The 235,998-nt window shown below is 40.0% G+C and overlaps 1 protein-coding gene across 1 annotated transcript; it reads right to left on the bottom strand.

The window, feature by feature from the left end:
• Positions 1-53,792: 53,792 nt before the first annotated feature.
• Positions 53,793-185,464, bottom strand: LOC126298399 (solute carrier family 12 member 9). The gene is made up of 15 exons (XM_049989712.1): positions 184,865-185,464; positions 184,239-184,373; positions 176,199-176,333; positions 159,421-159,617; positions 151,966-152,176; positions 132,309-132,578; positions 129,123-129,330; positions 119,302-119,500; positions 109,347-109,589; positions 95,680-95,828; positions 95,121-95,324; positions 92,254-92,371; positions 75,272-75,448; positions 57,615-57,739; positions 53,793-57,042 (listed from the first exon to the last, which is right to left on the bottom strand). The coding sequence occupies exons 1-15, from the start codon at positions 185,139-185,141 to the stop codon at positions 56,844-56,846; spliced, it is 2,847 nt and encodes a 948-aa protein (XP_049845669.1). The 5' UTR covers positions 185,142-185,464; the 3' UTR covers positions 53,793-56,843.
• Positions 185,465-235,998: the final 50,534 nt, after the last annotated feature.

The raw sequence follows: 235,998 nt of genomic DNA, 5'->3' as shown, positions 1-235,998 counted from the left end.
TCTCTCTCACATATCCTGGCACTTCCTATTAGTATCCCGGGCCTTTCTGTTTAAAAAAAATGGTTCAAATGGCTCTGAGCACTATGGGACAACATCTGTGGTCATCAGTCCCCTAGAACTTAGAACTACTTAAACCTAACTAACCTGAGGACATCACACACATCCACGCCCGAGGCAGGATTCGAACCTGCGACCGTAGCAGTCGCACGGTTCCGGACTGCGCGCCTAGGACCGCGAGACCACCGCGGCCGGCTCCTTTCTGTTCCCCGACGGAATTTGTCGAATGCTTCTCCCCATCTTCTCACCTCATTACTCATTTTCCATGCGTTAAATACCACCTGTATCGCCCAGAGATGACTGGTGTTCACTATCTCTTCCTGCGTGGCGAACAGCACAACCCCTTCCAGGTGCTGGTTCTGTAACGCTTCCACCCCAACGAAGATCAATATCCCGCTGTGAACCGCATCATCAAAAAATGGTTCAAATGGCTCTGAGCACTATGGGACTCAACTGCTGTGGTCATTAGTCCCCTAGAACTTAGAACTACTTAAACCTAACTAACCTAAGGACATCACACACATCCACGCCCGAGGCAGGATTCGAACCTGCGACCGTAGCAGTTGCACGGTTCCGGACTGCGCGCCTAGAACCGCGAGACCTGAACCGCATCATCATCTCGCCTTCTTTTCACCACACCAACGGGCAGGAATACCTATTACTTTCCCGCCCCTTAAATTCATTGCTTCTCGACAGTTGCTATATTCCTTGAATAGACCTGACATGAAGTTCGTTCCCTGGTCTATTACTATTGTTTCAAGCACTCCAAACTTCAGTACCCAATTATTCACGAGTGCTTGTGCCAATGCTACTGCCTGCAGGTTTAGCATCGCGACCATGTCTACTCATCTTGAAAACAGATCTGTGTTTGTGAGAACATACTTATTCCCTGCAGGTGATTTACTGAATGGGTCTAAAACATCAATCCTAAGAAATTTCAATGATTTCAGTGCTTCATGTAACCTCTTCAATGAAACTCTCGTTCGGCGCAAACCCGCTCTTTGTGCACAATGTATGCAGTTCAGCACATACTGATTTATGTCCATATGCGTATTGCTCCAACAATAACTTTCTGCTACTCTTCTGTTGGTAGACTCTCGTGAGTGAAATGAGACGTCATTACGGCAGCAGATATTTTTAGTTAACGTCTTTATTCCGGTCCTCAGCTGTAGTACATCAGGTACAGCTTGGTGGAGGCATCCACTTGTCTCTCATGCTAAACAATAGACATCCAGCAATATTGACAGCTCAGAGAGTGAGGCCGAGAGTGGCATCACTTGAATTCCGCTGTCGGCAATGTCTCTGTCTGCGGCCATGATGACAGCGTGGCAGTGCAGCTGACGATTCTGCAGAGACGGTCGCGACCTCCCTCCAGAGGGTGGGCAGCTCTCTGCTCCAGCAGCAGCTGCTTTCGTGACTCAGCGCAGGCTGCTCTGTTCCATGGTCAAACGGCGTGCCCCGTACTGCATTCCAGGATGTCGCTCCAGTACGGTTTTGGAGCATATACTGTATTCAAACATTATGAATCACCTCGAAGGAAATGATCTATTGATACGTAATCAGCATGGTTTCAGAAAACATCACTCTTGTGCAACGCAGCTAGCTCTTTAATCGCATGAAGTAATGGCCGCTATCGACAGGGGATCTCAAGTTGATTCCGTATTTCTAGATTTCCGGAAAGTTTTTGACACCGTTCCTCACAAGCGACTTCTAATCAAGCTGCGGGCCTATGGGGTATCGTCTCAGTTGTGCGACTGGATTCGTGATTTCCTGTCGGGAAGGTCGCGGGTCGTAGTAATAGACGGCAAATCATCGAGTAAAACTGAAGTGATATCAGGTGTTCCCCAGGGAAGCGTCCTGGGACCTCTGCTGTTCCTGATGTATATAAATGACCTGAGTGACAATCCGAGCAGTTCTCTTAGGTTGTTCGCAGGCGATGCTGTAATTTACCGTCTAGTAAGGTCATCCGAATACCAGTATCAGTTGCAAAGCGATTTAGAAAAGATTGCTGTATGGTGTGGCAGGTGGCAGTTGACGCTAAATAACGAAAAGTGTGAGGTGATCCACATGAGTTTCAAAAGAAATCCGTTGGAATTCGATTACTCGATAAATAGTACAATTCTCAAGGCTGTCAATTCAACTAAGTACCTGGGTGTAAAAATTACGAAAAACTTCAGTTGGAAAGACCACATAGATAATATTGTGGGGAAGGCGAGCCAAAGGTTGCGTTTCATTGGCAGGACACTTAGAAGATGCAACAAGTCCACTAAAGAGACAGCTTACAATACACTCGTTCGTCCTCTGTTAGAATATTGCTGCGCGGTTAGGGATCCTTACCAGGTGGGATTGACGGAGGACATCGAAAGGGTGAAAAAAGGGCAGCTCGTTTTGTATTATCAGGTAATAGGGGAGAGAGTGTGGCAGATATGATACGCGAGTTGTCGAGATCTTTTTACGAAATTTCAGTCACCAACTTCCTCTTCCGAATGCGAAAATATATTGTTGAGCCCAACCTACATAGGTAGGAATGATCATCAAAATAAAATACGAGAAATCAGAGCTCGAACAGAAAGGTTTAGGTGTTCGTTTTTCCCGCGCGCTGTTAGGAAGTGGAATGGTAGAGAGATAGTATGATTGTGGTTCGGTGAACCCTCTGCCAAGCACTTAAATGTGAATTGCAGAGTAGTCATGTAGATGTAGATGTAGATGTCAGAGACTCTTGGTGTAGTCTGTGAGAGTGAGACGAGAACATTTTAGTACACAAATGGCTGAGTACTTATATGCTCCAGACAACGTTCGTTTAGGGCTTAAGGCATGCTATACCGCGCCAAGTTGTCGGTCACGTTTTATTTCGGAACGCATAACACTCTTCTCTGTCTGTGGCTGTCTGTGTTGCATCCTTTATTGTATGATTATATGATAGCGGAACAAACACTGGTAGCAGTTACTTCTATAAAATATCTGGGAGTATGCGTGCGGAATGATTTGAAGTGGAATGATCATATAAAATTAATTGTTGGTAAGGTGGGTGCCAGTTTGAGCTTTATTGGGAGAGTCTTTAGAAAACGTAGTCCATCAACAAAGGAGGTGGCTTACAAAACTCTCGTTCGACCTATACTTGAGTATTGCTCGTCAGTGTGGGACCTGTACCAGGTCGGATTGACAGAGGAGATAGGGAAGATCCAAAGAAGGGCGGCGCGTTTCGTCACAGGGTTATTTGGTAAGCGTGATAGCGTTGCGGAGATGTTTAGCAAACTCAAGTGGCAGACTCTGCAAGAGAGGCGCTCTGCATCGCGGTGTAGCTTGCTGTCCAGGTTTCGAGAGGGTGCGTTTCTGGATGAGGTATCGAATATATTGCTTCCCCCTACTTATACCTCCCGAGGAGATCACGAATGTAAAATTAGAGAGATTCGAGCGCTCACGGAGGCTTTCCGGCAATCGTTCTTCCCGCGAACCATACGCGACTGGAACAGGAAAGGGAGGTAATGACAGTGGCACGTAAAGTGCCCTCCGCCACACACCGTTGGGTGGCTCGCGGAGTATAAACGTAGATGTAAACAATTATATGGTGGCAGGTGCGGGGAGGCTTCCTTCCTTCAGCTAGGGTATTGCAGTGTCAGCTGTTGCTATACCGTGCCAAGTTGTCGGTCATGTTTTATTTCGCAACGCATAACACTCTTCCCTGTCTGTAGCTGTATCTGATGCAACTCACTTCCGCTCTGGCACACTTTTGGACCGAATACGGTCGATACGCTACACTCTCTACAGAGTTCAATGATAAATTACAGCACTCCACACTGTAGCCATGGCGTGGCATCCTTCCCGAGGCCATGTTCCTTGCCTCACAGTGCAGGCACAGAGCTACGCTGGTAGCGCCAGGCAGCCTGCCAGCAATTAAAATACAGCCAGAGGTGGTGGCTGCGACATGGGGGCTGTACTCGCTGGTCCTTTTTCCCCTAAATATTTATAACTTGTTCCTGGAAAGAAATTCTGTAACTGTCACAGGTTGAAGAATTATAGCAAGCTTCTTAAGAGTCACATCTGTGGATCATTAGCGTGTTCATGGGAAGAAATGTGGTAATTCAATACATTTCTGCCTATTCAGCTGTCAGTATGACATATATTTACGTGAGGGTAGAAGTCAAGTTAACTGTAGTGTGGGCATGTATGATATTCTGTGCTGGAATGTGGTTTCTAACATGCAGCCTCCACCACATGTAATGGCAAAAAAGAAAAATGGGGAACAGAATGAGAGATCCCAGCCTCTGTGGGGACTGAAGTTGGTGTGGCACTGCTCGAATTTCCTTCCCACTGGCTATCAGACATGAGCAGAGCATGTTGTGAGTAGTGCGTTGCCAACCTATGGCACTCGCTGCCTCACCGAGCAACAATACAGCCAGCAGTGGTGTCATCAGCACTGGGATTTGCGCTCACTGTTCAGAGAATTTATTATTAACAAAGGCACTGTCATTGGCCACTCCTTCCTACCACATGGTGCAGTACAGTATGACTGGATACAAAAATCCTCTATGGTAAACGTTAGTAATGGAAAGAGAGGCAATCAGTTTAACTTGGCGGTGTATTGTGTGTGACCCGCTGTGAATTGTTCCATGGCAATCTTGTGTAGAATGGAATTTCAGTCATGTTTACACTGTGAGGATAATGAAGTATTAATTCTTTTAACAAACATACTGCAATGCTTTTCTTACAGATTATTTAACGATGGTCTATGTGCGACTTATACAGTGTATCGCACGAGTAGTGGCAGTATTCACGGATATGACAGCAGCAATCAATCGAAAGGATAGGGTCTAGTAAATATGAGTTCTATAAGGCATAACTTAAGAGCTATGAGCACTACTTTATCTTCGATACTGCAAGGTTTTTTGGTTTCCATATTCTGAGATGAGACAGTTTAGACAAAACAAGAAAAATTCCAGGTAACTGTGGGCTCTAGAATGCATACTTTAAGAGCTATGACCACTTGTTCATCTTCAGAGAGATGTATTCCACAGTAGTGAAGATGAACAAGTGCTCATAGTTCCTAGGATATTCATTTTAGAGTACATGTTTACTAGACTTTTTTTCTTCGAATGACCGTTCTTGTCACATCCCTGAACATTGAACATTCCTCCTAAGCCATGTTTCGACGTAATACTGGTATATACATGTCCTGTGAAACGTTTCTATACAGAAGTAGATCATGCTATGTGCTTTGAATTTTTTAATTTCATACCACTGTTATATTTTCACTGAAATGTTTAAGTGTAGGACTCATCTTAGGTGAACAGATAGTGTGTTCGTCATAAATTATAATAATTGGGTGACAAATTATAAAGTGATAAGGGTTCTTGGCAGACCTAACTGAGTACTAAATTCAGTAATAAATTATAGCAGAATAATTGGGCAATAACTAGTAGAACAGTTCCCCAACACACTTCTTTCTTATTCTGTCTGGGGTGGTGGCTGATCTCTGCTGCTGGCAGTTCATGATACTTTCTCTATGGGGTACAGAACAGAAGTGATGAGCCCATCTAAGGTTATCATGGTTGGATACTCTGGCAACCACACATTCTGTCTCCGCTTTCTTGTTCAGTAACAGACCTAGATAATTGGGGGGGGGGGGGGGGAGGGGGAGCGGGGGGGCGAGATCTGCCAACCCTGCAGGCAGCCCCATATTTCCTTACCAATAGGGGACCTAGTGCAAGCAGGTGAAGCTGTCCCAGGGTGCACTGGAGATCTGGCAACATTGCAGACTGTCCCAGGACGCAGTCAGCCCCAGTATCGCCAGTCAGTTCCAAGTTCTTGGGAACAAATCGCTATTTCCCCGTCTTGTGTCTAATCCATAGAATAATCATACAAACTGTCAACAGATGTCCGTACAGTACCATTCTGCATGGAAGGTGGCATTTCAGTCAACGGTCAACCACGCCAACAATGACACAGGGCACCTATCAAATGGGGTAGTGTATGCCAGGTAGTCCCGCATCCACAACCGCTGTGTATACAGTCACAGACAAAGTGGTACGACACAAAGAAGACATCTACCAGACTCTCTGCGGTGGATGGCCATAAAAAGAATGGAAATGGGACAGTCGCAAATTCATGTGGCCTGATGGCTTAATGTGAATCGTTTTGTCGTTTCCCGAATGTGACGACAGTTTATAAGAAACGAAGCAGTATCCCAATGACTGGGGCAGAGCTGAATATGCGTGATATAGAGGAGTATTATTTGGCTGTTAGGGCACAACAGTCGCACCTTAGTACTGCACGGAAACTGGCATTTGATCTCGCAACATCCGCTGTTGTATCGAGACAAATGGTGACAGAAGGCTGCAACTGAGAGCCCTTTATTGTCGGAAACCTGCAATATGTGTAGCTCTGATGCGTCTTCACAGAAGGGGACGTCTAGAGTGATGTCAGCAAACCACTTGGATGTCGAATAGTAGGCCAATGCTCTTTTCACAGATAATTCTCGATTTGGTCTGGAGAGTGATTCCCCAAGTATTCGTATCTAGAAGGAAAGTGGGATACGATGTCGGGACCCAAGCACTGTGGAAGGAGACCGATATCAAGGAGGTCCTTAACGTCGTGGGCAGGGATTATGTGGACCACTCGAAGAAATCTGCCTGAAATTGTATGGGGAATCAGCAAGGTTTAACCACGGTTAGGTATCGTGACGATATCTTGGTACTTTATGTGAGGTTGCTGCGAGGTGGTGTGGACCCAGACTTCGTACTGATGGACGACAAGGATCGAACTTACAGAGAATGGGTGGTTGATGTTTTCTTGGAAGCAGAAAATGTTGCAAGCATGGCGTGGCCTGCTCACTCTCCCGATTTGAATCCCATAGAGCATGTCTGGGATGCTCACTCTCCCGATCTGAATCCCACAGAGCAAATCTGGGATGCTCCAACAACCACTCTCCAAGACTTGCGAGCACCTCTGCAGGAAGAATGGGCGCTATTGCCTCAACATGAGATTGATGACATCATTCACAGCATGTCCCATCGTTGTCGGGCCTGTATTGCTGCCAGAGGTGGTCACATCCCATACTGAGCACATTAATCAGTTGTCAGAATGTGTATGCAAATCCGTTAAGCTGGAAAAGACGAAGAAAAATTTTGTCTACCTTTATGCATATAGCACTTATTTATGTTCTGCATTCTGTACATTGTTTCTGCTTTGCTACACCCTCTTTATACTGTTTCGTGGCAAAATAAACGCAACCTTGCAAAATTTCTGTTTGTTGTATTAATTTTGGACACCCGTGTATTTACCTCTTCCAGGAAAGAACCACACGCAGCTAGATTGAAAATTAGTAAGAAAATTTCTCCATCATAACATTCAGTAACTAGTAGATCTAAAGGCGAAAAATTTGTAATGTAGCAGAACTGTTAACTTAGCAATGTCTCCAGTTTTCAGCATCTGTTGGTATAATTTTTACGTTTCCATGAACACACAATTATATTGATGAAATTGTTGCATTAAATAACTTAATAACTTTCTAGCTGGGTTTCATTATGCATCAACTCTATTGTCACTTTTCCATAACTATGTCTTAGCCCTGTTGTCGTGTGCCAGCACTGGTCCAGTCCATCAGTACACAACTGCTATGGCCTGCATGGCACAGTCAACATATCCGTAACAGTGTGAGTTTTTAGTGTTGTTGTAATTACTCTAGTCAACCTATATAGCCGAGATGAGAGGGAGCAGAACCTGTTTGGTTGCTTACGATTGTGTTGGTGACAGGTGACAAAGAGTTGATGTTGCCAGGAATGATCTGCAGAAGTAGAAAGACACTAATCTTCTTTAAACAGACTTATTTATCTGTAAACACACTGACATGAGGTGTCCAACCAACTAACCCCTGTTATCCATATAGAATCACATAGTTTCCTGTAGATTCAGCCAGAATCCCATTTCATGATCCTACTCTTACTACAATCAGCTCCAATTTATATCAGAAATGAGTGTTCTTATTGTCACTCGTTCAGTCACAGTACCTTGCACTTGATGTGTAGCACAGTGACGTCGAACTGAGTGTAGGACTCGTTCCATGCCTCTTGCTGTTCATAGAACGCTCGGAACGGTGGAATGTATGAGGCAGTGCCATCGGTGAGGCTACCTGTTGTGGCGGAGTTGATTCAGCAGCGGTTTGTGTATGAATGAGCTGCTGGACTGTCGTCATGAACTGCGACTTTTGTTGGTTCTGAAATGGAATTAACTGCGTTAGATGAAAGAGAGCAGCAGCCGGCGGCATACGTGCAGGTGGTCTAGGAGACGGTCTGGACACCATTTTAATGAGAGAAGCGCCGCAACAAATCATAGGTAGAAGCAAGGCAAAAGAAAGAACAATTAGTAGCAATGCGCCTCTGAACGGAAAAAGAGAAATATTAGTGACGCGCTGTGACGGAGCCGCGTAGAGCGAATTCAACGCTGGTTGTGCAGTCCGCGGCGCCAGATGTTGTATCGGCTACTGCAGGATTCAGCACTGACACAAAAACGGAAGGAGAGAAGTTGCGATGGCCGGTGGCAGGAATCCAAATCATCTACACAAAACATTTTCTAATTAGGACACCTCATTTCTGAAAAGAAAATAAAGACGGACATTTTATTTCTAAGAAGAAAATAAATATGACTTCTCTTTATAAATTGGCTACCTGCGCCTCCTATTTGCAAGTACTTTAGCCACTAAGTCCGCAGCTCGTGGTCTTGCGGTAGCGTTCTCGCTACCCGCGCACGGCGTCCCGGGTTCGAGTCCCGGTGGGGTCAGGGATTTTTCCTTGCCTCGAGATGACTGGGTGTTGTTGTGTCGTCTTCATCATCATCTTTCATCCCCATTACGGTCGGAGAAAGGCAATGGCAAACCACTTCCACTAGGACCTTGCCTAGTACAGCGGAGCGCGCCTCCCGCATCGTCCCCTGCGCTCCTCGGAGTATGGGACCTCATCATCAACATTAGTCACTATCCGTACACGCGGAATGCAGGCTAAGTAACGTCTTCCTATTACTCAGTACTGATGCTCTCGAAGACGACAACCAAACTGGGGCTACCAGCGATGGGTGGCTGGTTAAATCGGCGTTGACAGAGGGCGCTGAACTATGTCTTCCTGGAGGTGTGGCGCATGGTTCAGCGCCTTCTTTATGCCGTTTTGCTGCACTGCGCTGGTGGTATGCAGTCGACGCTTCAGGACTACACAGATCTTCTTTAAACAGATTTATTTATCTCCAAACACATTAACATGAGACGTCCGATCAACTATCCCTTGTCATACATATAGAGTCACATAGTTTCCTGGAGATACAGCCAGAACCCATTCTCAGGATCTTACTCTTATTACACATCAGCTACAGTTTCTATCAGAAATGAGTGCTCTTACTGCCCCTCATTTTGTGAACTACTGTTACCCTGGCCTTACTCACAGGAGACTAGTTTACCGAGATAGTCCGTGCAGTTGCGATAACGCTGTGTCCCAGATGACGCAGTGGTTGCCACACCTGCTGGTAAGCAGGAGATCCCGTGTTCGAATCCCGGTCCGATATACGAGGTGAATTCAAGTTCTAAGGCCTCCGATTTTTTTTCTCCGGACTAGAAGGAGATATAAACATGCACATTGATTTAAAATGAGGCCCTGTTCATTGTCAATACGTCCCAGAGATGGCAGCACCGTACGGCAGATGGAATTTTACCGCCAGCGGCGAGAATGAGAACTATTTTAAATACTTAAAATGGCGACGTTTTCCTTACTTAAACAGTGTGCAATCATTCTTTTTCTGAATTTGCGTGGTGTGAAACCAATTGCAATTCATCGACAGTTGAAGGAGACATGTGGTGATGGAGTTAGTGCGATCGTGGGTGCAACAGTTTAATGAAGGCAGAACATCGTGTGACAACAAACCGAAACAACCTCGGGCTCGCACAAGCCGGTCTGACGATATGATCGAGAAAGTGGAGAGAATTGTTTTGGGGGATCGCCGAATGACTGTTGAACAGATCGCCTCCAGAGTTGACATTTCGGTGGGTTCTGTGCACACAAGCCTACATGACGACCTGAAAATGCGAAAAGTGTCATCCAGGTGGGTGCCACGAATGCTGGCGGACGACCACATGGCTGCCTGTGTGGCATGTTGCCAAGCAATGTTGACGCGCAACGACAGCATGAATGGGACTTTCTTTTCGTCGGTTGTGACAATGGACGAGACGTGGATGCCATTTTTCAATCCAGAAACAAAGTGCCAGTCAGCTTAATGGAAACACACAGATTCACCGCCACCAAAAAAATTTCAGGTAACCGCCAGTGCTGAAAAACTGATGGTGTCCATGATCTGGGACAGCGAGGGCGTAATCCTTACCCATTGCGTTCCAAAGGGCACTACGGTAACAGGTGCATCCTACGAAAATGTTTTGAATAACAAATTCCTTCCTGCACTGCAACAAAAACGTCCGGGAAAGGCTGCGCGTGTGCTGTTTCACCAAGACAACGCACCCGCACATCGAGCTAACGTTACGCAACAGTTTCTTCGTGATAACAACTTTGAAGTGATTCCTCATGCTCCCTACTCACCTCACCTGGCTCCTAGTGACTTTTGGCTTTTTCCAACAATGAAAGACACTCTCCGTGGTCGCACATTCACCAGCCGTGCTGCTATTGCCTCGGCGATTTTCCAGGGGTCAAAACAGACTCATAAAGAAGCCTTCGCCGCTGCCATGGAATCATGGCGTCTGCGTTGTGAAAAATGTGTACGTCTGCAGGGTGAATACGTCGAGAACTAACGCCAGTTTCATCGATTTCGAGTGAGTAGTTAAATAGAAAAAAAATCGGATGCCTTAGAACTTGAATGCACCTCGTACATTTTCGCTCGTCGCTGCTGGTTCTGCTTAATGTCCCGCTGCAACTGATGGCAACCATTCCCTTCCCAATTTGCATAGAATGTTTCACAGTTGCGGGACTTGCGTGGTGTCGGTTCTTTCGAAGGAACAGACTCCATGCATTCAAATAACTCAAATAAACAGTTGTGCTGTTCCCCTCGCTAGCTGTTAACAGGACCTCAGGCGGCTAATAGGAAAGCACCTTGTCCAGTTTCCGCAGACTGTAAAGGTGAACAGGTCCCCAAGGCTCTAATAACGATTATTCATTCAGTCTCTGGCTGTGCAAGACGTAAGCAATGTTCCTACTTCTAAGGGGTCCTTGATTAGTATGGAAACTGAATAAAATTGGAGAGAAAGATCGCAACCCAAACGAAACATCTGCAGCAGGTTTAACAGGATAAATCGGTTTATTCAAAGTATATAGTTTCACAATATTCTGTTGAGAGCGGTTTTCACTACTGTTAAGTATTATTAAAGAAGACTGCATGAGTAGAAAACTCAGCAAAGTGAACTGAAACTAGACAACTGGATGAAAATTTACTTCACCTATACAAGAGATTGGGGGGGGGGGGGGGGGGAGGGGGGCGGTGCTAAGAGGAGAATGTTCGAAGGAATTCGCTTAAGCCATAAAGCCATAGAGACAAAGCACTGAACCATAAGATGCCAATTCAGGTGCCAAAGGGGACAGTGAAATCTTACCACATTGCTGGCGCCATCAGTCTGTTGTCCTAGTGCGAGATGGTGGCGTCCGCCGTGCGAACGAAGCAGCGTGCGTACGCGAGCAACATCTCCGAGTTCTGTTCAAGTTAAAATGTTACTAAATGCAAGGCTGCAAGTTCCTATAGCAAAACGTGAAAGGAAATGCCTGTAATGGTATAGGGAACCTTCCGCAACGCACCGTACTGTAGCTTGCCGACTATACAGAGTGTTACAAAAAGGTACGCCCAAACTTTCAGGAAACATTTCTCATACACAAAGATGTGGACATGTGACCGGAAACGCTTACTTTCCATGATAGAGTTCATTTTATTAGTTCTCTTCAAATCACATTAATCATGGAATGGAAACACACAGGAACAGAACGTACCAGCGTGACTTCAAACACTTTGTTCAGGAAATGTTCAAAATGTCCTCCGTTAGAGAGGACACATGCATCCACCCTACGTCGCATGGAGTCCCTGATGCGCTGATGCAGCCCTGGAGAATGGCGTATTGTATCACAGCCGTCCACAATACGAGCACGAAGAGTCTCTACATTTGGTACCGGGGTTGCGTAGACAAGAGCTTTCAAATGCCCCCATAAATGAAAGTCAAGAGGGTTGAGGTCAGGAGAGCGTGGAGGCCATGGAATTGGTCCGCCTGTACCAATCCATCGGTCACCGAATCTGTTGCTGAGAAGCGTACGAACACTTCGACTGAAATGTGCAGGAGCTCCATCGCCCATGAACCACATGTTGTGTCGTACTTGTGAAGGCACATATTCTAGCAGCACAGGTAGAGTATCCCGTATGAAATCATGACAACGTGCTCCATTGAGCGTAGGTGGAAGAACATGGGGCCCAATCAAGACATCACCAACAATGCCTGCCCAAACGTTCACAGAAAATCTGTGTTGATGACGTTATTGCACAATTGCGTGCGGATTCTCGTCAGCCCAAACATGTTGATTGTGAAAATTTACAATTTGATCACGTTGGAGTACATACTGACGAAACTAAAATGAGCTCTAACATGGAAATTAAGCGTTTCCGGACACATGTCCACATAACATCTTTTCTTTATTTGTGTGTGAGGAATGTTTCCTGAAAGTTTGGCCGTACCTTTTTGTAACACCCTGCATGGACATTTCCTGCAGGAGCTCCAACACTCTACTGTGTCGATGGTCGTTTCAGTGATTATAAAATCAAGTCGAGAGTACACATTGAATCACCAAAGAAGCTGGTTAATGAAGGCCCCAGGGAACAAGATTACGACACATCCATAAAAGGAACATATTGAACAGACTGGAATCCACCTCCAGAAAATCAGGGAGTGAAAATTCTCATACAGTGCGGCGCAACTTTCGTTATGATAAAATCATGACCCAGCGAAATATGGGTTTCAGTAGTCTGGTGGATTGATGCTGTATCGCTATATCCATTGTTTGGGACAAACTTCAACTTCAGACAACTATTTTCAGCAGACTCGAACAGGTCTCCTTTGCCTCTGATATGTAAAGTGAAAAATATTAAGATGCACTGTGGTTCGGAATCCACATTATACACTCCGTCCCTTCATTACCGACTGAGACAGAGATGGTTTAGTCTGGGCTATGACAGAGGCAGAAGTGGCAGCACTTAGAAACTCTTGACACCAGTAATCACTCTTACACTAGACTTTTTTAAGTGAATCAGTCATCATGTACGGTCACAGGACACTTCTTTCTCATTTTATTTGAACGTGGGGTGTTTAAAATTTTAGTGCTAGACTGGGATTCGACCTTGGATCTCTCTTTTCACAAGATTTGGTCCGCTCAAGACGATACAGTTCCATCATTTCTTTGTTTCACCCACGATTCAAAGCTCTTCAACGTCTCCACGGAAAACGCGTACCTGGCTTCGAATCCCGGCCCTCACGCCTAACTACTGGTGAAAAATGATTTTTAGTTTTAACATATCTGTGTGTGTTCGCAATAATAACGGTTCATGTCGGTTTTGAGTCCCAGTGGCACTCTTAAATTGTGTTTTATTGTACCAAATCCCACATTAAAGAAATAAAAAATTGTCTTTATTATTTATCAAAATACGTAAAGATTTCTTGTGTAACGTTGCTAAACAAACACAACACTATTGCTGACATAACTTGCTCCTTAAGGGGCACTTTTCGGGAAGTTCATATTGATCTTTGTAGCAAAGGCATTTTGATTTGTCTACATGTTTTTATCCAGGGAATCCAGTTTTGATCTGCTGGATATACATATACCAATGTGATATACCTGTGCTTTTTACGCTGCATGTGAGCTATATGAATAAATAAATAATAATTTGTAGCAAAGTAGAATAGGGCTATTCTCACGTCCAGTCTCTCTACATTGTTTGTCAAAAACTCCTCTCAATTAGGATCAAACCGATTCAATGTCTGGCATACATTGTTGTGGTCTACAAGCTAGGGTAAAAAAATCTTGCACTATAAAACGTTTTGCCATCTTCTGCTAATTTATACTATTGCACACTGAAGGATACATGAAACTTCGCCTTATACATCACCATTTTGCAGGAAAAATATAACAAATTGCCACATGCCTGTTCCCTCAGGTTTCTTTGTTATAGATGTCAGAGAAGTGAGATCTGTCGTGTGTAAGTTGACTCTTTCAGATATGCTTTAACTGAATTCTGAATGCTCTAATATTCTCCCTCAGTACCAGCGAGCTGTAACTCATACGCAATTGAACTTTTCCATATTGTAAGGCATTTTTTTTTTTTTACAGATAATACTGAACTGTGTAGTATTGGCCTCAAATGTTTTGACAATATTACTCAATAGCGGATAAAGCCAGCCGGTGTGGCCGAGCGGTTCTAGGCGCTACAGTCTGGAACCGCGCAACCGCTCCGATCGCAGGTTCGAATCCTGCCTCGGGCATGGATGTGTGTGATGTCCTTAAGTTAGTTAGGTTTAAGTAGTTCTAAGCTCTAGGGGACTGATGACCTCAGATGTTAAGTCCCATAGTGCTCAAAGCCATTTTGTAGGGGATAAAGAAGTGCCGACGGATGGCATTTTCTTAACTCTGTGGAAGACTGTCCATGTGTATAAATGCTTACAACAGTGGTGTCGCGCTGCGGTACACTTTTCATTATCTGTCTGACAATATAAGTCTCCTACATTCTGGCAGAAAAAAGACCATAGGATTCTGTCATACAGTACTATAGCAGTTGTAATTTAGAACTGCGTTGCTACATATTGCCTGGAATCTACAAAGCAATGGCAAATGCACGATTTTTAAATACGTCTGTATTACCCTGCCGGCCAGGGTGACCGAGCGGTTCTAAGCGCTACAGTCTGGAACCGCGCGACCGCTACGGTCGCAGATTCGAATCCTACCTCGGGCATGGGTGTGTGTGCTGTCCTTAGGTTAGTTAGGTTTAATTAGTTCTAAGTTCTAGGGGACTGATGACCTTAGAAGTTAAGTCCCATAGTGCTCAGAGCCATTTGAACCATTTGTATTACCCTCTTTCTTTTTTAGAAAGTGTATTTGCTTACAGATGATGTTGAACTGGTAATAATGAAGAGTCTGGCTGGATGGCATGTGATTTTCTCATGAACATGTCGAATTCCAATCATCAAAAATGTCGCAAATACATAGAGCTTTGTAATAGGTATCTCTTAACCGCACAAGGATGCAATGCAGCTGTGAAGCTAGAAGTGGGAGATGATGTCACTTCAATAACTATACACCATTAAATTTCCTCCCTAAGTAGGTGTCTTGGGGTTGAGAGCAATGGTACATCTACAGAACACACGCAGGTAGCTTACGATAACACAAAAGTATGATAACAGATCCCTGATCGCGAACAAAAAATATTCGATCTAGTGTCAAAATAAAATTATTTGTATTATTATTTATGCAAATTCGAGTACAAAACACAAGTGGCACTAGTGTTATAACTCAACTGTCCTGTAGCAGTAGAAAAATAAAGAAGAAGCACATCCTACTGATAGAATCGTGCTATGTAAGTGATTGATTGGTTGTGGCTGACCAGTATGCACCTGCATCAATATAAATGATCCACTGGATAACGTTAGGAGATCCATGAGGATGATCGGAGATAATGTGGTTGTCTATAAGAAGGAAGGAACGCCACAAGATACTAAATGTAAGTGAATGTAAAGTAGCGTGCATAAATAAGCCTAGAAATCCAGTACTTGGACTATTGACAACAAATCACTAGGAACAATAACAATCATAAAATACCGGGAAGTAACCATATGGAGCGACCTAAAGTGGAGCGGCCACATAAAACCAATTGAAGTGAAAAGCAGATGCCAAGCTAAGATGCACTGCAGGAATCTTAGAGGAATTCATCAACGAAAGATGTGGCCTACAAAACACTTGTATCCCTAATTTTTGAATGCTGCTCATCAATCTCCGTTCCTTACCAGCTCTCATTAATAGAAGAGCTCGTCGAGATCCAACAGAGGAGCACGCACGTGATCATTTAATGGCGCAAGAGCGTCACGGAGATACTAAACTAACTCCAGTGGTAAAAGCTACAGGATAGGCGTTGTGTATCATGGAGAGGTTTACAACTGAAAACATCCGGGAGAGTACGTTCCGAGCAAAATATTACTTCCTCCCATATACGTCTCGTGAAATGAATGACTGCAACAAGAACCTGAGGCATTATAGCTAAAACAAAGGTTTACCAACAACCGTTCTTTCAACGTGTCATATGAGAAGAGGACGAAATTTAAGTAACTGGTTTGTTCATCAAATTACCTTTTTTTTGTCTTTCCAGTCACAATTTTCTTTCTTTGAATATAGACTACATATCACTGGTAGATGCATGTTCTTAAAAAAAATATGTTAGAGTCACTTTATTTCTTTTAAAACTCTTTGCTCGCGCTGTATTATAGTATAATTATGGGTTTTTAATTTAAAAACCGCCCTAAAATGCAATTTTTGCAGCTTAGTCAACACAAAATTTCCCCCTGTAAGGCTTGCGCCACATGTTCAGCCTAGGGGACTCCAGTGCGGTCCTGTATACACGTAGATCACGAATGAGGTACCTGAGCTCATACGTATAATATTGTCAAGCAATATAGATTATAAGTAGACCTCAAAATATAATATAAGAGCTCAATCCACTTTTCGTCCCATCTACATCTACAAGGTGTAGAAATGTCGAGTACTTTGAGAGGTGGTAGTACTCAATGAAACAAGAAAAATAAGCCCAATAAACATGGGTCCGCAAACGCATACTTTCTGAGATAAACACATGCTTATAGGAAGGGCTGCGCGACGCTTGGTTGCAAATAGTAGCACAAACAGTGCATTGGCAGTCCGTCAAATGTGTCGGCAGGGTATTATCATGTCTTGCGTACTCTACCTACCATTAGGTAGTCTGCAGTCAGTTGTGTGGTTAGTGTGTTGTACGCTACGTTAGTTTTCGTCGTGCTTGTGTGCCTTATTCTACAGTATTGTCAACTGTGGGTACGTATCGCGGTGTTTTACGTTCTTCCAAATGCGGATTCATTTTTGTGTTTATCGTTATTGGGCTGTTTGTAAGTACTCTTCCTTCACTTATTAACAACTGAAGCCTACTACACGACAGATGAAATGGCGTATATGACATTCTGCTCTGGTTGAGCAAATGGGCGTAGCCTGCAAGCCTGTACATATCCTAATCTGCTTTATCTTATTCTTATGTCATTGACACTACAGTGTTTCTCCCTCCCATTCTTATTTTTGTAACATCCAATGAAGAAAAATAACAAAATATAAAAACTTCGCTAACCTTAACTGGTAGAGAACTCAATAAGGTTTTGCAGCAACTCTCTCTTCTGATATATCAGGGAACAAATATGGTCAGCGTGTTGACATTGACCGTATGTGGTGATCCCATTAAACATAAATTTATTGGTCCAATGGAGAAACCGAGCGAGGTGGCGCAGCGGTTAGCACACTGGACTCGCATTCGAGAGGACGACGGTTCAGTCCCCTCTCCGGCCATCCTGATTTAGGTTTTCCGTGATTTCCGTAAATCGTTTCAGGCAAGTGCCGGGATGGTTCCTTTGAAAGGGCCCGGCCGATTTCCTTCCCAATCCTTCCATAACCCGAGCTTGCACTCCGTCTCTAATGAACTCGTTGTCGACGGGACGTTAAACACTAACCACAACCACCACCATCCAATGGAGAAGGCGATCAGTGATCGAAATAGCTCCCACGGACCTGTGTAAAGTATTGTCATTTCTACTGCAGGGTGACCATATCGACAATCAGTCACAAGGAGAGGGTTCTTGTGTTGTTGTTTGATACATCTGTTTTTGCTATAACACATAGAAGCAGTGTATGACTGCAGCTGTGTACACGTCCATACATTCTTTTTTCTACGATGACTTCGAGGTCTGTGTCAGATGCTAAACTGTCATTAACACGTTTCGATCCATTAGCACTGACAGAAAGCTGGACATCACGTGGAGTAAATTATGGTGCTGCTGCTGTCACAACCCACTGGATGATTGAAATAAAAGACAGAGGCTGTGTTTCCTATTGACAAAAAATATGGAAGGCATCGCAACATATGGAGCCTGGAAGAGTTTGCAGCATTGTGGGGCGCTTCCAAACAGATTTCCGAAGGCGATTACCTCTACATTTAATCTCATCTTCCACAGTGATGGGGTAGCAGATGTGTCAGTGCTCCATTTCGATTGTGTCCTCATATTGTACGCGACCACTGTTTCGGTGTTGGCCATCCGTGGAAAGTGTTGATCTCGCCAGATCTCCCCACATCTCAAACAAGTGATGTCAGTCACCATATGGTAATCAACAGAGTATCAGTGGATGGATGGGATGAAAGAGACACAATCAATACGGGGTGATGTACTGTAATAAGCACCATAGCTGATAGTGCGATCGATTTTAGCAATTTTACCAGCTTTTCCACAATTTCAACACCAGCCCATAAAATGGTTACATGCTTCCCAATTTCTATATCATTGCTAATAGATCCCTCCACCAAATTTGCGCATACCATATACTACATTGCAAATGTAGAAAGATGAATATTCAGTACATCCATTCATTGTTGATTCTCAGACATAAACACTCAAGTATACCAGACAGCGTCCTATACGAATGCTGTTAGTTATCTACATATTCCTGGCACCTCGATCGTTGTGTAAAATTTACAATTACGAGTGACCATCTTTCCCTGTGTGGATGGAAGTCACAGAGTTTTCTTACATTCATAGCATAATGTCGAATATTGAAATCCCTCCCCACATTGTCTTCGACCAATATCCCCACAACACTGTCCTCAATTTAATTTACAACAGACAAGAAGTAGGAGGGTACTACACCCTCTAGGTTCCACGGCTTGTGAAGAAACACAGTGAGATGAGTCCGTAACTGCGCTTCAGCGATGACTATTACGCATCAATCTTACTCACATCATCCATCCAAGTGCACAAGATCTCTATCCAGATACATACCTGTAGAGGAAGTTAGCAACCCTTATTGGTGTATAGTAGACATGGGAGTGTCGTGGTGATATAACAGACGGTTATAAAAAATCATGTGGTTTATGCATGACGGAGCTCCAGATGGATGGAGTTTAAAGCATTATACATACATTAAAAGTGCTATCAGTTCTGAAGTCTTGTATTAGTGACTGGGGCCAGCAATAAGAAGTAATTGGCAAAGCGTTGCTGTGGTGTTTGACATGCGAAATTACACGCTATGCTGCACTAACTCCATGAACAGAACACAGTTTCTTCCACACACAACAATGTCTTCCGGATGCGTTCATACGATTTGCAGTACCTCACAATTCCCTGTAGCTGACTTAGACTCACTGAGACCACAGAGATTGTGGAAACACATCTGCAGCACACTCACGTCCCACCTGACCACTTCGGGGCAGTCCAGCAGTGGCCTGAGCATTAATCCAGAAATGCCCACTCATTCAGACTGCACTACGCGCCGCAAGTCATGGCCAAAGAGTATGCCAATAAATCAACTAAACTTCCCCTCTATCGTCATATTTAATGTAAGTGGTGAACACCTTCATTTGACACTCGCCATCAATCATTCCACATTGACCATCATTGCGGCCCTGAGACGTCACACTTTAAACTATTGTTCAAACCTCATATTACTATTATTACGATTCCAAATTCGCATACGATGTACGATTCTAACAATATTTCTCACGGTCCCAGAGGCTGATTTGGCCAGTGACTGTAAGACATACCAGTTTACTTAATAAGTATGCCCCTGCCACATAGAACGAAGTGTCTCACAAACTCAATAACTCAGCAGTGTCCCTTGAAATGTCGCGAAATGATCTGACAGGACGACATGGAACAAGTGTCAGTATTGTTGTACGTAAGTAATTGAATTTACACGTTAAACACGTCTCAGGCGCCTTTTCACGGTCCGCGCGGCTCCCCCATCGTAGGTTCGAGTCCTCCCTCGTTGTTGTCCTTAGCGTAAATTAGTTTAACTTAGATTAAGTAGTGCGTATTCTTAGGGACCGATGACCTCGGCAGTTTGGTCCCATAACACACTACCACAAATTTCCAAATTTCCGTTAAACCCGTGTGAATATAAACCATTACCTCTAAAACTACACAGGTAACCTATGCAATTAACCATTATCTAAAACCAGTTCTCTTAATACTTACGCCCCTCAACGAAGTAGGAAGTGTCTCTCAAACTCAGTCTATAGGAGGCCACAACTCCCTTATGCGAAAATACTCAGAGCACATCCGTGAATAGCCTCCGAATTTATGTCGGTAGAGTTATGGTTCACCGTATATACATCGAAGTTTATAAGTTAAACCGCTTTACAGTAAGTATTCCCACGTATAATCACCTACAATTGTTATTATTAATAAATATCTATATCTTATCACTCTGTTTAAAGCAATATGTGAACCTCGCTTGTACATCTGCAATATCTTCTGCTTTTGCCAGTTGCCGGTTTATATTCACCCTTTATGAATGTTGTTTTCACTAAAAAGCCAAGTTTTCGTTTCTTGACTTCGTCTTCGTCCATTCCTTGTTTTCTCTTTGGGTCCATTTAAAGGATGGACCATTTATGAGATTATGGGGAACAACGTCCTAGCATAGGACAAATATGTTTCTCCTGCTTTATTGCAGCACTTATATCGTCTTTGTTGGAGCCAGTGTTAAGACTCTGCATGTAGTTTACAGGTTAAAAGTGCATGCAGACGGGAAATAGTTTAATTCCTTGTAACCAACACATCTAGAAAGGGTAGTTGCTAGTCCTTTTCAACCTCCTTAGTAAATTTTCATCCAAGTGACTTAGGAGGTGACAGCTGATTCACACTGTCAGAGTAGTGTTTGTAAAGCGACTAGAACGAATTCACTTTCTAAGTTTCTCTTACGAAACGGCAGGATTTTATACATATTTTAAGACGCGAATGTACACACCAACAAACACATATCCTGTGTCGACAGTGCTCAATAGTAGTAGTAGTAGTAGTGGGGGTTGGTTTTGTCGAATGTCACCCTGCTCTACTAGTAAACAGAGCAATGAACAACGATAGTGACGTAACACCCGTATTTTCGATCAAGACATCGGCTGGTTTGATATCAAAACAATTTGCTCACATTACAGATTAAAGGTATATGGGAACCAGACTTCAACACAAGTTCCCATCAGCTCTATTTTCTTTCATTTATTGTACAGGGTGATTCAAAAAGAATACCACAACTTTAGGAATTTAAAACTCTGCAAAGACAAAAGGCACAGCTAGGCACTATCTGTCAACGAATTAAGAGAGCTATAAAGTTTCATTTAGTTGTACATTTGTTCGCTTGAGGCGCTGTTAACTAGGCGTCAGCGTCAGTTGATGCTAAGATGGCGACCGCTTAACAGAAAGCTTTTTGTGTTATTGAGTACAGCAGAAGTGAATCGACGACAGTTGTTCAGCGTGCATTTTGAAGTATGGTGTTAAACCTCCTTATAGGTGGTGTATTAAACGTTGGTATAAACAGTTTACAGAGAATGGGTGTTTGTGCAAAGGGAAAACTTCTGGACGGCCGAGAACGAGTGATGAAAATGTAGCAGGCATCCAGCAATCATTTGTTCGCAGCCCAGGAAAATCGACTCGCAGAGCTAGGAGAGAGCTGCAAATTCCACAATCAACTGTATGGAGAGTCCTACGAAAAAGGTTAGTTATGAAACCTTATCGTCTGAAATTGGTTCAAGCACTGTCTGCAGCTGATAAGATTAAAAGAATCGATTTCTGTGATTTTATCCTTGCTCAAATGGAAACAGATGAATCTTTCGTTTCAAAGATTGTGGTTAGTGATGAAGCAACTTTCCACACTAACGGGAAAGTCAACCGTCACAATGTCTGTATATGGGACACTGAGAATCCGCGGGAAACAACTCAGTATGAACGTGACTCGCCTAAGGTGAACGTTTTCTGTGTCATTTCAGCCAATAAAGTTTTTGGTCCCTTTTTCTTCGAAGGTGCTACTGTAACTGGACTGCAGTATCTGGAGATGTTAGAGAATTGGCTGTTCCCTCAGCTCGAACAAGAAGCACAACAATTCATATTTCAGCAGGATGGAGCGCCACCACATTGCCACTTATCTGTCCGTAACTACCTGAATGTCAACTACCCGAGGCGATGGATCGGCCGCCAGGCAGCCCATGACAGAGCACTTCATCACTGGCCTCCAAGAAGCCCTGATCTTACCCCCTGCGATTTTTTCTTATGGGGGTATGTTAAGGATATGGTGTTTCGGCCACCTCTCCCAGCCACCATTGATGATTTGAAACGAGAAATAACAGCACCTATCCAAACTGTTACGCCTGATATGCTGCAGAGAGTGTGGAACGAGTTGGATCATCGGGTTGAAATTGCTCGAGTGTCTGGAGGGGGCCATATTGAACATCTCTGAACTTTTTTTTGGGTGAAAAAACCTTTTTAAATACTCTTTGTAATGATGTCTAACAGAAGGTTATATTATGATTCTTTCATTAAATACACATTTTTAAAGTTGTGGTATTCTTTTTGAATCACCCTGTATATTACAAAGGATCTGTTTGGCTGGGCCTATAGCAAGAAAACATGTCTAGCGTAAAATAATTTTATTAACATCATTCGGCACATATCAGTTGATATACTGTGCTTACATCATCACCATCATCATCGTCGTCATTGTCAGCCGCAGCAGCACCTCCATCATCATTGATAATGCTATGCCCCTGGGGTGTTGTTTCTTCTTCTTCAAGCTGTACATCAACTGTGAATTACAGTAATAAAAAAATTATAATAGTAACTTAAACATTATGTGTGCTACAGGTGGAAGGTAATGACATTTCACATCTACAAAAAATGGTTCAAATGGCTCTGAGCACTATGGGACTTAACTACTGTGGTCATCAGTCCCCTAGAACTTAGAAGTACTTAAAACTAACTAACCTAAGGACATCACACAACACCCAGCCATCACGAGGCAGAGAAAATCCCTGACCCCGCCGGGAATCGAACCCGAGCGTGGGAAGCGAGAACGCTACCGCACGAGCACGAGATGCGGGCTGTCACATCTACAGCAAACAGTGATTAAAATAGAACATGTGTCAAAAGAGTGGAATCGAATACTTTTACATCCTCAACTGACCCACTTTACTTTGTGCTCTACTGTATTTTTACACACATTAGCTACACAACAATCGTCTAAAACAATGGAGGCTGTTTGCACTCTAAAGACTTAATCTCGGTTGGTGAGTTGTAGAGTAATCTGTCCCCGTAGCAGATGGTTGTGTATATGAACTACACCACTGCATTACATTTTGAATACTGCACCTATATGTCTGCACATTATGTATATTCCTTTCTACGACTTTTTCACAATTTCAACGGTTTTTTCATAAATACACGGAATGAAATTTTTTCGATACTTCACTACAAACACAATCGATTTTGTACATAATAAAGAAATGAATCACTTTAAGAGAAACAGCTGATACATATTGACTACACCACTCAATGCCCCATGCGTCTATGGTTAGCTATTAAAATCACAAACCCACACAATTATAGAGAAACTTATCATTATCATTAACTTGTTTCATAGAGTAAGAGCCAAGTCGAGGTAACGTTTCTCATTGTTCAGTTACTACAGATTTTATCCCAAGTGCAGTAAAACAAATGCTGAAATTACGGTAAAATAGTGATTCATACTCATTGCTCAATTCCATAATGTTGCGTGTGACCTGAACATATGTTCACTTATGGTTTAATCTACATCATTTGTATTCTCATTATGCTAATGGGTAAGCCTGAATATATATATTAATCTACCTCCGTTTTATTTCATTATATATATATATATATATATATATATATATATATATATATATATATATAGAGAGAGAGAGAGAGAGAGAGAGAGATCACTGTTTACTGTAAATATTACCTCCCAGCCGGCCGGAGTGGCCGAGCGCCATCGGAGTGGCCGAGCGGTTCTAGGCGCTACAGTCTATAACCGCGCGACCGCTACGGTAGCAGGTTCGAATCCTACGTTCTAGGGGACTGATGACCTCAGAAGTTAAGTCCCACAGTGCTCAGAGCCATTTGAACCATTACCTCCCACTTGTAGCACACATTATGATTAAGTTACTATTATTATATTTTATTATATATATTTAAGCTATATTGATGGAAGGCCTCAGCAGAAGAGTCTGTCTTCTCTAGTTTCTTATATATCTATAATCTGTAATGTGAGCAAATTGCTATGTATGTAAATCAAAGTATGTACTGGAGTTAACACGTTAGAATAATGAGAACAAAACTGATGTAGATTAAATCATAAGTGAAGATATGTTCAGGTCATGTGCAAGATTACAGAATTGAGCAATGAGTAAGAATTACTATTTTATCGCAATTTCCGCATTTATTTTACAGTACTTGCAGTAAAATCCGTAGAACTAAACACTGAGAGATGCTGTATCTATTCGACTCTCACTCTGTCAAACAGTTCATCGATGGTAATGATATGTTTCTCTATAATCCCAGCGGCATTGTGATTTTAATGGTATCCTTAAGTTAACCCAGCTGTACGAGTGTCTTAGTAGTAGAAGGTAAATGTTATGTATATAAAAGAAAATAGAGCAAATGGACACTTGTATTGAGGTCTGGCCCCCATATACCTTTAGTCTGTAATCTGAAGCAATTGCTTTGATTCTTCCTAGCTGAACTCTAGAATGAAAATACGTGTTTTATGTCACTATCGCATTCCATTGCTCTATTTACTAGAAGAGCAGAGTGAGATTCATCAAAACAAACCCTACTATTCCTACTATTAAGCACGGTCGACACGCGATATGTGATTGTTGGTGTGTACATGCCCGAATTAAGAGATGTATAAAATCCTGCAGTTTCGTAAGAGACAGAACATCGACTTTCCGACTTAGAAAGTGTGTTCATTCTAGTCACTTTACAAACAGTACTCTCATGGAGTGAATCATCAGTCACCTCCTGCGACACTTGCATAAAAATTTACTAAGGAGGTTGAAAAAGACTAGCAACTACCCTCTAGAGATGTGGTAGAAAGGAATGATAGCAGTGCGAGCCATCAATCATCACCTGAGTCAGAAAAACTTATAAACAATTTTCTGTCTGCATACAGTGTTTGCCAGTAAACTATGTGGAAATTTTTAACACTGGCTCCAACAAAGACAATGTAAGTGCTACAATAAAGCAGGAGAAACATATTTTTCCCATGCTAGGACGTTGTTCCTCATTATCACCCATTAAACAAATTGTCTGCCCTACAAATGAACGCAAAAAGAAAACAAGAAATGGATGAGGTCGAAGTCAAGAAACGAAAACTTGGCTATTTAGTGAAAACAAAAGGCATATAGGGCGAATATAAAACCGCAACTGGAAAAAAGACGAAGCTATTGCAGATGTACAAGCAAGTTTCACATATTGCTTTAAACATAGTTGTAAGATATAGGTATTTACTAATAATAACAATTGCAGGTTGGAATACTAACTGTAAAGCGGTTTTATTGACAAATTTCGATGTACACTTAGTGAACCGGAACTCTACCGACAAAATTTCAGGAGTATGCTCTGAGTATTTTTGTATAAGGGACTTGTGGCCACCTACGATTGAGTTTGAGACACACTTCCTCCCACGTTGAGGGGGCACAAGTCTTAAGAGAAGTGGGTTTAGATTACTGTTAATTGCATAGGTTATCTGTGTAGTATTAAAGGTAATGGTTTATATTCACACGGGTTTAAACGAAATTTGGAAATTTGTGGTAAGGTCTTGTGGGACCAAACTGCTGCTAAGGTAATCGGTCCCTAAGCTTTCGCACTACTTAATATAAGTTAAACTAATTTACTCTAAGGACAACACACACACCCGTGCCCGAGGGAGGACTCGAACCTACGACGGGGGAAGCAGCGCGGACCGTGAAAATGCGCCAGAGACGGGTTTAAAGTGTAAATTCAATTACTTACGTACAACTGTATTGACACTTGTTCCATGTTGTCCGATCAGAACATTTCGCTACATTATAAGGGACACTGCTGAGTTACTGAGTTTCTGAGACACTTCGTTCTATGTTGCAGGGGCATACTTATTAAGAAAACTGGTGTGTCTTACAGTCAATGGCCAAATCAGACTCTGGGATCATGAGAAATATTGTTAGAATCGTACATTCGTACATCGTAAGCGAATTTGGAATCGTTATAATAATATGAGGTTTGAACAATAGTTTAAAGTGTGACGTCTCAGGACCGCAATAATGGTCAATGTGGAATGACTGATGATGAGTGTCGAATGAAGGTGATCACCGCTTACATTAAATATGACGATAGAAGGGAATTTCAGTTGATTCGTTAACATGTCCATTGGCCACGACTTGAGGCGTGGTGCAGTCTGAATGAGTGGGCATTTCTGGATTAATGCTGCTGGACTGCCCCGATCTGGTCAGGTGGGGCATGGGTGTGCTGTCGACCTGCAGATGTGTTTGCACAATCTCTGTGGTCTCTGACATTCAACCATGACAACTACAGAATGCATAGATTTACAGTGTGACCCTTGAATAAACTGAGTCTTCAGTTTCATAACTGCAGTGATTCTAACTGTAAGTCAGTGACAGGGAATTGTGAGGTACAGCAAATTCTGTGTGCACATCTCCAAGACGCTGTTGTGTGTGGAAGAAACTGTGTTCTGTTCATGGAGTTAGTGCATCATAGCGTTTAATTTCGCATGTCAAACACCACAGCAACGCTTTGGCACTTATTTCTTATTACTGACCCCAGTCACTAACACAATACTTCAGAACTGACCACATTTGCTTTACGTATAATGCTTTAAACTCCATCCATCTGTAGCTCCATCACACCACATGATTTTTCACAACCATCTGTTATATCACCACAACATTCCCATGTCTATTATACACCAATAAGGGTTGCTAACCTCCTCAACAGGTATCTATCTGGATAGAGATGTTGTGCACTTGGATGGATGATGTGAGTAAGATTGGTACGGAATAGTCATTGTTGAAGAACAGTTATGGACTCATCTCTCTCTGTTCCTTCACAAGACATGGAATCTAGAGGGTATAGTACCCTCCTACTTCTGGTCTGTTGTAAATTAAATTGAGGACAGTGTTCTCGGGATATTAGTCAAGGACAATGTTGGGAGTGATTTCAATATTCGACATTATGCTATGAATGTAAGAAAACTCTGTGACTTCCATCCACAGAGGGAAAAATGGTCACTCGTAATTGTAAATTGTACGCAACGATCGAGGTGCCAGGAATATGTAGATAACTAACAGCATTCGTATAGGACGCTGTCTGGTATACTTGAGTGTTTATGTCTGAGAATCAACAATGAATGGATGTACTGAATATTCATCTTTCTACATTTGCAATCTAGTATACGGTATGCGCAAAGTGGTGGAGGGATTCATTAGCAATGATATAGAAATTGGGAATCATGTCGCCATTTCATGGGTTGGTGTTTAAATTCTGGAAAAGCTAGTAAAATTGCTAAAATCGATCACACTATGAACTATGGTGCTTATTACAGTTCATCTCCCCGTATTGATGGTGTCTCTTCCATCCCATCCGTCCACTGATACGCTGTCGATTATCACATAATGACTGACATCACCGAGCGAGGTGACGCAGTGGTTAGTACACTGGACTCGCATTCGGGAGAACGACGGTTCAATCCCGCGTCCGGCCATCCTGATTTCGGTTTTCCGTGATTTCCCTAAATCGCTTCAGGCAAATGCCGGGATGGTTCCTATGAAAGGGCACGGCCGACTTCCTTCCCCATCCTTCCCTAATCTGATGAGACCGATAACCTCTCAGTTTGGTCTCCTCCCCCCAAATCAACCAACCAACCAACTGACATCACTTGTTTGAGATGCAGGGAGATTTGGTGAGATCAACACTTTCCTCAAATGGCCAACACCGAAACAGTGATCGCGTACATGACTGCAGTATGAGGACAAAATCGAAATGGAATACTGAGACATCTGCTACCCCATCACTGTGGAAGATGAGATTAAATGTAGAGGCGATCATCTTTGGAAAGCTGTTTGGAGGCGCTCCACAATGCTGCAAACTCTTCCAGTTTCCATATGTTGCAATGTCTTATACATTTTTTGTCAATAAGAAACACAGCCTCTGTCTTTTATTTCAATCATCCAGTGGGTTGTGACAACAGCAGCACCATAATTTATACCATGTGATTTCCAGCTTTCCGTCAGAGCCAATGGTTCGAAACGTGTTAATGTCAGTTTAGATCCTGACACCAACCTCAAAGTCAAAATGGTTCAAATGGCTCTAAGCACCATGGGACTTAACGACTGAGGTCATCGGTCCCCTAGACTACTAAAACCTAACTAACCTAAAGACATCACACATATCCATGCCCGAGGCAGGATTCGAACCTCCAACCGTAGCAGCAACGAGGTTCCGGACTGAAGCTCCTAGAACCGCACAATCACAGCGGCCGGCTCTGCGAAGTCATGGTAGAAAAACAAAATGTATGGCTGTGTACACAGCTGCAGACATACACTGATTCTATGTGTTACAGCAAAAAGCAAATGTATCAGACAACAACACAAGAATCCTCTCCTTGTGACTGGTAGTCGATATGATCCTGCTGCAGTACAGGCAACAAAACTTTACACAGGCCTATGGAAGTGACCTTAATCACTATTCGCCTGCACCAGTGGACCAATACATGCATGTTTAATGGGATCACCACATATGGTCAATGTCAACACGCAGGCCACATTTGTTTCCCAATATATTGGAAGAGAGAGATAAGGTAAAATCTTATTGGGCTCTCTACTAGTTGACATTAGTGAAATTTTGTACTTCATAGTATTACTTCATTGGATGTTACAAAAATAACGAAGGGAGGGCGACAGTGTTGTCTCTGTGCCCTCTTCTAACGTTTTGTGATTCCTGGCTGTATGAGGAGAGGGTTGTATGATAGGTGTGTGGCCAGTTTCCTCTCACAACAAAACTAAATGCAGGTGTGGTTAAAATACACTTTATTCCAGGAACCAATTGAGTACTTAACTTCAATTATGCCCAGTCTGAAATTCTGTTGTTAACCTCAATCAGATAACATGTACTAACTCTTGAATCTTATCCGTGTCCATATCACAACTATTAACAATGAGTAATATTCCCTCGCAACTAGCTAAGGTGCGAGGCAACGACTATCACCGACTAGAGCGCAGTACTGAGGTGGAATACGAACTGAGTGCCGATGTGACATACTCAGGTACTGAGATTGTGATGTAGAGACAGCTCTGTCGGCGACAGCGGCCTATATGCTCGCTGCCCAGCGGCGTTATTGGTGTGTCTCGGTCTTCTCTTGTCATAGGCGCACTTAGATTAGCGCCTGCTATACAATATTTTCTAGTGCTGACTGGTGTGCTGGGAAAGCCGTATGCTAGCACAGAGAGACACTGTCCTGTCAACGAAGAGTCGACCACCAGTACACGGCCGTATTCCTAGCATTGTAATCATAGGAACAGTATAAAAACGATTAGTACATGCACAGCGTGATGTTTATAGAGCATCACTCGATATCGATGAATTGTAGATGTTATGCTACTGAATTTCTGCTTGCAGACCACGTATAATTTGTCGAAATCAGGTGGATTCAATTGCTATTTATCGAAGGCTGGTGAATACGGTTGATAAGCGATACTGTGACGAAAGGGAAGTTGAGAGGTGACCTCTATACTGTTTTTTCTAAGTATTGTGTGCAAAACATGTTACAAACTCTCACATAAATTTAACAAAGTCACTGCAATGAGAAAAGTAGGGGCTAACGCGAAGACTTCAGAGAGAGAGAGAGAGAGAGAGAGAGAGAGAGAGAGAGAGAGAGAGAGAATCAGCAGCAGAAATTCTGCCTTGGGCATGGATGTATGTGATGTCCTTAGGTTAGTTAGGTTTAAGTAGTTCTAAGTTATAGGGGACGGATGACCTCAGAAGTTAAGTCCCATAGTGCTCAGAGCCATTTGAACCATTTGATTTTGATGGCGCTGGATGTATTGATGACATCTGAATTTCCACCACTCTTGATCGTCCGCGGATGCCCTCCATGGCCGGGGTGGTGTATCTTGACATATAGCGCGTCCACGACTGCAGCTTCGGTCGCGGCAGTAGTTTTGTTTTCATCGACCTGTGAGCATTGACGCTGGCAGTGTATGAGGGGAATGACGCTCGGTGTATGGGCATCGAGACATGATCATGTAGGATGTACAAGTGTTTCAGTGATCTCTAACTTCTAGCTGTCAAAACTAGTGTTGTGGACTGGATCGTGGTTTAAGTGTGCCATGTTTAGTGCATCTCAGTACATGGCAGCGGACTCTGTCTTGCAGTGGTATTTTCTGTGGTATCTATTGTTACGGCGTAAAGTCAAGTGCCAGCACGACAGTCGGGAACAACAAGGAAGTGAAGGCTGACCGGACCTCCCTCCAGTACGACAACGCTACAGCAATGGCCCCTTTGCGAAGAGGACATAAAGCGCTGCGACCGCCTGGTGTTGCCCCAGTTCAATAGCAGCTTCAAGATTAGGACTTGGATAGCAGCTTCAAGATTAGGGACTTCGTTAGCAGCATCAACACTACTCACTTGTACTCTCTATCTAGCACAGACTTGGGATTGTCTATATTGAAGAAGACATAATTTTGTAGGTCGCCTTTTGCTTGCAACACATCTGTGTAATCGCCAAAATTAAGTATTGTGTCTTTTATCACTTTAATAAAACTCATTAATACGACTGGTTTAATTGTTAGTATAGCAAACCGAGTATGCAGGCTTTCTAGACACTACATATTTGGCGATGAGTATGAACCCAGTGCAACCTGCTGCCACTTTGTATTGTTGTGGGCTCTTGTGTTTTGCTGGTGCCTTAATTCTACCTTACCTTTTCTTTGCAGGGGTGTGTTTACATGCTTTACCAGTGTCTTATAGTGTTTTTCCTATTCAATGTTTTCAGGTGGACGTTGCAGAAATTTCCTTTGCTTGTGTGCTTAGTTTTTCTTGCTTGCATTATCTGTTTTATTGCATTTGGCTATTCCAAAATGAGCAACCCGCTTCTCCCACCCCCTGTGCCGGCACCTCAACTGCAAGTGATAGATGCATCGCAGCTAACACAGATGTGTCAGTTTCAGATGCAACAGATTGCATTGGTCCTCGATAAGTTACAGCAGTTACTCGTGAACCACACGAACGCTGAGCAACAGACAACAACTGTAACTGTGAGTACCATACCGCCTTTTTGTCAGTTTAACGAAAAAGAAGAGGAATGGCTCGAGCGGTTGCAACAGTGTGAAACCCACATCATTGTTCATAAAGGGTCAGGAACTGTGAAACTACATCAATTTTTGTCAGTGGTAGGAAGTGCAGTCTTTTGCCTCATTCAGAAATTGTTTCCTAATACAACTCCGAGTGAACTTTCCTATGATCAGGTTGTCGATTCTCTAACTATTATGACCAACAAGTGAATGTAGTGGCAGCTATGTGCCAATTTTTTCATTGCAAAAAAAAGGTCAAAACAAACATATCGCGAGTGGTTAACAGGTTTTCATGGCATGACGATGAAATGCAAATTCAAATGTGCTTGTGGTGCTTTACGTTCAGATGTTATGTTGCATGATGCGATCGTGTACAATGTCACTGACGTCAGACTTAGAGAACAGATTTTGTAACAGTCAGCCCCCTTCACTTCAGTATTAGTGCAAATTCTAGATGAGTATGATTCAGGTGCTGCAGCAGCCGATAAAGATGAACAGCCACCAATTTGTTGGGTTGAGTCGTCCTTTGCTCATGACTGGTCCAGTAGGCATCAACAGCACACACGCGCCAAGCTGCGTTAACAGTTCTCTAAACAGGTGAACAGAATTAAGTCATGTCCTCGGTGGCATTCACGGCACAAACGCCAAGACTGCCCGTCCATACACAGTGTTACGCTTGTGGTAAGAAAGGCCACGTACAATCCGTATTTTTGCTACAGAATCAACATCAGAACTCTGCCCACTCACAGAAATTTAGTCCCATGGCCCATGTAATCAATGCAGGGTATTAAAAGCATGCTGCAGGCATTAGCAAAACTAGCAAGCAAACAGTTTCTTCAGTCTAAGCCAGTCCAACAAACTTTTTGTTTATTTGCATCTTAGTGGAAAACGTGTGAAATTTCAGTTTGACATAGGTGTCTCTTTTACACTGCTGAATCGTAACACATATGAACTGTTAGGCTCCCTATCCCTGTCTAAAACTAGCACGCACCTGACTTCTTATAATGGACAAGACATTCCCGTTCTCAGAAAATGTACTTTGCCTGGCATGCATCACTCGCACTGTGCTACAATCATGCGATTGTGAGAACATATTTGGCCTTGATTCTTTTGAATTGTTTGGCTTTCAAATTCAGGAAAATGTGTTGTCAGTGACTGCATTAAATACTAAAGATAGTGTAATCAGCTTGCCGAGAGAATTCCCTGTACTCTTTTCTAAACAGTGTTGTCACAAACAGTGACAGAGGCATTGGCTATTGTGTATGGTGTCACCAAATTACAAGCCTATTTATATAGCACATAAATTCTACTTAGTAACAGATCACAAGCCATTGCAGTCCTTGTTTCATCCGATGAAGCCGGTTCCTGTACGAACTGCCCATAAATTGCAACGATGGGCTTTGTTGTTGTCTCAATACCAGTACGAGATTCTGTATTGTCGGACAGCTCAACATAATAATGTAGACGCACTTTCACGTCTTCCGACTGGTCCTGACAGACTTTGACGCTTCATTTGCGTCTTGTTGTCACATCAATGCTCAGGATTATGAATTGCTTCAATCCTTCCCTCTGAACTACAGGAAAATTGCACAGGCCGCAACAGCTGATTCAGATTTGAATATTTTGCTACAATACATTCGCACATCTCGGCCTCTCTCATCACATAGCATAATGAACTAAGTAGTGCGCCAATACTTTGCACGTCTGCATAGCCTCACCAAACAGTAAGGTTCAAAATGACAGTGGACAGTCACGTTTGTTGATCCCCAAAGCTTTGCAAAAAGAAGTGTCACAGTTACTTCACCAAGGACACGGGGGCATTGTTCGTACGAAACAGTTAGCGCGTCAACACTGTACTTGGCTGGGTATGGACACCCAAATAGAACAGATGACATCACAACGTCAGGCATATGCGGAAATTCAGTACGCTCTGCCACAAAAATTCTCTACTTGGTCTAAGTTGCAATCACGATGGCAACATGTGCACATAGAGTTTGCGGGACCAGTCGGTTGGGGTGGCCGAGCGGTTCTAGGTGCTACAGTCTGGAGCCGAGCGACCACTACGGTCGCAGGTTCGAATCCTGCCTCGGGCATGGATATGTGTGATGTCCTTAGGTTAGTTAGGTTTAAGTAGGGGACTGCTGACCTCAGAGGTTAAGTCCCATAGTGCTCAGAGCCATTTGCACCTTTGCGGGACCTTTTTGGAACACTCATTGGTTGATTGTGGTAGACTCTTATAGCAAGTTTCCTTTTGCTGTACCAGTGAAGTCAACAACATCACGTAGCACAGTTCAGACATTATCCTCTATTTTTTGCCTCAAAGGTTTGCCTGTTGTCATAGTGTCAGACAACGGCCCACAGTTCACATAAAATGAATTTGAAACATTCTGTGAATGCAATGGCATACAGCATCTAACTAGTGCACCGTCCATCCCAGTCAAACAGCGAAGCGGAAAGTTTTGTCAGAATCTTCAAGCAGCAGATGGCCAAACTTCGCACCGCACACACCAGGTATCAAGAACTGCAACTGTTTCTCGCCTCCTATCGTTCATATCCATGTAATGGGCCATAGCTGGCGGAATTGCTTCACAACCGTCGCCATCGGACACTGCTGCAGCTGCTCCACCCCTTTCAGCATCCAGCGCCGAAGGAAGGCCACAAGTATCGCTTCATGTCGCATGATATTGTGTTTTTTAGGGTTTTTAGCGGCAGCAGACGCTGGGTGTGAGGCGACATCCATCGTCTACTTGGCACATGGATGTATCTCATTTCAGGCCCAGGCAATCTTGCAGTGCCAACATCACAATCAAATTCACCACTGCCATGTGCATGGTGATCTATCGGTATCTCTTCCTCCAGATTCTCGCATCCCGAGGACAGCGCGGCCACAACAGCCGCTTGAGGGTGTCATCACAAAAACACGGGATGACCCCCATGGAGATGGAGCCTTCGCCTCCTCCACCTCCTCTCGTCCTACCGATGGAGCTGTACCCACCCACACTGCAGCAGCCGATGCCTTCTTCATCATGGTATGGGCTGCAGTAGGTGGACGCATGTCCTTCTGGGTGTTTTCCGGGGGACCTTTCCACAAGAGCGAAGGCCGAAAGGTGGGATACGACTGAAAGGTTGACGTCCCCTGCAGCCACAGCTTCCAGACTGTCAGACCGTCCGTGCTCCTGCCTCCCCTCCCATTGTCATGCTCCACATTCGACGATGCTCCGTCGCTTTGGTAGGGAGGAATGTTACAGCATAAAGTCAAGCAGTGGCACGCCAGTCGGGAATGACAGGGAAGAGAAGGCTGTGAGAAGAATTCAGCCAATCATATGCTGACCAGTCCTTCCTCCAGGACAACGACATGACAGCAGTGGCCCCTATATGAAGAGAACATAAGGGCCACAACCAACTGATGATGTTCTAGTCATCCATGCCCAAGGCAGGATTCGAACCTGCGACCGTAGCGGTCGCGCGGTTCCAGACTGTAGCGCCTATAACCGCTCAGCCACCCTGGCCGGCATGCCCAAGTAACATTATACCTACCCACACCCTGACACCCTGACACCCGGACACCCTGTCCACCAAACTAACCATGTTCGGAAATGTGTCTGGTTGCATCACGGGTTCCCACCTCTCGTCATTTGAGGGTACATCCAGCACTGTCAAACATGATCGTTCGTGTGGTCCATAACATTTAATTCATGAGCTGCTAATGATACAAACATGACAACTGAGTTTATTGTTGTAATTCCATTAATTCTTCAGATAACTGCAAAAAAATATTACTGTCCACTATGCATCTGAAATGACAGTCACTACGCAGTGTACGTATGTTACAGTTAGTTAAATAATCAGCTCTCTGCATTCCTGCTTTCACTGTTTTGAAATATATTGACCACTAGTTATATGAATGAATAGGCACTGCATGGTGATTCACATATATTTGACGTGGATTGGCACCACCACAAAACAATAATGAAGGAAAGGATGCTGTTAAAGTCCTATTTTACAAATAGCAAGACAAATAAAACTTCCTGGCAGATTAAAACTGTGTGCCGGACCGAGACTCGAACTCGGGACCTTTGCCTTTCTCATTCAGCAAGACAAATGTTTGTAAGTCACTTGTATTACCTCCGAAAACGTTAGGCAACTCAGCGACAGTCGACAGAAAAGCAGTACTGGAGCTGAATTGTCATAATGAGTTCACTAAATATTTATTTGTAGTTCTGATGAAACATTCTAAACCATTCTTGTATAATAAGTGAGACAGTGCGTTAGAATTTTGCGACAGCAAGAAGGCTTTTACTGAGTAAAATACAATTTCTCTCATTTTTTAATTCATGGGAAATCTGCCTCTTCCTTCCTTAGACACTATTATAGCAATGAGAGAATGTTCACGTTACCGATACCGGTACGTAACAAGATGTGTGGTACTGCAGCTATGGACATGGATTCAAATCACGCTGGAAAAGGATATTTGAAACTAGACTCCTCCTTTGCTGTAACTGAAAACGAGCACAACAAAATCAAGTAACGGAATAAACCCTCAAATTCAAACTGCAATGGTGTGCAGATTAAATTATCACTATATTATAATTTATTAGTTTGCAGGCGCTTTTCTGTGACTTATTTTCACTATTTTTTGAATGGTGGAGCTGAAAAAATGGAAACAGTTGATGCTCACCAAACAGAATACTCGTATTTGTCTTAAGTATTCATCTTTAAAGCAGGATCAGAATACGCAGTCGGAAAAGCTGATAAGAAGATGCCAGCAAAGGAGATGATAAATGATGGCGCTGTGAAAATTTTCAGCGTAGCTGTTATATCGGCAGTGGATATACACTACTGGCCATTAAAATTGCTACACCACGAAGATGCTACAGACGCGAAATTTAACCGATAGGAAGAAGATGCTGTGATATGCAAATGATTAGCTTCTCAGAGCATTAACACAAGGTTGGCGCCGGTGGCGACACCTTCACCGTGCTGACATGAGGAAAGTTTCCAACCGATTTCTCATACACAAACAGCAGTTCACCGGCGTTGCCTGGTGAAACGTCGTTGTGACGCCTCGTTTAAGGAGGAGAAATGCGTACCATCATATTTCCGACTTTGATAAAGGTTGGGTTGTAGCCTATAGAGATTGCGGTTTATCGTATCGCGACATTGCTGCTCCCGTTGGTCGAGATCCAATGACTGTTAGTAGAATATGGAATCGGTGGGTTCAGGAGGGTAATATGGAGCAGCAATGTCGCAATACGATAAACCGCAATCGCAATAGGCTACAATCCGATACATCGACAATGAGGTTGTCAATGGCTATTTCCATCACACCATCATGCCTCCAGTACTCCTGCTCAAGCTGTTGTGCTGTTTTGCTGTAACCTTTCCAGTCTTCCTCAGTGACAGCCTGAAAACAAGCGCTTGCAAGAGTCAACAAATTTTCAGATGAGATGTCACCTGTAATGTTGCGCTCCAGAAAGGGTCTTTTTATTTTTTCCTACGTTAGCTCAATGGCATTCAAATCTGAATTTTATGGCGACTAGTGAATTACCTCGTGGCCCTTTGCTGTTGCCAGTATGTCAACTACATACGACTTCGCTGCCCTATTCTCCCGAATGCGGGAGTACATAGCTTCCTTTCTCATACTCTCACTACATTGAATTTTTCTATTCTGCAGCCACTGCATCATAGATACTTCCCTATCGTATTTATTGAGTTGTCTGCAGTCATAAGGTTCATTGTCCATGATTATTACAGAGTGGAGGAAAATTTGGGAGTTCAAGTTCTTTGAACCATTTTTTCGAAATTGGCAGAATTCATTTGCCCGTGGTAATTTCCCTAGGTTAATTTGGCCCAGACTTTAGCACTGTCTGCCTAAAGAATACACTTTTAGAACCCGCACTTCCAACTATACGTCTTCTGGAGACGCTTCCCCACGCAGTAACACCCATATCTTTTTTGCCAGCATTTGCTGCAAGTTACATTACTGTCCATCCAGGATTCGTCTAAATAAAAAATTTGTGCACCAGACTCCCTGACATTTTTCAAAACTGCACTGCTACAGTATTAGAGGCTCAGAACTCTCTCTGATCAGATCCTATCTGAGCGATAGAAAACAAATTGTGCATTTTAACAATATGAGGTCACATGTCTTGGATATCATGCAGGGTGTACCGCAGGGCTCTGTGTTTGGGCCTTTACTTTTTATAAAATGTGTAAATGACTTGCCCAGCACCACGTTATGTAAATCCAAACTCTATGCAGATGATACAACTTTTGTTACAGCAGGGAAAGATTTAGGAAAATTAAACGAGGAAAGTGAGGCTCATCTCAGAGCAGCCATCAAGTGGTTCCAACTCAATGACTTGCATATAAATCATGATAAAACTGCAAATATTCTCTTTAGCTTGTGTGTTAAGAGTGATAAGATTGATTGTGTCTCAGCTAAACTACTTGGGATCCATCTTGACTCAAAATTAACGTGGAAGAGTCATACCGATTATATTTGTACTAAGTTAGCCCATGTGACATATTTGTTAGGTAAACTAAGGTCTTGTGTTAGTGGTAAGTTATTACTCAATGCATACTATGCCATTTTCCACACCCATTTAACATATGCCACTTTGTTGTGGGGAAACTCACCCAGAGCAAAACAAGTTTTCGTTTAGCAAAAGAAGGCAGTCAGATGCATCCATGAAGTCAGAAATAACGAGTCTTGTAGATAGTATTTCTAAAATCTAAAAATACTAACAGTTACAGCGCTCTTTATACTAAGTTGTCTGATACACACAAAAGAAAACCAACACAGTCACAAACTACGACAATCTATCCATCACCGTGACACATGTATAAAACAGGAAACTAACATCCCAGTTGCTAGACTAAAGAAAACTGAAGATAGTTACAGGTACATGGGAGTAAAACTATTTAACATGTTGCCTATAGAGGCACATAATGTGTCACTGAATGAGTTTTAAAGTGTCACAAAGAAATGGCTTAGAGAAAAAACTTTTTATACAATAGAAGAGTTTATAATGTGCACTAAAGATGATCTTAAGTATCGGTACTAATATAGTTTCACTTAGATCAAACTTATACATGTAAATATAATGCAAATACCTTGTGCACCATCAAGGACAAATTTTTGTATCTTATTAGACAATAATGATCTACAATATATTACACCATTTCTGTTAGTTATGTACACTGTATACGTACACAAAAGACGACATCAATTGCTTTTTAATGTCTAAAGATGGATAATAAAATAAATAAATAAACCCAGCAGGGAACTGGGACTGCCAATGCACAATGTCGCCACATTCCAAGAATAAAGTTCTCTTGTTTTCAACCTTTCTCCACACGAAACAATGGACTTGAACACTTTTCTGAGAGAGGTGGCACTCCATCTCCAACCAATCTTCCGTTCAAGAAGTGGCACAAGCTTTTGCACAGGGGGCACAAGCTTTTGCACAGAGTAAAACTCTTCTATTGTGCCCCTGATTACTCGTTTGTTGAAGTCGTCAACAACTGCTTCAGTTTCCCTACTTTTTCTTCTAATTTGAAGAGAGCTAAACGCTTTTTTTATGAACTGAAATTGCATTCGAATATTTTCAGAAATGGGTTAAAGTGTACGACTAGTCATCACTATAAGCATCTGTCTTTCTACTCGTTCTGTCAGTAAAAGAGTACACATTTTAAATTAATTACAACCAAATGTGGAGTTATTTAGAAATATTCTCTTATAGGATTATAATTGAAACTAACCTTTTTTTGCCTAGCGTTCCTGGGCATACGTCTGGTCGATTCCTGGCAAATTCTCTAACTTTCACAATATTACGCAGTCTCTTCCCAGTTTATGTCGCATCTCGGATGGAAGACTGCCAAATCGGATGTAACAGTAATTTTTTTTCTAACATTGCAGCACTTCATACATTCAGCATCATTTTACGACAAGTGCTCCATATAAACGGTTTCTTTTTCCGAACTGGAGTCGACAGTAACTCCTGCGATGGGCCAGCAACCTGATTATCACTCATTTTCGAAACAGCGAAAACGGTGAAAACACATCTACTACACACTAACGGCAAGGGCAATGCTAAGCAACTGACGTTGCAGGCAACAAATGCAGTCTACCCCACACAGATGACAAGTACAAATCGCCACGCCACAAAGTCTAGCGACTGCTGCTGATAGTTTCCAATCCGGAACTAGGGGGCCCGCATGCCAAGTTACAGTTCCCATACAGTAGGATGCTGACTCCATACCTGTAGAAACGCAATCATTCGGAGTTAAAGATGTCGTCAAGCCAGGTTTGAAGTGCTTTGTTTATCTGAAAAGGAAATTTCTTGACATTTGTCCATTAAGGAGTGGCGAAGATAAACATTTGAGTGTGCGATCAGCAGAACAAGTGTGTGAGGAATGACTTTCCCTGGACAGTTTCGTTTATGAACAAGGCAGAAAGAATCATTGGGTAGTAGCAACACTTGATATAGTTTTGTTCATCATTTTATTTATACTGCACCCGACAAGTGTCTTGATTGTTGACAGGAAATGGCAGCTGCAATAGACACACCACTCTGGGTAGCCATCACTAGTGCAAAACACACTTTTTTTTCTTTTTGCACAAGATTCAAAATAATATCTGTTCACAATATCATTTGCTCAAGATGTCTTGCTAGAACTCTGCCATTAATTTCTTCTTAAGTAGTTAACATAAAGGTATAATTTGTCACCAGCAACAATGTTGTGTAAGAATGCTCAATGAATTAACTAATGGTGGTCGAGCAAAAGTGTTTTTAGTAGTGACCTCTTTGACTTTTGTTGCTTTGCACGAGACCATGCAGTATTCCTATACGAAACTGTAAATGTTGGAGGAATATTAAATGATCACAATACATTACATATTCCTCTCACAAACCACAGATCTTGCCATTGGTGGAGTGGCTTGTGTGCCTCAGTGATATAGGTAGGCATACCGTAGGTGCAACCACAATGGAGAGGCATCTGTTGAGAGGCAAGACAAACATGTCATTCCCGAAGAAGGCAGTAGTCTTAAAAGTAGTTGCAGGAGTAACAGTCTGGACGATTGATTCAACTGGCCTTGTAGCATTTACCAACTACAGCTGTAGCTCTATTGTATGGTTAAATGATGATGTATCCTCTTGATAAAATATTATGGAGGTAAAACAGTTTCCCATTTGGACCTCCAAGTGGGGATTACTCACAAGGATGTTGTCATTAGGAGAAACAAAACTGGCGTTCTGTAGATTGAATTGTGGATTGTTAGTACTCTTAATTGGGCAGGTAGGTTATAAAATTTAAAAACTGAAATTGATAGGTTGAAACTAGATATAGTGAACATTAGTGAAGTTCAGTGGCAAGAGGAACAGGACTTCTGGTCATGTGACTACAGGTTTATGTATACAAACGAAAATAGGGGTAATGCAGGAATAGGTCTAATATTGAGTAAGAAAATAGAAAAGCAGGTAAGCTACAATGACCAGCATAGTGAACGCATTATCAAAGCAAAGACAGAAACAAAGTAAACACCTACTACAATAGTACAAGTTTATTTTCCAATTAGCTCCCCAGATCATGAAGAGATAGAAGAAATGTATGATGAGATAAAAGAAATTATTCAGATAGTTATGGGAGATGGAAATTTAATTATGGTGGGGGGGACTGGATTTGAAAATAGGAAAAGGAAGAGAAGGAAAAATAGTGAGTGAATATGGAGTGAGGGAAAGAAATGAAAGAGGAAGCTGCCTGGTAGATTTTTGGACAAAGCATAATTTAATCATCACTAATATTTGCTTTAAGAATCATAAAAGAAGGTTGTATACATGATAGAGTCCTGAAGACACTGGAAGGTGTCAGACTGATTATCAGTAAGACATGTTTCAGTATCAGAATTTAAATAGTAAGAGATTTCCAGGGGCAGATGTGGACTCTGACCGCAATTTATTTGTTATAAAGTGAAGATTAAAACTCAAGAATTTGTAAAATGATGGGAAATTAAAGAGATTGGACCTAAATAAATGTTGGGTCTCGGGAAATCCATCAAGAAAAGCAGGACAGCAGCCAGACATGAAGTACTTGATTAATGAGAACAAAACCAACAGCTGCTTTTGTTCTTTTTAACACATCCTCTCATTTTTCAAGCAAATGTTGTCATCTTCAGGTCCCTGTATATGGAAACACACATAATATTATAGAAAAGTAGGAGAGCACAAATCATAGTTTATAACTAAAAAGGAGGGAGAAATCACATCACAAAATTACATAATAAAAATATACTATTGTTGCCCATATAAAAAAGATTAAGCATCTAACCATATTATGTTTCTGTTTTAAATCCAATGGACGCATACACCAATGATGTAATGGGCCTGAGGGAACCCACATATACGAATTAAACCAGCAAAGCAATTGAAGTCACCAATATCCCTCATTGGAACACCTACAGATATGAGATATACAAATACAGAAAAATGAAACAAACAACAAACATAATCCTGAATGGTTGAAGTGAACAAATGCAACAAAAACCTGATGAAGAAACGTTCGCTGGAAAATATATACCCGGATTTTGACTGTGTTTTACAGTGTTTATGGTTTTGAGGACATTAGAGTGTATGATGTTATGTTAGTGGGTTTGCATTTTCCAGTGGAGTTAATTAGGTTTGTGTTTCATTTGCCCACTACAGCCATTTGGTATTATGTTATTAGTTTGTTTCATTTTTTGTTATTGGTGTATCTCGTATTTGTAGGTGTTCTGGTGAGGGATATATTTGGCTTCAGTTGCTTTGCTGGTGTAACTTGTTCCACATGTGGATTCCCCTCGGGTCCATTACATCACTGGTGTATATTGCCACTACATTAAAAAAAAATGTAATCTAGTTAGGTGCTGAATTTTTGTCACAAACTATGATTTATGTTGTCTGTGCTCCCATACTCTTCTATCACTATTTGGTGTTGAAACTGGCAGCATGAGTTAAAAAGAATAAACAATGTTGGGTTCCAATACAGCTGTTGGTTTTGTTATCATTATTCAAGATGTGACTGACAACAACAGGGGAAAGGAATACAATATATGAAAAGTGATTAGCTTCGAGAGATGAAATAGTGAAGGCAGCAGAGGGTCAAATAGGTAGAGAGACAAGGCCTAGTAGAAATCCTTGGATATCACAGGAGATACTGAATTTAACTGATGAAAGGAGAAAATCTAAAACTGCAGCAAATAAGGCAGTGACAATGATTACAGATATCTAAAAAATGACCAACAGGGGGGGGGGGGGGGGGGGGGGGGAGCTGTGCAAACCATGGCAAGGTGCCCTAGACTGTGAGGCTACCCTGCACTGGGGAAAAAAAAAAAAAAAAAAAAAAAAAAAAAAAAAAAAAAAAAAAAAAAAAAAAAAGGGGGTAGATTGGCAGGAAATGCAAAATGAAAGGAAAAATGTAAATCTACAGAAGCATGTATCATTATGGGAAAGATAAATACTTCCTACAGGGAAATTAAAGAGGCTTTTGGAGAAAAGAGTATCAAGAGTTCTGCAAAGCAAAGAACGGAAACCGGAAAGAATATATACAAGGGCTGTACATGTGAAATGAACTTGAAAGCAATATTATAAAAAGGAAAGAGAAAATAGATGAAGATGAGATGAGAGATGTGATACTGCAAGAAGAATTTGAAAGAGCACTGAAAGACCTACGCTGAGAAAAGGCCCCTGGAGTATATGACATACCCTCAGAACTGCTGATGTCCTTGGGAGAGCCAGCCATGATGTAATTCTTCCACCTCATGTGCAAGATGTGTGAGTGGGCGAAATATCCTCAGACTTCAAGAAGAATGTAATAATTCCAATTCCAAAGAAAGCAGTTGGTGACAGGTGTGAAAATTGCTGAACTATCAGTTTAACAGGCCATGGTTGCAAAATAGTAACACCAATTCTTAACAGAAAAAATGGAAAACCTGGTAGAAGCCAACCTTGAGGAAGATCAGTTTGGATTTTGGAGAAATGTAGAAACAGACAAGGCAATACTGACTCGATGACTTCTCTTAAAAGGTTAAGGAAAGGCAAACTTATGATTATAGCATATGTAGACTCAGAGAAATCTTTTGGCAATGTTGACTAGACTATTCTCTTCAAAATTCTGAAAGCAGCGGGGGTAAAATACAGGTAGCGAAAGGCTATTTACAACTTTTGCAGAAACAAAATGGCAGTTATATGAGTCAAGGGGGTGTGAAAGGGAAGGAGTGGTTGAGAATGGAGTGAGACTGGGTTGTAGCCTATCCCCATGTTATTCAGTCTGTACACTGAGCAAGTAGTAATGGGTATCAAAGAAAAATTTGGAGTAGGAATTAAAGTTCAGGAAGAGGAAACATAACTTTGAGGTTTGCTGATGATATTGTCATTGTTTCAGAGACAGCAAAGTACTTGGAAGAGTAGTTAAATGGAATGGATGATGTCTTGAAATCAGGATACAGGATAGACCTCAACAAAAGCAAAACAAAGATAATGGAATGTACATGAATTAAATCATGTGATGTTAAGGGAATTAGATTAAGAAATGAGACACTTGAAATAGCAGACGAGTTTCGTTATTTGGGCAGCAAAATAATTGATGATGGCCGAAGTAGAGAGGATATAAAATGTAGACTGGCAATGGCAAGAAAAGAATTTCTGAAGAAAAGAAATTTCTTAAGATTGATTATAGATTTGTGTGTTTGGAAGTGTTTTTGGAGGTATTCGTCTGGAGTGTAGCCATGTACAGAAATGAAACAGGGACGATAAGCAGTTTAGAGAAGAAGAGGATAGAATCTTTTGAAATGTGTTGGTACAGAAGAATACTGAAGAGATGGGTAGATCACATAACTAATTAGGAGGTACTGAACAGAATTGGAGAGACACAAAATTTGTCATAAAATTTGACTAAAAGAAGAGATTGGTTGATAGGACTCATTCTGAGACACCAAGAGATCACCTATTTAGTATTGAAAGGAATTGTGAGTGCTAAAAATTGTAGAGGGAGACCAAGACATAAATACAGTACACTGGTTCAGAAGGATGTACGTTGCAGTAGTTATTCGGCGACAAAGGAGATTGCACAAGATAAGAGTAACATGGGGAGCTACATCGAATTGTGTGTATATGGAGTATCGTCTCAGTTGTGTGACTGGATTCATAACTTCCTCTCAGAGAGGTCACAGTTCATAGTGATAGACGGTAAATCATCGAATAGAACAGGAGTGATATCTGGCATTCGGCAAGGTGGTGTCATAGGCCCTCTGCTGTTCCTGATTTACATAAATGGTCTGGGTGATAATCTGAGCAGCCCCCTTAGATTGTTTGCAGATGATACTGTAATTCACCATCTAGTAAAATCATTGGACAATCAATTCCAATCACAAAATGATCTATGCAACAAACCCACTAAGGAGACAGCCTACATTACACTTGTCTGTCCTCTGCTGGAATAATGCTGCGAGGTGTGGGATCCTTACCAGGTAGGACTGACAGAGGACATCAAAAAGGTGCAAAGAAGGGCAGCTCGTTTCATTTTATCACACAATAGGGGTGAGAGTGTGACTGATATGATACGCAAGTTGGGGTGGCAGTCACTGAAACAAAGGCGGTTTTCTTTGCGGTGAAATCTATTTATGAAATTTCAATCACCAACTTTCTCTTCCAGATGCGTAAATATTTTGTTGAATTCCACCTACATAAGGAGAAATGATGATCATAATAAATAAGAGAAATCAGAGCTCAAGTGGAAAGATTTAGGTGTTGCTATTTCCCATGCGCCATTCGAGAGTGGAATGGTAGAGAAGTAGTATGAAAATGGTTCGATGAACCCTCTGCCAGGCACGTAAGTGTGAATTGCACAGTAACCATGTAGATGTAGATGTAGAAACGAGGCTTCAGACTGAAGACCACCACCACAACAACAATACATATTAGAACCATTCAAAATGAAACAAGCTGGAGGCTGTAACACTGTAACACCTTAAGCAGAAAAGAACATTTCCTCCAGACATTTCCGCATCCTACAGTATTGCCAGACTGTGCAGATAGCGGGACTTACAAGCGTTATTCAGAAAGTAAGCTCCGATCATTCGCTAAATGGAAATCACTGTTAAAATCAAAAATGTTTTATTTGCAACAGTTTGCTGCACCTTCCAGCTACTTTTCTACATAGGAAGTGTCATCTCTGCTGTCTCTAAGCTGGTTGCAGGTTGTGTTCCAAAAATGAACAGCATAGAGACAGAAATTATGAAACTTTCTGCAGGACCTGACCATCATTTTGCAGGGCAATGCTCAAGCACGTACAGTGCAAGCTGTTACTGATTTGTTTGACTGATGGGGCTGCTAAGTGCTATACCACCTACTGCACTCCCCTCACTTAAGCCCTCGTAAGTTCAACTCAATTTCTAAACTGAAGGAAACACTTCACAGCAATCGCTTCAGAGCTGCTTCAAATTCGTCGGGCAATAGACCGCGCCACTCAAACTGTCAACACAATTGGCACTGGTAAGAGTACCCTACAACTTCTACATCGCTGGCAATGGGTTATACACAATGTTGGTGACTACTTTGAAGGTCAGTAAAACTTCAAAACACATATCTATTTTGTACGAGCTGCAAATAAATAGTTGCCACTATTAAAGTTCCAACCCTCGTATAAATTATCTGCCATTATATATCCAAGAAGCAGAACAGTTCTCTTTTGTGAAAATGCAAGTGTTATAATCAACCCTAATGAAGAAACATCAGTATTTGACAATGTAAATAAAACTCTCTTTAAATTAATAGCTGGTCTTCTACAAATGGACTGTCACTGAAATCAGATGAAACAAAATATGTGCAACTCTGTACTGCACAAGGCCTGGTCACACCATAAGAAATAATGCATGAGGGTAGACAAATAAATGCAAACAGGATATTCTAAATGCTTAGGTGTCGATAAAAGCCTGAGTGGGAAGTCTCACATTACAGATCATCTTAAACATAGAAGTTCTACAACTTTTGCGTTACAGAGAGAGAATAATAGATTTAGAGGAAGAAAATGTCAGAAAATCGACTTATTTTTTCTTCTTGGATTCACTAATGTCTTGTGGCATCCATATTCTAGGATAACTCACCACAGAGGAAGAAAATTTCTGTTGCAGAGTAGCACATTATAATAAATCCACTTTACAACCTCATGTGCACTTCTCTGTAGTTACACATAGTGATTACACCCTCACATTATATTAACACCCTCATGGGTTATTGATGTCAGTCATGATTCAAAAACAATTGTAACATTCACAAATATAATACAAGAAGGAGAAATGACTTACATTACCCATCATTCAGTCTTAGCGTGGGGCACAGCACAGAAAGGAGTGAAGTATTCAGTCCTTTCGTGTGTGTGTGTGTGTGAGAGAGAGAGAGAGAGAGAGAGAGAGAGAGAGAGAGAGAGAGAGAGAGAGAGAGAGAGAGAGAGAGGAGGAGGGGGGGGGGGGGGTCAGTGAAAGTGAATTCATATTTAATAACGGCCACATTTACAGAGCTATTTGCATACATTCCTTGGCTGATAAACACTCAAGCACTCTATTGCACCTCAACTGAGCCACTAAAATCCATAGAAAATGTCCGAGACTTTTAGGAACAGTGGGTGAAACATGGTAATTGAAAATCCTGTAATTTAGTAGGTCTATAGGATCTAATCACTAATGAGTGGCTTCAGTTGGATATGGCATATTTGAGCAAAATCAAGAACTCTTTTCATCACGATATTTAAGGTATTATCAAGGCTAGGGGCATCATTACATAATATTAGCCTATCTTCTCCTGGGGAGTTGCTAACTTTTTGTCCAATGTACTTATAGACTAATTCAGACAGAAATTTTCAGCCTTACATGAAAGTCCATGCATGATACAAGCAGTACCCCATTCAAAAATATTGTTATAGGAGGGCATGATGCCTGAGAAACTGAAGGGATTATGCAGCATCCAAGATGTGAAAAGGTTTAGGACCAACTGGCATCAAAAGGGTAGACAGAATTTTTATTATCAAAATTTCAAATGAATTGATAATTTCTCTTTGAAAATGGACAATAGACATGATAATATTTTGTGTGTGGATTAAATCCCTTAATGGTACACAGTGAACAATGAGCTGTTCCATTGAGTTCAGAGATGACTCTAGTACACAGAAACATGCATCAGCACTAATGGTTATGAAGCGAGCATCTTATGGTTGCATAAAGGGCACTAATAAATTCAAGATTGTATGAGGAGGGTGAAATACAGCACCCCACCCCACTAGTGAAGGCAGGAAAGGTGATGTGACTGGAGTAGTGACGGCAGAAAAAGTAACTGCAACGCAAGAAGTGGGAGCAGCATTCAGAACAAATGAATGACACTAGTTTTACTTCATTATTTGATCTCCACTCTTAAGTTAAGATAATGTGATTCCCCACATTTTTCCTACAACCTAATCACCAAAGATGGTGAAAGGACATTAAAGCTAATGGCTAGGGAGCAACAACCCTGTGCCTGATTACATAGAACTAGTGCAGGTAGGAGATTTTGTTATCTAAAACTAATTATTTTATATAATAATTAAACATGAAGTTCATAAGCAGTTCCATTTCGCATCACAGTTTTCATCAGAACCACTGTTAAGATTCCAAAATTCGACTCTATACTTTTGTTACTGTGGTAACTCACTGAGCTGTTGTCGGGCATGAGCCGATGTCTCCAAAGTTGGCCATCATGGCACGATTGGCACAGACAACATGACAGTCACTTCACACCCACTACTGCGAAGTACAGCCATCGGGGAGAGGAATGGGCAAGGGGGGGTGCACCACAGCTGAGTGACCTGCAACATGCCGTCTACATACGCATATGTGACCACCACCCCAGCTATTGTCCTGTCTTCACTAGCTCATCGTGCTACTTTCTACGCTAGCTAGAGCTGTACTGTACCTGTCTTGCCACATGGCTACATCACACACTGTACCCATTGTGAGCTATTGTCCTGTGAGAGCATTACATATACCTGTTCTGGAGGTACTGTCTCTTGTTGTTGTTGTTTTTTTTATGTTGTGAGTTACAACACAATTGGTGATGATTGTGGGCATTCACGTTTCATCAAACGTCAGGAAGCCATGTTGTCTGCATGCTCTCCCTAAAAATCTGTCACCATTCCTGCCTAACAGCAAGATGGTGGCAGAGAGGGGAGCATGTGAGAAGTACCTCTGGTAGAACTTTGTTGCATTCCAGGCGACGTATCCAGTCATGGTAAAATCACTTTTCCTGTCATTGATTTCATCTAGTACATACCAGGTTTTGTGAAAATGGTCCCTCTCATAGACCTGGCACACCTGGGCTTTTGATGAAATGTGCACTCTAACTCCCACTGACACTGTCATGTCGTCGCATCCCATGTGGGATTTTATTAGTAGTGGAAGCAGCCAAATCAGTCTTACCACACATGCACAGCTGAAATGCCATTTTGTGACTCCAGCAAATAAGGAATCGTATGCAGGGGAAATTATAAGGGACATGATCATTCAGGCAGCTATGGATAAGGAGGTGTGCGTCAGTAAGCCACAGATTTTGAGGACCTTACTTGGAGAACATTTTAAAAATGGCCCAATCCTTCAAAGTTTCCCAGGCTGTGGGCCATCAACCAGAATTCTGGGACAACATGGTGACTGTTGTGTCAGACCTGAGAGGGGGATCCAACTTTGGCAACAGAATGGTCCTCGCTTCCATCATGCCTGGATTATTTTTGAACACATGTCAGAGAAGACTGCTCCAATGGGAGCACAGTGTGAGGCATGCCAGAAGAAAGGACTTTTCACATCTGTCTGCCATGTTCTGGACTAAACACACACACCTCAACAGAAACTAATGGGCATTAGTGTGATTTTGTGGAGTCTCTCACCACAATGACATCACCTACTTTTCATCATGCTCACTTTGAGCAATAAACAAGTTCAGCTATAGGTTGACACCAGTGCCTCTGTCTCTTCATTAAACACTCAATTTTATCTCCAGCTGTGAGCACAGTCCCTTCAATCCACAGCTTGCCACTTTGCGGTATATAATAAAATGCATTCCACTCAAAAGACAACCCACAATCATGGCAATGTACAAACATGTCGTACAACATCTTACTTTCTGTGTGGTCTCTTTGACCCTGATGCCTCTTCAGCTTTCAGATTTTTTAGTGACTTGTTCTGACACCAGGTGGACCAAGTACCATTTCAGAAATTAGACACCCTCAGTAAGGGGTAGCCTGACATTTTCTCTGGGTGTCTGGGAAAAAATGAAGAACTTTACAGTACACCTTACATTAAAGAAATTGGCACATCCTTGCTTGTTATTTGTATGACCAGTACCCCTCACACAGCAGGATGGCATCAAGAATGAGCTAGATAGATTGACAGCACTGGATGTCACTGAAGTTGTCTCTCCAAGTGAGTGGCAACTCCTTTGGTTGTTCTGAAAAAGCCGTCATGGAAACTGCCTGTTTGGAGACTAAGGTTACAGTCAATTCAAAGTCAGAGATCAATATGTATTCCATTCTGAAACCAGACAAGCTTCTCTCTGTACTTGCTTGGCTCAGTATTTTTTGAAGGACAATCTCTCCAAAGCTTGCTTACAACTACCATTCCATGAGGAAACGCAAAAAGTCATGTTAGTCAACATGCCACATGGATTATATCATTTCAGACACTTAGTTTCCTGAGTGGTCAGTGCCCCAGCAATCTTTCACAGTTTCCTCAAGCAACTGCTGCACGATGTTCCAAGCTGCATAAATTGCCTACATGACATTGTGGTGATGGGAGCCACAATAGAAGAACACTTAGGAAACTTGTGGCGACTGTTCCATACCCTCGGTCTGCAGCCCTCGAACAGTCTTGAAAAAATCTCTTTTTTTCAATCATCAGTGGAGTATCTAGAACACAACATATCTCGCGAAGGTATTAAGCTCATGCAGAAGCTGGTTGAAGTCATCATCGTGCTTCCTCGTCCCAAAAATTTAAAGGAGCTCAGTCCTCCTAGGGAAAAGTAATGTATTACAGAAAATTTAACCTAGGCATGGCATCGATTACCCACTCACTCAACAACTTACGAAAGAAGGGTGTGCCTTCTGTATGGCCAGAGGCATGTGAAAAGTCATTCGAGACACTCTAGCAGGCCTTGCTATCAGCACCATGTCTCAACACATTTCAACCAGGCAAACAGCTAATGGTGGCAGCATACGTTTCAGAAGGGGGCCCAAGAGAGATCCTGGCACAATGAAGCACAGGGCTCTGAACATCCAATTGCATTTACGTCAAAAATTTCCAATGTCACACAAAAGAGGTATTCACAAATCGAGAAAGAGGCCCTCGTGATCATCTTTGTGCTGAAGATATTTCATGTATTCCTGTCCTGAACAAAGTTACACTTCATTACAGGTCATAAGTCATTGATCTCCCTCTTCGCTCCTGCAGCAAAGGTACCTGAGAGGACTGGCCACTGACTATTGTGCTGGACACACTTCCTCATCAGGTACAATTACGAAATTCACTTACACAATACCTCTCAACACATCAACATAGTCATCCCATTCTATCTCCCAATGTACCCAAGCTCAGAGTGCAGCCGACACAAGATCTTGTGCTTCCACTTGGACAAAGAGGCTAAACAGGAGGGGGACACTTCCCATCACAGGCGCCCATGTGGCCGCAGCAATGGCCAAGGACACTGTTATGGCGTAAAGTCAGTGACAGCATGGCAGTCGGGAACGATAGAGGAGAGGAGGCTGTGAGAAGAGGTCAGCCAATCGCACGTTGACTGACCTCCTTCCAGGACAACAACATGACAGCAGCGGCCCCTACGTGAAGAAGACATAAGTGCCGCACCTAACTGGTGGCAGCCCACTTCGTCAGCAGCTTCAAAGTTAGCCACTTTGTTAGTTGACGCATCATAGCCTTTCATCATTAGAAATCTCTATGTACCACAGACTTGTGTTTGTCTATTCTGAAGAAGACTGATTATTTTGTATATCACCCTTTGCTTGTGACATCTATCAAAGTTAAGTATTTGTACTTGTCTTGTTGTAATAAAACTCATTAATAAGAGTTGTTCGGTGGTTTGTCTAGCGAACCAAATATGCAGGATTCCTAGGCACAACAGACACCATGTTATAACAGGCCTGGTGATACATACAACAGGGCTGGCCAGGCCACATTACCGGACAGGATTTCAACCCCACCTCCGCCACTGGCTCATACTGGTGGATGGAGTTCATCCTGGTGGACGGAGTTATCCTACTAACCCTAGGTCATTGGTCTCCCAGTACTCCCGCCACAAAGTCTGCATCTGAAGATCTTATGGCTCTTGTACCAAGGACACTGGGGCATCTCACAAATTAAACTTCATGTCGACTCTGCGAGTCCTTTGCTGAATACTACTTGGCTGATTGGCCTCAATGCATACTCAAAGTTTCCAAATGGTTGGTTCACGCATACAGCGGCTATGGCCACTGAACTCAGCAGAATTTTTGCTGTTGAAAGACTTCCTCTCACAATGGTGTCAGACAATGGACCACAATTTTACTTCCAGGTTTTTGGTGAGTTCTGCTGCACAAACAGCATTCCACACCTGCTGTCTCCTCCTCTACATCACCAGTCACACGGTGAGATCGAACAACTCATTCAAACTTTTTAAACACACATGAAGAAAAATGTCTGATGTTCATGCAGATAAGGTGCAATGGTGACACACCATATTAGATTAAACTTCTTTAAGTACGAAGGTAAGACAGTAACTGTGCCACAATTTGGCCTTACCCTGGAGGTGGTTTTGTGTCCAAAAGAAAATGGTGGGATAAGGTTTCAACTTGTTGAACTTTATACTCAGTTTACACTTTACACAAGTAAATTGTCAACCATAAACAGCAGAAACCCTGTGCTGAAGACAGTTAGGAGCCTTAACTTAGTGTTTATAATTAACATATGAGATTCAGGTTGAATCAGTAAAAATTTAAGCCCATATTACAGCTCCTTGAGATGTCAGTTTGTACAGAGATCTATCTCAACAAAGAAATAAAAAAAGAAGCACCAACTTGGCATTGTTACAAATATTAAATTTATACAAAATGGTCTAGCATAAAGAACTGATTAACTTGTGACACAAACTTTATCTTTCTAAGGGATGGTGCAATTTAAAATTCTTGTGAAAAATCTGTACATAACTGTGTTGAAAAATACTTCATGGTGAGAAAGTTGTGCACACATACGCACGAAGATTGTGTCTGTACATATCACACAATATTTCATATTTTTATTTGCTACAGTAATTGTGCATCAATTGTTCGAGTAGAACCATAGTCGTTATGGCTTATTCATTTAGAAGGCCAGCATGTGTATTAGTACGTCATGTGCATGCGAATAAAACTCTGGATGTGTGGTTTTCTTCCCATAAAAGGTGTATTTTCATGTGTGTGTACATAATATCCCTACCTTAAATGTAAGCGAAAATCTGTCCTGCTTGTTATAATATTATCACATATTTTACAATTGTGTTAATATTGTTTGCTGTCTTATCTGTTTGAGGTATCCAGAAAACTGAGCAGCATAGTACAGCCAGCGCAAGTGTCAACTTCATAGGGGTAGTGGGTCCCCGACCACACTGCTAGCTGCTAATTGCCAGCATCTAGACAATATTGAAGTATTCTCTCAGAGAAAATGATGCCCTTCAAAATAATAATACCATATACAAATTTCAACAGTTTGCGAGAACAGACTATATATTTTTTCCTAGTTAATTTGGAATTGAAGGTTGGAATTTAGTATGCGACTGGAACTGATATTATAAAACCACTCTCAGGAGTACTAACAGTCATAGTCAAATATTCATTTACAAAATTCACAGAAGATGAGAAAGCTTTTCACCCATTTGCTATAATTCAATGCTGTGTGGAGAGAGATAGTAACTGAGTACTTGTAAAGCATTTTACATTAAGGAGCTTCCTTACTTGTACAACTGACCCATCGGCAGTGCACCGTAGGATGTATTCTTATTGATATACATGTATCTTTAAGTCCAAACAACATACTGTTAATGCAGAACAGTAAAAGTTTTTAAAGTTACCTTCATGTACTTTACAGTGTGGCAAGATGGTCAATAATCAGTGTGTTGCCACTTCATGGTGAGTGCTTGTTGGCTGCCCATCAATCAATCATGAAAGAAGGGTGGTCTCCCACTCATTTATATGATGCAGAATAGTAGTTATAGACCCAATAGGATTGTATAATAATTCTAGGGACACTAAATGAGTAACACTTTAATTGGCACTGGGAAGCTCTTGAACAGAATAAACACCACACCATTAGGCAGCATCTTAACAATTTTTAAAAAGCTGCATATATGAGGCACAACAGATATATTTTGTAAGGACTACCTACAGTTATATAATTCAATTTTCTTATTTCAAAAATTTATTGCTCTAAGGAAGACATAAATGAATATGACATAAAAATTCTTTAAGGCATGCCACTTTTTCCTAACTGAAGTAATTTGTTCAATTAAGACATTGTCACAGCAATATGTAAAAATTTAACACCAGTTTCAACTCTTCAAACTTAAAGACAAACAAAACAGTATCCTACATGACAATTCTCACACACAAAAAACAGCTGTGAGAGACTGGCATGATTGAAAATACTAAATGCATCTCAAAAACAGTTATCTAAATGTCATACAAATTCTTCCTCTGTTTTTCTTGGACCACGTGCATAAAAATAATAACTGCATCTTCAGTTTACATTTTGATCCCTGTAAAACAGGTTGTTTCCAACTTAGCCCACAGATTCCTCTGGAGCACCCTTTTTATTATCTGCATATAAGCAAAAATTATAGGACAAAAATATCAAATACATACACCAAATTACACTGTAAAAATACACTTCACATATAAAAAAATTTGTAAAATACTACAACATGGTATATAATATCAGATATTATTCTCATACTCTGTATAAACTCTTTGGTTTTACATGTCTACCCTCATTAGAGAGAGCACACATACCCTGTGCTGTCTGACAGGATCTGCAAAATCTCAATGACATTCCACAGGTGGTCTCAGACACATGCGTTTTCTTTTTAATCATAAGCCTCTCAAAAGTTTATTTACACTTACTTTTGGGACACCCACGTCATATTAGCAATAATCAGCAATGATATAGATGATTAATAATGTCATGTTTATTCTACAAATGGCAACACTGAAAACATGACCTCTTAAGGCTTTATTAGCAATATTGCAACATTCAGTGTGCACTGGACCTTCTTCTCACATTAAACCTACAAGGAAAGGCACTGTGATCCTGGATGGACCTGGATCTGATACATAGACAAAAGTACAAATTGAGAAAGAAAATATTTTCTTAATTTACAAAACAGTCAATAAGAAGAGCCAGAAAATGAATGGAAGGCAATGAATATTATGGTTTCACTATCAACCAAAAGTCAACAGTTAAGACTGAATTTAGAACAATGCTAATGACTTGATCAACTGATATAGAAGTCACATGTACAAGCCAAAAACTTTTCTTATTGTTTTTATGTGGCAGTAACACTATAGTCATTTGAACTGGAACAAACAAATATTACTTTTAATCAATGTGGACAGCCAGCATAAAAACAGACTTAATGCTTAAGAAGAATTTTTCTTTTAAGTTTGGAAAGAAAGCATTAAAATATTCTGTGAACACCAACATTGAAGTATGATTAAATCTGGTCATTAAGTATATGTGAGTTGTGTCTTGTCATGGAATTTTAAAAATTACCACCACTGAGACTAGATCAAAAAAATTAATAGTACTTTGACTGCATATAAAATATTATGGTGGAAAATGTCACGACTGTAATGATAGGCATTGCTGCATGACATTGCTGAAGTTCCCAACACAGGTTCCAGCTAATTACAAGGATGCAGAATTCTGCGTGTTAGCAAAGGAGTATTGGTAGAGCTACAATGCTTCTAAATTTATAAGCTGCTACAATTTCAAAAACTGCCTCAACAACGATGATTATAATGCATTGCCTATATGACTGAAGTAAAGCCAGAGAATACTGATTACAAAACTTCGTCAAGCATCTTGGCACAAACACAGGGCACATCAAGTAGGAAAATTGCTTTTTTTTATATAACCATGAATTCTCTACTATACCAATGGATCTCCAGTACACTTAGCCATTAAGCTGACCTTATACAGATCATATTTCAAATTTATATTCTCTTCTGAGTATTCCACATGACAAATATTGTTGTTACTATCCCAGTCAACAGAACTGTTACAACTATAGGCCTACATCCCTAAAGACCTTCAATATAAAACAACACCTTTAGCATTTTTCTTCCAAAAAATATTACTTTACTCAACTAGCCTTCTGATCAAAGGAACCAACTGACAGTAGAGCTTGAGTTCTGCTAAAACATCACTGGAAATCCACTGTATGCTTAAGTTTTAGCACCATTTTCAGCTTCTCTCGATTCACCAAATGCTTCTTACAATATTTATGTTCCCTCATTCAGCATAACTGTCTCTAAGTTGACTAATGATAAGCAGCACACACAAATATTTTAATATGCTCAATGCTCAGTGTTTAGAAATTTGGAATTACTTTATAAGTGGAGGAAACTACAACAAACAGCACATTCCACAGACACTCCAGCACAAGCCACAGAAAAATATTACTTATAAATTTCTCAAAATTGATAATAAAGTAAACTGTTAATATAGCAGAGTGTTCTGACACTGAGGGTCAAAAAAGTTGCCACAGAGCAGCTGAAGAGGAGATTTTATGAGAAAACAAAATAATTAAGTGTAAACCACTTTTCAGCCATACATCCACCTTCAAATAATTAGCCTGTCACATTCTACAGTGGTATGAAGCATGACCACATTACTACCATTTATTTAACAATGATTGACTACCATATACATCTTTGTGTGCTTTCTTTAACAGGATAAAATTACTTAGATTTCTACTTTGTTTTTGAGTCTCTACTCTTTCACCCACATTAGCACATTTTTCACATGGTTCATGCAAAAAAAAATTTTCCAGTGTTGATCATTGCATATGAGTAGGTGTCAGTATTTTGCAGTAGCTAATATCTTATAAAATTCAACCAAAACAATTGTGTTTGTATAATCTAGATAAAATCGTTTTTGTGGTTATCCACACAGGTATAAATATGTGTGTTCTGTACATTGCATTATCCAAAATATATTAGCTGGTTCCGATTAAATATAATGATCATAAATTAAAACAAATACACATGATATCACATTTTTTTCTTCTCATAGAAAGTTTTCAGAAGGCAGTTGATGTGACAGCATGCACCCCATGTACCAATACTGTTGGTGGAAGGTTTTCAGTCAATGTTGTCAACAGTTCTAAATATTTTGGATATACTTCACTTTCTTCAACTGTTACTGAAGATGGAGGAGGTGGAAGGTAGATAAATGTTGCTGCTGTCTCTGATGAATTCTGGTTTATGATCTGATTAACACTGAACAAAAACAAAAAAGTTGTAATTGGTAAAATGTATAGCACATTTCACTGAAAAAACATAAAATTTGCAAGGTTTCTGCATGAAGTAAGATACAACTTGACAAAACTCTTAAATTTTGAAAAATCATTACTTTTATTTATTGTCAGACTATGTAGACCACAACTTATACATAATTTCACTAACTGCATCAACACAAAATTTCATTTGACAATAAAACTACAAACAGACGTGGCAGCTTCATGAGGCAGACTATGAGTACTACAAACAAGCATTTAAAAGTGAAAACACTGGTGGGGGGGGGGGGGGGGGGGGGAGAGCGAGAGAGAGAGAGAGAGAGAGAGAGAGAGAGAGAGAGAGAGAGAGAGAGAGAGAGAGAGAGAGAATGTATTTTTATGTTCTAAATTAAGGCATGCTTTTCTTATTATCATAGGCAATGTAGATCATAATTTACAAGTGTTTTAAATGTACTAAATGAATGCACAAATAAGTCAGTAATGTGTTGTGTAGCAATCAGCACATCTGAAATGTCAGGGAAGAATTCACAACTTTCATAACGAAAAGATATTTACCTTTGCAAATATAGCAGATTTGCTCTATGAGAATTATACTCAGTGGCACTGCTTTCTGATGCTGATTGATATCCACTGACAGATGAGCTTCTCCACGTAACATACAATTCTGAGTAAGATGGTATCTGTGAATAACAATTAGTGTACAGTTAATACAAACTGCAGACCTAAAGATATATTACTGTCTTGTAATGGGAAGCACACAAGTTTAGAAAAACAAAAAACAGAAAAATTCAATAATGCATCAAATAATACAAATTTTTGGATTAGGTGTGTTTATCTAAAAGCTGTTTAACATACTCCTCCTCTAATCCACACAAATATCTTTCACAAACAAACTGTATAAAAACTGCCTTTCAAAGTACAGTCAGTTTTCCAACCAAATAAATTCACAGACCTCCATTGGTATGTTCCTTTACCTCAACTGATTATACATATTTTGGCAGAGACAAAAGGTAAGTACTTTATAAGAAAGATTGATTCCTGTGTAAAAGACGTTTACTAAACATTAGGTGAATGAAATTTCAGCATACCATAAACACGTACATTATCATTTCAAATAGCACACACTGCTAGCAGTCTCACACAATCGCACATGGTGTAAAACAACCTAATATACAATTTACAAAGTCTTTAGAAGGTGGAACTTTTTTTTTTTGTGGTTTTAGGGCGCACAACTACAATGGTCATTAGCGCCCTGACTAATTTAGGAATGTACCGCGAGGCACAAGGTTAAAACAGCAACTAAAAGGGACAACACTATATAAGACGTATTAACAGACATAGGATTAAAAAACTACAGCATAATCAAACGTCCTTAGACAGGTGTGTTAAGTTGATAAAACGAAGAACACGAGCAGCAGCTCCTGGGTCATCCGCTAAAATGGCATCCAGAGTACATGGCAGGCCAAGATCAAGACGCAGCGTAGTAAAATCCGGACAGAACGTTAAAATGTGGCGGACCATCAGCAATTGCCCACATGGACAGAACGGCGCCGGCGCTACCGTCAGCAGATGGCGATGGCTGAACTGGCAGTGTCCAATTCGTAGCCAGGCCAAAACGACCTCCTCTTGCCGAGAAGGACGTGAGGAGGACGTCCAAGCTACGGGAAGAGGTTTCAAGGCCCGAAGCTTGTTGTCCCTAAGTGCAGCCCAATCGGCATGCCACAGCGATAAAATGTGCCGACAAATGACCGTGCTACAATCTGATGAAGGGACACAACAAGAAGACGTCCGAGGCTGGAGGACCGCAGCCTTGGCCGCGGCATCTGCAGCTTCGTTCCCAGGGATACCGACATGGCCAGGAACCCACATAAAGCTAACTGGAGACCCGTCGTCCACCAGCTGCTGAAGAGAGCGTTGGATCCGGTGCACGAAAGGGTGAACCGGATACGGATCACTGAGGCTCTGGATGGCGCTCAGAGAATCGGAACAGATGACATAAGCAGAATATCGGTGGTGGCAGACGTAAAGAACAGCCTGGTAGAGGGCAAAGAACTCAGCTGTGAAGACCAAACAATGGCCATGTAGCCGGTATTTGAAACTTTGTGCTCCAACAATAAAAGAACACCCGACCCCGTCATTGGTCTTAGAGCCATCTGTATAAATGAAGGTCATATTAATGAACTTCGAACGAAGTTCGACAAAATGGGAGTGGTATACTGAACCGGGGATAACCTCCTTTGGGAGCGAGCGGAGATCAAGGTGAACGCGAACCTGAGCCTGGAGCCAAGGTGGCGTGTGGCTCTCGCCCACTCTAAAGGTTGCAGGGAGTGAAAAATCAAGGAGTTGAAGGAGGCGACAAAAGCGAACTCCAGGGGGCAGCAGGGCAGAGACATACAACCCGTATTGATGGTCGAGAGAGTCGTCAAAAAAGGAACGATACGATGGGTGGTCGGGCATTGACAGAAGCCGACAGGCGTAACGACAAAGCAGTATATCGCGCCGGAAGGTGAGTGGCAATTCACCGGCTTCAGCGTGAAGACTCTCGACGGGACTAGTATAAAATGCTCCAATCGCAAGCCGTAAACCCCGATGTTGTATGGAGTTGAGGCGGCGTAAGGTGGACGGCCGTGCAGAGGAGTATACAAAGCACCCATAATCCAGCTTGGAGCGGACGATCGACCGATATAGGCGAAGTAGGACGGTTCGATCCACTCCCCACGACGTGCCACTCAGAACACGGAGGACATTTAGAGAACGGGTACAACGGGCAGCCAAATATGACACATGTGGAGACCAACTAAGTTTCCTGTCAAATGTAAGACCTAAAAATTTTGTTGTCTCCACGAATGGGAGAGCAACGGGGCTGAGTCGTAAGGACGGTGGGAGAAACTCTTTGTAGCGCCAGAAGTTAATACAGACCGTTTTCTAGGCAGAAAAACGGAAGCCATTGGCGACACTCCAAGAGTAAAGACGGTCAAGAGAACGCTGAAGACAGCGCTCCAGGAAACATGTACGCTGCGCACTGCAATAGATGGTAAAATTGTCCACGAAAAGGGAGCCTGATACATCATCTGGGAGGCGATCCATTATTGGATTCATCGCTATGGCGAAGAAAGCGACGCTCAAAACGGAGCCCTGTGGCACCCCATTTTCCTGGCGAAAGGTGTCTGACAGGACAGAACCCACACGTACCCTGAACTGTCGATCCATTAAAAAGGAACGAATAAAGAGAGGGAGGTGACCACGAAAGCCCCATGTATGCATGGTGCGGAGAATGCCCGCCCTCCAACAGGTGTCGTAAGCCTTCTCCAAATCAAAGAACACAGCTGCGGTCGGGCACTTCCGCAAGAAGTTATTCATAATGAAGGTCGACAAGGTAACCAGATGGTCAACAGCAGAGCGGCACCTACGAAATCCACATTGTACATTGGTAAGTAGGCGTCGAGATTCGAGCAGCCATACCAACCGAGAGTTAACCATTCGCTCCATCACCTTACAGACACAGCTGGTAAGCGAGATGGGTCGATAACTGGAAGGCAAGTGCTTGTCCTTCCCCGGCTTAGGAATCGGTACAACAATAGACTCGCGCCAGCATGCGGGAACATGTCCCTCAATCCAGATGTGATTGTAAGTACGAAGAAGGAAACCTTTACCTGCAGGAGAAAGGTTCTTCAGCATCTGAGTATGAATAGAATCAGGCCCCGGAGCGGAGGACCGTGACCGGGCAAGTGCATTTTCGAGTTCCCGCATGGTGAATGGGGCATTGTAGTTTTCAGAATTCGAGGAGTGGAAATTAGGTGGCCGAGCCTCCTCTGGCTGTTTTCGGGGGAGGAAGGCAGGGGGTAATGAGTGGAGCTCGAAACTTCTGCGAAAAAGCGGCCGAAGGCATTGGAGACATCCTCAGGGGCCACAAGGACGTCATTTGCAACCGTCAAGCCAGAAACTGGTGAGTGTACCTTAGTGCCAGATAGCCGGTGCAGGCTACCCCAGACAACAGAAGAAGGAGTAAAACTGTTGAAGGTGCTTGTGAAAGCAGCCCAGCTGGCTTTCTTGCTTTCTTTAAAAATACGATGACACTGCGCATGTAATCGTTTATAATTGATACAATTCACCACTGTAGGGTGGCGTTTAAAGGTGCGTAAAGCACGTCGACGAGCACATAAGGCGTCTCTACATGCTGCGGTCCACCAGGGGACCGGTACGCGGCGTGGAGAAGAAGTGGTGTGAGGGATGGAATATTCAGCAGCAGTGAGAATGACTTCTGTGAGGTGTGCGGCCTGACTATCACAGCTTGTGAAAGTTTGATCCTGAAAGGTTGCCTTGGAAGTGAAGAGCCTCCAGTCTGCTTTGGAGATGTTCCAACTAGTTGAGCACGGAGAGGGGGTATGATGCAGGAGATGGATAACACACGGGAAGTAGTCGCTCGAATATGTATCAGAAAGCGCATACCACTCAAACCGGCGTGCAAGTTAGGTAGTACATACAGAGAGGTCTAAATGGGAATAGGTGTGAGCTGTGTCTGAAAGGAAAGTAGGGGCGCCAGTATTGAGGCAGACAAGATTGAGCTGGTTGAAAACGTCTGCTAACAGGGAGCCCCTCGGACAGGATGCTGGAGAGCCCCAAAGAGGATGGTGAGCATTGAAGTCTCCAGTTAACAAAAATGGTGCAGGGAGCTGAGCAATAATTTGCAGCATGTCTGCCCTGGTAACGGCAGACGACGATGGAGTGTAAACAGTACAGATGTAAAATGTAAAATTGGGGAGAGTAATGTGAACGGCAACTGCCTGCAGGCCGGTGTGCAATGTGATGGGATCATAGTACATATCATCCCGGACCAGCAACATAACCCCTCCATGAGCCGGAATACCTGCCACAGGGGGTAAGTCAAAATGCTCAGTGGTGTAGTGTGCCAAGGCAATTTGATCGCATGGGTGTAGCTTCGTTTCCTGGAGGGCTACTACGAGCGGACGGTGCGAGCGGAGCAGCAATTTCAAGTCCTCTCGGTTGGAACGAATGCTGCGAATATTCCAGTGAATAAGTGCCATCGTGAGAAGAAGAAGATGCAAGAAGGGGTCATCTAGAAGGCCGCTGAGGGCCCGGCTTCGAGCGAGCACTGCCGCCGCTAGCAGGAGGCGGACAGTCATCGTCCATTTGTTCTAAAGGTTCATCGGCCATCTTGTGAAGATGGCCGGGAGGGGGAGCTTCCTCTGCTGGTGAACGGCCAGATGTTCAGCTACCAGCGGTGCGGCCAGGCGAAACGGATGACGGCCTGGGGCGGCAACCGCTGGGGGGCGCAGGAGGAGAAATGCGCCGTGGCAGGGAAGGAGAACTGTGCTTCCTATGAACCTTCTTGGAAGGCCGTTTTGTGGAAGGATTGGTCGATGGCTGAGGGTTCGAGGTATGTAGAAGGTCTGCACGAGACGGTTCTTTCTTGAAGGCCCGTGCTTCTGACTTCTGGGTCTTCGTCCTGGCAGAAGCTGATAAATGTGCTTGTGTCGGAGGAGTGATGGGAGGAAGACGAGACGTCGACCGGGCAATCTTAGCACTGGCCAAACGGACGACCGTAGTGCTGAAGGTCAGATCACATGTCTGCGTCGCCACCTCCCTGGTAGTCCGAGGAGAGGCGAGGACAGTACTGTACTTCCCCACTGGGAGCAACGTGGGCTTCCTACTAGCGAACAGCTTGCGAGCAGCCGAGGTGGAGACTTTCTCTTTGACCCGAATTTCTTGGATACAGCGTTCTTCCTTGTAGACGGGACAGTCGTGGGAGGACGCTGCATGGTCACCGCGACAGTTCACACAACGAGGAGACGGAGGTGGACAGTCACCCTCATGGGCATCCACGTCACAAGTCACACATGTAGCCGCATTGGAACAAGAATGGCGAGTGTGATTAAAACACTGACACTGGTAGCAGCGCATAGGTGTCGGAACATAGGTGCGAACAGAACAGAAATAACCTCGTAGCCCGCCTTGATGCGCAACGGCAGCTGAACACTATCAAAGGTCAAGAAAAGTGTCCGGGTCGGTACAAGGTCATTGTTGACCTCTTTCATGACCCTATGGACAGCCGTCACGCCCTGCTCAGCGAGGAGAGACAATCTCCTCGTCAGTCAATCCATCGAGTGATCTAGTATAGACCACACCACGAGACGAATTCAAAGTGCGGTGAGCCTCCACCCGGACATGGAACTTGTACAGGATTGTGGCCTGAAGCAGTTTTTGTGCCTGAAAGGAGCTCTGTTTCTAGTAACAAGGTACCATTACACAACCTGGTACAAGACTTGACAGATCCGGCTATGGCATCTACGCCCTTCTGGATAACGAAAGGGTTGACAGAGGAAAAATCCTTTCTGTCCTCAGATCGAGTAACTACGAGGAACTGTGGGGCAGGCGGTAGTACTTTTGTCACTGGTGGCTGGTCAAATTTCCATTTGTGGGCAGAAGTCGAGAGAGAAGAAGAAGAGAAATCCATTGCGGAGGAATCCTCCATGATTGCCAGCGTCTCCGATGGCGCACTCCTTCCTTGTGGGGACCCTCTCAGAGGGCACTCCCGCCTTAGGTGATTGTTCACACCTCAGGTCACACCTCCCGAGAAACGGATGGAGGGACCAATCGGCATGGTCGGAAGGTGTCAGGTCAGGCAATCACCCCTCCCTGGGCCTGGTCTTTACCAGGGGGTACGTGCGTGCCTTACTTGTCTACCCAGGGCGGGGAATTACGCGTTACCCCGTCACCGGCTACGCGTGCGAATGCGTGGGTCGGCTTTCAGGCACGCACAGGGAGGAAGGAAGAAGAGGAAAAAGAAAGGAGAGAGGGAAAGAAAGGACATACTGTCTCAAACGCCGAAGCGGAGACCAGAGAAGGACAAGAAGGCAAGGAGGAGGAGGAGGAGGAGGCAAGGAGGAGGAGGCAAGGAGGAGGAGGCAAGGAGGAGGAGGCAAGGAGGAGGAGGCAAGGAGGAGGAGGCAAGGAGGAGGAGGCAAGGAGAAGAGTAAGTAAGACAGTGAGATGGAGAAGAACAAAAAAGGAACCAACCAAAGGAAGGAAGAAACCAGAAGAAGTGAAAAACCAAAATGAACGCAAATATAGGTCGTGAAACCGCCCGTCTCCGGATGCAGGCGCTAACTACCCCCTTGAGGGGGAGGTACTCCTTTTAGTCGCCTCTTACGACAGGCAGGAATACCTCGGGCCTATTCTAACCCCCGGACCAGCAGGGGGGGGAAGGTGGAACTAAACATTCCACCATTTTCCTTACAAATGACAAAATACGACAGTGAAAGCCTCGTGTGTGTGTGTGTGTGTGTGTGTGTGTGTGTGTGTGTGTGTGTTTAATTAGCTGGCATGAACACCACCCAAATTACGAAAGCAGTAAACTGAAAGGCAGAGTGTAACTTACTTTGATGCACTTAAATACTTACAAGAGCAATCAGTAACCAGAAATATTTATTTGAGATTCACTTGCTCTGTGTCATAAATCCATTAGCATATATTTCTTTTATATTTTTAGTTTGGGTTCTCTTTGGTAGTGTGCACAGGAAGCGTGCACATCCCCATGTATATCATCAATGCATCAAGGGAAATAGGCATTCAATAAAAGTGTAAGTAAAGGTATCAGAGCAAATAAAAATGTATCAGCAAATGTAAACAATGTTGTCAGCAAATGTGCTCTCTTCAGTGTTGGCAAGAGAAAAGAAACAAATTAATAAACTGAAGGAGGAAAAGCAAAATGCCTGTCAGGCAGAGGAGGGTGGTAGCTTTCATATGAGGGGGGGATCATATATAAGAGAGATTTTTGTTCCTGAACATCAACAGTTCGTAGGACTGGCCCCACTCTTCTGCTATGCTTAGGTGGGACCTTTAGAAGTGAGGAGAGCAAGCTGTTAGATATTTCCCACCGTTTCATCAGTAACACTCATGATCTCTGAGGAACAGGTGCACCCCTCCATTGCGCAATCATAATCATCATATTTCTTGCTCAAGAAGGAGTTACAGTGGTGGAAATTTGCCAAAGATTGACTGCACAGTTAAGTGATGAAACATTACTAGGGACACGTGTGTTTGCCTGGCATAAAAAGTGTGGAAAATTAGCAACATGATCGCCATCCTTGGACCAGCACTACAGACAAAAACATTTGTCAGTTAAAGACATTATTGACGACAATCGATGAGCAACAGTATCAGAAATTGCACAAAAAGTTGGAATCAGTTTTGGGAGTTGTCAAGCAATCATCACAAACGACCTACAGTTCCATAGAGTGTGTTCCAGATGGGTCCCTAAACTTTAGACTGAAAATGCTTACAGCAAGGTTTGCAGAAGAATGTGATGCATTTTTGAGTGAGATTGTCACCTGTGACAAAACATGGGTTCACCACTACACTCCAGAATCCAAACAAGCCAGTGAAGTGTGGGGGAGGAAAGGGGAGGCAGCACCAGTGAAAGCCAAGACTTGACTGTCAGCTGGCAAAGTTCATTCAACCATTTTTTTCGATCAGAGAGGCATTTGCTGATTGATTTTTTGCATGAGCGATGCACAGTCAATGCTGCTTATTACTGGAAACTGTTTAACAAGGAGAGGATTGCATACCGCTGCAAAAGGCGAGACCAATTGACTCGACAGGTCATCCTCCTACACAACAAAGCGCAACCCCATACTGCATCTCTAACTGTCCCCAAGCTAAAGGAAATGTACTGAATTACACTTTTTCATCCTCCTTACAGCCCGGACTTATCATCCTGCAATTTCCATTTATTCAGACCGCTTAAAGAAGCTCTAGGAGGGTGACAATTTGAAGATGACTTCGTGTGCAACTGGCTGATGACATGACCCAGTTCTTTTTATGATGAGGGCATTAAAAACCTGCCCATACACTGGGGCAAATGCATTTCCAAAGCAGGAGACTATGCGGAAAAATAAATTATAATTGCCTTGAGTTTTTCAATAAATGAATTTAAATAAAAAATAAAATCCCATTTATATTTGATCGACCCTTGTAGCTCTTAGGCATACATCAATGAAGAACTCTGAGGTGAAAGGGGACACAGGGACTGTTAACTAGAATGTTTTCCTCAAACAGAGAGTAACTTTCACTTCTTACTTTGGTTGATGTAAGTGAAAAAATAGGGAAGTGCAAACCAGTTACAGTAGGTATACACCTAGTGAAGCACACTATAAAGTTCAACCATCCATAGGTTGACAATAGATTTACTCTTTTTACTTAACTTTTGAGCTACCACTATGAGCACAAATTATCTGCAGAAATAAAGACTTACTGTCATCAAAATTCATCTTCCCTAGTGAATGAAGTGCATTGGCATATTATGATGGACTGATTCATCCATTAAAAAAAAATGTTGTATGAAAGCTAGTATTACAAGCAGTATTCACATCGTCTTTAGGTGATTTTATTATTGGAGGCAATATTAATAACAGCTCCAATGTACAAGTTAAGAGTCAAATGAAAAACTTATTTTTAAATTTTCATTTAATGAACAAAAGTGGAACAAAAGTGTGTCATTTCTTGATGCAGTCTCCCTGTTGTTCAAAACACTTCCTCCAGAGCACAGAAAATGCATAGATACCTCTGAAAAAGTTTTTTTTTTTTTTTTGGTTCACAACCACTCATGCTCGCTTGCTGCACCTCTTCATCAGAACCAAATTTTCTTTCCTCCCATAAACTCTAGGTGTCGTCCAAACATGGAGTAATCACTTGGTGTGAGGTTTGCTGAGTATAGCCAATGTGGCAAATTATCAATGTGCATGTCATCAATGGTTGCAAGTATTGCACTGGCAATATGAGGCCAATCATTTTAATCATGCTAAATGACACCTGTAGTCAGAAGGCCACATTGCTTTGATCTCACTGCACACCAAAGCAGATTTTTTTAACATATTAGAATATGACGCACTTGTGATGGTGGTTCCCCTAGCTGTGTAGTGTTCCAAGACAATTCCTCATTCATCCCAAAAGTGTGTCGGCAAACCTTTCCCTGTAGATGGCTGCACCTGTAACCTACTGGGTTTTGCTAATAAGAAATGGCACCATTCCTTGCTTGCTCCCTGTTTCGTGTTGGTGGTACTGTAATCAGATTTTGTCTCCTGTAATTATTCTCACAAAGATGCCATCACCTTCTGCTTCAAAACACCACAGAAGTTCTTCACAGATATGAATGTGTTGCTCTTTCACTTCTGGTGAAAGTTGCCAAGGCACCCATCTTGCAGACACTTTGTAACACTTATATCGATTAGAATTAGGTTTATTTTATGTAACTATGTATTTACAACTTATGAAGTATGTATTCTGTGTCGTTTAAACTCTGATATATGGCACGAAAATTATAGTTTTGTATAGTCTGTCGGTAAACTGAAAAGCGAGCGAGCGAGTCCCCACTCTGCCATCCCAGCTATCTCACAAGGAGCTTCTACAGGCTGTTTCACAACGTAGTACCGGCCCTGCCACGACTCACGCTTTAAATCTGTGATGACACCATGTACAGATACGTCGCGGCTGCATTTATTTTTAGACAAATGCATTAAGACCATAAGGAATACAAAAAGTGATAGCTACTTTTGAAACACAAAATTATAGAGTAAATAATATTAACATAAGAATGGAAGTCAGGTTGCTACTACAAACATAGGACCAAATGGCTGTTCATGTGAATGTATGTTCCTCTATTGCTATTCGTAAAACAAACCCCATATAAAGCAATCAATATTTAGAATTTAAGGTTTGTTCCTACTTTGTGTTTCTACTAAAAGGTAGAAGTTTTCTTTGAGGGACTGCACTGAAACTGAGCGAGGTGGCACAGTTGCTAGCACACTGGACTTGCATTCGGGAGGACGACGGTTCCATCCCGCGTCCGGCCATCCTGATTTGGGTTTTCCGTGATTTCCCTAAATTGCGCCAGGCAAATGCCGGGATGGTTCCTGTGAAAAAGCATGGCCGACTTCCTTCCCCGTCCTTCCCTAATCCGATGAGACCAATGACCTTACTGTCTGGTCTCCTCCCCCAAACAACCCAACCCCAACTCAACTGCATTGAATCTTAACAATTCTTGCAACACAAAGAGTGTTTAAAAAGTAAGCAGAAATTTATAATTTTGTGTGTCGTATTAGTCCGATTTGCACTCCTCCTTTATCACTGTCTTCGTAAACATGTCTCAAAAGTATGTGTACAATGTTTTGCATATTGTTGTCAGCTGACAAGAAGGTTACATGTGTTGTGGTAGCATCAAACGAATATCTGTTTTGTATAAAAATAGATTAGGGAACCTGCATTAAATTTTGTCATAAGAATGGAATAAAGTGTATGAAATTTTTTAGAAAAGTTAAATATTGCTTTTGGTGAACTTGTTATGAGTAAACCAAGGGCATACAAGTGGTACAAACATTTCAAAGCAAGCCTTAAACCACAGCGGTTTTACAAGCATGGATGGGATTAAAAATGCACAGTTAAGAGACCTATAAGCTATCCCAAAGAAAAAGTTCGTAAATTGTTTCGGAAACTGGAAAAAGCACTGGCATAAGTGTACAGTATGTAATGAGGAATATTTTGAAGAGGATAACATTGCTGTAGATTAACAAAGTTTCTTCCAAAAAATAAAAATTAGTATGTGAACGCACCTCGTAGGTCAAGCTTTTTGCTTAGAAGTGTGCACGTTTCAAAAAAAAAATCCAGCAGTGTTTGGAATGGCTATTGGGCACATGTTTTAAGCAATTTGTCTTAGAATCAGGTGAATAGTGACCGAGATAGAGATTTAGTGTTCCATAAGCATCAAAGGTTTTACACGTTTTTCAAACTGTCTATAACGATGGGTTTTCTCCCAAAATTACTAGTTTTCCTTCGTGGCAATTCCAGTAATTCATGCGGCTTATTTTCATGTTCCTTCCTTATGCGTCCTATTGCGTGAAGCTGACGTTAGCATAAATTGCCACCCTTTGATTGGGACTGGTAATATTATTATAGTTATACACTCCTGGAAATGGAAAAAAGAACACATTGACACCGGTGTGTCAGACCCACCATACTTGCTCCGGACACTGCGAGAGGGCTGTACAAGCAATGATCACACGCACGGCACAGCGGACACACCAGCAACCGCGGTGTTGGCCGTCGAATGGCGCTAGCTGCGCAGCATTTGTGCACCGCCGCCGTCAGTGTCAGCCAGTTTGCCATGGCATACGGAGCTCCATCGCAGTCTTTAACACTGGTAGCATGCCACGACAGGGTGGACGTCAACCGTATGTGCAGTTGACGAACTTTGAGCGAGGGCGTATAGTGGGCATGCGGGAGGCCGGGTGGACGTACCACCGAATTGCTCAACACGTGGGGCGTGGTCTCCACAGTACATCGATGTTGTCGCCAGTGGTCGGCGGAAGGTGCACGTGCCCGTCGACCTGGGACCGGACCGCAGCGACGCACGGATGCACGCCAAGACCGTAGGATCCTACGCAGTGCCGTAGGGGACCGCACCGCCACTTCCCAGCAAATTAGGGACACTGTTGCTCCTGGGGTATCGGCGAGGACCATTTGCAACCGTCTCCATGAAGCTGGGCTACGATCCCGCACACCGTTAGCCGGTCTTCCGCTCACGCCCCAACATCGTGCAGCCCGCCTCCAGTGGTGTCGCGACAGGCGTGAATGGAGGGACGAATGGAGACGTGTCGTCTTCAGCGATGAGAGTCGCTTCTGCCTTGGTGCCAATGATGGTCGTATGCGTGTTTGGCGCCGTGCAGGTGAGCGCCACAATCAGGACTGCATACGACCGAGGCACACAGGGCCAACACCCGGCATCATGGTGTGGGGAGCGATCTCCTACACTGGCCGTACACCTCTGGTGATCGTCGAGGGGACACTGAATAGTGCACGGTACATCCAAACCGTCATCGAACCCATCGTTCTACCATTCCTAGACCGGCAAGGGAACTTGCTGTTCCAACAGGACAATGCACGTCCGCATGTATCCCGTGCCACCCAACGTGCTCTAGAAGGTGTAAGTCAACTACCCTGGCCAGCAAGATCTCCGGATCTGTCCCCCCTTGAGCATGTTTGGGACTGGATGAAGCGTCGTCTCACGCGGTCTGCACGTCCAGCACGAACGCTGGTCCAACTGAGGCGCCAGGTGGAAATGGCATGGCAAGCCGTTCCACAGGACTACATCCAGCATCTCTACGATCGTCTCCATGAGAGAATAGCAGCCTGCATTGCTGCGAAAGGTGGATATACACTGTACTAGTGCCGACATTGTGCATGCTCTGTTGCCTGTGTCTATGTGCCTGTGGTTCTGTCAGTGTGATCATGTGATGTATCTGACCCCAGGAATGTGTCAATAAAGTTTCCCCTTCCTGGGACAATGAATTCACGGTGTTCTTATTTCAATTTCCAGGAGTGTAGTTCTTTTTGGGTCGCCTCTTTAATACACGCTGTAATAACATTAGAGACAACTGAACGCTCGTTACTCCACAAATACCACCTCCTCTTCGTATTCTACACATTTTCTTGCAATGCTAGACAATTATCCATCACCTCCGGATATCAAAGTATATCAGTAGGTATATGCAGTTAACTGTCTGACACTGGCAACTAAGATGTGACGAACAGAAATGATGTATATCATCGCATGTCGATCTACAACACTAGACAGGTAATGGGCAACAGATTTTGGGTGCCCTTGTAGGCCGCTGGCAGCGTACTTCCAGGAAAGGCCACTTCGCCCACCAAAAGCACTGCTCGCTCTTCAGTTTACAGACAAACTATAATATATATATGAAAAAAGCAAAAGAATATGTTGAAATTTTAAATAATAATAATATGAATAAGTTTAGAAAAAATAGTATGTTTGTTAAAAGCTGGATCATACTTAGGGTACTTGTATTTGTAACATGTAAACATGGTAGAGAAGTCCCTCCGCAATGGAAGTGGCATGGCACGATGTAAAAGGTGGGTTTGGCAGGCGAACTGAGCAGCTCCTTCATGTGAATGACACACATTATGTGGCTAGCTCCAGCATGGTACACTTCGATGGTGCTAAGACAGGCAATTGGAAGCTGCATTATAAGGGATCTGCCTAGGATGTGGATCTGGCTATTATTTGGTATTCACAGAATAATAGAATGGCTCTAATATGCTGAAAATTCAACGCCAAGAAGAGAATCTATAGAGCATTCGAAAATCAAGAGCCATGAGTACAGTTAGCCGCCATTAGGCTTGCCACCAATCTTCGCCACTGCTTCACAAACTCCATACATTCAGTTAAGTAATGTATATAGGCACGGACCAGTTAATTTGTGTGTTGTTTCAGTAATAATCACACAAAATATAAATTCATCTCTGGAGCCATATTTTCAATCCTGATCAAGAACCTGCACAGGGTCCTCATCCAAGTACTATTAAAACCGAATATCTTTATTTAAATGAACAATTCTTGCATTCATGTGTTTAAAAGTGATTTTTTTGTCTGAAGTAAAAGGAAAGGTAAAAGTTAAAGTAAGAGTAACATTTGTATGCTTTGTTAATGAACTACTCCAAATGAAATTGTTAAGGTAGGGAGTTTAAGTACAAAAATTCAAAGATCAATTAAAAGTGAAGGTGGATAGGCTTTCGTTAAAATATCCTTAGTTTATTACGAAATGTAGTTTTGTAAGATTACAGTGCAAGATTGTGTAAATATTATTTAAATGAACACCTGCTTCACAGGTTCTCTGTGTTTTTCTTTTCTTTTCTTTTTTCATGTTAGTCAAGATAGAAAACCCTCATGTCCAAAATTAGTTCTGCAATTCAGGCAGCAATGTTTCAGTATTTAATTAAGTAATGCTCTTGAGTGTGGTTGTCATTAGTATGAGCTCTGTGGAAATTTACTCTCCATAATTTACTGGTTGTGTGTGTGTGTGTGTGTGTGTGTGTGTGTGTGTGTGTGTGTGTGTGTGTGTGTGTTCGTTTTATTGGTAACTGCTGCTACACGCAGTACAGAGTGCACAGTGTCAGTTTGTATTCTGTTTGCTATTCAAAGGGGAATCTCAACAAAAGTAACTTCAATAACTAGTATTAAATTTCCTCAAACATATATTTCCAAATTAAAGTGCCTAATTAGGCTGGCAACCATTCTTTTTTTTCCATTCATTTATGATTTTACCACTTTCATTAACTCTCACAATTAAGGCCCGTTTGGTTTTTCTGTTATTTCACCAAATTCATAATGATAGTCCGATATCCTTGTCCATTAGACGGACATGCGTTCAAACTTCAAACTCCTTTCAGAGGGTAACATTAGCATGTTTCACAGCATGTTAGTGTTATAACTTTACAAAACTTATGCACTTCATGAATAATTCGGGTCCTGAGCCATGACTGATGTTCAGTTTGTGACTATTTCATATACCATCACACAGTGATATTCCATCACAGTGGTGTCAACTGCTGCAGTAGACTACAGTGCCACAATGTGGTGTGCCAGTTCTGGAGGCAGAGTGCCTGTCACATTTTCCAACTTTCTACGCCACTCATACACTTGCTACAGTGATAGAAATGCATTACAATACCTGCATTCGCCAATGAATTTCAACATGTTTTGTACCTTCACTGCTCACGTTATGACAGAAAGCTGTTCATCCTTGGTGTGTGTCACAAGTGGGGCAGCCATTCTGATCTGGCGTTGTTGCCACAGTTACTTTACCTGTAGTATGCTGCCACCTGTAGGGCATTCCTTATATAACTGGTAACAGTACTGCCAATTTGCAGAACAATAGGGCAAAATATTGATTTTTAATTATACTCTGAAGGTTTTCATTTGACGCGCTCTCATAAATATGTTCTGTCACTAATTGAAACTTCAAAATTGTATGAATGGCTTTCATGAAATCAGTGAAACTGACATTGCGACTGTTCATCAAACAAAGCACTAGACAGAATTCACAAGCGCTCGACACAATAATCTGAACACAACAAGTAACTGAAATCCATATCATAACTACTATCCATTCTTCGCATTTGAAACAAGATGGTGTTTTTTTTTTTTTTTTTTTTTTTTTTTTTTTTTTTTTTTTTTTTTACATAAATATTATTAACCATGTAGGCCATAAGGGACTAAAAATACAGGGCTGGCAGATTTAAAATTCTGAAACCTTTAAACAATGACCTCCACAAAGTTTGTAAACTGACAATGCATTGAGCTGCCACAAGACGTGGTACAGAACAGTTTAGAAGTAGACCACATTACATCTTTCCACTGAAAGGTGGTACAGGTTGTGTGCACCTTGCACCACTTCGTCTTTGCTCTTCAGTGATTTACAAGATTTATACCTTTTTTTATGTGCCAAAATTTCAAATTTTACAACATATAAAATTCAGTTATTTCACATTATCTGGCGCAAAACTGCTAATTTGTTGCATTATTGTTTTTGCAAAATTTTCCTGTCCCTACAAATAAGTAAAATAAAACAGTGAGAGAGTCTAAATTATTATGAGGCACTCTTGCACACAATAGAAGGAGTGGCAGCACAAAAAAAATTTCGAACTTAAATGTGAAAAATTTAGTAATCTCATTTTCCAGTTCTGGTGAATGCTTATCGAAAATGGGACCTGAAGGAAAGTTTACACTTCTGACACTCAAATGGTTAAAGATAGTGTTGTTCAAAAGCATATCATTTCTCTATCTATAGTAAGATGAACAAACTAAGGTCTTTCTCTGCCATGTGTTTCAAAAACTGTAAATGCAAACTATAAATGGTTACAGAAAGTTACTTTGAGAACACTCGTTCGTCCTCTGTTAGAATATTTCTGTGCGGTGTGGGATCCTTACCAGGTGGGATTGACGGAGGACATCGAGAGGGTGCAAAGAAGGGCAGCTCGTTTTGTATTATCGCGTTATAGAGGAGAGAGTGTGGCAGATATGATACACGAGTTGGGATGGAAGTCATTACAGCATAGACGTTTTTCGTCACGGCGAGAGCTTTTTACGAAATTTCAGTCACCAACTTTCTCTTCCGAATGTGAAAATATTTTGTTGAGCCCAACCTACATAGGTAGGAATGATCATCAAAATAAAATAAGAGAAATCAGAGCTCGAACAGAAAGGTTTAGGTGTTCGTTTTTCCCGCTCGCTGTTCGGGAGTGGAATAGTAGAGAGATAGTATGATTGTGGTTCGATGAACCCTCTGCCAAGCACTTAAATGTGAATTGCAGAGTAGTCATGTAGATGTAGATGTAGAATTATCTCTATGAAACTGCTACGCTTCTTGAAATGAGTTCTGATGGTGCTAAGTGACAAGTTGCTGACATTTCTTTACATTTCGAGTAATGTAATAAAAAGAAAAGAAAACAAGCAGTACATCAATCTACAATATTGTGTGTTCAACAAAAGTTGGTCAAAAGTTAGCATTTAGTGTTCAATTTCTCGGCAGCACCATCCAGAGGAGTTGATTTGAGGTTGCCCAACAGTTGTGAATAGAGAGATGAGTTTGAAACAACTAAGTTAATATCACTGTGAAGAAAATAGACACAAACAGCTTCTGAGCTTTAAAAAAATATTCTTGGTCTACAAGGCCTATCACAGTCCATGAGCCTACTGTAGTCTTAACTGAGAAATTGCCGCAAATCTTTCTGAATGAGTCAAGATTATTCACCAGAAAGCCTATAAGGTCCATAAATACAAAGATAGCATATTTAAAATTCTGATACACTTAAACAGTAGCATCATTCGCGTCTTTCACAGTGACATGTCTAAATAAAATCATCTTAGTTTTCAAGCCACATCAATTTGAATAAAATATTCAAGCTTTTGACAGCTGTCTCCACCATCGTCCAGAGGAGTAAAAACCACTCGGGAGTAAAAAAACCACTGACTGCCAGGGCTGGTACTGTATTCTACTTACATAGGCACGATTGCAGCCTCTGGAACCAATCAGAGACGACCATAGCAACCTCCGCAGCCTAGTTTTTACTTTTGCCACTGGCGGCGCAGATAGCCATCAAAAGCTTGAGTATTTTATTTGAATTTATGCAACTTGAACAATGAGAAGCTTTTATTCATATAAACAATGGCCTCCAAAAAGTTTGTAAACTGACAGTGTAAGCTGTTCTGATTCTTCACTTCTGAGCTAAGAATGTTATTTAAGAATGCACTGAGTTGCCACAAATTTTTTTTTTACCATGTCCAATATTAAAATTCCTAAAGGTACACTTAAAATTAATATTATTATAAAATGCAGTACCAAATGTATTGTGGCAGCAATACGGAGCATCTGCAGCAATTCACGCAAACGCTGTTCACCCTTAAGTGGAGTTGACGATGTATCTGCAGAGTCAAGAGACGAAGATAAATTTGCTAGTTGCTGATCGCCAGTTTCACAAAGAAAAACTCTGAGGTGAAGTTTTTTCCAGCCAGGAACCTGGAAAAATATCAAAAAGCCAATCAACATATAATAATAATAATAATAATAATAATAATAATAATAATATTTATTCAGCATCGAATAATCAAACACAATCCCTAGAAATAACACAGTTTCAGGACATCATACAGATTATTCTTCTGAATACGTCGGTTTATAAATTACAAACTAAAGATTTGTTTGTATTAATAATTTTTACATTTTGATGGACTTTACATTTGGTAGTATACAATCACAATATTACAAATATTGTTTTTATCAACATTATGTTAGTTGTAGGTTACTTAAAACTATGAGCTTGACATACTTATGAAGCACTTTCCATACAGATATAATACTTGTATAGGGAATAAAAAGGGTTGAATGTATTGTTCACATGAAAGAGACTCCCTGACGCTAAATATGCAAATATTACCTCTAACATCTTTCTTTACTTAAAGTGAACTTTGGTCATAATTTGACATGAGAAGCCTGCAAAAAGCTACACTCAAACTCTAAAGGTAAGCATACATATATAACTGATACAACTACTGGAAACATCTATATGAACTGGACAGAAAGAAATGCAAATAAGATGGCAAGTTACATCAGACATGATTTTCTGGACTGTCGACCAGCATGTCAAATATGAGTATTACAAAGAAAAGGAAAGAACAGCAGAAGCCAAGAATGGAGGAAGCTAAGTAAACAGATGTGCAAATTTATAATGACAGTCGCAGAATAAAGATAAAGAAACTGTTTATATACAAAAAAAGGGGAGTGAGTGTGTGTGTGTGTGTGTGTGTGTGTGTGTGTGTGTGTGTGTGTGTGTGTGAGAGAGAGAGAGAGAGAGAGAGAGAAAAAAAAATTACCTCCAGAATTCAGGTGCCTCTTATACTCAAAATTAATACAAAAATGTCCAATGTTTGATTTAAAATTCCCATTAGTCTTAAAAACGACCATATATCTGATGCCATGGGAAACATGTCTCCAACTGGCAACATTGGATTCAATAGCAGCAGTGCACTGATGCGATGAACACGAGTTGCAGTGATTCACAAGCTTGCTATCATCATCCCCCTCTGGCCCCACCATCCCAAACCCAGAACACTGTCTAGCCTATGATGAGTCATTGCAGTCTACAGTGCCAGTGAATTTGAATTGATAAGATCTGTGTTATCAGTAACAGTAAAATATTTTTGTTTGTGGCCAGTTTTGTTATGGAAAAAAATAAAAGGTATTCATATTATGCAGGCTACAAGTTAAAAGTAATAGCATATGCAGAAGAACATGGAAACAGAGCAGCAGAGTGGCATTTTGGACCTCTACCAATAGAAAAAAAAAAAAAAAAAAAAAAAAAAAAAAAAAAAAAACCATTCGCGATTGGCAAGTTAGTACAGAAGAGCTGAAAAAAATGAGGAAAACTAAATGTGCCAATAGACAACTGAATACAAAATGGCCAAAACTAGAATATCACAGATTAAAATGGATTTAAGAACTCCATGGAAATGGCATTGGAATTAATACAAAAATGATTCGAATACACACTCTTAAGCTAGTGCTACAGTGCAACTTAACAGACTTGAAGGGTGGAGTTGGTTGGAGCTACAGGTTTATGAAGCATCATGGACTTAGCACGTGCACCAAAACCAAAATACCTCAGTAAATTTCACACCAGTAGGAAGAGAAAATATTATCTTTCCATTGCTTTATTATTCAAAATCCAAAGAAAACCTGTGTGGAACTAAGCTAAAGAGTGAATAGGGATGAAACTCCTCTGACATTTGATGTGCCAAGTAACAGAACTGTTTCCATGAAAGGTGCTAAAACTGCAACTATAAAAACAAGTGGACATGAAAAAATGCACTAAACTGTTGTCTTTTCATGTTGTGCTGACAATACTAAACTTAACCTAATGAACATTTTCAAACGCAAAACAATGCCAAATATTTCTGAAATATCGCCAAGTGGTAGTGTTCATATACATGACAAGAGTTAGATGGACAAGACTGGTATGAAATCCTGGATTAACAGACTGTGAGGAAGATGGAAAGATGCTTTATTGAAGAAGAGTTCTCTTCTTGTGCTAGTGCAGTTTAGTAGTCATTTTAAAAATTCTGTGAAAGAGAAATTTGAGACAGGGAAATAAAGAGCTTGCTGTTAATCCAGGAGGACTGACTTCACAATTGCAACCTCTTGATGTCTCGATAAATAAACCATTTAAAGTGCATATGAGAGAGCAATGGAATAAATGGATGATGGATGAAACCCAACATGAATTCATGCTGAAGGGAGCTTTAAAATTCCCTACAATCAAGCAAATGTGTCAGTGGATAAAACAGTGAGAGAAGACATTATTGTTAAATACGTCAAGAAGTGCGGTGTAAGTAATGGTCACAAAGGCAGTGAAGACCATCTTATACATGAAAAGGACAACGATGATGATGAAGAGGAGGGTGATAAAGAAGCAAACATACTGAGTGCCCATTGGCTTTCTTTCCATACCTGAACTCTATCTGCCTAAGGGGCTCCATAATGTGCCTAACATTGGAGCTCCCAATAACCAGTAAACTCCTCCTCCCCCCCCCCCTCCCCCCCCCTCATGTGCCTGCTTGGACCCTGCTGAAGGAGTTGCCACCTTTCCACTCACAGCATGAATAGACAAGGCCAGGTGGCCAGTCTCTACGTTGGCCCTCCGCCTTGAGCGACATGAATGCGTTACCACCGGCCACTCACCCTGCTGTGAAGGCAGATCCACCACCTAGGGTGCACTCCGATGTAAGTGACTTGCTTGATGGGCGAGTTACACTTCCTAGGGAACATGATCACAGATCTCAGTCTGACATTTTCAATGGCTTCATTTATAATATTATTTCCCCTCAAGTCATTCCAAAAGAATACTTGATGGTTGTGAATGTGTCAGATGACTTATCATTGATTATGAAATCAAATGATATAGTGTATTTTTATCTATCTATACGGACTGCATTGTATTTATTTAGGTCGTGTGTTAACTGCCAGTCTTTGCATTGAGAGCTTATAATCTTCAAGTTTTCCTGTATTTCCATAACACTTTTCTAATGATATTACTTCCCTGTATACCATTGTGCCATCTGTGAACTTCCACAGACCTAAAAGCATAGTCTACCAGGTTGGCTTCATGAAAAGTAAAGATACACTTTGTTGAGGTACTTCACTGATGATGTCTTTCTATTAAGACTGACATACTGTGTTCAATTATCTTCAATTCAATTGCAACATTTCTGATATTCTATAATGACATCTTGTTTATTAGGTAATGGTGCAGAAATGTATCTAATGGTTTCCAAAAGCAAAAATCATAGCATCAACTCTCACTCCTCTGTCTGTGCCTTTCCGGAAATCATGTATGAACAGAGTGATCTAAGTCACACAAAATTGCTGCTTCAGGAATACATGCTGACTTAAGTGTGCTAGGGCTGTATTTCTGTGCCTTTATCCTGTGATCTTCCTCAAAGACTTAATTTGTGCCATTATGCAATCAAATATGAAGCTCTGTTCTCTTAGCAACTTAGGATAAACTACCTCACGAAGAAGGGAGAGTTCATCCACATACCTGTATCTAATATACAATCCAAGCAATATCCCATCAGTGGCTTTCTATCTAGTCACACATGCACAACTGGCAAAAATGAGGACTGTACTGAGAGACCCTTCAGTGAAGCAACTTTGCGTGACAGGGTAGAAGGTCAGTATCTTACATTTAAATACCATCATGATCAACAAGGAACTGCACAGCTGACTGTTCCACTGACTAATTACACACAGGTTCAAACTTTTTTCTCTTTTTTTAGTATAACAACATTTTAGCAAGTAAGAAGATCTTTTTGAAATCTGTGTGTCTTGTATTGCTGTCCTTATGCTACTTTTGATTTCAGTTAGCTTTGATCTGTCAGCAAGTATTCAGTTTTGTTTGAATTTGCTACGCAGCTTTCTTTCCTTCCATAGAAACTTTTCAAATATTGTAGCTCAGCCAACCTACCAGCCCCTTACTGCACAACAACCAACACTGCTCATTATACCAAGGGACAGGCTGTTGCGTCAGATTTTCTGAAGATCCAAAAGCAGACACTATGGTGGCTTCATGTATTACACTGGTTGCATGTTCCCAACCACCCTCAAGACTGTCCTGACATTCAAATGCAACCCAAAGGCTAAACAGAGTGCAGTTTGCCTGTCAGATAATCTAGTTTGGTAGTTCGCTTTAGATTACTACACTGTCAGGAATGTGCAGCAGACAAATGAGTTGATTTCCTCCTCCACTTATTACCAAACAATATCTACAAGGGCAAAAGGTGAGAGCAATGCCAGAGGGCAACCCTGATTCTGAACTGAAGCATGTCATCCTTTGTGCCTACGTCGTATTTTCTCTGATGATAAATGGCCCTCAACTAGCAAATCCCTGGGGCACATGGTGGTGCCCCACAGCACTGTCTGGATTGAAACCACCTAAAATGGAAATATTGTCATGGAAATTTCTAGCCTAACATTCTGAAAGCCTTGCTTTTGAGGACTACATGTGGTGGTAAGTAAGTATAACAAGCATAGTAAAATGTAACATGAAACATAAATGATAGCAGCTATAGAAGATTGAAACATTATTTTTAAGGGGATGAGAAATGACCTGTAGGAACTATTAACAAAGGCAGTGACTTTGCCTTTCACCTTTTTCCCCCACTAGATTGTTCTTTATTGTGGAGATTACAGCCCTATAGTGCAGGTACTCTGCATATTATATAAATTGGGTCCCCTGAGACATAAACACAGGGGCTTTTCCTGTACTGGGAGCCTCAATTCTTCACTCAAGTCCTGAAGAAATGTGTATTCCATTTATGAGGTAAGCCAGTTAATGCTGTGATTTTTGTTTCTTATTTTTTCCTGTGTGAAAGACGATAGAAGAACCGACTATGTTATGCTGATGGAGCTGTGTGGTTCATTCACAATGACTTCAATATCAGGCACCGATTATCAACTTTGGATGTCTCAAATGCAATGGAGGCCAAAGGCTTACCTATTTCCTTTGGTCTCTCCCCATATTTTCATCCTCTTTCTTTTGGACAAAAAGACACTGGGCATAGCTGACGTCAAGTTCTTGTAGCCACCAAGTTCTGGAAGGTATACTGTCCAGTCACATTACTGTGAGCACCTATCAAAAGCCTGAATAACCACCTTTTGCAGCGCATACTGCTGCAAGACATGTAAGAAAACAGTCAATGGGTCCTGGAAGATACCAACAGGGATGTGGAGCGATTCCAACTCCAGTGCCCTGGCCAGCTGCACTAGGATTTTTGGATGAGGACCCAGCATGTGAACAGCCCAATTGAGATAGTCTCTTGGCTTCTTGATTGGGTTTAAATTTGGGGTGTTTGGTGGCCAGGGGAATATGGTAAACTCATCCTGGTGCTCTTCAAATCTCTCTCTCTCTCTCTCTCTCTCTCTCTCTCTCTCTCTCTCTCTCTCTCTCACACACACACACACACACACACACACACACACACACACACACACACACAGAGTGAGCTGTGCAACAAGTTGCATTGTCCTACTGGTAGATGCCATCGTGCTGCATGTAGAGGTTGACACAGTCCCCAAGGATTGATGCATACTTATTTCGATTGACTGTGCCTCCTAGAATGAAGAGGTAAACCAGAAACTGTTACAAAAACATTCCCCAGACCATAATGCTCCCTCCTCTGGCCTGGACCCTTCTGTTGATTGTTGCAGGGTGTTTGCTTTCAGACATTTCATGCCAACGGAGCACAGAAAGTGATTCAGCTGAAAGCAACTCTGTGGATGTCCAGTTGCTGTCCTAGTACACAAATTTCAGCCTTTGTCACTGATAAACATCAGTAAGCATGGGTGCATGTAGTACACATCAGAGGCGCACAAACAACAGTGTCTGCTGAATGGTCAAAGAGGAGACATTGTTGGTAACCCCTTTGTTCATCTGAGTGGTCAGATGCTCAACAGTTTCATGTTTATTCTTCCATACACATCTCCACAGCCATCATTCACCTCAGTCATCTATGCACCCATACAAATCTCCACAGCCATCATTCACCCAAATCATCTATGCACCATAGTTGCCTGAGAACTGGTTTTGGATGGTCCCATTTTGCAATGCACAGTACACTCCAACCACAGCAGCCTGCAAGCAGTATACAAACATAGCCATTTCAGAAATGCTTCCATCCTTGAGTTGAAAGCCCATGATCATGTCCCTTTGGATGTCAGATAAATTGTTCCGTTTCTGCATTACAACAACAACTACACTGTTTTCCATTTCCCAGACATGCTTTATACCCTCCACTGCTAACACTGCCAACTGCCATCTGTGAGTGATTACTGCACAGTGACAATGAACATACAGAGTGGTCACATTAATGTGACTGGACTGTGTATTTGCCTCTGCTGGATGGTTGACATTCACCTTTGATGTAACTATATCTGTAAAGAGATCAACTACTGACGCACTTGCAAGCAAAAGGAAACACTACTCCATTTAATAGCTGAGCCTACTTGAAGTAGTCACCTTCATCACCAAAGTTTTGAGTGGTTTACAGAAGACATTTTGAGGTAGGAGACTGTGTTGTCTTGAACTGTTTCTTTTCTTCAGCACAGAGTGCGTGTTTCATCATATTAATCCACAATGGATATTGTGCATTCCAAAGAGGGTCATTTGAGTACAGTGGTGGGTAAATAGTTTGTGCACAGACAGTCAGCACTTTCACACAACAATACCAGCTAATGTGTTGACCTTGACTTAGCACATAAAATTATAATGGAATGTGTTTAACAGTAAAATTCAAGTAAGAAAGAAATACTGACATTTTATTAGGTCTGTGTAGCATTAAAATTATTTTTATTCACAGCTAATCAAATATTTTGTATCAAACACCATGTTGCTGCAAGATACAGCATAGGGTTGGGATACAAAGTTCTTTCTGCAGCTTTTGTCATTTTCATGATACAAAATAGCTATTCACAACAAAATGTTGACCACAGACTTTATGTCAGCTGCACTTCTATGTAACAAATTTGTTCTGTTGGAATACCTGTACTTGAGCAGAATGCAATTTTGTAAATTTATCATTTATGTGTTTCCATGGGTAACCTATGTAATGCCACTCAAAACAGAGTGCTAAATAACTTACATTCATTCCCTTATGTCAATACTCTGATGAAGCTACATAATGTTTTGTTAATAAACTGTGAACTATGTCTGGAGGTATTCTAGTGATGAAAAACATATTTTTAAAATGAAAAATATTTCAAATTCATTAACTTTATTGCACACAGTACAATAAGGCTATGTGGCAGATATCCTACCCACCTGCACTCGATTGGTTGGCGATCTACAGTAACTGTGCTTGCAGGCACCTGCTCCCCATGGGGGCAGAGTTTTAACAGCCTGCATTATGGAGTCACTTTACAAATATGAATACTCCAGCCAGTCCTTGTAAATCTTTGAATATATAAAACAGAAATGCTTCGCTTAGTGTTTCGTGATCACTTTTGACAGTCAAAAACTCATTTTGAAAATGTAAATGTGTTCTGTTACTAATTTTTATTTTTTGTTTTGCCAACAGCTTGTCAGATTGAACCTTTTATAGCATCTTAATGAAGAGGGTGTTAATACTCGACCACACTGCACCCAAACAATTATGATGGATGGATGGATGGATATGGTGGATATGGGCGCTCAACAGTGTAGTCTTTAGCGCCCGAACGGAAACAACAACGGACGAGTATCACTAAAATGCAGCAAGTGCTAAAATAGGACTAAAATTAAAAGTGAAAGGCTACATAGGCAGTTTGCACGTCAACAGTTGCAAAGTGGAATGCAGCACATAAAGATTATAACTGCAAGAGAACGTGGGTGAAAGGGATAAAATGAAACACATAGCACATGTTTGGCCTATTACAAGTATAAAAACGAGTGGTAAGCCACTGGCAACACACTAAAAATTCCAACCTAAAATTTTTGGCTGAAACCCAGAAACATCACAGTACCTTAAAACTTCCTTGACACTCGTCTCGTCCTCGACTAGAATCGAGGGCAGATCCCCACTAATATTAACTTCCGCCCTGACAGAATGTTAGAAATCACACTCAACTAAAATGTGGCGTACAGTGATTTGTACGCCACAGGCATCACACAGCGGGGGTTCCTCTCGCCGTAGTAAGAAGGCATGCATAAGAAGACAGTGCCCTATGCGAAGACGTGTAAGGGTCACTTCGCCACACCTAGGTGACCGGCAGAAGGAACACCACGGTTGGATGGTGAGTTTCACCAATCGCAGCTTATTTTCCCTCACCGCTAGCCATTCCTCCTCCCACAATTGCATACACTTCCACCGCAGCACAGAAACAATACCTTGCAAAGGAATAGAACATTGTGTCACCTCCGGTAATCTGCAGGCGTCCTTGGCAGCTCTATCAGCTTGTTCATTTCCCCATATGCCCACATGCCCTGGCACCCAGCAAAAGAACACTTGCTTGCCCTGTCGTTGGAGGATGTACAGTTGGTCGTAAATCAGCAGTTCCAACTTCTCCGCTGGGTACAGGTTCTGCAGTGACTGTAATGCGCTCATTGAATCAGAGCAAATTAGAAAGTTTTTGCCCCGAGTACACCGTATCTGCTCCAATGCCTTCAGCATCGCGTGAAGTTCTGCGGAAAAAACAGTGTATTCCTGGGGAAGGCGAATCCTGATGACACGTTTGGGGAACACTACTGAGGAGCCAAGAAAATCCCCCTGTTGGGATCCATCAGTGTATACTACTGTAAAATCATGATGCCTATCTAAAATGTTAAAAAATAAAGATTTGGAAGTAAAATCTGATGTACTGTCTTTCTTAAAATTTGCCAAATCTAAAATCAGTCTGGGCCTCTGGAGGAGCCAAGGTGGGTATCTGCTCCAACCTCGACATGAAACATTAAAACCGGCCACACCCATCTCTAAAATGCAATCCTTTGCACGAATCCCATAGGGCCTTGCTGCTCGTCGCCGGTTGCGAAAAACCCTTTCCAGTGGAGGCTGAGCAACAGTGTGGTATGCAGGCGTGTATGGTGTGGATAATGTTTGATAGGCCTGGCGCACCATTAGTAGACGCCCCCAGAGGTGAAGTGGCGGTTCACCTGCCTCTGCACACAGGCTCGGTATGGGGCTCGTTCTAAACTCCCCAGTTGCCAGCCGAATCCCCTCATGGTGCACCACATCCAACAGCTTCAAATAAGTGGGTCTTGCAGACCCATACACCGTGCATCTATAATCAAGCCGAGACCGCACGAAGGCTCTGTAAAACCGGAGCAGACTAGTCCTGTCTGCTCCCCATGTGAGGTGACTAAGACATTTTAAAACAAACAGCGCCTTAAGAGACCATTTTTTCAGTTCCTTAATGTGTGGCAGCCATGTAAGCTTAGAATCAAAAGTGAGGCCCAGAAACTTCACCGTGTCTTTATAATTCAGAACGGTGGCCTTCATCCTCAACTCAGGCAAGTCAAAAATGGAACGAGAATGGTTAAAAAGGACACACACCGACTTATCAGTTGAAAACTTAAAACCATTCTTCTGTGTCCATTCATCCAAACGTCGCAGAGTGAGTTGCAACTGAGGTGTCGTCATTGCAAGGCATGAAGAAGAGCAAAATACAGAGAAATCGTCCACAAACAAGGAACAATGTACAGGACTTTGCACAACAGACGTAATACTATTAATAGCAATAGCAAAGACTGTCACACTTAAAACACTATCTTGAGGGACACTGTTCTCTTGTTCAAAGCAACTAGAAAGTATGTCTCTGACTCGGTACCGAAAATAACGCGGCGACAGGAAGGACCGAATAAAATTGGGAAGACATCCACGAAAACCCCATTCATGGAGCTGCCTGATGATAAGATGCCTCCGTGTCAAAAAATATTCCCAACAGGTGATGCTACCACAGGAAAGCCTGTTGTATGGCCGCCTCCAGGAGGGCCAGGTTATCAAAGGTGGAGCGATATCTCCTGAACCCACAATGAAAGCAACTAAGGAGTTGTCTGGATTCTAACATCCAGACAAGGTGCAGGTTGACCATCCGCTCCAAGGTCTTTCCCATGCAGCTAGTGAGGGCAACACTATGGTAACTACCCGGGCACGTGCGGTCATTCCCAGGTTTTAAAAGAGGAATTAAAATTGCTTCACGCCACAAGTCGGGGAAGTGACCGGACATCCAAACTAGATTAAAAAGTCTGAGGAGGATTTCTTTATTTCTCCCTGTGAGGTGGCGCAGCATGCTATAGTGGATTCTATCCTGACCAGGGGATGTATCACGAGCCCCACACAATGCAGAATCCAGTTCCCACATGGAAAACGGGCAGTTGTACTCTTCTGTATTGGGTGAGCGGAAGTCAAAACTGCTCCTCTCAGCAGCCACTCTGTTGGGCTGGAAAGCTGGATTCTGACTGGCGGTGCAGTAATAGCTGCAAAATGAGCCGCCATAGACTGGGCAATATCTTTTGGGGCCGTTTGGAGAGTACCATTCCACATTATAGCAGCCATAGGGCACCTCCCACCTCTCCCAGAAATTCTCCTGATGGTCTCCCATACAATGGAACTTCGTGTAGAACAATTAATGGTGTTAAGGAACTGCTGCCACGACCTCTTCTTGCTCTCTCGTATAATCCGACGACACTTTGCCCTCGCCACCTGAAAAGCTGCAAGGTTCTCTACAGTTGGCCGGCATTTGAACCTACGCAGAGCTGCCCGCCTAGCCCTGATTGCACAGCGGCATTCGTCGCTCCACCAAGGGACAGGCTGCCGCTTCGGTTGTCCCGTGGACTGTGGGATGGATGCTTCACTGGCGCGGTGGTTCACTTCAGTAATATGATCCAACCATTCCTGGACACTGACCCGATGTTCAAACTGGGCGAGTTGACTACACAGTGCGCAGTTGGCTCTACCAAACACCCATCGAGGCGGTTTCCTTTCTGGTTCCACTGCATGTGGCAGGTGAATCCGGATGGGGAAGTGATCGTTGCCGTGTAAGTCATCAACCACTTCCCATGCAGCAGTGTGGGCGATGGCTGGAGAGCAAAGCGATAGATCAATGGCAGAGAACGACCCAGTTGCAATGCAAAAATGCATGCTTTGACCTGTATTTAGCAAATGGGCACTGGTAGACAGAAGAAGCCTCTCAATTGCTCTACCCCTGGGGCAAGTACTCACAGAGCCCCAAAGCATATTGTGTGCATTAAAATCACCACAGAGGATGAAGGGGTGGGGGAGCTGTGTAAGAAGATCACTGAGAGCCTCTTCGTCAAGCACATCATTTGCGGGCAGGTAAAGCGAACATACTGTTAGCATATGGCACACATGTACTAATATTGCAACTGCCTGTAAATCCGTCGTGAGAGAGAGGCAAGGAGTGGTAGTCGGTGTTGATGAAGATACCTACTCCTCCTCGAGCTATCTGTCCACTCAGGTCGTCCTTTTTGTGGAGGACATAACCACGTAGCTCAGGGGTGTATGTTTCACTGAAATTTGTCTCTTGCAGACATACACACATAGGTCTATCCTGAATCAATAGATGTAGTTCGTCCACATGTGTCCTGAACCCTTGCAGGTTCCATTGTAGTATGGGAGCCATTACGGTGGTTGTATTTTCTGCCTCTCTTTCCGCCGAGGTGGGGAGACTGCAGCGGGTGGAGGCTCAGTCTTGGGGCAAGATGATTGCCCCATATTTTCAGACTCCATCAGCTCTAGGGAAGAGTCTGATGAAGCGTCTAGCGGGACCACATTAACATGATCCGAGGGTTTACCAGCCGATTTAATCTGTGCTGCTTCACATGTGCTTTCCTTTGTTTAGAGGGCTTTGCTGGAACCGGAGCTGGGGTGTTTATGACCATGCTGGGCTTTGGAACAGCCTCAGCAATCGGAGATGCCTGAGGCTCTTCAATGTTAGCTACTGTACCTTTCTCTGCTGTTCTAGGAGGGGCTACAGGCTCCGATACAGTTGCTGCCTTGCAAGTGCTCTGACATGTGCACGTGTTCATGCCAACACTAACAACCTCCTTCGGAGGCGGCTTCTGAACAATGGAAGCAAAAGAAGTAACAAATGTGGGGGGGCTGCATGGCCTTAAAGATCTTTTTGGCTTCACTGTAGGGGATACGCTTAGTTGTTTTTATTTCTTGTATTTTACATTCCTCTAGGAAGATTCTACAGTCCCTACTCCAAACAGAGTGGCTTTCAGAACAGTTTATACATCTGACAGGCGACGAACAGTCAATTCCGTCATGGGCAGCCTTACTACAGTTGCCACACATTGCTTCTCCCTTACACCCTAGAGTTGTATGCCCAAAACGCTGGCACTTAAAACAGCGCATTGGGTTTGGGACATAAGACCGGACATTTAGTCGAAGAAATCCTGCCTTGACGTGTTCTGGGACTTTGGGGGCATTGAAAGTAAGAATGAAGGAGTCAGATTTCACTAGGTTCCCATCCACTCTTTTCATGATGTTCTGAACGTCAACAATTCCCTCCTGAGCCCACTCACTCTTTAATTCTTCTACAGGAATGTCAACAAGATCCCTACAGGTAACAACACCCTCACTGGAGTTCAGGGTGCTGTGAAGCTCTGTATCGATAGTGTATTCCACCAAGCTTTTAGCTGTTTGAAGGTTAACTGCTTGCTGAGCAGTTGATGTTTCAACAAGTAGTGTCCCATTCCATAAACGCTTCACTGATTTTAAAGTTCCAGCTATTCCTTCTAGACCCTTTTGGATATAGAATGGCGAAACCTTTTCAAAGGAAACCTCTTTCCTTTTTATAATTAAAAACACATTCTGGTTTTCAGTATGTGCTCTGTTACTATGAACTGCTGTACGTTTGCTGATGCCGGAGTCAGGAGGACTGGCTAACCTAGCCCTGTTGTTGGATTGGGCGGTAGTGCCTACCAGCGGTCCACCCATCCCACTGGCCAGCGAAAAATTAGGAGGAGGAAAAGAGGAAAAATTCGTGGTATTCATGGTCGCCCCAAGAGCAGCTAGAGAAACTTATGTCCATCCAGACAGAGCCCCGCATGCCTGGATAAGTCTTGTACAACTGAGGTGCGGCAATTTCCCCAGAGGTTGCCCGCTAGCGACTGTTCCACCTCAACAGCCATGCATCTTATCGGCGCGCAGCACACCTTCAGATTGAAGGTTTTTTTTATTGAGGTATGTACTGTCCTCGCAATCCAGGCAACCAAGCCAAGGTCCCCGGTCCCTGAGACACACAACGTTCCACCACTGCGTCACACGGTGGTCGCTGAAGCATGCCCAGAGCTTACGGTATCAGCAGACTGGCGGCGCACACCAGTCCCCAGCAAACGAATGCTGAGCCCCCTGAGGGGAAACAATTATGAGTGTGTCAGGACTGACCTACAGGTTCCATTTGTGATTCAAAAAAAGGCAGCTTCCCCACACAGAGTACAGGTAAATCATTCATGAACAAACAAGTCCAAAGGAATGATTCATTAAAGTGAACGGAAGGACCAATGAACAACTTCTAAGGAACAGACATTCACAGTTCACTTTGATTGCAGTCTGTCTTGTTTCTGGAACAGTCATTCACTGTTCAGTTTGGTCGTGGACAGTCTTTTCCAGTCTTAGTCTCGATTGGTCTTCTCGCTCCTCATTCCCAACTAGGTCTCATGCAGCTGGTCTCATTCTTTTTGTAATATTCAGCTGTTCCTCATTCCAGTTCAACTTTTTGTAATTATCTAATCTAATCTAATTATCTAATCTATAAAACTTAAGTTGTATGTAATCATACTTTTTTTCAGTCAACAAAAAGAGAAATCTGTTTCTCTCTTCAACAGTTTGACAAACTGCTGACACATACTAATCATAAGGCACGATTTTTTTAAGCACTCATTTGCCTGATTTAATGACTACTTTTAAAGATAATTTTTGATCATTTTTAATTGTGGTGTAAGAAATTTAAAGTGAAACTTGCAATTTTCGCATTTTTTCCAAAAATGAAACATGATACTTTGGGAGAGACTTATTTTTCATGTTCGGTTGTTTCTTTGTCGTGCCCCACATTTTGGTTTTCTTACACAAAAAGGTGAGTTGTGAGTGATTTTGGCTCAGTAAGAAAAGGTAAAGGGATGTCTCACCATTTGAAAAATCGTTGGATGGCATGAACTTTATTTGCTTTTTACCTCAAAAAATATTGTTCAGAATGTTTTTATTTAAAAACATTATCACTTTCAACTTAATTATTAATGCTGTATTGCTGCACTCACTTAAATAATATAACCTAAAAATCTACAATTTACTAAATGTGTGAGGCAAATATGATGAGAATATCATATTTTCTTTTAAACAAACTTATTCTTCAATAAAGCCTCTTTTTTTTGCCCTGTAACCGTTTTATATATATATATATATATATATATGTGCCCTGTAACCTTATGGGAATACTCAAGACACAATACTTTCTTTGTTTGTTCATTATTACTGTGTTCCATGGGCTTGACATCTGTCTCTGGGTATTTACAACTTTCAGTTGAGTAACTAGGTGCAGAACGTTAGCGACATCTTCATTTTCATGTCAGTGCGAGGAGCTCATCTTAAAGAACTTAAACTCAAATAAAATCTGTTTAAAGGTACTCTTATTTCAAGAAAAAATGATCTGTTCAATTCGATTAGGCATAATTTTTTCAGATTTGATCAATTTCTATTAGAATCCTTTTAATGTGACAGTTCTGCTTCGGAATTCATTGCAATGAATGTTTTCATTTTTGATTCTGAAGATTAACAGGGGACAGGAACCATAAATGATGTTTCAGTTTTTGTAAAGCCACATATGGGATATCAGTTTTGAAAGAACTATGAAATACAAATAAGGTGCTTTGCTTCTGGTGCAACACAGGATCATGGTTCTATGTACTTACAAGTTAGGGAAAATACAAATAGAACAAACTGCAGTGTGTTCTTGAGGTCATACTTCAACTTCATCACATTCTTCAAGGAGATAATAATGACTATTACTATTACTATTATTATTATTATTATTATTATTATTATTATTATTATTATTATTGTTGGTTTGTGGGGTGCTCAACTGCATAATCATCAGCGACCATACAAATTCCCAACCTGTACACAGTCCAATCTAGCCACTTTCACGAATGGCTATGGAATGATGAGGACAACACAAACATCCAGTCCCCAGGCACAAAAAAAAAGGTAGCAACACTAGCCACTAAACCATGAGCTGCAAACTCGTCAAGGAGAGAGTTCACAGTTCATTAAAAAAATATCAATACAATCCTCTCCTAAATCTTATTCCTGCACGGTAAATAGAACACATCTTTTTCCAAAGTGTTTTCAATCAAAAAGACACATTTGTCTAAAAGTTGTTGAATTTATGGTCTTGTGACAGACACCAATGATTTAACTAGAAAGCCTTTCAGCAAGGGTTTCGGGGACAATTTTTTCCTGCCCTTTTCCACAGCAAGTTAAACAACCAAGATATGCATGAAACTATCAGCACTGAACAAGTAGTGGGTTTTTCCTTTTCTTTTCAAATACATTTGTATGTAAAATTTATATTTAAATACATTATAATACTTAAGTTACTGAACTGCTGAATTTCATATTCATTTCACTTTAGTCAGTTAATGGCTACCTGAGTACACTCAGAAGTTTTCTAGTAATATCCGGGTATATGTATACTACTTTCTGTGAATGAACTGAAAATCAAAATATTGTACTTGCTATAACTACAATTACTAGGGTGGTCCCCGCTGGGTTGTGAACAGGTTCTGTAATCTGAACTTTCATTCAGCCTGATCTGACCTCACACTAACTGTCTTGCAGTCACTAGCCAATAATGTTAGCCAACTACTGTGACACTTTCTGAATGCATTCAGATAAGGAAATTGAAGTCAACAACCTGTCCACATCGCGTACTCAATGAATTTAACAGGTAGAAGAAATACTTGTGCATACTGATTTTTTTTCTCGAAATTTATCTAAAATCCAAATAACATGCACAAGTAGGAAAAAGAAACAGGAAATGAGTACAAATGAATGGATCCCAAAAATGAATCACCATAAGTGAACTATTTCCCAAAGTCAAATGAGTCTGCCCCTCTCCAATGTAGAGACCTCCACATATGGCGACATATAATACAGTTAGGCTGCAGCAAGTGTCCCAGAGGTTGTCCACTAACAACATGTTTTGTGTTACCAGTCATCCCCCCACCCACAGCATACTCCTTGAGTATGAAAGGTTTTTATACAGGTATGTCCCACCCTTCAAATCTGGTTGGTTACACCAAAATTCCTGCTCCCTGTGACACACAATGTAACAGTGACAAAGCCATTTGTCATAATTATAGCATGCTTAGAGGTTATGGTAACAGAGAACCAGCAGTACTGAACAGTGCCCACCTCAGAAACACCTCATCTTCCAAACTCATATATAGTACCTAACCAAACTGGCCAGTTTCTTTGTGGTCCTCCCTAAGGACATGATCAAGGGACAGACTTAATATACTGAATGTTGTGGATGCAGTGAGCATCAACCTCCAGCATGCAAGAAAATCCTAACACTTAACTTCTTTGAAACAATTATTTAATTTGAACACTTTTGTGTTCTGTTCTAAGAGATCTATTCCTCTTTATTTAAGGGTAAGACCAATTCACGCTTTTAAAATTGTGTAACTGTAAACTAACATAAACATAAAACAAAAAGTATTGATCTATACACTTTCCTCATAACAAAACTAGTGCAATGAAACTGACACATACCATATTTATTATGCAGGCTAACTGCATCATGAATAAGCTCGTAGTATCAAAGTGATCCAAATCATTTGGGTTAAAGAAATTGATTGGCCAAACATCTATATATTTTATTGCAGATGACCTGAAAAAGACACTTGGATTAATTGAATAAAAGAGCAAATAATCACCATGCACTCAGAGTACAGCACAATAATGGAATTTTACTTGTGCGTAATTCAGTATATTTCCTAGTAAATGTTATGTAACTTTCCCACAAAGTATTATGCATGTGATATGGAAGACCCACCAGTTGAATAATGTCATTGATTTGCTGTATGTGGCCAAGTTTTTTTCATTGTTTTTACAAAAAGTTCCATTTGAATGCTTACAAAATGCAGAACATAAAACCCAAATTAAGGTTACTGTCATACAAGAATGCAGTTTACATTTTTATGGTGTGTTAAGTCATATTTTTTTAATAATAAATATTAACTGCTAATCAAAAAATGTGGATTTTGTTAACAGTTACAATTTCTTCTTTATCAAATAAATTCAATATTTTATAGTATTGAAATGCTGGCGATTTTATTAAAAGTATTACAACATGAATACAAAACTTCTACAATATAGAAATAACACCTTCCACTTAAGGTTTCTGTATCCAAACAACTAATATTGTCAATACTATATAATTGCTGAAAAATGAGAATCTACTCTAATAATTCACTGTTCTAGAATAATTAACTGTGAAAACTAACAAATACATAGGCTATTGGGCAATATATGCAGTCTATGCTAAGATTACTAATGAAAGACTTAAATGAAATAGCTGACTGCCTTATGCAAGACACTGTTTCATTAGCTTTGTTTTACCCAAATAGGTTTTGGCATTTTCTGTGCTATCTTCAGTGGGTTTTATTTTTTTTCTTTCTGAACATTACTGTTACATGTTAACCCTCTATGGTCACTATTTGAATTTTGGCTTCAACCTATTTACATGCACAAAGGATAGATGATTCACTGTGAAACCCATGTGTCATTGTTAAGGCTGGCTCAGAGGTTTTGGTAACAGAGGGCCAGCAGCACTGATCAGCTCCACCTCAGGTTTGAGGAATTAATAGCTGACATTTTATCTAATGAACAAAATGGTCCAGAAAAGAATGATCTTGTACAAGTAATGTTTTTATGCTGGACCAGATTGCAAGAAGAGGGAGAAAGTTTAATTGCCTGTGAAAATTTTGCAGAGGCCTTTGGCAGGATAGTTTGCAAGGTGCTGTGATCTACAATGAAAGTGTGAGACATTTCACTGCACTTAAAATGCTCTGCCAGAAGACTTAATGTTTCCACGAACATTAAAACAACACTTGACAAATGCAAGTTGCTGTCACTACAGCCTAGTCAAGATCTGAAGCCAAGTTGTAGCTTTTCTCCTACATTATTTAACACTTAAATTGATGATGTTCTCAAAGAAATGAACTTTAAAGGAAGACAGGGCATTCAACTAAATCAGAGCAGATATATCAACACCTTGGTGTTTGCTGAAGATCAAATTATTATTGATAAAAATGTCAACTCCCATAGAGCACTCCACCAACTGAGCCTAGTGTGTAAGAAATACGATATTAAAAAATTGGAACAAAAGACAAAAGTAATGGTTCTCAAAAGGATACATACGATGAGAAAAAAAGGTCATGTTGACAGAACAGGTACTACACTCCACCAACCTAGAATCTAACGCACACTACGACACAAAAGAGTAAATGCAGAATGTTTAATATATATGTGGTAAATTACACCAAACACTGAAGAGTTAGACTAGAAAGGACATGAAATAAAATTCTATAAGATAATAACAGTGCCTGAAACATTTACACACACAACTTCCCATTGGGCTGGGGAGAGAGAGGAGGTGTGTGGGTGGTGGTGGTGGTGGGGGGGGGGAGAGAGAGAGAGAGAGAGAGAGAGAGAGAGAGAGAGAGAGAGAGAGAGAGAGAGAGAGAGAGAGAGAGAGGCAGGGGGCTACACAGAAGAACGAAACTACTTCGAAAAGAGGTAGATTAAATTAAGCTCAAATCCACCAATTTTGAGCGCAACAAATTTCACTACTGGCCCAACATACCAGATCTTTAACTGTTTAGTCGCTACGACTAAGAAGACAGAAATCCTCTATTAATTTTCTCAAAAATTATTCAGTGTCACACAGAAAGCCAAAATATATTAAGCACTTTTTCCCAGTGACAAGGATGTGTGTGAAATATCATACCAATTCATGACCAAAAAATTCTGGCCATCTCTTGTGAGATTAAAACTACAGTTACAGGTATGCTGCCGATGAATGAATGAAGAAATGCGAGAGCAGGAGACTATGCAGGAGGCAGAAACTTTTGTATGGATAGGAATACCAGAGACTGAGACGAGAACAGTTTCTACCAGAGAGTCTGTTCTGAAGGCAGATGGCTTGTAAATATTAACCCTCCTCCTCCCCAAAGAATGGTTTCTATTTTCGGTAATTGCAGTGACTGAGCTTAAACAACATATTTCTTTAACATATTAATTCCACATCACAGTGGATTACAACAAAATATCACAGAAAAATTAAGGGATTAACTGTTTCCTGATAGATAACAGAGAGGAAATCCCAAATACGACTAGAATGCCCAGCCAAAGTGCATTGTGCCCCTGAGGCACAATACACAGAGTGACACGTTCACTTTTAAAAACTAAGAAGAAAATTACAGGAGCTCAATTAACTGAAAAAATCTAAGTACGGGTTTTACACATGCACAACAAATAATTATGCCTGCATTTCAATTGTAATAACTGACATTTAAAAAATGTTTAACAAGAAAACTAAATCTCCAGCACATTATAAAGTGTAAGAGTTTACTTACTTGGCAACACGAACTTTATCAAGTGTTTCGAAATGGCGACATACACAAAGGTTTTTTTTCATCTTCAAAACATCTACCATCATTCCCACAAACTCAGTTTTATTTATATGCTTCTCTTCAGAATCTCTGCGTAGTTTAAAAAGAGGAATTCCATCACAGGCCAATATTCCACTGAATGTGGTAGTATGATAGCCTGAATCAGAACTGCAAGAAAATAAAAAAAAAATAGAGGGTTTTATTAGGTCTTGAGTAACGATAAATATGTACAACACACAAAACTGAAGCCAGTGATTTAACAGTACAGAAGTTACACAGACTGAATACATGTGAAATAAATCTTCTGGAGCATTGATGGAATTGGAACTAGATTGGAACATGCATCTTGAAGATTGTGCTCCGGAGAGTTTTTTAGTTATCTAATTCTTCAAGTACATTCTCAAACAGTGTAAGGAAACAGTAGTGCTCATACAGTATCTTGGAAGAATGAATAACATTTTCAAATACATTGTAAGCATGGATGATCTCTTTTTACAAGCATTTTCTTCCTATGACAACTTACCTCTCTAAGAAGTCCTTGGGTGTTGAGTCGTCATAAAACCCCAAGACAATTGTATTGGGCTTCATTGCTCCCAATCCCGACATTCGGATCATATGATGCATACCTTCTCTGACAGTCTTAGCAACTGTAAGCTCAACAAATGCTTTCACCTGCAAGCAAGAAAATAAAATGTTTGCAAAGTCCACATGAAGTACACTGTGATCTCCATTTTTTTATAATTTAACCATAAACCAAAACAAATTATAAACAAAAGCACAAGCAACCACTAAAGCAATGAATAAATCATGAAATGTATTCACTAATTGTGAATACAGTACCACCACAGCTGTACTATTTACTAGAAACAAATAGAAATTTGTGCCAGAGTGGGACTCAAACCTGGATTTCCAGCTTTATGCAAGTGGTCACCATAACTGCAACTGCTTCAGCTATCCGAGCACACTTCATCAACACATTCAAACTTTCACATGTCCCAATGTCTGTTTCCCATTGTGCTCGCACAATTGTACAAGTCCCACACAGGGAGACACTTATTTAGTTTCAAGCATGCTCAGATAGCCTGAGTAGTTAAGGCAACCACTTGTGTAAAGTGGAAATCCGGTTTTGATTCCTGGTCTGGCATACATTTTCATTTGTTTCCAGTAAATTTTATAGTTGTGATGGTACCATATTTGCAATTTCTGAATATGTTTCATGATTTAATATGGCTAAAAATCATTAGCAGTGTCTGTTGTTTTCAACATACATGCATGTCCAAAGGAACTTGCACTACTGTACTGAATTAAGTTGTTACATTTTTATTCTTTCATCAGAATGGTGCAAAGTGTATCACATCCACCTGAAGCAAGAATGACATGTCAGATGCTACATTATGTAATTGTTTCAGAAAAAAAGAAGAAAATAATTAGGACAACTTATATGATCATTCCTCAGTTCACCAATTAATACATCATTCTCATATACATTTCATCACTTGGCCTATAACATGTCTTCCACTTTTATGAATCATTCAAATTTTGCAGAAGTAACATTTCATTTCAGATTCTCAGTTGTCAAATATTCACTTTCAAGTTGAGCACAATTCTTTCATTACTGAAGTATAATATACATAACATGCCATCTGTTTTGGTTTCTGTAGGAACCTTGGCAGATATCCAAGATTTAATGTGATGTCCACATATTTCATAAAATCTAAGCATCCAGAAATACTATTCTTTAGCTGAAGTCCAGCAGTCCACAAAATGAATGTTGTAACTGCCATTATGAATGCTAAAAATTTGCTGAAGCATAAACTATGTGATTAAAAGTATCTGGACACCTGGCTGAAAATGACTTACAGGTTTGTGGCGCCCTCCACTGGTAATGCTGGAATTCAGTACGGTGCTGGCCTGCCCTTAGTCTAGATGACAGCATCCACTCTAAGAGGAATACATTCAATCAGGTGCTGGAAGGTTTCTTGGGAAATGGCAGCCCATTCTTCAAGGAGTGCTGCACTGAGGAGAGGTATCTATGTCGGTAGGTGATGCCTGGCACACAGTCGGCATTCCAAAACATCACAAAGGTGCTCTATAGGATTCGGGTCAGGACTGTGCAGGACAGTCCATTACAGGGATGTTATTGTTGCATAACCACTCTGCCACAGGCCATGCATTATGAACAGGTGCTCAATCGTGTTGAAAGGTGCAATCACCATCCCTGAATTGCTCTTCAACAGTGGGAAGCAAGAAGGTGATTAAAGTATCAATGTAGGCCTTTGCTGTGTTAGTGCCATGCAAAACAACAAGGATTGTACATGCCCTCCATAAAAAACATGACCACACCATAAAACTGCCACCTTCGAGTTTTACTGTTGGCACTACACTCACTGGAAGAGGACGTTCACCATGCATTCGCCATACCCACACCCTACCATCAGATCACCACATTGTGAACTGTGATTCGTCATGCCACACAACATTTTTCCACTGCTCAATCGTCCAATGTTTACACTCCTTTCACCAAGCGAGGTGTTGTATGGCATTTACCAGTGTGATGTGTGGCTTATTAAGCAGCCGTTCAAGCATGAAATCCAAGTTTTCTCACCTCTCGCCTAACTGTCATAGTACTTGCAGTGGGTCCTGATGCAGTTTGGAATTCCTGTGTGATAGGCTGGATAGATATCTGCCTATTATACATTACAACCCCCATCAACTGTCGGCGGTCTCTATTAGTCAACAGACAAGATCGGCCTGTATGCTTTTGTGCTGTACATGTCCTGTCACGTTTGCACTCCATTATCACATAGGAAGCAGTGGACCTAGGGATGTTTAGGAGAGTGGAAATCTCGCATATAGACATATAACACAAGTGACACTCAATCATCTGACCACATTCAAAGTCTGTGAGTTCTGCGGAGCACCCCATTCTGCTCTCTCACAATGTCTAATGATTACTGAGGTCACTGATATGGAGTCACTGGCAGTAGATGGCAGCACAACACACCTAATATGAAAAACTTATGTTTTTGGGGGTGTCCAGATACATTTGATCACATAGTGTAGATATACACAATCTCTTTACATGCGCTATTTAAATAATTAAATATACGAATTAGTATCAATCACTAGTACCCAGGACTAATTTATGTACATTTAAAAACTTCATAGTGTTAATTTAGTTCAAATATAGCAATCAGCATAGCCAAATTAGCTTCTTTAACAATGGGAGCCCTTCAATCACCAACCTGTCTCTGCTGGAATGGAAACAACAACTAACAATCAAAATACCTGTTATCTGTATCAGGTACATGGGAAATGTTCCAATGGAGAGGATACCATTTATTCCTGTGTAGGAGTTTCAGTTTCATTACAGTTTTATCTTGTTCATGAAAAGAATTCATATAACCAAATTACTTATATGCAAATTTCATCGATGTTTTGCAGTTTCTATACAATGTATGCAAAATAGTAGAAATTTCTCTTGCTGTAACTGCAAACACTGTTCAGAGCCAGAATGTCTGTCACAATGGTTCAGTTTGATATCAGGGTCACACTGCCATGAGCTGGTGTGCTGTGGGTCACCTGTTCAAACCTGACTGACAATTATTTGTTGTTAGTATTTATCACTTCCTGAAATTCCTTATATTTGTAATGTTTCTATATTCCATATTTGCATAAACAGCAGCACTCCCTATCCAGGAGTTCAGTTCTGTCTGTAAGTTGGTGTTTGTAGTAAATGTGATTTCAGTGTTAAGTGCTGAATTTCACTGACAACCTTGCTTTCTGATTTGGATTCGATTGAGGTTACGAAATGACACTGAAAGAGATACTGGGTACTTCAAAACTTGTGAATCACTGTAGCTCATATTAGGCAATGCAAAATTGTCATGGACAGGACCCGGAATACAGAATGTGTTGGACCTACATAACACTGTGAATTCAAATATGACAGACACTGACCAAATCTCACACTTCATGAAAGGAGTCGCAGATGATATTTACCAAGTACTTCAGATAAGGGATGTCACAACAAATTCATCAAGTAGTACCAGCACATGAAGGAAATGCAACAGAGCATAGTTGGACTAAAGAATTACAACTGGCTCACGAATGTGGTCACTACGGCAGTTGTGGAAGATTATCTTGCCTCTCCCATTCACCGGGTTGTAATAGAACAGATACAGCAGTTTATCACAGCCAGAACTGCTGGATCAACTAAACAAGAGATAGCAGCCAAGTACGTCGACCACCATATGTCAGGAGATAATGAAATGTTAAAGAGGTGTCTCAATCTTTAGCACCAATCTGTATTAACAGTTGAACATCCAAAGAACAATGGATTTAGCCAACTGACTTAAGCTGCAGCTGTCAAACTATAGCCTAGCAAATGACCAACACAGGTACAACCAACTCCTCTGTGAAGAATATGCCCCACAGAAGAATGGGCATTTGGAGGAAAAAGGTCAACATGCTGTCATATTTCCACTGTTGTACGCTGCTGTAGAGAAAGAAGACAACACACCATCATATTTCCACTGTGAACACTTTGGGCATGCTGTACGCTGCTGTCGAGAAAGAAGACTAGTGTTTGATGACTACACATCACCAGATGTCAATCACCACAACAGTTTTATTCATGCCAGTAAACTACAGATGATTATAACCTACTTTTGGGGCAAAGATGTACCCAGGACGAGGTAGCTCCCCAAGAAAGTACAACAGTCCCTGTCACTGTACAAAAGTACCAGCCACTCATCAAGTCAACAAATTCAGGGAACTACACAAGGTGAGCCACTACGGAGGTGAGGCCACCATATACTAAAATCCTGCATGGACAACAGCCAACAAGATGTCAGGAAATCTCATCGACATTTTCATTGACAGCTGACCTCTCTGGGCACTAGTCAATTCAGTGACTTCTTTTTCTGTAATGTCAAATGGTTATCACTGGCAGCTAACAACAATTGTGTTGGTTGTCAAAAATGGGAAATAAGTCCATCCAACAGGATCACATGTTACAACAATAACTTTCAATGAAATAACACAGCCCTTTATCGTTTTAACAGAATATATTCATAATGTTATTCTCAGCTGAGACTTCTTGTAGGCATCACATGCAGTCACAGGCTGTGGAATATCAGAGCTTCAGACTGATGAAGCTGTAACAAAGATTGCTCTGCGTGGTTGTTTGCAGCTAAAGACACTGTTATCCCACCATCACCCCATCAACGTGACGAGTCCCAGTCACCAGTGTAGGTGCTCAGTTAAGAATTGAAGCTTTTGTCCACCGTAAAAAGCTACTCAGGTTCACAAAAGATATTTACATGCCATCACTGATCATAAGTACTGTAAGTGGTCAAGGATAACTTTGGATCGATAATTGTCGAAAACAGCTACAACGCATCCCTAAAGGTAAGTATGTGGTGAACCAGTCCAGGAAGGGCAACTTAGTGCCAACAGTGAAGAATCATACACTGCTACCACTACAAACAACACAGTGCAAAAAGCTATTATCGAACTACCAACAGCATATGGCATGACGAGGAACAATGTCAGCGAGTGTTAGCTGCTCTGCATCAATTTTCAAATGTTTTCAAATCCTGAATGGGAAAAAGACAGGTCAACACACCATATCAACACTGGGGACCATCCACCAAGTTAGCCAGTGCTCATATAGGGAGTCTCCCGCTGAACGATGCACCTTTCAGGAGGAAGTGGACAATGTGTTAAAAGATGACATTGTTGCACCTTCGTGGGATCATTGATTCTCCCTCTGGTACTTGTGAAGGAGGAGGACAGTACATTGTGTTTCTGCATTGACAACTGAACAAACTCATGAAAAAAGATGTTTATGCATTGTTGAGCGTTGTTGACACCCCACACTGCTTGAAAGGAGCAAAGTATTTCCCAACTATGGACATGTAGCCACTAGCCAATTGAGGTTGACCATCCACCACTCCAGATGACTGGGAAAAGACAGACTTCGTATTAGCAGATGACCTCTATGAGTTCTACATTATGACATTTAGACAACTTAGCACTCCAGCCACCTTTGGACAAACTGCTTCAACACTTTAAATGTCATTGCTATCAGTATAACACTGTCATTTTTTCAAACACATTTGAAGAACATCAGAGCCACCTGACAACCATGTTGAAGTGTGGTCAAACTGCAGGCCTCCACTCAAATCTGAAAAAGTGCCTGTTTGTTCCCCGAGAAATAAAATTCTTTACACACCTAGTTAAGGGCAATGAAATCCGTCCTGATTCAGAGATAATTTGAGCAGCTACATATTTTCCTCAACTCATTGGTAATGTGACAAGCTGTCTCAGAATGTGCTCACAGTACCACTTAGTCACAAAGGACTTCTGTACCAAGTCACATCCCTTGTAAGACCTACTGCATGAAAAAGCCAAAGGAAGAAAGACTGGTTTTTTAATGTCCCATCAACATCAATGTCCTAAGAGACTGAGCACCTGCTCAGATTTTGTCAAGGATGGGGAAGGAAATTGCTCATGTCCTTTCAACAGTATCACCCCAGCATTTGCCTAGAGTGATTTAGAGAAATCATGGAAAACCTAAATCTGGATGGCTGGATGCAGGTTTGAACCGTTGTCCTCCCAAATGCAAGTCCAGTCTGCTAAGCACTGCGACACCTCACTCAGTATTGCATGAAAAAGCCAAATTTTGCTAGAACAAGGTGCCAGAAATATCTTTGTCATTAAGGAGGTGGTGGTGTTATCTCCAGTCCTAGCACCGTACAATGAGAATGACATGACAGAATTTCACACAAACATTAGCAGTTATGGGATACATGCAGTTCTTGAGGAAACTCAGGAAGGTGATTGAAAGGTGACAGCTCATGCTTCCTGAGTTCTCTCTAGGTCTGAGATGAACTACTTTACAACTGATAAAGAGTGCCTTGTAACTGTTTGGGCCATAAATAATTTTGGGCCATATTTATTGGCCAAACCTTTCAGTGTTGTGACAAATCATCATTCTATATGCTGACAGATTAGCCTAAAGAATGTGTCAGGCCAACTGGCAATGCCGGCAGACACAAACACAAGGGTACCAGATGCCTATCATGGAATCCTCTGGCAGAACAGAGCGACATGAACAAAATCTCCATCATTGCTGCATTGAATGATATTGCTGTTCAACAGAGTTAAGATAAATCATTGCCGAAGGAGGAGCAACTGACTCGGGGGTGGGGGGTGGGGGGGGGGGGGGGGAATTTAATTTGATACATAGAACATTATATATGAGGAACTATGATCCAACTGCAGAAATTGTTGCTCATCATCCCAGCTCATCTACAGTCAGCTATCCTGAAGATTTTCCATGACACTCCAACGTTAGGTCACCGTGGACTCATGAAGCCTCTACACAGGGTCAGTCACAACTATCACTAGACAAATTTCTACCAATCGGTCAGACAATATGTGAGCTACAGTATGGAATGCCAGCAATGGAACCATGCATCATATTTATCTCGAGGCACTTGGTGCCACTTCTGCCTGCAGCAACACCATTCCACTGAATTGGAATTTACCTTTTCAGAATATTCCTGAAGTTAAATGGGAACCAGTGGATAATAATCTGCGAAGACTACCTCACCTGCTATGCTGCCACTAAAGCTGTGCTGAATCCCAATCCCCCCCAAAATTGCTAGGTTCATTGCAGAAGACATCATTTTGAAACATGGTAAACCCTGCATGATGATATCTGATCATGGAAAAGTTTTCCTGCAGAGAAAAGTTCAGACGTAATTTTTGCGACATCACCCACATGACAACTGCCTACCACACACAGACAATTGGCCTTAAACGGTGCTTTAGTAAGACATTGGCAGCTATAATCTTCATGTACACTGTTAAAAACAGACATTGGCATCCAATACTACCTACTGTGATATTTGAATACAACACAGTGAAACAACACACTTCACATTGTTCTTTCTGCTTACCTGTCGCAAGGCCATAACTATAATGGACACACTGTTCCCATTTTGACTGGATGATACTCAGCTTGCTTACATGAAACACCTCACCACCAGGACTGAAAATGCAAGACAGCTGGCTCACATACATATCTGGGATTTCCAAGGGAAGAACCAAAGGCACTATAATGCCAAGCATTGGTGAATGAGATTAAGTCAGGTAGGCTCAGTAGGGATTTTTGTGCCCATGAAGAAAGCGAGACTATCACAAAAGTTACTGAAGTGCTACTTTGGGCACTATGGAGTCCATCACTTGTAGGACATCACATACGAAGTCAAGTATTACGATCTTTCATCAAGAAGACAAGGGCACAGGCATTCTTCTGCATAGAGCCCTACTACAATTCTGAGGTGCAATTTGATGATGGGAGCACCTCATTGAAGGGAATGGAAGACCCGATCGACAGTCATGAAGCTTCAACAGAAGATGCTACCACTGATGCTCATCATAGTGAAGAGAACTGGATAAAATGACCAGAATGCAAGGATCTGCCAGTGCTGCCATACAGAGGACCACTAACAAGATCTAGATCAAGAGTGCTGTAAACACTGCTTGAAGCATGACTGAGCCATGTGTCAATCCAGCCTGGCTATCACTGACACCTTGACATCATAGATATTGTTATGTCATAAAAGAGTAGACTGAAGAGTGCAATGGCACTTTATTTGTCTTCAGTGGTGAGAGTAGGTTCTGTCTGTATGTGAGTGATGGACATACAAGTGTATGGCATAGACGTAGTGAGCTGCCTATTTGATAGTGAATTCGCCCACAACAGACAGATACCATCCAAGGCTTTTTGGTGGTGGTGGTGGTGGTGGTGGTGGTGGTGGTGGTGGTGGTGGGGAGGGGGGGAGAATCAGTTACATTTCACAGTAACATTTGGTGTTTCTGCAGGGTGAAGTAACCAGTACCCACTACATTACACAGGCTGTTACCCCCACGATAATACCATTTCTTTGATAGGAAAGTGATGTGATTTTTCAACAGCAAGATACACATCCACATAAACCTGCTGTGATGCAACAAGCTCTCCAATGTGTACAACTGCCATAGCCAGCAAGATCACCAGATCTCTCACCAACTGAACATGTATGGGACACTATGAAGTGAGAACTTGCTTATTCTCCAGGGCCTGCAAGACCCATTGCCAAATTGCAACAATAGGCACAAGATGTTTGGGGCAGTCTATCGCAGGATGCTATCGCACACCTTTATGATCATTTGTATGTGAGGATACACGACTGCATTGCTGCCCAAGGGGGATACCCTACATCAATGTTGTTGGTTAGATACCATTTACTGTGACATGTGTTTCATTTGGTCTGATTTTATCATCATATATTCCTACAATGATCAAAAACCTATCACCTCATGTCAATAAAATGACCTTGTGCTTGAGAATGTTGCATTTTTTTCCTTGTAATGTATTACATACTCATACTACTTACTATTATTCTACTATGTAGAATAATGTGTTTTCCCAAACAAGAGTTCGAAATACGTTGGGCATATGTGTCCACCTTCCCTCTCCTCTTCCCTAGTCTTCAGCATCCCACAAACAGAGGAACTGAGGTTATCACTGTAATGTTCAGTACTTCATCCCTGAGCATTAAGCAGCTGCAGTGAGGCGGAGCATGTGACAAACAAATGCTGCACCCCAAAGTTTAAAATCTGTACCTTCAGGTGGTCATAACTGCATTCTATCAGAATTACGAATCAAGTTTTTGTGCAGGATCTATCGCTGAGGATGATATTTTGCATTTGGGATTTTTTTCTTCTTGAAATATGAAGTCATGTTAGTGATGTTTCTTTGCAAGAGAAAAGACTGTCAAATGAACAAAGTCAAGAGTGTAATTTTTTTTAAGGTTAAAAGCATTTTGCCTATAGTTAAAAAATTTTGAAATGAATCTCTCTCTCTCTCTCTCTCTCTCTCTCTCTCTCTCTCTCTCTCTCTCTCTATTTCATTATTCACTTGTGGCCCATAGGTGATTTCAGCATGTGGTCATTATCAAGCGCTTAAAAAATCAAAACTCCATCTATACTTCACAGCCACTGGAATAACATCGAAGTGTAAACAAAACTGTCCACTACATGTACATCAGAACAAGTACGAGTATACACTTTGGTAACAGGGATAAAACTGGCACACACATTCCACTTGATTATCCTTCATTTCTCATAACCTATGCACCACAGAGCAGTTATGCAAACTGGTCACAAATTGATATTTATACAAGTATTGACAAAAAATACAAACTTTGGTGGCCATCTGATGAATGTGTGATACTGCAGGGCAATTCCACCATGCAGCTGGCACAGACAGTAAATGGGACATGTCGATATCAGGGCATAAAGTCTTTGCAAATTTCATTCCATGTACTCAGCTGGTCAGTAGACAGGCACATGAACAGCATATGCACAGGTCAGCGTTTCAGAGAGGACATGTAGTTGGGCTTGAAGAAGCTTATTGGAGTAACCAGCCAATCACTTGACATTTGAATAGGAGCAATGCCACTATTCAACGAAACTGGCAGGAATGGTTGAACCACGGCCAAACACAGTGTCAAGAAGGAAATGGTTGACCTAGAGAGACGACAATGTAATGACTAAGCAAATCATCAGACTGCACTCAGAGCCCCAGATTCATCATTATCAATGATCTGACATGCAACTGGTACTTCAGTGACCCCAAGGATCATTAATAAGAGGATCATGAAAAGGCACCCCTCGCACCGATTACCAGTGACCTCTGTACATGGAGAAGCCTATCTGCATTGGTGTTGGATGTATTTGGCCTGGAATCTCATTGAGTAGGGTAGAATTGTCTTCAGTGATGAGTCCTGCTTTGCACTGAGCCCCAATGACCAATGAAGATGTGTCTAGAGATGCCCCAGACAGCGGTAGCATATGAACCAGACTGTCATCTGCCCCATGGCCCAACTACCTGGAGTTACGGTATGTGTTGAAATTTCGTTTCATAGCAGTTCCCTTTGGTTGTTATATGTGGCACCCTTACAGCACAGCTGTACATCAATGATATTCCAAGTCTCATTTTGTTATTCGTCATGGCAAGCCATCCTGTACTTGCATTTCAGCAAGTTAATGCGCACACACACAGGCTGAGAGTTTCTACTGATTGTCTTCATGCTTACCAAACCCTATCTTGGCCAGCAAGGTGGTCGTATCTCTGCCCAATTGAGAAGGTTTGGAGCATTATGGGCAGGGGCCTCCAACCAGCCCAGGATTTTGATGATGTAATGCACCAATAGGACAGAAATTGGCACAATATGCCTCAGAAGGGCATCCAACAACTCTATCAATGACAAGTCAAAAAACTGTTGCATAATGGCCATAGGTGGACCAAAGTGTTACTAACTTGGTCAATTTGTGAGATTAAACTTTATCAAGAACACAGAATGAGATTGATAACAACACACTTCAGGGCCAAACCAAGTAAGAAAAGACATGGGCAAATATATGCACCCGCCGTGAGGAATTCCAAATTGACCACACAGCAATCAGCTGGACAAACACTAAAGAGATCATGAACACAAAGGTCAGGAAGAATACAAGAATGGAATTGGATAATTATCTTACAGAATTTAAGTGCCTTTGGATTCCAAACAGGGACAGACTGCCACAGACGAATAGAAGCACCAGAAACATAAAGGTAGACAAGATAAATTAAGACACAATCGATCTAGATATGATGGTGGTGGTGGTGGTTGTTAGTGTTTAACGTCCTGTTGACAACGTGGTCATTAGAAACGGAGCGCAAGCTTGGGTTAGGGAAGGATTGGGAAGGAAATCGGCCATGCCCTTTCAAAGGAACCATCCCGGCATTTGCCCGAAACGGATCTAGATATGAGGAAGGAATTGAATCATTTGATGAATGGGATGACATGAAGCGAAATATGGTGAAACAGGCTGAACTATGGGGAAAGGAAGAAAAGAAACAGAAGCACTGGTGGAAGAACAAGGAATGTGAGGAAGCAGTAGAGACTCACAGGAAACCCTGGAGTGACTGCAGCAGCACGAAGGACCCAGAAATATGGGAAGTTTTCTTGGGAGCAAGAAAGGAAGCAGCCCAAACAGTAAGATGGACCAGAAAACAGAGGATGAAGCAGGAACTGGACGAGAGTGAGACTAACTTCAGGAAAAACAACAGCACACACTTTTTTGGGAAATTCAAAAAGAGTCTGATTGGATACAAGGGTAGAGAACTGTTTATAAGAGATATGAAAGGGGAGCTGGATGTTAGTGCAAAGGAGAACTGTAGGATTTTTGCAGAGTACTTTCATGACCTGCTGAACTGTGAACTACCTGAAGACTAGCTGGACTGGGGACTGACACAGAAGAGAGATACCCACACCCTCCAACCAGGGATGAAGTCGCACATGCCATAAGTGATCTAAAGAATAACAGGGCAACTGGAGAAGATGGTATAGCAGCCAAAATGATAAAGTGGGGAGGCAACAAAGCAATAGACAACATGACCAACATAATCCACCAGATCTGGAGCACTAAAAAGTTGCCAGAAGGATGGAAGAATGCAATTTTAGTACCAATACATAAGAAGGGAAACAAGAGAGATGCAAACAACTACAGAGGAATATCGCTACTACAGGTCAGATACAAGGTGCTGTCAAAACTATTACTCAAGAGAGTAAAAAAAACAGGTATAAAGTACAGCTGGCGACTACCATGCGGGATTCAGGAAGGGAAGAGGATGTATAGAACAGTTATTCATCCTGAAGCAACTGATAGAACATAGGGCATTAAAAAACAAAAAGAGAGTAATAACCTTCGTGGACTTCACAAAGCATATGACTCCAGTGACAGACAGACTCTTTTTAGGATCCTGAAGAACAGAGGATATTATGGAACTACCCAAGGACTCATAAAAAAAATTCTGACAGACAAAAAAGCAAGGGTGAGATTCAGAGGAGCACTGTCAGGAGAATTTGAGATCAAGACTGGTGTTAAACAGGGAGATGGATTGTCACCATTGTTGTTCAATATAGCACAGGATGAAGTGATCAGGTAGTGGAGAGCAATAAACGAGGAAATGGGAATACCAAAGACCCATGTGGGTGACATAAAGGACAACATGGCTCAAGTGGACTGCCTAGCCTCTGCAGACGACATAGCAATAGTAAGTGAGATGGAAGAAGACGCAAAGATACAACTCGACAACTTAAGTAAGGTAGCCATAAAGGTAGGACTGAGGATCACCTATAACAAGACGACATTAAGTAGCACTGCAGACTGGGAAATACCGGAAGGCACTGTGCAAATGGTGAACAAATTTAAATACCTGGGAGAATTTATAACAGGAAGGAAAAGGATCAAGGAGGGAATAACAGAGAGGATAAAGAAATGAGGTCAGAATTCTGGATGGCAGGAGAGATATACAATAAAAAGAATATATACACAGAGGCAAAGATAAGCCACTACAAGGCAACGGTGAGGAGTGCAGTATTATATGCTGCTGGCATGATGACACTAGGAAGAAACGGGGCAGAACAACTAGACAGAAAAAAAGAGAGAAAAATACTAGGTCCCAAAAGAGGTGGAGGGAGATGGTTGCGAAGACCTCGGGAAGAACTGTACCAGAACATGGGAACACTATCCGGGAAAATCAGACTTAAAAGGGCAAGGTTTGCTGGACATGTAATTAGGATGAGTATGGACAGAATGATGAAGAGTGTAGGAAAAAACAGGGAGGACAAGGGGAAAGACAGGTACCAAGTGGGTTGTTGAACTTCGGAAGAACTGGTTGGAATTGGGGATCAAGGTCGAAGGAAAGGAAAATTGGAGGAACAAATATACGCCGACCAATATGCCGAAGATCAACGACAGAGAAGAATACAGGAAAAGATTAGAGTGTTACCAGTGGAGCAGACAGGAGAAAAGGACACTGAAGACCTCGGAAGAAGAGCGAGAGAGAAGAAGAGAAAGAATGAAGAGGTTCTGGGAGAAGAAGAGGAGAACGCAGTCCACGAAGGGGCTACCCATGGTCCTACAAAGGCCGTAATGAAAGAAGAAGAAGAAGAAGAAGAAGAAGAAGAAATCTCCTCAGGTGGTGACAGAGTTTGCTTACTGAAAACAATGCCCTAATAAACTTTCATTATACTTAATATATGAAAAAATGTAGTAAACCAAATATTCACATTAGTAACTTACCTTCAAATGGTCAACTAATTCCAGCCAATGTGTGTATTCATAAGCAGTGACATCACGATCCTGGTCACGGAAATCTCCAATTTTAACATGGCCCAAAACATACAGGCCACTTTTCTTCAAATCATTCACAAAGTGAATCAATGGACAAGATGTTCTTGGATTACTTACTAAAAGTAACATCTGTGGTCGCCAGAATTTTACATGGTCCTTTCTCGAATCCAGCAACAACAAATATTTGCGCACCTATAACAAATGTTGGAAATTCTGCCATTTATGAAGGTCTGTTGGATGTTACCTATCAGCTTCACAGTAAACAGATAAACTAAATGGTACACTTTTTACATACTGAAAGTTTAAATAAAATTATTTCATTAATATAAAAATGTGCTTTACAAAAACCAACAAAAGATATTTCTAAACATATTTTCTTTTACATTCCTTAAATCTTCGTTCCAAATGTATTGGCTCAAACTATTACCACGCTGCCGTAACCATAAACTGTGAATGAGCACGTCAAAAGACAGCAATTTCAGTTATAGTAGAGAGACATAATTAGTATTTGTTCCATACCATAAAATAGTATTTTTACATTTAAGGATGAAAGCACAATGGATGTGTGAACCACATAAAGAACACGCATATACACAACTATAAATAAGAAAATAAAACAGTCATATACCTAATGATTAGTTTGAACACCTCACCATTTTACTTAGCATGGCATGTATTTTCCTTCTTATGAACAGTAAATAAACAATTTAATATGGCATCATGTGCATCTAGGAAAACAAGGTAAGCTGTAATAGCAGTTCACAGACAACTTCAATTCTGTTTATGTACTTTCACTGTTACACAATAAAGAAAATTATGTTTTCTGATTCTAGAGTAATCATACCAAATAACAAGAGACTTTCAGATACTCATAACTGCTCCTTTCATTCATTGTAATATGAGGTAGCAATAATGTAAAACAGATCATCCTCAGATCTACAATATAAAAATATACACACCTAGTGAGCAATGTGTCTTTCAACACAATACAGATCACAGTATACGATCATACAACCAGGAAAATGTACAGATAAAATAAAGTAAAAGAGGCCTTTTCTACACGATGTCCTAAATTTATAAGGCCGTAATGGCATTGTCAAAACATACAAATGTACTCAGCACAGCATCGTCACATAGATCTAAAATAAGGTGTAGAATAGGCCACTTAGTCCACACAGTCATTTTTGCAACTGGCTACTGAGGTGCAGTAGCTACCAGAAATATGTTTTCCTACATTCTACATAGATGCCGCTACTGTGGGCTTCGATGTAATCATCATTTACATAAGAAACACAGTTTGATAAAAACACATTAAGCCAAATACATGTAGCAGACTTTTAATATTGATAATTATTATAGAAACCAATTGTGATACAGTAAAAGATGAATATTGTTACACATATAAAATTATTAAAAAGGAAATATATAAAGATAATAGGCCTGATACTTTTATGGTGAATTTACAGTCAAAAATTGACATATGTAATACACTGCTTGTAGCAACCTATAAATTACCTATGAAAGATAAAAAGTATATATGACAGCTGAATAAAAGACAGATTAATGATCAGCACCCTCTGTTGGGTCAGTCGCCAGGACATTATGTAGGTGCGCACCGATTGTAAGAACTTAACCACTAGAGGGCTTTACACACATCGTGATATGTCTCCCACAGGAAATGTTTAAACAACATATTAACAGTGAATAAATAAAATTATCTGGTCTGGTCATACAGTCCATGAGTAAGTAGGACATAATCACTTACACAATTAGAGCGACGACTGTATGGAAGTAAGGCAAATGCCTACTGTTCTCAACAATCATCAAGCAAGGCTAGGTATAAACATGCGAGGCATTATTTGGTTATCGTAGTACGTTATCAAACAAAGCAAAGCAAGCATTGGGGACAAAATCACTTTGTCCATTGAGTACCCTAGAAGGCTCATGCTTTTTGGCCTTGTAAATCTCCAACTCCTCCAACATTTCGCTGGTTTATGATAGTATATTGCGATACGTAATGCTGTATTGTGTTGAAAGACACACCGCTCACCAGGTGTATATATTTTTATATTGTAAATCTGAGGATGGCCATTACTGACAGAAACTGGTCATTGTCAAAAGAATTGATATTGTGATTAAAGACTGGAATAAAAAAAACATTTGACAGTATTAGTGGTGGTGGTTAATGTTTAACGTCCCGTCGACAACAAGGTCATTAGAGACGGAGCGCAAGCTCGGGTTAGGGAAGGATTGGAAAGGAAATCGGACGTGCCCTTTCAAAGGCACCATCCCGGCATTTGCCTGAAACGATTTAGGGAAATCACGGAAAACCTAAATCAGGATGGCCGGAGACGGGATTGAACCGTCGTCCTCCCGGATGCGAGTCCAGTGAGCGACATTATTAGATCACTGTTCATATACACGACTATGTCACAACTGGTGTAACTAGTGCCATGTCTGGCTCATGACAGAGTCAAAAGGCTCTGTAAACTGATGGAGAAAATCAGTACTGTGGTAATGAATATTATATTCAATAAGCAGTGTCTTGCAGCAGGTGTCACACTGAAATATGCGAAAGTGAACAACGGTCAGCCCTCCCCTTGTTAATTAAAGCCAAAAGTGAGAGGAACTGGATTAGGGCCCAATTACGTGAATCGTATAAACATAAAGAGTTGCTAAGTACAGAAGCTTTCGATTTACATTTGCAATTAAGTAATGAACTGTCTAGTACTCAGTTTCAATTTGTTTGGCAAGAAATCTCTAACAGAGTAAGGATTAATGTTGAAAGAATAGAAAAGAGGCATAACAAAAAGTTAGGTGTACTGCTAAAGCGTCAGAAGGCTAATTCTGTATAAAGTACGGAGGGTGTTGGACAACATCACTTTTATGATAGAGTAGCTAACTTGACAAATATCGAATTGCATGGGGATGAAAATACTCTGTTGAATAAAGGTTTACAATATAATATCACTCCAAATCCTAATAATTGAACCATTACAAGAGTCATAGTCGAAACTAAAATGGCGTGTGAAGCAGCTAAGATAATGAAACTAGAAGTTGTGGACACAGCCGTTAAAATTAATAAAGCTGTATCCAGCCAGTGTAACTCTTCTAATGCCATCAATCATGAGAATCATATCCTAAAAAATCTTAATACAAAGTCAAAAAAAGAGAAGGCAATGGTTATTTACGCAGACAAGTGTGATACTGCAGTCCTTATATATGAAGAGGACTATATTACGAAAACGGAGGAATTCTTCTTTGAAAATGAGATAATAGAAGTTCACAGAGACCCAACGCAGAATTTCCAGACAGATCTATGGAAAAACAGAGAGCTCCCAATGTCTGCTTAACAATTACGAATAGAAATCGATAAAAATGATGAATCCTAAGCTCCCCCAACTGAGATCGCAGGTTAAGGTACATAAAAAGGGAAACCCAGTCCGTCCAATTGTTAATAATTTGTCATCACCATGTTCTAAATAAGTTTCTTAACAACAAACTTAAAGCAGTGTACACTTTCTCTACCAATTTTGAGGTGAAAAACATTTATATATATTCCAAATAATGTGACACTAGCTTCCCTAGATGTAAAAAAACATCTACAGCAGTGTCCCAATAAAGGAAACGCCGCGCATATAGTCCCGTAGTTGGCGCAGACGCCCCAACAAGCCACCGTGCCACTTGCCAGCATCCTTACCGTTCACACTGATGCAAGTTGCAGCTCTGTAGTTGACGTGTACGCATCGCTGTGCTACTTTATAATGTTTACGATTATTGAATCGCCCACCACATGTGGTATACGGTCAGTGATACGTTTTTTGACCACGAGAAGCCTATCAGCTGCAGAAATTCATCGTCAGTTAACATAAGTTTATGGCTTGAATGCAATGAGTGAAGGTCAAGTGCGTCAATCGGTTAGAGAGTTTAAAAATGGCCATCAAAACGTCCATGACGAAGAACGCTCAGGCCGGCCCTCTGATTTGGTGGCTGCAGTCGAAACAAAGATTCATGAGGACAGAAGTTCACAATTTCCACTCTTTCTTTGGAATTTCCACAAGTTTCAAGATCAGTTTTGTACAAAATTGTGTATGAAAACCTAAACTTGAAGAAACTGTGTTCTCTGTGGGTACCCAGACTCCTTACAGAGGACCACAAAGGGAAGAGATTTGCCACTTCATTGGACTTTTGATTCGTTACGAGGAAGAAGGGGATGACATGTTGAATCAAATTGTCACTGGAGATGAAACATGGGTACCCCATATCACTCCCGAAAGCAAGCGAATATCGATAGAATGGCGACACACAACCTCACCCGTCAAGGTCAGAGCCAAACAGATGCTGTCAAAGCGCAAGATTATGGCAACTGTGTTCTGGGACCGGCGCGGTGTTTTGCTAGTGGACTTTATGCCACGAGAAACGACAATCAACTCAGATGCCCATTGTGCAACTCTAAAGAAGCTCTGCAAAGCAATTCGAAACAAAAGCGCGGCATGCTGACAAAAGGAGTTTTGCTCCTGCACGATAACGCTAGGCCTCACACCTCTCAAAAGACTCGGGATTTGATTGATTCTTTTGGCTGGGAAGTTTTGGACCATGCACCATACAGCCCCGACCTTGCTCCTAGTGATTTTCACCTTTTCCAGTACCTGAAACACCATCTTGGCGGGCAGCGCTTCAGTGATGACGATGAAGTGAAAGCGGCCGTGAACTCTTGGCTGTCGGAGCAGGCGGCCGAATTCTTTGAAGAGGGAATTAAAAATTTAGTTGTACGGTATGACAAGTGCTTAAATAAACAAGGCAACTATGTAGAAAAATAGGTAAAAGTGTGTAGATTCAAAAAATAAAAGGTTTTTTTACAAAAGTATTTGTATCTTTTTTAAAAATAAAAACGGCCCTTACTTAAAAAACAACCCTCGTATTATAAACATTATGTCAATGACATCTTGTGAAGTTACCGCATTTGCTAAAGCCATAGGCAGCATGCAGCAAAAAATAGTGTTTACTACAGAAATAGAAGACGCGAGCTCCATTAACTATTTAGACCTTACCATTAAGAAGGTTGTTAACAGACATAAATTTTCAATTTTCAGAAAGCTTACATGTACAGATACTATTATTGGAGCCAGTTCATGCCTTCCGTCGTGATATAAAAGGGCCTTTTTCACCTCTATGGTCAACCAACTTTTTCGATTAACATTAGCCAACAATGAAATACACCAAGAATTTAGTATATTACAGCAAATTGCAGTAGCCAACGGTTTCTCAGCAAATGATGTTATGTGCCCGCACAATAGGATAAAAAAAAAAAAAAAAAAAAAAAAAAAAAAAAAAAAAAAAAGTAAATAGTAGGCAGACCCACAATCATCAAGAAAAAAGAAATAATAAAGAAAACCTGAAAACTATTCCAATGAAATTTTATGGAAAAATGTCCCAACAAACAGAAAAGTGTATGAGTAAATCTAAGGTTAGATGTGATTTTTAAGTTAACAATACTCTGAAACTCAGTGTAAAACATAGTTTGAGTAACGATTCTGATAAATTGGATGGATCTGGGGTTTACAAGATCGTTTGTAGTAGTTGCGACAAATTTTATATCGCCCAGACTGGCTGTTCTTTTAAAATAAGATTCAGAGAGCATTTGCAGGCACATAACAAAACTGCATTAGGAATGCATCTGGCAGAAACTGGCCACACTGTACGCAATATTGAGAGTTGTATACGTATTCTATATAGGGCAGAGAAAGGTCGCGATTTTGACTTGTTGGAGGAGTTGGAGATTTACGATTTACAAGGCCAAAAAGTATGAGCCCACTAGGGTACTCAATGAACAAAGTGATTTTGTGCCCAATGCCTACTTTGCTTTGTTTGATAACGTACTATGATAACCAAATAATGCCTCGCATATCTTAATGGTTTATGTTGAGAACAGTAGGCATTTGCCTTACTTCCATACATTTGTCGCTCTAATCGTGTAACTGATTATGTCCTACCTATTCATGGATTGTTTGATCAGACCAGATAATTTTATTTATTCACTGTTAATATGTTGTTTAAACATTTTCTGTGGGAGACATATCATGATGTCTGTAAAGCCCTCTAGTGGTTAAGTTTTTATGATCATTCCACGCCTAAATAACGTCCTGGCGACTGACCCAACAGAGGATGCTGATCATTAATCTGTCTGTCTTCAGATGTCATACAGACATTTTATGTTTCATTGGTAATTTATAGGTGGCTATAGGCAATGTATCACATATATTAATTTTCAACTGTAAATTCACCATAAAAGTATCAGGCCTATTATCTTTATATATTTCCTTTTAATAATTTTATATAGGTAATTGTATTCATCTTCTACTGTATCACAATTGGTTTCTATAATAGTTATCAATATTAAAAGTCTGCTACATGTATTTGACCTAATGCGTTTTTATCAGATTATTTTTCTTACATAAATGATGGCTACATCTAAGCCCATAGTAGCGACATCTATGTAGAAAGTAGGAAAACATATTTCTGGTAGCTACTCTACTTCAGTAGCCAGTTGCAAAAGTGACTGTGTGGACGAAGTGGCCTATTCTACACCTTATTTTAGATCTATGTGATGATGCTGTGCTGAGTATAATTGTATGTTTTGACAATGCCATTATGGCCTTATTACTTTAGGACATCGTGTAGAAAAAGCCTCTTTTACTGTATTTTGTCTGTACATTTTCCTGGTTGTATGATAGTATACTGTGATCTGTATTGTGTTGAAAGACACACTGCTCACTAGGTGTGTATATTTTTATATTGTAGATGTGAGGATGATCATTACTGACTGAAACCGGTCATCGTCAAAAGAATTGACATTGTGATAAAAGACTGGAATAAAAAAAATTTAACAATGTGTCTGTCACACACTGTTCGAATCTCTGTAACTTCACTTGTTTCTAACTTGCTAATGAACAGTTACGTAAAATTCCACAATGCAGCAAGTTGTTTAACATAATAAATGAGGCATCAACCAGGATACCCTCAATGAGTTACCATTCAACCTCTGATACACTGTAATCCTGCTTTTGTATTCATGTAGTTCCAGCTTCTGTCTAAAAATAGGGAGTTCTCAATATGGAGGCTTCTACCTCAACAATCAGTGCTAAGTACTGGCCCCATTGGCATAACGTTTACACAGAGGCTGAGCAAAATTTGTGACATTACTGCATTTTAACATGGCCAGAAAGTGGGTTCTTGACACATGGGACACTGTATCTCTGTCATTGGCGTACCATAAGTCCCTAATTCAAGAAAAATTGCCACCATTGCTAAAAGCTGCAATGTTTTGGTACCAGGGGTTGCCACTGAGTACCACAGCTTACAACAGTGGACATATGAGTCATAGTGTGGCAAATCGCTTAGCAGTATGATGCTTGACAATAATAATTGACGAGCAGCAATACAATCCACAATCACCCCCTCGCTATAGGGTACAGAAGCTGCCGCCGCCCTCTTGGAGACAACGTGACAGACCACCATACCTTGTGTGAAATCAGAATGAGATTTTCACTCAGCAGCGGAGTGTGCACTGACATGAAACTTCCTTGCAGATTAAAACTGTGTGCCGGACCAAGACTCGAACTCGGGACCTTTGCCTTTCATGGGCAAGTGCTCTACCACTTAGAGGTAGTGGCAGATGTAAGGCTGTAAGGACAGGGTGTGAGTCATGCTTGGGTAGCTCAGTGGTAGAGTGCTTTCCTGCAAAAGGCAAAGGTCCCAAGTTCGAGTCTCGGTCCGGCACACAGTTTTAATCTACTACGAAGTTTCATGTGCATGGAATTTTGTGACTGGAGTCTCTCTAAATGAGATGCTCCCTTTACTGGCAACAATTAACTTATAAGCTGGAGATTCCCAAAGTTTGTAATTGTTGGGTTCAGGTATGTTTCCAATGCTCATACTTTGAACTGGAGGGTGGGGGGGGGGGGGGGGGGGGGGGGGGGGGGGAATTACTGGGTTGGCTTCTTCTCAAACACACACTAACTGAAAAGCTGGATTGAGCAACTGTTTCTTGCCATCATGTTGGTACGTATTTTGGAAGGAGTTGAAAAATGATCTGCATAGAACTATTTTGCGAGTTTCTTGTGTACCCTCAAGGCACGGAACAGTGACAATAGTATCTTAGTGGTTTAGTGGGTTTTGAAAATTATGATTGTGGTACAAAAACAGAAGTGGAATTGCAATTCAAGAGCACTGAGTGGCCACGAAGTTGCTATGAAACAAAATTGCTGTGACAATTATTTTCATGGGCAGCCAATGCAGAGCGAGCACCTGAAAGGACTATATTTGGTTTAGACCAACTGTGTGAGAAGTTTTGGCACCAGACTTGTGTAAAATATCTAGTTGTCAAATCTATTGGGTTTTTTAAGCAGCAAAAGAGTACTACAAGGTTAATATTGTGGCAATCATGCACAAATATGACAAAACAAAGGTAAATAATAAATTTAAGATCTTATAACATAAGTAAAAATTATACGTACAACAAAAAAGAGTGTGTGTGTGTGTGTGTGTGTGTGTGTGTGTGTGTGTGTGTGTGTGTGTGTGTGTGAATGCGCGCGCGCGCACGCGCCTGCACGTGTAACTATGTTACATTGACATCCAACACACACACACACACACACACACACACACACACACACACTCTGCATAGATGATGGTATCCGAGATCTCTTTCTCTTCTTCAACCTTACCAAGGAAAGGAACATTTTAATGTGTTAGATTTCCTTGTATGGAAATCCACCTGCATGAATGTGTTTCAGTTACAGAGTCAATTATTTGGTTGTGTTATCCATGAATATTTACTTGTGTGTGGTCACATCAATGACACATCTGACAACTAAACATGAGTGTCTAAATCCAGCACATGAAAGACAGAATTATTGGTCTTGTAAGAGCTGACCACAACCTACACTCATTATAGCTTCATGACATCTTTAGACATTACTTGTACACATGTTATTCCAATACAAACCAAGTATTGCAAATGAGCACATTTTTAAGCAGTTTAGTACTACCTACTTTTACGCGTGCAGCAATAGTAATGTTTGTGCAATTTTAATGAACAAAGTCAACTCTTAACTTCAGTCGGTCTTTATCACTTTATTCGTTCTGCCCATTACTTTCGAACAGCTATCTAGAACATCTGAACAGAGCTGAAAGCAGTGATATAGTATTAATTACTTTTGCTTAAACAGCAAACAATGCTGAACCATTGTAACAACCTTCATACTTTCATTTGTCTCTTCTTGGTTACATGGTTATTTCTTAATATGGTTCTTAAGTTTAAAATGCTTCTCGCAACTCATTCTATTATAAAAATATACCACAATGATAGTCAGTTGTTGGTCATCTACAAGTTCACATACGTAAATCTGGCACCAGACTTGATCTTATAACAACAACTTTATAATTGATTGTCAAATTCTGCAGCGTAAGTCCACAGCAACTCCTCCCCACAAGTAGAACGCTTTTCTTTTTTCTGCTGTATATGTGCAGAATATTTCCACATCTTAAATGTTTAATAGAGCTTTGTTCTAGATGTGTGTTCCAGCACTCTCCTATCTACACTATTATTCTTTTTTCTCTTCTCTCACCCCTGTAATGTCAGTATTTCACGTAGTCTTCGAATCTTAAGTGCAAGCAAAAAAAAAAAATAATAATTTCACTATCATTCTCTGCTGTTACGAGATTGTAAGTCTTTCATTTAGAAGAGAAATAAAAATGTAACGAGAACTACGGATTTTAAGACATAAATCTCTAACATGGCTAGAACTATACTTATTTGTGATGTGAACAATCATGTCATTCATTTCACTCTATGTTTACGTACACTGAGATAATACAGAAAGTATGTTTGGTGTTCACAAACCTGATGGAATATAAGAGCTTGTGTTATAGATCCCCATCTAGAACCACGAGATGGGGAAAACAAATGTAGTGCTGTAACTAGCAGCAAACACAAGATAATGCTGCATGATGCATAAATAGTATCTATCACGAACATCATAACCATAGTTCCAATTAGACCAAACAGAGCAGTATGCCATGTGAAGTACTTGAAGGAAGGTCTGCAACAAAAAAAACACAAAAAAATGTTTGTCTTTCTTCTCTAACAATGATAATCTTATTGGACTCAATATTGTTGTTAGAAATGCTTTTCTTTATTAATATTTCATGCAAGACAGTGAAACTAACAGCTGAAAAATATTAATAACAATAACAACTGAAAATACATACCATAAGTATCCAGTCCACCATTACATACATTATTCTACATTTAGCAATTTTAATTCACCAATTAGATTGGAGTAAATACTTTAATCACTGTCAATAACACCAAGATATTAAAAACAACAAATATACAAAGGGTGGTACTGCTTGCTAGCTCTTTTGAATAAAATGTACAGTCTTTGACAAAAAACCTGGCCACTGTCTAGCTGGCACACAGTATAAGTCCTAGTTATTCACTTTAAGCAGCAATAAACTAAGCTGCCCCTCATAATTATATGTCTCGCCATTTGCAGGCATTGGCAACATTGTACAGTATTGGCATTTCTGAAGAAAATTTTGTCTTCCACTTGAGCTGTTCTGGTGCTGTGTCTGCTTCAGTCTAGTGATAAACACCGTGCAGTGCAAATACAACATCACAAGTTTGAGCTTATCCTCCTTGATATTTTAAACAGCATTTCATATGTGAGCTTGAAGTGTCAGTCGAATGAAACCACAAATTTACTTTTTTCACTACTTTCTGACCTACCAGTAACAGTAAAATGTTTCAAAAACTTTTTGTGAAGGACTCCATGGCTATATGTCCAACTCTGAATGCTTTCTGCTGAAAAGCTTGCCCTCAATGCAGTGGATGCTGGTCACCAGCCGCCTGACAGCAATGGGGGATCCACTCAGATAATTGTGATGCATCGCACTTGCACCTATGATCTACGGTGCATGTTACTTTACTCAGTTTGGGAAGCATAAAATTATTTGCTACTGTAGTGTGAGTTTCCATGTGAAATATCTTCAAAAAACCAAGCGAAGACCATGCTGTAACAACAGAGGTGTGACAACCACAAATGCAACAGATTACGCGAGGAATATTTAAGAACATAAACTGCCATCAAAGCTAAAATTTCCCTTAAGAAAAAGGAGGATAAAAGAAATAAGACGTAAAAAGGAAGGTAGTTCATTGTGTTTTGGTGGTCTTACTGGCATGCACGTTGCAGAATTCAAATATTAAACCTTGGTCAAACTACTTAATATGATGTGACAGAATATATTGCTAATGATCAGTTTATATCATGTGACCTGCTGGTATAGCTTAAGCCACAGTCCATTAGCTTGCAGGACAGGGAGATGAGCCAGACCTGCATCAAATCTGTGAAGCAAATTAACAGCCATTGGTCTGGTACACCAACTAGTGTGGCAGTGGTTTTTAATTAGTGTCAGACTCACTTAGGAAAATGCTGGGCTGGTCATGAACTTGTGCCTCAGAAGATATGATACATAAACAGTTAAAATACGATCATACAAAGAACAAATTTAGGTATTCATTGACAAGATGGAGCAGATGTGATCCCTCCATTAGGGAATTCTATTGTACTGTATTCTATTGTATTGTACTGTACTGTACTGTATTGTATTGTATTGTATTGTATTGTATGAAACTGGGGACCCAGAAATGATGGAGAGGCTTTGTCCTTGCTGTAGCCCTCAGTGGTTCACAACCCCACAACAGGCTACAGCAGTCCACTCACTCCACCGCCGCCCCACAACAAGCCAAGTGTTATTGGGTAGTTCAGCCCCCAGTGGACTCCCCCAGGAACCTCTCACAGCAGACGAGTGTCACCCCAAATGTTTGCATGGTAGAGTAATTATACATGAAGACATTGTTTGCACAGCAATCACCAACATAGTGTAACTGAGGCGGAATAAGGGGAACCAGCCATCATTCACTGAGGCAGATGGAAGACCACATTAAAAACCATACACAGACTGACTGGCACACCGGAACTCGACGCTAATCCGCTGGGCGGATTACACACTTTTGACCTCAATACAGGTGTGTGTGTGTGTGTGTGTGTGTGTGTGTGTGTGTGTGTGTGTGTGTGTGTGTGTGTGTGTGTGTGTGTGCGCGCGCGCGTTTCATTTGTGGGGTAATGAGTCAAAGTTGTGAGAAGACATAATGGAGAGATGTTCTTACTGATTTTCGATACAGCTGTTTGTAGCTCACTGCGGAAAAAGGTAAAAAGCTGAGAAAGTATACTAGGTGTCCAACACAACTGGAACCAACAGTTAATGCAGCCTGCACTTCACACAGCATACCCATTACCACTGAGCTAGTGAGCCACTGCTGCATCCAACCCTTCCCCATTCCCACAATGATGATTAAGGCAAATAATTCACCCAATGTAAAATACAAGAGCAGTTTTAGCTAATACACGGAAAGATCCATCTGGATTCAAAAACATTTATTACCTCAAGGTCACATTTTAAGTGAGAATCATTTAGAATACATAATGATAAGAAAATAAAGTTATTTTAGCTTCATAATACTGTGCCCCCAAAGGAAGAAAGCCAGTGATCGAAGAGTTGTCACACACTGTGATGTTGCCAAGTCTCAATGACACTAGCTGCAGCAAGAATGTTTGCATGGCAAATCTGTTTCTTGAGCATACCATAACTGCAAATTGAAAAACTCACTCAGCAGACATGAATCACTTTTCTTAGCTTCACAAGCAATTATTCACTGAACATCATGATTAGCTAACAGTCTCTGTTGTTCTGATTGTCACAGATTTACAAGCAGTTTTTCTTAATAATACTTTCACTGGCACTACCTCAAAACATGAATGAAAACATAACATTATAGTGGACTTACTTGGTGTATGAATATCAAGAGCTCAAGTGGAAACCCAGTTCTAAGCAAAGAGAGGAAAGCAGAAAGGTGGAAGAAATATAAAGAGGGTCTATACAAGGCCGACGTACTTGAGGACAATATTATGGAAATGGAAGAGGATGTAGATGAAGAAGAAATGGGAGATACGAAACTGCGTGAAGAGTTTCACAAAGCACTGAAAGACCTGAGTTGAAACAAGGCGCCGAGAGTAGACAACATTCCATTAGAACTACTGACGGCCTAAGGGAGAGCCAGTCCTGACAAAACTCTACCATCTGGTGAGCAAGGTGTATGAGACAGGCGAAATACCCTCAGACTTCAAGAAGAATATAATAATTCCAATCCCAAAGAAAGCAGGTGCTGACAGATGTGAAAATTAGTGAACTATCAGTTTAATAAGTCACGGATTCAAAATACTAAGGCGTATTCTCTACAGACGAATGGAAAAACTGGTAGAAGCTGACCTCAGGGAAGATCAGTTCGGATTCCGTAGAAATATTGGAACACGTGAGGAAATACTGACCCTACGACTTATCTTAGAAGCTTTACGGAAAGGCAAACCTACATTTCTAGCATTTGTAGACTTAGAGAAAGCTTTTGACAATGTTGACTGGAATACTCTCTTTCAAATTCTGAAGGTGGCAGGGGTAAAATACAGGGAGCGAAAGACTATTTACAATTTGGGCAGAAACCAGATGGCAGTTACAAGAGTCGAGGGACACCCGAAAGGAAAGCAGTGGTTGGGAAGGGAGTGAGACAGGGTTGTAACCTATTCCCGATGATATTCAATCTGTATATTGAGCAAGCAGTGAAGGAAACAAAAGAAAAATTTGGAGTAGGTATTAAAATCCATGGAGAAGGAATAAAAACTTTGAGGTTCGTCGATGACACTGTAATTCTGTCAGAGACAGCTAAGGGCTTGGAAGAGCAGTTGAATGGAATGGACAGTGTCTTGAAAGGAGGATATAAGATGAACATCAATAAAAGCAAAACAAGGATAATGGAATGTAGTCTAATTAAGTCGGGTGAGGCTGAGGGAATTAGATTAGGAAATGAGACACTTGAAGTAGTAAAGGAGTTTTGCTATTTGGGGAGCAAAATAACTGATGATGGTCTAAGTAAAGAGGATATATAAAATGTAGACTGGCAATGGCAAGGAAAGCGTTTCTGAAGAAGAGAAATTTGTTAACATCGAGTATAGATTTAAGTGTCAGGAAGTCATTTCTGAAAGTATTTGTATGGAGCGTAGCCATGTATGGAAGTGAAATATGGACGATAAATAGTTTGGACAAGAAGAGAATAGAAGCTTTCTAAATGTGGTGCCACAGAAGAATGCTGAAGATTAGATGGGTAGATCATATAACTAATGAGGAGGCATTGAATAGGATTGGGGAGAAGAGGAGTTCGTGGCACAACTTGACTAGAAGAAGGGATCGGTTGGTAGTACATGTTCTGAGGCATCAAGGGATCACCAATTTAGTATTGGAGGGCAGCGTGGAGGGTAAAAATCGTAGAGGGAGACCAAGAGATGAATACACTAAGCAGATTCAGAAGGATGTAGGTTGCAGTAGGTACTGGGAGATGAAGAAGCTTGCACAGGATAGAGTAGCATGGAGAGGTGCATCAAACCAGTCTCAGGACTGAAGACCACAACAACAACAACAACAACAACAACAACTTGGTTGTAGCCTGTTCTTCCTCAGTATCACCGTAAGTTCATAGTCTCAACTAGAGAAATCATTTGGAATTTCGACACTACATTCAACAATAATGAATCAAACACCATGGGTTTTCAGTTTCACTAATATGCACATTTATTTTCCTTAGCAAACTATCAATCAATGATCAGTCTGTAACAATAACTCTCATACCAGAACAAGACCATAGTAAATTAATTTTATTTTTCTGGAAACTATTACATATATTTCATCACAACAACATTAGGGAGAAGAAAAACAAGACAGATGAGCATCTTGCATGCCTATAAGATGTGGATAATTCTGAAGCAATCGATATTCTGTGCCTCTCTAAACACCATGTAACTAAAAGGATGGAGAAGTTAAATAACAGGAATTACAGACCAGCATCATTCTCATTAACATGGAAGGAGGAGGAGTTACAACATTTGTAAAAGTTAGACACAAAGTCAAAAATATTGAAACAAATAGCTTCTGTCTTGATCAGAACCTAGAAGTGTGCACATGTGAGTTTTTACTATGAAATACTTCTCTGGTAACTGTAATGGTCTACTGATCCCCTCTACGAAACTTTTAGCTATTTATGAGAAATCTAGATCTATTATTAAGCTACCAGTTAGGCCAGAAGAAACAGACAGTAGTTTATAGAGATTTCAATGTAGATTTCTTGAAAGATGCAGACAGGAAAAATGAACTAAAATCATTATTTGGATGTATCAATATAATTTCAATAGCGAATTTTCCAACTCCGTTTTCTAGTTTCTAAATGTAGCAGCAAAAAGAGGATTAAATTGTTCAGTTGAAGAAGCAAGAGGATATATTAAAAACGTCATTCCACAAAACTTTAAGCAACTACAATTAGCACCAAGATCTATCACCAAAATTAATAGAATAATAAAAATTCTAAAAAAACAAAAGCTCATGTAGTGTTAATGGAATTTCAAATCAAGTTCTGAAAAGTTGTTCCAACTTAATAAGCAATGTCCCACGATATACGTAATGCGTCACTTGCACATGGAGTTTTTGCAGACAAGTTGAAATATGGAGTTGTTAAATCTCTTCAAAAGAAAGGTGACAAGAAAGACAAACAATTATCGCCCCATTTTCTTACTGACGTATTTTTTCTAAAATATTCAGAAAAGTAATGTACTCAAGAGTATTCTCACACTTAAGTAGAAACTACTTAGCGTAACACAGTTTCGAAACAAGAAGGTTTGCCTGACTGAGAATACTGTTTATACACTCACTCGTCAAATAGTACATGTCTCAAATCATAAAATACCAGAATATGGGTTTTTTATCTTTCCAGGAAGCTTGACTGTGTACGTAACATTACTCTCTTAGAAAACTCAACTTTTATGGAACTGACGGCTTCACATACAGCCAGTTTGAATAAAACTTAACTGACAGAATGCAAAAAGTTGTTCTGAATACTTGAAACAATGTTTGAAGGGTAGAAAATTTTAGTGACTGGGGAGAAATCGCAAAGGGAGTCCCACATGGTTCAATTTTGAGTCAACTTCTATTCCTTGCATATGTAAATGACCTTCCACTTCACATTCAACAAGCAGAATTGGTCCTTTTTGCAGACACCACTAGTGTTACAATGAATTCCATTACAGAGAATGCAACAGAAGAGATTGTAAATAATTTTTTCCATAGAATTATTAAATTCCATACAATTATTAAATCAGAAAATGGTCTCTCCCTAAATTTTGGAAAACACACTTATTCAGTTCCATACTACAAATAGAGCCATATCAACAACTGATGTAACTCATGAATAAGAGTCAGTAAGTATGGCAGAATGCTCCAAATTTTTGAGTGTACATATTGATGAAATCTTGAGCTGTAAGAAGTATATTACTGAGCTTTTCAAAAACTAAGTTCAGCTGCTTTTGCTCTTTGTGTAATTGCTAATATTGGAAACAAACACATTAAGCTTCGGACATATTTTGATATTTCCATTCAAGAACGTCTTGTGGAATATTTTTCTGTGGGTAACTCACCACTTACAAATAAAGTATTGACTGCACAAAAGTGAGCAGTAAGAATAATATGTGGTGTCCATGGACATCAAGGCACCTTATTTTTAAGTGTAGTTACATGATGTAAACATATCCTGTAAACTGACTATCTGCACCATTTCAATTGTTTATATGACCTATATATCATTTATCAATCAAATACAGTACTCCCATATCTTAAAATTAGAAACAAAAATCACACTGAGAGGTAGGTCGTATAAGTAGTTCCTTAATTTTGTCATTATTAAGTCCATGTACATAGAACACTACTCTATAATTCATGTAGCTCAATCTCAACACACTCCAACTGACTGTCCACTAACCAAAGTTCAGCAATTAATGACAGGGAGCCTATTGGTTCATTCACAACATAATTGATCAAAAATAACACCACATCAATAGTTTACATTCATACACGTCACAAAAAATTACTGTATAGTACAAGTGTGAAGGTTGATAAGCCTGTACTTTTTACGTACATAGAGGTTACTTGTATGAATATGGCCCACAGGCAGGTACTGAATACTTGGTACAAATCAAGTGGGTGTTAATTTTTATTGCAAAGTTGACTGTATAGCCAGGTCATGGCCTTCAACAATACAGTAACTACATAATGTTATTATGCAAAATGACCATATGTTAACTGATTGTCAAGTGCAGAGTGAGGATTTGGGTGTGGGGAGGCCTGTTAGGGGACATGTCACTTATTCTGGTGCACTGATATTCTGTGATCTCAGTGAGTATATATCAGTTTATAAAACTGCAGGGTGAAAATTTAGTAACGTAAATCACCTGTAAGTTCCAACAATAAAGGTTCGAAAAGCATAAAAGTTTATAGTACTATCTGATTAGCACACTGTACTCCTCTGCAGAGAATTCCCTACTTCCATGTGAAGTTGTCATACTCAGAACTTTTCTAATTTGTGCAGATTCTTAATTAGGGGCATACATGAAAAATGAAGTGTGTTACCTGGTTCTGATAAATTAGGGCAACAAAAGAATGTCAAATCCTGAAATCTAACAAGCATTATGGCTTAAATGTCAAAAGTAAATTTGGGTGTAGTCAAACTTTAATTCCAAATATCATTTAAGTTACTAGAGTTAGTTTTTTGGAAAAATGAAACAAGTCACCAGAAGGAATGAAATCAGGGCTTTCTAATGAATGGTGCCAATCCTTTCAAATCTGCTGATTATCTCACAGTGATTTTCATATAATGTGTTGTTGTTATGACTTCACATATCAATTTCTCTTAATTAAAAAGGTCTGAAACAAAACTGTATACATTATTAGTATCAACAGTTAGAAAATTTTGATTGAGTAAAGAGACTACATACAACACTACATAAATACGAACTTTATCATTTTGTGTATACATGGAATATCTATATACCATATAAGTATCACCAACTGAATGATAAGGAACAGAATAATTAAAAGGAGTACTATGACAGGAAATGGGTAATCTTGCCTTTCTACATTTCAAACACTGCACTGATAGGAAAATGTGAACATCCACAGAGAAATTCCCTAATCTTCAAATATCAAAGTTTCAAATCAAGAAAGTAAACTGAGCAAGGAAATCATGTACAATGACTGACAAAGCAGGTTCAAAATGCTGTGAAGAAATGAAACCAGCAGGTCTGTGCTGTCCAAGTTCAGTTTCAGCAATTATTACCATGAAAGACGCTGTTATCCTCAAAACATGCAAAAAGAATCACAAAACATTGATAGTAATACCTAGACATCATCCTGCAGCAAAACTGTCACTCAGACTACAGTAATCAAAAGAATGAAAACTATCATCTACCTGTAAAGATTGCAATATGACTGCTGCTTATGTTTTGTCAACAGAAGCAGAGTGTGTCTGATGAATGCTCTCTTCAATTTGCAGTACACTTAAGACAGAGATAAACCAACCCATGCTCTTTGTTTCCCGCATGTCAGCCTCATTTACAGTGGGTAATTTTTAAAATGTGTTTTCAGTAGCATTTTCATTTGTATGCTTACACATACTGATAAGACCTAATACTGTACTCATTTGTATAATTCAGAAATAAATCTGATGAAACAATAATGCACGTACATGTGAGATGTGCTGAAAGGTTTGTTTAAAAAATGGTGAGTCAGTCACCTACTTAAAAATGATAACCTAATGTGAATAACCTGTGGCTCTTAACCTTTCTTTGTCTGACAAAGTTATTCAGCACAGGACAGGGGACCCAACGTGTGACACTTTACATCCCCCCAGCAAACTCATATCAATCTCTCAGAGGTGGAAATTTTAACCTACTTTTGGATTTTAGTTTTACACATTATTCAAGTCTTTCTCATTCCCATTCTTAATATGTTGTTTATTTCTTACGCAACACTAAAAATGCTTCACCCACATCCTTCACACTCTCATGAGTAACAAAAATTTTCCACTTTTACTACTTGGTCTATTTTGGTCCATAGAGTGAGGATTCCAATTATCAAAGATGTATTTCTGAAAATTATGTACAATCTCTCGTAGCTCACAGTACTTTGAACATCTTTCTTGAACACTGTGATTATCCTGATACAACAACTAATAATCACTGTAATATATAACATTTCACATTCACTGGTAAGGAAGTATTACTGCCTCTAAAGTGTAATATGCATTAAATGAACACACACATACATGCTGGACAACTCAAAACTCTGAAATTTCAAAGACGGAAAGAAAGAGCACTGCATCATGAATTTCTATCAGAAGACTTGCAAATTAAAATTGAACTGCTCTCCTTCTACTGTACAAAATGTAGCAAATTTATGACATCATAAAATATGGAATTTAACATGTCTTTCATTTCAGTCTTCTTTCCAAGGCTTTAAATTGGGTATTCTCTGCTGTACACAATTCATACGTGCAAGCTTTACCTCATTTTAAGTTTAAGTGCAGTTGGAAAGTATGCCTACTCCTAAGAATGAACTAAATTGCATTATCATTACTTCTTTATGTGCTGTGCTGTAATACTGGAATAAAAGACAAATTGTAACTATCAACTATCTTAAGGGAATTGAGGGAAAAAAAATTAAGTACAAATTTACCTGAAGTTTGGTGCTGCAGCAATTTCTAAACCAAGACAAGCAAGATTTGTTGCACAGTATGACAGAAGAAACAGGACGGAATTAATCTGTGCAATTGTGTTGAGTGAGCCAATTAACAACACTAATTGAACTAAGAACCATGACATCAGGACAGCAACAACAGGATTTCCATTCCAAGAACCTCGAACTATGAAATAGAGCAGACGACCTACAATGCAAAAAAACAATGAAATACAATAATTAGTTCCTGGATAATCTATGCAGCTATATGGCGACACAAAAAAGTACAATAAATGTTCTACAGTCACAATCATTTATTTTATTGGGTCTCAGCAAAATGTTCTACACACACACACACACACACACACACACACACACACACACACAGAGAGAGAGAGAGAGAGAGAGAGAGAGAGAGAGAGAGAGAGAGAGAGAGAGAGAGAGAGAGATATTATCAGGTGCAACAGTGTCTATAAAATTAAGTCAATTAGCAATTAAAACACAGCTGGTCAAACGAATATCATAAACTTATCATAAACAAAAATTATAACAATTTTTATATAATCATACATACACAAAAGACCAGTACAAAAAGCCATAGTCACTAACTGATGAAAAAAATTATCTTCCAGAAATCGGCAGATAAAAACACAAAAAAGATAAAAATGACAATCAGAAGGAATGTGAAGAGTACTTTACTACACAATTAGGATTTTTTCAGATGATCATGTTACAGAGGCAAATGCGTGGTTAGTGGATCTTTCCTTTCCAATTATTTGTTTACTGTATAAGCCACATGATAATTTTTTAAATGAGAGAGAACCAATGCTAGCACGCAAAGATAAATCATACTAGATCTTTACATTAGCTTCTGCTTTTAGCACCATTATTTGTTTTCTGATTCTTCTGCTTTATTTTACTTGCATTAGTGTTCTGAATTAATGTAATCTGAGCCGCTACCTTTCAGAGTACTTTCCTCAGTTGCAGTAGGAGTTTAGAGCTATTTTCTTCCACTGGTCTTGCAATATAGCTATCAGTGCTGTTGCCGTTTTGAAACGGTTTATCCTGGCTGTTGACAGAGGCGACAACATAACCCGCATATGATAAAATGTTTTGTTATTAGGTATCATGATTTAGTTTTCTCACATTCGATCAAATCAATTATTACAATCAATGTTTTGCATAATGCTGAAACTAATAAGGGGTAGTTCAAAAATGTTGACACAACATGGATAACAGAGAGCTTTACACCGCTGTCTTTTATATTTTGGGATTCATGTTTCAAGAAAAAATAGCTATGGTGCACCAATACCATGGCACAAAGAATAGGTAGCTGCCATATTCCCTCCTCTATCAAATTTCACAATAGGAATCATACACTCTGGCAATCAATCACCACATGGTATTTGCCATACTAAAACATGCCCATCAGATTGACAATTTGAAGTTTTGATAACACAGTCACTATGAATCAGCTAAAAATATGCACACATTTACTGCAATAAACAATTTTACATATTTTGATAACTTTGGGGGATTCTTTAAAACAACTCATATTCAAAAATTAGTTATTTTATTGCCTTAAGCAGAATTTTGCCATTATGATCAATTTGACAAGTTACAATTGGAGACCATGACATTCTGAAGCTTTGAGTTGGCCCAGCATAATGTCTCTTGCAGCGGTCTCTCCGCGATATTTTCAGAAATTTTATAAATTATGTAACTCAGTACATATCTCAAAATATCTCTTCTTATCTTACCGATTATCAATGCAAAGTAGTTTCAAGCCCAGTTATTCCTTGGAGCGTCCATTTACTCCATGGAATAGCTACTCTGCTATCTATGTTTCCTCTTATGAAAAGAATGAAGGAATTCTTGCCGATTAGTCGTGAAAGGAGGAGGACATATATGTATGTATTGTTGAGCTAGTAGACATCTTGATGAGATTCTGTATGAGAATGAATTTAATACATGAACTAAACTAAAGTAAGTGTGTTCGCGTATTATTTAACTGATTATTATTGACAGAGTCTGCTTACTACACTGTGTTGTACGGGATTAGTGGGGAACGTCTGATTTACACTGCTCAAGATATCCAGTTACTTCAAATAAATAGGTTAACAAGGTCTTACCAGCAGATCTCCGGTCTTCCCCATGTGATCACCGATAGTTAATAATTATTACAAATGTTTCCAGGAGATCGACTGACAATTTTCGTCGCACCGAGACTTCGAAATTGCTTCAGTGCCTTATGGAATTTTAAGTTAAGCTCAATTTAATCAGGATAGAACAGTATTGAACTGTGTGAATGTGATAAGTCTGCTTTGTGAATGAAAATTCCCTTAACATACACATGTTTTTACTACCCTGATCAGTGAAGCTAAATCAGGCCGGTGTGAGAGAGGTTTTTAAATTTTAGATTCCACAAAAAATATTAAACCAGGACTACATGTTTGGATGGCATCATTGGCAGAACATGACCCATAAAAGGTAGGGATCCTAGTTTTAATCCCTGGAACAGTACAGTTTTAACTTTTCACATAAATTGGCTTTTGTTGTAGTATAGTTGTGAAGTAAGTCGAAAGGAGGAAGATTTGAGTTAAGGTCATACATATAACTACATTATTAGAGATTGAGCTAAAGCTCAGAACAGACCAGAAAGGAGGAGGACATTAGCCATGGGCTTTTCAAAGGAACCATCCCATCCTTTTGCTGTAAGCGATTTAGCAAAACTACATACAACATACATCAGGAACACAGGACAGGGAGTTGAAACACTTTCCTGCCAAATATGAATCCCGTTTACTAACCGCTGAACACTTCTTACAAATTCAAGTGTGCCACATTTGTATAATTTTGACAAAGTTTAATACACCTGGCTTTCATTTATTATTGTGCAAATTCATTGATTATTTTCTCACACTCAGATCTCTTATCTTATCCAGAGTTTTGAGTAGCTAGTGTATTTCTTAAATAACTCTCTCATAAGTCTTCTCTAACTTTTTTCATTTGGTCCTTAAAGAGAAAGACAGATTCTTTTCAGTTCTTGCCCACTGCAGCAGACATAACTATGATAGTTACAGTATTGATACATCTTTTCTATGAGTCATTAATTATATTTATCACATTCAAATAGACACTCCATTATGTATTAAATATGTGACCTAAATAATTAATGTTACTTACCAAAGACATTGTCCTTTGCCAATGCCTCCAACACTCTACTTGTTCCAATAAGGTTGCTTAAGCTTGCAGAAAATGTAGCTGTTATGATACCAATGGCAACAAATGGTGGCCACCAATTTATTGGCATCATGAATAAATAATTATTTTGCAATAATTTTCCACTGCAGGTAGCAGCTGTGAGTAATGAAACCACAATATAGCATATAAAAGTAAAACCAACTGCAGACAAGGTTCCTTGAGGAATGTTCCGAGCTGGGTTTTTCAACTCCCCTGGAAAAAAAAAAATAGAAATGATAATGTCTTTTCATTCAAAATAAACTTCACTCCATTCAGTGTAGAATAGTCAATATTCAATTTTTATCAAGTGAAATGATTTTCACAAAAGAGAAGAAAGTATTTTCTTTGATGAAATAATGAAACTGCCATTATTCATCAGATTGTTGTATTGATTTTGTTCTGCATAACACTATTTGACATACAAAAACTGAAAATGAAAATCAAGTAAAACTCTCACTCATCCAGATCAGTCACATCAATGCTAAGCTTATTAGCACCCTTTAATAAGTACTTTGATATGAGCACAGTTCAAATAAGTAAAACTTGAACAACACCGTACAAACTCGGTTAAAATCTCACTCATTCTCTCCCACTTGTAGGCAGGTAAGGGTGCCATGCATTGTGCAAACTTGTTTATGTGACATGTACACCTCTTCTGAAAGCTTAAAAAGCACTCAGGGAGTCCAATTAGATGAGAAATTTCAAAGCAAATATATATCTCGTCTACTCCAGTGTCTTTCTAGTCCCACGTACTTAAACATTAAACACAACAGATCACTTATAAAAACCAAGACAATTCCCTGCTCAAATCCGTATGTGAATGCAGCCAAAGTTCACAAAATAATGATTTAAATACATTTCACTGAATACAGTATCATTTGAATTTTCATTTGTCTAAAACAACTCTGGATTATCTCATGACAAGAGTGGTAGTCAGCATCAAGTTTCTACAGTTGAGATTGATCACACACCAAATGTCACTAAGTTGTGTTATGCATGGAATTTAAATGGTCTCAATGTGAAAATCAACTGTATGGTAAGGCAAAATGCCACAACTTGACAGGACATATTGATACATTGGTGGACACATCCTGACATATCAAAGAATAGTTTATTTTGTTATGGAGGGAAGTGTAGGATATGAAAAATTGTGAAGGAAGAGCATGAAGTCAATATATAAGACAACTCAAATGGGTGTAGGGTGCAACTTACAGAAGACAGACTAACTTGGACACGTGCATCAACCTAACTTTAACTGTTTATAAGACTTTGAACCATGTCACATGCCTGCCCAAGTTGTCAAGTGACACACACTGCTGTACCTGGTGATGGCCTTCCTCTTAATGAGACTAGAGGACCTTAGAATGTAAGGTCACTGGGGAACTCTCACACTGCAGCAGTGATGAAGTGGGTGTTGTCGCTAGTGTTGAAGCTCTCTATCAACCATGAGTGTCTCAACTCAGTCCCTAAAGCAACCAATATTGTGTCCCGTATCATTTTGCTGAATTTAAGTCCCCTGCAGGAGGAATAGGTGGTAGATTTCTATTAGAAGGTCACTGACAGAATTTTAGCCTCAAACCTCTTGTGCATAATATAATCATGTATGGGACATAAACTGTAGCAGTGACTGCTTAAAAGCCTGTAATCAGACGGATAGCGGAGATGTCTTGTTTTCTACAAATACAGCTATCCCTCCTTGACACTTTCCCCATTAAGATCGCCCTTATGATCTTAGCACGAGTGTCAGTGACTTTAAGCATTTCTTTAAAACACAAACATGGTGATTTTCCCTATGTCAAGAGTTTACCCTAAACTCATTAGTGTTCCTCTACAGTAAATGGACCATTACAATAGTCAGCATACTTCTAGTCTTTCCTCTTATTCTTCTGTCAAGTTGTGTAATGGATGAGCAACTCAGTGGTTACTTCAGATAGGCTTCATAGTGCATATCTTTCTTTACAAAGTACTTGATCACTGCTCAAATATTAATGTTTTCCATCTTCACAAATCACTACATGGAAACAACACAGACAGACATTCATATCACAGATCTCTACCCAGAGCAATGCTGCGGCAATGATGGGGGGAAGGGAAGGGAAGGGAAGGGAAGGGAAGGGAAGGGAGCAAGCAATAGTAAGGTGTTGCAGTGACACAGGTCCTGTAGATTTTATAGATCTGCCTCTTCACAGGGAGTCTGATATCTGATGGGCCATACTGGTTTACTAGCCCCTGAGCTGAGACTGGGAATGGAGCAGGTCTTAACAAAATATCCGTGAGTATCTTAATCTGATTGTAGCAAACAGCATAAAGTGTTTTATGGTAATATGGGTTCATAAACCATGCAACTGTAATTGAATCAGGATAGTAGAAAGAAACCATAAAACTGCAGCAACCAAGTTCTGACTGTTCCCTGTTTAGTGCCACATACAAATACTAGGAACTCTAGGAGATTTTGCTTTCACAGGCCCTTGTGTGACAACTGTTTCACCATATCACCAAAAATTATGACCAGAAATTAAGTCTTATATTTAAAATGTTGTTGTTGTTGTTTGTGTGAGGCATTCAATGCATGGTATCAGTGCCGTTACAAGTCCTACATGAGAAAAATGTGGTTAAAATATATAAAATGTAAATATGCAAAAAGCCTCCTAACGCCACATTTGCGCTCTCTCTCTCTCTCTCTCTAAAACACACACACACACACACACACACACACACACACACACACACACACACACACACACACACACACACAAAATAAATGGTGGTTAGCTATCTCTTATATAATAATTAGATGAGTCAAGTATCATCTGCACACAATGAAAACTTCTAACCAACAACTTAGGTATGCCAAACAAAACACAAAAATCTTAAAACACATGCCACATTCATTCCACTGTCACTTAAAATTGAGAAGAGGCTGGCTAATAAATCACATTCTGCCCTCTTGTCATGATATAAACTACACCCATATAAGTGGTAAGTATACCACAAACATCACAAACCAACAGGTCTTCACTTCTGAGAAAAGAAGCCATGTGTTGGGGTGCTGTGCCATATTCAAAAACTTTTAAGTAGACTTCACCACTTTTAAGTAGCCGGAAGGAGATGTACCACAGCCTTACAACCCCTTGTATTGATCTCAGCTTCTTATCCATCATGACCAGCCACTCTTCTTCCCAAAGACCCATTACATACCTCTGCCATGACGTTACAATATGCAAAGGGTTATGACATTGGATTAAATTTGTTACAATACATGCTTCCTTGACTTCACTATGAGCTAACTCATTCCCATGAATTCCCACATATCCTAGTACCCAGGAGAATAATATCTCCTTATCCTGTCTTTGAAGCTGGAGAAGGGCATCCTGAAGAATCTGGACAGTTTCAGCTGCTGGACACACATGTAAGATGGTCTGCATAACACTAACTGAAGCAGATTAGGGATTTCAATGGCCTCTCATAAGACACACAACTTTCCGAATGGCATAGAATACTGCATGAAATACATTACACTCACTGAGAAGACAAATCCTGATGACACAGTAGGATAGAACAACCAGTAATGGCTCCAGAGGACATCACTACACTACGTGATAACTATGGTGCTCATTTACAAGGTGAATAATTTGTTCTTAAAAACATAGATGTGAATGAACTGTGTTATGCTCTGTCAAGTTTAAAATAATCCTGGGCTTCATTAACAACCACTGTAGAGCATTGCTCCAACCTTACATCAGTGTGTTTATCCAAGTCACATCTAGAGCAATTAAAAGCTATTTTGCTCATATACTCAATGGTTTTGTCCCTCAAGGGTGATTTCTGTGAAGCTGTTCTAAGCAGGACCATATTTAAGATCTACAGACCCCTGGGCTGAAACTGTGGTGCAGGCTATAGCAGGTGAAATTTTGTGATAACTAACAATAAAAATAACATTTTAAAGGAATTTTTGAATTAAAGGCATATAATGCATCATTTATTATTTAACTACATACAATTTTGTTATGTAATTTATGATTTAAGGAATTGATAAAATTAAAAAACTGAAAAGAATTTAAAGCATTAAGATATTCAACACAATTTATTAACATTTCTATGTTCAAAGCATCCTCTCCCCCTGGCTTCTTGAAACATCTGGAAATTTGGAACTGGACCCATGGATGAAGTCATGTTGTAAAAGTGCTGTGATATGGTTATTTACTTATTTACTTACACATCAAGTTCCACAGGACCTAATCGAGGAGGAATTGAATGTGTCAGTAGATGAAATTACAACATAAAAATACTAGCAGGTAAAGCTTAAAGGTTTATGAACCCAAAAAAGTCAAGCCATAAGTTTAAGTAAATGCAGTCAACAATATAACATAAGAATCAGCATAATTTTTCAAGTAACTCCAAGACAGAATAGAAGGAGTGACCAATGAGGAAAATCTTCAGTTTCAATTTGAAAGTGTGTGGATTCCTGCTAATATTTTTGAATTCTTGTGGTAGGTTATTGAAAATGGATGCAGCAGTATACTGCACACCTTCCTGAACAAGAGTTAAGGAAGTCCGATCCAAATGCAGGCTGGATTTCTGCTAGGTATTAACTGAGTGAAAGCTGTTCATTCTTGAGAATAAGCTGACATTGTTAACAAGAAATGACAATAAAAAATATATATTTATATTGAGAGGCCAATGTCAAAATACCCAGACTAGTGAATGGAGGTCGACAAGAGGTTCGCAAACTTAAATCACTTACTATCCAAACCGCCCATTTCTGAGGCAAAAATACTGTTTTAGAATGGGAAGAGTTACTCCAAAATATAATACCATATGACATAATAGAATTAAAATAAGCAAAGTAGACTAATTTAATTGTTGAACGATCACTTACTTCAGATACTGTTTGAATAGTAAAAATGGCAGTATTAAGTCTTTGAACAAGATCCTGAACGTGGGCTTTATACGACAGCTTACTATCTATCTGAACACATAGAAATTTTAATTGTTAAGTTTCACTAACAATATGCCCATTCTGTGAAATTAAAACATCGGGTTTTGTTGACTGTTGTGTTAGAAACCGTAAAAACTGAGTCTTACTGTGATTTAGCATTAGTTTATTATTTACAAGCCATGAACTTGTGTCAAGAACTGCACTATTTGAAACATAGTCAATGTTGCACACAACATCATTTATTGCCAAGCTAGTGTCATGAGCGAACAGAAATGTTACGGTCAGAGGAAGGTAACAGCAAACCACTTCCATAAAGACCTTTCCTAGTACAGTAGTTCGGGTCTCCCACATCATTCCATCCTTCCCCTATGCTCTGTTAAGAAGCAGGGGACTTTATTTACATTTACATTTCCAGTACCTCACAGAGAAAAGAGAATATAACACTTCCAGTGTTTAAACGGTTTATAAAGCTGAACTGTACATTTGATAGCAAATTATGTGATATAAAATGATCAATTATCCTTACGTAGACAGCCTTTTCGATAACAATAGCAAACACTGATGGCATAGAAATAGGTCTAAAATTGTCTACATTATCCCTTCCTCCCTTTTTATAAAGCAGCTTTACTACTGAGTACTTTAATCACTAAGGAAACTGACCATTCCTAAAGGAAAAATTACAAATACGGCTAAATACAGGACTAACACGTGCAGCACAGTACTTTTAATATTCTGCTAGGCACTACCCATCATATACATGAGAGTCCTTAGTCTTCAGTGATTTAATTATTGACTCAATCTCTCCCTTGTTTGTATCACAGAGTAGTATTTCAGACATCAATCTCGGAAAGACATTTGGCAAATGCATTATATGATTCCCTGTAGAAACTTAATTTTTATTTAATTCACCAGCAATGCTCAGAAAATAATTGTTAAATACTGTACATATATTTGATTTATCAGGAACAGAAATATTTTTACTATGAACGGACTTTATGTCATCGAACTTCTGCTGCAGACCAGACACTTCCTTCACAACTGACCATATGGTTTTAATTTTATCCTGTGAATTAGCTATTCTATTTGCGTACTACATGCTCTCGCCTTCCTAATAACATTTTTAAGCACCTTACAATACCGTTTGTAATGGGCTACTGTAGCTTGATTGTGACTACTTCTAACATTTTGATATAATTACCATTTTGTTCTGTATATCCTTATCCCACTAGTCAGCCACCCAGGCTGACTTTTACTGCTAATACCCCATTTAGAATGTTCCAATCCAAAACAACTCTCAAAGAGCATGAGAGATGTGTTAAGGAAAACATTATATTTGAAATCTATGGTCTGGGCTATAACCACTTGTGTGACTTTCCAGGACTCCCATTGAGCTATATGGCAGGTAATGAAAATGAAATTCTTTTCCCAGAATTCTCCCTTACTGAGTCCTTTCTACAATGGCCTGAAGATTTTGATATGCACACATCAGTAAGACAGTGGATCACATTTATAATGTGGACACTGTGTCAGTGCTCAATAATAGTTAACTGGCCGAACAGTCTACAGTTTTACAGTTTTCATTGCCGAACATTCACTTCGGTCATTTTCTTTCTGGTTCTGTTTCTATACAAGGTGGACAGAAACTGAAAAGTGGTCCCCGGAGTGGAGATCATCATCTACTACTCACTGTGCAGAATCTGGAAGAGTGGGATAACAAACTTATGAGATCAATGGGGGAGGACAATCTATTGCTGTGCAAATGTGTGTCATTTTTTCACATGTTCAGGAGGCACGTTTTCTGATCTTAATTTATTTTCACCCACTCAGTGCCTCAGGGGGATGGATCAAAGTGCATTAAAAGCTTGTAACAGGAGGAATGGTGGGGAATTGGTTGGTGAGTTCAACAAATGCCTTAGTATCTAGAGATTTCTGTGGCAGGAGATAAATAGAACATTTTGTTACCTAAAATGATAAACATTTGCAGTGATGGCAGCTGGCTGTAGTTTGGTAATGAGGGTGACAGGTGAGCAGTAAAGTCTGTCAGTGATGAACATGGGCTGTTATCCCTTAGTCCTTTCACCACTTAGGTCACCCTTTCTATGTAGGTGATAGCCCCATAACAAAGGGGTATCAGAAGCCTTGTGCTGTGTTTCTTGTAGGTATATACACACAGAACTCTCCTCTGCTAGGAGCTTCAGTTACTCCAAATGATTTTTCACTTTAAAGTGACCACTTCCATTTCCAAATCTCCAGTGTCATATGTGGCTGTTGATTTTACCTGTGTTGTTTCAGTCTCTATTCAACTGCACTTTTACTTATTCTTTGTGTTAACTTTTCCTTTTTTGGTAGAAATACAGGAAGATTGATTAAGTGGATTAACTGTTGCTTGTGAGATCTTTTCTTTTGGGGGTGTTGGCAGCACAAGGCCAGAAGTATTTGGAATTGACTGTCTGGAAGATATATGCTTACTGGAGCCTGTAATATGGCATGTGCAGTAATGTAATCAGGTGTTACAAATGGCATTTATTGCTCATGTTTGTATTGACTCATTAACTTTTACTGTGGGCTGTTTCACGACTGACACAAATGAGGTAATGAATTATGGAGGCTGCATGACTTTAAATAATTTCTTTGTTTCAGCACATTCAATACATTTTGTAACTTTGATTTGTTGTCTTTTTCTTCCCTGTAGACTGGTCACACACTGATCCAAACTCAATGTTTGTTGGAGCAGTTAACACACATTGGTGGAAATGAGCATCCTACACCTGGCTCTGGTATGCTTGGTCACAGTTCCCTCATGTAACATGACCATGATATGTGACTGTGGTGAGGTATTTTAAGCATCAACATGGTTTCGGCATACTTGGATAAACATGTAAGCAGAAGAAACCAACTTAATCTGAATGAGTAATACTGACAAATTGAAAATTAAAATTAATGTAGAAGTTCCTTAAAAGTCTCCATTCACTCTTTTCATCTTGCTCTGAACATCCATAACACCTTTGTCTGTCCATTATTTTTGTAGTATATCTTTGTTTATTAGTTCTTCACAACTTCACCCCACGCATTCCACCTACAATGGGGTATTTATCAGCTTTCTTAGATTTAAGCAGCTTTGATCAACAATGTACTATTTCGGAGTCCCTTGATTGATTTTGGGTTGTTTGTGATACCATCTAGACCTTTTTTTTAACTGAAGCCGGAGATACCTTACAAAATGTGCCCTCTTCCCTTTTAATAATCAAGAAATTATTTTGACATAACTGTGTCCAGTTAGTGAAACTGTTCCTTATATTTGTAGGAGTACGTTCAGAGAGCTATCCTCATAACTTATCACCACACGCCCACCTGATCTACTGAGAGAGTTTTCTAAAGAAAATTAATTTCATACACTCCATTGACTTTCCACAAGCAGCTAGGGACACAGGTGTCCACCCGAACAGGGCCTTGCTTGCCTCTTAAGCCTTGTACAACTGAGTTGTGTCAAGTTACACAGAGGTTGCCCATTAATGACGATTTCACCTCAACAGCTGTTCATCACATCACTGTGCAGCATACCTTGGATAATGAGTCATTTTTATTGAGGTTTGTATGATCCTTGCAATCTGAGTGGTTAAGCCAAGATCCCCATTCCTTGTGACACACAACATGTCACTGTCATGCCACATGGTTGATGCTTAAACATGTCCAGAGTGTACTGTTACAAATGATTGTTAGTGCTCACTAATCCCCTGCTCAAAAAATCTGGGTGTCACATCCAAACCCAACCAATGCTGAGCTCCCTGAGGTGCTCATTATTTTCCACAACTCATCAGGAGGCATGTACGTGGCTTGTCAAACGCGGAGAACATTACTTCCTAAAATGTAAAATTGTGTTCCTTACTCTAAAATTAGCTCAAGGCAGAACAGGAAAGCTCATTGTAAATCACCTCCAGCTGTGTCAGTTTATCAGTGGTGGAATGATATCTCCTGAATGCACACTAAAAAAGACTATGAACCTGCCTGCATTGTAAAATTCACACAAATGAGAAGTTTACCACTCACGCCAATGTTTTTTCTCCACACAGCTGGTGAGGACAGCATTATGATAGCTACTTGAGCAGGTGCAGTACCTCCTGCTCCTAAAAAGGAGAACTGAAGGAACTGCTTTCCACAAGTCAAGGAATTGTCCTGCCTTCATACAAGAATTTAAATAGATTACAGGAGATTTTAGTACTTTGTGAGGTGTTCCAACATTATGTACAGGATGTTTACATGACCTGGTGCATTCCTTGTTCTGAAACCAGGCCAAATCCAGCATCCACCCTACGAAAAATCTAGTTTTAACGAGTTTTTCATTTGTAGAACTGAATTTCCAGCTGCTCCTTTTGGTGTTCATTTCGCAGTGGCAGAAGGTTAAATCCCGAGTATTGGTAACAGTGATTCTGACAAAGTGTTCTAATAGAGTCTGTGCAAAGTCTCTCTTGCTGATGTGGAGAATCCCTCCCATTCCTCACCATAGCACTAATGGCAAGATTTTGATGATTAATGACATCACCTTAGCTGTATTATTACACATTTACTGCAACACTGTAAATGTATAAAAATATAGCTGAGGTGATTTTCATTAATCATTAAAATCAGTGTGAATTCAGCTGTGGTACTCAACAAGGTCAAGATTACTAACAGCAAGCCTATGATCTCTCCCATAAATCCTCCTGTTTCTCTGCAAAACCATCTACATTATGCAAAATATTTCAGTGCATTCAAATATTCCTGGCACAATTTTTCTTGATCTTTTACAGTACAAAGCTTTTATCCCTCATGGCATTAAGTTTTGCAATCATTTGTCAGTATTTTAATTTCCACAGTCACCCTCATGCCCCTAATTGCTGAGCAACACCATTGCAGCAAGAACACGCTGCCTTCTAATCTCTCCTGAAGAGTTTTATCATGGACGCTATAGAGGCATGGTGGATTGCACTGGCTGTCATGCAACGAATATTGACAACTGCATCTGGGTTCAAAACATAGCAAGTTGTGTCCTGTTAGCTTCAATGAGCAGCCATCTGAGCAGCTTACTTTTTGGCACTTCTCATTCTGATAAAATCTTCTTGGGCTTTGAGCCGGGCAGCTGCATTGAAATACGAAATACTCTCATCTTCTGTAGCCGCCCCCCCCCCCCCCCCCTCTCTCTCTCTCTCTCTCTCTCTCTCTCTCTCTCTCTCTCTCTATCTCTCTCTCTCTCTATCTCTCTCTCTCTCTATCTCTCTCTCTCTCTATCTCTCTCTATCTCTCTCTCACACGGTGTTGGGTCTGGCGACCTGTAGTCGGGAGTGTGGACCACCGTTCAATTTTCAATTCTGGGTGCATTCAGTCTTGCCCAGAGTACCAAAGCATCAACTGCTGGGATAATTCTTGGCATATAGCTGCCACTGCAGGGTTCTAGGCCAAGCTTCGCTGATAATCCTTCTTTGTGTTGACGAGATTGTCATGGAGACTTATTTCAAGAGATTCTTTGATGATACTGTTACAGAAGCCACTAGCTTAGCACAACACATTTGTTTTCTTAAATTTTAATATATGTGCCTCATTGAGTGTGTTCTGCACTGTTTATTTTTTTTTTTTATGCCGCAGACATACATGCATCTAATGCATTCAGCACAGTTTTGAGAGATGCAGTGCTGTCTTTGCTCAATATACTGGTGGCCACACTCACAACGAATACTGTATATAACATTGTCCTTTACCAAGCCAAACATATCTTTTGTTTCTCATGGTGGTCAAAAGAAAGCCTTGATGTGCTTTCCAAGGAATCTCGCAATTCCCAATGGAAGGGATAAAGGTGAGTTTCTCTTTCTCTTAATGTACCTCTTCTTTGCAGATGTCTGGATCAGTCATTTTCTTCAGTGACTGTCTAATCTGTGCACTGATGTACCCATTTTGGTGAAACACATCTCTAAGGTCACAAGGTAAGGGTACAGCAGTCAGTCCCAAACAATTTTTATGGCATATCCAGATTTTGGCCACTGTGTGCCCATCTTCAGTGTTAAAAGATATATAGAATCAGTTACAATAAACTAACATGCATGCCCTTTACTACTTGATGTAAATACAACTACTGGGCACAACTGCTTCCCAATGGAATAAAATCTGATGCATCTCCAAGGTGTAGCAATTCATCTGGTAGGCTTTCTTTGTCACAAATGGCACAAGCCCTATGTACTAGAGTCACTAAAACAGTGCACCGTTGTGTTGGATGACAATGACACATCATTGTATGAGAGTACACATCTGTGTGGGTCTTCCTTCTGTAGACTGCATGTCCTAGGTACCATCTGCTTATCTTATTATTGGATTGCCCAAAAATGGAAGCCATCCTTTCTGTTCCAGTTCAATCATGAAATGAATTTTTTTACGGATGCTGTTCTTGTGATAAGAAACACATTCAGGGCCCCTCTGCCATGTTCCCACACAACGAAGATGTCATCTACTTAGTGGAAGGTGTGTTCAGGTTTGAGCTGTGCAGTTTTTAGTGCCGTCTCCTCAAAATACTCCATAGAAAGACTGGCAATACCTGGGCAAGTGGTGAGACTATGGGTACTTCATTAACTTGTTCATAGAATTCCCCACCACATTTGAAGTAGGCTGTGGTGAATATAAGTTCAGACAGCTTTTCTGTTCAGAGCTCAAAATGATCCAAGAGTACCAAGTCATCTTTAAGTGTTACTCACCTGAAAAGAGACATTACGTCAAATTTCACCAGCAGATCATTGTCTTGCACCCATACCTCTTTCAGTAAAGCCACGAAATCGTCTGAGTTCTTCACATGTTGACTGCTGTGTCCCACTACGGGTTTCAGAAGTGAGGCTAGATACCTGACCCCACGTGTGTCAGCATTAATAGTGTTCACTAAAGGAATTAATGGTACACCTTCTTTATGAATTTTAGGCAGCCTATACAAGTGCGGAGATGTTGGAGCCTTTGGATACAGTTAGTCCACCTATTCTTTCATCAGCGTTGCCTCATGAAGCAAAGTTATTGTTTTTCTTATCATCTTTGGTGTTGGGTCCTCCTTCAGCTACTTGTAGACTGAATCTTGTATCAGAGTGCTTATTTTCTGGTGATAGTCCTTAGGAAACAATAGAACTGCCCCATTTCCTAAGTCAGCAGCCAGGACTATTGTGTTTTCATCTTAGCACTCTTGGTGCTCTTGTTCTGCTGTTATCTTATTTGGTTTTGGTAGTGAGGATTTGTCAATGATACTGCACATTTCCCACCTAATTTCCACAACCTTTTCCACTGGCAAGCCACGTATTGCTTTTTCACACTGCTAATAATGTCCTGTTTCGGTATCATGTTTGGAACAGAAGGGACGGCCGCCACTCAGGTGTATGTATGGGATGCCCGTGCAATGATGAAACTTTGCAAGAAGATGATGAGAGTGACACTCATCAAAACACTGCAAAATTTCAGTGCAACCACCTGGATGGAAGCCTGTGAAGATTTCATCAGGAGTATACACCAAAAAAAGTTTACATTTACATACTGTTCATTCTGCTGTGCGTATCTCAACTGAGAATTCCTCACTGAATTGGAAATTGTTGAAGTTTGCCACTGAGAAATGTGCGCAATAACAATGTAACTAAATATAAAATTTTCCTGCCGAACTGAATATTCAAAAAGATTTCGGGCTTCCAGCTCGTCGTCGTTAGCTTCAGTCCACAATATTTCGACTGTGGGCAAATGTCCACATCACGTATGTAACTGTCGATTTTATCAACAGACTGGGGGCTCTCCTCCTAAGTACTTCTGATCTTTTAGTTAGTTTTGACGTGGTGTCTCTTTTTACAAAGGTACCTCTTGCAGTCTCCTCGGCACTGATTGGCACCAAGTTTCAGGTGGGAATCACTGCTTTGTTTCGCCACGCTCTCCTCAACACATTTTATGTTCAACCAAGAATATTTTGAACATATTGACGGTGTCGCCATGGGTAGCCCTTGTCTCCCTTGGTGGCCAACCTTTTTATGGAGGATTTTGAGGAGAGAGCACTTGAATCAGCAGCCCTCAAACCAACTGTTTTTTGGAGGTACGTGGATGACACTTTTGTAGTGTGGCCTCATGGAGAAGAAAAATTAATGGATTTTTTTAGATCACCTCAACTCCATTCATGAGAACGTTCGGTTTACCATGGAATTAGAGAGAAATGGTTGCCTCCCTTTCTTGGATGTGCTAGTTAGACGGAAGAGTGATGGCTCTCTGGGGCATTCGGTTTATTGTAAGCCCACACATACTGATTCGTATTTAATTTCGTCCAGCTGTCATCAGCCATCGCAAACAATGAGTGTACTTAAAACACTTGTACACAGAGCTCATGCAGTGTCAGATGCAGATAGTTTGTCTGAAGAGCTTGGCCATTTGAAGAGGGTTTTCAAAGAGAATGGATATTCTATCCAGCAAATTAGCAAGGCACTTGCAATTAAGCCAAAGAAACAGGGATTGGAGAAAGAAGAGAGCACGCCTACTAAATCTTTAGCTTTTCTTCCCTTTGTTGGCAACATTTCCTTCAAAATTGCAAGAATGCTCCACGGTTCTGAAGTGAAAGTAATTTTCCATCCACCATCAAAGATTTCAGACCTGCTGGGATCAGTGAAAGACGATCTGGTTTTGCTGAAGGCGAGAATTTATAAAATACCTTGTCAGTGTGGCATGTCATATATAGGACAAACATTGGGAAGAGTAGAAGAACATTGCACTGAACATCAGCACTGTACTCGCATTTTGCAACCTAGCAAGTCTGCAATTGCTGAGCACTGCATTTCCACTTGACACTCAATGGAGTATGACAAGACGACAATTTTGGCCACAGCAACACCCTTTTGGGACTCCGTCATAAAAGAATCAGTGGAAATTCGCATGACAGACGATCTTATCAACCATGACAATGGTTACCAGCTAGATAATACGTGGAACCCCGTCATCTAAGATCTGCTCCAGGTGAAGAGGTCAGAGTACTCCAATGCCCACGGCAATTGACAACGCGGAAGACAGCTGAGTTCTGCAGTTCCACCAGCAAGGGCACTGCTTACGGGCAGTGTGGTTCATCTCTCCATGTGATTTTGACGCATGCGCGGAATACTTGCTGCATGCTATATATTACGGAACGGAGGGCATTTTCGTCAGTCTTCGATTGCTCACCTGAGGATGGCTGGCAGTTCTCCAGTCGAAATACCGTGGATGGATGCTAACGACTACCAGCTGCAAGCCCAAAATCTTTTTGAATAAACATAACAAAAGTCAGAGAATGGGCCTGTGGCACTTATGAAGTAGGTTTTGTGCCTCATGTTCAGAATACACAAACACCTGTGCCCTTGTACCAGAAGGTAACATGGCCCCAAAATGCAATGTGTGTATTAACATCTCCACAGATGAGAAAAGGAATAGAAGACATCAGTATGATGAGATTAGTGACCACACCTGGGTCACTTTGTTCATGACATGGAAGACAGGGGAACATAGTTATCTTCTGATGCAATCTCACTGTTACAACTATTTGTGCTGAGGGTGTGAGGAAAGGAGGAGTAGGCATAATCTACCAAGATATTTACTCTTCCTTTACATTCCCCCTACCCTCATGTCCTTGGAGGGCACAGCATAGAAGCATTTCATAAACTAGAATGTATTTCTTGTAAATGTTACACCCTTGGAGTGTAGCCAAATTCTGTTTACATTAGGTGGTAAAACAGGATCCTTCTTACCAATGAGATTTTATTTTACCTATCCCTTTATCTTTCTGTCGACCTGAAGATGCTACAACAGAAATGGAGTTATTTGCAGGAGTAGATATCAACACTTAAGTCATGCGAGTTCTCACAGAAGCATAAGCCTGAGTTAGCATAAATATCCTGCAAGTGATAAGGTTACGTGGAAGAAAATTCTACAGGTTCATTGTCAATTAATGAAATGAATAATCAATCTGAACAACAGCAACCATCAGCCATGCTTGGCTAACTCCAACCTCAACATTAGTTAAAGCAAAATCAATACATCCAGCATGAGAGACAGAAGAACCAAATACAACCTTGACTAGGAGGAGATTACTGTTTAACACCCCATCGACAATGAGGTCATTAGAGACAGAGCACAAGCTTGGATTAGATAAGGACAGAGAAGGGAAGTGGCCATGCCCTTTTTAAGGCACCAACAGCATCTGCCTTGAGCAATCTAAGAAAATCATAGGAAACCCAAATCAGGACGGCTGGACGCAGGTTTGAACCATCATCCTCAGGAATGCGAGTCCACTGTGTGAATCCACTCTGTGTGTAAAACGTCAATAACCTTAGCAAATTCAACATTCATATTATGGTCAGTCTCAGCATCTAAGACAGTCTTGTAAATAGTCGGTCGATCAAAACACACAATGCACATGGCGGTGAGGTATCTCATCGAACGAGTAACTGCACAAGAGTGCTCACTCACTTATACAGCGAAGCACCAATACCATAAAGTAATCAGCACTTTCCTCAGAATTATCACTCAAAACCAGTAAAGTGCAGAATGATAGCCTTTCCCTTTTTAAAAAAAAAATTTTTGTTCTTTGCTTTGCATCCTTCCTTCTGGGAAAATTGTGGGCATTTAACAATTTGTGAAATATTCTATTACTGTGCTATGTCTGCCTGTAGGAATGGACATGTAGCTAGTGATGTACACTTTTCTATGACATTTTCCGGAGTGTGGGGGAGACCACATAGTTTACTGCAAGTCCATCTGTGCAAGTGCATTTCAACAGTGCAGACTTCAGTTGCTGATGAATTCTCGTCACTAAAATAGTTTAGTCTTATTTGTTTTTTGTTTATATGTTTACAAAAAGCTCCATTACATTGATTTACATATTATTTGTAATATTACATTGTATTTGTGTGTGTGTGTGGGGGGGGGGGGGGGGGGGCGTGTGTGGATTGTATTGTTTGTGTTGGATGATGATGATGATGATGATGGATGATGATGATGATGATGATCATGATGATGATGATGATGATGATAGAAGGGAGAAGGTAATACCCTGTGGCAGCTCATAGCTTACTCCTCAAGAATAGCCCCAAGGATTGTGATTGATTGATTGTTTGTGATTCTGCAGAGAACTGCTCCTTCACCACACTGGATGAAGTACAGGAATTTCACTGGAATAATTCACAGGTTACAGTTCACCTGTTTGTAGCTTACTATAGAGACACACATACTAATGAAATACACCAAGTCACCCCGTCCAGACAGACAGATCACCATCAATAGTCTCAGGCGTTCTTGCTTCATGAGACAATATGGGTTGCTCTGATATTTAAACCAAGACATTGGTGTAACGTCTGGTGTTCAGGAACATTAAACCATCACCTCTCCCATTGCCAGCTAAATACTGGTTATGAAAATTTTTCCACCACCAGGATTCGAACCAACTACCCTCCAAGTCGAGTGCCACTGCCCAAGCATGTACTAGTGACCTCGGCCATGGTGTCTGGTAATTTATAGTCTTGAACTCTTTAACTATCATTATATTGAAAGCCACCTGAAATTAATTAGAAGAATTACAGAAAACCTAAATTAGGGTGGTTAGGGTGAGAACTGAACTCATCCAGCTGCAGTGGTTTTACCACTGAGGCCTTTTATCACATCACTTCACTAATCAGTTTCCTGTTACACTCCACTCAGCAGTTTCTTGTTATTTCACATTTAGGGTTGATTTTACTACTACAGTCAACTGTTACACAAGACGTTAATTCACTTTTCTGCCAAACATATCCCAGTTTTTGTTGAATTTAACCATATGTTAGTATCTGCTTCCCATACATAACAAAGATATTAAATTAAGTAATAATAAAATTATCAAGCAGAAATCACTATCGATTTGCACAAATCAAAATAAGACAATTACAACCAAATCCTTTTCAAATTTGGAATGAAATTATACACATTTGTCGCATGTACTAAGATTTTAAAGTCCAAATATTTCAGCATAGTTTTCTAGCAAACTGACTAAAATCCAAATAGAATCACCAAGTTGAAAATAAAAAAAATACATAGAATGCAAAAGTGTAAAGTTCATATACTGTAAGATTCAGTGCAAGGGTAACTGCATGTCAATTCAACGCAGCACTCAACCCAATCGTTTCAGATTTCTTTCAAATTTGTTGCATTGAATGATCCAGATAAGAGATGGAAAACTACAAGTTTGCAGAGGTATATAACAACTGTGAAGAAAGTTATAGGTCTGTGAAGTTTGGATAGATGAAATTGCATACAAGTGTTTATTAACCACAGGGACGGTACTTCGACACTATAACAAAATCAGTCAACAATTTCAATGAAGGTTTTCACATCAAGTTTACAACCAGTCTTACCACCCACATGTAACATCTAACAGAAGTCACAGACCTTTAAAATTATTAAAGAAGAACACAATGTAAATGAATATACTATTGTTTGTGATTCTGCAGAGAACTGCTCCTTCACCACACTGGATGAAGTACAGGAATTTCACTGGAATAATTCACAGGTTACAGTTCACCTGTTTGTAGCTTACTATAGAGACACACATACTAATGAAATACACCAAGTCTAATATATCAAAATATCTTACAGTCTTCAGCATGATACAATGTGTTTGCATGTCTTCCAGTACAATTTCATCAGTTTCTTAAAATAACACTTTCCAACTCCAAAGCGTGTTTGTCACGTTTCAGGTGGATGTGTTGCCCATAACAACAATAAATGTGTCCTACAATCAAAATGATTTGTAATGACTTTTTTTTCTACAGGACAAGGTAAAGCACCCTGTGCTGCAGTTGTAGAGGCTGTAAAGAGACTAGCCACGTATGACAGCCTCAAACGTCCTCATGAAAACCATATTTTACGCCATGACAGTTATTTCAGTGATGCAAAGACAATATTCTTTCACATGTCTTTGACTATACATTGGCTTCCTATCATAATTGAGACATAGCCAAGTTGAAGAAACATTTCAAGAATGCAAGTACAATTCTAGGTACCCACAAGCTTCATTGTGTAGTACCTGTTAACAAAGATATAATAAAACATACACTGCTTCTGTTAACAGACAACATACATGGATTTGTTTTCTATATGTATGACAATCACTGGTGGGTTGCACATTTCTTACAAACTTATGAAGAAACAAATGAAATACAAGTCAGCTTTTTGTGTCCTCATGTACCACCTCCATCATTTTTGTTTCCTGCCGTACCAGACATTTTTATGACATCTCACACGACTGGATGCAGTGATACCCACTGGAACGACATACATTCTCCCTCCAGAGCTCTAGTGGCACTAACAATTTTATTGGAGTCTTGTGCCTGTCATTGAAGTTACACAGTAAATGGTTCGTAATATATCTGCAATGATATAAACCATGTTCTTGTACAACATTACTTAAGAATTGTATTTTTTAATAATTGGTATTTCATATTGATAGTGCACTGAGGCTGATAAAATAATTTTTTTTTCACAATGCCTTTGGTGTGCCATCTATATATTTACCATGTTTCTAGTTAGCATATGGAGCAATACAGTAGGGGTTCGTTTTCCAGAAAAACTGAAGGTAGGGTTTTTTGAGATATTCGAGGACAAACGTTAAGGTCAGTGACCTCGAATACGAAAATTCTAAGAAACCCACCATGTTGCATATCAATGTAAATCTCTATTCATCAGTTTTTCAATGATACAAGTTACTTTCTTGTATCCACATTAAAACTAGAATTATAGTCGTTTATGTTGAAAAGAAGCATGCAAATTTCACACAATTTCCAAACTTTGCAAACCTGTAACTTTCTTCACAATTGGCATATACCTCTGCACATTGATAGTTTTCTATCTCTTATTTGGATCACTGGATGCACCAAATTTGAAAGAAATCTGAGATGGTCAGGTTGAAAATGTTACTTTTCAGTGTTGAATAGACATGCTGAACACAGCATCCTTGCTGCTGAGATTGTTCAGCTTCATTTAAACACATGTGTGTTCTGTTTCAGTACACTTAATGATGTGAGATTCATTTGTGAAACAATCCAATCTGAAGCCTTCTATGAGATGCTTATTTACATTGTCAAGTCATACTTGATTTTCTCTATATTGATCTTTAACAAACAGGACCTGATTTGGTCTATTTTTGACAAGCCACGAGAGACCATCAAAATCTGTGATTTAACTTAAGTCTCACTGGGATGCATTTGTTACATACTTCTCAATTTGTAAGACAAGTTAAAGGTATATTAAACATCTTAGATACAAGCATAATAATTGTTCACCAATACATGCACAAAACTGTTTCTCAGCTACACGATAAATACAAAACCTGTTTCAGTAAAGACGAAAAACATTTTGAAATCTGGTTTCAAAGGTGCATAATACATTTACATCTAAAGCTAAGCTCTTCAAGTCCATTTATGGCACGTGGCAAAGGGTACTTTGTATATAACTACCACACACACACACACACACACACACACACACACACACACACACACACACACACACACCTCCTCATTTTGCTATTCATTCACAAATAACAGGCGAGAATGATTGTTGTGATTGTTGGTAAGCTTCCACATGAGCTTGAATTTCTGTGATGTTCCCACCAAATTCACAAACATGCACGGTATTTACCTGACATATTTGCTCCTGCCATTATTCCAGTTACACCACTGAAAAGCACACCAAACAATGATGCAAAGGTCACTATTTCCCCTTCTCTTGTATAATCTTTACCATAATTTTCAAACACGTTGTCATGGAGGACACTTGCTGACAAGCCTGTGTACATTCCAAATCGTTCTGATGCGTTCTTGACAAGATGATTGGCCTCAGGAAATGGAATCTACGAAAAAAAAAGACAGGGGGAAAAGAGGCAAATAAGCATCTTTTGACACTGTTATAAAACATTTCAAAATACCTCCTTTTTCACTCTTCAATATTAACATACAGTATTCATTTTTATTTAATTAATTTAGACTGGGAGAGTGACGTGAAAAAACAAACTAAAATAGGCGGCTTACCAAACCTCCAGGAGCTCCAAGCTGAAATTTATTTTTATTTGTTTTTGTTATTGTACTTTTTTATTGCATAAAATCTGTCACTGGCACATGATCACAGAACACACTACATTTAGTAACTAATGACTGAATACATTTAATGAAAAAAGTAATCTTTAGAACAATTTCTATAGAACGTAAATTGAGGTGTACAAACAGTGAATAGAGAATACACCTGTTACAATTGTCCTAACATATTACATGCATCATATGTATTGATGGTAGACAACATTTCAATAATATGTATACATAGAATCATTTAACTTTTTGCTGGGTTTCATGACTGTGTGCCTTCCATGAGAGGACCCAAAAAATGTAAACAGTCTTCATTTCACTAGTAATGTTACCAGTAAGTGAGTAGAATGTCACACCTAATAAAATTGCCTGTGAGAAAAGTGTATCAAGTTTTATTGTTTGCATTCACTTAGTTTACAAGTTGTAGATTAAGAACTGATTAATTTCAATAGATTATTTTATGGTATTATTCAGTACCTGGTTCATCTGTGTAACAATGTGTTTATATCATTTGCAACTAGAAAAGTTGTGGTCCTATCTGGTACATTCAGTGGTAAGTCATTAATGTGTGTTAGAAAAGTAAGTGGTTCACACGTGGAAATCCGTGAACAACAGAAGTTACTGTGCCCCATTCAGATACAAGCTCACTTTCTGTTCTGTAAAATGTAAACCAGCTTTCTACTTCCTGTCACTTCACTAAGAGTGAAGTGAATTATATTGGTTTCCCTTATTTCCATATTATTGTAATTCATTCAGCAATATATTGTAGCCCAGTCAAAGAAAAGCCTCTGTAAAATCACAGTTGGGTACCCAATGGGCACAATTTTTAATCAAAATCTTCAAATGTTTAATCTAAAAAGTAGTAACATGTCTTGGCATATGACCCATTCCCAATGCTGAAATGTGGGTCTGTTAAAAAGTTATGCTTCCCAAAATAAATATGTACTCTATTGTAAATTGCCTTTACAAAAAGAAATTGTACCACCTAACTAATAAGATAACTATGTGTCTTTGTTCATTTTATCTACTCCCCCTCACCATGCCTTTTCTTGTGACATATGTACCTCAAACTTTTAATATCCTATTTCATATCCCATCAAATTTATAGAAGTCCTTGCACTTTAGTGATTTAACAGTTGCTTGCTTCCTTTACTATTTGTCCACTACAGATCCATCTTCATCCATAGAAATCTACATACTAGATCGTGTGAGAGAAATTGATTCATTTTATATGCAATGAACAAGAAATTACCATAGTAGATTTTCAATTTTTGTTTAACTTAATTGACATTTTTAGCGTCCTCATTTTGGTGATTTGATGGCTAACCCTTTTCTCTACTGTAATAACACTGAACTCATGACATCTACATGCTATACAAATTTGATTGTTACGTCCAATCGGTTTAACTGCTTTCATAACGTTTCTTAGAACATGACTGTATTGTCTGTAATAAGGTGCTGCATGTCACACTGAAAACTTTTTTAATCTACACAGACTACCCATCAATAACACAATCATTAGGTGTTTAGATCAATAGGAAGGATCCTTCACAAAACATGATAAATCTGAGGAGAAACATTATACTTATCAAACACAGTATGTGCACTGTACACCTCTTCACAAAGACTGCACTTTATTAGTTGTGTGAATGATTATACTGCAAGTAGGATGGGATTCTAAATTTCTTGCATGTCTGTAATCTCTTTGTTTGTGTTTTAATACTATCTTGTGCTAACACTTGTGCCTGATGGTCAGATAATCCAGTACCATCCCTTTCACAATGCACCTATTTACTAAACAAAGCTCATTGAAAATTTTATATCATAATAATGCTGCTTATCTGCATTTTTGTTCATAAATTCACATATAACAACTAAAAAGATTGTGGATCAGTCCCAGCTCAATGTTCGCTATGCTTACCATCACTGATGATATTTCTAGCCACTTATCAATTCACTAAACATTACCACTGAAGCATTGTTGGGCACAGTGTTGAAACAACTCATCAATGTGCACACTGGTGCCACAAGTCCTAAATCTTAACTTTGCCATATCACCACTAACAGAACGCCACTATAACATATATATTTAACAACATCCTCACCATAAACATGAAACATGTAGCAATAAACAGAATATGCTACATTGAACATATAATATGATTATAGACGTAGTTCTATAAGCAAAAGCAACACACTACAATATTTAACAGGATTTCAAATACTTTATTTGGACTTCTATACTGCAAAATGCATTTATAAGCCAAAAACAAACTGTTCAACATATGCACAAGCACCTAACAAAGAACAAACTGAAACAAAAAGAAACATATATGTCACTGCAAATTTACATGGTAGCAGAGCAGCATTTGATTAAAGTTTCTATCATTTGAGAAAGTAAAAAAGGGGAGAGTTACAGAAAAATAATCTGGTGGTATAGTGGAAGCTATCTAAGTGATAGAAAAAATTTACTATGGGATATAGTGTTTTGAAGAAAGTCAAACATTAACTTATTACGATTGGCTTTCAGCTAATTCATAGGTAGCCATAACATGAAAATTACAGATCATGTAAAGAACCATGATTTCAATGGTTTCTGTTGCTAAGGCAATGAACATAAGATCTAACCCTACCCCCTGCATTGTCCAGAATGTACCATTATTTCACTGAATGCTAAGCAGATGAGTAATGAAACAAATTTCAAGTCAGTCTTGTATTAGCCAAGTTTACTGCATTATGACACGTAAGGCAGAAAACTTCCCGTATCTAGTACAATGGAAAGGACATCTGCGTTCATTGTCATGATCTACAATCCAAAAGACAATTCACAGAATAGCAACAATATACCCTCTCTTACAAATAAAAAAGTTTCAACACCTTCTTCTACAAAATTGATGCTGAAATTATACTGGAATAGGAGTGCACCAGTTCATGAACACATGCTAGAGAGGAAAGACAGTGTGCACAGTGAAGTAAAGTACTGCTCTAGACAAGAAACTGAAGGCTAAAATTCATCGATCAATCGATACATATATGAAAGTTAAATGAATGTAAATTGCAATTGAAAACAGATGATTTCATTGCACAGCAGTGCAACAGCAGTATCTATCTCAGAATGTTAAAATCACAAGGAACAGCTTGTAAAATCATTCCTATTAGCATTGCAGCAACTGCTTGGCGAATATCATTTTGATTGCGCTTTGTTGTTTTTCGTTTGTAGTGTCGTACCATTTCTCTAAAAATAAACAAAAATTCACTTTGCTTACATAAATAAATAAATAATTCCATACAGATAAACAATTAAAAATATGCCAATGGATTTACCCCACAATGCCATTTTTCAGTTACCAATATAGAAACAATTTACACAACAATTCGAACACAAATGATACATACACTGAATAGGTGATGTCATCACCATATTGACCTTTTCGATATTCTTGCACTAAGGCCTTCTGTTTTATAACTTGCCCAGTTTTTCATCCATGTCTTTTATTATTATTATTGTTATTATTGTTGTTGTCGTCGTCTTTGTCACAGACCTTGAAATCAACGGCACAGAAACAGATGAGTATATCTTCCACTTGTATTCCCCCTCAGGTATGAAGGGAAGATTGGTTGATACTGAGTCATTTTCAAATAGTGCACACAATAGACCGTTAGATCGGTAGATTGATAAGTTTAGAGACCAATATGTAGTTAGATCAATATATCGACTGATTGCTGCGCCGGTAGATCAAGAGACCTGTAGATCAATATATCGATAAATTGACAAGTCCGTATATTGGTTTATAGATCGATGGTCTATCAGTCAATCGCCGTTGATATGTAGATAGACTGATCAATAGATTTATAGATACCAATATACCTATGTATCGATACATCCACACGCCCCTGATCAATATAGCCATATACCGATTTATCGATATATTGATATGTCGACATATTGTTAAGTTGATAACTCTATTGGTCAGTAATAGACCAATCTATCGATTAATCAGTGTGTTGATTTATATATCGATCAATTTATTTATGTTTATATATGGATATGTCATGGTATCAATATCGATATATCGGTGTAAGTGTATAATGATGTATCGACTGATCGATCTTCCATTCGATCTACCTATTGATCTGTGGATATATCGTTCAGTCCATATATCTTTTGATCGATGTGTAGATTGGTCTATCAACCAATCAATCGGTATAGCTATTGGTCGATCGATCATCATATCCTTATGTCGATAGAACAATTGATCGACAGGTCACTCGATCTATTGATCTACCTACGTATCTGTCTTTTGACCTACCGATCTACCCTTCTATCAATCTATCAACATATCGAACTTTCGTTCTATCGATATATCATTTGCACTATTTGAAAATGACTCAATATCAACCAATCTTCCTTTCATACCTAAGGAGGTACAAGTGGAAGAAATACTCATCTGTTTCAGTGCGGTGGTATTCAAGGTCTGTGACAGAGACAACAATAATAATAACAACAGACATGAATGAAAAGCTGGGCAAGTTATAAAACAGAGGGCCTTGGTGCAAGCATATCAAAAAGGGCAATATGGTGACCACATGAGGCAGAGACAAGGTCAGCCTAGCTCATTTACTCTTTTACTCTCCCGCCTTCCTCCACATACATTACTTACAATGTCTCTCAGTATGCAAATGTAAACATCTGTGAATTATCACTTTCAGAGCCTCTGAGAATAAGTGGTTTATTCAGCATTACAAAAGTATTAACTTCCGCAGGCACAGTTCATTTCTCACAGGTTTATCTATACAATGTTGACCAGGACTGAACATGAACCTAACTTGTTACTTACCAACTAACCAACAACACACCATTTTCAATACTGAGCCAAGGTCACTAACGCAGGCCTTTGCAGTGACACTCGACTCTGGAGTAAGCCGGTTCGAATACTGGTATTGGATGAAATTTTCACTGCCAATATTTGGTTGTCAAGGGGAGGAGATGAGGTGGCATAAAGTTTCTGATCACCAATCCTTGCGCCAATGTCCTGGATTAAATTCCAGACTTTTCCACAGTGCCTCATGAAGTGAGGGCACGTGATACCATGTTCACATCCATTGGATGGGGATGTTAGGCTCCGCAGCGCCCTTTGAACTTTTTGAGAGACGTAGGCCAACACTCTCGCTCCCCTTCATCCATATCAACACAAATCCAACTCTACACTGTAGAAGCACTCGTCCCAGTCATCCACACAATACTGATACATACTTGACACTTCATAACAGGTTGGAGAAAGGCAACAGCAAACCACCTCCACTATAATCTTGCCAAAAGTTCTGGTGCTCATTCCCCGAGTATGAGACTATTTATATATACAGAGTGGTCAGCAGCAGTCTAAAAAGCTAGTAAAGGTGTTGCAGGATGGACTGTGCTGAGAAATAATTGTTAAGAAAAAATTGATGCACTGCACTATTTCAGAGTTAATTAGCATGAAGTTAGTCAATCGGGCAGTTGCATGCACAGATTCTGTTCTCATACCATGGATGTTAGTGTACGAGACTGCTCAATCTTTGGCTCATGTTCAGTCCTTATTATCAACCCATGTCCACTTTTTGTATCACTGTCTTGTTCAATTTTATGAAGAAGAACAAAGAATACATTTGACGACACCATGGCTGGCTGTCCTGGTTGGCTAACTTAAATCCTAATGAACTTTGGAAACTGCACAATGTACCGAATTTTTTCCTAACAATTATTTCTCAGCACCAATTACCTTTCAACAACCTTACAAGCTTTTTCAAACTGTTTCTGACCACACACACACACACACACACACACACACACACACACACACACACACACACACACACACACACACACACTGCACATTATTTTTTATATTAAACATTACATTTTTCTACAATGTAATAAATTACACTAACATTACCTACAGAAAGCAAACACAGGATATAGCATACTACTAATTCAGCAATGTGCTTTCCAGTTTTTTAATCAATTCATATCCGTTTTAAATGTGGTGCAGGTAACCTAGGAGTTGGATTTAAATGTACATTCAGCTGGCACAAGTGCAGAAACGTTAAATATTCTTAGAGTTCTGTCTAAGTAGGTATAGAATGATACTAAGCTGTGATAGATTTCTAAACATTCTGGTAAATGCAGAGGGACACTATTTTTATTAATTTTAATTTTTACATTGCCAAACAGTTTCATTTCATTTCCCTCTGTTGCAGCACACTATGCATTTTTATTCACTACTTCTTCTTTTTCACTGCCAAATTGTTTATCAAAAAATGGGCTCAGTCTTTTCTTTGTAAATGCAAAGGAATGAAAGGAATGGAGGTTAATGTCTGTCAATCTCTTGTTAGACATTCCAGGGATCTGTACTGATTGTAATAAATGCTCTGCGATGTTTATCTTATAGTCTGTGAATGTTTTCTTTTTCTGACCTGTGAGTTTATAGTGCACAACATAGGCAGAAAATATGTGTACTGTCATATCTGTTTCACAATTTCCATTACTAGTCTCATGATCATTCTCTCAGACTTTTGGAGAAAAATAGCTACCATCATATAAATTATCACTAAATTGAGTATTGCTCTTTCAAACATCGCTTATAAGATTTGCAACTTTCTCCTCATGACAAAAGTGATACTGCCAAGAAGTTTTTTCATGAACTGACAAAGAAATGCAGTGTGTTCTGCAGAGCATCCAAGAGCCATTTGTAGTCCTATGATCACTCTACTTTGATCTACACACAGTGCTATAACTGCATACTTCCAACAATACAACAGCCTCATGGTAGTGTGACAGGCTAGGCTTGTCAAATGACAAGAGTGAGTTAGAGCAAAGCATTTCACAATCATATAAAAATATGTAAATGAAAGAGTAAAAAACTATGATCAATTATTATTTCAACTGCAAAGAAAGGAGAACACCTGTAAACATAAAATATTTTTATACTTTAGTTATAAGTTAGTAGATTTAGGAATTTACAGAGAAAGTATTTACCTGCATAGGTCCAACAGACAGGAAGCTAACAATCACTGAAATCAGGCAAATGCAAACAACGCCAAACACTAGGACACTTGTCTTTGCAAACATGCTTGCTCCAACCAAGCACACCAGCAAGTTGAGGACATTAAGACCAGAGCAGTACAAAAACCTCCACCAGCGACCATCTGGAAGCACATCGTGCACCAGATATCCTGCCAAAACAAAAATTACCATGGTTTTTGTATACACAGAGTACATACATAATGAACATATTAAGATCACACTCTTACCTTGTCACCAACAGCACAATAATGTTCCATTTGTTACACACAAAGACATCTTACCTTGAATACTTTGTCTCCTTTGCACCTAAAGTAAATTCCCAGTCAAGTTTATCACAATGATGACTTACATATTTAGTCAGTAATTGCACTGGGTGCATTTTTTTTTATTTTTTATTATTATATTTTATTACTGTATCCTAAGGATACAATATGGTGATACTACATATGATTAAATTTAATGTGGATGTCACAATTTTAAGAGACCTGTTTTGATGAAAAACTCATTCCAAAGAGCATGTAAAGTAAATGAAGGTATGTAGAGAAGAGAGAAACTGGTTGAGACGTGTCACACCATAAGAAGCTGCCATATTAACTAATTGAAATGCACTGACCTCAGCACAAGTTTTGAACACAAGACTAGTTCTCAGCAATAATATACAGTACAGTTTCTTCATGGCTAATTGCACTAAGAGTTTTTCAGACATGTAAGTCTTTGGAACCCATACATCGCACATCTCTAATCAAGCCTGAGTTATAAAAAAGCTGTTCTTCATCACCAGATGCAAATATATGACAACATACTGAAACACTGTTGAGGGGTTTTTTTTTTTTTTTTTTTTTTTTTTTTACACTTTCAAGTTTCTCATGAAAAGTAACCAGTTCAACTTATAATCAAAAATAGGGTCAACAAGTTTACCAATTATTTGAAATTTATAGCAGCATAATTAATTTCTAGAAGACAAGGGCTTAATTCTGAGCTTCAGCATTCAGAGTTGTTATGGAAATATTTTAGTATGATCCTGTGTGTGATCCTCATGTGACAGGCAGATGAGAGCACTTGCATGTGAAAGACACAGGTCCCAGGTTTGAGTCCTGGTCCAGCACAAAGTTTTAATCTGCCAGGAAGTTTCAAATCAGCACACATTCTGCTTCAGAGTGAAAATCCAATTTGGAGTATCAGTTATGTTCTAATACAAATTCTGTGCATCCATACTTATGCCACAGTCAAATACATCCTTCATAAAACTGCTAAAGACAGATTTGAGTACTGTCATGGTCATTAGAGAGGGGTTATGAACGCAGTTGAAGGAAGCTGTGAAGCACTGTACTATCTTGGCATTCAACTAAAAGATATCTATAGGAAATCAAAATCAGAGTGGCAAAGCAGGGATACAAAGTCTGCTTCTGTCAAAATTGAAAGTAGTATCCTACCCACAGAACAATCTCATTCTGAGACATCACTTAAGCCTTTCAGATGTAATTAGAGAACAACAGTACAGATGTATTCTTTGACTGTGGAGTAAGAGCTTACCACATAACATACAAGACTTCATTCAAGCATCTTATCGCAAAGTACAGATACAGCAATAGCCTAATTTCCACAAGAAGATGGAGTAGTTGGCCACATTCAAGCTATAGTATTGCAACCCAAGTATATACTGACTCATTCCATTGCCACACAACACTTCCAACATGTTTTGCTGTTAATAATTTTTTTTTCAGCAAGGAAATAGGCACTAAAAGAGTGATTTTTGGTGGGACAAAGAACTAGTGTCTGGATTGCTGTCAGCCACCACATTGCCCATGAAATGCAGGGACTTATGTTTAGGTACCAGTCTGGCAAACACTTTAAAGCTATCTGGAAATGTTATGCTGAAACGACCAGTAACCCACCACATTTTGTGTTTTATCTCTTATAGTTATTTTTAGTAACATGGTCCAGTAGTGATATATTTGCTTATACTCTACTGGTCTCCTATAATCTTGCAATTCAAAAAGAATGATTATTACCATCTGGAGAGTTCTACCACTGTCTGATCACCGTCTCTGGTTTTTGTCATCACAGTGAAACTGTAACAAGGCATGCATTCAAACTGCAACAGGGTGGACCACCTATTCTTTACTGTCAATTTGCACAACTTATTCAACAAAGTTACCATCTACATGTGGTGTACACATACTTCAGACAGTACCACATGAAAATGAAAACCACTTCTGATACATTCTACCATGTCCATGAAAACATTCCTTTGCTCAAATACAGCTAGTTGCATGTGCAGTGTCCAGTGAGTCTTGTTAAGCAATCATTTTTGAAGCTTTCATCATACAACAGCTCTTTGGAATATGATGATCAAATTTCATAAGTGGCAATCAGTTACTGCTTAACAGCAAACTGAAGTAGTTCAGGACACCGTCATGGGCTACCTGCAATCCCAGGCAGCAGAAATCCATGCAGAGGGAATTTGTCATCTCATTAAGAGAGATGATACATGCTTAAATATCATAGTGATTGTATAGAGAAGTAATAGAAAGAAGTAGTTTTAAAATATTTTAAAGAAATTAAATTTAACTGTAATAGTATTTTATTTATATCTTTGTAGAGGTTACTTTCTTGATAGCCCTCATATATTTGCTAAGGATTTATCTTCACTGCTAGTCACTACAGTGTTTCCAGTCACCTATGTATGACTCATAATTGTATTCATGTTTTGTTCTGTTACTTTGTTCATCAGAGATGTTGGCAGAACAGATTTATATGAACACGTATGGTTTGGATATGGATTGGGGCTAAGAAATGAAAGAGGAAGCTGCCTGATAGAATTTTGCACAGAGCAGAACTTAATCATAGCTAACACTTGGTTCAATAATCATAGAAGAAGGTTGTATACATGGAAGAATCCTGGAGATACTAAAAGGTATCAGATAGATTACATAATGGTAAGACAGATTTAGGAACCAGGTTTTAAATTGAAGGACATTTGCAGGAGCAGATGTGGACTCTGACCACAATCTATTGGTTATGAACTGTAGATTAAAACTGAAGAAATTGCAAAAAGGTGGGAATTTAAGGAGATGGGACCTGGATAAACTGACTAAACCAGAGGTTGTTCAGAGTTCCAGGGAGAGCATAAGGGAACAACTGACAGGAATTGGGGAAAGAAATACAGTAGAAGACGAATGGGTAGCTCTGAGGGATAAAGTAGTGAAGGCTGCTGAGGATCAAGAAGGTAAACAGACAAGGGCTAGTAGAAATGTTGACTGGAATACTCTCTTTCAAATTCTAAAGGTGGCAGGAGTAAAATACAGGGAGCGAAAGACTATTTACAATTTGTACAGAAACCAGATGGCAATTATAAGAGTCGAGGGGCATGAAAGGGAAGCAGTGGTTGGGAAGGGAGTGAGACAGGGTTGTAGCCTCTCCCCGATGTTATTCAATCTGTATATTGAGCAAGCAGTAAAGGAAAAAAAGGAAAAATTTGGAGTAGGTATTAAAATCCATGGAGAAGAAATAAAAACTTTGATGTTCGCCAATGACATTGTAATTCTGTCAGAGACAGCTAAGGGCTTGGAAGAGCAGTTGAATGGAATGGACAGTGTCTTGAAAGGAGGATATAAGACGAACATCAATAAAAGCAAAACAAGGATAATGGAATGTAGTCTAATTAAGTCGGGTGAGGCTGAGGGAATTAGATTAGGAAATGAGACACTTAAAGTAGTAAAGGAGTTTTGCTATTTGGGGAGCAAAATAACTGATGATGGTCTAAGTAAAGAGGATATAAAATGTAGACTGGCAATGGCAAGGAAAGCGTTTCTGAAGAAGAGAAATTTGTTAACATCGAGTATAGATTTAAGTGTCAGGAAGTCGTTTCTGAAAGTATTTGTTAAATAGTTTGGACAAGAAGAGAATAGAAGCTTTCGAAATGTGGTGTTACAGAAGAATGTTGAAGATTCGGTGGGTAGATCAAGTAACTAATGAGGAGGTATTGAATAGGATTGGGGAGAAGAGAAGTTTGTGGCACAACTTGACTAGAAGAAGGGATCGGTTGGTAGGACATGTCCTGAGGCATCAAGGGATCACCAATTTAGTATTGGAGGGCAGCGTGGAGGGTAAAAATCGTAGAGGGAGACCAAGAGATGAATACACTACGCAGATTCAGAAGTATGTAGGTTGCAGTAGGTACTGGGAGATGAAAGAGCTTGCACAAGATAGATTAGCATGGAGAGCTGCATCAAACCAGTCTCAGGACTCAAGGCCAGAACAACAACAACATGGTTTAGATGTGGTGATGGGTAGTGCTGACCGATGACTCTGTACCTCGACTATAAGGTGTGTTGTTACTTTTACTGCTTCTATTATTTAAAACTCTTGGTTTAATTTACTGGCTTGTTGCACTATTTTCTGCCTTCTGATTAATTAATACTATGTAAACAGTTGATTTAAAGTCAATTGGAAATTCATCTGCTGTTACACTCCTGAACATGCAGCCGAAGAGCCAAATCAACAACATTGGTACTAAGATGTGTGATTTGGATTTCAAGGAAAACTGAGGAGTTTAAGAATACAATGTGGTGGTGGTGGTGGTGGGTGGTGGTAGCATATGTTTGCATACACAACAGCAAGGTCTTTATTGTCCACACTAAAAAATGTGTTTGGACAGGCCTGTGATTAAAAGAAATTACACTGGAGCTAATTTACAATATATTCCTAAAACCTGTGGCTTTCTTTTATGTATGTATCCCATTACATACATAGAAAAATACATGGTTTTTGGTAAATATCATAATTTAGTCCTGGTGGAAATTTTATAGAATTAAAAAGGCACACCACTATAAAATGGCAGATGGATGAACCATTAGAATAATATGATGGCTCAGTTCTGACTAGTGCAATAAAAACTGATAGAATGTAGAAACATAAGAAACAATACCACAAAAAGGTGACTGATCACTGGCCTACAAACACACCACAGCATCCAGCCTAAAAGTTTAGGGTTGTCATCAGTTCAAACAGAGGACAACTTCTCACTTAAGTCTGATTCTGCCCTCTTGTATTAATAAAAGATGCACTTCATTAAAATGTGGTGTACAGTGATTCGTACACCATGAGCACAAACATCAGCACCTCCTCTTGCCAAAATAATAATTATGAAGCCATATGTTAACACATCAGTTGCGTAACTACTGTGAATAGTTGGATCGAATACACAATAGCTAAAAATTAAAATTCCACGGAAAAGAACTTGATGAAATTTTGATTGGAAATTGCTGAATCTTTGGTCGCAACTCCTGTGACAGAAAGACCAGAGATGGAAATACCCAAGGCTGAAACTGAGTCCGAGGATGGTAAAAGATCAAATTATTCCAATCCTCCCACATCCTATTACTTGTAATAACAAAGAGAGTAAATGATTATGATCATTTCTCACCCATTGATAGCCTGATTTTTCCAGTGTAGATTAACATAATGTAAGAGAAGAGCCACATCGACATGACTTGGCAATTTGGTTGTGTGTTAATGAAGTGCGAAGTGCAAATAAATAGATCCTAAATAGATGTGCGAGATTCAAAAACGTTACATTTGTGGACATAAGCTGTGTAGGAAGAAGGTTCCATACATCCCATGGCTTACATCTCAACAGAGTAGGAAAGGACTTAGTTATAAAATGGATCCAAGAAATAGTGAACAGCAAATTGAATGTGCAGTGTTGTGCTACAGAGGCCATACCTCTCAAGAACAAAAATTATGAATACTTGGGAGAATCAACCACAAAATGCCAGGCCAGTAAAACGATATATTAGCAGAACAGGAGTGATGATTTTTTTTTTTTATAACACAATAAACCTTCCACCAGCACAACACCAGATGCAAGTGTATGTGTTTTGTAAGTGCCTCAAGCAGACGTCAGTTCACACGAGAATAATTTATGCTTTTGAATCATTTATCACAGGACTATCTATACATGTAATAATAGTTGCAGAACACCAGTAAACAGTGAACACCATTCAATATTGCAAATTAGAAGGCTACAATCTAGCTACATTCTACTGCAGAACACACAATAAAGGTGATGGTGTTACCATCTACTCAAGAAAATGTAACTTCATAACTACCACAGAAACAATTTCTGTGTTGACAAAGATTTCAAAATTGCAATTCTTCAAATCACATTTTGCAGTGTTCCTTACTAAGTCATAGGTGTATATATAACCCCCTAAAGAAAGATGATACTTTTCTGAAATCATTTGATGGAGTTTTAAGTAAATTAATATCAGGCTGTAGAAATGTAAATCTTGTCATATTGGGAGATCTGAACATCAATACTTTACATGATGGTCAGGGAAGCAAACGTTTTACAGATTGTATCCTGTCTTATGAGGTTAAAGATCTTCTTGGCCTAGTGAACACCACAATACCTAACACACATAGTAGTTCAATTGATCATGTTACCACAAATTATGACCGTATCATCTCAACAGACATAATAAATGGTCACACCTCTCAGATCATTTAGATCAAACACTGGAGCTAAAACGTAATACCAAATTCAAACCAAGAAAATGTACAAGCACAGGCAAATATTGCCTGCAAACAACATTGTTACACAGTTTAAGCGAGGAATCATGGGAATCATATGACTATCCTTGGAGTCAACAATACACAGAACATGGTCACAGAAATTATGACTGAGCACTTAAACAGAGCTATACAATTAAAAAAAGTGAGCATACAGAAAAATCAACCTTCAAAATCAAAACCTGTGCCATTAGATTTTAAAACAAAAGATATGAAAGAAAAAATGAAAAACAGGTGTAGCTTACACAGACAGACTAACTAAATTATATAAAGAACTCTACAAGCAGTACAAATATAAGTACTGCAAAGAAGTCAAGAGATTAAAATCAGAAAGAATCAGCCAACAGATATGAGGTACAGATAACATTTCAAAGACTTGCTGGTCAATTGTAAATAAAATCAGAAACAATGAAACAATGAAACAGAAACTAAAATTAATAATGTACAGTTAAGTATGAATAATGAAGATATTTCTGATCCTCTTCTAGTCAGCAATATTTTTAATAATTACTTCACAGATACTGTTGAAAATTATGTCACTATGAAACAGGATACACAGCACTCATTCGAGTCCTGTAACAAACAGAACAGTACACTACCCACAGTAAACACATATGACAGTCTGCAGCTTATTAATAACCTCAGAAACAAACAAAATCGGCAGGATTAGATGAAATTTCTCTATATCCATTGAAGAAATGTAAACATGAACTAATGAAACCACTAGTTCACCTAATAAACTATGTTCTCGAGGACAGTGTGTTCCCTGACAAGTTGAAACTGTCTGTAGTGAAACCAATACACAGAAAGGGGAAAATAAAGCGTGTAAAGAACTACAAATCCATTGCCCTAATCTCAGCTTTCAGCAAACTGATAGGGAAAATAATATTTAAAAAATCTTGGAACATTACAACAATGTTGACAAATCAAGTGATTTCCAGCATGGTTTCAGAAGAGGTCGAAGTACCGCGACAGCAGCAGTGCCATTTGTCCATAATGTACTTGAAAAAATAAATGAAAAATTCCAAGCCGCAGGAGTAATCCTGGACCTCTCAAGGGCTTTTGATAGGAGTACATCATGATGTGCTCTTATCAAAAATTACAGAGTGGTGTCACTGTAAAACTCATGCAATTGCTAGAAACCTATTTAAAGGGTAGACAACAGTGCACAGAGATTATGTACGCCAATGGAGAAATACTGGAGAAGAGAAGGTCAAGTACAAGAAATATACATTTTGGTATCTTCAGGGCTCTATTTTAGGTCCAGTCCTATTCATATGCTATGTAAATGATTTCTCAACTTCTCTAGATCACTATGTATGCAGACAATGAGCCCAGCCTAGTTAAAGAGATACATAACTTTATTGAAAAGGCAAGAGCTCACATTGAAGGAGGGAATCTAAAATTAAACATAGAAAAAAACTAATATTATTCATTTTAAACCAAGTGGTCCAAACACAAAATACTGAGATTGATGAAATTCTACCAAAAACCTATACAGGCTGTAAATTCTTAGGTTTATGCATAGATGATCGACTTTCATGTCTGTAAAAAAACACCCAGTCTATATGTATTAAGAAGATTATTACCATATCTTAATTCTGAATCCCTAAGGGCTGTATATTATGGATCATTGTATCTTTTCTTGTCTTATGGAATGGTACTGTGGGGCGAGTTTTCATACTGCAGAAGCGAGCCTTGAAGATCATAGAAAAAGAAAAACCAGGAACTTCTTGCAAATCCCTATTCATTAGACACAATATTCTCACAGTTTATGCCATGTATATGCTAGAAACTATAATGCTAGTGAAAGAAGACACTAAGATAACAAAAAAGAAACATGGATATTCACAAATGCGAAACAAGGCATAGAAAAGATTCTCATATGGTTAACAGAAGATGTCCAAGGAGCTGTTTTTAAAAACTTGTTACCTAATGAAGTTAAGATATTGACAGGGGATAATTTTAAGAAGCAAGTCAAGCAGTGGCTTATCCAAAAATGCCCTTGTAACTTGAATTTATCATGAACTACAATGTAATAAGAAATAATGTAAACTAAGAAAACTGTAATTGTAAAAACTTTATACTTAGTTGAAAACGCACATGCATGTAAAATTATGTGTTACAAGCAATAAATTGAATTGAAAATTTGTTGTGAAAAGTACAATGCATATTAATGTCTTTTGAAGTATAAAGATTGTTTCAAGCAATTTCACAGGCAGAAGTAATGTGATCTCATTCTTTTTTGTTATTATTAGTGATCTTTCAAGTATTGCTTTCCAATGGCATTAATTAATAACTTAAATTTATGTTCTAGTTTACACATGAATGAATAATAATGTTTCAAGCAGTATCACACACAGAAGCAATATTCTCTTAGTATATTACATAAGTAAGAATGATTTTTAATGACAACCTCTAACTTTTTTTTAATTTGTATTCTAGGAGACACATAGATGAATAATAAGTATGTAATTATTTTAGGACAAGATAAATATGCCATTCATCTGTCACTCATAGTCCTGTGTACTTGTGAAGCATACTGCACATATTTTATTAATAAACCCCAATCCACATGATCATGTGGGTCCTTTTTTCATATACTTAGTAAAAAACTATTTTTTTACTATTTTTCCTGGTGTAATTGTAGACTATAAAACAAATTACTACTCAAAATTTGTGCAATTAAAAAAATTTAGAGCTGAAAGCATTAATGGAATATACCCAAATTATGCACATGTCAAGAGAACTTAGCAGCTCATACGAGATGCATCACAGCTGGCTTCACCAACCACTGCCTATTATCCTACATCACCAGCCACTCCTCACCCCACAGTTGTATAACTCTTTGATTCTATACAAAGATGACACACTGCAGGGGTACACCACTTTTGTTACATTATGTTCCTTGTAGATCTCCTTGGTTGCTGTATCTGCCTGCTCATTTCCCAGAATTCCTGTGTGAACTGATACCCAGCAGAATAATACACACTTCTCTTAAGAAGCTAGCGAAGAAAGGACCAGTTGGTTGGTTGATGGAGGGTTCAGGGACTAAACAGCAAGGTCATCAGTCCCTCAGTCCAGGGGTAGTTTATCTAGAGTTAGTGATGTGTTCAGATAATGAAAGTATGTAGAAGCAGTAAAATCAAGGTATTAAAGGCAACATCGATGGCAAAGAGGAGAAATAATTTATGGAGAATTATATTCATCAAGCAGGTACATCAGTCAGAGCAGACGAGGGGTCTCCTAAGGCTCATACATGGTGATCAAAACTCCACCCGCATCCAACCCCCCACCAGTCCAAATAAGGACGAAAACAGTTACAGAGCAAAGAATGCATTCTAGTCTGGAGATTCAGAAATGTAAAAGTGAAAAGGCTAAAAATGTAATGGACATCAGCTGGACCATTAACAAGAAAAACAAGATGAGAAATAGGTAAGACAGCAGGTCTGCGGAGCTCTGCATGGAATGGGAGACGTTCCGTCCACAGCCATCCTATCGCTGATCCATCATAGCCAAGGCATTAAAGGGAACCCACTATTCAACAGAAAATGGAAACAGGGTGCAGCACAAAAAGAGAAACTGCATCTAAAAGCAATAAAAATTGAGTAAAAGAGGGACGAAAGTGGCAGTTGGCACAGGAGGTAGGAGCCAAGGATCCCCCAGAACCTGTATGCAGGGGTAGAAGTCCCAACCCCAACCGCCCCATCCTGAAGGTAGTATAAATCTTTAATATACAAATAAAAACCACTTTAACGGATAAATTGGAGAACCAGTTCAGCTGTCCATAAATGGTTGCTAATATTAGAAAAAACTAATTTGGAAGACCATGGTTAGCATGAAGACCCAGAAGGAGTGACTGCTTGTAAGACTCTGCATTGCTTGTAAGACTCTGCATCTGTGATGTGGGGTGGCTCATTACATAAACCAAAACTATGGGTGAGCCTAGTGCAACCAGTGTAGAGGTGACACAGGACAGTGAACTGCTTCTGGGAGGAACTAAAGGAGTGGTGCCAAGCAGCTGTGATCTCCTTGACAGAGATGAGTTCATTAGAGGGGGCAGTAGTACACCATATGTTTTTCCATCTCTGAGAAGAGACCTTATTTACACTTGCAGATCTGCACCTGGGATCACCAAAACAAATGTGGGGTGAATAATTGCTTCTCTAGCCAAACAGTTGGCCAGTTCATTCCCAGGGATATGGACATGGCATGGGGTCCACAGAAAGATAACTGAGGAGGCAATATGACTGCAGTCAGAGAGAAGGTCATGAGTAGCAGATATCACAGGGTGAAAAGAATAAGAATGTTCAATGGCCTGGAAACTTATTGAGTCACAGAAAATCACAACATGGTCAAAGAAGTCTTTGGAGGCTTGTTTAATAAAGTGCAGGGCTCTATTAATGGCTATCAGCTCTGTCACAGAAACACTGAATGTTTCCAGTAACCAATGTTGTTCCTATCCGACAGGAGACGTAAAAGCATACTCCATCCTAGCCATAGTTTACAAGCTGTCAGTGTAAATGATGGTAACAACAGGTAAGCTCATAGAACTGAAAGGAACACGCACCAAAAGGTCATGGGATTAACTGAAACTTTAGGGGCATGGAATAGATTGGTCCTAATTCATAGCCTGGTTACTAACCAATGAGGGTTGTGTTCGAAAACAGGTGAATACATTCTAAAGAGGTAAGGTAAAGTTCCCAGTAGAGGGCAGTGAGGTGCATCCCAGCTAGTAATTCCACCCGAGGCACGTGTCTGGTGGTTGGTGCCTCTAGTATGCAAAAAGAATGTGGTAAGTTGGAGGATGAGGAAACTGTAGGTGTGCTATAGAATTCTTGAACATATTCTCAGTTCAAATATAATAAATTTCCTTGAGGTAGAAAAGCTTTTCTCCACATATTAGCACAGATTTAGAAAGCATCGCTTGTGTGAAACTCTGCTGGCCCTTTTCTTACATGCTATCCTGTGAACCATGGATGAAGGGCAACAGGCAGATTCCAAACAAAGGTACAAGCATATGGAGTCAGTACCCAGATATGTGGTTGGCTCAAAAACTTCATAAGCAATACAACCTAATATGTTGTCCTTGGCAGTGAGTGATTATCAGAGACAAGGGTATCATCAGGAGTGCCCCAGGGGAGCGCAATAGGACTGTTCTTATTCTCTACACACGTAAATGATCTGACAGACAGTGTGAGCAGCAATCTGTGGATGTTTGCTAACGATGCTGTGGTGTACAGGAAAGTGTCATTGTCAAGTGACTGTAAGAAAATATAAGATGACTTGGACAAAATTTCAAGTAGTTGTGATGAATGGTAGCTACTTCTCAGTGGTGCAAAATGTAGTATGGGTACGACACACCCTCTGCCACCCACCATACAGTGGCTTGTAGAATACATATGTAGAGGTACATGGTGATTGCATAAGTAACAGTTAGTACCATGGGAGCTGAAACAGTAAGATTCCCACTTCAACAAGGAGACTGTCTAGGGGACCAGTTCGGAAGGTGCCAGTGTCCCATCGAATGCTGCAATGACAGATTGGGTCTAACACTTTAAAAGCTGAAGATGCCACCAAGCCACCAACCTGACAACTGTAGTCTAGTTGGAAAGAGACCAGGGCCCAGTAGATACCAAGAACACTAGCATGATCTGCATCCCTAGGAGTGTGGGCTAGAAAGCAGATAATTTTAAGCTTCAACACACAGCTAGGATTAAGTTGATAAATATGGGGTAGCCAAGTTACCATTTTATCAAAGATGCAGTGCTGTGAACCCAAGTAGAGTTCTGGGTCAGGATGGACCATGTTATGGTGACAGAAGTGCATCACCCATGTTTTTGTAGGCAGGAATTGGAAAGCATGGGCAGGGTCCAAGCACAGGCTCTTTATGTGGAGCCTTGGAGCTGGCATTCAGATGAGGCTACCAAGATGGAGCTGTACCAAATTCAAAAGTCGTCAACATACAGTGCAGGTGTGACCTGCAGCCCAACAGAGGTCACTAACCCATTGATGGAAATGAGGAATAGTGTGACAATCAACACAGAGCCCTGTGTGATGCCATTCTCTTGAACCTGTGGAGAGCTGAGTGAAGTACCAACTTTAATCTGAAACACCTGGTGGAATAACAACTGACTAATAAAAATCAGTAAGGAGCTTCGAAAGCACCAGTCATAGAAGATAAGTAAAATGTAATTTTGCCTTATATAGGTCGAAAAAGACTGCAATGAGGTGTTAGCATTTAGAAAAAGCCTGTCAGACTGCTGTATCCAACCTAACCAGATAGTCTGTTAAAGATTGTTTCTCCCAGAAACCACACTGATAGGGGGACAAAAGGTCCTGCATAAGCAGTGAACAATCATCCTTCCAAGCCATTTGCAAAGAATATTGGAGAGGCTAATTGGTTGGAAGCTGGCTTAAAGATTAGGAAAATGATACTATCTCGCCATTTCGGGGGGAAGACATCTTCAAGGCAAATACAGTTCAGACCCTGAGAAACTGTAACCTTTGAGAAACATTCAGATGTTGGACCATCTAATTATGAATTGAATTGGGGCCTAGGATTGTATCACGAGATGAGACAAGAATATGAAGCAGTTCCTGGTCAGTGAAAGGTTCATTATATAAATCAGCTTGGCAGGAGGTGAAACATGCAGGAATTTCTTCAAATTGTCCTTTGTGTGTTAGAAAGGTAGCTGGGTAAGTAGAGGTCACTGACAATATCACAAAGTGGGTCACAAGGTGTTCAGCAAAAGCCAAAGCCTCAGTACAAAGACAACCCTGAAAGGTTGATCATTTAATGCCCCGGAAGACTATGGAGCTTAGCCCACACATGGGAAGGAAAGGCATACGTTCCCAAGGAGGAGACATAGTGCACCCAGCATTCCTTCTGATAGACTTAGCACAAAGTCACTTACAAGTGAGAAGGGCAGCATGTTAAGGATGCTGCTTGAGACACTGCAGGACACTATGATAATCCAGAACAGCTACTGCAAAATCTTTGGTCCATAACAGGACTGACCGGCAGTGGAGTGTACCTTGTAGAAAGAGGAATAGCAGTACCAGAGGCACACAGGTGATTGCCCAGATGCAATCTGACAGAGAAGGGGTGAAAGTGACAGCAGAGGTATATAATTGCTACTTGGCTCTTCAAAGAGCCCATCATGGTAAACACTCAGTCAAGTGGTGACAAGAAAGGGTCAGGGTCATTGGGAAGCAGTCACTGTCACAAGGATCACCACCGAGATTGGGGAATAGATCGTAACAACAATAGCCAAAATGGTGTCAAGAGTGGCACTGAAGTGGGTAGGAATAGTCAAGGAGGCATAGATCGATATCAGAAAGAAGCTGTTTGATCAGTTGACCCCTACCATAAAAATTATTACTTCCTCACAGTGGGTGGTGAGCACTAAAATCCCCAAGCAGTAAAGCAGGGAAGAGCTGTTTGATTAAGGTGGTCGTTTCAAGAGAAGTCAGTGCACAGCCTAGAGATATACAAATGTTACAAATGGTGAGCACTGGAATAATCTGCACTCACAATGTTATTGCTAACAGCTTGGTAAGGAGAGTAATTCAGTCACTAACAACATCTGTGTGAGCCAATGCACAGATCCAACAAATTGCCCTCCTGCAGCCAGAAAAATTCCAACGGAACGCATGGTAACCATAAGGCTTTGGGGAATGGTCATCAGTGAAGTAAGCTTCTTGTAGGGCAATACAGACTGCAGAATAAGAAGAAATTAGTTGTTGCAGTTCCAGCAGGTTACAGCAGTATAAATTATGAATCCATTGGATCACCATGTTGAGGGTGGCCTAAAGGTGTGAAGGGGCCAGGAAGACTAGTCATGTCCCAGTTAAGATGGGACAATGTCAATGAACAGTGGCCCTAAGAGGGAGGCCTGTTACTGGTAGACACCGAATTAGAAAGCTGCTTCTCTGCCCAGGTATGGGAAATGGTTTGCAAAGATGGTGTTGCAGGAACCAACAGAGTAGGAGCAATGGTAGAACTGGTTTGGAAAAAAACTGAGTTAGGCAGAATGAGGTGACAGCAGTGACTTTTGGATGATTGGTCACCATGTCAACAGGATGTAGGCATTCATTTTTTTTCTTTCCTCAGAATATGAACACCTATACACCATAACTAACTTCTACTGGGAGGACATTTCCTTCAAGGACTTAGATGAGAGCATGCCATGAGTGGCAATGAAATGGGTGTGACAACCATCACATTGAGGAGACACAAATCAAAGTCTGTAATAAGTTGGTTAGTTAGAAGACCCCTACCTGTCGAAGTGGCACACACACACAGGGGGTAATGTGCATTGAAGTCCCCTAGGAGGAGATATGAGGTCAGGAGTTGCTGTATTAAGGTAGGCAGTTGAACACAAAGAAGTGGCCTACCTGGAGGGAGGGAGACATTGCAAATGTTGAATGTTGGGGTCGTTCACACTCATACCACTTTTGCTTCAAGGTTGGTACAAATGGGGATCCAGTCACTAATGACACCAGTGGAAGACAAAGTGCAGTCCCCTCCAGATGCTATTTCAGGGCCGGCATGGTTCTGACAGAATAACCAATAACCATGAAACATTGACCAGTGGTCATCGTGGAAGTGTGTTTCTTGAAGAGCAAGAAAGAACACAGATGAAGAGGAAACAACCTGTTGTATTTCTAGTAGGTGACAGAAATATCCATTGCAATTCCACTGGATTATCATGAGGCGAGGGTCCAGATCAGACATAAAGAAGCTGAGGGTAGGTCATGTCACTGGGTCAGTGGTCATCACTGACAAGGATGGGGTGACATCCATAAAAACTGGGTCTGACTGAGCAAGCAGGAGGGGACAAAGCCACCCAGGATGGCGGGGAAGCCTCGTTATTGGACTTCTGCTGCTGCTTCTCCCTTGGAAGGAGGTGTTATCAGTATTGCTCTGCTTCCCGTTTAGCCCTATGTTTCTCCCACTGCATCACAAGGGAAGGAAACATTTTGGGTCGTACCTCCCTGTACTGAAAGAGGACTGTCCTCTCTCCTTTCATAGAGAGTGTTGGGGCCATATGACCACCAGCAGAAGATAACTTCATCTGCTCTCCCCATGGGTGCCACCCGACCTCAACAACAGCTACCTGGCCAGTAATCCATTGGTCAGAGTCCCCTTGCCCCTGTCACAATGGGCACATACCCTGGGTGACCTTCCCTGCACTATCTGCACCTGTGGTAAGTTTTGAAAATTGGTGGCAGGTCAAACCCAACAATGGGGACCATGTGTTTATTTAATGCAAAGTTAGATAAAATTCCAGAGGTGAAAACTCGAGGCCCAGTCGTAAACCAGATCCAACCGAGGTCAGCACCAAGAAAACCATCTGATGGAGAGGCTCACCTAGCAACACCTTCATTCAAGGGCATAATCCTTATGGATACATAGGTGGTAGTCACACAAATTTATTTTCTTGAGTCCTACCAAAATTAGCATTTGTACACCACATGTGTGATGATGAAAAATACTCAGTGTTCACAAAAAATACTCAGGGTTCAATTATCTAATTCATAGGAGGTCAGGGAAGCATAATGAAAGATCAATGGCAGAGAATGGTCCCACTGCGGTGCTGAAGTGCAAGTTCTGCCCCATGTTTGGAAGATCTAAATCATAGCATGCAAAAGTCTGTCGATACCTTGATCCCACAGGTAGATGGGTAGTAGTGCCCTGTAACTAATGATAAACATTAAAATCCTCCCAGTGTAGGAAGTGTGTGGGACTGTGATATGAAGTTATTGATAGCTTCTTACGACAACTGGCTCAAGGGGACTGGGGGGAGATGAGTCTTAGGAATTGTAATTCAACACTATGATTCCCAGACACTGACACTGCAAATGCTGCTCCACTTTTAGATTTTGCCCTGCAGATGATGTCCTTTTTATGGTGGCTGTAAACCCTTGGCACAAGGGTATCACAAACTTTATAATGTGTCTTTTGTAGACACAGATACATATCCTGTGCCAGTAGTCATCAGGATGCTGACCTTCACAATGAATAATCAATATATTTCTTGTTAAGTCATCAGTCTTTTTATCTATTAGTAAAGAATAATATTGTGTGCCTTTACTGGCAGGTACAACACAGAATAAAAAGGGAATAGAACTGGAATTTGGGCACTTACCTGAAGGACCAAATATTTCAACCAATCCCTCTGCACAACCAGTAATGTAAAGGGCACTGCTAACAATGTTTGCAAAGAACATTAGAGTGCCAATAGCACCTCCAAATTCTGGTCCCAGTGTCCTGCTGATCATAACTTAATTTCTGTTAAGAAGAAAACTTGGCCTTTAATTATTTGAGCAAGAATGTATTACTGAGCAATATGATTTGGTTCACTCTACTATCCCTGCATCACACACTATCTCATTTATCACATCAAACACGAAATAATCATTTACAGACAACTGATTACATGAAATAAATAAATAAAAATACTTAACCTGCAAACTCTTCCTGCTTACTTTATGACTGCACATTTGTGATGGAATTAACAAACAAGACCACTAAATAGTGTACAATCAAAGAACTTTCATCTAAATATTGGTTAATAAGGTGACTATTTTTTATGATAGTACTGGACAACTTACTAAAAACTATGTAATTTCACATTTGTGTCCTAAAGACAATAGAAATAGCCATTTATGTAATGACAGTCTGGTGAAGGCTGCCTCCAGTACCTCCAGTGAAGTCCTTGTGCTGTTTACAGATAGAAATTTCAATAATCCTTAATAACAGTTAATACCTTTATGAAAAACTGCTATGACTCAGGATAACAAAGCAACAACATACAAACCATGATGCTATAATCTATGTGCTTCATTTTAACAATGACGATGAAGTTTGGATTGTGGGGTGATCAACTTCATGGTTATCAGCACCCGTACAAATTCCCCACCTTTTTTCAGTCCAATTTTTCCATGTGCATGAATGATGATGAAATGATGAGGACAACACAAACACCCAGTCATCTCAAGGCACAAGAAAATTCCTGACCCTCATTTTAACAAAGCAGACAACTTTATGTCAGAGAGTATTACAATTAACTGTCACATGAAATCAAATCGTCATTTACCAGAAGAACTGAGATGGAGAGCAATATTACTAACTGGAGAGAAGAACAGACAGAGACAGAAGCTGTAAAATACCATAAATTTTCTCAAATGTTCTAAAATAAGGATAACAGAAGAAGAAGAAGAAGAAGAAGAAAATAATAACACAGGAACATGAGGTTGGCTGATTACATTAAACTCATATTACTTGTTTCTTAAGTTCAGACCAAGCATTGGTTGACCATTCATGCTGTATTGGTTTTGACCATGTCCATGCGCAGTATTATGAGCATCAGACAGTACCAACTGAGACTCCTAAATAGAGAAAGAATAGTTAGATGAACCAGAATTAATGTATCCGGGGCCCACCGTCCCCATGGTTGCAAGGTAATGACAGAATAGTGGATTCTGGCTGGCATTCAGCAGCCATTGTCTGTGCAATGTTCCCAGGTGTTGTCTGTAGTCACCTATGCCACCTCTTTTTTATGCAGTTTTTTCCCTTCCTGTTCTAAAGGCTGTGAGGTTCTCTGTCACCAGTGAGTATTTAAACAAAAACACGCACCTGCACTGGACCACAGGGTAGTACTCTTCACTCCACAATGGTATGAGAGACAAAGTCATCCCTCTTTTGGCCCTGTTCATATTTCCAGTAAGGTCATCCTTGCAGTGGATTATATAGATCCCTAGCACCAGGAGCTTCAGTTCCTCCACTTTGTACTACAACATCGGTCCACTCTTTCAGGTACTGTGATCACAAACCAATATTTATTTTATTTAAACATTTGTGGTGATCAAGTGTTACACATATTACACTCCACGATGAGTAAGATGTGGACCCTCTTGTCTTCCAAGATGACTACAGCCATGTTCACAGGCCTGCATGCAATTGTTCCTGGTCTTACAAACACTCAGGCACACTATCACATCTTGACTGGTCTGTTAAATCAGCTTATTTTAATCAAAAATTTCTGGGACTATTTTGAATTATGGCTGAAATGTAGAATACAAATCATAAGAATTTAGTAGCTCTAAATGATACAATCATCCATGAATGGTTTCAACTAGATATGGCATAGTTAAAGAAATATGTAAACACTCCTGATAACCGAACTGAGGCCAAGACTAGATGAGATGTTCACTGCATGATGTCTCTAGTGGAGTGATACATTTTTTAACCACCTGCTTCATTTAACATTCACTCTACTGTTATTCATAAACTATGGTAACAATATCTGATGGTATTTTTTTATGTGTAGCTTCCTCGGATAACAATTTCCAACCTAAATTGGGGCAGGAGGTTCATCCAGTGATGGGCAATGGCTATAACTCAAAATGATTTAAAAGCATTTGAGTTAAGAGTTTACTACATTATGTCACTGGAAAATTAACTGATGTTGAAAGCAGTGTGTCTAAGGATTCATAAGGATTGTATTATTCGAAGTGACCAGCCAGATGTCCATTCTCACTGCTCTTAGCATGTGAATATATTTGCAATGAGAGCACTAATTGTTCACTGGACTGTGGATCAACAAAGGATAATTTTCACCATAGACAAAGTGGGATCAGAACAGCCACAACTCATTGTTAGCTGTGAAATACATTAATGACATCGCAGACAATAGTAATAGCAAAATCAGGCTTTTTGCAGGTGATGCAGTCATCTATAATGAAGTGTTATGTAAAAGAAGCTGCATAAATATTCAGTCAGATCTTAAAAGATCTGAAAGTGGTGCATAGATTGCCAACTTGCTCTAAATGTCCAGAAATGTAAAATTTTGCAATACCCAAACATGAAATCCATAACACACACTTGGAACAAATTTAGGAGTAATACTGCTAGTTGGAGGTCGCTCAACAGGCCCTTACAATGCAGAGAGAAACTTAGTAAGACGAGTGTCATGTGCATTCTACACAAGTAACAGCACCAAATAATGCCCTATCTGTTGTAATGCTGTTCCAGTAAACACACTATTTTCTCCAAACATTTAATAAAGTTTCTATAGGTAGTATGTAGCTTCCCAACAGCCGTGCATGCTTCTACACCCTTGTATTTGCCCTCTAGCCATTTGCCACTTTTTGCCAATCTCTCTCTCTCTCTCTCTCTCTCTCTCTCTCTCTTTTTTAAAAAAACTATATTCCTTTTGCCTGCTCTATTTGCTGTATTTTTATATTTCCTCCTTTTGTTAGCTGAATTCCATATCTTGTGTGTTAGACACGGATTTCTACTCAGTCTTGCATTGCCACCTGTTTGTTCCTCTGCTTCCTTCACTGTTTCACCTTTCAAAGATACCCAGTTCAGAAACTTCCTGGCAGATTAAAGCCATGTGCCGGGCCGAGACTCGAACTTGGGACCTTTGCCTTTCGCGGGGAAGTGCTCTACCACTGAGCTACCCATGCATGACGCACGCCCCATCCTCACAGCTTTACATCTGCCAGTACCTCGTCTCCTACCTTCCAAACTCTACAGAAGCTCTCCTGCAAACCTTGCAGAACTAGCACTCCTGAAAGAAAGGATATTGCGGAGACATGGAGCCTGGGGGATGTAGCCAGAATGAGATTTTTACTCTGCAGCGGAGTGTGCATTGATATGAACCTTGTGAGGATGGGGCGTGAGTCGTGCTTGGGTAGCTAAGTTGGTAGAGCACTTGCCCGCGAAAGGCAAAGGTCCCAAGTTCGAGTCTCGGCCCGGCACACAGTTTTAATCTGTCAGGAAGTTTCATATCAGCACACACTCCACTGCAGGGTGAAAATCTCGTTCTGTATACCCAGTTCTCTTCTACTCTATTTCTTCTCCATTTCTGTCAATCAATGGCTACCACTCCCCTTGAAATTCTACAGCCTCTGGTCCTTTCAATCCAATCTACATTCCATCTTCTTATTTTCCTACATTTCTGCAATTTCTTTAGTTATAATCTGCAGTTAATAACCAATGAAATATGATCAGAGTCCACATCTGCCCCAAGAAATGTTTTGAAATCTGGTTTAAAAATCCGCATTTTATCATTATATAATCCATTGGAAACTTTCTGGTGTGTCCAGGTCTCTTCCATGTATACAACCCTCTTATAATAATATTATATATAATTCGTAATCTGAATAATATATTATCTCATCATAAATTATTTCAGTCACTTCATCATCTTTGGAGCTACTAGGCATAAAAACTTTTACTCCTGTGGCATGTGTAGGCTTTGTAAGAAAATGGTTAACAATCATTAAGACAAATGCTCACATGCTCTAATACAGTGGAAATCACTTTTTGCTTCAATAATGATCAGGTTGTACATGCCCTGCTATTAAATAGGCAATCCATCATGTCTTTGTAGAGCTCGCAAACAGCAGTCGGGCCTTAAGGTCCGAGTTCTCTGTGGATGATACCAAAGCAGTCTAAGAACACAAAGAGAATCACTTTTATCTTAAAGTTCACTGTTCAACTTCTTTGCCTTTTGTTTATTTTAGCTTGTCCATTTGCTGATTTAACATTTGTGGGTAGATCTTACACCAAGTACTACTTTCATCACTGTGATGATAAGTATCAGAAAATGTTAACGAAACACTTATATTTCACTGTAACTTGGATGTGTTTTCATCTGCAATTCCTTCTGTTCCTGTGAAAAGAAACACAGTACAAAAATTTTCCCCAGCTATTCATTTCCTTGGAATGTTATGCGAAATAGATGAACAAAAATTTTACTAACATGCAACTGCTTGCAGTCATTCACCACCTCAAAAGTAAATCACGAGGAAAAAGTCTCATACGCTTTGCACATGCTTGTCCATGTTGCTCCTGTTATGACATTCACTTTCCTGGCTGTCCACTGTAAAATCACGTTTACACTGTTATGCGCAATCACCATCGACAGCGTCACATTCATTCATTCCAATGCTAAGTGATCTGGCATTGAATAGAGGGCAGTGGAGCAAGTTTTGGTGATCATTAACTTCATACCACAATGTGGGAAATAATTACAGCAAAAAAAGTAACTTTGAGAGACAAAAGAGTGAAGGTAGCAGAGAAACAACAACACAGAAAAGACAAGAGCCAGTAGGGCTTCTTGGATAACATGCAAGATAATTAAATTTAATTAATGAAAGGTTTGTAAAAATATATCAAATTAAGAAGGTAAAAGGAATACAGAATTCTGAAAAATTATACTGACTAAAAGTGCAAAATTAAAAAGAAGGAAAGGGCATACAGATGACATAAATATGAAAATTAAACCTTTGGAGAAAAGAGAAGCAGATGTATGAACGTCAGATCAGATAGCAAGCCAGTACTAAGAAGGGAAAGTTGAAATGTGTAGAGTATATACTGATGGGCTATATAAAGAAAACACACTTGATGTCAATATCATGGAAAGGGATGAAAAAGTACATGAAGATGGGATAGGAGATACAACACTGTGACAAGAATTTGACAGAGCTCTGAAAGGCAAATGAAGTGGATGACATTCCCTCAAAAATATTAAGATCCTTGGGCTTTGCCTACATGTGACAGCATTACTAAATCAACAGTTTAGCCATGGTTGCAAAATATTAACACAGATTATCTACAGAAGAATGTCACGATTGATTGATGCCGACCAGGCAGGAGGTTAACTTACGTTCCTTAGAGATGTAGGAACACACAAGGCAAAACTCACCCTATGACTAGTATTAGAAGCCAGGTCAAAGAAAGACAAACCTACATTTATAGCATTTGCTGATTTGGACATAGCTTTTAATAATATTGACTGGGACACACTTCTTTGGATGCTAAATGGGGTAGAGATAACTACTTGCACTAAATAGTAACCTACAACTTTTACACAACCCAGACTACTGTAGCAAGAAACGGAGGGCATGAAAAGGAGGCAGTACTTCAGAGACATGGTACATTGCTATCCCAAACATTATTCAAACCGTGCATTAAACAAACAGTCAGGAAACTACAAAACTTTGGAAAACCGGAAATAAATTCAAGGAGAAGGAATAAAACAAAATGTTTAATAAGCATTTGGGTTTGCTGAACGCATTGTAGTTCTGTCAAAGAAGACAAAGGACATGGATGATCAGTTGAATGGAATTAATGGAGGAAATATGGCGAAAATTGCTACAGTAAAACATTGGTAATGTCATGTAGCAGAATTAAATCGGGCAATGCATTAGTAAATGAGACAGTAAATTTAAGTGGGGCCAAGCCTTTTCTGAAAGTATTTGTCTATAGTGTTGTTTTACATGGGAGTGAATCGTGGACAATAAGCAGTATAGATGAGAGAACAGTAGTTTTTGGAATGTGATGTAACAAAAAAAGTGCAGATTTGGTAGATTGATTGGATTATTAATTAGGTGGTAAGAACTGAATTGTAGAGAAAAGAACTTTATGGCATAAAGGGAGAGTGGCTGAGTAGGAAGGTAGCACACATCCTGTGGCATGTTAATTTAGTAACAGAAGTAATTGTGGGGAATTTTAGATGTAGACTAACGCATGAAGGTAATGGTTGCCATATTAGTGGCGAAGTGTCATTTGCTTAGATTAAGTATTCAATTATGCCATCTATAAAAAAAATGCCTTTTTTTTGTAATGTATGATACCAGGGAATAGATGGACATCACATGTGTCCTGAACAGTGTGTTGTCCACGTCCAACCTATTAATGGGTGTAAAAAAAGTTTTATGGAATTTGTACTGCCGATGATTTGGAGGGAGCCCACAAATCACGCTAATGGCTGTTACTTCTGCATCTCCATGAACAACACAACCAAAAATTGTACATAGTATTATATACGCTCTGCACTTCACTCTGCACCACATCAAGAATTTCCTGTTCTTGCACCTCCAGAAACAGTTTTTGTTAGCTCTAATGAATACTCAATTGAAGATGGAAAAAATCACCCAGTTCGAAGGAAGAATACTGCCCTCCAAGCATGCCCTCTTTAAACCACAAGATGACACCCAAGAGGAGTGGAAAAAGAAAGGAGAATGTTCGGAGTCACATTTAAAACAGTGGAAGTACCTATATGATTCCTTCAAAATGTTCACATTTCATAATAAGACTAAAGAATTGAAGCAATTCTTTAAACTGAAGGTTATCCCAGCTACTGCAAAGACATATATAGTCAGATGAATGCACTGAATGTGATGCACAGGCATAATGAATGGCAACTTCGAAGATGTGTCTTAAAAAACAGTACTTTTGCACAATGGAAACAATTTTCCTTCCTTCATGAGGTACATGCTACCAACATAAAGTAAATATATTCAAATATAATAAACATCACGACAGGAAGGGACTACGCAAGATATAAGTGGAATGTCTGTGGACATTATGACTCCAATGCAGCTACATCAAGTACTGTTGTTTCCTGTGTTAGTGACACAGCTGTGCTAGGGACAAACACTATTTGCAGAAGATTTGGATGAAGAGAGACTCATTAACTACTGGTAAGGAAAGAAGGGAAGGGAAAAATAAATAAATTGTGCACAAAACTCTGACACAGTTAACCAAATCTTTGCTTAAGTCACTAAAAGTAGCAGATTATGAAGAATTTTGCAAAAGTCTTAAATGTAAATTGCTGTGCATTCACTTATTTACATCTAAAGATCCTCCAAATAAGTTACAAAAACCTGAAAGCAAGTCTGTTCACTGGCCAATAGACCAAAGAACCATTTGAAGACACTCAGTTCAAATAACTGCAAGAGGACAATGAAAAAAATAGCAAGACAATCCTATAAGAATCTTTCAAATGGTTTTGTGGAAAACTTCAACACAGGATAACAAAGCATTTCTGAGAGACTGATCCACTCTTATGGACGGCTGCAATATGGTGCTTTCACATGGACATTTCACTGCTTTGGAAAAAGTATAAAAGAAAAGTAAGTATTGCTGCGTTAAGTGATTATTGCAGGGCGATTAAACGGTGCACTTCAGCAACACTGTACCACAGGCAGACCAAAACATGATGCTCTGAAGATATTTCATATTCTTTTTCATCTTTTCTTGTATGATAACTATTATAAATACCATTACGTTTATATGATAAATTTAATACAAAGAAACAAAAGCATCTAAACATTCAAATTTTTAATAATTGTGGGTTTTGGACAGAAATACAGCAAAGACTAAAGGATACAATATGCTCCACCTCCTTCAACAGCCCCATTTGTTGACACAGCACACACAGATGCAACTGTAAATAGCAGTATTCCATACGCTATGACAAACTGTAATATTGTCTCTGTCAAGCCAGCATTTCCAACAATGAAACCTGTTAATAAAATAAAAAACTATTATTTAAAAAACTCTGAAAGAAGAGTTCAAACATCTCATTTTATTACAATGAGAAACCCTCACTACATTTGTACTACAATGTAAACGGATCAATTTGACACTAAGGAAACTGAAAACAAATTTAATTACAAGACAGATAAAACTATCAACACAAAAATTTTCTTAAAATAGACTCAACATAAAAAGTGATTGAGATTCTCAGATTTTCAATGTAGCAGGTTTCTCTCATTGACAGCTAATTAGAAAGAAAACTAGTAAGAAAAGAGAGGAGACAACTGACGAACAGAACACCTGCTCATCCTGACAGCTCAAAGAACAGTATTGCCACCTGGCATAATTATTTTCAGTGCTCAAAGACATTTTAGGATTTTTAGTGGTAGATCAAAGGAAAGTAAAAGGTTTTAATATCGAGAAATACGTTCAAAACCTAAAGGCTTATAAGAAACATTAATAATTATCATTTCTTACCCACTCGAAGGAAGAGCAGTGCACTGAACATAGACAAAGCCACAGGACTGAAGACTCCTGCAAATGTTCCTAAAGTTCTGCCATTGTTGTTGTTATTATTATTATTATTGTTATTGCTGTTCTTGGAGAACGGATTTGCTGCGCTTGGCCATTTCCAGAAAAATTTCCTCCTGCTTATCAACGGGGCGTCCTCTCTTTGTACTATAACTGGCACACTTGTGTCTGAGGCCGAAGAAAAAGGACCTGGATTTATTGTTCCCTCTTCCGGTGACAACATCTTCACGTTATATACAAAAAGCAAACAAAATGTTAATTTTACGATACAAAACACACAATCATCACATTAATCGCAACGCTTCACAGTATCACGATGCACCACACACAACTGTCAAACATCCAAACCCACCCCTCATTCGTGAACTTCTGCTGTTTCCATAGATGAGCGGCCTCCTTAAAGTTTATCTTTGGAATACTACATGGATGTAACGGACTTTGTGGTGGGATGAATCACGGCACCCCACATACGACCATATTGGGTACGATTGAGTAGTGAAATTTACAACAAAACTAAGCACATATTATGTTTATATTATTACTAATAGAAGATTAAGGACTTACATTACATTTATACTTTTTTCCATGGATCCCTTTGAGAGGTGTCTGGGATGTGGATAGAGGCAAAGGTTATATATATATATATATATATATATATATATATATATATATATATATATATATATATATATATATATATGGATGTTGTGCAATTCTAATGCAGACAGAGTTATGAGCTATAATCCTTGTGATGATATTCATCGATGGAGTAGAAGGAGTTAATCAACAGTAAGTTCTTTAATTCACTCCGAAACTGATCTTTATCACTTACAGGACCTTTGATATGCTCTGGTAAGTTATTGAATATATGAGTTCCCATGAATTTGACTCCTTTTTGTACTGATGTTAAGCTTTTATAGTCCTTATACAGTTTGTTTTTGGTTCTGATATTATAATCATGTTTTGCAAAATTTTGTATAAAAAGAGACATGTTGGAAATAGCAAAGAACATAAATGAGTATATGTACTCAGAAGAAGTAGTTAGAATACCAAGTTTCTTAAAGAGGTCTCTGCATGATGATCTAGGACTGACACCAGATATAATTCCAATGACTCGTTTCGGAATTTTGAAAATGTATTCTTTGTGAGAGGAGTTTCCCCAAAAGATGATTCCATAACTCATTAGTGAATGGAAGCAGGCCAAATAAACTAACTTCTTCATTTTTAAATCACCTTATTCAAACAGCATGAGAAAAGTATACATTGAATTATGTAATCTACCATTATCTTGGGTATAAAATCTTGATTACTGATATTTTCATCGCAAACTTCTAACATGTTACAGTCGAATTGGTGACAAAAGAGATTATATATGATTATATATAATTTTGAGTTCAATAAAGGCCAGTTCATACTTGCCTCCACATCACATCGAAAAATTCCACACTGCATTTCAGATGGCGGCGTTCAGATAGGCCAACAACGTATCGAACCAGACCGTCACGTCATGTCGTCATCTTGGTTTCTCAGGAAGAAAGTTGTGACGGTGTTGTAGTCGCATCAGATTAACAGCCTGCCCATCTCCAGAAAGTAGACTCAGAAGTCACATTAAAATGATGCGTACGTGTCCAGCAGCATATTTCGAGTGAGCTGAGTGTGCCGCTGACACCATTTTGACCAGTATATGTGTGGTCCCTAGGAAATAACAGAGGCAAGAGCTAAATATTTCGCTCGCAGCAATTTGGCGCTATTTGGGACATATACGAAAGCCGCCGGCTGGAGTGGCCGAGCGGTTCTAGGCGCTACAGTCTGGAACCGCGCGACCGCTATGGTCGCAGGTTCGAATCCTGCCTCGGGCATGGATGTGTGTGATATTCTTAGGTTAGTTAGGTTTAAGTAGTTCTAAGTTCTAGGGGACTGATGACCTCAGATGTTAAGTCCCATAGTGCTCAGAGCCATTTGAACCATTTTTATACGAAAGACGATAAATTTCATTATAGAGCGTTGCACCAAGCAGAAACGAACTTAACAAGCACTAGCTTTTATCAAAAAGGAAAACCACAATACTTTTCCAAGAAAGTAAACAAGTGCAGATTATATCTATTATGCAGATTATAATTAAGAATATACAAAGGACCTATTGCACATGTTCAAGCTGTCTGGAATTACATCGCTGATGTATCAATTTTATGTTGAAAGTTTTTGATGATTAGGAAAAATGATTTACCCTGTATCACGCTGTCTGCCCTCTAGTGTACTATACCTAAGTTTTATCAAGTAACCTATAGCACAGGTCACATGTATATTTTTATTACATTAATAATACGTTATTGATACTATCTTTCACATAAGTACTTTAACAAAATTCTTGAAATACTTTGCATATGTGACTGCAGATGTCAGAAACTTCTCATATATAGCAGCTTCTGAAATGTAAAACAGTCAATAATGCATATGTTTCTGGTTGCTATTGACAAGAGTATTAATCTTACTCTTCCTACAGGTTATGTTGGTCGTCAGTAATTCGTGTTCTGCTTTTAAATATACTCCTCAATTGGAATGAGAAGCCAGTAAAGAGTATCAACCTACATACGTTCAATGCTAAACTGAAACTTCAATTCAGTATACATTTCACATTTGCGTACTTCTACCTATACTTCAGGAGAACAAACTGTACTAAAAAAATGGCGCGTTTTGAGAAGCTCTTTGATACGGTATGTCACTAAAGCTGAATATCTTCGTAAGATGCAAGTGTAAATACGGAAACAACAAATGTGGCATGTTACCTGGAGTCCACCTTTGTACGCAAATGACATTTATTGGACTCCAATGGTTTGCACCTTGAAGGAATAGCTTGTATATTAGAGAAAGGAGACAGAGGTGCAAAACAGTACAAGGAAAGTGCGTGGGTCCGAAAAGAATGTCATTACATAGTGTGGAAGCATTTTTAACCTATTTTCCACATTCTTACTCATGTTATAGTAATGAATTTCATACGTTTGTTACTTCTTATCTTTGCTTTATTATTTTGATTTGTTTTTGTGGACCTGTTTGACTTGTACACATAATGCAGTTTTACTTCTTTACAGGTAACTAAATCTCTCAATATTAAAATGATGCAAAAATATTATCTTAGTGAGGCAAACATTGAAATTTGGTCGTATAATTTTAAATAAACCTAGAGTTTACCACATGAAATTCAATTTGTACATTCTCATTAGGCTGCAAGCCAAAAGACTTTAAGCATTCTATTATGTTAACAAAATCCGTCTGAAGTATCACACTTACTTATGATCTGTTATTTTTAGAGCACAAAACTGAGGAAGGTTTAGAAGTTCATAAACTCACTCATGTATTGGAATGATAGCAGGAGATGCAAGAGAACTTTCTGGGTTGCTCTTTCTAAGTGCTTGTACTTCATTGTGTGTATTAAACAAAGTCCATTTCTCATATGATTATTTAGAGAAATATATTCCATTTCCAAGTTATATAGAAGTCGACAGAAGCATATTTCAAAGCTATCTCCTTCAAAATGTTACTTTTTTATAACCCTCGAAATACACTTATACATATGTATGTTTGGTTACCAATACTACTCACATCATTTTACATATATCATTTCACTGACTCCACTCTATAACTGCTTTTCATGGCTCACTTCAGCAGTGTTCTGTCTACTTGAAAGTGACAGATGCACAGGAACAAAAACCTATAGTAGAAATATGTTTGTATCAAAATACAGCAACAAAGTGGGATACTTTGTGTTTTGATTTGTATTTTTAGAAGGCGCATAGAAGCCCAATACTTGTATTGTTAGCTGCTTCATGCGGAATTTGTGCCTTCTTATGTTCCACCATTTACTTTGCTTTTTGTGAGATATACTAACAGTAAGATTTTTACCTTTGACCACTACTGTAGTTGGTGTGACAAAACCAACTGACTTCCATTGACATATATAAGCCATGTTCTGGTATTTCCTTTGTGTCTGAGAAAAATCACTATTTAAATTCGTTTCAAAAACCTAGGTCCTAAGTTTTCAAGTAAAACTGTATCAAAACTCGTGTGTGAGTAGTAATATTTTGCGTATTTCCAAACGTTAAGGGCCGCGAAAAAAAGTATTCTGCGTCATGGTATCAGTAGTAATCTACATTTGCGCTTTATACAACTGAATTGTTTGCTTTTAAAGGCGCACTTGTTCACAATTTTGCAAAATTGAGTTATTACGCTCAGCATTCATTTTATCCTCAAATACACGTTCTACAAAGAAATGGTACTTTTACCAGCATCCCTTCTGTGTTTGTGAACGACAGTGAAACACAGTTTGTTTTTAAAAGGGCACCTCTTACGCATTTGTGTCGTTTTAAAAACAAACGAATGATAGAATAGTTACTGATACTGCCACTAGAAGCAACGTTTGCAACATGGCAGACTGCATTGTAGATGATTATTCACCTTTAGGCATAATGCAGCATAGCTGCAAATCTTTAAGGAAAAGGGAACATGGTGTTAGAAATGAAGAGTCCTATATGGGAAATGTTGTGAAGAAACCAGATTATGTGGTGTAGAGTACGTTAGTCACAGAGGAAAACGTGTAACAGAGAAGATAACAAGGAATACTTGTGGATAGTAGAATTTATAATCAGTACAGTTTCCAGGGTCGTGCGGAAAATAAAACTGTTGTACATTATATTTTACGTGTCTTCTTTGCCGATTTAACAAACACTGCTTGAAACATTTCAGTGGTTATGAATGCCCAGAAAGGCACAAATGAAGTATGTACTTTCATTCAACAGTATATAAATGACTATAATCCAAACAGAATAAGACATCTTTACGTTTTTTTCAGATGGGAGTTTGGAACAAAACTGTAATCACTCGTTTCTATACTGCTCAAACAGTTATTGACAGATCTGAATCTGTGAATCTGTTTTTTTCCAATTAGGGGATACATGTTCCTTCTATATGATCGAGATTTTGGTGTCATAAAAAGAGCTTTGTGAAAAATCTACCAAGTTTACACACCAGAAGAATATGTTAGAAAACTATAGAATCAAGTAAATCTGATAAATCGACTGTAACGCTGATGTAGACTGAAGATATCAAAGATTATAAACGATGATGGACAAAATATTATAAAACATATGCACTTTCTGTAGAGGCTTTGGGAAAACACTCTGTTGCACTCAGCCAATTTTTACAATTTATGTACAGCCAAAAGCCCCAGGAACAGTAGTGTCATACATGTACATCGATGGGCATCTAAGGAACACCTATCAATTCAAAGAAATTACAAGACATCAACAAGGTGATGAAATATATCCCTCACAAGAATTTTACAAGGACATTCTGGCGAGGCCCATAGCTGATTGTGAACATGATGAACATTGATTCCAGTAGGAGCTCTTTAGTGTTCTATATAGAAAAATAATTTCGATTATTTTTAAAAGAACACTAATCCACTGACTTAAATCCCCCTGACAGCGAAGAAAAATATTTATGTTTGTATGTATATTATTGCAAACATGTACCATACTCTAAACAAAATAAAATAAAATGTAAAAGTAGTTTTATGTCAAGTGTATTCTGGTTTTTGTCTCTCCTGTAAAGTTGATTCCTGTAGACAAGTGCCTCTTTAAAAACAAATGATTCAGTTTCAGTAGTAGTACATTTACACAAAAATTGTTCGTTCCAAATTGCCATAGATATATACACGAATAAAAGCAATTATATTTTAAAGAATTTTCGGAAGTTGTGAAACTGTGCATAATACATTGTCCAGTCACATACATTATCCTGCTTGCACCTGCACCTGATGCCAAACGTATAATTCGGAAATGAACATTCATCCACCAACCATGGATTTATGCAGACGCACGGTGTCACTCAGTCAGTTACCATCTGTTGCCAGCTATTACTGGCGCTCAGTTATCACTGAGCAGTTGTCACAGTCATCATACAGTGTTTCAGTATCCACTGAGTGTCTCATTTTACGTTATTAGCAGAGAGCCAGGACTTAGATATTGTCACCAACAGCAGAGCCAGGCTCAACATAATATTGTATTAGTTAGTCATTGTTCACTGCGTTTTGTGTAGACCAGTGTTCAGAACTTTAACATCAGTGCTACGCCTTTACATAATCACCACAAAAGGCTTAGTATTTAAATAGATTTGCTGTTAATACATGATTTTTAATTGTTACCCATTGTGCTGCCAACATTTTTAAGTCTCATTTTGTTCTGTGACAAGTCAGCGGCCGCATGCAGCTTTGCCACCTCATCACAGCAACTACTTTTTGAGTATTTTATTGTTTTATCGATCCTATTCATCATTTTTGTTTCATAAAAGTTTTCTTCCTACTACTTTTACATTGGCTGTAAAACTTGCTTAGGGAGTACAACATGGACGAAATATCGTTTAAAATTCATGGGGTCAAAGGTCTTCACAATATGTACTTCTGGGCAGTAGGAAATCCACAACTGACTGAGATAAGTGATCTTCTATATGTAGATAACATGCATTCTATGTAGTACCAACATGATGCATGTCCCACCGACACCCTTCAAATGTAGATATTATTAGACTGGGAAAGTAGTACAGTAGCTATACACTTGGCATGGTTCTAACATGTTGGCCAGCAACTCAAGGCAGCTTCCTGCTTTCCGATTTCTTTTCCAGTATTTCTCAATAAAGTCCTGCTAACTTTATGATGGTAAATGCAGTTCATTTACTCATAACTAGTAGTGACAACAGTAATGTTTAAGCAATGTACAAATTTAGTTTTACAACAGTTACTTTTCTATGGACTTTGCAAACAGCTAAAACACTTTCAGTGGTCAGCTCGTACTTGTTTCCTTAGTAATAAAGTCCACAATACATTCGCCCTGAATATTTCTGTATTACCAATTACGAGATGCATTCTCCATTAAGGATACGCATTGTGCACTGTATAAAATGTGTATTGTAGAGTCCTGGTCTGGAAAAATCTTAGTTATAAATCGATAGACAATATTTAGACTTCGTGATCACACTAACCAGCATAAACAAGGAAACTTGCAATGTATCTGTTCTCTTCGCATAAAGAATTCAACTGTTTCCTTCTCCCACGAAATCTAAAGTATTTTTAATTGAAAGCCCTTTCATTGTTTGAATAGTTTATATCCATAAGATATGAATTTCTATCTGTCATTAATTTGTACTAAATCTACGAACTGTGTAAAATTCCAGCTGTAACTTTTGCTCCACTCTATTTTACTGGAGCAGGATAGAAAAAAAGTGGAGTGTTAAGCATTTAATGTTCCCTTCTCATTCAAATAATTGCTGAAGGCAATCTGTAACCATACTAGGAATGACAAAGGCATGTCACTTAATTTTTTCTGAGAACGTTATTTTGCAAGATAATACAGTATTTACAATATACTCGGCAGTGAACAAATATTTTGTTAGTAGGCAACAAACATGAAGCACCGTCCATTTACTGCCCCTTAAATAATATTAGTTTTCAAACAAACTCCTTACACATACTTCCAGGTCCATTTCTAAAACAGTCTTTCTCAAATGGTGGTTTCTAATCTTGAAATATTAAAACAAATTTGATTTTATATGTGTGGTACGATTATTTTCCCTGGGGTCAGTGTTTCTAATATGTTCATTAATAGATGTAAGGATACAGTTATGACAAGTAAACTTGTTAAGCATACCCTTCATCTGCTGTGAGCAGTAGGCTTGTTCTGCTACTTTATAGATTTTAACAACATCCTTGGAAGTTATCACTGAACCTCCCATATTCTCTCTAGTCAGGAGTTCATTTTCACTTTGTAATACTCCATGTAAGGAATTTTCACATTCAGTGCAACATATTGTTTTCTGCAAGTTACATGTAATCTCTTGACACATGAAATTGAAAACATACCAAATTATCCATTCCTTTTATAAATTATGTGACTACATACAGGGTGGTCCATTGATAGTGGCCGGGCCAAATATCTCACAAAACAAGCATCAAACCAAAAAACTACAAAGAACGAAACTCGTCTAGCTTGAAGGGGGAAACCAGATGGCGCTATGGTTGGCCCGCTAGATGGCGCTGCCATATGTCAAACGGATATCAACTGCGTTTTTTAAAAATAGGAACCCCCATTTTTTATTACATATTCGTGTAGTATGTAAAGAAATATGAATGTTTTATTTGGACCACTTAATTTCGCTTTGTGATAGATGGCGCTGTAATAGTCACAAACCTGTAAGGACGTGGTATCACGTAACATTCCGTCAGTGCGGACGGTATTTGCTTCGTGATACATTACCCATGTTAAAATACACCGTTTACCAATTGCGGAAAATGTCGATATCGTGTTGATGTATGGCTTTTGTGATCAAAATGCCCAACGGGCGTGTGCTATGTATGCTGCTCGGTACCCTGGACGACATCATCCAAGTGTCCGGACCGTTCGCTGGATAGTTACGTTATTTAGGAAAACAGGAAATGTTCAGCATGCGACGATGACAGATTTTTTTCACGAATTCTATTTAGCGACGAAACGTCATTCACCAACAGCAATAACGTAAACCGGCATAATATGCACTATTGGGCAACGGAAAATCCACGAAGGCTGCGGCAAGTGGAACATCAGCGACTTTGGCGGGTTAATGTATGATGTGGCATTATGGGAGGAAGGATAATTGGCCCCCATTTTATCGATGGCAATATAAATGGTGCAATGTATGCTGATTTCCTACATAATGTTCTACCGATGTTACTACAAGATGTTTCACTGCATGATAGAATGGCGATGTACTTCCATCATGATGGATGTCTGGCACATAGCTCAAGTGCGGTTGAAGAGGTACTGAATAGCATATTTCATGACAGTTGGATTGGTCATCGAAGCACCATACCACAGCTCACACGTTCACCGGATCTGACGTCCCCGGATTTCTTTCTGTGGAGAAAGTTGAAGGATATTTGCAATCGTGATCCACCGACAACACCTAACAACATGCGTCAGTGCATTGTCAATGTATGTGTGAACATTAAGGAAAGCTAACTACTCGCTGTTGAGAGGAATGTCGTTACACGTATTGCCAAATGCATTGAGGTTAATGGGCATCATTTTGAGCATTTATTGCATTAATGTGGGATTTACAGGTAATCACGCTGGAACAGCATGCGTTCTCAGAAATGATAAGTTCACAAAGGTACATGTATCACATTGGAACAACCGAAATAAAATGGTCAAACGTACCTACGTTCTGTATTTTAATTAAAAAAACCTATCTGTTACCAGCTGTTCGTCTAAAATTGTGAGCCATATGTTTGTGACTATTACAGCGCCATCTATCACAAAGCGAAAAAAGTGGTCCAACTAAAACATTCATATTTCTTTACGTACTACACGAATATGTAATAAAAAATGAGGGGGTTCCTATTTTAAAAAACGCAGTTAATATCCGTTTGATCTATGGCAACGCCATCTAGCGGGCCAACCATGGCGCCAGCTGGTTTTCCCCTTCAAGCCAGACAAGTTTCGTTCTTTGTAGTTTTTTCGTTTAACGCTTATTTCGTGAGATATTTGGACCAGTCACGATCAATGGACAACCTTGTATATGCTAGTACTGCAGCTGACTGTTGGGTTGCATGACAAGTAGTTCAGCTGATTGTGAGCAAGTCTGCATTATCATAGATGTAGGCACTGTTTTGACAAATATCAACATATTCATATAAATAAAACGTAGGAGATATGCTCAATATATTTAATATAAATAAGAAAACAGATACTTTTATCAAAGTAAAGACTTTCCTGCCACCTTAACTATATTAGACAGAGCATGAATGAGCACACATAGTAAAAATAGTGCTAATTTTTTGTTCCCACTGTGAAAAAATTTAGTTCATAACTGGTCGATGCTATGGCGTGAGTGGAAGATGGGCTAGAGGTGTGCATGGCTCCAGCCCCACCGCTAATAACCATTTCACAACAGTTCCTGTAGACACGTCTGGACTCACAAGTCCTCTTATCTGTCCTTTGGTAGCTGTACGATCTGCCACTGCTGCCCTTACAATACGACGATCCTGGCGGGCGTCTGTGCTGCGTCGACGTCCAGGATCTCGTTTAGGGGTGTGAAAATGTTCAAGTGACCACTGATGCCATCATCGTTACACAAATGACTTAGCACATCCAATTTTTGTGGCAGTTCTACGGAAGGCCATAATTTGACACCTTTCAGACTTGCTCAGTTGGGTCTAGGAACCACGAGTGCATCTCTGTGGCATGGCTGCCTGCTTCCTTCACATGTTTTCACTACAATGAGCCTTCTGACTGTGAGCACTCCCTATTAAAGGGTAGACACACATGTTACAAAACCTACTGAGATGGCCTGGCTTGACAATGAGGGAGCATGGATTGGCAGTACACTGAAGACAGAATGCTGTGCTGGCACAGTCTGGAGTAGCTATGCCACTGCACTATCTGTTGGCCAGCGATGCTGAAACAATTCTCAGTAAATCTACTCTACTCCACATGGCACATGCTGCCACAGGATCAAAATCGACGTCGTCTTTCCAGCTGTGCAATTTTTTTCGGCAGTGTAGTAGGAATCTGTTACTCAAAAGACATAAAATATATCTCTCATTGGAGACAGTTTGCGATAATTTGTCATAGCTGGATGAAGATTAAAAATATATAAACGTATATTTGTTTCTTATGCAAACCGAAAGACAGGTTTTCTTGGTTTTATTTTCTCAGTTCAGTATCTAAGATTATATTTTTCTCTGATAAGCAATCCCACTCCTAAACTTAAATTGTTACTGAGACACAAGTTGTTACAAAACTGCACTGAGACTTTTTCAGTTCACTCAAGAGACTGTTCAAACTCGGGTCAGCTGCCAAAAGGAGAAAAAAGACAAAACGTTCATGCAGTTATTACGAAAAATGAATCGACTCGGAATTTACAACCACATTTCATTTGTCGAAGAAAGCTGCACACAGTCGTTTCGGTCATGTAAATGAAAAACTAGATAATATAACTGAAAGTGAATCTGCACCTATGTCTATAGCATAATTCTGTTATTTAGCATATTTGCAGTATGTGACGTTAATTAGGCCAAACGATTTCCTTACTTTTCTGTCGATATGCAAAAGCCTAAACCATAGACAGAGCAATAGATATTGTAAGCTGAGCACTAGGTATTTATTGATATAGAAACCAAGACAGTCCAGAAACAAAGCAATGCCATTGTAGTAATAGCGATATAATGAGACACTGAGTGCTTCATACAGTACGGCACAACAGAACACTGACCACACAGCTGCCCTAGCTCTGTGTGAGAGGTGTGGCCACCATGACACACTGCTTCTGATTTTTGTAGTCGCAGTGAGTCCCTATAGGCAGGAATATTAAACCCTCCTCTGAAATCGACATGTGGATTCGAAAATTACCATGTTTTTGAGTTGTTGGCAGAGAAAGGTAGGAGATGTGGCTGAGCTCTCCATCAAGGAACTGAGCGGCATATTCTCATCCTGACTGGGCAACTGAGATGGCCTGGCTTGGCACTGAGGGGGCACTGGAATGGCAGCACACTGAAGGCAAAGTGCTGTGCTGGTAAAAACAGGACTAGAAAAAACTTGTGCAATGGGAGTAGCTCTGTGGACACGGACTCCCACACAGTGGCCCTAATATTTGTTCAGTCAGGAGAAGGGTTTCAAGGGCACAGGTTGTATGCCTGAGTAGCCACCGCCAGGTTATGGCTAGATGCACAGCAGGTGGTTGTGGGGTGTCAGGTCCCTGGGTCACGAGAGATGACAGAGATGGGGTAGTTGATTGAGAGTGTAGTCAGAGATGATTTTGGTGATGTGTCAGGAACTTATGACTGGCTGTGACCTCAAACAGCTGATGCCCCCAATAGGCTCCGATGGCGCCTTGGGTCAAACCCGGACTCTGGTTGACGAGCATATGCGCCCAGACTGGACACATTGTACCAGATAAAGAAGGTCTATCAGAGTTTGATGCTTGTGCCTATGCAGTATTTTATCTGAAGTGGTCCCACTGAGAAGGTTGGACCAGTATGTAGTGAGGAAGCTGTGGAAGACTTCTTCAGTCAATGTTGCCAACAAGACCTTATGTATTTGAGCTTTAAACATTGTATCTGCTCGGCCTCTGCATTGGATGTTATGTGGGAGGGGGCAGTGGTCAGGTGCTCAGTGCCATTGCAACGACAGAAAATTTTGAACGACAACGATCTGAACTGAGCAATATTGTTAAACATTAGTGTATGTGACACTTGTTCAATCACAAAGATTATAGAGAGCTCACAGATGGCAGCATGGGTTGTCCTTGATGACATCCATACAGACAGTCAGAGAGAGCACCCACCACCAGTGACAACATAACTACCTGAAATGACCCAGCAAAATTCAGTGTATACCCTTTCCCATAGGTAGTCTGGGAATGAACATGGAGAGAAATGTTGTACTAGGACTCCCTGTCTCTGGGAGCAGGCATGACACGATCGACATGCACGTTCAATTTCAGAATCAATATCAGACCACTATATGCTCTGCCTGACTAATGCCTTCATCCCTGTCATCCTCCAGTGTGGGGCATAAAGTAGCGGGAGGATACAGGACCAGAGCAGGAGGAGATAATAACCCGCCATTCAGAGTCATCAGTGGTCAATGTTAAGGAGCTGTTTAGAAGATGCCCATTTAGAAATGGAAGATTGCTCAGCTTTGAAAAGAGCCCTTTCCATGTCATGGGCGTGAATTTATTCGCACCACTTAATCTACTAGATGCGAAACCTGTTTTCTTTGTATGCTGCCCCAATGATCACATAGATTAGTATAAACTATTATTCTTGCCTCGTTCAGGTCCATTACATTACCAGTAGGACTAGTAACATGTTTTGCAAATAATGTCCAAACTCGGTTAATATTTGAATGTGTTGTCACCATGGTCCCACTAATTATGCCTTTCAACACTGATTCTGGTAACTGCATACTGTTTAGTATGTATCCCAATGCATTATTATTATTATCATTATTCTGTCGATGGAACTGTGGAAACATCATGCCTATTACTGTTAGGGAAAATGTAATTCGAAACCGAACATTTCACAATTAGTGGTGTCAGTATGAATCACGCAGAACAATATCTGCCATAGGGGTAATGCATGTTAAGTGGAACGGTGGGCAAGACTCATGGCATGTTTATACTGTATACACTGTCCACCAGACAGCGACTAGTTGCGAGTGGAGTAACATGCCCATGACAGACTCCAATGTACATGCGTACATGTATCGAATTTTCTCGTTGTAAACCTCTAAACCAGTGTGGTAGACGTATGACATACACAAACGATGAATATGTGGATGTGCTTCTGGTCCTTGGTGCATCTGATAACTGGGCTGGTGTTGCCATTCTTGAATATGCTGCTAGATATCCTCGTTCATGCCATCCAGATAAACATGTGTTTCGTCATCTGGAGCTGTGCCTTCTGGAGCCAGGTTCTCTTCTTCCACGACTGCGTGACAGAGGTTGGTCATGGACTCGCCATACTCCAGCTACTGAGGAAGTTCTTCTGGAGGTCGTACACCAAGAACCTCAGCAAAGTACATGTAGTGTAGCAAGGCAACTATATGCTTTGCAATGCACAGTTGTTAATGTGCTGCACAAGCAGGGTCAGCACCCCTATCATTATGCTTTCATGCAACACCTGAATCCTGCAGTTCGCCATCAGTGGATTCAATTGTGTGAATGATTTCAACAACAACAGGAAGCCAATGAAGACCTCCTGAACACCATAATATTCGGATGAAGCAGCATTCACTCGTGAGGGTGTCTTCAATATGCACAATGCCCACCATTGGTGTGAGGCTAACCCACACGTCACCAGCGACTGTGGATATTAAGTTCACTTTGGTATCAACGTCTGGGCCAGTATATTCTGCGACAGGTGATTGGGTCCCTACATGTTGCCTAGCCAGCTGACTGCACGAACATATCATTCATTCCTCAAACTATCTCCCTGATGTGCTGGCAGATGTTCCACTATATGTTTGGCAGAGGATATGGTTCCAACATGATGGTGCACCTCCACACTCTGGAATTAATGTGCGACAGCATTTGGACAGAACATATCCAGGGAAATGGCTCGGACATGGAGGTGTAGCTGTTGGCCACCACATTCACCTGACCTAAATCCCTGCATTTATTCCTGTGGAGACACGTGAGGGAGCACGTGCACTCTGCCGATGAATGTCGAAGAATTGGTAGCATGTGTCCATGTTACTGTGGATGCTGCTTTGCTGCCAAGGGTCCAGAGCTGAATGGTCCGGCGGGTCGCGCAATGTTTCCATGTGCAGGGAGGTCGCTTTGAGCATTTGTTGTTCTGAGGACAACGTAATTTGATGTGAAGGTCATGCAATCATTAATATGGACATTATTATTGTCACTGGTTGCTAATGTGCGGCATCTGAGAGCTCATATTACATGTAGTATAAATGGCAAGTAGATGTTGTGTTATCATACTGTGCTATCATCTTTAGCATCTCGACATTGATATTGTTTTTGTGGTTATTCTGTCCTATGACAGGTCATTTGTATTAACTGCCTATTGCTTATTCGTCTAACCACATACTTGTTAGATTCAGCGTTACAAAATGGTGTAAATTTAGGATACATGTGACCTAAGAAATGGTGTATATTAACGCCAAAACCCTAGCCACTGCACCAACCATACAAGACGACTAACAGCTGCTGTCAGAGGTAGTTACCATATATGTAGGTACAGTGCTGCCAGATTGCCACTGTTTATCATCCTTCTTCTGCCGGATGTACTCGTAGGACGAAATTTTGTGACAGACATTTGTTTACTGCTGGCATGTGAGGAGATGCACTGTGGAGCCCAAGTGCGCGAATTTCGTTTCACCCTGTATACACAGCTTGTAAATGAAACTTTCCCTAGTTCCAAAACGGTTACTTTCAAATGCTCCTTCACTTGTTTCCCTGTGTTAATTAATCTATGTTGCAAAACTACTTCCCCTGATTCCTTAAGTTGAGGACATTCAGATGAATTTCTTCTGTAGAGGTGTTAAAAAATTCAGCCATTTCAGCCCACAAACTATGCATCTTATCTCAGTTCCTGTAGTTGAGTACCTGTGCATTCCATAATGTTAGCCTTTACTCATAAAAAGTAACTGAATCCACAATTTCGCCCTGAATCCACTTCCCGGTAACTTTCATAGTCACCTTTTTTGCCTGCTCATTGCTGACATTTACTTCACCGTGAGTAACAATCTCAACAGTAGTGTTAACTGTTCTGACAATGCTGGTACACGTTTGTAAAACAGTTGGTTGGAGTGTCTACATTGAACAATGGATAACGCGCTTCTCCCTTATTAATATTAACATAGGATCGAATCTCCTCAATGAGAATTTTTTTCGTTTAGTAACTCTGTATAATTATGTCTATGAGGTTTTTGCTGCGTTGCACTGTTGAAGTCTAGAATTTTCTAAATAGGCTAACTGCTCGTGCTGTTCTTCTAGAAAGTAAAATGGGCGATTTCTTCGCTCGAATCATGCCAAGACTACATATTGTGGCTCAAAGCAGACATTTCTGTGAATACTTCCATTTAATTTGTGCATGAAAACTGCAGAATATACGCCTATATTTGGTTGCATAAAACCTGTTAATTAAAGCAAAAATCCGGGACACAATATGGCAGTTATCACTCAATGAGAACTCTCACCTGTCTCGAAAATGCCGATATAGCTTTTCCCTATTTGAGAGCTACAGCGGGCAACTCTCGAGAGATGGAGATTGGCGTCTACCTGAAAGTAAAATAAGTAATAACTAAGGAAATAGGATAGCAAAATTTGTTAATAATACCAAAAGTCAAAAATACTTACAGTTACGAAAAAGAAAATATAGAGATGTACAAATAACACACAGAAAAAGAAAAAGTATAAAAGTAGCAAAGAACATTACCTACATAATAGCAATGATAAGGGAGCGTCTCACACTGGTAAAACGCCAGCCTGCATTGACGTTTAGGACAGGAAACCAGCATCAAGTGATTAGCTGCTATACACCCCTGGCTGCAATAACAGATACACAGCTGACATGGAACTCTATTATTGTGTGGAAAATGATTGTATATTAGTAGCTATAAATTTCATCAATCTCTCCTTCTTTTGATCAATCAGTTATCTATATGCACTAAATAAATTTGCAAGTGTACTAAAATGGTCGACTCCTATTGACAGAAAAAACATGGTGTCAATTAGATATCAGCTGTACTTAAGAACTTGTGATTGCTATTTTTATAAAACATGTGTATGATCCCTTTGTACAAGTAGACTCATGTTTAAAGAGTAACCAACATTTGTTGTAGCTTACCTTGTCAAGTTAATATCATTGTGCGTTAAATATTGAGAAATTTGCTGTGGTATTGAAGCTTTTCTCACAGTATTAACAAAATAAGACCATAAATTTGCTATTGGCACTTTGGAGATTACTTTAAATACATTTATACAGATACTTTAAGTGTAATTACCACTCTATACCCATCAATTACTTTAATGTGTAATAACTGTTCGTCTAAGCCAAGTAAAAGACCTTCAAACCACATAAAAACTTCGCAGCTAGTGCTTGGTGTAGGACACCAAATTCTCATATTTTTGTAGGCATCTTTATATCACATAAAGGTAGATCATCGGCATCTTCATCCCAACGAAGCTGAAGCTATTAAGATTTATTCTGTCCACTACAAAATGTAGGATCATGTCTTTCCACATCACATGTGTCTGATAATGACTTGGCCAACTTTTGCTGTTTTTGAGATAAAGCATTTTTTAGTGAACAGTTGTAACAGAATGTTGCAAATCAGTGAAAACGGTAGCCTGTATTACTCAGTCATGTATGGTATTAAATATGCGTTTGCTACCTCCGTTTTTCTTTTTTTTGCCACATGTATACAGTTAGTGTGCACTATAGTTTCTACAGAGACTATTACAAAAAGGAAAATGTTAGCAGAGGAGAGTATAACATGTAAGCAGTTGTTTTTTACTTACAAAGTTGTCTAATTTGTGAAGGATGAAATCACTTTTAACACCTTGTCATATACCTAGTACGTGTGTGCTTACTACATCAGTTTGAGTTTGAGGTACATGACTAGCTATCTGACAGCATATTTAATGACTCTGTCACTGAGTTTGTGATGGAAAATGAAAATAGTATCAGCTCCAATATAAAAATATGGATGTTATATGAAAAAACAATTAGGAATTCCTTGTTACCTACTTTCTTTCCCACCTTCAATATAGGGTCAGATTTTAGGATTAATTTTCAGCAGCTAAGCAAGTTTTCAGAATAGAAGAAAGACCATTAGCATAAAAAAGAAAGTAAACCTAAAGACATCTGTAAGACACTGTTTAAGAGTTTAGGTATTCTACCTTAACTGTGTATTTACATTATGGAGACTCTCGTTTCTTAAAACTACTGTAATAGGCGATGAATAGCAGACTAATTAAGCAGTGACAGTCATAATAATAATAATAATAATAATAATAATACTGTTGTTGTTATCTCGCAGCTCTCCACACAACTCTATCCTGTGCAGTCCTCTTCATCTTCCAAATAGCTATCAAAACGTATATCCTCTTTAACCTGCATAGCATATTCATCTCTTTAACAGCATACACTATATAAGAAATAAGTAATTCCAGCAGCATATATAAAACAACAGAGCCAAACACGAGAAACAACAAAAGAAATAAGTAAAATCAGAATAAGCAAGTGATATGAGAGCAGGCAAACATAGCACACATCTTAGCAGCTAATAATGAAATAAATTTAATAATTACCTACAAAATTAGGAATGATGTGCGAAATTATGTACCATTACTTGCAAATAACCTGATGATGGCAATTGAGCCAGAAGGGGCCTATTGTAAAACCAAAAGCAATCAAACCTAACAGTGCAATTGGAATTATAATAATACAATGTCCTTAAAAGGCATGTACTACAAAGTGGGATGAGAAGAACGTAAAACCAACAACAGCAATAGTAGTTTATTCATTCAGAGTATACATAGTATAAAAAGAATACATGTGTGAAGTGCCCTATACAACACAAGGCTGAATAGTACCCCACACAACATCATGTTCAAAATTGAATACAACTCTGATGAGCAACAAAAATGTAGGAAAAAGTATTTTATAAGGAAGGCGTATATTTATTTATTTATTCTTTACCCATAGAGCTTCATGGAGTGGCCATGTGGTTTGAGGCACAATGTCATGGATTGCAGGGCCCCTCCCACAGGAGGTTCGAGTCCTCCCTCGGGCATGGCTGTGTGTGTTATTGGCATAAGTTAGTTTAAGTAGTGTGTAAGTTAAGGGATTAATGACCTTAGCAAAATGGCTCTGAGCACTATGGGACTTAACTTCTAAGGTCATCAGTCCCCTAGAACTTAGAACTACTTAAACCTAACTATCCTAAGGACATCACACAAATCCATGCCCGAGGCAATATTCGAACCTGCGACCGTAGCGTTTGTGCGGTTCCAGACTGTAGTGCTTAGATGACCTCAGCAGTTTGGTCCCTCAGGAATTCACATATATTTAAACATTTTCTTACCCACAGACTCTAGCTGATAACTCAGCTGCGACTATAGTGTGTGGCATACAATTTTGTAGGCAGATGGACTAAGACAGATGACTATTGGTGTTCTGTCTGCAATTGCCATGTTACCCTACAACAAGGTTTAATTAAATATGTGTATTATATATGGACAATAAAGAAAACAGGATTACTCCTTAGAGGCACATATGAGGTTACTATATATTTTCTGTCACAATATAACATCTAATACTTAATTTGATATTTAAAACTCACTCATACTGTATACACATTGATTGTGAGGTACAAGGTCCTCACAGCTTCAGTTCTGCCAATACCTTGTCTCCTACTTTCCAAACTTCACAGAAGCTTCTCTGCGAACCTTGCACAACTAGCAGTCCTGGAAGGAAGGATACTGCAGAGACATGACTTAGCCACAGCCTGGTGGATGTTTCCAGAATGAGCTCTGCCGCAGAGTGTGCGCTAATATGAAACTGGCAGAACTGAAGCTGTGAGGACGTTTCGTGAGTCGTGCTTGGGTAGCTCAGATTGTAGAGCACTTTATCTTGAAAGGCAAAGGTCCCAAGTTCGAGTCTCGGTCCGGAACACAGTTTTAATGTGCCAGCAAGTTCCATATCAGCGCACACTCCGCCCAGGCTGTGGCTAAGCCATGTCTCTGCAATATCCTTTCTCCCAGTAGTGCCAGTTCTGCAAGTTTCGCAGAAGAGCTTCTGTGAAGTTTGGAAAGTAGGAGACGAGGTACTGGCAGAATTGAAGGTGTGAGGACAGGTTGTGAGTCGTGCTAGGGTACCTCAGATGGTATAGCACATGCGCACCAAAGGCAAAGGTCATGAGTTCGAGTCTCGGTCCTGCGCACAATTTCAATCTGTCAGGAAGTTTCATATCAGCACACACTCCACTGCAGGGTTAAAAATCTCATTCCATAAAAAGATTATTCTGTACTAGATACTTATTTGCGGTTTCAGTATTTAGAAGTGCTTACTTTTTAAGCTCCTCCATTGTCCCAACTATACTTGTAATTCTAGTGATTTTCGCATAATTTTAAATTTCTACTTTATATATTCCAGGAAAGCATTTACACAGAGAACGAATAGTTTTGGTCCAAGCACAGAACTTTGTGGCACACCATGTCTGACAGCTTGTAATTCAGATCTTAACTAAATTATTTTTCCCCCACTAGTATGTCTGACTTCTATGAACTGTTTCCTATTGATACTATACAATATGACTATATCATAATATTTCCCCCAAGTTCCTTACTGTCAGAGTTTCTGCTTTATCTTGGAATGTCTCATGTAGTCAAAAGGTTTAGACAGTTCCTTGTAGACCTTGCGAGTCCTCTGTTGCCTGTCGAAAAAACTAACAATATGTTCAAGAAACTCTGTTAATACTGTTATTGTTGATTTCAATTTCCTGAATCGAAGTTTTGAGAAGTGTATTAATTTAATTTTACTTATAAAACTTACAACTATATTCTTTATTATCATTTCACATGTCTTTGCGAACGGGGAGATCAGTGACACTGACCTGCAGTTTCGTAATTGGCCTGTATTTCCTTTCTTAAATGCTGTCTTTACTTTAACTGAATTTAGTGAATCTGGAACTATAACTTCCTTTGTTGCGACATTCAGCTCATGTGTTAAAAGTATTACTATGCTTTCCCTACGTTCATTTATGAAATGTAATGCAAGACCATCTAATCCAAATGAATTCTGACTGTCTACTGTTTTACTAGTTTGAAATTTCTGCATCAGTTACTGGAATGAATGCAAATGTGTGGTTTATATGTGGAATTCGGGCATTTTAAAATATGCTCCTTATTTCTTGACTACCCATAACATCTAAATAATGGTTATTAACTGTTTAGTGGAACAGTCTTTCACCTTATAACAGGGATTGTAGAGTCACAAGCTTCCTGTGGAAGAAATACAGTACTTAATATTTTCTACCATGCTCTAAGTGCCAAATCATGTTACGTTCAAGAAATATTAATGTACTTTAGCCCTAGCTCCTATTCTAAGGAAAAAGTGCAACAGAAACCAAACCACTGGACTTTAGGCTGACCAATCAGGGATTGAATTCCACAAAATGATTCCTAGAAATTCTCTCTAAACAAGGTTCATGACGTCAGTGATCACAGGAGGAAGGATGGTGTGTGGGTATGTACATTGGTGTAAAGTTTAATAAGCCAGTTTTGACCTGAAAGAATTGACTTATGGATTACAGTGCAAAGAAAACAGAAAACGTAGCCAGAATCATGATGTATGAAGTGAATCGTAACCAGGTAAAGAGCAAGATCTTATGCATCTGAAATTAGTTGAATGATGACAATATTATCACTCCCAAGAAGCCCATAGTGCTTCTAAGTGTGCACAGAAACGACACATTATACTTATCAGCACAGCGACTCTTCTATGGGCTGACTCTCCTGTGACCCACTGAATTCTCACAAACAACAATCTGCCTCACGTCTGTGCACAGAGACCGAAAAAAACCTGCAGGAGGAGAAATGGAAAACTCAACAAGACGGATCCTATACCAGTACCAGGTGTCTCCTCCAATCAGATGACAGGGGGCACGACACCTGTTTACTCGTTCTCAAAAAATTTCCATCAGTTCAACATCTGAAATTTGAACAAACCTGTCCCTCTCACATGGCTCTAAGAGAGGCAACTGCAAGAGCGCCTATGAAGAAAAACGGTACTGATAACGTCACGAAATGCTGCCTGAGTGGTACTGTAAGCCAGAGTTGAAAGTTGAGCTCAACTTGTGTTTCCAGGCTTCTGCCACAAAGCTAAACCAAAGAAGTTCACCTTAATTCACCCATCTTCCAATTACGCCGAAATTCATTCAAACTAGCAATTACCCACCCTTATCCACCCACTGGTGCATGGTGTGCTGAATATCAGATGTGATAAAAATGAGAAAATACACACTCCATTTCGGTTCCCAGCGTGATCTTCCTCCCTGGCATGGAAACACATGAGATAATACAGACAGATAATAGACACTCTGCAGTACTTGACAAACCACCGAATTTTAAAAGCACAAAATCACATGAAAGTTTTATCACATCCACCTTTCATTGCAGGTTACAAAAATCACGCTGGACTTGTTATTAAAATGCTATGATGGGACCAACTGATTTTTTCATATTTAATGCCTCCCTTGCGCCATCTAATTCTTGGTGTAGAGATCACGGGAGAGAACCCTAAGCAAGTGTGATCCACTTGAATATTTCCTTAATTACCCTCTTAATTATGCAAACGCCATCAAAAGTGTAAATTTTCTCAAGTAATAATAGTACTTTTTAACGTTATTCATTGAAACATGAGGGTTCCTCAAAAATCAACTCTACTCTCACTCAGGCCACACATACTTCAATATATATATAAATATATATGATACCTAAATATGTGAGTGTGTCACTGTTGGCTGAAACACAGGTGCCACAAAATGGTGTCACAACAAATATAAAATGCAAGAACACCAATAAAGAGAATCATCAAACATTCCACACAAATACGCAATATTCCAAAATGTAAAAATAATACAAAATCGCTAACAACACGATGCATAAAACATGGGCCTAAGTTCGAAGAACTGATGAGGAAAGTGAGGAAAGAAATTATATCAGCTACGCACATTGGACAGGTGCTGTCTTTCCCTGTCTTAAAGACACACCACGACACATCTGAAGGCAGATGTCTACAGGACACGATAAAGTGTAAGTTCTGAAATATTACCAGTTTGCGTGAAAGTTATAGTAACTAAAAAACCATAGAATTGTATGCCAGAGATCTTCTTCCGTTTATATTAACATCAGATAGACAATCTCGTGCTTTTTGTCGGGAGTTGATATGCGTAGATTCAGAATTGGAGCATGTGGACACCTCCAACATTGTGGCTCATCCTATGACAGTAGCACGAAACACTTAAAGACAAAAAAATAAAATATGAGCGACTGTGACGCCTATCACAATCCAGGCTGTAGGCGCTAATGCATGAATATGTAGACCAATACATATCAGAAAACGTGTTACCTATCTCTTACTGCGGACTTTGTTTATGTAGTTTAGGCACTGTGAAATATACTTTTTTGACAACTCACTTCTCTGAGAAAAAAATCTGGAGAATTTATTAAGAACTAAACTGAGGAAACATTATGTAACTTATTATGCGTTTTTTACACGATTTCGTTTGTCGCTGACCACAGCCTTGATATATGCAATGCATTACGCTCCTTTCAGCATTACACATATATTACACTTGTTTTGAGCGCAATCCTGGAATACAATTTCGATGAAGATTATTTTAAAAACGAAGTGGCAGTCCATGACTTATGGCGCCAAAGATACTACCCGTTTCACGAAGAAAACTAGGGAGTTGAACTTGACAGAGACAAACTTGAAGCAACATGTTCACCTCTCGTGATAACAGGCTGCAAGCAAAAACAAGAACATTATTTACAGGAAATCGATCCTGCCTAGTTCCACTGTCTGGCATACTGCACATAATTGCATCATGAATCATTTTGTCACTATAGTACTGTCCATTGCTACATTGAAAACAACACTATCGTGTCAAACCCCGAAGTTCAATGACACAGTGACAGTATGTTTGTTCTGGCTTTGTCTGCAATCGAAAAAACTTGTAATGAGCTGCAGTAACGTATACCTGATCCTCGTAATACTTAGTGGAGGTACAAACCAAATCTTCAAAAACCAGCAGCTCTAGCCTACTAGTCGGGAATAAGTTCTGAGTGAAGCAGTAAACTCCTTTGCCGGCAGTTGATAAAAAAATGAGGAAGTTTCATATTTCCTTGCACTTGATGTGTAGTACAATTAACGTTGAACTGAACGTACCACTCACTCCATCCCTCTTGTTTACTGAAAGCAGTGGAAAGAAAGGAGGCAGTGCCATGGATGTGGGTGACCATTGTGGCGGAGCTGATGCAGCAGCGGCTTGTGCATTGGCATTTGGTGGTTTTGAAACTGAATAAACTGTATTAGACCAAAGCCATCAGCACCCAGAGGTGGAGTAGCAGGTGGTGTAGGAGGCTATTAGAGTCCATATTAATGATAAGAGTGCTGTAACTAATAATAATAAGCAATGCAAATACAGAAATAACGGAAACGTTGCTACTAATCTGCAAGGGAGAACACAATTAGTAACACTGTTCCTCTGAAAGAAAAGAGAGAAATATTAGTGACACACTGTGACAGAGTGGCAAAGAGCGAAGGACTAGCTGTTTATGGAATCCTCGTCACCAAATGTGTCGCCTACTTCTCTCCAAAGATGGAGAGAAGCTGAGTTGGCCGGTGGCAGGAATCCAAAATGATCTGTACAATGCAGATTAATGGAACACTTTATTTCTAAAATGGAAAGAAACAGAACTTAACTTCTTATTATGAAGTGGCTTCCTGTGCCTCCTATGTGCAATTAATTTTTATACATTATTACTACTTACAGAACGCAGGCTAAATATCGTCTTCTTATTACTCAGTACTTATGCTCCCAAAGTCTGCAACCGAAGTGGTGCCAACCAGCGATTGGCGACTGGTTAAGTCAGTGTTGACCGGTGGCGCTGAACGCTGTCTTCCTAGAGGTGTGGCGCTGCTAGCTCTTTGCATTGGAATGAGTCAATGCCTTCTTGATGCCGTTATGCGACGCTGCACTGTTCAGTGTGCAGTCGATGTGTTACGACTGTACATCACAAATTCATATTAATGACTTCAAGTTAATCTTGTTGCTGGACAGACTAAATCTTTGATGTCGTTGCTCGATTTACATGTTGACGTTCTTTGTAAGTCTCTAAAACCTGAATGAGAATTTCACTCTGCAGCAGAGTGTACGCTGATATGAAATTTCCTGGCAGATTAAATCTGTGTTTTAATCTGCTAGGAAGTTTCATATCAGCGAACACTCCACTGCACAGTGAAAATCTCATTCTGAAAACATCCCCCAGGCTGTGGCTAAGCCATGTCTCCGCAATATCCTTTCTTTCAGGAGTGCTAGTTCTGCAAGGTTCGCAGGAGAGCTTCTGTAAAGTTTGGAAGGTAGGAGACGAGGTACTGGCAGAAGTGTAGTTGCGAGGACGGGGCCTGTGTCGTGCTTGAATAGCTTAGTTGGTAGAGCACTTCCCCGCTAAAGGCAAAGTCCTGAGTTCGAGTCTTGGTCTGGCACACAGCTTTAATCTATCAGGAAGTTTCTCTAAAACCTTCTGAATTCTTCTCTCTGTGTTGTATAAAGATGCTGACTTCCTTTGTTTTGTGAAGCACTTCTTCATACCAGAATGTGAATAACTAATCTCCACATGCCATATTAATTTGTTAATGAACTCTTCCAGTATGTACAGCACCTAGTTATTGTAAGTTGAATTTCTTGCTGAATAGTATCCCATTCATTTTGAGGTAGCATCTGCTAATCATGACCTCATTCCTATCTCTTCACCTAGTATTTATATTCCATAATATCAGATCCTTGTCCTGCTCCCTGGAATTGTCAGACAGCGTAACTTCAATGAAATTCTCGAACAGCATCAGTTTTCGATATCTGATTTCAAACATATTCGCTCGAAGTTCCCCATTGTCATCGATCTTTAACCCTGTTCGAGAATGTGATAGAGCATTCGCTACCGTTTTATTCTTTCTGAGAATATAAACAACAATGAACTTGAATTTTTAGAGGTATAGTGACCACCACACTAAATGAACACGTGTGAGTTTGGCAGCCGTGAGGAACTACAGTGCTTTATGATTGAAATACATTTATACCTCCCAAACAAGAAATAACAGAACCTCACAAACCCCCACACAGTTGTTTGGCCTTTGAGTTCTGTAACTGAATGGTTATTCCCAGACTTTTGTTAATACATGACTCGCAAATGCGATAGCCTAAATTATCATCTCGCCATTGCTTTCTACTTCATGGAAAAAGTGGATGTCTATGTCTGTCTGTGAGGTGTCAGAAGCTTGTCAGAACTCTTTCTCAAGGTCCAGATGATCCCATGTAGGTGCACTGACAAATGCTTGCTTTAGCACCATGAACTCTCACTATGCACCCTAATCCCATGTCCAGACGGTGTTCTTGCTCATGAGTTGACAGAGGCAGGATGTTGTGACGGTTATGTCAGCGAAACACTTGTAAAAGTTTACCATGCCTAAAAATCACAAAATTGGAACCTAATCCTGGGTACATCTATATCTACATCAACATCTACATACATACTCCGCAATCCACCATACGGTGTGTGGCGGAGGGTACTTCGTGCCGCCCTGGGGCAATCCAGACAATACCCTCACCTCCGATGAACACTCACCATCGAGGACAATGTACTGGGTTCTGTTACTTAAGAAGTCTTCAAGCCACTATCATACTTGGGAACCAATCTCATATGCTCGTACCTTAGTCAGGAGTCTGCAGTGGGGCACCGAATCAAACGCTTTGCGGAAGTCAAGGAATATGGCATCCATCTGATACCCTTCATCCATGGTTCGCAAGATATCATGTGAAAAAAGCGCGAGTTGCGTTTCGCAGGAACGATGTTTTCTAAAGCTGTGCTGATGCATGGACAGCAACTGCTCTGTCTCAAGGAAATTCGTTATATTCGAACCGAGAATATGTTCGAGAATCCTGCAACAAACCGATGTTGAGGATATTGGTCTGTAATCTTGAGGATCCGTCCTTCTACCCTTCTTATATACATTATAATCCCTCGTTGCTTGAAGTTTCTCAGAGTCTAACTGAATCCCCCACTGAAAAATTGGAAGTTAACTTGCTTGTGACCAAATTGAGATTTGATAAGGTCTACCATTAAACTGTGGTCTCTAAGTAGTTGTAACAATTGTAATCATCCCAAGTTTTCTATGCAGTTAGCATGTCATCAACGTACAGAGTTAACCTTTTGCATAGATCTTCCAGAAAGACATCATTCGGACCTCTAATAAATACAGGCAATGAGATGTTCAAGCCAAACAGCAACTTCCTGAATGAGAACCAATGGCCAAAGCATAGTAAGGCAGTGCAGTGGCGGCACTCAGGATGTAATGCTATCTGCCAAAACTTTTTCTTTGATTCAGCAGAGCCGAGCACTTCTGTCCCTTGGAAACGTTGTAGTAACTCTTCCAGAGTGTCAGGACGACAGAGCTCCAGCTGAATGGTGCCATACTTTTTAGAGATACACATTTATGGCTATTTTAGGAGTTGGTTGCGCTTTCAGTAGTCTTTTGTGTGACCATCAGTCGTAACTCCTCCTCCACTTGCTCCTTATACTTTAGCAGGATTGAATATGATCACATAAAAATCTTCTTATACAGTTTTAACTTTCGAGTGGTACACAATATTCTTAATTTTGCTGGATGCCTTGGAGAATACCTCCTGATGTAAGTTAAAATTCTCAGAAACTTCCTGTCTCTCTGGTTGGCTCCAGATGTCTTACCTTATCATTTATCAGCTGATTCACATCCATTTCTGCATGTTCTACTTGGTGGTTGACACAGCCTATGAGAAATACATCTATGAACCCCACAGAGCAATCTTTCTCAGACGTGCCGTTTTCAACCCAGTCTACAAATTTTAAGCTTAAGGTTTCATTACTGGTTTTAACCATGATCAGTCTTGACTCAAAGCCCATAGACATTTTATAATAATTAATTAAATCGAGACCAAGAATTACATCCACTATGAGGGATGGTACAAGCAGAAAATTTCTCCATTTTCATATGATTCACACATAAAATCTATTCTCACTTGCCTCTTCAAATCTACTGTCTCTTGGTTAGCTGTTCCCTGCACCGTAGTTTTCTGCATAGGGAACTTTGGACACTCTCTCTTTTAAACACTCTTCATAAAAACATTCTTTAATAGCCTTCACTGGACTACTGGTGTTGAAGAGACAGTAAACTACTTCAGCGTTAACCTTTATCCAAAGTACAGGGTAACCTGCGATCTCTGAGGTATCCTCTTTTCTCAGAAGATTTCCTCTCAGTTCTTCAAAATTAATGTATGGGGCTCCTCACTATTTGCCACGCTACCTGACCCACTATCCCCTAGTCAGTTTCTGCTACTGCCTTCACTTGTACTCAGACCATTGTCCCTCGAGTTCACAGTACATACCGCCAAAAGTTCTATGGGCGCACTGTACCTCTCTCAGTTCTCATAAGGGGTAAAGGGAAGCTTTTCGTCTCCCACTGCAACTGCCTTGCGGAGACAAACGACTGGTCTGGTTATTACACCGCCATCTATTCCCATTTCTCTGTGTAAGTGATGTAGTTACCATTTCGGTCGTTCATCAGAACGGTTTTCTGGTTGCATTACAAGGGAACATTTGTATGTCATCTAAATACCAACTGACAATCACTATCTCCCACTGAAGAATTCCTGTACAGCTTCAACATTAGAATGCTCATTTTTATCCTTTTTGGTGACCATAACTTGTATAAAAAAATCGTGTTTAAAATCTGAATATATATGACAGTTGTTCATAAGAACACACATCCTCATGGTTTGCTTATAGTGTAAATGTCCACACACACACTGCCCATTTTGAGCAGGTGCTTCCACAACATTGACAGAGCACAGTCGAATTACGTGAGCCACATAACTAGACGTGCATCAGTTGTTGGGACAGAAAAAAGATGGTACTATTGTACCAGCACAAAATGGCAGTGTGTCTCGTTCTCATCAGAAACAATTGTGGCTGTCTCATTGTTCGCTTTATTAAATGCTGACTTCTGCTAGCTGACATTGCTAATTCCTCAAATTCTTCCTCTTCATCCTTCGTTTGTTTTAACTGAGGCACAGCCCTCCCTACTGTCATTATCATTAGTCTCAGTAGATTGTTGACGGTCCATTGCCTGCCAAAGTACATGCAATTCTTCTTCATTTCTCTGCTTGAGCCTATTTAAAGATCAGCAGTGACTGGAGTTTGCGGGTGTCTCCACTCATAATAGGACAAGTGTGATCTGACCCTATCCCCAAACGCAATACTGGTTATTAATTCTTTGGATGGACGATCTTTCACACTATAACAGGGACTTGCATAGCCATGAGTACCTACTGAAGAATTACTGTGCTTAAAATTCTCTCCCTTACCCTGAGTGCTATTCATCTGAAGCCAGAAAGAGATTAATTAACTTTAGCCATAGCTCCTATCCCAAGGAAAGAACGGGCAACGAAAATCTAATTACCAGACTTCAAATTGACCGATCAAGTATTCAATTGCATTAAGTGCTTCCTTATAATTGTACGGTATATGAAGTCTGTGATCACAGGAAGAAGGATAGCTTGTGATTGTGCAGAATAGGGTAAAGTTTAATGAACTAAATTTAAATCGAGATGAAATTTATTTACAATTTAAAGTGTACTGCTCAATTTCATTCAACATAAAATACATATAAAATCCAAACACTATGATTCCGCTACAATAAATAGTATTAATCATTATTATTCAGAGAGGACTGGTTAGATCATGTGGTGCAACATGGATGCACATACATTCACACGCAGAGACTCAGACATTCAAAGAACTACAAAAGACAATATTCACTATTTTCTTGCCAATGTTCAGTCGTCAAACTGGCTTGTGCATCACAATGGAAAGAAAACATTCCATGTAACCAAAATCGAGAGTTCCTGAAGTGAATCATAAGCAGGTAAAGAGCAAGTTCCGCCCAATTTGAATATAGTTGAATGATATCAAAATTACTACTCACGAAAATTCCATAGTGCTTCTAACAAATGGCCGAAGTCACACATAACTCCGTACTCTAAAACTCTGAACTAATTCACAAATTCACACACAAAATAAAAGCTTCAGTGTGCACAAAATTGACACATAATACTAACCAGCACGCTGAGTCATATGCAACCCGACTCTTTCACAGCTTCCTGAACCCTAAAAAAAAAAAAAAACAAGTCTACCTCGCCTCCGAGTCTGGAGAGCGAAAAAACCTGGAGGTGACGAACCGACCAATCAACAAAACGATTCCTTTACTAGTACTAGCCATCTCCTTCAATCAGAGGACAGGAGAAACGACGAATGTTTATTAGTTTCCAAAAGTTTTCCATCTGTTCAACATCTGAAATTTGAACAAATACATCCCTTGCACTTGGTTCTAAGAGAGCCAGTTGTACAGACGTAGAATACTAAAATCCATACAGGTAACAGAACGACTGGCTGCCTGAGTGGCTCCACAAGGAAGCTTCGAAAGCTGAACACAACTACTTTTCCAAGCCTCTGCTGCTAAGTTAAATTGAGGAAATCCCACTGAATTCACCCAGTTACATGTGTTTGCAATTAAACCCACATTCATTCAATCCAGCAATCATCCATGTTTAGGGCAGGTTGTTATAGAGGCATGGTCTGCTGCATATCGCTGCATATCAAACGTAATAAAAACGAGAATCAAACACACCCCATATTGGTCCCCAGCGTGATCTTCGTCCCTGGCATGGAAAAATGTGAGAAAATTGGGCAGAGAAAAAACACTCTGTGGAATTTGATAAAAATGCCGAATTATAAAAGCACAAAATTACATGAAAGGTGGATCGATTGCTGCCTTTCAGTTGAGGTAATTATTACAACAACTGGTCACATCCAAATTTATGATTTCTCAGAAATCGAAAACAAACATTCCACTATTTAAACTGATGGATGAAAGTGCCCTGAGGATATTCATTGCATGTAATAAAGAAACACCTTTTTCGCTAATGTTTTGGTTTAAATTTGCAGTCTATAGTTAATTCTTAAGGAGCATTTATTCTTTTGACAAGTCCAGTATTTATATAAAATTAAGGAAAAGTCTCTAACATTTTTCACTGGACTAGTTTATTGTGTTTTCAGATTGCTGAACACAACACAATATTATTTTGCTTCTTGAATGTAAACTATTGCAGCTGTTGTTAATCTTTTATTAAAGGCACTACCAGTTACGTAATTTTAAATTATATCATCAGGTGCAAATCTGAATAAAAAAGAAAAACTATAAACAATTTGTGCAAAGACCATATGACAGTGACGAAAAGTGATCGTAAAACCGAGTACTCACATTAAACTGTCATGCCACTGTTACAGTCTGATACCAAGTCTTTGTTGATAATTTTGGTAAATATTGCAAAAAGTGATAGTCATGGATTAAAAAACGCGGTATGAAACTTTAACCTATGAACAAATGGGACATAGTGTTGCCAACTTTTTTTGTCAAAATAAGGGAGACTTAGACATGGAAAATTAATAGACCTAACACAATTTATTCAAATCTTAAAACAGGTTTGTTGCTTAGACCAAGCAAAAAACTTCTCCATAACTATTGTAAGCTGAAGGTTTACAGAATTTTTTACTTAAAACTATATTTGTTTACATTTTTGGCGGCAGTCTGAAGTTTGCGATCATTCTTTACAAACTGGGCAAATTCATCAAATGTGTAACAAAAATTAACACTTATTTGTAGTTCAGACCATTTCCTGTTCATCAAAGAAAAAATTCTTTCAGCTTGAGTATTAGATACTGGTCTACTGAGAACAAAGCCAAGAATCTTATTTATCTCCTTGGGTGTAATTCATTTGGCCTCTCCCTCGATTTTTCAAAGATCAAAATTCACTGTACAGGTTATCCTGATTTACGTCTACCTGCATATGAGTAAGCATGTTCAGAAAAATCATTAAAATTAACTGAATTCCTTAGGGACAGTGGGAGCAAGGACTGAATTGTAGCACTGTCAGAAATGCTTACATTTTTTACAATGTAAGTATGAAAGGTATCATAAAATTCAACAAAATTATTTTGAATTCTCTTCTGATTGACAGGATCTAATCTATTTAAAATCTTGTGTCTATTGCTTCCAAGAAACACATCATCGTTTCTTTGCAAAATTTTCTTTGACAAAACTTCAATGGCACTACAAGACTCCATTATAGATAAATCTGAAATCTCTAGATATTTAGAGGTTTACAAAATAATATTTCCAATGTAAGAAAAAAATTGAAGATATACTTCGAGAATTAAGATTTTGCTTGGATTCTCATCACTAAAATAAAATTCCAAATCTTTAGATGTTTCATTTGTGCTTTGAAAGTAACTTATTATTGGCTCCCAGTTCTTTATTAGCCTATCAACAGCTGGTGTGAGGGACAGCCACCTAGTAGGCACATGCCTTAAAATTTCACACCAATCAGTGCCAACAAAATTTTAAAAAAGATCTTAATGCTTACCTGCGTTTTGCTGACACTGAAGAGTGTCCATAAATCTTAACAACTAGCATTTCTATGTCCACATCTAAGACAACAGAAACATATTTTCTGCCATTATGGATTATGTGATTTGTGCAGTTTGCTTTAAATATTTTGTTATTTTTCTCACCCAACAATTTCATCATGGATTTATTTTTGCTATTAGTGATGACGAAATATTATTTACATTTAATGAATGACATTCAAGACTGTTTTCTTTTAAAGCATGAATACCACTAGCACTGTCATCTGCTTGTTCCACTAAATCTAATAGTTCAAAGTACCTGATTAATACAGCAAACATTTTCCTGTACCTGAAATTCGACGCATCTGAAGCCACAGAAAAAAAGGTGCTAGACTAATATGGGTCATTTAGCACATCTAGGAAATCACTTACACTTCTAGGCGCTAATACGTTGTTTGCAATAGACTCTGCTTTAGTCCTACCACAGCGTATTTTTTTGAGCACATCCGAATCCATAAATATGTTCTTTCCAAGTTTATTCACACAGTCCATGCTAATATAACTTAGGTTGTGTTTCACTATATGATGTGCAAACGATAACTCACCCACTGGAACTTTGTCAGATTCACCACTAAAGGGAATACCACTTAGGCACTGAAAATAGCTGGATATCTTAGCTGTGTTACTTCCTCTAACTCTGCTTTTGTGTCCTTTGGTGTTGGCATACTGCTGACAGTCAGTATTACCACCAAGTGCTACGCTGAATTCACGCTTGCAAAGGGTGCAATGCGCTTTGGAATTGTTTCCTTTTACAGGATTAACTCATATATGAGTTTCTTCCCATTTCTTACGATATGTACTGAAGTAATTTCCTCTCCTTTTGAACAGAGTTTTGGATTCTTCCTTTTCGCGCAACTCGCATTAGGCGGAACGACAAAGAAACAAGATAATCGCAATGTGACTCGCAACACCGTGTTATGTTTTATGTTCTCTACACATCGATGTAGTAACAGTATCCATAACACTCTGTCGTATCGAAACTTCCTGGCAGATTAAAACTGTATGCCGGACCGAGACTCGAACTCGGAAACTTTGCCTTTTGCGGGCAAGTGCTCTACCGACTGAGCTGCCCAAGCACGACTCACGCCCCGTCCTCAAAGCTTTACTTCTGCCAGTACTGAGCTGTGAGGACGGGGCGTAAGTCGTGCTTGGGCAGCTCAGTCGGTAGAGCACTTGCCCACGAAAGGCAAAGGTCCCGAGTTTGAGTCCCGGTCCGGAACACAGTTTTAATCTGCCAGGAAGTTTCATATCAGCGCACACTCCGCTGTAGAGTGAAAATTTCATTCTAGACTATGTCGTATCGATTAATCGATGTTGTAACAATCGTCCAGCAACGAGATTTGAAAGATATGTGACAGGTTTAAACCTTAATCTGTGTCCTTTTGCCTGCTGGGGTGGCAGAGTGGTTCTAGGCGCTACAGTCTGGAACCGCGCGACCGCTACAGTCTCAGGTTCGAATCCTTACTCGGGCATGGGTGTGTGTGATGTCCTTAGGTTAGTTAGGTTTAAGTAATTCTAAGTTCTATGGGACTGATGACCTCAGAAGTTAAGTCCCATATTAATCAGAGCCATTTGACTCATTTTTGTGTTCTTTTCTCAAATACGGGAGATTGTATCTCCTGCATAAAAGAAAAATGGGTGATGTGAGTAGGCTTAAAAATTCAGAAGAATACAGGAGTTCCCACATAATATGGGAGAGTTGGCAACCCTGGGACAGGAGAAAATATTACAAAACGCATCGAGAAGATGGGGGAGGGAAGGGAGAAACATGTTTAGGGTGAACAGTACCACAGTAAAGGCCCCATCAAGAAACAATGTTGAGACTGCCATAAACGGACAGACTGGCTATCAAACCACAGGCCCTGAGGTAAGCGGTGCATGTGTGGAAGTGGAAGTAACCTCCATTAATCTTTAAGGAAATGGTTGGGAAGTGGTGCACAAAAATAAATGTGCTAATAAAAGTAGCGACTGCCAAGTAAATAACTTATAGATATAAGGATAAAAGCCTAGAACCTGTTGTGGGCCATTTACAGACATAACATTTAGAATTAAAATCTCTTAAAAAGTGTTGCAATATTTTTAATTTTTTAAACTTAAGAAAACTTTATAAGAAAATGTAAAACGTGGGAATGGCCATAGTAAAGGCACCAATGAAGAGAAGGCAAGGAGATAAGGCAGATGAACAAAGGAACAAAGCTCATCACTTAAGCAATCACAATTGGCCAAAATGGCTTGATGCCAAAAATCTGTTCGAGAATTCAGTGTTTGGTTTGAAGGTTCTTTTAACACAGAAAAGATTTCCAGCTCTTCCAAGATATTAGGAAATTTACCCTTGCATTCCGTATGCAAAATTGTGAGACAAGATGTAATTCGAGAAATTGAGTGACCCATTTCAGGTAAATGAGAACTCGAGCTAGAACTGGAAAACAGACCAGAAATATGTCCCTTAAACCTAACATCAAAGAACTTTCCAGTTTGGCCTATATACTTAGACTGCTAATTTTCAGAGGTGAAGCTGTAAGCACCTGATAACTTGCATATTTCATTCTTAAGAATAATGGTCTGAGGTTTAAAAACAGGGAGAAGGCAAAACAGGAGCCCCAGAAGTCATCAAGTGTTTACATCATCACTGGTGAAGATTGCTAGTCTAAGAACACAGTCCAAACCTGAAAAGTCCTTTGTAGTTTGGTTTAGGAACATGTATCGGGTTCAGACTCCAATTCAGCCTTAAGGTTGCATTTATCTGCAACTGTCACTCAGGTTCTCGATTTCATCTGGTCCTACAATTTTGCACACAGAATGCAAGGGTAACATTCTTAATATTTTGGATGAGCTGGAGATATTGTGTGCATTAAGAAATTCTTAAAAGCAAACATTAGATTCTCAAACTGAGTTAAGGCATAAGGCAATTTTGGCCAACTTCGATTACTTAAGTGAATAGCCTGGTTCATCAGCCATCTACCCCCTACCTCCCCTTCCTTGGTGTCTTTGCAGGGGCTATTTCCCACTCCCCGTTTAAATGATTTTTAAAAATTTTCTTAAGTTTAAGAAAAAATAAAGAAATTGTAAGAATTATTAAGATTTTTCAAATCTAACCATAATGTTTATAAATGGCCTACATAGGTTCTAGGCTCTTATTCTTATGTCTGTAAGTTATTCAAGATGCTACTCCAGGCAGGTGTAAAATGAATGTGTGCAACAGAAAATAATAAACGCTAAAATGAAGATTTGGCCCTGTCTGACTACCACCTGAAGCATATCTTAGGATCTATTAATTCTATAAATTACTATCTAAACATAAATGAATGATGAAGGAAAATAATCCTACTAAATGATAATTGTTCCTGCTTATATATTAGCTGTAGATTTAAAAAAACCTTTATATTACAAAGTTTGGATTTCCTAAGTAAAATTATTAATCAATTGCCCAACTCTACCCCTTATTATTACTGTGCGATCTAATATCAATAACACGAAATAACTGATATCATCTACATACCAAACACTAGAAGGCACACCTTTCAAAGATGGTCTACGGGTGTGTGGAACCTCAGTGGAAGTACACAAACATGGTCACAGCTGTTTAGCTTTATAGCCCTAATAAGCGCAAGCAATTCGTGATATCACCATATGTACTGCATCTGGTGCATCGGCGTTCTAGTTCTTGTAAGCATCTGTGTCGATGAAAGAACACCAGCCACAAAATAAAAACTCTTTCAAACACTAGGACGCAGAAGGTGGTCCTTTGACTAATATACTCTAATACTGTCTTCTCCTCCCTGTGTTCTACAGATGAGAAACACGAACTCGCAGCCACAAGGACGGAGTTCAGATAACGTCTCAACGTAAGTATAGACAGAGGAAGTGCTCTCAATTATGAACAATGCATACTTAACGACAACTTCCAACCCAGAGGTGAGGTCCAGAATCGTATAGGTTCGCAACAGTACAGTGCCTAACTGTTCTAACTATAAACTCTCCTCAGAGCAAAGACAGCAAGTCTGCCTGTACCAGCAAAGCTGATATCGAGCGTCACACGCGGGCGCTCACAACAGAAGATCTCGTCTCTCCACTGCTGGCCTCCCAGCAAGGCTCAGCTCCCCATCATCGTAATTCCGAAATCGAATCATATTCCCGAAACCACGGAATATTCTCCTACTCTACAGATTCTTCTGAATGCTTACCAACCATATTTGTCTTTTGTCGTACAGTACGGAAAGTTTGCGAGGAAATACCTATACTCATATAATGGTACGCTTCTGAGTAAAAATCCTTGGAAATAACCCAGCCTGTGTGGTTTGTGAGATGCTGTTTCTTCGTATCTCTCACCTGCATCCAATATTTGCAAAGTTCGTAAGTTATCCTTCCAGCCCTACTACAATAGCGGCCGGCCGCCCCTGTATTGTAACTTCGCTCTCAAGTGTCCAGACTGTCCGTCTTGGCACTTCCTGTGTGGAGTTGAATCACTACACCTGTACAGGCTTTCCGCCCAGAGTCTGTGTTCTGCCTGTCATTTCGGCTTCACTGGCATTCCAACCTCTACTAGTATAGGCAATCATTCATTACACTGTTCTTATAATAAATATCAGCCGCCTTTAGTGAATTAGCAGTCTAGTTAAAAGTTGATTAACTCTCTACAGTAAATTGATTTCTTAGGATGGATAGGATGTGTGACTGCTGTGTACAGACGCATGAGGAGACGGCCACTGTTCGCGAACAGCTGAACGTGTTGATGGCCATGGTTAGCCTTCTTCAGGCTGCTGCCTCGGAGTGTAACGGCAGTGGGGAGTCCGGTGCATTGCATGGTGCACCCCAGGTGTTATATGCTTCACCCACTGTCCCTGCTGTCGATACATCTTAGCGGGTACCGGGCGCGGTTGGGGCACCCTCTCCACAAGGGAAGTGGCGGGTTCAGCGGCGTTTGCGGCGCAAGAGGCGGAGGGACAATGTGGAGGCTGGTCGTGTGGCATCACCCGCTCTGGCTGTGAGTGGACATGTGGCCGCTCCTTCAGCAAGATCTGAGCAGGCAGATGGGGGGAGCGGTTTATTAGTGATTGGGAGCTCCAACGTTAGGTGGATGATGGAGGAAATAGCGGAAAGGTCGGGGAAGAAGACCAGTGTTCACTCTGTCTGCTTGCTGGGGGGTCTCATCCGAGACGTGGAGGAGGCCCTGCCGGCTGTTATAGCCAGCACTCGGTGCACCCGACTGCAGATTGTTGCTCATGTCGGCACAAATGTCTCCTGCCGTCTAGGTTCAGAGGTCATCCTCAGTTTATACAGGCGATTGGCAGAGTTGGTGAAGGTGGAAAGCCTCGCTCATGGGGTGGAATGTGAACTAACTATTTGTAGTATCGTTCCCAGAACAGATCGCGGTCCTCTGGTTTGGAGCCGAGCGGAAGGCTTAAACCAGAGGCTCAGACGATTCTGCGGAGATCTGGGGTGCAAATTTCTCGACCTCCACTATCGGGTGAAGAAATGTAGGGTTCCCCTGAACAGGTGAGGCGTGCACATGTGAATTTTTTAGGTTAGAGAATTCCCTCCCTAGGCCCGACAAGACGCCTCCTGAGACACGGCAAGGTAGGAGTAGGCAAAATGCAACAGGGAATAACAATATTAATCTGCTAATAGTAAACTGTAGGAGCATCTTTAGAAAAGACCCAGACCTGCTATCATTAATAAACGGTCACAATGCCCACATAGTACTAGGGACAGAAAGTTGGCTGAAACCAGATGTAAACAGTAATGAAATTCTAAACTCAGATTGGAATGCATACCGCAGAGACTGGCTGGACAGTGAAGGCGGAGGCGTGTTTATAGCGATAAGAAGTGCAATAGTATCGAAGGAAATTGGCGGAGATCCGAAATGTGAAAAAATTTGGGTGAAGGTCACGGTTAAAACAGGCTCAGACATAGTAATTCGATGTCTCCATAGGCCCCCTGGCCCCTGTTGTAGCTGAGCACCTGAAGAATAATTTGGAAAATATTTCGAGAAGATTTCCCCACCATGTTATAGTTCTGGGAGGAGATTTTAATTTGGCAGATATAGACTGGGAGACTCAAACGTTCATAACAGGTAGCAGGGACAAAGAATCCAGTGAAATTTTTTAAAGTGCTTTATCTGAAAACTACCTTGAGCAATTAAAAAGAGAACCAACTCATGGCGATAACATATTAGACCTTCTGGTGACAAACAGACCCAGACTATCTGAAACAGTTAACGCAGAATAGGGAATCACCGATCATAAAGAGGCATTGATGATTTCAGCTGTAAACAGAAATATTAAAAAATGTAGGAAGATTTTTCTGTTTAGCAAAATTGACAAAAAGTAGATTACACAGTACCTGACAGCTCAACACAAAAGTTTTGTCTCAAGCATAGATAGTGTTGAGGATCAGTGGACAAAGTTCAAAACCATCATACAATATGCATTAGATGAGTATGCGCCAAGCAAGATCGTAAGAGATGGAAAAGAGCCACAGTGGTACAACAACTGAGTTAGAAAACTGCTGCGGAAGCAAAGGGAACTTCACAGCAAACATAAACATAGCGAAAGCCTCGCAGACAAACAAAAATTACGCGAAGCGAAATGTAGTGTGAGGAGGGCTATGCGAGAGGCTTTCAATGAATTCGAAAGTAAAGTTCTATGTACTGACTTGGCAGAAAATCCTAAGAAATTTTGGTCCTATGTCAAAGCGGTAGGTGGATCAAAACAAAATGTCCAGACACTCTGTGACCAAAATGGTACTGAAATAGAGGATGACAGACTAAAGGCCGAAATACAAAATGTCTTCTTCCAAAGCTGTTTCACAGACGAAGACTGCACTGTAGTTCCTTCTCTAGATTGTCGCACAGATGACAAAATGATAGAAATATATGACAGAGGGATAGAAAAACAATTAAAATCGCTCAAAAGAGGAAAGGCCGCTGGGCCTGATAGGATACCAGTTCGATTTTACACAGAGTACGCGAAGGAACTTGCCCCCCTTCTTGCAGCAGTGTACCATAGGTCTCTAGAAGTGCGTAGCGTTCCAAAGGATTGGAAAAGGGCAAAGGTCATCCCAGTTTTCAAGAAGGGACGTCAAACTGATGTGCAGAACTTTAGATCTATATCTCTAACGTCTATCAGTTGTAGAATTTTGGAACACATATTATGTTCGAGTATAATGACTTTTCTGCAGACTAGAAATCTACTCTGTAGGAATCAGCATGGGTTTCGAAAAGGAAGATCGTGTGAAAACCAGCTCACGCTATTCGTCCACGAGACTCAGAGGGCCATAGACATGGATTCACAGGTAGATGCCGTGTTTCTTGACTTCCGCAAGATGTTCGATACAGTTCCTCACAGTCGTTTAATGAACAAAGTAAGAGCATATGGACTATCAGACCAACTGTGTGATTGGATTGAAGAGTTCCTAGATAACAGAACGCAGCATGTCATTCTCAATGGAGAGAAGTCTTCCGAAGTAAGAGTGATTTCAGGTGTGCCGCAGGGGTGTGTCGTAGGACTGTTGCTATTCACAATATACATAAATGACCTTGTGGATGACATCGGAAGTTCACTGAGGCTTTTTGCGGATGATGCTGTGATATATCGAGAGGTTGCAACAATGAAAAATTGTACTGAGATGCAGGGGGATCTGCAGCAAATTGATGTATGGTGCAGGGAATGGCAATTGAATCTCAATGTAGATAAGTGTAATGTGTTGCGAATACACAGAAAGAAAGACCCCTTATCATTTAGCTACAATATAGCAGGTCAGCAACTGGAAGCAGTTAATTCCATAAATTATCTGGGAGTATGCATTAGGAGTGATTTAAAATGGAATGATCATATAAAGTTGATCGTCGGTAAAGCAGATGCCAGACTGAGATTCATTGGAAGAATACTAAGGAAATGCAATCCGAAATCAAAGGAAGTAGGTTACAGTACGCTTGTTCGCCCACTGCTTGAATACTGCTCAGCAGTGTGGGATCCGTACCAGATAGGGTTGATAGAAGAGAGAGAGAAGATCCAACGGAGAACAGTGCTCTTCGTTACAGGACCGTTTAGTAATCACGAAAGCATTACAGAGATGATAAACTCCAGTGGAAAACTCTGCAGGAGAGACGCTCAGTAGCTCAGTACAGGCTGTTGTTGAAGTTTCGAGAACACACCTTCACCGAGGAGTCAAGCAGTATATTGCTCCCTTTTATGTATATCTTGCGAAGAGACCATGCGGATAAAATCAGAGAGATTAGAGCCCACACAAAGGCATACCGATAATCCTTCTTTCCACGAACAATACGAGACTGGAGAGAAGGGAGAACCCATAGAGGTACTGAAGGTACCCTCCGCCACACACCGTCAGGTGGCTTGCGGAGTATGAATGTAGATGTAGAAAGACACTTCATCACCTTTCATGCAATAAGCGTTAACAATTTTTTACAAGGCATACATGACAATGTCAGTCTCCTTTAAATATTCATATATACGATGTACAACATAGCAAATGAGATCTAATTGTGGTTGTAGTTCACGGAAAAGTACGTGGATGAGTGCTAGGAAGGTGGAAAATTAAAGCCACCTTACAATACCCCGATCTAACGAACTATATTGTACTAGGATGGGAGAATTCTTATAGCATTATCTCATCTAGTATAATATCATATAACCATCAAATGTCTGTACAAGCGAATTAGTAAGAATACAAAGGCAGAGGAGCACTTGAATCATGATATGTTCTTCTACATGATTCTGCATTCATTCATGGGTTTACTGCCATAAATTTACTTATTACATATTTATCTGTCTACCCATTATGTTTGGAACATTGTTTCGAGACATGACAATTGGAATAAACAATAGTAAAAGAACCAGAATGAGATTTTCACTCTTCAGCGGAGTGTGCGCTGATATGAAACTTCCTGGCAGATTAAAACAGTGTGCACCGACCGAGACTCGAACTGAGGACCTTTGCCTTTCGCGGATAAGTGCTCTACCACCTGAGCTACCAAAGCACAACTCATGCCCAGTCCTCACAGCTTTACTTCTGCCAGTATCTCGTCTCCTACCTTCCAAACTTTACAGAAGCTCTCCTGCGAACCTTGCAGAACTAGCATTACAAAATTTTTAGTCTCTTTAAAAAAAAAAAGAAGCGAGTTCCCATTATTTCTTAGGCTTACGGCTCACACTCTCTGTCATTCATCCATCCCTAAGACGTAGGTTCTGGCAAGAAATATTAAAGTAAAGTATCCTAATCTTTCCAAAGTGGTCGTTCAATAAATTACATGTGTTTCATTTAGCTATTGATATGCAAAACAAGCAATTACATAAATTATTCAAGAGGTTGTCTATTGGTCATTATACAATTATATAAAATTCTGTGAAACATGCTACGTAATTTCACTTGGTCATATTTATGCTCTTGGCTTACATTACAAAAGAAACATTATTTCACAAACTGATTGACCAAGACAGGTTTTTCCTTAACGTGTATACCCGTTAAACATTTCCAAAATCTTATGTTCTAATGCGTTCTTTGACAAACGGCATTTACATTTACTGTGACAATTAATATTTGTAATAAGAGGTCAGATCTACCACCAATTTGAACTAATGTGTTCACAGTGTGTAACATGTAAAATATAAAAACATTAAAAACCCATAGCACCATTAAAAAAGAAAATGACAAACAATATTTTTTTTAAGTACATACACAAATAAAATTCTGGAAATACACAAATATATAAAAACAGTGAAGGACACAGCATCATTAACAAAGAAAACTACAAACAATAATTTTACATAAATACATACACAAATATTTTCTTAAGACAGCTCTGAAAAATAAGTACAAAAAGTTTACACAATGATAGATATCGGAAACTGTTAGTTTGTGGATGTAACTGTTCAGTGTTCTCTACATTATACACCTTTTTTTTTATCAAGAGTCAAACACTGATTCGGATTTCACAACACACTTTCGTCTTCATTTGTGTACAGGAATGGAAGCTACATTTTTTTTTTGTGAAATTTAGGACGCAAAGATCATTTTAGATGGGACTCTTGCCTTTACAAGTCAGTCTTTGGACCCTCAGCCGATTGTTGGTCTCTTCAGGTTACCAGTCTTTCGCAGAATAGATGATGTGGACGGATCCTCAGATTATACAGCCAGGTAAGTGGGTGTATGTTTGAAACGACCAAGTTTTCGTCGAATTTGCACACGGTATGAGGGAGGTACATTCTGCTAGGATTGTTATAGGTCATCTAGAATTCTTCTGCGTCGGCTAAGAGAAGTGTAATTGTGCCTAGTCTTCAGTTCTTCATGTTTCTTCTTTTACTATGTTTGTGTTCCTACTCTTCTGTTTTTCATGTCGCTTCTTGCTCTTGATATAACTATTATATATGGGATAAGGATATCGGTAACTGTTAACAGGTAGGTTATCTGTTTGGTGACACTTTACATGGAACTAGAGTCATTGTGTGTGACTCAGATTCCTCAGAAGTTAGTGGCAGATGACTGACTCCTACAGCTTATGATGTTATCAGACTCTGTCTGGTGGAGGACCGCAGAATAAAAGCAAATATAGTTCAAGTTCCGAACAGCTATTAGCAGTTCCGCTGCAGGCTTAACTAACTGTATTATGTGTGCAATTGATTTATCTCGTCACAATCATGTAGTATAACAGTGGAGACAAGCCGTTAGTGGCCATTTAAGCACCACTCTACTGTGCTGGCCACGTTACCCGGTGCCATTGTCTGCCGCTCGGCCGAGGTCTTCAGGCAGCCGATGAATAGCCCACGTCTGTGTCCGTCCATATCCGCCGCAACATGACTGACGGCGCCTGTTGCAACTGGACTGCTCCATCCACACACTGTGTTGTTGCTTCCAATGTGTCTCGAAAATTTTTTTGCGCATCCTGTGCTCAATAATGCCCACAATTAGTTTCCGATTTACAACAAGTACTATGTAATACATAACACAATTTATTGACATTGATGAGATATAAAATTTTAAGATGCATTCACTAGTGAGGTCATTTACCTTTACATTCCTTATTGTTTGAGTTGTACCATCACCCAAGACACGTATTTACTATTATAATAATAATAAAGATTTTATGTAGAAACTTAATGTTAATTATAAAGTAATACACCTCTACCTATGTCAGTGAATTATTAAATATCTGTCGGCACCTGTATACCTATAAATATACAGGTTCGTTAGTTGTTTATACAATAATAGAATTAATCCTCATCAAATCCCAATGTTAATAGTTGCAAATACTACTTCTTAAACTAATTGTTAACTACTTGTTAAACTACTGTTAACTACTTGTTAAACTACTGGTTAGTAGGACGTTTATACTAGCATAACTACTACACTGCCATGGGTATCACAAGAGTGTCCAATCTCATAGCTCTTGGTTTCATCATGGCTGTCGTCGTGAATATCTGTGAACAATAAAGTGCACATCTGGCCACACAAACATACACATATGAATGTTTAGGTGGGCCTCTTCTTCATTTCCTGCTCATGACATGCTTCGTGTGGACAATCATACTACATATCAAATTTAGTGCATTTACTGATCTTTTATTTTAATCTCACTTTCATGACATTTTCTCATGGTTTTACTCAGTAATAACCTCTCTTCTCTGTCCCCCTATTTCGGATCTGCTGCTGTTAGCTTTCTCTTGTGGTCTCTTCTTTTCATCTTAATAAAGTTACATATTATTCTATTAGTGGTACTGGGAAATATAAAGATTTTAGTAGATTATATAAAATCACTGCTCATCAACACGACTGCCATGTCGTTATGTATTACCCTCTGTGCTTTGAACGTAAAGCTTCATACCTTTTCCTTATTACGTTTTAAGTGTCTATATCCCCTTATTACAATTCCATTTCATGTCCCTCTAACACTCAAATAATATTTCGATGCGCTCATACGGAATTCCGCAGAACTGGCCACGATATTCACAATTATTCTGTCTCTTTGGACAACATAAATACAACTTTCCCATACAAATAACGGAGCGCTCTCACATAGACACGTGGAGCTGGCCACCTACTGAACTCCCATTTCTCTGAATGGAGATAAATCATACTTGGGCGACACACCTATGTATCACCGCAAACCCTATTAGCAAGTCACTCATTTATGAGCCTATTGCTAAACATGTAAAATAGACACTCATTTCTAAAAAAAAATTACTGGTGTTCTCTCCTAAAACATTCCACATCAATTGGTTAACAATTTTTTTATCTATTCGCACATCTTTACGCCATTTTTTTAGTACCACACATCTCTCAATTTCACTTTATTCCTTTAAGGACAGGTAGCACATCTTAAACTCTAAAAACCTTCTAAAATTGTTCGCTCAGCTTGCTGTGAACATAGTTATAACCTACCAAGAAACATACTCAAATTTTCTTACCCACGACATCCTGCCCTTTTATGTACTGTAGTACCTCTTTTAACATGATAATATTACAGAAAATTTGATAAATTCAGTGTAATATTTAACTTAATTGCTAACTAGATATAATATACTTTAGTGTCGCCCTATCAGCTCACTATAATTCTTCCTCCTTATTCTACGCTATTTTGCCATACTCTCCCAGGGCTAGGTGGTCTAATTACAACTGATTGTTCCTGATTCCTGTTGCTATACATTCCACCCTATCCTTGACCTGACCATTGACGAGTTTCTCTATTGTCGTTCCATGATCTGCCATTAACTTGTGGCTCCCATTTCCAGTCATTTTGTTGCCTATATTCTCTGCCATAGTTCCTCCACTGTCCATAATTCCCACTACGATCTCTCTGGTCCATGTTTTGGTGAGGTGGACGATTTACATTGTTTTGCCAATTATGGCCTCTATTATTCCCTCCGTTGTTCTCCCTACCTTCACCTTGCATGTCTCTCTGCCTACGTTTTTCTCACGGCTACTGTTCATTGAAAGTGTATTCCAATTCTCCTAGGATACCTCTGAACTCTTCTACATCACTTCTACATAGGCCAACGAGAATTTGCTAGTAGGAAATTGGCAACTTCATGTAACATAATCTTATGATCTCAGCCAGTGTGCATGGGTCGTCCAAATACTGATTTTTCTTGGTCAAGTTTTCGAAAAACTTCACCAGACTACAGAACCCTGAACTCTCCAAGTCTGGGCTCATCTTTATTTCCTGGTTGATCCTATCTTGTCTCTCCTTGGACCAGTATTTGTTTAAAAATGTGTCACGAAACTCTTTGTATGACGTGCACGTTTCTGCAATGTTCCGCATGCATTCGGCCGCTGTTCCCTCGATATGTGAACATACAAAGTCCAGTTTGTACATCAAAGGCCATTGGGGAGGTAATGATAAATCAAATTGACCAATAAAGGTTTTCGGGTGTAAAACATTACCCTCGTCTTTGTAATGGTGACATTTTCGTACTTAGATAAAATGCTTAAAATCGAAAATTTCATTAGAGTTTCTTCCTGCTTGGCCTATCACATTCTCACTTGGCGCTACCGTTTCCTGCCTACCGTTACCTTCGGCGTCCTCTCTTCTACTTCCTGTTACGTTTTTATCACTGGAAACTGTTCCATGGTGCACATTATCGAGTAACAGTTATGCAGATGACATATCTCATTGCCGTTCTCCGTATTCAGAATTTGCGACCCAGTTGTGCCCTGTATAGAAGCGGGGACCATTATCTCTAGTGATATTTCGTTGCTCTGCAGATACACTTTCTGTCTGTATTTGACAAGCAACTACGACATTCGAGTACATTTTAATATCGTCTGGTCTTGGACATGATCGTGAAGAGTTTGAACTGGCTCTTTTGGTTTCTGCTCTTTCCAAATCGCCTACTGTTTCTTTTCTGAGAGTTGATTTTTGCCTTGATTGCGACCTGACTTCCTGAAATAATTGCTTAATTTAGCTTTCTATGTTCTGTTTAAATTGGGACAACCCGCGGTCAATGCCTTATTTGGTGCAATCTCTGACCTTTGCAGTTCTGTTATTTCTACTTGTTTGATGCGCCTCTGCAACTTCGTTAATGAACCTCTACCTATCTTTGTCGTATTTTTTGTCTTCTCTAATGTTTCAAAAGCAATCCGCTTTGCGCCCCTCGCTAGTAATCGCACCTCGTTCGTGGTTCTTCTGACCTTCGCAGCCTCTCGTTCTAGTTTTGTTCGAAGCGCCACTACCTCATTTTTCACTTCTCTCGTTTCATGACTTATCAACTAAATTTCGACACCAACGTTTTTAATTTGACTTCTCATTCCAGCACTAATGTTTTGAATTTTACTTCCCATTCTGGCACTAACGTTTTGAATTTGGCTTCCCATTTTTTCACTAACCTTTTGAATTTGACTTCCCATTTCTTTTACGTATTCAAGGATGTTCAACACACCTATGTTATCTAGATCTTCTCTCCTATTGTGACTTTCTCTTCCTCTACTCTTAGGTGATCTTCTGCCCTTTTCCCTTTCCATTACTTGGTATTCAAAAAAGTCATCACTGTGTCCCCCGTGATATGCTGCCTCATGACGATGTCACTGATGGCGATCTACCACGATTTTTAGTAATTCTGCATTCACTTGGACTCTCTACATTTTATTCCCATATCTTTACAATTGCCTCAGTGTGTCGCTGTTCATCATCTTTGCTATCACATAGCCCACTACGGGCTTGACTGTGTCTATCAGCTTCACAAAATTCCCATGGATCAGTATTCCCCTCACCAATGCCTTGTGCTGCTATCGTAGCTAACTCTTTCTCATGCTGTAGGCTCTCTTGACTACCCCGTGTATCTGTCATTTCTATACTGTTACAACTAGTGCTCTGTTGTGCTACTAAGTGCACTTTCGCCCTAATTAATATGGACTGATCCCTGATTACAATTCTCTCTTAAAATACACTCCATTTACAATACCCACATTTATTAAGTAACGGCACGTAAGATAAATATCTACAACAAAAGGCTAAACTAATGGCAATGTCGCGATGGGGCAGTGACGTTACAGTACAACAAAATACACTGACACATTACATAACATAAATCAAGAAATTACAATCAGTGGGCTGAAGTACAACGCCTCTGAAAAGAAATACAATAAATACACAAATATTATTTTTAATGTTATCATGTGGCTTTACCACTGAAAACTATATATACGCAAGCTGGTGATCACTATCAATAACACCTAAACATTAAATGGGAATTTGTTTTTCAAAAATTGCCAAGGTTTCAAACCACTTTATGACTACTATCAGAAGAGTCTAAGTAGAATCCTGGCAGGGTAAGCCATAACCAAGATCCTACTCCACGCAGGTGAAAAATGAATGTGATGAACAGAAAATAAACACTGACTACCCCCTGAAGCAGAACTTAGGATCTCTTAATTCTATAAATTACTATCTAAACATAAATAAATGATGAAGGAAACTAATCCTACTAAATGATAAATGTTGATCCTCTATATATATTTATTGTAGGTTAAAAAAACATTTATATTACAAAGTTTGCATTTCCTAAGTAAAATTACTAATCAATTGCCCAACTCTGCCCCGTTTTATCACTGCACAATCTAATATCAATAACACGAAATTACTGACATCATCTATGTACCAAACACTAGAAGACACAATTTTCAAAGATGATCTGCAATGGTGTGGAACCTCAGTGGAAATACACTAACATGATCACAGCTGTTTAGCTTTATAGCACGAATAAGCCGAAGCAATATGCGATATCACTGTATGTACTGCATCTGCTGCGTTGGCGTGCTGGTTCTCGTACATGTCTGCATCGATGGGAGAACTCCAGCCACAAAATAAAAACTCTTTCAGACACTAGTACGGCAGAAGACGGTCCTTTGGCTAATATACTCTAATACTGTCTTCTCCTCTCTGTGTTCTACCGACGAGAAACACGAACTCACGGCCACAAGGACGGGGTTCAGATGACGTGTCAACGTAAGTATAGGCTGATGAAGTGCTCTCAATTACTGAACGCTGCGTACTCAACGACGACTTCCAACTTGGAGGTGAAGTCCAGAATCGTATAGCTTCACAACAGTACAGTGCCAAACTGTTCTAACTATAAACTCTCCTGAGAGCGACAGCAAGTTCGTCTGTACCAACAAAGCTGATATCAAGCGACTGTCACACACGGATGCTCACAACGGAAGACTTTGTCTCTCCACTGCTGGCCTCCCAGCAAGGCTCAGCTCCCCATCATCGTAATTCCGAAAACGAATCATATTCCCGAAACCACGGAATATTCTCCCTCTCTACAGATCTTTCGAATGCTGACCAACCATATTTTAGTCTTCTGTCGTGCAGTGCAGAAAGTTTGCGAGGAAATACCTATACTCATACAATGGTACGCTTCTGAGTAAAAATCCTTGAAAATAACCCAATCTGTGTGGTTTGCGAGGTGCTGTTTCTTCGTTTCTCTCACCTGCATCCAAGATTTGCAAAGTTCGGAAGTTATCCTTCCGGCCCTACTACAATAGCGGCCGGCCGCCCCTGTATTGTGACTTCGCTCTCAAGTGTCCAGACTGTCCGTCTTGGCACTTCCTGTGTGGAGCTGAAACACAACACCTGTACGGGCCTTCCACCCAGAGCTTGAGTTCTGCCTGTCGTTTCATCTCCACTGGCGTTCCACCCTCTACTAGTATAGGCAATCATTCATTACACTGTTTTTATAATAAAGACACTCTGTCACCTTTCATGCAATAAGCGTTAACAATTATGTACAAGGCGTATATGACAATGTGTCTTCTTTAAATATTCATATATACGATTTACAAACTAGCAAATGATATCTAACTGTGGTTGTAGTTCACAAAAAAGTATGTGGATGAGTGCTTGCAAGGTGCGAAATTATAGCCACCTTACAACTTGATAGTTGCTATTTTTATTAATACGTTTATTTTTGTACATCCGTTCTCAACCATTTCCTCGTAGTTTATCAGATGCTATTCATGCTTCTGTGCCTGTGCTGCTTCCCTTGGGGCCTATGTTTTATAGCCAGCCAATCTGTGTATGCAGTAGCAGAATTCTGTCTTGGTGCGGCTTCAGGTGAAGTACTGTTTACTGTACACTTGTCCCCCTCCCCTCTGTACCACCTCTTTCCGGTGCGTTTTATATCTTTTCTCTTGTCCCATTCGTTCCTATGTTCCAGTTTCATACCACATTTTTTAATCCATAACTACCGATTTTGGCGAAATTTCCAAGACTTTTAAAGAAAGGGTTTAGATTGGACTGTAAAACTGGCATGGCCACTTAATAAAAGTTTTCGATCTTCTGTACACTTTTTGTCCCTGTCTTATAGTCTGTGTAAACAGACTATGGAGTTTCTTCTATTTATTCAGATTTGCACTCAGATTTGCACCTGATAATGTAATTTAAAATTACGAAACCGGTCGTGCTTTCAATAAAGAAGTATTTACAATAGCTGCAATGGTTTTTATTCAACATGGAAAAGTTTGGCTGTGGATGCCCATCCAGTAAACTGTTATGTTCAATATTATCTTCCTCACAACAAACTGAAAATAGAGATTTAGTTATTTCCACAGTTTCTATTATTAGTTATTATTCATTCTCACACCCATCACTGTTATCATCATCATCAACCTAATCTCCCCATAATTACAGTTTCCATCTGGAGTATCAGTAAAGGAGGTTATTTTGCAGAAGGCTTTCCTTTCTTCCTCCAGGAACTGCATCAAATTACAAAAATCCCTCGCTTTAGCTGGTTGAATACCTGGATCCTTGACGTACAACTTGTGTAGATCCAATGTAGTATATTCTGTAGTAGGATTTATTTGAATAATGATGTGCCTATTCCATGAGACGAAGTAAGAATTTCACAATGAGACACAAAATCTACACTCCTGGAAATTGAAATAAGAACACCGTGAATTCATTGTCCCAGGAAGGGGAAACTTTATTGACACATTCCTGGGGTCAGATACATCACATGATCACACTGACAGAACCACAGGCACATAGACACAGGCAACAGAGCATGCACAATGTCTGCACTAGTGCAGTGTATATCCACCTTTCGCAGCAATGCAGGCTGCTATTCTCCCATGGAGACGATCGTAGAGATGCTGGATGTAGTCCTGTGGAACGGCTTGCCATGCCATTTCCACCTGGCGCCTCAGTTGGACCAGCGTTCGTGTTGGACGTGCAGACCGCGTGAGACGACGCTTCATCCAGTCCCAAACATGCTCAATGGGGGACAGATCCGGAGATCTTGCTGGCCAGGGTAGTTGACTTGCACCTTCTAGAGCACGTTGGGTGGCACGGGATACATGCTGTCGTGCATTGTCCTGTTGGAACAGCAAGTTCCCTTGCCCGTCTAGGAATGGTAGAACGATGGGTTCGATGACGGTTTGGATGTACCGTGCACTATTCAGTGTCCCCTCGACGATCACCAGAGGTGTACGGCCAGTGTAGGAGATCGCTACCCACACCATGATGCCGGGTGTTGGCCCTGTGTGCCTCGGTCGTATGCAGTCCTGATTGTGGCGCTCACCTGCACGGCGCCAAACACGCATACGACCATCATTGGCACCAAGGCAGCAGCGACTCTCATCGCTGAAGACGACACGTCTCCATTCGTCCCTCCATTCACGCAAGTCGCGACACCACTGGAGGCGGGCTTCACGATGTTGGGGCGTGAGCGGAAGACGGCCTAAGGGTGTGTGGGACCGTAGCCCAGCTTCATGGAGACGGTTGCGAATGGTCCTCGCCGATACCCCAGGAGCAACAGTGTCCCTAATTTGCTGGGAAGTGGCGGTGCGGTCCCCTACGGCACTGCGTAGGATCCTATGGTCTTGGCGTGCATCCGTGCGTCGCTGCGGTCCGGTCCCAGGTCGACGGGCACGTGCACCTTCTGCCAACCACTGGCGACAATATCGATGTACTGTGGAGACCTCACGCCCCACGTGTTGAGCAATTCGGCGGTACGTCCACCCGGCCTCCCGCATGCCCACTATACACCCTCGCTCAAAGTCCGTCAACTGCACATACGGTTCACGTCCACGCTGTCGCGGCATGCCACCAGTGTTAAAGACTGCAATGGAGCTCTGTATGCCACGGCAAACTGGCTGACACTGACGGCGGCGGTGCACAAATGCTGCGCAGCTAGCGCCATTCGACGGCCAACACCGTGGTTCCTGGTGTGTCC

This window comes from Schistocerca gregaria, chromosome X (assembly GCF_023897955.1).
Source record: "Schistocerca gregaria isolate iqSchGreg1 chromosome X, iqSchGreg1.2, whole genome shotgun sequence".
NCBI lineage: Eukaryota > Metazoa > Arthropoda > Insecta > Orthoptera > Acrididae > Schistocerca > Schistocerca gregaria.
This window is presented reverse-complemented; position numbering and strand designations above follow the sequence as displayed.

Excerpts from the sequence above, each read along its gene's own strand:
- LOC126298399 (XM_049989712.1), bottom strand. The coding sequence starts at position 185,141 with ATGTTGTCACCGGAAGAGGGAACAATAAATCCAGGTCCTTTTTCTTCG. Across the intron at positions 92,372-95,120 it reads GATAAAGTTCGTGTTGCCAA|GTCATCTGCAATAAAATATA; the intron begins GTAAGTAAACTC and ends TGTCTTTTTCAG. Across the intron at positions 57,043-57,614 it reads AATCTGCTATATTTGCAAAG|TGTTAATCAGATCATAAACC; the intron begins GTAAATATCTTT and ends GTTTTTGTTCAG.